This window comes from Lepidochelys kempii, chromosome 3, assembly GCF_965140265.1.
Source record: "Lepidochelys kempii isolate rLepKem1 chromosome 3, rLepKem1.hap2, whole genome shotgun sequence".
Taxonomy (NCBI): Eukaryota; Metazoa; Chordata; order Testudines; family Cheloniidae; genus Lepidochelys; species Lepidochelys kempii.
In genome coordinates, this window is record NC_133258.1 from 5481582 (window position 1) to 5765818 (window position 284237).

Consider the following 284237-nt stretch of genomic DNA (forward strand, 5'->3'; position numbering starts at 1 on the left):
CAGGTCCCTGAACCAGTGTAAACTGAATCAGGACCTCTCTTCTGATGGGCACCACTTACTTTCCCTTCTATCATTGTTTCCAATGGTCTCCACAAGTTGTAAGTATGAGAAATGCAGGGATCCACTTTACTGTACTTGTTTAAGTGTTAAGCTTGTTGATCCTTTCCTAGGATTTCAGTTAGCGTTGTCAGTAGTAAATAATGTTTCTCTGTTTGTTTCAGCACATTCCCTGTTCTCAGTTAAGTAGGCCTCTCGGAAAAGAAGCTGTTAGCTGACAGTGCATGTTGCATGCCAATATATAATCTTATAAGTGTAATAATTGTTCAGGTTACAGGCCGCTAGTTGCCCCTCCATCGGGCTGTGCCAGTGTGGGGCAGGGCCACACACTGTCATGGGGAAGATAAGACTGACTCCCACGGGGATGCAGGATATGATAGACCCTTCCCACCAGGGAGCCCCATGGAGGTGACCCCCCTCCCATCCACATGGGTAGTGACTCCTCCAGGACACCAGGGTTCCCCACACTGCCCCCCCATCCACAAGGCCACATTCAGCACCCAGGACACTGGGGTCCCCCACACACAGCACCCCTCCATTCACAGGTCACTGAGCCCCCAAGACACTGAGATCCCCTCTACACAGTCCTCTCCCTCCACAAGGGCAGCTACCCCCCGGGATCCACATACAGCACTCCCCTATCCATAAAGACAGGGACTCCCCCAGGACACCAGGGTCCCCACACACAGCACCCATCCATCCACAGGGCCACAACACCATCCCAGGACACTAGATAAAACAGCACAGAGCCCCAACCATGGGGCAGTGACTCCCCTTAGGATACTGGGATCCCCACACAGCACCCCATCCACAGGGACAGAGATACACACAGGATACCTCTTTGGGTCTGCATCTAGAGGGCAACAGCACACACACACACACACAACCCCAGTTCCACACTCCATTCCATGCCGAACAGCTATTTTGGTAATCTAGAGCCTACTACTGGACTCTTAAGGATCAAGGACCAGAGACCTGGGCTCTATTCCAATCTCTGTCCTGCTTCTCTTGGGAAAGTCCTGCCCTCTCCCTTTGCTTCATCTTCTTCGGTTGCAAAGCGGGGATTATGTTGTTCCCCCGCATTTGTGAAGAGTTTCAAGGTCTCTGGAAGAAACACCCTGCGTCAGTGCTAAGTCCTGCTATTAGTACTGGCTGGAATCCAGAATTCCCGTGTCTTGGGAAATTCAGAAAGTAAACATGAAATTCATTGGCACGAAAGCGTGCAATTGTGAAACTTCCCGTCAAACGGGAGAAGTGGGGAGTGGGCAGGTGGGTGCAAAAGGTTCACTTTGAAAAATGCCATTGTGACCTCTTCTAAATGAAACTGACAAGGCTCCCCGAGGTGCCCAGATCGCTTGCCGCCTGCCGGGTGGGCAAGCCAGAAGCCTGGCAGCCCTGAGAGTACCAGCAGAAGCAGGAGGGCCAGAAGTCCTGAGAGCCCTGACTTCAGGCTCCGCAGTCAATGGCAAGGCAGATGAGCTGGGAGGAAACCAGGCTGGTTTCCCTTGGAAAAGCCTTCCATTAGAAAACTTCCAGCTAGCTCCGTTTATTATTGTGCATCAGGGGAGTTAGCGAAGGAGGGGACCTGTTAGATCGATGCAGCCCAGAATACCGCCCTCCAACAATATGATTGATCTTAGACTAAGGGGGCTCTTTGCTAGCCTAGTAAGGGCTCTGCGCCTAGGGGCCAGATTCCCAGCTGGAGTAAACTGACATAGCTCCACTGAAATCAATGCAGCCAGGCTGATTTACACCAGCTGAGGATCTAGCCCGTAGTGAATTGGAGCTAATACCTGCTGAGCCCAACACTGTAGCATTTAATTTCAGAAAGGGGAACTACACAAAAATGAGGAGGTTAGTTAAACCGAAATTCAAAGGTACAGAGCCAAAAGTGAAATCCCTGGAAGCTGCATGGAAACTTTTTAAAGACCCCATAATAGAGGCTCTACTAAAATGTATACCCCAAATTGAAAAGCATAGTAAGAGAACCAAAAGAGTCACCGTGGCTAAACAACAAAGTAAAAGAAGCAGTCAGAAGCAAAAAGGCACCCTTTAAAAAAAGTGGAAGTTAAATCCTAGTGAGGAAAGTAGAAAGGAGCATAAACTCTGGCAAGTGAAGTGTAAAAATATAATTACCGTAGACCATAGTCCATCCTGTGCTTTGCTGCACACTGGGCTACCCACATTTGCCATCCTTGCCTATCAACTACCCTTCTCTACAAATCTTCCCCTTTCATGTTGAAGTGCTTGACGTCATTCAGAACTGTTCATTTCCATATTATTCAAGGTCTTCCTCTCTTTCTTCTTGCATTTTCTGGCTCCCATTCGAGGGCGGTATTTGGTAAGCATTCTTCTTCCATCCTCAGCATGTGTCCCAGCCAGTGAGGTCTTCTTTTGCAGATTTGTGAGCAGGTGCATTGTCCAGTCATTTTTCTGACTTTTGTCTTTCTACCTCTATATGTTATTCCCCAATATTCTTCTCAGACATTTGTGATGAAATGCATCCAGCTTTTGCTGACCTTTCTTGGTAAGTTGCCATGTCTCACTGCCATATGTTGTGATGGTGATAACCATTGCTTTGTACACATTCAATGTTATCCTGAGGAAGATGTTTTTGAACTGAAAGGCCAAAAAGGAATTTGAAGAACAGCTAGCCAAAGACTCAAAGTAATAGCAAAAAAAATTTTAAGTACATCAGAAGCAGGAAGCCTGCTAAAGAAACCAGTGGGGCCACTGGACGATTGAGATGCCAAAGGAGCATTCGAAGACGATAAGGAAAATTTAAATGAAATTATGGAAAAATTAAATGAATTCGTTGCATCGGTCTTCACAGCTGAGGATGTGAGGGAGATTCCCAAACCTGAGCCGTTCTTTTTAGGTGACAAATCTGAGGAAGTGTCCCAGAGTCAGGTGTCATTAGAGGAGGTTTTGGAACAAATTGATAAACTAAACAGTAATAAGTCACCAGGACCAGGTGGGATTCACCCAAGAGTTCTGAAGGAACTCAAATGTGAAATTGCAGTACTAACTGCAGTCTGTAACCTGTCATTTAAATCAGCTTCTGTACCAGGCGACTGGAGGACAGTAAATGTGCCGGCAATTTTTAAAAGGGGCTCCAAAAGGTGACCTCTGCAACTGCAGTTTGCCCGGTAAGCCTGACTTCAGTACCGGGCAAACTGGTTGAAACTATAGTAAAGAACAAAATTGTCAGGCACATAGGTGAACATAATTTGAGGGGAAGAGTCAACATGTTTTTTGTTAAGGGAAATCCTGCCTCACCAATCTACTAGAATTCTTTGAGGGGGTTCAACAAGCATGGGGACAAGGGGGATCCGGTGGATATGGTGTACTTAGATTTTCAGAAAGCCTTTGACAAGGTCCCTCACCAAAGGCTCTTAAGCAAAGTAAGCTGTCCTGGGATAAGAGGGAAGATCCTCTCATGGATTGATAAATGCTTAAAAGATAGGAAACAAAGGGTAGGTATAAATGGTCAGTTTTCAGAATGGAGAGAGGTAAATAGTGGTGTTCCCCAGGGGTCTGTACTTGGACAAGTCCTATTCAACATATTCATAAATGATCTGGAAAAGTCCCAGGCAGACTGCAAAGAACTACAAAAGGATCTCTCAAAACTGGGTAACAAAATGGCAGATGAAATTCAAGGTTTATAAATGCAAAGTAATGCACATTGGAAAGCACAATCCCAACTATACACATAAAATGATGGGGTCTAAATGAGCTGTTCCCACTCAAAGAGATCTTGGAGTCATTGTGGATAGTTCTCTGAAAACATCCACTCCATGTGCAGTGGCCGTCAAAAAAGCAAACAGAATATTGGGACTCATTGAGAAAGGGGTAGATAATTAGACAGAAAATATCATATTGCCCTTGTATGAATCCATGGTATGCCCACATCTTGAATACTGCGTGCAGATGTGGTCACCCCATCTCAAAAAGAGATATATTGGAATTGGGAAAGGTTCAGAAAAGGGCAACACAAATGATTAGGGGTATGGAAAGGCTTCCATATGAGGAGAGATTAATAAGACTGGGACTTTTCAGCTTGGAAAAAGAGACGACTGGTATATTAGAAGTCTATAAAATCATAACTGGTGTGGAGAAAGTAAATAAGGAAGTGTTATTTACTCCTTCTCATAACACAAGAACTAGGGGTCACCATATGAAAATAATAAGTAGCAGGTTTAAAACAAACCAAGGGAAGTATTTTTTTCCACACAACACACAGTCTGTCAATCTTTGGAACTCCTTGTCAGAGGATGTTGTGAAGGCCAAGACTATAACAGAAATAAAAAAAGAACCACATAAGTTCATGGCAGATAGGTCCATCACTGGCTACTAGCTAGGATGGGCAGGGATGGTGTCCCAAGCCTCTGTTTGCCAGAAGCTGGGAATGGGTGACAGGAGATGGATCGCTTGATGATGACCCGTTCTGTTCATTCCCTCTGGGGCACCTGGCATTGGCCACTGTTGGAAAACAGGATACTGGGCTAGATGGACCTTTGGTCTGACCCAGTATGGCTGCTCTTATGTTCTTCCATTGACCTTAATGGGGATTGGATCAGGCTCCAAGAAGATGGCCCTTCTCAGATTTTGGCACCTGGTCCTGATCGGAATCAGTGGGTGAAACCAAAGGGATAGGAGAAGCTTAACTAAGGACAAAATATTCCTACTTGGGTTGGGCATCGCAGTCCGTGTTAGTTTAGGCTCCTAATGAAGTGACTTGATTTCAGAGGTGTTAACTTCCCACAGTGGGAGCTGCCGCTGCTCATCAGCTCTGAATATCTAGCCATTTATTTAGGTGCCTAAATTAATATGGGTCATAGATTCCAAGGCCGGAAGGAACCATTGTGATCATCTGGTCGGCCCCCTGTATCACACAGGCCATAGGACTTCCCCGGTGCCCTGCTGAGGGCAGCCAAGTTTGAAAATCTCAACCCAAACTTCTATGGGAAGTTTCACATGCGGTTTAGTTTGTGTCCTGAGGAGCTCTAAGTTGGTTCTTATTGTGGAGTTAAGTTAAACCCTTGGAATTCCGGGTGCTCGGAGCGTTTCTTTTCTCTGCTCCATAACACTTATAACCATGCCTGTTCTTCACTCCCTGAGAGCTGCTGCTGACGGCAGATGGAGCAGAAAGCATCACTACAGTGTCTTTTCAGTGGCTGCTAGGTGAAATGAGTTCGGTGGGACTCAGCCCAGTAGCTAGCAGACCAGGGTCTGTATTGCAAACAACACCTTCATGACTGCCTCCAGCAGAGAAGCAAAGAACCATAAGGAGATTGAACTCCCCACTCATCTCGAGTGGTGGGACCTCCAGGTCAGACACTTTGGATGGGGCAACAATTGGAGAAGCTTGCACTGCCGCTGCCAGCTTGCACCTATTAATTGGATTCAGTCTCCAGGGCTCTCTCTCTCTAGCACTTTTCACCAGCATGAAATTCACTTTAAAAACTAAGCTGATCCTTTTATCCCTTGGATGTTAAACCATCTGGCTGCTTCAAGCTTGGGAAAGAGACAGCTAAAGGGGGATATGATAGAGATCTATAGAATCATGACTGGTGTGGAGAAGTAAATAAGGAAGTGTTATTTACTCCTTCTCATAACACAAGAACTCGGGGTCACCACATTAAATTAACAGGCAGCAGGTTGAAAACAAACAAAAGGAAGTATTTCTTCACACAATGCACAATCAACCTGTGGAACTCTTTGCCAGAGGATGCTGTGAAGGCCAACACTATAACAGGGTTCAAAAAAGAACTAGATAAGTTCATGAAGGATAGGTCCATCAATGGCTATTAGCCAGGAGAGGCAGGGATGGTGTCCCTAGCCTCTGTTTGCCAGAAGCTGGGAATGAGTGACAGGGAAAGGATCACTTGATGATGACCTGTTCTGTTCATGCCCTCTGGGGCACCTGGCATTGGCCACTGTTGCAAGACAGGATACTGCGCTATATGGACCTTTGGTCTGACCCAGTATGGCCATTCTTATGCTCACCGTGCACAGATCAGCTATGCCTTCCCTTCCCAGCTTTCTCAATAAATCCTCCCCAAGTGGCATCCTATTCAAACCCAAGTTCCACACCCACCCAGTCCAATCCTGACCTACGCTCTGCATGGCTCCGACCCAAGAGCTTTAGTGGAAGAGGAGCAAGCGGAATTCCTGCAGCCCACTCCCAGCTTGTGGACTGCTTATTATCAACCCAGATCCAACAACCCAGAGAGGTGTTAGCAGGGCAATGCTGCTGCTCCTGGGTTTTCTGCCTCATAGTGTAAGGTCTGAGGCCCCTTTCTGTAGCCACGTTAGGATAGCAGTAGCCACGACCTAAGAAGCAGAAAGTCACATCCTCACATTCCATCTAAATTGCACCAAAACAATGTAATATCAGGCTATTAAGAAGTCCCCTGTCCTAATAGTATCCATCATAACCACGTAAAGAAACAGATCTTAAGATGTTTAGGGAAAACTTTGATAGCATTCTGTCTGGCCAGGAATGACTTATCAACAGTGTGTGTATGAAATCTATACTTCCATTGTTTTGCCTTTATGGTCCCTACTTCTCTATTGTTTATCTGCATCGTTTCTGTCTGGTTCTTTCATTGGTTCTGTCTGTAGCATAACTAGTTTTGCAAGACTTTAACCAACCAGACCCCACTACGTTAGTTGATTTAAGACCTGTTTCATAATGGGCTAGGATTGGTAAAAAAACAACCAACAACAACAACAACTGTTTTGCACTACTTTCGTTTAAAATTATTGGTTAAGCAGGACTCAAGTTTCACTATATAAACTGGGGTCCAAAAGGAAGTACGTTGGAACCTAACTCCAGGACACAAGCCAAGATCGGAGCTGCCAGACCTCAACACCCTGCCAATCATACTGTGCAGAAGCTGGAATCCCCAGACAACTTGATCCCAACTGGCCACCAGGAACAGTTCATCAGCCTTATTGGGAGTGGTGAGCATCGTATGCTTAGCATGTACATTCTCTGTTGGTAATTGTTAGCAAATAGAGATTAAGGATATTACTGTGTAAGGCTCTTTCACTGGTACAAGGCCCTGCAAATCTAGGAACTGGGTAAGGGTGGGTACTTAAATTAACCAGCTTACACCCCGAGTCCTAGAACGGTGTATGGGTGGCTGTCAGCCCTAGGAACTGGGTAAGGGTGGGTGCCTTTCAGCCAGAGCCCAGGGAACTTGGAAAGGATGTGGGTTACGCCTTGAGCCCACAGAAGGGTAAAGGTGGGGTGCCCTGGAGTGTGCGGGTAACAATAGAGCCAAGTGCCTGAGCACTTGTGAGCATGGAGAACCCCAGGGAGCATAAAGCGCCCCCTGCAGTTTACACTGGATCCAGCAGCAATGGGTAAAGAATCATAGAAATGTAGGGACCTCAAGAGGTCATCAGATCCAGGCAGTTTGTAAGATGCCTTGGCGCTTTCAGGGTGAAGGGGGCTACAGAAGCGCCAGTTGTTAGTTTATTCAGAGACGAGATGTTCAGGGTTTAAGGACGCCCCCTGAGGCTGGCCCATCACACAAGCTACCCGCGTCTCTTACATCCCATTTCAATCTTTCTGCACATGCTGAATTTCACCCTGTCAATAGCCCATTTCTTACAGCTGGTTTGATTTACTCCATTCCATTAATAACCGGGGGGCGGGGAGGGACCAAACCCCTCTGAGCGAAGAGGCAGCCTAGGAGTTCCCAGACGTTGGCTTCCCTTGCTTTAAATTTCACCCATATGACCCCCCCCCCTTTCTCTCTAGCACGTTGAATTTCATGTTCTGTCTCATGAGAAAAAATTGTATATGGCTAGTCGGTCCAAGGTGGGATGGATCACATGAGCCTAGTCTGCCCCCTGCTGAACTCTGCCCCTTGCTGAACCCTGTGGGGCAGCACTGAATTAATCAGGTCCAAAAATTGGTTTCCATTGGATGGCCTGGCTGGCGAGCCCTGCCCTGTCAAAGCCGCAAAGGGAAGGTCCAGCTATTCCTAGCACACCAGAGTTTCTTACAGCTGTAAGGAAGAGCCAGTGTTTCACATGAGCGTAGCGCAGGTGAAAGGAGCTCGTCAGTGCTGGAAGCTAAATGAGGTATGGCACAGGAGGTAGCAGAAGCTGCCCCTCCCAGCAGCTGTCCCCCCCTTGGGGAGAGGATCATTCCCATGGAGCCCGTAGCCTCTCTGCTGAGGACAGAGCCGACAAGTTAATTTCACCCAGGGAGCCACCAAGCCGGAGCTTTGGTTTGTTCTTTCCATGCTCTTGAACTTAATCTGAAATAAATGATTCAAACCAGAGTCTTAGAGAGCTTATTCCTTCACTCTCCCACTTCCCTAGTCCTTCTCGCATGAACAGAGAGCAACAATACCCGAAGTCCAAAGGTGAAAACAATTCAATGTTTATTGGGGTGAACTTCCAGCAAGCTTAAATCCAAGTTCCTTTTTCCTTATTTTTGAATCCCAACTTACTTCCTATTTGCCCCTAATTTATATAGTAATATTCTTAGCTATACCTTAACCAATCATTCTACTGAAATTTAACTAACCAGTCCTAACATATTGTAACATGATTAGCTAACCGATTATATCCCACCACCTGAATTAGTTTACACCCAGCAAAATTAATTATACAGCAGACAGAAACAATCACAGAACCAGAGACCCATGCCAATAAACAGCAGCAAAGTGGGAACTATAATGACAAAACAATACAGAAGTGAGGATTTCAAAACTACATCTATAAAGACATAAGGGTTTCCCAGCTGTGTCTATTGATAAGTGAGTTCTTACTAGACAGAAAACTATCAACCTAAATTTCCTTTCACATTTTCTAGGCACTTCCCTTTCTCTGGAGGGGATAGGAACGATCAGGACAGGATTGTATCCTAACAGCCCAATAGCACCTTCTTTCAATGTGACTAGTTTGGAATGGGAGGATGTGACCGGTCGCTTCCCAGCTTATGGCTGCCTCTGCTGCTTAGCCAAAGGCCTTAGCCTAAGAACAGGGCCTCAGACTGTCACAGGAAGAGAAGGACCTTACACCGGCAGACAGTGATTTTGATTCTTTTATACCTCTATCACTAGCCAAGTGATAAGAATGCACCTGAATTCTTAAAGTACAGGCCTTTGCAGACAGGATATCTGAATCTTCAGCATGCCTGGTCCCCGTCAATCCCCCTTCGTTTTACTGCTCCCTGGTCACTTACTGCAGGAAGCGCTGTCCACGGGGTGCAGTAGATCCCACCTCTGCCACCAGTTGTCACAGAGTCCCTGGGCGATGCTCTGGAACTGCTCCCCATGAAGCCAGTCAGGACTCTGGGGAAGTCTCCTTTCTGTGAGCAGCCTGTCTTCAGGCTGTCTGTGTCCAGTTTTGGGCCCCACACTTCAAGAAGGATGTGGATAAATTGGAGAGAGTCCAGCGAAGGGCAACAAAAATGATTAGGGGACTGGAACACATGAGTTATGAGGAGAGGCTGAGGGAGCTGGGATTGTTTAGCCTGCAGAAGAGAAGAATGAGGGGGGATTTGATAGCTGCTTTCAACTACCTGAAAGGGGGTTCCAAAGAGGATGGCTCTAGACTGTTCTCAATGGTAGCAGATGACAGAACGAGGAGTAATGGTCTCAAGTTGCAGTGGGGAAGGTTTAGATTGGATATTAGGAAAAACTTTTTCACTAAGAGGGTGGTGAAACACTGGAATGCGTTACCTAGGGAGGTGGTAGAATCTTCTTCCTTAGAGGTTTTTAAGGTCAGGCTTGACAAAGCCCTGGCTGGGATGATTTAACTGGGAATTGGTCCTGCTTTGAGCAGGGGGTTGGACTAGATGACCTTCTGGGGTCCCTTCCAACCCTGATATTCTATGATTCTATGAACTTCCACCTTCCTGGGTCTGACCTTGGAGCATTCAGCATCCTTTGCCCCTCCGTGCGCCTCCCACAGCGAGTCTGCTCAGGCGGGGCTCCTGAGGGTCCTGCCCCCCAACTTCGCAGTCAGATGTGACTCTCAGCCAGCCAGTAAAACAGAGGTTTACTAAACAACAGGAACATGGTCTAAAACAGAATTTGTAAGCGCAGAGAACGGGACCCCTCAGCTGGGTCTATCCTGGGGGGCAGTGAGCCAGACAACCCCGTCTGCCCTTCACTCCATGTCCCAGCCAGCCCCAAACTGAAACTCCCTCCAGCCCCTCCTCAACCAGGGGCAACAATTTACTCTCGAGGTTCCCTGCGGAACTGGCCCCCTGGGGTCTATCCCCACTCACCCCGGGGAGGTCCCCTAGGCCTCTCCGCCCCCCCACCGCCAGCTCATGCTGCTGCTGCTTCTGCAGCTCTTTCTCGGGCTCTCGCTGTCTCCCACAGAAGTGAGCTGTAGCTCTCGAAAGCTTATGCTCAAATAAATTGGTTAGTCTCTAAGGTGCCACAAGTCCCTTTTCTTTCTCCTAACACAGAGAACCATAGGCTGATCCACCACTGCATCACTCTTGTTTTGCCCTGGTTCAGTAACAAGACCCAGCTTTTGTAGATAAAGTACTTTACAAAGGAGGTCAGCATCATTACCCTTCCTCCCCTCATTTGGAGATGGGGAAACCGAGGCACAGAGCGTGAGGCAATTTGCATCAGGTCACCCAGTAGGTCCGAGCTAGGAATAGAACCAGGTATCCTTAGTCCCCTGTCCAGTGCTCTGTCCACCAGGATACACTGCCTCCCCTTACAGCAGTGGCTTCAGTGGCATTATACCAGTGTGAAACTGGAGTCACACACTGGTGCATCAGACCCTACTTAATTTGCTTTCGGAGTAGGGAAGAGAATCGAACACAAATAATCCAGGGGAATCCAGCGAAACATTCCTGAGGATATTATTGTAATTATTTGTACTGCAGCTGCACCTAAGGGCTGCGATTACAGTCTGGGACTCCGTGGCGCTAGGCGCTGTACAAACACAGCCTCAAAGAGTTTACACCTAAGTATAATGTGAGAGATAACATGTGGATGCAGACAGAGGAGCACAGGGATGCAATGAGGCAATGCTGGCCTACTGGAAGGTGCTCAGATGAGTGGGATATAAAAACCTAATGAGTGTAGCACATTGCGGTCATTAGAGCCAATGATCTTACATGCTACATCCCCTCTCTGGGTGATCTCGTCTGCTCACCTGGCTCCATCTATCATATCTATGCTGACAATCTGCAGGACTACCTGTCCACTCTGGTCTTCTCTGCCTTCCTCCAAACCTAGAGCTTGGTCTCTCTCTCACTGAGATCTTCTCTAGAGATTTTGCTGTCAATTGACACCCGACAAGTCTTCCACCAGCCCAGTTCTCTTCTGCCGTCAAACTTGGACATATCACCCCAGGAAAGATTTTCAGGAGCAGCTGCGAATTTGGGTTGTGTCAATTTCAGAGGTGCGCAGCCCAGGACACCTGGGATCCAGGCTTCCGAGATCCTCAGCACCTCTGATTCTCATGGAAATCAAGTGGAGCTGCAGGGGCTCAGCAGTTCTGGAAGTCAGGCCCCAGGTGTCCCAGGCTGGGCAAAACAGAAGCACTCATAAGTAGAGGCCACTTGAGAAAATGTAGGCTTTAATTCTTCTGTGCCTCAGTTTACCCTTTTGATAATGGGGGTTAATAATGCTGACCTCTCTCATGGACTGTGCTTGGCCATCCCAGAACCAACCTTCTTTTATGAGATTTACATTATTTTTATTAAATTCCCCTCACCTGCCAATATTTTAGTCTTCTCCACTTCCCGCCCTGAACAGTTGGTGCACTTTAAACCCACCCGTGTATTAAAACCAAAATGTACTTGCACATATGGGACATTTTAATGTGTGCGTCTCCCACACCCTTCATCTGGGTTTGTCTTCCGAGACTGTGAGCTCTTGGAGGCAGCAACTGTGTCTTCCTACCTTCTCGGACAGCGTCTAGTGCTGGGGGGCCCCGCTTGAGAATGGAGCCTTTGGACACTGCCCTGCTACAAATAATAATATTGCTGATACTCACAGCTGATATGTTCCTCCCCAGAGGTGGGTTCATGTTAGTAATGGATGGAGTAATGGCTCGTTTACACACACACACACCCAAAGATATATGCACCCGTAGAGACACATTTTATATACACACACACACTCTCACCCCTCATAGCTCAACATAGCTATAGAGCAAATAGCATCGTAAATCTTCAGTTGGTGTGAATCATTGTAGACAATTCACATTAATGTTGATAAATGCAAAGTAATGCACACTGGAAAACATAATCCCAACTATACAGCTAAAATGAAGGGGTCTAAATTAGCTGTTCCCACTCAAGAAAGATCTTGGAGTCATTGTGGGTAGTTCTCTGAAAACATCCACTCAATGTGCAGCAGCAGTCCAAAAAGCAAACAGAATATTGGGAATCATTAGGAAAGGGATAGATAATAAGACAGAAAATATCATATTGGCTCTCTATAAATCCATGGTATGACCACATCTTGAATACTGCGTGTGGATGTGGTCACCCCATCTCAAAAAAAGATATATTGGAATTAAAACAGGTTCAGAAAAGGGCAACAAAAATTATTAGGGGTATGGAACGGCTGCCGTACGAAGGGAGATTAATAAGGCTGGGACTTTTCAGCTTGGAAAAGAGGCGACTAAGGGGGGGGGGGAACATGACAGAGGTCTATAAAATCATGAGTGGTATAGAGAAAGTAAATAAGGCAGTGTAATTTACTCCTTCTCATAATACAAGAACAAGGGGCCCCCAAATGAAATTAATAGGTATCAGGTTTAAAAACAAACACAAGAAAGTATTTTTCACACAATGCATGGTCAACCTCTGGAATTCCTTGCCAGAGGGTGTTGTGAAGGCCAATACTATAAAAAAGGGAGCTAGATAGATTTATGGAAGATAGCCATTGATGGACCTATTTAGCCAGGATGGGCAGGAATGGTATCCCGGGCCTCCGTTTGCCAGAAGCTGGGATTGGGTGACAGAGCATGGATCACTTGATGATAACCTGTCTGTTCATTCCCTTTGGGGCCTGTTGAATTTATGATTTCGAACAACCTAGGAGTACTTTGTGATACAACAGTTAATGGAAACACCGAAGAATGTATGTATTTTATTACCATGACTAACTGCAGAAAGGTGTATTTTACATAAAAGAATGCTGGTGTACAGATAGACGCTTAGACGGTACAGTAAATGGAAAATATTCTCAGCATATCTGCTTCCCCAAGTATATCTAAATATATTTTACGGTTGGAAGAATGATACCCTATATTTGGTAGTTATTTGCTGTTGGGTTGAAGTTGGAATCTACATAGACCCATAATTCAACAGTATGTGTAGTTTGTTTAAATACTTTGTGACATGCAGTTATTTAAAAAAAAATATATAAAATGTAATTGCTTGAAAAACTAATTTTGATAGTTTATAAATTATGAATATTCTACTTTACATGGTTTTAATTTTATTTTTATTGCTTATTGTACAAAGTAACTGGCCAAGAGCAAACAGCATTATAAAATCTTTGCTGGTGTCACGTGATGTTACATCAGTAAGACCTATTTGTAGAGAGGCTCTTCCAGCGCCACTTAAATTCGATAAATGTAAGTCATGATCATTACAAAGAGTTACCAAAAAGTACAGTAAAAAATAAAATATTTCCTTACATCTAAGGCCTTGTATTCCATCTCTTTCTTGCTGTTGATTTTGCTTTTATTATTCAAAAAAAGACAGAAAATTCTATTCTGCCATCCCAGACATTGTTCTTACTCACTTAAAAGCAACAGAAGCTGTAACAAAAACATCTTGAGCAGATTTATACCCTAGCATTTAAAAAAAAAAAAAACACCCAGAAAACCCTGTTCATTTCCCAACTCTGCTTTAATTTGATGGAACTGCCTGCTTTCCGTGAAATTGGGACAGTATAACAAAGCCTGAGGAGCCCCATTTGTATTTTAGTAACATCAGTGGCAATCCAGAGCAGCCCCACTGAAGTCAGGGTAGATACTCTGGATTGACACTAGTGGATAACTGAGATTAGAATCAAACCTTAAACTGCAGTTGATAAAACAAATTCTTTGTGTAAATTAGCTGAGCTCTATTGAAGTCTACGGAGCACTGCCATTTTACACTGGCGAGAAATTTGGCCAAATGTATGAAATTGACCTAGTTTATGTAAGTTTCAGGCCACACCTGACTCTTGTAATGGAGAATCAAATCAAGCCAATGGGCGCAGGATCTGGCCTGTAAAACATCAGATATTCAACATGGAGCCAGCAGTTTAATCAGTTTCCAAAGGACCAGATCCTGCAGTTATCAGCCAGCCCTCAGGCAAAACGTCCTGTGAGTGTCTTGAGAATTTGAGAACAACCAACAAGGAGCTATCCACACTTCTATTTGTCATGTCTTCCACCCACATCTGATTCTCAGCTGGTGTAAATCAGCATAGCTCCATCAAATAGGCCAGATCCAATTGAAGAATTGGTCTGCATTCAACAAGATGAAATTCAATAAAGGTAAGTGCAAAATAGTTCACTTAGGAAGGAAAAGTCAAATGCACAATTACAAAACAAGGAGTAAGTGGCTAGCGGGTCGTACTGCTCCAAAGGGTCTGGGGGTTATAGTGGATCACATTGAATAAGAGTCAACAATGTGATGCAGTTGCGAAAAAGTATAATATCCTTCTGGGGTGTATTAACAAGAGTGTTGTATGTAAGACGAAGGATGTCAATGTCACGCTCTGCTGGACACTGGCAAGGCCTCAGCTGGAGTATAGTGTCCAAGTCTGGGCACTGCACTATATGAATGATGGGCAAACTGGGGAGAGGTCAGAGGAGAGCAACAAAGATGAGCAACGGTTTAGAAAACCTGACCTATAGGGAAGGTTAAAAAAGCTAGGTCTGTTTAGTCTTGAGAAAAGAAGCCTGAGGAGGGATCTGTTAACCGTCTTCACAGGTGTTAAGCTCTGTTGTAATATAAAGTTCACTTGTTCTCCACAGCCACTGAAAGTAGGATGATAATTAATGGGCTTCACCTGCAGCTAGGGAGATTTACATTCGCTATTAGGAAACACTTTCTTTACTCTAAGGGTAGCTAAGCTCTGGAACAGGCGTCCAAGGGACCTTGTGGAATCTTCATCACTGGAAGGCTTTAAGACCAGGTTGGACAGACAGCTGTCAGGGCTGGTCTGGGTTTACTTGGTCCTGCCTCAGTGCAGGGGGCTGGGTTTGATGACTCCTCCAGGTCCCTTCCAATCTGACATTTCTACGGTTTCTATCCCCAGCTAGTATTAATCAGGACAGCTCCAATGATGTGGGATGCAATTCAGCAAAGGAAAATAGAGGCTGAATATCAAACTCAAAGAGAAAACTCCCTCAAAGAGATACACTAGGCTGTGGAATCAATAATCCCGCAAACCAAATGGTGGAAGTTTACAACATGGAAAGCCAGATTGCACAAAACCCTGGGGAAATACGCTGTAAGGAACAATTCTCTTGTCAGGGGAGCTGAACGGGACATGATTCTAATAGACTTCTTCCGTTTCTATTTCCTGTGATGTAAATGGCATCCAAATACACGTGCCTCTGTGACACACCGAAGCCACTTCACTGAGCCCATCATGCGCATCCACAGGAAACGCCGAGCTTAAAACATTAAATGGAACCGGTTGAAAAACTCTGACGGAACATTTTCCATCAGGAAAAAGCCGACTCCACAAAATCAAACCATTTTGTGGAAACGTATCCATTTCATCCCAATTTTGGATGAAAAATGATTGTGATGTTTTATTTTGCTGAGGTGGAGATGCTTTGTTGCCATGTTATTGTTTGGACTGTGATATTATGTGTCCAAACGAAGTGCGTCGACCTCATGGAAATGGTTTGCTAAAGGTAGTTTTGAAATTCTTCAGCAATTTCATTTCTTGGGAAGTTTCAACTTCCCCTTCTGACCCAGGGTGAAAGGAAGTGTCAAACCGGGGGAATTTCCCACCAAATGGAAATTACAAGTTTCCACCAGCCCTGATATTAACCATTTTGGAAGCAAATTGCCTCATCCCCCGCACAAAGAAAATAAATCCTGACTCCTCTCTTCCAGAACCCTCCCAGACATTCTCCCGGGGATCGAAGTCTGAGCTTGGCTACGCTGATGCAAATTCAGACTAACCCCATGGAAATCAGTGGGGTTACTCCAGATTTAAACCAGTGTAATCCAGACTAGGGTCCAGCCCATTGCTTTGAAAAGTGGAACCGTTTGATTCATCTGAGCTCATGGGAAGAAGGCAGGCAGCTTAACTAGGATGGATTTGCCTGAGACCAGTCCCTGACAGGGGCCAGACGTCCCCATCAGAACCTTTGGCACTTCTCAGGGGTTCCTGTCCAAGCGACTTTCCCTGCACACCGAAACGAGAGCTATCTCTTTGCTGCATCATGCAGAGTGACAGCTCTCTTGCACAGTCCCAGCACCTCTTTCTATTCCATTGCCCTCTAGCACAGAGACGACAGCGAGATCTCTGCGTGAATGGTGCATTTTGCTGCAACACAGAAATAAATACTGTTGCCCAAAGCAACTTCCCCATCTGGAAAATATCCTGTGGGAGAGGGTGGGTAAAAATACTGGAGGATTGAGCCCTTGGCATTGATACAGCAGGGTGGCTGGAGGCAAGACTTCTGCTCTCACCACATGGGCACTCCTTGTGCTGAAGATGGTTAGGGGTGGTAGGGGACAAGCAGCTGAACCCGAGGTCTCAGTGCGGTGCTGTGCCAAAGAGGGCTAGTGCGATCCTTGAATGTAGAAAACGGGAATGGCGAGTAGGTGATTTTAACCTCTGCGTACGGCATTCCTGAGCCCACTACTGGAATATTACGTGCAGCATTTTTAAATTTGATAATTATTATATTATTTGATAATATGAATGCCCATATAATGAATATTGATAGCTATATCCTGAATATAATTATACCCTCCCTGTTTACAGCATTAAGCATATTCAACAGACATTTTTACCTTGAAGATACATTTCTTTGCAGTAATTGTACCTACAAATTCCCTGAATCAACAGTTCACAGGGGAGGGAGGAAGGGGCCATGACCCCCAAGCTCGTTTATATAGCTGGGAAAAGAAGGGAGGGAGGGGGAAATAACACTTCTTTACACAAAGGGGATCCTTCAGACAGCCACATTCCTTATGCAGCTGCCATGCTTCTCTCTCCTTAACAAGCAGAAGGGAACTTTATGGCAGGATGGCGACTGATCTATCAAACCAAGAAAGTGTTTGCCATGCCTCACTCCCTATTACCATGTTAGCAGTTACCCAGGTCTTTACTTAACCCCTACATACCCCAGCACTCATAGAATCATGGAATCTCAGGGTTGGAAGGGACCTCAGGAGGTCATCTAGTCCAACCCCCTGCTCAAAGCAGGACCAATCCCCAACTCAATCATCCCAGCCAGGGCTTTGTCAAGCCTGACCTAAAAACTTCTAAGGAAGGAGATTCCACCACCTCCCTAGGTAACACATTCCAGTGTTTCACCACCCTCCCAGTGAAAAAGTTTTTCTAATATCCAACCTAAACCTCCCCCACTGCAACTTGAGACCATTACTCCTCGTTCTGTCATCTGCTACCACTGAGCACAGTCTAGAGCCATCCTCTCTGGAACCACCTCTCAGGTAGTTGAAAGCAGCTATCAAATCCCCCCTCATTCTTCTCTTCTGCAGACTAAACAATCCCAGCTCCCTCAGCCTCTCCTCATAACTCATGTGTTCCAGTCCCCTAATCATTTTTGTTGCCCTTTGCTGGACGTTTTCCAATTTTTCCACATCCTTCTTGTAGTGTGGGGCCCAAAACTGGACATAGTACTCTAGATGAGGCCTCACCAATCTCTAATAGAGGGGAACGATCACATCCCTCGATCTGCTGGCAATGCCCCTACTTATACAGCCCAAAATGCTGTGAGCCTTCTTGGCAAGAAGGGCACACTGTTGACTCATATCCAGCTTCTTGTCCACTGTAACCCCAAGGTCCTTTTCTGCAGAACTGCTGCCGAGCCATTCGGTCCCTAGTCTGTAGCGGTGCAAGGGATTCTTCTGTCCTAAGTGCAGGACTCTGCACTTGTCCTTGTTGATCCTCATCAGATTTCATTTGGCCCAATCCTCCAATTTGTCTAGGTCCCTCTGTATCCTATCCCTACCCTCCAGCGTATCTACCACTCCTCCCAGTTTAGTGTCATCTGCAAACTTGCTGAGGGTGCAATCCATACCATCCTCCAGATCATTTATGAAGATCTTGAACACAACCGGCCCCAGGACCGACCCTTGGGGCACTCCACTTGATACCGGCTGCCAACTAGACATCGAGCCATTGATCACTACCCGTTGAGCCCGACAATCTAGCCAGCTTTCGATCCACCTTATCGTCCATTCATCCAGCCCATACAACAGCAAGGAAAGTAACCAATGCCTGGGCGGGGGTGTCAAACAACCACCAACAGCCATTGTCCAGCAAGGGAGTTATTATTCCATGACTCACCTGCATAAGGCCACACCAGGGGAATTGCTCAACCTTGCCTGGGGACTCAGCAATGCCCCTCAGACATGCCTGGACTTGTGTTGTCCAAGCACATGGACTAAGGGTAGAAAACATAACACAGAGGCCACATGCTTGGCCTTTCTCCTGCCCCCACCTACACTGCAAGCAACAAAGACACTCAGAAGACTCCAACAGAGGAGACTGGCCCAGGTTTAAGGGACAAACCTGTATATTAAGGACTGCAATATCCAGTGGGGTGAGAAAAACTGTTTAATGTAGATGTTGCCCAGTCTAATAGGATTGAGAGGTTAGACTGCGTGATTATATTTCATTTTATTTTGGTAACTAACTCTGACCTTTTGCCTATCACTTAAAAATCTATCTTTTGTAGTCAATACATTTGTTTTATTGTCTATCTTTACCAGTGACTTTGCCTGAAGCGTTTGGCAAATCTGCTCAGGTTTACAAAGGCTGGTGTATGTCCCCTTTCCATTGATGAAGTGGTGAACCAATTAATAAATGTGCATTGCTCATCTTGAGCAGTGCAGGACGGTATATTCCTGAGGTACAGTTCTGGGAGGATTTACCTGGTGCCTTTCTCTGTGTGATTCATGACCGGCTCTGGGAGCGTTCATGCAACCTAGCTGGGTGGGGGGGCTCCACATGTGTTGTGCTGAGTGATCTCAGCGCCTGGAGGGGTCACTAGCAAAGCATTGTGGGAGACTGCCCAGGCTGGAGAGAGTTAAGGGGCCACAGTGGTCCCACAGTCCCAGGCTGCACCCAGGGAGTCCTGTCACAACTAGGTCAGCCAGAGGTCTATCTAGCCCAGTTTCCTGTCTCTGACAATGGTCAGTGCCAGATGCTTCAGAGGAAATGAACAGAACAGGGCAGTTATCGAGTGATCCATCCCCGGCTATCCAGTTCCAGCTTCTAGCTGTCAGAGGTTTAGGGACACCCAGAGCATGAGGTTGCATCCCTGATCATCTTGGCTAATAGCCATTGATGGACATGTGACTGTTGCCCCTCCCCCCCTCCAGTATGCCACCTGATGTACTGGGGTCCCACTGAGCCCACCCGTTCCACCAGCCTGGGTTCACTCACCCTGTCCTACTGTGCCAGGCCCCCAAGTTTCCTCTAGCACACACACAGGTCGGGCCACACTCAGCTGCAGAAGGACACTGACAAGGAGATCAGCTCTGTGTGGGAAGACTCAGCTTGGGGAATGCCCAGCACTCAGGTGCACACCCCTCCCCCCCCCCCAGAGTGTAAACCCAAAATTGCATCGTCTTGCGCTGCACAGAGATCTGTACAGCTTAGCTCATGAAAATCACTCCCTCCCTCAATGTGGAGGAAGACATGCACAGCTTTTTGCCCCCCCCCCCAATTATGAATTGCACAAACTGGTTTATAGAAAACAAAAATAAGTTTATTAACTACAAAGGATAGATTAAGTGATTATAAGGGATAGCAAACAGATCAAAGTAGATTACTGAGCAAATAAAGCAAACACAAACTAAGTTTAATACACTAAAGAAACTGGCTACAAGCCTGCATCTGAAGTGGGTGTTTTACCCACAAAAGCTTATGCCTGAATAAATCTGTTCATCTTTAAGGTGCCACCAAACTCCCCATTGTTTTTGTGGCTACAAGTAGTAATTTCTCACCCTAAATTTTGTTTTAAGCAGGTTGCAGAGATTCTTGAAGACAAACTTCTTTTGCTTGCAGCTTAGAATTCCAGATATTCCCTTCACAGGCCAGGCGCCTTCTAGTGGGGGTCCAACTCTTCCCCAGTTCAGTCTTAGGTGTTTTTAGCAGTCATCTTGGGCAGGTATTCAGTGAAGAACCGACCCTGATTAACTCACTTCCCAGCCTTAAATAGGATTTACATATGGTGGGAATCCTTTGTTTCCCAGTTTGATCCCCTACTAGTGGAAAAATACAAGCAGTCCCAGATGGGATCCAGCACCAGGTGACATAATCACATGGCCATGCAGTGTCAAAGCAGCATCCCAGGAAGTGTCTCAGGAAGGTGGAAGATTAGCATCTTCAAAGACGATTGTTCTCCCTAATGGTCCATCCAGACTGATTGCATTCTGTCTGGTGGGCATTCCCCAGATGTAAACACAGTTGTAATTAGAAAAGGAGTACTTGTGGCACCTTAGAGACTACATAATTTATTTGAGCATAAGCTTTCATGAGCTACAGCTCACTTGCTTATGCTCAAATAAATTTGTAGTCTCGAAGGTGCCACAAGTCCTCCTTTTCTTTTTGCGACTACAGACTAACACGGCTGCTACTCTGAAACAGTTGTAATGGTTACATAGTCAATATTCCTAACTTCAGATACAGAAATGATACTTGCATACAAATAGGACAATCTTAGTCAGTACATCATAACCTTTCCAATGACTGGGGGGAGGGATAGCTCAGTGGTTTGAGCATTGGCCTGCTAAACCCAGGGTTGTGAGTTCAATCCTTGAGGGAGCCATTTAAGGATCTGGGGCAAAAACTGGGGATTGGCCCTGCTTTGAGCAGGGGGTTGGACTAGATGACCTCCTGAGGTCCCTTCCAACCCTGATATTCTATGATTCCTCACATGATCCATCTTGCATAAAACATACCTTAATTATGCCATATTCATATCATAACAATATGTATGAGGAATATGGGGCATAGCATCACAGGACCTATCCTCCATGACCTTATGTCATAAATATAAAGGGAAGGGTAACCACCTTTCCATATACCATACTATAAAATCCCTCCTGGCCAGAGGCAAAGTCCTTTCACCTGTAAAGTGTTAAGAAGCTCAGCTAACCTGGCTGGCTCCTGACCCAAAAGACCAATAAGGGGACAAGATACTTTCAAATCTTGGGCAGGGGGAAGGCTTTTGTTTGTACTCTTTGTTTATGTGGTTGTTCTCTCTTAGGACTGAGAGAGGCCAGACAGAAATCCATCTTCTCCAACCCATCCTAAGCCAAGTCTCCAATATTGCAACCAGTAGAGGTAAGCCAGGCAAGGCGGATTAGTTTATCTTTTGTTTTATGTGAATTTTCCCTGTGTTAAGAGGGAAGTTTATTCCTGTTTTCTGTAACTTCAAGGTTTTGCCCAGAGGGGGATCCTCTGTGTTTTGAATCTGAATATCCTGTCAAATATTTTCCATCCTGATTTTACAGAGGTGATTTTTACCTTTTTTTTTTAAATAAAATCCTTCTTTTAAAAACCTGACTGATTTTTCCATTATTCCAAGATCCAGGGGGTTGGGTCTTTGATGATTTTGTAACAAATTGGTTAGGATATTATTCTCAAGCCTTCCCAGGAAAGGGGGTGTGTAGGGCTTGGGGGGATATTTTGGGGGGGGAAGACATCTCCAAGTGGTCTCTTTCCCTATTCTTTGTTTAAAACACTTGGTGGTGGTAGCATATGGTTCAAGGCCAAGCTTGTACCTTGGGAAAGTTTTTAACCTAAACTGGTAAGAATAAGCTTAGGGGGTCTTTCATGCAGGTCCCCACATCTGTACCCTAGAGTTCAGAGTGGGGAAGGAACCCTGACACCTTATCTAGTTCTTTTTTTAACCCAGTTCTGCTTCTGACCTTCACAACATCCCCTGGCAATGTGTTCCACAGGTTGACTGTGCATTGTGTGAAGTACTTCCTTTTGTTTGTTTTAAGCCTGATGCCTATTAATTTCGTTGGGTGTCCCCTAGTTCTTGTGTTACAAGAAGGAGTAAATAATATTTCCCTGTTCATTTTCTCTACACCAATTGTGATTTTTATAGACCTCTATCATATCCCCCTTAGTCTTTTCTTTTCTAAGATGAACAGTCCCAGTCTTTATAATCCCTGCTCGTATGGAAGCTGTTCCATACCCCTGATCATTTTTGTTGCCCTTCTCTGTACTTTTCCTAGTTCTAATAGACCTTTTTTTGAGGTGGAGCGGCCACATCTACACGCAGTATTTAAGGTGTGGATGTACCATGGATTTATATAGAGGCAATATGATATTTTCTGTCTGATTATCTGTCCCTTTCCTAATGGTTCCCAACATTCTGTTCGCATTTTTGACCGCTGCTGCGTATTGAGTGCATGTTTTCAGAGAACTGTCCACAATGACTCCAAGATCTCTTTCTTGAATGAGAACAGCTAATTTAGACCCCATCATTTTATGGGTCTAGTTGGGATTATTTTTTTTCCAATATGCATTACTTTGCAATTATCAGCATTGAATTTTCACTGTTCCAGCTCTATGATTGGTCACCCAAATCATATGTGTGGTTTCTGCTCTCTGACTGGACAATCATAACTTTGGTAGTTTCCAGCACGCATCTGTGTTCACACAAAAACACATGCTCATGAGTTTCATGGGGCATGCCTGCTCCGCACTGCTGGCCTCAGTTTCCTCCTCCTCCCCAGGGCTTTCGGTCTTTCCCAGGGCTCACATGGCCCAGCCCTCCAGCTGAGTCATTGTGTTCAATCCCCTGTCAGGGTAACAAGACCAAACAAAAGTCCTACATCAACAAAAGATCCTTCTAACCTTTAGGGCGTCTCTTCAGCTTGATCTCTGGGCCTTACTCCCAGTCCCTTCTGGTTACTGTTCAGTCTCTCTCTGGCACAGAGCCCTGCCTCCGAGCTTCCTCACAGTCTCCTGCAGTCCCTTGCTCATGGCCTCCACCTGGTCTCATGGGTGGGGGGGTCTTCCCTCAGACTGGAGTTCTCAGCCCTTTTGAATGAAATCGTTCAACTAATCAGGACCAGCGGTGGGTGGGTGGCTAATCCGGCACAGCTGAGCCTGAGCCCAGCTGCCCTTAAAGGGCCGGCCAGCCTGTGACAATGTGCAAACCTAAGTCTTTGCGCAAATACTGGTCCCCCTCCAGACACCGGGGTGAAAGAAGCTTGGGCCAGGAGAATGTCATGAACCAAGTGAAATTCACCCCATGCAGAGGCCCCCCATGAGCTTGTGCTGGCCCCTCAGCACAAGGGTGAATTTCACCCACAGTCAGTAAAATGGGGCTGCAAAGCTCACTGAATAGACTCAGCTGGCTTTATTCTTACTCTCATCAGCAGGTCCTGCTTTGCAGTATTCACCCAGCTCTTTACTAACCCCACATTGAAAACCGGGCTGGGAGAGGTGGAGTGGAAAGAGAAGAGTACCCACAGTTTGACACCAATGAACCCTCTTCTCCTTTTCTTTTGATTTCTTCCATCCATTCCCTTCTCCCCCTTTGTGTTCCTCTCACCTGTTAGCTGTCTAATGTGCTTACACTGTTTGTCCTAGTACAGGGGTGGGTCCTACTGGGGAAGGGTTAAGTGGGTTCTGCTGACTCACCAGTGCAAGTAGTTCCTTACTCCACTCCAGCTATAAGGGAGGTGGGAGTGGTTGGCCAGAGGCAGAGATGATCTAGGGTGTGGGCTGAGCAGTCTTCAGGGAGGAGGCCATGGCCAGAGGGGAGGCTGATTTCTCGGTTAATAAAGCCAACCCCAGGAAGGGTGTGACCTTGGATTTTCTATGGTGCATGTGGACTTTCTTTTTAAGGCCAGTTGAGGTAGCCATCTGTTCATACTGTCTTACTGTTGCGTCATTTTTCATTTTCATGTGAGGCCCTTGCTGGTGTAAAACAGGAGCGGTGCAGTGGTAACAATAGTGAAATTGATGGTGTAAAACTGGAGAGAGTCAGGCAGTGGGGACTCCAGCCCTTAGCTAGGGCCTGTAACAAGTGCACCTTTTTTGTGTGTCTTTGGCCCAATTTCTGCCCCCTCTTTCGCCCGTCCATGGGGTTGCTGACATAACTGAGGGCAGAATCTTGCCTTTGACCTGAGCCATTCTTTCTTTCCTTCATTCTGCTTTCTCTGACCCCTACTGCTCTCTTCCATGCTTTTTATCTTTGCATTCTTCCTCCATCTTCTCGACTGGGGTGGGGGGAGATTGGGGAAAGGGGAAGAGAAGTGACCTTCATACAGCTCTCAGGGCCCTGGGACCCTCCTCCTAGCCCCCCGTCACATTCCCCGTTCCAGCTGAGACGCGCCGGGTGCGGTTCTCTTTCACAGCCCTTGTGCTGTGCAAAGCGTTGCTCTAAGATGCATCAGCCTTGCAGAAACTGGAAGCCCCATAACAGGCACCGGTACAAAATGAAAAGATCTCTGTTTAATGCACGGATTAGCAGGCTTCATTGATCAGCATTCCCCCTGCAGGGAGGGCGGCCAGGTTTCTTCTGGCTTGAAAGTTTGTCTCTTTCATCAACCCAAGTTGGTCCAATAAAAGATATTCCCTCCCCCGCCTTGTCTTGCTCATATCCTGGGACCCACACGGCTACAACACTCCAAAGGTTCAATTCCTGAATTCCTGTCTGAGATCATAACCCCGCTGGATAAAACTACAAATGCGATTGACAGAGTCCAGCGGAGGGCAACAAAAATTATTAGGGGGCTGGAACACATGAGTTATGAGGAGAGGCTGAGGGAACTGGGATTGTTTAGTCTGCGGAAGAGAAGAATGAGGGGGGATTTGATAGCTGCTTTCAACTACCTGCAAGGGGGTTCCAAAGAGGATGGCTCTAGACTGTTCTCAATGGTAGCAGATGACAGAACGAGGAGTAATGGTCTCAAGTTGCAGTGGGGGAGATTTAGGTTGGATATTAGGAAAAACTTTTTCATTAGGAGGGTGGTGAAACACTGGAATGCGTTACCTAGGGAGGTGGTGGAATCTCCTTCCTTAGAAGTTTTCAAGGTCAGGCTTGTCAAAGCCCTGGCTGGGATGATTTAATTGGGGTTGGTCCTGCTTTGAGCAGGGGGTTGGACTAGATGACCTCCTGAGGTCCCTTCCAACCCTGATATTCTATGATTCTATGATGTTGACTGGGGGGCTTCTCTGCTTCCTTTTTGCTTCCGTGTTGTCCAGGTGTCACATACACCTAGGAGAGAATGTAAGTGTGACATCCCGGGGTGGTGAACCCAGCACCTCTAGAACAATGAGCATCCCCTATATGAGCGAAAGACCCACAGCTGTCAAACAAGAGGAAACAGCAGGCTTCTCACCTTCTACTGTGGTCCAACCATTACAGCCAGTCAAAGGCCCCACCCTGGGTCACCGCACAGCAGAAAGCGGGAGAGGGCTAGTTCCCAATGACAGAATAGCTTCTGGGCCATGCACATGGGCCAGCCCAGCCCGAGGACTCTGTATCCCTAACACAGAGCTCAGGCCTCCGCCGGGGGTGTACACAGGAATTTAAATCCCAGCACTTTGGGAGGGGCATGTTCTTTGCCCCCGCTGGGGGCTGGAGAAGTTGTCAGCTCCTGCCAGGGCCCTGGGGGCTGGAGAAGCTCTGTGACCCCTGCCTATTGGGGGGGGCCCATGCCCCTGCTTGCTGTCCCTTGTGCGTGCCCCTGGCTGCCCCTTAGCTAGACAAGCCTTCTGCAAGCCTTCAAGCTCTCTGCTTGAGATTCGTTTCCTAACGAACTCTTTGCGCAGCTTCTCTCTGGGGCTGCCAAGCTGGGGCTTTCAGAAGTAGGGAGACTTTGAGGGTGGTGCTGACATGCACGGCATCAGGGGAGATGCTTTGAAAGCTGCCTTAGCAGTAATCCCTCCAGATGTGTGCAGCTGGGCAGGGCTGGGGAGATGCAGGGGGGCTCTTTGGCTCTGTTACCTGCTCACGTTGTTGGGTTTGGAACAGGTTTTCCGAGTAGCTAAGCTGGAGATGAGGGTGTAACCAGTTACCTAAGAGCAACAGCTTCCTGGTAACTGGCTAAGAAAATCTTTCCAATTTCTCTCTACCCCTCGGCGTGAGACAAGCAAGGTCTTAAAAGCCTGGCAGAAGGAGACACCAAAGTCATTTTTCACAATAGGCTACACCCCGCGCTTCACAAACCTTGGTTCATTAATAGAAGCCATTGTTTAGTTATGGTGTCACCATTGGGGAAACTGAGGCACAGAGCCAGTTAGGGCTAAATCATGCCGGAGTCCCATATGGTAGCACAAAGGTTGGGTAAGGCCCCCACACTTCGCAGTGCAGCTGCATCCTAGACCTGGGAGAGCAGGGGCTGCTCACTTAATACAGTCTCCCACAAGCAAATGGGAGGGCAAGCTTGGTAATAGGGGGTGCCTTGGCTGGTGGGGAGAGCTGACTCTACAGGGTGTATGGTACAACTTGCAAAGGGGTGGTCCAGTCCAACCACTGCCATCCCCCTCCCAATCCAACAGATGCCTCTGCAGTACAGTGCTTTCTCAGGCTCCCCACCCAACGGCTCCCTCTGGTCCTCAAACAAGTCTCCAACAATCACGTGGCCAGGAACTCAACTGCTGCAGCACACCCCTGCCCTCACCACTAGGTTGGACTGCCCTCATATAGGAGCCACGCGGTTCACCATGCTGATATAGCGCCCCCGTTACTCTAGTACCTGAGCACCTCAATTTTAATCTCACAACCACCCTGTGAGGCAGGGCTGTTATCCCCATTGTACAGAGGGGAAACTGAGCGACTAAGTGACTCACCAAAGGCAGAACAGGGAATTGGACCCATGGTTCTTCAGGCCTAGGGGACCCATCCTCTGGGCCAGCCATCTTCCCTGGAAGGCTACTTCCATCCCCTCCAGCGGAGAGGAGGGCTTTGTGCCAATCTGAATGTCAAGAGCCCGCAGGCCGCAATGTTCCTATGGTCTATACACAAAGCCAGCTGACAAGTCTCCGTTGATTAGGAGAAAGCTGTTTCTGTCTCTGTCATTTTTGGTACATCCATTGATTTCCCCAGGGCCCTCCATGCAGGCTTCATTGCAGTTGACCAGAAAATACGGCGCGAGCCGGGGATGGGATTATAACTGGAACGCGCCCCAGTGGACTTTGCCGAGAAGCCTGTCTCTATGTGACAGCTTAATCAGGTTCAGCCGGAAGGTGGGGAGGGTCTGTGGCGTTGTTACAGGCTGTCAGGAGAACACCTTTCGTCTTGGCAGCTGCCAGTCAGTAACTTGCTTGGTAGAAAATGCCCCTTTCCACAGACACGCAGAGAGGACACATCTGGCATGGGGAGGACAGTAGATTCATAGATACTAAGGTCAGAAGGGACCATTATGATCATCTAGTCTGACCTCCTGCACAACGCAGGCCACAGAATCTCACCCACCCCCTCCTGCAAAAAACCTCTCACCTATGTCTGAGCTATTGAAGTCCTCAAATTGTGGTTTAAAGACTTCAAGGAGCAGAGAATCCTCCAGCAACTGACCCGTGCCCCATGCTACAGAGGAAGGCGAAAAACCTCCAGGGCCTCTTCCAATCTGCCCAGGAGGAAAATTCCTTCCCGACCCCAAATATGGCCATCAGCTAAACCCTGAGCATATGGGCAAGATTCACCAGCCAGATACTACAGAAAATTCTTTCCTGGGTAACTCAGATCCCACCCCATCTAATATCCCATCACAGGCCATTGGGCCTATTTACCATGAATATTTAAAGATCAATTAATTACCAAAATCATGTTATCCCATCGTACCATCTCCTCCATAAACTTATCGAGTTTAATCTTAAAGCCAGATAGATCTTTTGCCCCCACTGCTTCCCTTGGAAGGCTATTCCAAAGCTTCACTCCTCTGATGGTTAGAAACCTTTGTCTAATTTCAAGTCTAAACTTCCCAATGACCAGTTTATATCCATTTGTTCTTGTGTCCACATTGGCACTGAGCTTAAATAATTCCTCTCCTTCTCTGGTATTTATCCCTCTGATATATCTATAGAGAGCAATCATATCTCCCCTCAACCTTCTTTTAGTTAGGCTAAACAAGCTAAGCTCCTTGAGTCTCCTTTCATAAGACAGGTTTCCCATTCCTCGGATCATCCTAGTAGCCCTTCTCTGTACCTGTTCCAGTTTGAATTCATCCTTCTTAAACATGGGAGACCAGAACTGCACACAGTATTCCAGGTGAGGTCTCACCAGTGCCTTGTATAAGGGTACTAAAACCTCCTTATCCCTACTGGAAATACCTCTCCTGATGCATCCCAAGACCGCATTAGCTTTTTTCACAGCCATATCACATTGGTGGCTCATAGTCATCCTATGATCAACCAATAACTAATAATGATCAACTTATAACTAAAATTCTTGTTATTAATCCCTAAATGCATGACCTTTCACTTCTCACTATTAAATTTCATCCTATTACTATTACTCCAGTTTACAAGGTCATCCAGATCCTCCTGTAGGATATCCCGGTCCTTCTCTAAATTGGCAATACCTCCCAGCTTTGTGTCATCCACAAACTTTATTAGCACACTCCCACTTTTTGTGCCGAGGTCAGTAATAAAAAGATTAAATAAGATTGGTCCCAAAACTGAACCTTGAGGAACTTCACTGGTAACCTCCCTCCAGCCTGACAGTTCACCTTTCAGTAGGACCCGCTGTAGTATCCCCTTTAACCAATTCCTTATCCACCTTTCAATTTTCATATTGATCCCCACCTTTTCCAATTTAACTAATAATTTCCCATGTGGCATGGTATCAAACGCCTTACTGAAATCTAGGTAAATTAGATCCACTGCGTTTCCTTTGTCTAAAAAATCTGTTACTTTCTCAAAGAAGGAGATCAGGTTGGTTTGGCACGATCTACCTTTTGTAAAACCATGTTGTATTTTGTCCCATTTACCATTGACTTCAATGTCCTTAACTACTTTCTCCTTCAAAATTTTTTCCAAGACCTTGCATGCTACAAATGTCAAACTAACAGGCCTGTAGTTACCCAGATCACTTTTTTTCCCTTTCTTAAAAATAGAAACTATGTTAGCAATTCTCCAATCATACAGTACAACCCCTGAGTTTACAGATTCATTAAAAATTCTTGCTAATGGGCTTGCAATTTCGTGTGCCAATTCCTTTAATATTCTTGGATGAAAATTATCTGGGCCCCCCGATTTAGTCCCATTAAGCTGTTCGAGTTTCGATTCTGCCTCAGATATGATAATATCTACCTCCATAACCTCATTCCCATTTGTCATGCTACCATTATCCCTAAGATCCTCTTTAGCCTTATTAAAGACTGAGGCAAAGTTTTTGTTTAGATATTGGGCCATGCCTAGATTATCCTTGACCTCCACTCCATCCTCAGTGTTTAGCGGTCCCACTTCTTCTTGCTTTGTTTTCTTCTTATTTATATGGCTACAGAACCTTTTACTATTGGTTTTAATTCCCTTTGCAAGGTCCAACTCTACTTGACATTTAGCCTGCCTCACTTTATCCCTACATGTTCGGACCTCAATAAGGTAGCTTTCCTTGCTGATCTCTCCCATCTTCCACTCCTTGTAGGCTTTCTGCTTTTTCTTCATCACCTCTCAGAGATGCTTGCTCATCCTGCTTGGTCTACAACTCCTTCCTATGAAATTTTCCCCCTTTCTTGGGATGCAGGCTTCCGATAGCTTCTGCAGCTTTGATTTAAAGTAATCCCAGGCCTCCTCTGCCTTTAGATCCATAAGTTCTTCAGTCCAATCCACTTCCCTAACTAATTTCCTTAATTTTTGAACGCTGATCCAAACCAGACAGTGTACTCCAGTGGTTAGAGCAGGGGGGGAGCTAGCAGAGTGGGGTTCTATTAGCAAGTCTGCCACTTGATCACTGTCTGACTGTGGGCAAAGCATTTAAACTCCATGACTGACATTTCCAAAGAGACCCAGGGGAGTTAGATGTCATGCTCCCATTGGAATTCAATGGCAGTTGGCTACCTAACTCCCCGAGGCTGGGGTTTTCAAAGGTGTCTGCATGCCTCAGTTTCCCCATCACTAAAACAGACAATTACAATATGGATCTGAATTTTGTGGCCGGTGCCCAGCTCTGCTTCTGGATGAAGCTGCTCTGGCTGCAGGTGAAATTTGCCATTTCAAAATGAAACCAGGTGGGAAACAACCCCCACCCGCATGGCTCCAGCTGAGTTTTGCTGTGTGCATCTGGGTTCCTTCAAACCCAAAACATAGTGAAATTCATGGGGCTGTGAAACACACGTAGATTTGAGCCAGAGGAATTGCTCACCTTCACAGCAACATGTGTACTAGTCCTAGCTGCTGTTTGATGCTGTTCAAGGGCCACCAAGATGTGATTACTTCTGAAGGAATCTGGTTAGCCCTTCAAGTCTAGACTAGGTCCCTTTCTTGAAGAATGAGGTGCTCATGTAAGGGAGGTGAGGCCAAGAGATCAAAGATGGCAAACTGGGAAACTCAGCTACATTCCCTCTCTACCCCCCTGTCAGCCCGCCCATCTCCTAAAATACTAAGATGTCACACCCTGGAGATGACAATGGATTGGTCTGGCCTTCGGTGAGAGGAGATGCAAAGATCAAAGGGCTAGACTGATGAGTCCCTCACATAGCATCTTACAAGTGTACTCCGATCTCTTCTGCTTGCCCTCCACTCTCACACACCATTTCTGAGTGGGGAACAATGCTGGTCTATTGCTCACAGTGCCGGTCGTTAGGAAGCTGTGAAACAAACACCAATTCCAGACACTACAGAGACACCAGACAAAACACCCCAGAGACCTCATTTTCATACAGGACACGTGTATGGCATGATCCAGTTTGCCAGGGGACTCATCTGCATTTGCTTACTTCGAGCACGCAATGGGGCAGCGCTGCATTGGGACCCCAGTGACAGGATGGTGCTTTCTTATACCCTTCTCTTTAGCTCAGAGCGGAGCAGAGGACGCGAGCTCAGCCACTGGCTCAGGGTTTGTTATGGACAACGCAGAACACAGCCCCAGTGAACCTGAGACTGGTCCCTCGAAAGCCTCCACCCGTGCAGCCTCACTTTTCACACCCCATGCTCTTGTGGATCGAACAGCTGCACGGGAAGCGCTGGACCATCTCAAGAACCTGTTGCAGGCCACCAGCAGCACCCTGAAGAGCCTTCAGAGCACAGCAAGCCTGGAGGCCAGCAAGCGCAGGTACCAGGAACTCACTTCTGAAGCACTGAGGGCTATATTATATTATTATTATAATATTCATGGTAAATAGGCCCAATGGCCTGTGATGGGATGTTTGATGGGGTGGGATCTGAGTTACAACAGAAAATTCTTTCCTGGGTATCTGGCTGGTGAATCTTGCCCATATGCTCAGGGTTCAGCTGATCGCCATATTTGGGTCGGGAAGGAATTTTCCTCCAGGGCAGATTGGAAGAGGCCCTGGAGGTTTTTCGCCTTCCTCTGTAGCATGGGGCACGGGTCACTTGCTGGAGGATTCTCTGCTCCTTGAAGTCTTTTTAAACCATGATTTGAGGACTTCAATAGCTCAGACATAGGTGAGAGGTTTATCGCAGGAGTGGGTGGGTGAGATTCTGTGGTCTGCAGTGTGCAGGAGGTCGGACTAGATGATCGTAATGGTCCCTTCTGACCTTAATATCTATGCATCTATGAATCTATTAGTCAGAAGGGCCAACCCGGAGTTCTTTGAGAACCTGGACAAGCTGACCAGCCCCAAAGGGGCAGAGAAGAGAAGGACAGAAAGGAAATAGCCCTCAGCTTGGTTGTAATTGAACCAGGGACCACTAGAGATTAACACGTTTCTGCAGCTTCCACTAGAGAGACAGACTCTATAATTGCAGCTATAACAGACTCACATCTTTCATGGGTCAGGGACACATAACTCACACTGACCAGTGGGTTACAGAAGCAAATCACTGGGGACATACTGGTTCCCGCAAACCTTTCAGCGGGAAGGTTCCAAAGACCTTCTAGGTGGGTGGGGAGGGTATTAGGGATATGGGAGAACTGCCAACTCTGTGTGATTAAGAAGATTAAGAAGAGAGTTTTTTAACCTAAATTACGCCAAATCAGATTGTTGGGACTTGAACCTGGGTCTTTTACCGGTAGGGCTAAGACGAGGACAGAGACACAGACAGACACACACACTTCCAATTTTGGGAAAGCATTCACAAGGTTTTGTTTTAATTCTGTCCCTCACTAGGGACCCTACAAAAATAAACCCAAGGCATGAGCATGTGGTAGAGAGAAAGAAAACTCAGCAATTAAATAGGGCTCCATTTCAACCACAGAAAGTTAAAAAGGAAGGCGAACAGTGAACAGACACTCCTCCGTACAATTAATACTAACAATAAGGGAAAAGGAACACAAGTCAAAATAGGGAAAGAACAGATTAAAGAATATTTAAGTAAATTAGATTTGGCAGGGTCTGATGAAATTCATTCTAGGCTACTTAAGGAACTAGCTGAAGAAATCTCGAAACCATTAGCAATTATCTTTGAGAACACCTAGAGGACGGGTGAGGTCCCAGGGGACTGGAGAAGGGCAAACCTACTACCTATCTTGAAAGAGGGGAACAAAGAGGACACAGGGAATTATAGACCAATCAGCCTAACTTCAGTACCTGGAAAGATACTGGAACAAATGATTACAAATTCAATTTGTTAGCCCCTGGAGGAGAACAGGGTTATCAAGAATAGCCAGCGTGGATCTGTCAGGAACAAATCATGCCAAACCAACTTAATTTCCTTCTTTGACAGAGTCACTGGCCTACTGGATGGGGAGGGAGGGGGGAAGAATGATTTTAATAAGGCTTCTGACACAGTCCCACATGACATGCTCATAAACCCGCGAGGGGAAAGTGGCCTCACTGGGTGCACCATGCAGTGTAAGTCCTTTTTCAAAGAGTAGTTATCACTAGTTTGCTGTCAAACTGGGGAAAGGTTAAAAAAGTGGCCATGCTTAGCCCTTAGTGAAGAGGACTGAGGTCCTCTCTCCCACTGGCGTGGGGTACTGCGGGCATGGCATGACGCTCAAAGCACTCGGGGAAAACACCCGGACAAAGTTCTCCGTCAGCTGTGAAACCCAACCTCGGCAATGTGCTTGCCCAGGAGAAGATCTCAAGCGCCTTGAACCAGAGTGGCTAGTGAAATCCCATTCTCAGTGAGATTAACTTCAGCGCGGCCACTCGTCCAAACTCCACCCCCACATATTGCCTCGGGAGCAGTAAATTCTGCTCTGAGTGACACTGGTGTGAATCCAGAGTGACCCCAGTGCAGCCTATGCAGATTTTAGTCCAGTATAACAGAACAGAATTTAGCCCAGAGGGTCACATTCAGCATGACGTAAATGGGACTTTATATTGTGCATTCGGTGTGGATTGGCCAGGAAACCGGTGCAAGAGGCAGAGTTAGTGTGACTCGGATCCCATGGGCATCATTACGGGCCAGATCCTCCAGAACACTCTGGATGCGTTTTGCTCTGTAAGTGACTGCTTCATGTGGGTTGAAGGTGGTTTTGTGTCATGGCAGATGTGCAAAGCAGCCAGCGCATCCAGGTGAATCTGACCCCAGGTCTGCAGAGTGCATGTAACTTACATCGATGTGGGGATCAAATTCAGGGCTTGCGTAAGGGGATGTAACTCACTGGCATCAATGATATTGGTATGAGTGGAAGACACTTGCACGAGGGCTGCCTGGAGGAGCAGTCTTATCTCACCCCATCCTGGTAGCTGCTGTTCCTGCTACATCTCTTTCCCCCTAACCCCCAGGAATGTAAGTTGCCCCTCACCTTGCATGAGTTCGGAGCTTTAAATCTGAACATGTCGCAATTTACACCCATTTCCTGACCAGCTTATGCCTGTCGTGATATTTACACCACTGCCAAATCTGGCCCTCCGTCCCCATATGGCAGGAGGAGGGTTTGGGCCTTGGACAGGCATTCCAAGCAGCGTTGCTGAGGTTAACTCTGGGGAGAACGGGATTTCACTCACCTCTCCAGTTTGATGTACTTAATATTTCCGCCTCTCCTTCCCCATATCTAAAGGAGTGTGTGTATGGGGGAGTGGGGGAAGAAGAATATTCCTGCTTTCTGTTAACCAGTGGATGACAACACCTCCAGAGCACCCCCTCCTGGCATGGGGTGGCCCTACAGGCTTCCAAGCCTCAGGTCCCACCGCATCTCCCAGTAATGTTCCACAGTCCAAAGCATTTAAACAAGATTCCTAATTTTATTGAGTCTTGACACAATTTCCAATGGCCTTCCGGGCCCGAGCCCTTCCCCCTCCCCCTTGGCTAAGGGACTGCCCAGCCCTCCTTCCAGGGCTGATGCTGGGCTTCTCCCTGGGCCCTTATAATTGCCCTCCACCCGTTCCACAAAGGCTGGCAAGAAAGTCTTCCAAGAAACCAAAGCAGAATCTTCCTCCAAGGCACCTCTGCCGGAGCGCAGTCCACAAACCTTCCTCTAGGGCTCTGCGGCCAGGTCACCCCACCGCAGTCCTTTCTCCAGTCGGCTGTCGACCCCGGTGGCTCAGGCTCACCCCATCTGCCTCAGAGGTGGGATTGGCTCACACGACCTTCTTCACTGGGTGAAGAGTTGGCTGTGTCTACCCCATGATGTGCAAGAAAGACACAAGAGGCGGCACCCCAAATGGGATGATTTTTTGTTAATCTCTTGGTCATGGGCAGGGCGTGAACCCCTCCTTCGGGGAGGCTAGTGCCTGGCCCCGCCCCTTCCATCCGAGGCCCCGCCTCTTCTCCCCATCACCACTGGAGCACCGAGCCCCCTACTGTGGCCAGAGGAGCCCCACTCCAGCCACCCTGAGTCCTGGCCCACCAGCCGTCCCAAGCACCGATCCGAGTGCCAGCCAACCCAAGCCCCAGCTGGCCCGCTCACCCGCCGCAGCCAGCCCAAGCATGAGCCCTCCAGCTCACACCAGCCACCCCGAGTGCCAGGCCCCCGGCCCGCCCACCCTAGCCCCAGTCCCCGCCAGCTTCGGGGGAGGGGCTGAGCGAGGGCAGGAAGAGGAGCAGTATGGGCCGGGCTACGGGGGAAAAGCGGGATGCGGGAGCGAGCCCTTGGGGCGGAGCATGGGCAGGGCCATGCCTGGCCTATGATACTCGCCGCCATGCTCTCAGTTTTGAAGCCAGCCTCAGGGCTTTTGGGGGCTTGACTCGGGACATGGCAAGGCCTGGAGCTGGCTCTTTGGAGACCGTCCACATCTCCACATTGTCTCCCCGCATGCTTCTGGAGGCAGGGAGAGCTCCAGCTCAGCTCTGGCTGACATCACCAGTTAGGTCCTGCAAAGCTCTTGCCCAAGTCCTCCAGCAAAGGGAGGGAAACGAGGAGCCAGTGGAGCCGACGCCCCTCGCCTTTGTACCCCTAATTCTCCACTCCTCTACACAGGTCTCACACCAGCCCAGCGCCACGGCCTGTAGCAAACCTGTACGCTGCTGATGTGCTGTATTTCTCCTTTATCGCAGGCATTTATACTGCAGCCATTCTCTCGGGCTCTGAGCCCATTTCCCGCGCTCAGATCCTCCAAGGTATTTCGGCACCTAACGTCCATCAAAAACAATGGGCATTAGGCGCCTAAATACCTGAGCCCTGGTTCTTGTCCTTACTGGGTCACGTTCATCGTTAGGCTCCGGCTGCTGTGTGCCAACGTGACTGTGCAAAGCAGCTGGAAGCCACGCTTAACTGGCTGGTGTAGGCCATGCCCCCCCGTTGCATTGCCTGGTCGGAGTGGCCTGGAGCAGTCCGAGACCACTGTCCATAGACCTAGGACTTCGGAACCGACACCTCTCGGCATTGCACCTCGTGCAGTCACTTCCCTCAGAGCAGCAGCATCGTTCACCCCATGCGCGTTCAACTGGCATTGGGGTAAATGACTGTTTACCGGCCGTGACAATCAGGCTTTTTGTGTGTGACTAGAACTGACTCCACCTTCCAAACCTCCTGAGCTCCCTGCCCCGTTCGGACTGCGCCGGCTCAGTGACTGTGGGCTGGGCAGCCAGAGGTTTGGCCAGCGAGGCCAAGCTGAGCCCATATCCTGCACCTCCTGCTCTTGGCTGATGATTAGCTGTCACAGCCGCAACGTAGTCATTGGGTTCGGACAGGAACTGATCCCAAACCTGCTCAGTTCATGGAGGAGCTCCACTGATTTCAACGGCATTTGGATCGGCTGACAAAGAACCAAGCGCAATTCTTGCCCCCGCTTTCCTGAGGGTCTGCCGCTTTCAGGTGGCCCGGAGCTCATGGCTGTTTCCCAACACGTGTCTGTTCTCCTCCCGCTCTTCCAAGGCTAAGGAAAGGCCTCCACGTGACGGACCATGTGCTGTAGGTCATCGGCCACCTTCCTGAGCAGCTGGACCGCACGTCCCCAGAGCTCCAGGCGGTGTTATCTCAGTGCTTGGAAAGCTCCACTTCTCTAGCCACCAGACGCTCTGTGGACCCCTAGAGGGACCAGGGTAGCGAACCGTAGATCCTTGGCACTAACAACTCAGGAAGCCACTTTGGCTTTGTGGAGCTAGGCGTATCAGCGTTTGCCTTTTCCATGCACTCGGCAGGTGTGTTTCAGTAGGCCCATGGGCTGTGAGAATCTTGGCCCGCTGTCTCTATGGTAAAGGAGCTTCACAGACACCTGGTACTTCATCTGTCAGCCGGACTAGGCTAGGCAGGGGAGTCTTAACCGGCAATCAGTTACACCTGGGTAAACACGAAACAGCTCCAGTAAAGCCAACTTTAACAGTAGCTATTCCAGATTTACACCAGTATAACCAATCAGATGCTGGCTCCACATTAACTCTACATAAATCTCCATCCCCATTAATGGCTGCACTATATACAGAGGTTTGTAAATCTGCTACTGATGGAGTTGATAGGATCACGGGAACTGCCAGACCGGACATGGCGATCTAATCCAACATCCATCTGCCCCAGCGGCCGGCACCAGTTGCTTCAGGGGAAGGTGAAAGTTACCCCTCAGTAGGCAGGTGTGAGATAATCTGCCCCCCCTGCGTAGGTTTCATCCTGGGCTCCAATGGTTACAGATCGGCTGACGCTGTCACGCGCTCAGTTTAACATCCCTTTCACGTTTGTTCCCTTTAACAAGAAGCCTGGCTCTTCTTGTTATCCATATAAATAACTGTGATGGGGTGTATCAACCCTGCACTGTACTAACGGGGGCTGACCAATCACTGTGGGCCCAGGAGACCACGCCCCCTCACCCCTGCTGCACGTGCTCCAGGTGGAGGGGACAGATAAAAGGAGGCAGCCCATCTCAGTTGGGGTTGGCGGAGGAAGAGGAAGGATGTATGCTGCAGGCTCCTGCAGAGGAACCATCAACTCACTGGGCTGTTGGGACAGTGGCCCTGGACCAGCGGATCTCGGAGACTGATGGGGCTGTCGAGCTGCTGCCAGCCGGGGAGATGCCCAAGATCCACTTTATGGTAGGAAGTGACCCAGGGAACATGTTAGAAGCCAATGCTTGAACCCTTAATAGGGAATTTACCGGCTTCACAGGGCCCTGGGTTGGAACCCAGTGGAGTTGGGTAGACCCGGGTTCCCCTACTACCTGCCCCCCCCCCCACATTTGCCACTAGATGTAGCTACCAGGGATGCCTGATTTAGATTGTGTGTTTGCTCTGCTCCCCCCCCCCCCCCCGAGGGCTACACAGATTGTTTGCTCTGCCCTGCCCAGAGGGTCAGAGCCCCGACTGCTTTTGTTCGCCTCAGCCAGGAAGCCCAGGGGCTATGTACTGCTCGCTTGCTCTGCCCCACCAGAGTCCTGAGCCTCTTGATGGCAACTGTTTGATGCAACAGAAAATCCCTACCACCATGTGACAAGGTTATCAACCCCACACTGGGCAAACAGGGGCGGCCCCCACTCGACACACTGCACTCCCACGGCAATAACTCATCACTCTCACAGTCTTGCTCATTCTTGCCCTTAACCACTTCCCGTGGCAGCAAGTTCTGCTGTCGAAAGATACATTGTGAGGGAAAAGTATTTCCTTTGATCAGTTTTGGATTTCTCCCCTTTTATTTTCATTACCCATCCCTTGGGTTTGTGTTAGGACACAAGGGAAATGGCAGCCCCTGCTCTCCCCTCAGCAGGCCACTCGTTATTTTATAGACTTGTCAGGTCCCCTCGTATTCATCTCCTTTCTAAGGTAACGATCCCAGCCTTTTCAGTCTCTCTGCATAGGAGAGCTTTTCTGGGCCTTGATCATTCTCGTTGCTCTTCTCTGAACCACCCTCCAGTTCTGCAGTATCCTTTCAGAGAAGGGATGACCAGCACTGTAGGCTGTAGCCACATGAGGCCACACCATTGATTTAGATGAGGACGGTATAATGTTTTCAGTATTATTCTCCATCTTCTTCCTTATCCGCCCTAATATCTTGTTTGGTTTTTTTGACCGCCGCTGCGCACTGAGCCTAGGTTTTTATTGAGCTGGTAACATAATATCCCTTTCCTGAATTATTACAGTTAATTTAGAACCCTGTAAATTACATGAGGAGTTTACATTTTTCCCTTCAACGTGCATTACTTTGCACTAATCTACACTGAACTTCATTTGCCATCACATTGCCCACTGGAAAATGTTGTTATAAAGAAGACTATGATCTACTGTTCTCCAGGTCCACCAAGGACAGAATGAGAAGTAATGGAGATTTAGGTTAGACAGTAGGAAAAACTTTCTAACTTTAAGGGGAGTTAAGCTCTGGAATAGGTTGTGGAATCCCCATCATCACAGGACTCTGGGAGCTGGGGCTGGAAGAAAAACCACCAAATACCATGAGACTTGTGATTAAATCACAACAGCTGGCAACACCCTAGGGTGCCAGCAGTCTGTCAGATGTGCCAGGACTCAGAGGCAAGTGCTGAAGATGCATTAGCAGCTAGGCATTTGTTGGTAAGCTGTAGAGTCAATTGCTTGACCACCCTTTGGTTCAGTATGAAATATATCCAAAAGGCTAAATGACCCCATCAGCCAGGTTTATCACTAAACACCAACAATAGTAAAGTACAGGAAGAAAGGTTCAGTGTCTTAAAAGGGCAACAAAAATAATGAGGGGGATGGAACAGCTTCCATATGAGGAGAGATGAAGCAGGGAGAACTGGAGGTCCTGGTGATGTCAAGGAACTATGACGTGATCGGAATAACAGAGACTTGGTGGGATAACTCATATGACTGGAGTACTGTCATGGATGGTTATAAACTGTTCAGGAAGGACAGGCAGGGCAGAAAAGGTGGGGGAGTAGCACTGTATGTAAGGGAGCAGTATGACTGCTCAGAGCTCCGGTACGAAACTGCAGAAAAACCTGAGTGTCTCTGGATTAAGTTTAGAAGTGTGTGCAACAAGAGTGATGTAGTGGTGGGAGTCTGCTATAGACCACCGGACCAGGGGGATGAGGTGGATGAGGCTTTCTTCCGGCAGCTCACGGAAGCTACTAGATCGCATGCCCTGATTCTCATGGGTGACTTTAATTTTCCTGATATCTGCTGGGAGAGCAATACAGCGGTGCATAGACAATCCAGGAAGTTTTTGGAAAGCGTAGGGGACAATTTCCTGGTGCAAGTGCTAGAGGAGCCAACTAGGGGGGGTGCTTTTCTTGACCTGCTGCTCACAAACCGGGTAGAATTAGTGGGGGAAGCAAAAGTGGATGGGAATCTGGGAGGCAGTGACCATGAGTTGGTTGAGTTCAGGATCCTGACGCAGGGAAGAAAGGTAAGCAGCAGGATACGGACCCTGGACTTCAGGAAAGCAGACTTCGACTCCCTCAGGGAACGGATGGCCAGGATCCCCTGGGGGACTAACTTGAAGGGGAAAGGAGTCCAGGAGAGCTGGCTGTATTTCAAGGAATCCCTGTTGAGGTTACAGGGACAAACCATCCCGATGAGTCGAAAGAATAGTAAATATGGCAGGCAACCAGCTTGGCTTAATGGTGAAATCCTAGCGGATCTTAAACATAAAAAAGAAGCTTACAAGAAGTGGAAGGTTGGACATATGACCAGGGAAGAGTATAAAAATATTGCTCGGGCATGTAGGAATGTTATCAGGAGGGCCAAATCGCACCTGGAGCTGCAGCTAGCCAGAGATGTCAAGAGTAACAAGAAGGGTTTCTTCAGGTATGTTGGCAACAAGAAGAAAGCCAAGGAATGTGTGGGCCCCTTACTGAATGAGGGAGGCAACCTAGTGACAGAGGATGTGGAAAAAGCTAATGTACTCAATGCTTTTTTTGCCTCTGTTTTCACTAACAAGGTCAGCTCCCAGACTGCTGCGCTGGGCATCACAAAATGCGGAAGAGATGGCCAGCCCTCTGTGGAGATAGAGGCGGTTAGGGACTATTTAGAAAAGCTGGACGTGCACAAGTCCATGGGGCTGGACGAGTTGCATCCGAGAGTGCTGAAGGAATTGGCGGCTGTGATTGCAGAGCCACTGGCCATTATCTTTGAAAACTCGTGGCGAACCGGGGAAGTCCCGGATGACTGGAAAAAGGCTAATGTAGTGCCAATCTTTAAAAAAGGGAAGAAGGAAGATCCTGGGAACTACAGGCCAGTCAGCCTCACCTCAGTCCCTGGAAAAATCATGGAGCAGGTCCTCAAAGAATCAATCCTGAAGCACTTGCATGAGAGGAAAGTGATCAGGAACAGCCAGCATGGATTCACCAAGGGAAGGTCATGCCTGACTAATCTAATCACCTTTTATGATGAGATTACTGGTTCTGTGGATGAAGGGAAAGCAGTGGATGTATTGTTTCTTGACTTTAGCAAAGCTTTTGACACGGTCTCCCATAGTATTCTTGTCAGCAAGTTAAGGAAGTATGGGCTGGATGAATGCACTATAAGGTGGGTAGAAAGCTGGCTAAATTGTCGGGCTCAACGGGTAGTGATCAATGGCTCCATGTCTAGTTGGCAGCCGGTATCAAGTGGAGTGCCCCAAGGGTCGGTCCTGGGGCCGGTTTTATTCAATATCTTCATAAATGATCTGGAGGATGGTGTGGATTGCACTCTCAGCAAATTTGCGGATGATACTAAACTGGGAGGAGTGATAGATACGCTGGAGGGGAGGGATAGGATACAGAGGGACCTAGACCAATTGGAAGATTGGGCCAAAAGGAATCTGATGAGGTTCAATAAGGATAAGTGCAGGGTCCTGCACTTAGGACGGAAGAACCCAATGCACAGCTACAGACTAGGGACCGAATGGCTAGGCAGCAGTTCTGCAGAAAAGGACCTAGGGGTGACAGTGGACGAGAAGCTGGATATGAGTCAGCAGTGTGCCCTTGTTGCCAAGAAGGCCAATGGCATTTTGGGATGTATAAGTAGGGGCATAGCGAGCAGATCGAGGGACGTGATCGTTCCCCTCTATTCGACATTGGTGAGGCCTCATCTGGAGTACTGTGTCCAGTTTTGGGCCCCACACTTCAAGAAGGATGTGGATAAATTGGAGAGAGTCCAGCGAAGGGCAACAAAAATGATTAGGGGACTGGAACACATGAGTTATGAGGAGAGGCTGAGGGAACTGGGATTGTTTAGCCTGCAGAAGAGAAGAATGAGGGGGGATTTGATAGCTGCTTTCAACTACCTGAAAGGGGGTTCCAAAGAGGATGGCTCTAGACTGTTCTCAGTGGTAGCAGATGACAGAACGAGGAGTAATGGTCTCAAGTTGCAGTGGGGGAGGTTTAGATTGGATATTAGGAAAAACTTTTTCACTAAGAGGGTGGTGAAACACTGGAATGCGTTACCTAGGGAGGTGGTAGAATCTCCTTCCTTAGAGGTTTTTAAGGTCAGGCTTGACAAAGCCCTGGCTGGGATGATTTAACTGGGAATTGGTCCTGCTTTGAGCAGGGGGTTGGACTAGATGACCTTCTGGGGTCCCTTCCAACCCTGATATTCTATGATTCTATGATTCTATGAATAAGGCTGGGGCTTTTCAGCTTGGAAATGAGATGAGTAAGGGGGGATATGCGAGAGGTCTAAAATCATGGCTGGTGTGGAGAAAATAAATAAGGAAGAGTTATTTACTCCTTCTCATCACACAAGAAGAAGGGGTCACCAAATGAAATTAACAGGCAGCAGGTTCAAAACAAACAAAAGGAAGTATTTCTTCACACAATGCACAATCAACCTATGGAACTCTTTGCCAGAGGATGTCATGAAGGCCAACACTATAACAGGGTTCAAAAAAGAACTAGATAAGTTCATGGAGGATAGGTCCATCAATGGCTATTAGCCAGGATGGGCAGGGATGGTGTCCCTAGCCTCTGTTTGGCAGAAGCTGGGAATGGGCGACAGGGGATGGATCACTTGATGATTCTTTGTTCTGTTCATTCCCTTTGGGGCACCTGGCATTGGCCGCTGTCAGAAGACAGGACCCTGGGCTAGATGAACTGTTGGTCTGACCGTGTATGGCCATTCTTATGTCTGATACCAGTCACCGGGAAGCCATCTTGTACAGCGTTGTTACATTCCCCTTCCCCTGAAGGTGTGTTCCCAAAGTGATACCTTTCAGCTAAGAGTATTTATAGGATGATTTTACAAGTTACAAAACTCTTTACCCATCACTAAAATCCAACCTAGCCGTTGGTACCAGTTCCTTAACTCATTGGTCTCTACCTTCCTTATCTAGGTACCGGTCCATGAAAGCAACTCCCTCACTTCTACTAAGACACAGAACGAATGTGTCTTGATTTCTGTCACGTTTCTTATCTGCTTATGCCCAGTGCAGAGTTGTAGAAGCTCAGGGTATTGTGGGATGGAGCTTAGTGGGAGTGAACAGAATTCTGCGAAAACACAGGCTAGTTCAGCTCTTCGAACTGCCAGGCACGAGTATAACGTGGTCTATGCTAACCTGTTGGCTAACACCTTGTAGGCACTAGGCCTGGGCCCCCAGTAACCACTCAGACACATTTCCTACAGGAAAGGGTATTTCCCTAGGGCTGGCAGGAAAGGGAAAGGTTGCAGATACCTTACATACAGACAGAGGCTTAAACGGTTACTGTTCAAAGTGTGCAACAGTGGGTCTTATTAGGCCCCTGGGGCCGTCCCACGGAGAGTCAGGGCTCTTTAGACCTCATGCCTGGGGAGCCCACCCCGTCCAGTCTCTATTCCAGGCAAATAGGCACTTGTGGGTTTCCAAGCCAGGCTCAGGTAGTCTCTCATCGGGGCCCATGTGCACTGACTCACTGCTCAGCTGCTGCTGCTGCTCCCCCATAAGTTCCCATACAGACCTGCACCCGGCTATACTGTCCGGCAGTCACCGCCTGTTCCACTCGCGCCTCTGCCCACAGTTCCTGAGGGTCATGCTCTGCATCCGGCTTCTCTGAGACTCCTGGCTCGCCGTGTGGCAGCTGCGTCATAAAATCATAGAATATCAGGGTTGGAAGGGACCTCAGGAGGTCATCTAGTCCAACCCCCTGCTCAAAGCAGGACCGATTCCCAACTCAATCATCCCAGCCAGGGCTTTGTCAAGCCTGACCTTAAAAACCTCGAAGGAAGGAGATTCTACCACCTCCCTAGGTAACGCATTCCAGTGTTTCACCACCCTCCTAATGAAAAAGTTTTTCCTAATATCCAACCTAAACCTCCCCCACTGCAAATTGAGACCATTACTCCTTGTCCTGTCATCCGCTACCACTGAACAGTCTAGATCCATCCTCTTTGGAACCCCCTTTCAGGTAGTTGAAAGCAGCTATCAAATCCCCCCTCATTCTTCTCTTCCGCAGACTAAACAATCCCAGTTCCCTCAGCCTCTCCTCATAAGTCATGTGTTCCAGACCCCTAATCATTTTTGTTGCCCTCCGCTGGACTCTTTCCAATTTTTCCACATCCTTCTTGTAGTGTGGGGCCCAAAACTGGACACAGTACTCCAGATGAGGCCTTACCAATGTCGAATAGAGGGGAACGATCACGTCCCTTGATCAGCTGGCAATGCCCCTACTTATACATCCCAAAATGCCATTGGCCTTCTTGGCAACAAGGGCACACTGCTGACTCATATCCAGCTTCTCATCCACTGTCACCCCTAGGTCCTTTTCCGCAGAACTGCTGCCGAGCCATTTGGTCCCTAGTCTGTAGCGGTGCATTGGGTTCTTCCGTCCTAAGCGCAGGACTCTGCACTTGTCCTTGTTGAACCTCATCAGATTTCTTTTGGCCCAGTCCTCTAATTTGTCTAGGGCCCTCTGTATCCTATCCCTACCCTCCAGCGTATCTACCTCTCCTCCCAGTTTAGTGTCATCTGCAAACTTGCTGAGGATGCAATCCACACCATCCTCCAGATCATTAATGAAGATATTGAACAAAACCGGCCCCAGGACCAACCCTTGGGGCACTCTGCTTGATACCGACTGCCAACTAGACATGGAGCCATTGATCACTACCCGTTGAGCCTGATGATCTAGCCAGCTTTCTATTCACCTTATTGTCCATTCATCCAGCCCATACTTCTTTAACTTGCTGGCAAGAATACTTCACCACTTCCTGGTTCAGCGTCTTTCCATGGCATTTCTGCCCTCTCCCCTCCCTGGCCAGGAGTATGGGACTGGGTAGTGGGGAAAGGTTTTATGGGAATTGGAGTCTCCATCCCAGAAGTCAGCTGTCAATTAGAGCTGCTCTAACGTATGCCCGGCTGGACCCGCAATCTGCGAGGCTTACGGCTAGCTTTGCCTTTTCACCTGATTTGTACCAAACACAGCCCTGGATCAGGGCCTTTGTGCCTTTCCTGGAGCCTGCCCTGCCAAGAACGGACCCAGCCCTGCTGGTAAGAGCTGAACAGATCCAAGCCCCAAGGATCCGTGACTGTGGGTGAAAGCTGCCTGAGCGTAATTACCCTTACACACCACCTTAATCCTTGGGCAAGGTAACACAGCTCTCATTCCAGAGGAGTTCCTGGGCCCAGTTATTGCTCAAGTTCCCAATTAAATCAGAGCGTGGATGTGGTCCTAGCACGCAATCAGCCTGGGAAAAAGGGAGCAATCGTGCTGAGATCATTCCAGCAACCAAGGAAGGGCTCAGGAGCTGGCAGCGGGATATGCGGCTTCTCCCTCAGGCCCCGATGGGAATTCAGTGGTGAAACAAGCTGAGCTTGGACCCTGATTTGCCTGTTATGGGTCCACTTACCGGTACGGACACCTCCTCCCGGCTGCTCTGGGGATTAGCTCGCTTCCAGTACTGCACCCTTCTCTGGTCGTCTCTCCACCGCTGTCCTCTTTCATGGCCCCGCTTCCTCCAGGAGCTTCCTCTTCCTGACTCAGCCCTCCGGCCGGGTCTCTAAGGGCACCCCCCTTCCAGGGTATCAAAGTCTTTCAAGGCAAACTCTCCCAGGCCGGCCGCTCTCCGCTGCCTGCTCTGGGCCACTTCCCAAGGGCCAGGTAGGGGAACCCAGGCCCACCCTCTACTCCAGGCTCCAGCCCAGGGCCCCTCTGATCAGCAGCCAGGATCTGCACTGTCCTGCTTTCCCCCTGAGCCTTTCCGAACGGTCTGGCTCCCCCACTCTCTGGGGTTGCCAGGGAGTAACTGTAGAGTACCTGTCTCTACAGCCCCAACCACATCTCCCAGGGAGTGACAGCAACCGACTTCCCTGCAGCCCCCTTTCTGCGCTCCGCGCCAGGGCTTTATATGGGCCCCTCCTGTTCCTGACCAGCTGAGTCTCATCTAATTAATCCCGGCTCCCTGGCTTCTCCTCCAGGTGCAGCCTGGGCAGTTCATTGGCCTGCCTGGCCACCTTCACCCCGTCCGGCCTTGCGTGGGGTGGGCACCCCATCACCTGCCCCACATTGCAGCAGCGTAGGGGGGCTAGAGCAGGTATGTAGCCTGCCAGCATTGCCAGCCCTATGGAAGAGCTGAGCCATCGAATGGGCAGGGCAAGCTGGGGGGCATCTACCCTGCCCAGAAACACCCGGAGCAGCGAGCCTCAGCACCCAGATCGACAGCCTGGACTCCCACTACAGGGTCCTTGGACTGGAGCCAGGGCTGTGAGCCCCCATTCCCGGCCAATGGGCCAGAGCCCACCCTCCTGCTCCCCTCCTGCAGCTGAACCCCCTGCTGCACCCCGCACCCCTCCTGCACCCTGACCCCCTGCCCTGAGCCCCTTGCCGCACCCTCCTGCACCCAAACCGCTGCCCTGAGCCCCCTGCTGCACCCCTTCTGCACCCTGACCCCCTTCTGCACCCCGCACCCCTTCTGCACCCTGACCCCCTGCCCTGAGCCCCCTGCTGCACCCTGACCCATTGCCGCACCCCGCACCCCTCCTGCACCTGGACCCCCTGCCCTGAGCCCCCTGCTGCACCCCAAACCCCTCCTGCAGCCCCACCCCCTGCCCTGAGCCCCCTGCCACACCCCATACCCCTCCTGCACCCCAACCCCCTGCCCTGAGCCTCCTGCTGCACCCTGCACCCCTCCTGCAGCCCCTGGGGCAGGGGGGGGGAGTTGGGGTGGGGATTTCGGGGAAGGGGTTGGAATGGGGGCAGGGAAGGGGTGGGAAGAGGTGGGGCAGGGGCGGGGCCTCATGGAAGGGGTGTAGTGGGGGCGCGGCCGTGGGAGAGGGGTCAATGATGCGGCCCTTGGACCAATGTACTAGTCCTCATGTGGCTCTCATGGTCATTTGAGTTTGAGACCCTTGTTTTAGCCCCATAACACAAGCCCCACAACCCTGAGTCTGCAGACCTAGACTCTGAGACTTGCCGCTGTGGGTGTTTCGTTTTTTTTGCAGTGCAAACATACCCCAAGAGGCCGGGGGCCAGGCTCCAGGCAAGCAGGAGAAGGCTGCAGGACAACCCTCAGCGGGACGTGCCAGGACTCTGTGAGGGCACATGGGTCTGCCTGTGTGGATCTGATCACAGGATCGGAGCCGGCGATCTTATCTCCGGTGAGATAATGGGCTGCATCCGGAGGTGCTCTGGAGAACGGTGTGGAGCAGGCGTATGTGAGTCCACAGCCATACAAGCTACACGTCAAGGGGAGGTGTCGAGGGTAAATCAGTTATTGTTAGCAACCCGCTCAGGTCCTGCGAGGGTGGGGCTGTCTGAGGGCGTAGCTAAGTCCATTCCCATCAGGTCACCTTCATCCCACACAGAAGGCAGGCAGGGAGACCCCCAGGGCAGCTCTTGCTTAGTTGTATGATTGTAGCACCCGTTTGTGCCAGGTACTGTACAAAGCACAGAACACAGACAGTCCCTGCCCCAAAGTGCTCCCAGGCTGAGTACAAGATGGAGACAGAGAGGGGAGTACAAGGAGACAGGTCGACTGTGGTCTCTGCTCCAGAATTGGGGGAAGCTTCCTAAAACTGGGGGCAAGGGGGGATCACCTGTGCCCAAAGAGTGGCCCCGCCCCTTCTCCCAAAAGCCCCACCCACATGTTGCCACTTCTCCCTGAGCCCCCGCCCTCACACTTCCCCGGAAGCCCCACTTCTTCTGCGCCGCCTCTTCCCCCCCAGGGCCCCGCCCCCCTGCTCAGCCTTCTTTGCCCCCTTCCCCCCTTGCTCGCTCTTACAGATAATAGAGTGTGGGGCCCATGCCCCCCTCCTCCGCTCCCCCCCAGCACCCCTGCTCTGCACACCAACTGCCTGACCATTGTCGAGTCTGTTCTTGGCATCCCAGCAGAGGAGAGCTTGAAGCAGGGGTAGGAGGTAGCTCTGTGGACGACTAGGGGAGTGAGGGGCAGCAGGGGAGAAAGCAAGAAGGTGCTCGTTGGAAAACGTAACAAGTTGGCGATGGAGGCCGGACTTAGGGACCAATTGGACCATTAGATGGACCGGGGGTGCCCAGGGCTATTCCCGGCCCTCTGCACGGAGGTGAATTCCCCTCCCATGGTTCTTTAGACCTGCCTTGACTTTCCAGCCTTGGATTCCCGCAGCGGAAGCGGGCCCAAGGGGTGTTTTTGAAAGACACAGAAGTTGCCGTGTCAGTCAAAACCCTGCTAGGAAAGCTCCCAGTGTCAGCGGAAAGAGCGCCCCCTCACACACACACCCCGTACATTTCACCGCTCCCCTGGAATCCTGTATCCAGCCCTTCGAGCTCTGACCCTGCCAGAAATCAGTCATTTTTTACAGCTCTAAAAATTAATTGCAGGTTTGTAAATTAACTCCCCATGGCCGCACAGGCTCAGTGTTGCTTTCTAATCTGTGTCCTCCTTTGTGCGCAGATGGCCCGATAAAGATGACTCGATAGTCCCTGCTATACAGGGCTCTGTATCCTTCCCTTAACCAAGGCCAGCTTTTCGGTTGACTCATGCACCCCCTAGTGGTCGACGCACATTCCCCCCGCCCCGCTGTGGTACCTTCAGCTTTGTTACAAGCTCCAATGTCCTAAAACATCAGATCTAATGACCCATCCCGCCCGCTCCCCGGCACCCAGTACAAGCTTCTGCTATTTCTTTGCAACTTTCAATCTCATACCCAACAGGCAACTTCAGAAAGTGAACTGGACCCACGCACACACAGAGGAACGGACGCATTCCCATGCTGGATCCGAACCAGACGTGTGTGCCCAGCTCCTAGCACAAGGAACGGGAGCCCCATTCCTGGCTAGGTGCCACTGTAATACAGACACTAAATAATAATGCCACTGATGGACATGAGGGACAGGACGGACTCCCAAGCCTGAGGGAATGAACTCACACGATGAAAAATGGAATCTGTCCAGAGGGAGAGATTTTGTGTGTGTGTGTACACACATTGTAGCCCCTTCCCCTTTATTTTAAGTCCCCAGGACATTTGCTTCCACTCCCCGCGCTTCCCCCAGGCTCTCTCATACACAAGATGCTCCTGCTCCAGATGAGCTGTGCCCTGGAAGGGCTGGTGAATAAATCATGATGCTCTGGTGCTTTACAATCCGGGGAAGTAGCTCCATTAGCTCCCCCCAGAAGAGGAGCCTGACTGAAGCCGGAGTTAGCGGATCTATTTGTAAAATGAACCCTCTGTCCCCAGGCCCCGAGCACCCCCCTGCCGCCATCACTCACTAGATGATTCCGCCGGTGCCTCCTCCCCTACTCCCCTCATGTCGTCAGGGTTTAGTGTAAGCGCTGGGGAGATCTTCATCAGTCTTGCCAGTGCTTGGCTGAGATGCAGCATCCCTGAGCAAGGCGGCCACACTCAGCCAAGGCATGAAACCGCCGGGACTGGGAGAGAGATCACAACTAGGGCCACTGGGTTCCTGCAGCACTGTTCAGTGAAGCTGGAGAGAGGGCAGCAGAGGAGAGGCGGATAAGGAGTAGGGGGACGGGGGGAGAATAGATCATTTTGCTCCAGAGCTTGTGCATCTTCTCACCGGGGGTTTTGATCAGCCCCTCCTGCGCCGTGGGGGGTGCGGTGGAGCTGCAGACTGAGTAGGAAGCTGTCGTTTCTGATTGCATGAAGGAACTTTGGTTGGGCAACACTGAACAGGGCTCCAGCTGGCATCTTCCTTAGGCTTCCCGACCCTTCCTCCTCCACGCCCTTCGTCCAACGGGTAAGGGGTCTCTTTCTGATCTTGGCAGGTTTGCTAGGAGAGGAGAGCACACCCAGGGAGATGAGATGCATGTGCTTAGCAGCAAAAGGGGAGCAGAGCAAAGCTTAGCCAGCAAACTCAGCGATGAGGAGAGCAAAGATACTGGAAGTTTTCTTGCTGGTGCGTGAAGTTCCTTTTAAAACCCTCCTCTAGCCTGCCTTTGAAATCCAGACATGAAATAGTTTGCTTCACTGTATATATAAATCTATCTGCTTCACTTTACAGCCTATATGGTGTTTTGTACCGTGATGGCCTTTGATCTCCTCTTTAGCAGAAAGGAAGCATACATGATCTTATCATTTTCATTCATCAGATTTACACCGTAGCACTTGAAATACACGTATACACGCAGCCCTTCATGGGACATATTTCTGCTCTCACACACACACACACACACTCTGAAACCTGTCTTAAGTGGAGACGGGTGTACTATTCAAACGGAACAATTTATGTTGTTGAATGTTATTAAAGTCAAAGAAATTGTCCAACAACTAACCAGCTCCATCATTAGCCTATCCCTCCTAGAATAAAACACCCGGTAGAGGAACAGTTAAGTGACTAAAGAAACGTGGCTCTTAAATTATAGGTGAGGCAGAATGGCCCGAGACTGAGCATTTTGGAAGCTTTAAGCGGGCTGCGTAAGACAAGGAGTTGCTGCCTGGAAAGGAGACAAGCATCCAGAGAAACATTCTCAAATGTTACTGATCACAAGTGACCCGAGGGAAATGGAACCTGGCTGTTAAACATGAGCCATGAAGAAAATGATCTATGCAGGGCATACGGCTAAAAGGTATGTACTGATTTATTTTGCACATTTCAGCTGGAATTCTTAAAAGGTAAAGCGAATGATGCAATGTGTAGAATTACTCAGTTCAGTAAATGTAACCGTGTCTTTAGGGAACATTTCCATACGTATCGCTAGATGCGTGTGTGTCAAATCTCTGCCTCTCGCACATAAATATGTCACACATCACTCATTCACATACACAAGTCACACAACACACACGACACGTGGCAGGCTCCAAACACCCATCCCCACACATTACTCAAGTCACACAACACCCATCCACACACATGACACATACCAGCCACACAATGCCCATCCATGCACACATTACACATACCAGCCACACAACACATATTATATACACACACACACAAAAGCCCCCCCACACACACACACACTCAGTCTTAGTTTCATAGATTTTACCCTGCCTGGACCTATGTATTTCTCCCTCTCCTATTATTTATCTAATTATCTCTGCAAAGTCTTCAGCTATTGATGTATAAAATACTCAGCTTTCTTTTGCATCCCATTGTATAATTATGCCCACAGAGATGAGGTAAATGCAGGCAAAGTCCACTGTATGTGTTGCTAATTGTTTCACTTACATTTAGATTTCTTCTCCAAACCTGGGGGGATAGTATCTGTAATTTTCTTTTCAACACACACGAGTGAGCATTATTTCTTCTTTTGTCTTCAAACCCTTTTACCATCAATGGATTAATCAAGGCAGCGGCAAGCTGACCACTGTTCAAGAGAGAACGATGAGTTAACAAGGTCTCTTTTTTCTCAAACAAGTCAGTGAAAAATTAAGCCCGATGAAGCATCTTACTTACTAAATAAACTCATCCCGCTTCTGATTTGTGCCGAGTAAAATCTGAGATCTTTGCTGAATCCGTCTCTTCGGGGATTAAAGAAGTTGTGTGTTGCTTAGGTCTTTGGAACGGCATCTCATGAGTGCTCTGTTTGGAACTCAGGGTCAGATTTGGACAAACTACAGTGACAAACAAGACCGGGGGTCTTTTCATTTTAAAGCCAGTGAGAGAGGTGATGCATGCCAAAGATGCAATATGTATTCCCTACCCTTTTCATGCTCTGATCAACAGCTGCTTTTCCAATTGACATGATCTATAGGCTGGAATCTAGCTGTGCAAATTCATACAAATTCTGCCTTCTGGTCTTTTTCCAAGCATCGCCAGTATCCTTTTCCCTCCTACAAGAAGATATCTTTCCTCCTGGGAAAAGGAATTGAAAGGGTCCTACGATGAAGTTGAGAAGATTAGAGAGAATCTTTCTCTTTCAGAACTGAATTATATTAGTGACTCCGTTTCCCCCCTTCTCAAGGAGTGAGATCTCAGTATGTACAAGGAATCCAAGTGTCTCTCCACTCCCTTTGGGTTCAGGACCCACATCAAATGAGAGCCACCCAATGAATTTGCTTTCCAAGCTTCAGGAAAAAAGCTCGTAGGTACCAGGCCAGATTCTGTACCCACCGCATCCCCTTTGTGTTGCCCCATTAGTGCAAAGGGGATGGAAAGCTGCCCTGGCAAAGCAGCTGGGGATGCCCCAGGGGGTGTACAGCCAGTATAACTCCAATAATCTTTGCTGGTGAAATGGCCATCTCAGAGGTGTGTACCCTAGAGCAGCCCCAAGGCTGCTCTAATTTGTGCTGGGGAGTAAAAGGGCCCTTCCTGTCACCCAGCTCAGGGAAGGCTGGAACAAGCTAGAAAGCCAGCTACACCATCCCACCTGGGGCCTGTTCCAGCTGAAGATCTGGCCGATCTGATCCAAATGCACCAGCCTTATGCACCAGTCAGTGTCATTATTCAGGCTAAACTCCCACAGGTTTCAGTGGACGTTCTGTCTGACAAAGTGCTTTGAGACGGGGCCGCTGGCAGAATCCAGACCCCCCTGGCTCCGTCTTACTTCCCTCTGCTTTTTCAAAACAGGGGTGTTAGCACTGATTATTTCTAGGAAACATACTTTGCATGTACATAGCCCTTTTCACTTGCTCTCAAAGACTCTAACAGATTTATAGCCCCTTACAAATGGGGAAACGGAGGCACCAATAAGTCAAGCAACTTGCTCATGATTGCACAGTGGCACAGATGGTATTTGAGCTCAGGTCTTTCAAAGCCCAGCCCTGTGTTCTAGCCATTAGGCCATGCTGCCCCATCAGCCTTCCTCTTCCCCCCGCCCCCACCTGCTCAAGCTCACACCACTGGGGACACATGCAGGCGATAAGCAGCAATCAGAGCTGGGTAGTGCGGACCTGTGATATGAAACCCTTTCCCACCCCACCAGGATTGTCTTTTCCCTGTGCTGAAGGGCCAGGCAAGGCAGGTTGTAGTCCCTGGGATTTCGCTGGCTCTGTCCTTGGTCTGACATCTCTTGTGATGCAGCACACTCTGCTTGGAAACGAAAGGCAGTCCCTAGCGTGGGGCACAGCCCGCCTGCTCTGGAGGCAGGGGAATGAGGCACCTGCAGGTAGAGGGGGCAATGCCCTGGCTTGGAACATCTTTAGAATGGTGTAGCCGCCACTCCCACCCCACAGCCAGCCTGCCCAGGCCATGGCTCTACCCAGGGATATTCCCTCTGCACGGCCCCCAGCCCTGGTCCGCCTGAGGGCAGCCACATTGCCGGTCATCTCCTGCATCTGTGCCCAGAGGCGGGAGAGCCTCATGTGTTCTCCCCTCTCCTCGCAGAGACTGAGCCGAGGGACAGCCTGGACCTGGCTTCAGCTGGACGGGCCACTCAGAACTGGGGATCAGCTGCGCAGGACTTTCCGCAGGGCTGGCCAGAGAGGTCAACAGCAGCAACGGCTCTGCAGAGGGGACGGCAGCAGTTTAATAGGCAGCAGATTTAAAACAAACAAAAGGAAGGGTTTTTTTCGCACACCTCACAGCCAACCTGTGGAACTCCTTGCCAGAGGATGTTGTGAAGGCCCCATAACAGGGTCCAAAAAAAAACAACTAGAGCAGTTCATGGAGGATAGGTCCATCAACGGCTATTAGCCAGGATGGGCAGGGGTGGTGTCTCTAGCCTCTGTTTGCCAGAAGCTGGGAATGGGCGACAGGGGATGGATCACTGAATGATTCCTGTTCTGTTCATTCCCTCTGAAACACCTGGCATTGGCCACTGTCGGAAGACCGGAGACTGGGCTCAATGGACCTTTGGTCTGACCCAGCGTGGATGTTCTTATGTCTAATACCTCAGTTGGATTAGCGCAGACAGCGGCCACAACCTTCTTCCCCTTGCAAATAGCACCCCCCTCCCCCCGCAGCTCCCCGGGCTCCGCGGCATGGAGCCCTGACAACCCGATGGGCTCTGCAGCTTCCCTGGGCTAATGAGGTTTCAGGGGTCCCTCAGAGTGGGGGAGTGGAAGACCATCCACCAGGGTGTCCCCATTCAGGGCATAAGTGACGTAGGCACCTTGGCACTGTTTTATAGTGTCTTGGGCACCCGGGCCCAGCCCCTCAAAGGTGCCTAGGTGCCCATTTCCCAGGGAAATCACTGCCCAGGGCATGAGATGAGCATTGGGCATGAGCTGAGATGAGTAAGGAATCTCCACTGCGTACAGGCACAATCGGGGGGACCATCCGCCGAAGCACCTGGCATTGGAGATTGTCGGGGGCTGGGTTGGATGGACCGTGGGTCTGGTCTGATGCAGAAACTCCCCTGCTCTGAAACATCTGAAATTTATTGCATCCTGTGCACGCTGAAGGTTGCAATTTGCCTCTCTCACGCTCCTGCAAGATGGGTATTTTGCTTCCTCTCATTTGCAGTACAGCTTGATAAATCAGGCAGGGGTGTGAGAGGCCATGGGGCCTGGAAAAGCTAGAAGGAACCTACAGATCTTCACTTGTTTTTGTGATCCTGCAACAACCCACCACTGTGGTGCCATCAACAGGAATTGACCCCACAGCCTCTAACATAAGAACATGAGCACGGCCACGCTGGGTCAGACCGAAGATCCATCGAGCCCAGTCTCCGGTCTTCCGACAGTGGCCAATGCCAGGTGCTTCACAGGGAATGAACAGAACAGGGCAATTATCAAATGATCCATCCCCTATTGTCCACTCCCAGCTTCTGGCAAACAGAGGCTCGGGACACTCAGAGCCTCGTTTTACATCCCTGCTCATCCTGGCTAATAGCCACTGATGGACCTATCCTCCACGAATTTATCTAGTTCTTTTTTGAACCCTGTTGTAGTCTTGGCCTTCACAACATCCCCTGGCAAAGAGTTCCACAGGTTGACTGTCCATTGTGTGACGAAATGCTTCCTTTTGTTTATTTTCAACCTACTGCCTGTTAATTTAATTTGGTGACCCCGAGTTCTTGTGTTATGAGAAGGGGTAAATAGCACTTCCTTATTCACTCTGTCCACACCAGTCAAGATTTTATAGACCTCTATCATATCCCCCCTTAGTCATCTCTTTTCCAAGCTGAAAAGTTCCAGTCTTTTCAATCTCTCTTCATATAGAAGCTATTACGTACCCCAAATCATTTTAGTTGCCCTTTTCCTTATCTTTTTCCAATTCCAATATTATGTTTGAGATGGAGTGACCAGCTCTGCACATAATATTCAAGATGTGGGTGTACCATGGATTTATATAGAGGCAATATAATAGAATCATAGAATATGAGGGTTGGAAGGGACCTCAGGAGGTCATCTAGTCCAACCCCCTGCTCAAAGCAGGACCGATCCCCAATTAAATCATCCCAGCCAGGGCTTTGTCAAGCCTGACCTTAAAAACGTCTAAGGAAGGAGATTCCACCACCTCCCTCGGTAACACATTCCAGTGCTTCACCACCCTCCTAGTGAAAAAGTTTTTCCTAATATCCAACCTAAACCTCCCCACTGCAACTTGAATTATGCATATGATATTTTCTGTCTTATTACCTATCCCTCTCCTAATGATTCCCAGCATTCTGTTCGCCTTTTGGACAGCCGCTGCACATGGAGTGGATGTTTTCAGAGAACTATCCACAATGACTCCAAGATCTCTTTCTTGAGTGGGAACAGCTCATTTAGACCCCATCATTTTATATGTAGAGTTGGGATTATGTGTTCTAATGTGCTTCGCATTTATCAGTATAGAAATTCACCCCAAAGGGCAATCCCCTCCTATTTGAGCTAAAGGTTAGCTTCATTCGATGGATCGAATGGACCTGCCTCATAATGGGAATCCCGACAGCTTTGCTAATTACCCGTGCTATACAGCAGCTGCTGTAAAACCCTTTGAATCCTTTACTGCAATGCAAGCTTTACACCCCTTATGTAGCGAGATGGCTTGGTGAAGCCCAGCCAGTCTCGGGGCTCTTGGGAAGTTCATGCTCTCGTCAGCAGCGCTAGAGCCCCTCTGCCACAAAGCCGGGCCGGATCCTTGATGTAAGAGCCCCAAAGGGCACTGGAAATGCTGCTACCCTTTATCCATATGGGGCCCACGCCGCATCTGGGGTAAATCAGGGCAGACTCACTGGGGACAGCGCTGCAGTTAATGTAACTCCAGTGCCACTCCATTGACTTCAGTGACCAAACAAGCTAAAACCTGGCTGAAAATCAAGGTCTCCGGGGCCCATTCTGTGTTAAGCCCTGCCTAGCCGAGCCCTACAGGTCCCTCCAAATGGGCGTCTAACAGCAGTGTCCTCTCGTTCTGGCTTTCTAGGAACACGGTGGCCCGAGTGTAGCACAGCTGAAGGAATGCAGCTCATCCCACCACGTGGACCAGCCCCTGGGATCAGCGCGGATTGAAAATCGGAGCTGGGCGCAGCGTGCAGAGGGACTGGAAGCCAGCTGACTAGCAGCCACACTTTCAACGCTCCAGACAGCCCTTCGGCTCTCCCTGCTGCTTGCCCGCCCCTGACTCGGCAACTCCCCACCTCCTTAAAGGACACTTGTTAACACTCAGGGGACCCCCCTCCCAAGGGGGAGGTCTCGGCTAAGCCACATCCGCTGCCACCGTCCACCCAGATTCACTCCCTGCTCTCTTTTGCCCCCTAGCGAAGACTTTGCAAATGAAAGGGGCTGTACTGGGGATTGCTGCCTGTGGGAGGATCAGTGTAAGGGGACGGGGTGAGGAACGGTGGTGCTGGCCTCCCGGAACATGGATCGATTCGCCAGCGGATTCCCACCTCTTAGGAACATGGTCGTGTGGTGCTTCGTCCTGCTCCGATCAGGTAAGGGACTGCTATGAATACTGAGATTTGACAAAGGCCAGTGGCTGGACCACAGGACTGGGAGCCAGGAACTCCTGTGGTCTAATCCCGGTGCTGCTCCCTGGGACCTTGGCCAGCTTGTTTAATTTCTTATATCCCCCATCTGTAAAATGCTTTGAAAATTAAAAGCTACTGTTTAAATGCCACATAACCACCTTTCCCATTCGATTATCAGCCGCGTTTGAACTCAAGACCTCTAGTAATAAAAGCAGGCGCGTCTTTCACTTGAGTTAAAGGGGTAACTCCTTCAGCTAACAGTTGTAGTAGGCTGTTATGTGTATCAGCCATTGTGGGGCCAGAGAGTCACACCATACTAGTATGGTCCAGAAGGATCCCAAAGCAGTTTTGCAAACTGTCAAACCATTTGATATCAAACTGGGAGGGTGTATCTAGTGGGTTCCAACAGGGGCCAGTCCTGGGTCGGGTACTACTCAATATTTTCATTAACAACTTGGATAACAGAGTGGAGAGTGTGTTTATAAAATTTGCAGCGACACCAAGCTGGGAGGGGCTGCAAGCACACTGGGGAACAGGATTAGAATTCAAAACAACCTTGACAAATTGAAGAATTGGTCTGAAGTCAACATGAAAGCAGGATGCTGGGGGTGGTTTGTGAAATGGAGGATGGGAAAGGGGCTGGATTGACATCTTTGAAGACATACAGCAATGCAGGCTTCCCACCTCCCCAGCCCTGCCAATGTCCCTCAACCCCAGCCCAACACAACAGGGTGATGGGGAAACCGAGGCACCGGAAGGCAAAAAGGGCCTATGGTGAGTGAATGGCAGAACTGGGGCTAGATCCTGGGTCCCAGATTTCCTGATGCCCTTAGCCACTGGGCAACACATACCTGGTTTCCCCCCGTCTCTCAAATCCCACAATCCCTGCTCAGTGTGCTCCGGTATAGACAGTAAAGATCACCCTCTCTGACTGACTTTGAGCCCCGCCTCGAGTGACTCTGTATAACCAACATGAGCCTCTGTGCAGCGGTCTCCAAGATTCATTGCTCTTTAACAAGCAAAACCTGACTGACCTTCACAACCGCAAGGCCACGCCTGCCCTGGTGCCAAGAGAGAAGCAAGGGACCCGCCACCTCCACGTGCTCTGAAGGCAGCTCCAGCTGAACCTTGGCACCGTAGGGGGACCCTGGGGGGAACCGAGTTGGGGGTGACTCAGTCCAGCGTTGTGGGGGCTCGGTAACTACAGCTGGACGGGATTGACTCCCCTGGTTGCAATCTCCGCAGAGATGGCGAGGATGGGACAGAGCCTGCGCTCCCCTCTTCTCCCTGAGAAGGGTCCTTCCATGGTGCTGGTGCAATGCAAGAAGCTCTCCCAGCTGCTAGCCAGAATGGGGTAACCCCCGCCTCCTGCTAGTGCCCTGTACGTCACCCTGTGTGTTCAGCAGGGCCCAAGTGGTGTCTCGGTCCTGGGCCCAGGGGTGAATTTCACCCTGAAAAGAGCAGCGGGATGGACAGACGGAGGGCTGGACAGACACTCCCGTACACACAGGCTGCACCCAGTGAATCCACAACGCCACATCTCCCTGACACTGATCTAAGCGAGGGTGGGGCAGGGAGATGCCCCTGCTCCTCACTCACGCAGATGGATCCAATTGCAGTGATGTGCTGTCATGTTATCCCCACGGGCCCACGCCCATCAGAGAGGGTGAAAACCAGTAAGCGGGCGCCAGGGCTGGGGAGAGACACGCCAGCTCTCATTAGCGGCTGTGGCGTGAAGGGAATGCGAGCGGCAACTGGGGATTGTCTGCACAAAGCCTCTCTGGGGAAAGTTCTGGGTTCTCTGCAGACAGACAGGGAGGGAAGAGATGGTCCAGTGGGAAAAGGGAGGGTAGCTCAGTGGTTAGAGCCCTAGATTCAGTCCCCTCCTCTGCCACAGACTGTGGGCATGACCTTGAGAAACTCACTCAGGCCCAGGTCCTTCAAGAGAGCAAAGCACTTTACTCCCAATGAGGTCAGTAGGGTCAGGCCCCTGCATGACATTGAGGATCTCAGCCTGAATCTCTTTGGGCCTCAGTTTTCCCCATCCATAAAATGGGGATCGTGATGGAGGCTGCCACAGCCCAGGGCAACTGCCCCTGTATTTCCCTTGAAGGGCACCTAACTCTCAGGCTCCTGGACCCCGAGCTGTTGCCGCTCTTGGGTGGAGACCCATGTCCCTCTCCCTTCTGAACGGGTATTTCCAGGTTGCACAGGTCCCTGCCTTCTAGGTGTCTTTCCCAGATCAGCCAGGGACAGCTGCTGGCTTTCTCTTCTAGGACAGTTAACGGTGTAACTGCTGCCGTTATAAGGTACAGGAACTCTTCACTTAAAGTCGTCCTGGTTAACGTTGTTTCATTGCTGATCAATTAGGGAACATGCTTGTTTAAAGTTGCACAATGCTCCCTTCTAACGCCGCTTGGCAGCCGCCTGCTTTGTGCACTGCTTGCAGGGACAGCAGCCCATTGGAGCGAGCGGGGGGAGGGGGGGCTTGGAACCAGGGTAGGCCAGCAGCCCCCCCCCCATCAGCTCCCCGCTCCCCTAAGTCCCCTGTGCAGCAGCCACCCAGCAGACTACCAATTGCCAGCAGTTCAGCTGTCCCTCCCCCCACAGCCAGGTGCTGCTTCTGCCCTCCGCCTTGGAGCTGCTCCCTGAGCCTCCTGCATGCTGGGGGGCTAATGTCAGGGTGTCCCCCTCGCCCTTGCTCCTGCACCCCGCTTACCCCATCTCCATAGAGCAGGGGGACACACGACAGGGCTCAGGAGCTTCCTGGCAGCAGCTGTGGTCTCAGCTGGCTGATTAATTTAACAAGGCAGTGTACTTAAGAGTGGGTCAGCATACTTAAAGGGGAAATGCGCATCTGTCTCCCACACATAGGGTGTGTGTCTCTGTCTGCCATGCAGTCTCCCCTCCCTCCATTCAGTGCTGCCTTGTAGAGTGTGAGGCTATATTAACATCAATGTGTTAACCCTTGAGGGCTCAGCCGAATGCTAGCTCATCGTTTAGCAGTAAGGCATTCCCTGGGAAATATCCCCCCCCCCCCCCCGACTTCACCACCTCAACCAAGCTTCCCAACCATCCTTGCTGTGTGCAGTATTACATTGTTTGTGTAAAACTTATTCTCTGTGTGTGTGTAAATATAAAATGTAGTCTTCTGTGTGGCAAAAAAAAAAAAAAATTCCCTGGAACCTCACCCCCCACCCATTTACATTAATTCTTAGGGGGAAATTGGATTCGCTTAACATCGTTTCGCTTAAAGTCGCATTTTTCGCTAAGTGAGGAGTTACTGTACCACCCAGTGGTTCCTGTGCAAGCCTGCTTTATTCTGAGGGTAAAATCATTACCGAGAAAACATACTGGAAACAAGAAAGGACTCTCCCTGCATGCTAATAAGCCCACCGGAGATCCCCCACCCCCGAGCCCCTGCCCCATCCTGTACATGGATTCTGGCAGGTCCTTCAACCCCCCATCTTAGGCATAGCCGTGTGGTTCCCCATTCAGCCCAGCTCCACCTCAGGACAAGCCTCCAGCCCTCCGAACCCTCCGCTAAGGACAGGGGTCCTGTCCCTTTGTTGGCCCCAGAAGAAGACCCTCAGCCAGTTTTAAACCAGGCTGTTTAACCACAAACACTTTCTTTGGCCGCGGAGCCCTGGAGAATCCAGTCCATATGCAGCTCCTCTCAGGGGCTTCAAAGAGCTCGGACCAGAGGAAGTACATTGGCCTCCCACCTCCCTTGAGGCCACCATAACATACCCCCAACTGCATGTTTAACACAACGGACCCCAAAGGTTTTAACCCTCATGCAATCAGGTTTCCCGGGAGTCAATGAAGTTTATCTTCCGTCCATCAAGTTTGTTGGAGATATTACAGGAGATTGTCGGGGTCACAGGGGCAACCCCGAGGGGCATGGTGCGGTTCTGCAGGCATGCCACCCTCAGCTGCCTTGGGGTTCTTGCAATAATTCACTCCCAGGCCAGAATACTGGGGGGGAGGGATAGCTCAGTGGTTTGAGCATTGGCCTGCTAAACCCAGGGTTGTAAGTTCAATCCTTGAAGGGGCCATTTAGGGATTGGGGCAAAAATTGGGGATTGGTCCTGCTTTGAGCAGGGGGTTGGACTAGATGACATTCTGAAGTCCCTTGCAAACCTGATATTCTATGAATACATAAAGAGCCCCTCATCCTTGTGGAGCCCTATTTATTAAGTGGTATCAGAATACATCCCTAAGTCCCCAACCTTGTTCCTCCTAAAGTGTCTGGAGTTCCACCACCCTCTTTCTTGGGGCCTATGTCAGTAACTTACCTCAGTTTCCCCTCCTTGGTCTGGAGTATCACAGCCTTCCTTCTGGGCCCATAGCTCACGGTGCTGCAGTCCTTGAGCTGTTTCTCTGAGATGGCCCCTCCTAAGTCTGTCCTTTGCCTCCCAGCTGACGGCTCGCTCTCGGGGGTGACTCTCTTTTACCCTCAGGCTTGGGACTGATTTAGCTGCATGACCTACCTGCCAGGTGGCTGAGGTAACTTTTCTTACCTGGGGAAGATTGCTGAGGGAAGCACAGAGGCAGCTGGTGCCATTATCTCTTTAGATTGATTTCAAGGGGAGTTAGGCAGCTATATACCTTTAAGGATCTGGGCCTCAGCGCCTTTCAGGATCAGGCCCGTTGTCAGTGAATTCCTCCCAACTTGCCAGGCCACTGGGGGCCTGCCTGATTCATGCTTATGGGCACGTCGCGGTCAGCTGGCCAGACACGCGGAAGAGCCGGTGGCGTTCTCAGCCCAGGGAGAAGAGATTTCGCCTCCTGCTTGTTTGCAGTTAAAAACCCAGCCAGAGGCAGTGCGGCAAACCGTCCAGCCCATCTGTGAGTGGGGGAGAAGGAAGGGAGATCGCAGCCAGGCTGACCTCAGAAAAGCCCCAGTCAGAGCAGTAAGCAGACAGAAGCTATCAGTCCAGCAGGCTGTAAACCAACCTCACCCTGAGCGTGAAACTAGCCAAAGCCTTGTCAACTATCTTGGCTGGAACCACACTGCCCCAGCAGGGATGAATGACATTGTCTGCACAGGCCCTTTCCATCATGCGTGTGGGCCCGATCCGCCACTGATGTAAACTGTGGTAGCCCCCTGGGGTGACCAGACTCTCAATATTATCAGCACTGTCCTGGTATTAGGGGCTTTGTCTTATATACGCAACTATACCCCCCCCCCAAAAAAAGTCCTCATTTTTCACACTTGCTGTCTGGTCACCCTAGGTAGGTGTGACACTCTGTTCCACAGAGTAGGAACCCCCATATTCATCACTGTCATGTAATTATGATACATTTTGGACAATGTATGTCTTGTGAGGAATCATTTGAAAAGTCTTGATCTGTTGAAGATTCTTATCCAGTTGGATTGTATGTGCTGTCCTTGTAGGGGAAGTGATGAAGTTTTGCTATGTGTGTTTCTGAACTATGTTGTGAGGTTGGGAACACCCACAACCAGCCTTTCAGTTACAACAAAGGAGCGGCCATCAATAGCTGGCAGGGCCGGCTCTAGGCACCATCAAACCAAGCACGTGCTTGGGGCAGAGCTCTGACTCCTTCTCTCCCCCCGCTCCCCCCCGGCTGCACTTCGGCTTTTTTATTTATTTATTTATTTTTGCGCTCGGGGCGGTAAAAAGCCTAAAGCCGGTCCTGATAGCCGGATGGGTGATTAATGGCTCATCAACACCCAAACCACTATCTTGGAGATTTCTTGGAGAAGGCAGGTACACAATGGAGGCTGCGCCTTATCCCCCTGTCACGGCAAAGAACTTTCCAGCAAGCTGAAAGAAAGTACAAAGGGAGACAGTGACATCATCACTTGGCCTTCCCCCACCCCCAGCTCAACACCTGGAAGAACATCTGGAGGACAAAGACTTTGAACTGAGGGAGTTTGGTCCCAGGTTTGAAGGGGGTCCAGTCTGCGTACGGAGGAACTCTAACCTGCTTATACCATTGGTCAGGGTGAGAAAAGCTGTTTGATTCACCCCTTGCTTAGACTAAACATTTAGGATTTAGAATGCGTGCTTCTATTTTTATTTCTTATGGTAACTCTCTCTGACCTGTATGCCTACCACTTCTAATCACTTAAAATCCACCTTTCTGTAGTTAATGAGGTTATTTTAATGTTTTATCCTTCCCAGTGTGTTTGTCTAAAGTGCTTGGGGCATCTGCTCAGGTTACAAAGGCTGGGACACGTCCTCTTTCCTATGAAGAAGTGTGAACTAAGTAATGAACTTACACTGGCCAGGCTTCTGCCCGGTGCAGGACTGGGGAGCTGGGGGAATTGGCTGGAGCCTCTCTCTTGATGGGTCATGAGCAGCTGGGAGACCATTCATGTAACTCAGTTGGGTGCGTCCATGCCTGTGGATGGCTGTGTACGTGCAGTGCTAGTCAGAGGCTTGTAACTTGACAACAGCCTCACAGTGGGAGAGAGAGCCCAGGCTGGTGGGTTTGGAGGGCTCAGAGGTCCCACAGCCCAGGGACCCGGTCACAGTAGGCCCCTGGGGTTTAGTGGAGCTGAGCTGCTCTGCCCCAGCCGATGATCCAGCCCCACGATTTCACACTAGCCCCTGGAACATCTTCAAGTCACACCTGTGTGCTGTACAACACAGCCATGCTGGGGCTGCAGCCAGAGCAGCTAGGGGAGACTCAGCCAGAGTCCACAGCCCTTTGCTCCTCCGCAGCATGCCTGGCAGCAACCTTCCCACGGCAGCCTCTTCCTTTCCCAGCCGGGGCTGGCGATGGCAGGTGGTGACAGCGCCCAGGACTCTGGAGCCAAGACCTGGTCCGGGAGCCCAGGACAGAGCATCGGTACGGAAGCCCCCTGCGGCCGTGCCTAGCTGGTCTGCTGGCAGGTCACACTCCAAGGGGCAGGGAGGGGGAGGAGAAATGGCGCTTTAACCCCCACCACACGGACTCCTGCTCCATCAGCTGGAAGTCACTGGCGATTTGCAAACCCATTCCTGCTGCGGGGGCCCGTTCCCCACTGCCCTGCACCCGGTCATTTCCACGGGTCCAGTGGGAAGTAACGGTCCGGGGTCTGAATGGTTAGAAACATCCCTCCCTGCCTGTGCTCAACGACCCTCCCAATGACGAGACCCATTTCTAAGGCATGGCCTGCGTCTCTGCTTACCACAGGTTCATTCAGGGTCACGCCGCTGGGCCTGATCCCTGGCTGGTGTCATCTGGCATTGTGCCATTGACAGAAATGTAGGGACGGGGATTTACACCTCCTGAAAATCTGGCCCCATTGACTTTGATATAGCTGGGGGTGATCTACACCAGCTGGGGATCTGGCCCCTTTAATGTCAATGGAGGGACGCTGATCTACACCAGCAGGGGATCTGGCCCTATGTGCTTTGTGGACAGTTTCTGCCTTTTCCTGGCCTTGCGCACTGTAACAGAGGATTTGACTCGCTGCTCCGTGACTCCAGTTTAATGCCGGTGTGACACCATCACAATCCGTGCAAAGAACCCTGGTGCAAAACTGGAGTAGAACAGCAGTGACTCAGGCTCTGCATTTGGGGGCTAAATCTGATCTGACAGCATCTTGTTAAAACCGGGAGCGCGGTGCTTTCTGGGCTAGCTACAGCAGAAACCGCGCCTCACAGCCGTAGCTAAAGCGGTCGCTGGCTAACGCGTGCAGGGTCACTGTAGCCGTCTCGTTCCCAGGATACTCGAAAGACAAGGCAGGGGAGGTAACATCTTTTACTGGACCAAGTTCTGTTGGTGAGAGAGACGCTTTCAAAGAGCTGGTCCTGAAGAACCACATGTAAGCTCAAAAGCTTGTCTCTCTCACCAACAGAACTTGGTCCAATAAAACAGTGGTCCGTAGCCTGTGGTCCGCAGACCCCCAGGGGTCCAGGCTATGTCTGTGGTGTCCGCGAAAGACTTAGATTGAAAACTGACCGAACAGAGTTCAACTCTATATTCAAACAATAGATCTGCACTCCAATCAAAAATTTTTTCGGGATCTGCAAATGAAAAAAGGTGAGAACTACCGCGATGAAAGATATTACCTCACCCACTTGCTCACGTGACAAGTAACGTTCCTGGTTCCCGGAACCAGCGAGCCCCTTAGCACCCGTTGGGCCAGATCCCCCTGCCCTAAAGTCAGCTGGTCCAGCCACAGAAGGTTCCTAACAAAACCGCTACAGGGGGCTCCCCTCCTACCTCTCCCACCCATGCAGCTGCTGCAGGGGGCGTGGCTGGGGGAAGTGGGAGGGGCTTGGAGATCCCCCGCTGCCAGGATCAGCTGGTGTGAATTCAGGCTCAGGGGAACTGACCTGGCACAGAGCTGCCCCTCCTCGGTTGGGCCCAGCTGCAGGGAATCTGGCCCCATGCTGGGAGATGGCATCTGCTTTGATTTGCTCCGTGGGTCCATAGCGCCAAATCCCATCGATCTCCAGAGCGGGTCTGGGTGCCCACGTTCAGGCCTATGCAGAGAACTAGAATGTAGCCTTAAAATCCACCCTTACGGCGGTTCCCCTGCCCTGCAGTGCGGATTACACTGAGATCCTGCTTAAGCAAAGCCAGCAGCGCTGCCGTCCTATGGGCCAGCTGGGATTTTCCAGCTCCAGGGTCTCCAGCCTGTTGCGATAACTGGGCCTGCAAACCTTCCCTAATGGCGAGCGCAGCTGTGAAAAGCGAGTGTGAGTTCATCAGACGTCACAATAGCAAATACCGTGGAATAGCAAATGTTGATAGGAAAGGGATCAAAAGCAAGACCAAGAGGCTGAATCAGTCGAAACAAAAAGGCCCCCTGGTGCAGTACAGCGCAAGGACCGTGGTAAGATCCTGGCTGGTAAACAGGAAATCACGTGTGAAACCAGAAATCAGTGAACCAAAAGGGGTGTGTCAGGAAGTAGGCCTCATTGGTGGACAAAACAATGAGGGGCCGGGCTACTGCGCCCACCAGTCCTTTGGTGGGTGCGTAAAGAGACTTTGGGGAGAAAAATTGGCTCCTGGAGCGAGCGTCACCATCATGGCTGCCACCCCCACCATCTCCTGCGACCCCAGACCTTCCTCATCCGAATCCTGACCAGGCTGGGCCAGAGAGAGGGACCCAGATGACATCACCACCTCCCTTGACTCAGGCTAAATCCCAAACACCACTTAGGCTGGGACACTGTCACCCCGCGTCCCCCCCTCCCCCCACGTATACTTACTTCTTTTTGTTCCTTTCTCTTTTTTCTTTCTGGCTTGTAAAAGTCTGGTTTAGCCAGCCGAGCCTGTGTATTTTGCAACCCTGCTGTAAGCCAGTGATCAGAAAGAGGCAGCTAAAAGCAATGCCCTAACCAAACTGGAACAAGTTTGCCAGATCTCAGATTTCCTCTCTTGTGTCTGTTTGTCTTGTTTTGCCTTCTAGGAAATTGGATTGGACTTTAACACCGGCAATAACAGCTGTACCAGCCAACCTCCACTAACGTCTCTGTTCCCCAAAAGGACCATTATTGCCATCTGTGACACCCGCTAAGAGACTGTTGGACTGGGGGGTGGGGAAGGGGTTCCTTCTAAAATCTCTCTCCAGCTAAAGGGAACAAGGGATGTGGTTAAAATGAAAGCCTCATTTAATACGTCGTATTCGAAATGCTTTAACTGTGTTTTGATTCTTTTCTGTCTCGTTAATACACGGTTAAAAGGATGTTTAATGGTGTGTTTGCCACGGAGCTAAGCAGGCTGAGGTCTCCGCATACCAGACCCGGAGCCTCGTTTAACACTGTTTAACGTTGGACAGTGATAGGCTCATGTTAACACCTTTGGCCCATACAATCTATCTGTATTAATCCAGCATTAGAGGAAGTGCTGAAGTGCCCAGGCCGAAAGCAAACTAGCTCATCCGTATGGCTTTTTCTGTCTCCCGTTGGTTCAGTGTCCGTCCAGGACCGGACTCACACGCACGCCGAGGAGCGCCTCTTCAAATACCTGTTCACCAGCTACAACAGGTGGTCCCGGCCAGTGCCCAACATCTCTGACGTCGTGATCGTCAGATTTGGGCTGTCCATCGCTCAGCTGATCGACGTGGTACGTACGTGAAGCCGGACTCTAATTCCGCTTCTAAAACCCTCCACAGAAGGGCAGGACATTTATACTAGCACCTGGGGTTACAGCAGGCAACTTAAGCCTAGCAAGGGCTGCATCAGCCCTCATCCTTCAGGGCATCACCAGCTGGGGTCAGGAAGGAACTTCTTCTCCCCCCCTCCGGATAGTATATTGCACATTTAAGGGCTGTAAAAACTTTTATCCCCTTATCCTTGCAGTTCAGGAGCGCCGGCTACATTTCCTTGCTCTGCCACAGACTCACTGTGGGACTTTGGGCAAGTCGGTTTTCCGCTTTGTGCCTCGCTTCCCCAGCTGTAGAATGGGAACTACGATACTTCCTTTGTCTGCCTTGGCTACGTAGGGTGTAAACGCTTTGGGTGCATCTACACAGCGAGCGGCAGCCCACGGGTGCAAGTCTCAGAGCCAGGTTCAGCAGATTCAGGCTCACGCTCCGGTGCTGAAGAGAGCTCAGTAGACATTCAGGGCCAGGCTGGAGCTCAGGCTCTGGGGCCTAGGGGCCTAGGATGGGGGTGGGCTTGAGGGCTCGAGCTCCGGCCTGAGCCACGTGTCTACACAGCTATTTTTAGCGCCGTACTATGAGCCCCACTCTGTCGCCCTGGGCTTTGATACACACTTGCAGCGGGCTGCATAGACATATCCTTAGAGGCAGAGACGGTCTGTCACACTGGGTCCAGGAGGAGCCTAGCAGCATGGGCCCCAGGCCTCTCGGTACTTCTCGAGACCCAATATATAGTAATAATAAACTCTCTAGAATTGGCCACAGCTGGAGACACGAAACTGAACTCGAGGGACCGTTGATCTGTTCACTGCAACAATTTCTCTGGTCTGCTGGTCACATACTTTCTTTCTCACTTTCTGGACACGAAGATAAATGAGCTCAGCTGGGGATGTTTAGCACAGCCAGTCAGCGTTGGCTGACACAAGATAAAATAGGAGCCAGGCCACCATGAAGTACTTTAAATGTAACGGGAATTACTATAAAGGGACCACGTGTTGCCTCTTGTCTATAAAAGGAGTGTTAAGAAAACACAGTGACAAAGATAAAATGCATTGGGATGGGTTTTGTTTAGTACCCCGTCTTCCAGACAAGATCTCAGTTCTCAACCACACCATGCCAACCTTGGTTTGAGATGATGAAGTGTTCACAGGATGGGAGCCGGTAGGTTGTTAGCCCCCCGTGCCCTGGCCACATTGCAACATGAGTCATTATCTTCCACTTCACTAAACTGCCCCTGCGGTTCCAGCTGGTGGCAGTATTCGTCTTTACTTCCTGTCCGAAACTGTTGTCCGGTGTTGCTGTGTGGCTGTTACACAGCTGTTGCGCTCCACCCCAGAGGTGCAGCAGAAAGTGATTCAGCTTCATAGATGTTTAAGGCCAAAGGGACCACTGCGAGCATCTTGTCCACCCTCCAGCAGAACACAGGCCAGAAGAAGTCCCTGAATTCACTGACCAATAGCTGTGATTGAACTAGAAAAACATCCACTCTTGATTTTAAAATGGCCAGGGATGGAGAATCCCCCCCAGCCCTTGCCAAATTGCTCCAGTGGTTCATTAAAAATTGTCCCTGAATTTATTTGGCTTCAACTTCTATATAACGGGCTTTCTGTTGCTCTGAAGCAACTCCAAAGAAACCTCAGTCAAAACCGAACAGTAGGAAGAGTGAAAACAAAGTATGTTTGATTTGTAAAACCCTTCAAGCTGCGATAATCTCAGGGGTGGCTAGTGACACGGGGAAAGAAATTACAGTTAGTGTAACTGGGCCAAAATTCTGCACACCAGGAGGATCCCTCTGAAACCAGCAGTAACTGACGTGAAACTGACAGTGCAGGGGGATTCCCGCTAACCTCATTCCTTTGCCATCAAGTGCCATGGAAGCTTTCCAAGAACCACAAGGGGTCAGGAGCTCAGGTTTATGTCAGCAACATGAGTCTCCTCAGCCTGATGGGGAGCTAGTCACTTCATTTGGAAGCTGTTCCCTTTTTTCACTGAAGTATTTGAGTGCCTCTCAGTTAGCGCTAAGCACTTACACTAGGAAGTCTCTCGAATAGTCTTTCCACTATCTATCTATAAAACTATCCATCCCACATTAATCACCACGATATTTAAGCACTGTTACCCCTGGAAAAGGGGTAAACAATGAGATAGCAAAATTTGCAGACGATGCAAAATTACTCAAGATAGTTCAATCCAAAGCAGACTGCAAAGGGTTTCAAATTAATAGGCAGCAGGTTTAAAACAAACAAAAGGAGGAACTTTTTCACACCATGCACAGCCAACCTGTGGAACGCTTTTCCAGAGGATGTCGTGAAGGCCAAGACTATAACAGGCTTCAAAAAAGAACTAGATCAATTCATGGAGGATAGCTCCATCAATGGCTATTAGCCATGAGGTGCAGGGATGCAAAACCGTGCTCTGAAGTGTTCCTAGCCTCTATTTGTGAGAAGCTGGGAATGGGCGACAGGGGATGGATCGCTTGGTGATTCCCTGTTCTGTTCGTTCCCTCTGGGGCACCTGGCATTGGCCACTGTCGGCAGACAGGATACTGGGCTCAGTGGACCTTTGGTCTGACCCAGTGTGGCCCTTTTTATGTAATGCCCATACTTTGGTAACTACTAATGGCATGCCATTGCCATTTAGTGGCCACACACCTAAAGGAGATAAAATCTCCCTCTCTCCATAGCTGGCATTCATTCCTACCAGTATCCAAGCTCTGGAGGAGGGTGGGAAAGGTAACAGTTGGGTCTTGCGCTGAACTGGCCCAGTGGAAGCAGCTGGTTTCAGGTCTAGCGTTGGTTTTCTCCATTATGATCAAACAAACTCTCCTCCTCTCTCCTTTCTCCCCTCCCCACCATACCCCTAACAGGATGAGAAGAACCAAATGATGACCACAAACGTCTGGCTGAAACAGGTGAGGGATCATTTCCCAGTGGGGTGCTGGGAGGATAGGTGGGTTTCCCAAGTCACGAGGAACCTCCCGGGGCTTAGGCGTTTGGTTCAGAGAAGTCCCGACCAGCCTGGCGGCCGTAGTCTAGCAGACCTTCTTGGGGTCAGAAACTTCATGAGAAGAGCCTTGGATACTGGATTTCAGCCTCGTCCCCCTGATCTGTGTGAAACCCGAGAGAAAGGATGCCCCAGGGGTTTGGCAGTGGTGCATGGTGACTTCACCCATGTGAACGTGGCTGAAATCTAGCCCATGTGAGAAGTGGCTGGAAGCAGTTCCCGTCCCACAGCTGCTCCGACTTTGTGAACTGGGTTGGTGGGTCTCAGCCCAGGTCCCCAGGGATGGGCACTGAATGGACCCGTGACAGGTCTCTGAAGGGGCTCTGCTAATGCCAGGTTTAAAGCACGTCGATGGGACCATCCATCGGGAGCTGGTGGCAGTACATATGCCTGCCTTATACGGAGAGACCCTCACTCAGCGGGAGTGGCAGCCTGGGACCTTTCACCAGCACTGAATTCCCACCAGCACCCAGATGCCGTGGGGATGGGCACTTTAGCAAAGTGCCTAATAATGACGAAGACGTGTTTGAAAAGAGAAAATCAGCTCAGGAGGAACTGAGCAGTGACCCAGGACCCCTTTAGCTCATGTAGGAGGGGCCCATGCTTTGGACACTAAACATCCGAGGGGGCCCCATGATGAGCTTGCTACACGGGGACACCATACAGGAATGGTCGCCCCGCTCCCTCTGATGGCTGGATCCCCGGCCCTCGTTGGGCAGCAGGTCCACCTCAAACCGTTCTTGCTCTGTCCTCCCCCAGGAGTGGAGTGACTACAAGCTGAGCTGGAACCCGGCGGACTTTGATAACGTCACCTCCATCCGGGTGCCCTCTGAGATGATCTGGATCCCGGACATTGTGCTGTATAACAAGTAGGTGACACCACTGCACAGATACGGCAAGGCCAAGGCCTCAGGGATGGAGAGGAGGCCTCAGGGGTCCCACTGGGCAGTATACAGCCGGCAGCGCCCATTCCGTGCCTGTCGCCTGCAGGCCAGGCCTTACGGAGATGCCGGTCCTGATCCCACTTGCAGTTTGCACCGATTGAAATCAGGAGTAACTCCGAACTGGGAGCAAAAAAGAAAAGGAGGACTTGTGGCACCTTAGAGACTAACCAATTTATTGGTTCTTAATTACTAACTGGGAGCAGAATCAGGTGCATGGCAGCAGGGAGCCAGAGAGAACCACATGGTCTGTCTGTGTCCAGCAGCCTGAGCAACGAATCCCCTTCCCATGCATTACAGCCCAATTTCCCATGCTATGTCCACCAGGCAGGGCCCTACACGTCCACAGCATGTTCCTGCTTGTGTCTTGCTGCCACCTTCTGGTGCATCTTGGTCACTAAAGGCCTGGATTTGTGCTGGGGGTGGCCCACCTTGATTATCATGCGCATTGTGGGGAGAGTGGTCACTTTGGATGAGCTATTGCCAGCGGGATAGTGAGTTTGTGTGTGTGGTTTTTGGGAGGGGGGTGGGGGGGGTGAGAGAACCTGGATTTGTGCAGGAAATGGCCCAACTTGATTGTCATGCACATTGTGTGGAGAGTTGTCACTTTGGATGGGCTATCACCAGCAGGAGAGTGAATTTGTGGGGGGGGGAGGGGTGGAGGGCGAGAAAACCTGGATTTGTGCTGGAAATGGCCCAACTTGATGATCACTTTAGATAAGCTATTACCAGCAGGACAGTGGGGTGGGAGGAGGTATTGTTTCATATTCTCTGTGTATATATAAAGTCTGCTGCAGTTTCCACGGTACGCAACTGATGAAGTGAGCTGTAGCTCACGAAAGCTCATGCTCAAATAAATTGGTTAGTCTCTAAGGTGCCACAAGTCCTCCTTTTCTTTTTGCGAATACAGACTAACACGGCAGTTACTCTGAAAACTAAAGGAAATGTTATTCTTGACCCGGGAAGGACCTGCTTTTAAATTAACGGCTGGCCTCATTAACAGATTCAGTCACAGAGCAACCGCGTCCTGGGGAATTGGGTCGGAGCCGGGTTCCTGGGTTCAAGACCTGCACTGCGTCATTTCATGACCAGCTGCCTTGACAGACTGGGTCTTCAGCGGACCCAAGCCCGGCCATGAGTTTGCAGAGTTTCGTGCCGCACGCTCAGCGTTCTCCCTTGCCATCCAGACAGGAACCTTGCTGTGCTCGGCTGCAGAGACATCTCGAAACAACCCCAGGCTTGATCCCCTGCTCTGGGGCCGCCCCACTGACTTCTGCCTGATCTGTCCATCCAGCCATGCTCATCGCCACAGTATCTGAGCACCTGCCCTGGGGTTGTGTTGGGTCACTGAGCCCCTCTGTGCCTACCCACCTTCATCACACATCTCAGCTCCTCCCCAGAACCTGATCCCCCCCATTTTGCAGATGGGGACACTGCGACCCAGAAGAGTTAATGGTGACATTCACTCCCGTGCAAAGGGCCAGGCACCACTTTATCCCTCACGCCTGGGACGTAAGTGGGGCACTGGCTGTCTGCATGGGGTGGAGTGATTTGCACAGGGGATCTGCAGCGGGGCTCTTTTGAGTCCCAGAGCTGAGCTAATCACAAGCCCTTTCTCCCCTTTTACTGCTCCTGGTGGATTTGGCCTTGCCTCCCCCCCGCCCGCCACTTTCTCCAAGTCTCTCACCACTCTGACCCCTGCTCCTCTGTCCCGCAGCGCCGACGGGGAGTTCGCAGTGACACACATGACCAAAGCCCACCTCTTCTCCAACGGCAAGGTGAAGTGGGTGCCGCCAGCCATCTACAAGAGCTCGTGCAGCATCGACGTGACCTTCTTCCCCTTCGACCAGCAGAACTGCAAGATGAAGTTTGGCTCGTGGACGTACGACAAGGCCAAGATCGACCTGGAGAGCATGGAACGTGACGTGGACCTGAAAGACTACTGGGAGAGCGGGGAGTGGGCCATCATCAACGCCGTGGGCACCTACAACACCAAGAAGTACGACTGCTGCACGGAGATCTACCCCGACATCACCTACTGCTTCATCATCCGGCGCTTGCCCCTCTTCTACACCATCAACCTCATCATCCCCTGCCTGCTCATCTCCTGCCTGACCGTGCTGGTCTTCTACCTGCCCTCCGACTGCGGGGAGAAGATCACCCTCTGCATCTCCGTGCTGCTCTCCCTCACCGTCTTCCTGCTGCTCATCACTGAGATCATCCCTTCCACCTCGCTGGTCATCCCCCTGATCGGCGAGTACCTCCTCTTCACCATGATCTTCGTCACCCTCTCCATCGTCATCACCGTCTTCGTCCTCAACGTCCACCACCGCTCGCCCAGCACCCACAAGATGCCCCGCTGGGTGCGCGCCGCTTTCCTGGACTTCATCCCCCGCTGGCTTTTCATGAGGCGGCCTCCGGTGCTAACCCCCCAGCAGGGGCTGATCGGGGAGTACGACCCGCCTGGCGCCAGGCTCAGCACCTCCAGGGGCTGGCTGGAAACGAACGTCGATGACACATGGGAGGAGGAGGAGGAGGAAGAAGAGGAGAGGAGGCACCCCGGACACGCGCCCCTTCAGACAGGCTCCCACAAACACAGCGTCCAGTACCGCCCCGGCTGCGACCGCCACCTGGGCAGAGGGCCGGGGGCCCGGGCGCAGCGCCCGCCTGCCAAAGGGGACAGCTTGGGGTCAGATCCCAGCCTGCTGCTGTCCCCCAGGATCCTGAAGGCCTTGGCGGGGGTGCACTATATCGCAGACCACCTGCGGGCTGAGGATGCTGATTTCTCGGTGAGTCTGCACCCCGCTGGCTCGGGAGGGCTGGGCCCAGGCACCTTGGGCCTTTCCCCTCCTCTAGCCATCGGTGGGAGTCTGGCCCATTCCAGGTGCCACCATCTGATGGCTATTCAGGGGCTCGCGTGGGGCGAGTGGGCGGGACTCAGTCTAGCTCCCCGTGGCGAGGCACCCCCTGCATTGCCACCGGGGGAGCAGTCACAGCAGAGAGGACCAGGCAGGGATGGGCATGGGGAACTGGCTTTCCTCCTCTCGCCCCCGCGGGGTCCAGGCCCTGGGACTGGGGGGAGGCCTGTTGCTCGGGCAGGGTGAAGGGGGCTTGCTCCGCTTGCTGGCCCTGCCCCAGTGCCCCCAGCTGTCCAGCCGGTGCTGCATGCACCTACAGCCATCATCTGCAGCTGTTCCATGACCTCTTGGTCGGTTGTCTCCTTGCCAGGGATCGGGGGAGAGCTAGGAAGAGGTGGGGCTAAAAATGAATGAACTATTCACAGGCCCGTGATTGCCTGACAGGAGAGGCCTGTGCAGTAAAGGAGCGTGTGACTGGTCAAATGCAATGAGCCAAATTCATTCACTGGTGGGACTCCATTGAGGCCCAAATGCTGGGGGTGGGGCAGGGCCTGGGCCAGGACAAGCATCTGCACTCAGCTGCAAAGCAGAGCCACCGGACCATGGCCTGAACGGCATTTACTCTCCTCGGGTGTCACTGTGCCCCGAGAGACTCTGAATTAGCCGACACCCAGGCTGAGCTCTGCAGTGAGGGACACACACACCTAGCTCGGGTCTTCTCAGCACTGGATTAAAGCTACATGTGGCCTGCATAGGCCAATTCTGCAGGGCTTCAGTCATTGCTCCTGCATTTCCAGCTGGCTGGGCAGATGTGCGGCTTGGTTTCCTCCTCAGAGCTGGTTTTATTTGCCCCTGAACAGTGGTCTTAGGAGGGGAGTATTGTCTAGTCTCATCGCTCTGTTCTCACAGTTTCCTTCAGTGTATGCTGAAGCCCCGTTGAGGTATTTATCCTCTCCTAAGATGCAGGGGAGATTGTTGGCCCCAGGGAACTAAGGCACAGGGAGAGAGACGAGGTGACTTGCCCACGTCGCCTGTAGTAGGGGCACGAATTGAACAGCTTCCAAGGAGAGCCGGGATTTTTTTCACAAACCCACCCCCTCCCCCAGTGCCAATTCATCGAAACTGAAACTTCACGCAACGGGGTCGGTGCTGACAAAGCTTCTGACTTGGAACATTTCGGGGAAAAGAAGTTTCAGACCTGTCCACATGTCCCACTTGGACATTTTCAAACAGGAACTTTGGAGTCGAAACAACTTTTTATTTAGAAATGTGAGTAAAGTCAGACTAAAAACGGAATAAAACTTGACGTAACTAGAACCCTTCTGCCAGTTGTAGTCAGCAGCAACCAGGGCCAGGGACGATATCTAGGGGTTCCCATTCAACAATACAACACAGACCCAGCTCGAGCCCCCACCCAGGAACGTGGGACAATTACACCCCATCCCTGGGCGCCTCTGAGAGGAAATACGTCCCCTCTTGCAAGCACAGTGTAGAAAAGAAACTTTTAATGAAAGGAGAGAAGTCACTCAACATTAACTTGGGAAAACGCCGCAAGCAGGATTCATAGACACAAAATAGTGAGCAAAACACCCACCCCAGAATACATGGGCCAGTGTCTTTTGCCTCAGATTTGTGAGTTCTACTACGAAAAGTTCCTTTAACCTGCCCCTCCTTTCTCCCTCCGCCGCACCCCACTCACAGTTGCTGTCCTTGGTCAGGGAAGACCCAGAGTTCAGAGATGCATCTGTGTGAGTTCACCTCCCACCCTGGAGAGGGGGGCACCTGGCTCACTCTGCTGTCCAGGCTCACACACTGCCAGCCACCCACCCCTTGTGATCCCAGCTGTTAGCCGTTGAACCTCACTGCTAATGCACACTGGGCAGTTTCTTGCCTCACAGATACCAACCCAAAGCAGGTCTCATGGTTAGGCCGGGTTACCAGTGATTTCAGTTCTATTAGCACACAACAGGACTTTCAATTCACTCTTTACCAGCTCTCTTACTACACAACTTTTGTAGTAACAGGAAAAACATTTTCACTAGGAGGGTGGCGAAGCACCAGAATGCGTTACCTAGGGAGGTGGTGGAATCTCCTTCCTTTGAGGTTTTTAAGGTCAGGCTTGACAAAGCCCTGGCTAGGATGATTTAATGAGGGATTGGTCCTGCTTTGAGCAGGGGGTTGGACGAGATGACCTCCTGAGGTCCCTTCCAACCCTGAGATTCTACAATTCTATGACAACAGACTGAGAAAGGGTCAGGTAGTGCCTAGGACCAGGTCCACACCACCAAATACAACTATCTATCCCCCCACCCTTTCTCAACTCAGTGGGCTTTGGCACCCCCATCCCCTGCCTAGCAAGTGGAGTTTAGTTAAGGGTGAGTCTGTTAATCAGGGTAGGCCAAGCACAATTCTGCTGCCCCTGGTTCACACTACAAGGATAACAACCCTTTAGTACCCCTGCCCCCATAACAAAGAGACTGGGGATCCAATACCAGCCAAAAGTGATCATTTGGGCCAAGCAGCCCCATCATGCTAGGCCGGGTGGGCGGGTCTATGCAAACAAAGGTGGCTCAAGTCCTCTTCCCCAGCTCATCACTAGATGTCAGGGGAGAGCTCATTCAGATCCTACTTACATAACGTTTCAATAGACCTGCACCAGATTTGAGTTTGTTTGGGGTTTTATAGTTTGGGAAGATTTTGAGGGTTTGTTTTTTTTTACTTTTTGCCATGATTTGAAATGGGAAAAAATGTCAAAATCTCAAAACTTCTTCTGAGATGGAAAAAGTCTTTCCTGCCCACCCCAGCTCCTGAGTCCAGCCGCAGGCTACACCTGCATGGCCAACCTCTCTCTCAACACAACAGCCTCTCTGCCAGGCTGCCGGGGCCTCCCGTGACCCCGTGCTGCTCTTGGGCCCCACACCTCACTCTGACTCTTGTCTGCCTGCAGGTGAAGGAAGACTGGAAGTACGTCGCTATGGTAATAGACCGGATATTCCTCTGGATGTTTATCGTCATCTGTTTGCTGGGGACCATCGGCCTCTTCCTCCCTCCCTTCCTGGCTGGGATGGTATAGGGTCTGTGCCCTGCGCTGAAGGTGGTCCTGCTCCCAGACCTGTGCCCAGGGCTGGGGAAGGGACAAACTAACCCACCCTGACTGCTGGCTCTGTGTAGCCCCTTTGGGCTTGTCCACACTGGAAAAACATTGTCAAGCCGCGACCCCATTTGAACTCTCACTCTCCGCAGCTAGTACCAGTGCCGAAGCCACACGTCAGCTGGGCCCAGCATCTGGTTTGTACCACCAAGGGAACAGTGCCAGGGGATTGGGGAGGGGGAACCCTACCGTGAAACCCCAACAAGATTTTTTTCTTGAGTCACGGAAACTGCTTCAAACTGAGCGGATCAGAACGGAACCACATGGGGTGCTCTGCGTTTGAAATTAACATGCCCGTAGCTACCTAGCAAGGCAGCAGGTGCGCCCCGCTGAGATGGGAACATGTTACTCACGTTGGTTTGGTGACAAGGTCCATTTCATACTGTTCTTCCCAGCCACACACAGTTGCTGAGGCCAATTTATCCCCCAGGTGCAAACGTAAGCCACTGGCCAGGGGGTGTGAGAGGTCCCCGTCTGCAGCCTGCGGCTGGGAACCTCTAACTATGGCAGCTCATACTTTTCACTAGGGAGATCCCCAGGGGGCAGCCATGGGACAAGCGTCCCTGGAGTTAATTCATCCTAGCCCAGGTGTGAGCAGCCTCACTGCAAAGCCATGCCTGTGTCCTCACTAGCCCTGTGCTCTGCATGTGGGACTGGGACTCCTGGGGGCCTGGCCCGTGGCTCTTTGTGCTGCCGTCAGCTGCCCATGGAGCCGGGAGAGAACTTGCGGGAGCTGAGCCTGGAACCTGGGCATCCCAGTTCCCCCAGTCTAGTCAGCCAACCTGGACGTAAAGTCAAACTGAAGTTCTGCCTGAAGCTGCTCAAAACAGTACCCTGAAGCCCACTAACACAGGAGAGAAGACAAACATTTCCTGCCTTTTCAGAAGCACCAGAGAAAAATCAAAGCAAGCGTCTCTGAGTTTTATCCTTGCAGCGGGCAGGGCCATTGACTGACATGCGTCAGGGCTAGTGCACCCGGGGGAAGTAGGACTCATGTCTAGGCCTCTGCCCAGGGCCCAGTTTCACTGTAGAAGGGACGATCACTAGGCAGGCATTAGTGTGGTGACCGAGTGGCATGATCCTGGCTTGTGGTGCTGAGGGTCCACGCTTCCAGTCCCAGGGAAGGCCTGGTTGTGGATGTATAAACAACAGGCCCTTAAATTTGGATGTCTGTTTTTTTTTTAAAAATATATATAGCTACATTCTAGCCCGACTGTAAGATATGGGCTGGATGCAGGAAGGACTTGATTTCCCAGTGTTGCCAGCTATTGGAGTATTTCGTGTTCTATTTAATCCCCAGCTGCTGGACACAAGAGGCTGTATGAGACACCCCCAGCTTTCTATCCAAAAACGAAAGGAAATTGCCAGCCCTCCTAGAGAGCTTGAAATTGTGAAGCAAGTGCAACCTGCAAGCAGAGAAAAAGACCCCCCCGCCCCGTTTATTATCTTTAAAAAAAATCTCATGAGTGTTAAAGCGATCTCAGGATTGGGGGCAGGGATATGCTTTTGGAATGCTTGAGGGTTGGCCAACACTGCCCCTGAGCTCTGCAAGACATCGACTAGGCGTTCTGTGTGTGGACAGCACCTCGCACGAGAAGGTCCTGGGGCTCCTACAGTGATACACATAATAAGTAATAATGGTCCCGTCAGCCCTCACGATTCCATGGCTCTCGAACGTCAAGGTGACCTCCCAGAGATGTGCAGTATTATCTTCCGGGGAGGCTGGACTGTCACCCATAAACGTGCCCCCCACCTCCCTCATTCCAACATGACTGTTTTGGCCTTCAGTCGACCCAGCCTGGCCACGTACATCTGAAGCATCCCTTACGAGCAGCAGCTTTCCAACAGACCCCTGCTGCTGCGGCCACGTGCGATGGCCCTGGGGGCTGGCCTAGCGAGGAGACGGGACGGAGGCCATTTTCAGCTGGGACGCTTTGAATGAATGGACCAGGACGCAGAACGATCGGCAAAATGGAGCCGGGGCACAGGAGCGGACTAGCGAGCTGGGGTGCCTTTTTCAAACACGGGCTTTAGCATTTATAGGGGCAGGGCCGTACGGCAGGCAGGAGTCTGTGGCGGGACATTTGTGTTTCCGGATAGGAGGATAAAGGTGTGTGTGCGTGTGTGGATGCGTCTAAGTGGATGTGTGTAGAAGGCCAGGGAGAGGGGTAGGTGGGTCTGGGTTTGAATCTGTTTCACTCAGGTATAGCTTTGTAAGTAGGGGGGATGGGTATATAGGAGTGTGTGAATGGCTATGTAGAGAAGTGTGTGTGGATGGGGGAGTGGCGGGGGTATCAAATAGAATGTTTTGCACCCGTGAAGTCACTACAAGAAGCAAACCCCACAGCGGCTGTAACTGGCCTCCCATTTAGCCCTCAAGAGATAAACAGAACCAATTTTGTTATGGGAGCGTTCTCCGTTTTCATGAGTCCTCGGACTTGACGTTCCAGCTGACCTGTCCTCACAGTATGGTCCGTCTGAGCAAGAGAAACATCACAAGAAAACCTGGAAGATGTCCAGCCCAGGCTGAGCCTCGAGCTTCAAATAACCCTCATGCTCCAGGGCCTTTGATGCCTGCCCATAAAGAATACCCTTGATCTTGTGTCTAGCACCCCGAGAGCTTCTGCAGCCACAAGGGGCCATTTGAGAGGGGGAGGAGGAACAAAAGGGATCTTGCGAGCCCCACCCCCAGCCATATAGAGTCCCTAACTCACACACCACAGAAAAGCAAAGGCACAATCAAACTTTGTACATCATTTATCTCAACCAGAATAAACAGCTTCATGGGAATTAATGGCCACAGCCAAACGGTACAATTTTGAATTCACCCACAAACCAGATAGAAAGATTTTTGTCGTTGTTGTTGCTTTGTTGTCCCCCCCGCAGAATCTTACAGAGAAGCAAAGATCAGAAATACCGTCCTCGGGGCTGATTTGTGTTTTTACACGTCAGAACGAAGGCTACAATTCGGCGCTGTCCATGCTCTGGGATCGGTGCATTCCAGCTGCAGACGGGGAGGGGGGTGAGCAGATAGGTTCCAGAGATGCACACAGATCACGCACGGTCATTAAATAAACTCTTCTATACAATGTACAAGAAAATAAACAGTCTCTTCATGGCTCAGTGGAACATTTCCAGAGCGCCGGGTGTCTAACACCCGGGTCTCAGCCAGCAACGTCCAAACGCCCTAGTCTCCCAATGCCTACAAATGTAACAAGGGAAAGAGTGAACCGAAAAGCCACCTGCACCTGTGAAATTCACCAGTCTCCTGTCAACTCAGAGGGTACTATGGAAGTAGAATTGATATGAAAGCTCCCTGGCAGGGCTGGGACTGGCAGGTGGCTGGGTGATTTCGCTGGTTTGTCCCCACCATTCTCCCCACCCGTCCAGTGTCTTGTGTGTGTAGAATCAACCCCAGCAGCACACTCTATGGGACACAGGAAGACAGTGAGTTCCCCACAACCATGCCCTGTAAGGGGGAGGAGCCAGGAGCGTCTCCACCCTGTACTCAGAAGACTGACACGACAATATACAAGACACGAGCGATTGCAGGGACGGGGGGCGGAACATCGAGGCTGGAGGAGATATTTAAAGCCGGGCCTTCTGGAGCAGATTCCTCTCCCGTCTCCACCAGCAGCGTGTCTTTCTCTCTCTCTCTCTCTCTCTCACTCCAGAGCGAGCTTCACCAGGTTGGCTTGGACCTTAGCCTGGTCCACAGCGTCCAGCAGGTTCTTGGCATCCACGGCCAGGGTGTGGGAGGCCGTCAGCATCTGCCGCTTGCACTCCTCGCTCAGCGAGGTGACGGCATTCTGCTGCGCCAGGCGCATCTTGTTGATCAGCTCGGCCAGGTCCTTGTTCAGCAGCTTCTGGGTGCCCTCAATCTGCCAACACAAAACACACATGTAGTGGCCGGAGCACATAGGGGATAACAGCCTACCACTGCTGCCAGCTAATGGAGTTACTCAGCTATTCGCAGACTCATTTATGTGCGTGATTTAGGGATGACCGCAGTCCGTGTGGTCATTAGTTCCTTCCAAGGCAGCCTCATCCAGGCCAGGATTTAAGAAGACCCTGTGATGTCATTAGGCAGCAAAGTCTGCGCAAGTCACTGAGTGTGAGAGACAACCACAGGGTCTGTCTATGTCCAACAGCCTCAGTCAAGAATCCCCTTTACATTCATTACACCCAAGCCCTGTCTCTTTTCCAACCTGCCTCGCCCGGGGGAAGACGCACGGGGGATTTACCAGCAAAACATAGGTGTTCCCTGTTGAAGCCGCATCCTTGGATTTATCAGTGGTCCTGACCATCTAATGCCCTCTTCACCTGCCAGGCCTTCGGTTTGCAACCCACTCCCTTTGGACAGTGAAATCCACTAAGAGGACCCCATTCACTGCTGGCTAATGCTGCTACATTGTGTGGCCAACTCTCCTGATTTTAATCACGAGCCTTGCAATGTTTGATGATTTTCTTAAAGCCCCAGCTCCTTGAGTCATGTGATTGGCCAGGCCTCTCAGCTGTCCTGGACCAAAAAACACCACGTTTCCAGCTCTTCTGGGAGAAAAAAGTTGGAAAATGCGCCTCCTTACGGCTCAGAGAGCAGCAGTCAAAGAAAAAGAAACCCTTTGTGCTGCTGTTGATTCCCTGACTTGGGGTGGCCTGACTCATGATTTTGGCACATTCGGAGCCGGCTGCAGCATTGCAAGGGAAGCTGGAAATACATTAAAAACCCGCCTCCCTCCATGTGGGATGAGCAGTCACCTGGCACTAATAAATAGTGGCTCAAGGAATTCTCTAATCAACTCTGTATGGCCCCTGGTGAGCCCTTGTGGGTGTCGCTGGGTTTCTTTAGAGCCAGACCTGTATTGTCACCCTGGCTGGTAGACGTAGCGTGCAGGGGATTGACTCCGGTGAGAACAAAGGACCCTCTGGGACGGGGGCAGGTGGGGAAGGTCCCTTGTTCTGTGTGAGCCCTGAAAGCACTAACATCTGCAGACTTGGATCTGCTCCCAGGACGTGCGGGCAGGGAGCTGGGGGTGGGGAGAGACCATGTGCTGGGATCATCCATTACCCCAAAGGCAGGGGCTGTCCTACCCGACGGCTCTCCCCCGGCAGTAGGGGGCACAGGAGCCCTTACCTCTGTGCGCGATGCCATGGGCAGAGCTGGCAGGATCTCGTCCACGCTGCTGATCAGCTTCCGAAGGGACAGGCCCACGTTCTGTGAAGGGGGAAAGGCAGCGTGAAAAGCGTCTCTGGCTTCGGCAAAAGGCTTCATTCTTAGTAATGACCTGGGCCTGTCTTGGCTCAGGAGGGCTGCTGCAGAGAGATGCACTCTGGGAAATGTTCCCCACTCTCGGGTCAACACCACCACTGTGGAGAGATGCATCTTGGGAAATGTTCCCTGCTCTTGGGTCAAGACCAGCACCGGGGAGAGGTGCAACCTGGCAAAATGTTCCCCGATCTTGGCTCAAGGCCACCACCGGGGAGAGGTGCATCTTGGGAAATATGACATGAGCACAGAAAGGGCTAACATGATCCAATGGCTGGAAGTTGAAACTAGACAAATTCAGATTGGAAACGAGGTGTCAATTTGTACTAACGAGAGTAATTAACCACTGGAGCAGTTTCCCAAGGGTCGTGGTGGATTCTCCGTCACTGACGATTTTTAAATCAAGATGGACTGTTTTTTTAAAAGCTCTGCCCTGGGAGTTGCTGTGGGGCAGGTCTCTGTCCCGTGTTAGACGGCAGGTCAGACGAGGTGATCACAATGGTCCCTTCTGGCTTTAGGATCTGTGAATCTAGGATGTGTCTTAGTCCTTGCCAGTCTTCCCAGGAGGCAGCCTTGGTTGCCTACCTCCTCGCCCCTCACACACCCTGGGTGCTTTACCTTCACCACAATGATGTACCCCTCTGGGGGCAGCTGGCAGATCTCGTTCTTGAGCTGCAGCACTGCCTTCACCAGCTCCATGACATTACTGTACACCGTGTCGTCCGCCCGGTCCAGATTGGCAGTGGGGGCCGGCTGGATCGACTGCCAAGAAACCAGGAGAGGAAACATGACTGGCTTGCCCGCAGGGCCGGCTCGCCAAAGGCTTCAGAAGGAAGCCCCGAGGAGAAAGGCCAGCAGCCGCGCACGACGCAGGCCCTTCTGCGCCCACAGGGAGTGGGTTCAGCTGCCCCGGGGTGGACTCTCTGCCTATCGGCCAGGCAGCTGATAGCATCATGGTGCGTGCAGACCCACCGACAGCTGGGCGGAGGGTCAATGCTTCCATTGCCGAAGCAGGGCATGGGGGCGTAGCATCAGACCTCTAATTGCTGCACCCGACTCCAGGCTCAGGTCCGTACTAAAGGGACAATGGGCAGAGTGCTGTGACCACGAGCCATCCCTCCCTCCCTCCAGGGGGCCCTGAGTAGCTAGGGCCAAGTAGGGGGCTGGGGCTGGCTTCAAAGCGGAAGAGAAGGGACAGATGCAGGCCAGGAGGGAGAAACTCAGCCTGGTTTGTTTTCACCACATACCTGAGCTCCCAGCCTTGGAGGCTTCTGGGGTGGGCCTGTAAACTCGGCTGAACCATGCGTGAAAGAAAAGAAGAATTGTTGTTCCCTTTGTTATTTCTATTGCCATCGCCCTCGGAGACCCCAGTCAGCCCTCACTGTGCCATGCCCTGCGGGCACATATGGGGCCTGTCTACACTTCGAGCTGCCCGGTGTAACTTCCAGCTCAAGCAGACATGCCCATGAGAGCTCTGATCGACCTAATGTGCTAAAAACAGAGTGTAGCCGCAAGGGAGCAGCAGGAAGGGCTAGCCGCCCGAGTACGTACCTAGCCTCTTGGACAGGTACATCCTCCCCACCCGCACAGAGCTCACAGTCTGGGTTAATAGGCACGGTTGTCTTGACCTTTAAATAGGTTCAACCCCCAACACTGGTTTGGCACCGTGTGTGAACCAGTGGAACTCCCCGGCTCAGGATATTATATAGACAAACAACTTAGAAAGCTCCCCCCGCCTCGAAAAAAGGATGAAACAATGTGTCTGAATGAGAGCTGCATGTGCAGCCAGAACAGCTGCCGCCAGAAACCCCACCCCTACGCGGGAGGAGGATGGGACAGTCTGGAACGGGCACTCACTGTAGTCAGTCTCCTTCTCCGAGTGCAGCTGCAAAGAAACGAGAAACATCGTCAACCAACCTAGGTCCTGAAAACCTGAAGTGAGGGAGGGCGCGAGCTGGAGCCACCTCCAAGGCCCAGACGCAATCTCCATGGTCGGAGTATCAGGCGGGCCCCAGGCTCATTCAGATCCCCGAGGTTCCAAGCAGACATGGGCTCCAGCTGGACAAGTTGCACCTAGCGCCCCCTTCTGAACGAAGTCTGAGGGGGCATTGGGATCGTTAGGAAGAGGGGCCATTTGCAAGATCGGAGTCCAGATCCCAAACACGCCCAGAGGTCAGAGGTGCTGGGTTCAGACCCAGCCTCCAGGCTCTGTAGAACGGAGGGACTTTTCCGCACCAGTTCGCACATGGCTGGGTGCCAAGAGCAAGTCCAGCCTCCCAGAGAACGGAGGGTCAGCTGGTGGAGGTTTTACTGTAATTTGCATTGTTCAGTTGGGGAAGCAAGTCAGAGAAGATCAACAGTAACGGTCAAGGGGCTGGAGGAACTTGCTTACCAGGGAAAGGCCTCCGAGCGAGGTACGTCTAGCTAGGCTGAGCCGTGACTGGGGGGCGGAGGGAGAGGCTGGCTCTCTAGGAGCATGGCAAGGATGTAAACACCAAGGATGGGGAGTCATGGTTCGGGATGGGATAAGGACTATTGTCCTGTCCTCCTGTCAGGGATGGTCTAGATAATACTTAATCCTGCCATGAGTGCAGGGGACTGGACTAGATGACCGCTCGAGGTCCCTTCCAGTCCTACGCTTCCATGATTCTACAATTATCCCTATTGTACAGATGGGAAACTGAGGCCTGGGAGGCTAAGTGGCTTGCCAAAGGTCACACAGGAAGTCTGTGGCGGAGCAGGGAAATGAATGAAGACCTACCAGGTCATAGGCTAGTGCCCTAACCACTGGAACAGAGAGATGTCCCCTCTAGTCCAACGCATGGGCCAGCCAAGTCCCGCTCACATTTCTGAGTCTCTGAAAGCACCTTTCATCCCAGGTTCTTAGTTCCAAACAGGGATTAAAAAGGCATTTCAAAACCCAGTGAGACATGGAATAACTAGGGCTGTCAAGCGATTAAAAAAATTAATTGTGATTAATCACACTATTAAACAATAATAGAATACCATTTATTTAAATATTTTAGATGCTTTCTACATTTTCAAATATATTGATTTCAGTTACAACATAGAATAAAAAGTGTACAGTGCTGACTTTATATTTATTTTTGGTTACAAATATTTGTGCTGTCTTTTCAATTCACTTCATACAAGTACTGTAATGCAATCTCTTTTTCATGAAAATTGAACTTAGAAATGTAGACTTATGTACAAAAAATAACTGCATTCAAAAATAAAACAATAAAACAAAGCAATGTAAAACTTTAGTGCCTACAAGTCCACTCAGTCCTTCTTCTTCTTCAGCCAATCGCTAAGAAAAACAAGTTTGTTTACATTTGCAGGAGATAATGCTCCCCGCTTCTTGTTTACAATGTCACCTGAAATTGAGAACTGGAGTTTGCATGGCACTGTTGTAGCTGGCCTCGCAAGATATTTATGTGCCAGATGAGGTAAAGATTCATATGTTCCTTCATCTTCAACCACCATTCCAGAGGACATGCATCCATGCTGATGATGGGTTCTGCTTGATAACAATCCAAAGCAGAGCGGACCGACACATGTTCATTTTCATCATCTGTGTCAGATGCCACCAGCAGAAGGTGGATTTTCTTTTTTGATGGTTCGGGGTCTGTAGTTTCCGCATCAGAATGTTGCTATTTTAAGACTTCTGAAAGCATGGTCCACACCGCATCCCTCTCAGATTTTGGAAGGCACTTCAGATTCTTAAACCTTGGGTCGAGGACTGTTGCTATCTTTAGAAATCTCACATTGGTATCTTCTCTGCGTTTTGTCAAATTTGCAGTGAAAGTGTTCTTAAAACGAACAACATGCTGGGTCATCATCCGAGACTGCTATAATATGAAATATATGGCAGAATGCGGGTAAAACAGAGCAGGAGACGTACAATTCTCCCCCAAGGAGTTCAGTCAAAATTAATTAACACATTTTTTTTTAAATGAGCCTCATCAGCATGGAAAATGTCCTCTGGAATGGTGGCTGAAGCATGAAGAAGCATGTGAATGTTTAGCATATCTGGCACGTAAATATCTTGCAGTGCCGGCTACAAAAGTGCCATGTGAATGTCTGTTCTCACTTTCAGGTGACATTGTAAACAAGAAGCAGTCAGCAGTATCTCCCACCAATGTAACCAAACTTGTTTGTCTGAGCTTAGATTGGCTGAAGAAGAAGTAGGACTGAGTGGACCTGTAGGCACTAAAGTTTTACATTGCTTTGTTTTTGAGAGCAGTTATGTAACAAAAAAAATTGACATTTGTAAGTTGGACTTTCAGGATAAAGAGATTGCACTACAGTACTTGTATGAGGTGAATGGAAAAACATTATTTCTTTTGTTTATCATTTTTACAGTGCAAATATTTGTAATAAAAATAATAATATAAAGTGAACCCTGTGCGCTTTGTATTCTGTGTTGCAATTTAAATCAATATATTTGAAAATGTAGAAAAACATCCAAAAATAGTTAATAATGTTCAATTGGTATTCTATTGTTTAACAGTGCGATTAAACCTGCGATTAATCATGATTAATTTTTTGAGTTAATCGTGTGAGTTAACTGCGATTAATTGACAGCCCTAGTAACAACTGGAAGACAGTTTGGCTCCTATCAGAATTAGCTTTGTGTTACTCACTGGAGGAGAATTGTTGTTCATATAGACCATAGGGTCCTGTAATGGAGAAGAACAAGAAATATGAATAGCACAGAACCAGTGAAACAATTATCTTTATACGTTATAGCTATTGGACTGTCACAGACACGTGGTCCCCGAGGAACTTGAGAGCTGTTTTCATTTTGCTGCACATCTACTTCATGGACAAACTAAGATCTTCCCAGGCCCCTGAGCTAAGAGAGACTCTCCTTTAGCCATTACCAGTATAGGGCATATGACACACAGTTGAGCAGTTCCAGTGCTGCCCAGCAGAGGGCAGACAAACATATTAGTAGAGCAGGTCGGGAATTTTTTGACTAAGCAATTTTTTGATTCCTCTAAAACAAAATTTTTAGCAGAAAAGAGCTGGCCGTGACAAATTTCCTTTTTCAAAAAATTGTTCAGAAAAAGAGTTTCAAAATTGACAAAATGTCCCATTTCAACATTTTCAAACCACAACGTTCCATGTTTGGTTCAAAATGACTTTTTGCTTCGAAATTTAAGTTAATTTATAGTAAAAAAGGTTTTTAATTAAAAATGGTTGAAATTGAAATGCATCATTTTGATTGACCCAAACTGTTCTTTTTTTCCGGATTTTTGGTTTATGAGCAATTTTGAGCTTTCAGGTTTTCGTCCCAGTTCAGGAGAAGAAACAGTTTCAAAATCTCGAACATATTCCCAGGACAGGAAAACCACTTCCTGGTCAGCACCACACATTAGCCATTTAGTGATGATACCGAATTCTCCATCGCAGAGCGTGTTACTCAGCCAGTTTCACAGCGGAGGAAACCAAAGCTAATCCTGTTTTTACCGTGGGATCTTTCATGTTCACACACTTCGATTGCTACACATTAGCCAATGCAATCATTGTATCTACTTTAAAAATATACGACTACAGCTGATTAAAACACTATTCCAAGAATTTTCAAAATTCACAGTTGTTTCCAAACTCCAGGGTTCAAAAACTTTTCCATGAAATTTTCCACAATATTTTTAACCAAGATTCGTATCGAAACCATTACAGACCTTTTTCATGTCCCAGAACCAGGTTTTCTTACCAAAAACTGGGGTTTCCACACACAGAAAATTTCTATAACAATTTTGGTACAAATTTTGATTAAAAAGTACGGCGTGGAAAATTTAGTAAAGAACAGAAAATGTCCATAGCAGGGGTGGTCAACCTGTGGCCCCGGAGCCCCATGCGGCTCTTCAGACGTTAACATGCGGCTCCTTGTCCAGGCACCGACTCCGGGGCTGGAGCGACAGGTGCCAACTTTCCAATGGGCCGGGGGGTGCTCAAGGCTCAACCCCTCGGTCTGCCACATGCCCTGCCCCCACTCCACCCCTTCCTGCCCCCTCCCCTGAGCCTGCCGTGCCCTCGCTCCTCTCCCTCCCGCCAGAGCCTCCTGCACGCCACAAAACAGCTGATCAGGAGGTGCGGGGAGGGAGGGGAAGGCGCTGATCAGCGGGGCTGCCGGTGGGCGGGAGGTGCTGGGAGCGGGATGGGGGAGCTGATGGGGGGCTGCTGACGTATTACTGTGGCTCTTTCGAATGTATACTGGTAAATTCTGGCTCCTTCTCAGGCTGAGGTTGGCCACTCCTGGTCCATAGTTTTGACAACCTTTCGTGAGAAGTTTTGGGTTTTGAAAAAAAGGCCGTTTTTTGACCAAACAAACAAACAAACAAACAAAAAAGGGTGTGAGAAAAATGTCAGCCACCTATAGATACCACAGTACAGTATTCTCTGCTAACAGCCCCAACCTCCAGACTAGCTCCGTTATAAGTGTAGTATATTGGATCATTAGTATTTTTAAAATGTATTTAACCCCATAAATCTATCTTAGGTACTTCTATGGCCCTCATTACTCTAAAAGAAAAGGAGGACTTGTGGCACCTTAGAGACTAACCAATTTATTTGAGCATGAGCTTTCGTGAGCTACAGCTCACTTCATCAGATGTTTACCGTGGAAACTGCAGCAGACTTTATATACACACAGAAATCATGAAACAATACCTCCTCCCACCCCACTGTCCTGCTGGTAATAGCTTATCTAAAGTGATCAACAGGTGGGCCATTTCCAGCACAAATCCAGGTTTTCTCACCCTCCACCCCCCCCCCCGACACAAATTCACTCTCCTGCTGGTGCTAGCCCATCCAAAGTGACAACTCTTTACATAATCAAGTCGGGCTATTTCCTGCATAGATCAAGGTTTTCTCACATCCCCCCCACCCCCATACACACACAAACTCACTCTCCTGCTGGTAATAGCTCATCTAAACTGACCATTCTCCAGGTTTAAATCCAAGTTAAACCAGAACATCTGGGGGGGGGGGTAGGAAAAAACAAGAGGAAACAGGCTACCTTGCATAATGACTTAGCCACTCCCAGTCTCTATTTAAGCCTAAATTAATAGTATCCAATTTGCAAATGAATTCCAATTCAGCAGTTTCTCGCTGGAGTCTGGATTTGAAGTTTTTTTGTTTTAAGATAGCGACCTTCATGTCTGTGATTGCGTGACCAGAGAGATTGAAGTGTTCTCCGACTGGTTTATGAATGTTATAATTCTTGACATCTGATTTGTGTCCATTTATTCTTTTACGTAGAGACTGTCCAGTTTGACCAATGTACATGGCAGAGGGGCATTGCTGGCACATGATGGCATAGATCACATTGGTGGATGTGCAGGTGAACGAGCCTCTGATAGTGTGGCTGATGTTATTAGGCCCTGTGATGGTGTCCCCTGAATAGATATGTGGGCACAATTGGCAACGGGCTTTGTTGCAAGGATAAGTTCCTGGGTTAGTGGTTCTGTTGTGTGGTATGTGGTTGTTGGTGAGTATTTGCTTCAGGTTGCGGGGCTGTCTGTAGGCAAGGACTGGCCTGTCTCCCAAGACTTGTGTATCAGAATATTTCACAGTCTTTAATGTATTTGTCCTCACAGCACCCCAGGAGATAGTGCAGTGCTACTATCTTCATTCTACATATGGGAAACTGAGGCACCGTACAGAGGAGCTAAGTGAATTGCCAAAGGAAGTATGTTGCAAAGCCGGAGCTGTGCCTAGGTCTCCAGAGTCCCAGCCCAGAGCCCTGACAACTGGAGCATCCTAGCAGAGCAATACGCTGGTCTAATAGTGACCAACGCTGGGCTGGACCCGTATTTTCTATGTTGCTGGAAATTCCATGATTTCTAAAACATTTCTGTTCCGATACAGAACAAAAACAAAAAAACAGAAAAATTTCCCTTGGGATTAAATTAGGAAGAAAAAAAAAAAACTGTTTGGGGTCGATCCAAAAGTTTTGTTTGGTTTTTGACTTTTTAAAATCTTTTATATTATATTAAAATACAATTTTAAACCCTGAAAGGAAAAGTCAGTTCAGAACAAAATTTCCTCAAACTGGACACATTCCTGGGCAACGTTTTGCTTATGAAGAATTGGTATTTTCCGATGGACAAACGTTCCACCGCAAAATGTCTGGCCAGCTCTCCGGCTGAACCCGCTGGGCCCACTCACCAGGGATTTCTCTTCTTGCTTCAGCCACTGATAATCCTCCACCATCTGCTTATGCTGCTTGTCGAGTGTTTGCCGCACCTTGGCCCACTCCATCTCCCACAGCTTCTGTGCTTCCTCCCTGCTAGTGGGCCTGAGGAAGTCCTCCTCCTTTGAGACAGAGGGTGGACTGTGACTGCGGCAATCACGGCTTAGGGACTGCCCACCTCCCGCACGAGCCAGGCACCGCTGGAGAACTCAGCCCTGAACCCAAGGCAATGGGCCACCCTCTGCCCATATTGACATCCCATTGGAAGCTTGAAACCAAGACCGTGTTTATTTCTTTCAATATATTTTCCTTCATTGTATGCATAGACACTGGTTACTGATTGCAGGGATGCCCATGCTGGTTTGTTATGGTAGGGTTACTCAGCGAGAGAGCTGGGCTCTGTACTCTAGGTTATTGTATTTATTTGTATTTTGGTAGCTCACAAAGGCACCAATCAGTGCTAGGTTCTGTGCAGACACACGCGGGGCAAGACACAGTCCCTAACATAAGAACATAACAGAAGACCGGCCAGACTGGATCAGACCAAAGGTCCATCTAGCCCAGCATCCTGTCCTCTGCCAGCGCCTGGTGCCAGGTGCCCCAGAGGGAATGAACAGAACAGGGCAGTCATCGAGTGATTTATTCCCTGTCCTCCAGTCCCAGCTTCCGGCAGTCAGAGGTTTAGGGACCCCCAGAGCAGAGGGTTGCATCCCTGCCCATCTTGGCTCATTTGTGGAAAGTCCCTTTATTGAAACCATTGGCAGCCTATCGGAGAAGGGCTACCAGGGCCTAAGGAACATCTAGCCACCGCGCTTTTCCGAGCTCATCAGCAGTTCAGTCCCAAGTCCCCGGCTGCTGCTGCCCATGTGCCTGGGGCCAGTGTCGCTGCAGCTAACGCTTCCCCCGTGGGTGGCCCGCCAGGCCACTGAGACGGTGCTGCCCAGTGCCGTCCAGCAGGCTTGCCTGGGTCCAGCGCACGGCGACACACCTGGGCCCTAAAGGGGTCAGTGTCTTTTGGGATCAGCTCCATAGACGGGCCCGGAATTGTTTGTGTATAAGCAGCAGACCTTGCAGCACAGCGAAGAACAAAGTCACACGAGACAGCGCCCCCTAGTGAGCCCCCCCCACCCGGCTGCCGGCAACACAGTGGCCCCCTGGTGCCCCGCTGGGGCATGGGGGTCAGCACTGATTGAGGGAAGAGCGCCCCCTGCTGGCTTACACTGCACCTCACCCCGAAGTGCTCCGCTTCACGCCCCCTTCGGATCAAGCCAGGGGGCAAGCAAGCCGGCCCATCTTACCCTCATGCTGTGGCGCTTGAAGACGCTGTGCCGGTTGAGGGGCGGGGTGTGCAGGGAGCTGGCGGGCGACTGGCACTCTATGGGGCTAGTGAGCGTAGGCGAGCTGGCGCACAGACCCTCGGGCACCTGTTTGAGGGGAGCAAGAGGCACCGGGCCCAGAGCCAGACACGGACAATTAGCAGCAACAGACAGAGAGGGGCGGAGAGAGCAAGTGAACAGAGCAGGGAGCGCTTTAGAGAGGGACCTTCGCACTGGGGCAGGCGTGTGGGGAAGGTGGCTGCTGGTGCAATAGGAGATCCCCTTCCCTTCAATAGGAGATTCCCTTCTCCTCCTGCCAGCTTGGTATCTCCCCGGCCTCATCCCGCAGTGAAGTGACCAGGGGAGGTCAGGCCTAATGGTCTGAGCACAGATCTGGGAGCCAGGAACGCCAGGCCTTTACTCTCCTGTCTGCCAAGACTGTGGGCAAGTCAGCTAGGCCCCGGGCATCCAAATCATTGAGGTTCCCAACAGGAGTGACCAGGCCTGAATATTCTGGCCTAACTTTCCAGGGTCCTGAACATCCACAGGCTCCCACTGACTGTGGGTGCTCAGCACCCTCTGACAATCAGGGCCTCTGAGGCATAGAATTGCGCCCCAGAAAAATAGGCCATCAAAATTTGAAAATGTGGGTGAAAACGCTTCCTGCCTCAGTTTCCCCATCTGTAAAATGGGAATAATATTCCCTCTCTCCCAGGATAATAAAGCTTTGTCCTTCTCCTGACCCTTCTTTCTTAGGATCTCCGAGGGCTTTACAGAGATTAGCCAATTAATTCTCCCAATCCTACCCTCTGCAAGGTAGGTCAGGATCATCATTTCACAGATGGGGAAACTGAGGCATGGGGAGGTAAAATGACTTCACCAAGGTCACACAGCATGTCTGTGGCAGAGCCAGGAAGGGAATGTTGAGCCCCCACCCCCAGATGCTGCACTGGAACCACTACACCCCACTTCCCTAATTCCCATAAAGTGCCCTACACCTGGTTCTGTTCTGATCTCAGTTACACTGGTGTAAGTCAGAGGAAATGGCATGGAAATCAGCAGAGCTCTGCTGGCGTAAACCCAGTGTGGGATCAGAATCAGGCCCATACGGCGCACGGTTTGTGCGAAGATGTCACACGCTGTACTTCACTGCTGGGAGAGGATTGCAGGCAGGTGGACCAAGGCGCGGAGAGCCAACTTCGGCTCCCGGTTCAGCGGGCCCACACAACGCTGAAGGAGAGCAGAATTCCAAGACCCGAACACCTTCAGCGAGCAGCAGAGGAGGAAGAAGGTTGGAAACCGTTTTTCTCTCCTACCTCCCATGTAAAAATCGGTGTGTGCTGGGAGCCAATCGATGTCAATGCCATTCCCCAGGGCGAAAGTCTCTCTTTAAGTTTCAGGGCACAAACAGACACCCCGTTAGAGCTGCTTGGCCCCTCGGAACCGTACAGGGCCAAACCCCAAGAGGCGCCGGGCACCTGCTCTGACGTCGGGGGGAGCCGCGGGCGCTCTGCAGCTCTAAGGAGTTGGCTCAGAGTAAGCGACACACAGTAGCTCTTCAGCTATACCCCTGACCGAAATGCAATGGTCTCATCCCATCAAGCACTGGGAGTTCTCTGCTAGCCAATAGCTTGCTGCTTTCGGGCTGGTCAGTAACAGCCATGAGGCCTTACCTGGAACTGCAGCTTGGGCGCTAATAAGTTGGTCTGGGGAGACGGCTTGTATTTCGGCCTGCTGGGCTGTGGGACGACAAGGACACGGAAAAGCACAGGGTGAAGTGGTCGCCACGTTAACAGCGCTCGGCTCCTGGCAGCAAGAGGAGGAGAAGGACTGGCCGATGCAGGCCACAGCCCTGGGCGTTACCCGCTGCAAACTCGCAGGCTGGGACTCATCAGCCAAGCGTTACGAATGTAGCAAGAGGCAGGTCAGGAAAACCAACCAGGACGATACCAGCCCTTTGTCCGTGGGTCTCACAACGCAACGAGGTGGACGGGTGCCCGGTACACGAGTGCAACGCTTTGCATCTGCCTGGGCCGGTGACGTGTGTATCTGGCGTAACACGTAGCATGCTCCAGGGGATTTCACTTGAGGTCTGTCACATGTTACTGCCCCCTGCATCATGCAGGTATCTAGATTCCCTCTCCTGTTGCCTCTAAGACAGGTAAAACCATGCATCTTGCTAGATTCGAGACACAACAAATCCAGCACCTTGACAGAGGTTAGACTAGACGACCTTGCAGTCCCTTCTAACCCCATGGGTCTATGAGTCTCTATATGCCATTATTAAGGCTACATTTAGTCAAGGGTATTTTTCGTAAAAGCCAAGGACAGGTTACAGGCAGTAAACAAAAATTCATGGCCTGTGACCTGTCCATGACTTCTACTATATAGCCCTGACTAAATCTTGGGTGCTCTGGAGAGGGGGACTCAGGGGTGGGGGGAAGGGGGGGACACCGCTGCTGGTGCTCTGGGGCAGGGGGCAGCAGGGGATCGCTGCTAGTGGAGGGGGGTCGGCGACACGCAGCCCAGGACTGCCGCTGGTGCTGTGGGGAGGGGTGACTGCCCCAGCAGCGGCCGGTGGGGCTGTCCCGGGGGCCACCCGAGTTGCTTGGGTGGCCCTGGGGTCAGTCGCACCAGCCGCTGCAGAGTCAGGGAGGTCACGTGACTTCTGTGACCTCCAAGACAGACTTGCAGCCTTACCCATAATATGCTAGACTTCATATTTAAAGGGACAGCGTTAGCTTAAAAATCATGCATATATTTTAAAAAAGAATTTCTCCTCTCTGTTACTAACCTCAGCTGGGATTCTCTCCGAGCAAACAGGGTGTATTGACACCACAAGTGCACTTGTCACTTCACACACCGATAAGAAAACACACGCTCTGCCCCAAACAGCTTGCTGCCTAGGGAAGGCAGGAAACTCAAAACGTGGTGGACGGCAGGGATGGACCACAAAGGTCATGGTAGTCTCCATCGGTGACAAGTTTTAAATCAAGATTAGACGGTTTTCTAAATGATCTGCTGTAGGAAATATTTTGGGGAAATTCTACAGCCCATACAGATGATCCCAATGGTCCCTTCTGGCCTTGGAATCTATGAAAAACCAGATCCCCATGTATGTGCATTAGGGGGATCAGAACCCATGCCCTTCAGGTCTAAACAGCATAAGCTTCTGCCTCTTGGGCTAAAGGAGAGATTCCACTAAGTAACAGGTGTAGTGGACTGTTATCCTCTTACGCAGACCAGCCACTACAGGAGACCACATTCTCCTCCTGTGAGTGATGTGTGCACTATAGGGATGGTTGTGGTGGGGTGGCAGCCCTCCACAGCCCTGGCGGGATCTAGCAGCTTGTTATGGACACGTTGCTCGGCTCCCTTCTTACCTTTGGAGGGGGCTCCTGTAAAGACATTGGCTCCATGATTCTGGGAGGCCGGTGGCGATTGTTCCTCTCTTGCTCCCTGGCGATGTCCTTCTCCATCAGATATATGTCACTACAGGCAGTAGCAAAGGGAAGCAGTTCAGCTTTCTTCGCTACCGGGGAAATGCCAGGCAGTCAGCACTGGCGGGACTTGCTTATGCCAGCATCCCTAACAACGTTCCTGCCAGCTACAGCCTCCGCGGAAACCAATGACCATGGCGGAGAGACGGGGAAATGGTTGTGAGCACGCCCCACCCTTACTCGCCTCTTCCTGCCCCAGCTCCTCCCTCTCCCTCCCAGCGCCTCCTGCCTGTCACTGAACAGCTGATCAGCAGCGGGCGGGAGGCGTTAGGGAGGGAGGGGGAGGAGCTGATCGGTGGGGCCCACGGGGTTCAGCACCTATGGTGGGTTCAGGGTGACCGAACTCCGCGGGTAGAACCAGATCCCTGGAGAACTCCCCCCACCCAGGGTGGCAGGCAGCAGGCACCGCAGGGCTCTGGCTAGCCCTACAGTGATACTGCAGCCGCTGGCAACGAACCTCCACAGCTCCCAGAGTTACCAGCATCGCTAGAGCCTCCTGACTGATCCATCTGGCTGCCCCAGGTCATTAGCACCGCGTGATCCCCCCCGGCCGCCTACCTCAAGCTGCAGACCAGCTCCTTGAACTTGGGCCTGTCGTTGGGGTCGTAGTCCCAGCAGCGCGTCATGAGGGTGTAGAGGATGGGAGGGCAGAGGTCAGGCTTGGGGAGGCGATCTCCCTTCTCCAGCACCGCAATCACGTCTTTGTTCTCCAGCCAGAAGAAGGGCTGTTTGCCGTAGCTCAGGATCTCCCACATGCACACGGCTGGGCGGGCAGGGGACACAAAGCACCACATCTCAGGGGTGGCAGGCATGGCAAGGAGATGGGAAGCACTCACCAGGCAGGGTGGGCAAGGCACGGGCACCAGGGCCGCAGGCTCCCACCACGCTGCACTGACGGACCAGTGATTAGACCCCCATCTGGGGGAGCTGAGGTCAAATCCCTGCTCTGCCACAGATGCCATGTGTGACCCTGGGCAAGTCACTTAGCCTCGCTGTGCTTCAGTTTGCTATCTGAACCATGGGGTAGTAGCCCTGCCCTGCCTTGCAGGGGGGTGGGAGGAAAAACACATTAAAGAATGGGAGATGCAGAGATACTATAGAAATGGGGCCAGACGAGTACCTTAGACAGACCACACCTCCCGAGGGGTGAGAGTCCTGTTTAGCCTCTGAAGCCCAATGAGTCTTTGTCATGGGGATTCCTGGCCACTCAGAACTGTCCTGAGCCCCCCAAAACTCCTATCAGCCGCGCTGCATGTTGCGTTGCCAGTAGGAGAGGGGTTTGCTGGGGGAGCCGGGGTGCTATTCGCTCTCTTCATTCCATCTACTTCCCTGCTGTCTCCCCATGCTCGAGACAGGATCTCTTCTCTTGTGCCGAATCTGCGCAGATCTCCAATATACACCCCCCCCCCCCCAAAGACATCTCTGCTTTCTGCCTGGGCCCTGCCCAGCTCCCGCTACACACTCTGCTGGGTAACTCTAGGACAATGGCACTGAACTGGCTCTGGGTTTACCCCAGGGGAACTGAGAGCAGGATTTGGCCCTGGGTATTGGGAAAGATACCGGCCTGAGATCGATATACTGCCCCGGACCACGCCGCACCCTTCTCGTAATCCACAGTCCCGCTCACCAAACATCCACACGTCACTGGCGGACGTGAAGCGACGGAAGTTGATAGACTCTGGCGACATCCACTTGATGGGGAGACGAGTCACGGAAGCTTGGGGAGCAGAGAAAATGGTCACAGACCTGCAGCCCCCCCTGCTCTTCCAGCTTTGGGCTTCCCACCCCACAGCTCTGCCCATGTCCCGCAATCCCTGTCCAGAGCCCCCCTGCTCTCCCTCCCAGTCCTGGGCTCCCCACACACGCACACAGCTCTATCAATGTTCCTCAGTCCTGACCTGCAGCCCCTCGCTGCTACTCCAGCTTCTTCACCCGACCCTGCGTAATAGTGCCTAGTAGCTTTCTGATAGGGAGAATCGTCCCCCAGCTTTGGGCCAGGCCACTGCAGACGCGAGTTGCCCCTTACCTTTGTAATACTCGTCGTCTTCTATGTACCGGGAGAGACCGAAATCCCCCAGCTTCACACACTCGGAAGAAGCCACCAGGATGTTCCTCACAGCAATGTCCCTGCGGAGACCAGGGAGAGCAAGTCAGTCCCGCGGGAGCGTGTTGGACGTCGGCTTTGGAGAGAGCCCCGCATGGGGTGACCAGGCAATGGGTGAGCTCTGGGGACCCACTTCTCCATTGCCTCGGACCTAGTTGTGCAGAATGGGCGGAACAAACGAAGAATTCGTGTGGATCCCTGATTGGATGAGCATAGCTCTTATCCTCAGGAGTGGGGCTTAAAAGCTTTGACTCTCCAGGTCTACGTGTCGCTGCATCGGGCTACATCCCACCACACCCCATGAGACATTGCTACTCTGGCAACACCCCTAGTGTAGACGCAGCTACGTAGCTGACATCATTCAGGGAGGCAGTGTTCCTACAGGGGCAGAAAAACCCCTTCTCTCTGTGTACGCTGCGTCTACACTAGGGGCCTAAGCCAGCATGGCTTCTGTAACATAGGTACACCCTAAATGTAATTTTACATCTCTCATCCCAATCCCACCATCCAACTGTGAGCAAGCTAGGAACAGTGCGTTCTCAACCCCTCCGTAGTGGTGCTCCGGTATGGGACGGGGGAGCCTGCTCCCCTTGCTTCGTCAAGCAGGGCCCCAGCCATCTAAAACAGATTAGCCGTGTGACACAGAGACCCCGCAGCAAAGCGGCCCCTGTTCAGCTCTTTTCTAAGACCTGACTGACTCACTGCACCCAGCACATGTCTTACAGGATATTTATCATGTAGGATATATACAGAAAGCTTGGAACCTATCAAGACTCATAACCATTACAGCGCAAATGGACGGGTAATATTTAAGGAGCAATGTATTTATACTGAAAGTCTGATTTGGAGTAGAAATTATTGCCCAGGGCATAATGTGTCCCCATGACCCCCCCATTCAAGCAAGAGGAAGTTGCCATCTCCCCAGTCGGCCAGTGAGGTCACGCAAGGTTCAATTGTCTACTCTTGCCATGGCCAATGGAAAACCATCATAGACCAGGACAAACAATCGAGACCGCTTACAGGCGGGAAGGAAAGTACCACAAGGCCGGGGGTCACCCTGCCTGTGAACAGAAACAAAGGGCCGTTTTCAGTAGAACAGAGAGTACGGCAAGGCGCTCTGCCTGCATTCACAGAGGAATCCCCTTTGGGAGCGGGGAACTTGCGTGGATATTTGGATCCTGGTTTCGGTGAAGCCAGCCAGCTCCACCACACACCGCACTTTGCGGGGGGAGCCAAATTTATTACCCAGGACAGGTAGCTATTGTTCCACCGTTTTCGATTTTATTTCATGTTGTAACCGGCTGTGTCCATCTCTGTCTCTCGCTTCCTGTTAAATCTTTGTTCTCACTCACACAAACCTACTTTTGTGTCGTTCAAAGTGCGGTGTGGTTTACAGGCGGGGTGGTTTAAAGGGAAACTGGGGTGCACCGCACCTTTGGGTGCAGAGGAATTGGAATTTCTGTGCGGAGCCAGTGTGAGGGGCTGGGTATCGCAGCGGTATGATTCAAAGGCATCTCGTTAACCTGCAACAGGGGTGGCGTTTGGCTGAACGGCTGGTGGTGGCAGGGATCAGACACCCAGCTACCATACGAAAGACACCCTCTTACTCGAGGCAGGGGGTAGCAGGTGACTCGCTCCTGGGCACCCCAAGAACAAGCCAATGCCCTGTAATTTGCCATCGTCGCTGCAGTCACTCCCACGCGCTAACCGTGCGTAGAGCTGAGTGAATCACTGGTTCTTTAGTCTGGCTGCTGAACCAAATGGGAAAAAAAAATGCAGTTTTCGTTTTCTAGTTTTTATAACTTTTTTAAAAATAAAACGAGAAGTTGCTTCCGGTGCCAAAATCCAGTGTGTGTGTTTGTGTGTGGGGGGGAGGGCCATTTCCCCCCCCCAAGACTGAAACGATTCGTCAGCTACAGGGCCAATTCGCAACACGCTTTGGTCGACACGAAGCTGCACTTTTCACACACACCCCCCAAAATTTCGGACGAAAAGTTGTGCCTGGCTCCAGCGCTTGCATGTGTCAGCAGTTCGGCAGCTCTCTGCCAATGTGCCGGCTAATGCCCGCGGCCTTGGCAACGCCCTTGGAGCGCCCTTCCCCAGCTTTACCTGTGCACGCAGCTGATGGCCTCCAGGTACGCCAGGGCTTTGCCGATCTGCAGCGCGTACAGGATGAGGGTGGGCACCCTGAGGGAGTTCTTGTTCTGCTCGAGGTAGTGGCCCAGCTGCACGGGGGCAAGAGAGCTGCGGTTAGGGGCAAACCCAGCAGTTGGGGGGACCCAGGCAGTGCAAGCCAAAGGAACCCGGGTGTGGGGGAGGAACAGCCACGCGAGGAAAGAGATGGGAGTCAAAGGCGGCCACGACGGGCAGATATCAGGGACGCTGGAGCAGTGTGGGGGTCTATTGGGATGGGCGCCCAGGAGTCCCAATGCCTTTCAGCGCCATCCAAATCTCTTGAGACTCGTGGGGCCATAATTGTAAGGCCCACCCACTCCGGAGCAGGCAGGAATCATTATTTCTATTTTACGGGTGGGGAAACCGAGGCACGGAATGGTGACGTGACTTGCCCCCAAGGTCATTGGCAGCACTGAGGGTGGAACCCAGGTTCCCTGGAATCCACTCCCCTGCTCTAACCACTAGGCAACACTCCCTCTGGCAGGGGCCAGTGGGTGAGGGCATTCCTTACAGCAGCAAGAGCTCCATGTCAAGCAAGCTTCTCTCCCGCCTAGCCCACCCTCTCCCCACCAACGACAGATCACTGCTGCTGAGGAAATGTTGCCTGATGCACGTTTCCAACGGCTTCGCTACCCGATGAGGAGCAAGGAGTCCTGCTGTAAAGACCATCCCCCCGCTCCCAGGCCCTCCAGCTAGCGAATGCCCCCCATGGGTTTGTTCTCCCCCCTCACCTCCCCGTAGGGGTACAGCTCCATGATGATCCAGGTCGGCTCCTCATCTGTGATGCCGATGAGCTTCACGATGTGGGGGTGGTCCAGCTTCTTCATCAGCACTGCGAGCGAGAGAGACACCGGGGTTGGCTCAGGCACTGAGGCGGCATGGTCGATGGGGGCGGGCTGAACCGGGGACCAGCAGCAACGGGAACGTGAGCATCCCCCACCGGAGCGAAAGCAGCAGCTGCCCTGGTAGCGGTGGCAGGTTCATGACCGTCTTAGGAGACCCATGTGTAACACAGACAGACCCCTGTCGTCAGCGGGCGGCTATCTCCTGAGCTATCTCCAGCCCCCTGTTGCCCCAACACCCCATGGGCCTGCCAGCCCAGTGGATCCCCACAGAGCAATACAGGATACGGCCAGAGGCGCCCCCGAGGTGGAGGGGGCAGGCTGTCGCCATGGCCACGGGCAGCCGGGAGCTACGTACCGGCTTCGCTCATGAACTTCTCCTTGTTCTCGGGGGTGCAGTCCTTCTTGCAGGTCTTCACGGCCACGTTGATCCGCACCCCCTTCTGGAAGGAGAAGAAGGCAGAAGAGGGGCTTTCACCCAAGGCCTTGATCACGGGGCAATGTCCAGGGGGTGGGGGAATTAGCGCAGCCTGGGGCTAACCACTGGGGCCTGAGAAGCAGCTGAGGGGGTTTGTCGGGAGGAAAGCGCAGGTAGGAAGTGCCTCCAAAGGGGGTATGGGACAGGCCCTGGGCTGAGAAGAGCCAGGATGAAAGGGAAGCCGGGTTTCAGGGGAAATCCACGTCCCTGTGCAGCCAGCCCTGACGGGAAAGGGCCAGGATTAAGGGGAATCAGGCCCTGGGGGCCCATGGGCCCAGAAGAGAAGACAAAAGCTGAGAGGGGACAAGAGGGCTGGGTGAAGAGGACACGAGCCAGTGATCCCAGCTGCCCAGTGGCTGATGACTGGTGGGTGGAATATCACTGGACTGAGGGGGTAATAGACTGAAAAGACCTAGCCTCAGAAAGGGCTGGATATCAGAGGGGCCAGGCCTATCACAGGAGTGTGCCCGCACGGCAACAAGGGGGTGCTGTGGGACGGGCACTTTGCCACAGCCTCGTCTGTGGCGGGGCTGGCATCTGCCCTCTTGCGCCCACCCCTGCCAGCCCCATGGGGAGGATCAGTGGCTGCGAGTCGGCGGCAGCAAAGAGAAAGCGAACTCACCTGGTTGGTGTAAATGCCCTCGTATACCTCCCCGAAGAAACCTTCCCCCAGGATCCTGCCCAGAGTCACATCCTCTCGGGAGACCCCATACTGCTGGGCTGGAGGGACAGAGAAACCGGAGGGACAGGGTTCGCTGGTGCCGCCAGCTCATCCCTGGGAGTCCCTGCTTGGAGATCCCCCCAGCGGGCGATGGCTCCACGGGGCTGGTACATTCGGTGCAGCCCCTGAAAAGCCAGCCGCTCTGTCAGGTGTGCAAATCCAGAGTCCACGGAGCGTGACTGATCCTATGGCCAGCCGCACCCCCGTTCCCGGCCTCGGGGGCTCCCAGAGGACAGGGACTGTCCTCGGTATAGACAGAGCCCTCCCTCATCTCCTGCAGGCAAAGCAGAGTCTCCAGGGCTAATGAATTATCCCCCCACGGTGCCTGTTCAGCGCAGGATGACGACAGTATCTGAGGGGCCGAGTTTACAAATCACGAGGCGGGGGGAGGCTAACCACGGGGAGGACGAACGCATGAACCTTTCCACCCACGATCAGTCGGGGGAAGCCAGAGCCGGAGGTTACGGATAATAGGCCACATCCAGTGCCGGTGCGAATCAGTGCCGCTTCTTCTCCTCTAATGGAGCTATGCGGATTTACACCAGCGATGGATGGAGCCCCCCTCTCTCTAATATGGAAAAATCACATCCTTCAGACCATGCCCTTAAGGAGCACCTAGTGGGAGGGGCTGATTGACCCCAAGCTCCTCCCCTCGCAGCTCAGCTCCTCCCATCACGTCTCCACCGTCTTTTGGGAGCCAGCAAAGAGGCGCCGACCAGCCAGTCCCTTTCCCCTGTAGCTGGCGTCCCTTCCTCCAGCATGTGGGTTCTCATGTCTTCAAGGAGAAGCGCCACTAACCAAGCAAAGCTGGAGGGGCCAGGCAGGGCACGTACCTCCAGACTTGGGTCTCGAGGCCTCATCGGGGATTTCAGCATAAATATCCGAATCTAGGGCAAGAAATTCAGCAGTAAAATGAGCTGCAGCACTAAGAAGGGGCCACCTCTGCAGGGCCCGGCCTGGGGTGTTTCTTTTAATAAGCCAGCCGGTCTGAGACCCCTACGAGCTGCCCCTTATCCTGTGACACCGTGGCAAGTCCGGGGCCTCCGCCTGGACAGCCCATCCGCACCAACCCCACGGATAAGCACAGGCTGTCCAGTCCCCCCGTGCCCACAGAAGCCGCTGGCCATGGGAACCGCCACGGTGAGCCAGCTCAGGAGTCCATCTAGGGCAGCGTCCTGCCAGACAGGGGCCAGCACCAGCTGCTGCCAAGGAGGGTCTAAAGAGGCAGGAAGGACCCACACTGGGGCCGCACTAACGGGTTGGTTCCACCCGACTCTGTGGCCATGGGACAGAGAGGAAAAAAAAGCGAGGGTCCCCCGGTCAGGGGCAGGAGATAGAGGGAGGCTGGATCTGGAGCTTTGCCTCGGGCCCGTCTCTAATACAAGGGAGCTGAGATTCTCTCTCCCCTTCCCCAAACACTCCCATCCCTCTGTTTTCTCCTTCTGCCAGTGGCACCGGCTCGCTTACTCTCCAGTTCCCAGCCGTGGCCGGATGGCAAGAGGGGTGAATGAAACTCACCCACACTGATGCTCTCAGTTAACATGGGTCTTCTCTCGTCTATGTCCCTACAGGTGAAAGCATGGGTGAAAACGAGCAAGAGACAAGCTCAGACACCAGATGTCCTATCCATTCATGCATCCATCCATCCGTCTGTCCATCCATCTCCTCATTCTTCCATCCATCCACCCAGCTCCAGTATTTCCAAGGTGCCTATCACCAGGGTATCTAAGCCCCGCTCTGAAGCCAGGCGTTCGTGCGATCTCTGAGGGCCACACATGGTCAGGGCTTTAGTTTTATGGCCCTTCCTTCCAACCTGGACATCCCGCCTTTGTGGCCCCTCTGCCCAGTGCCAATACAGGTCCCTCGAGAGCTTATGTTCTACTTACTGTGCGGGGATCTGTGGCAGGCTCACCCGCTTCTCATTCTCTGTGGGGAAAGGGGGAAAAGGGTCTTGACTTTGCATCTCCTGTCGCCCACCCACCCCCCGTTTGGCTGCCAGACTCTGGGGACATCTTAGCCTCCGCTCTCCCTTCCCCGGCCATTCTGCTGAGCCTCCGAGGAAGATATGGGATGGAAGGCAGAGTGCAGTCGGGGGGCCCTTCCTCACACACCCAGCTGCTCAGCAACCTGCATACGAACATCAAGCCGAGACAGCCCCACACTGCCACCGCCTTTCACCTCGGGACGCCATCTGGGGTTCAACGCCAGCGTGGATCACAAGCGCAGCGAGTTTGGTGGCTCTCAGCTGAGACTGAAGGGACACTTGCCCCTCTCCTGTAATTTAGCAGGATCGTGGCGATGGTCCAGGACAGGAAAAGAAGGGGCTCTATGCAGGGACGCCGAACTGGAATAGTCGGGGGATTGTAAATCAGGGTTGATGGGGGTGCTGGGAACAGGGGGTTAAGAAAACTCCCTGCACTAAGCCTGGCTCCAGTTTGGGACATCACCCCTTGACGTTCATGGGCATCGCAATCCCGTTGCATCTGCTCCCCCTCTGGTCTCCCAAGCGCCTGTGCTTGGAGAGAGTCGCTCACCTTTCTTGGGACGGACGATGAGGGAGATTTCCAGGCCCCCCTGCAGCCGGCAGTAACCGTCTATCAGATCAGCCATGTTCTCCGCCTCGGCCAGGGAGGAGGTTTTAATAGCCAGGGACTGTGAAGCATGAAAGGTGGGGTGGAGGGGAGAAACCCAGGTGAACATTTGCATCCAGATTTCCACGCTCCCAGCTGGACGGACAACGGCTGGACACCTGGAGGCCGCAGGGGCTAGTGTTGAGATGCGCTGCCATACTGAGCCCATCCCTCTCCCTTCTGGGACACTGGGGTCCAGCAAACCCAAACCACTCGGGGCCAGACTCAGAGATGAACCTGGGTCCCCAGCCACGGGCAGGAGATTTGCACAAGTGAAACCGCACCCATGAGCCGAGCTTCCACTGAGCCCCCCGGCGTGTGAGTTACACCCACTCAGGCTCCATTCGCGCCAGAAGGCCAAGGTCACAAGCGACGGGTAAGGGGGTGTACGTGACACACCGGTGCCAGGGGGTGCGTCTAACCGTCCCCATTACAGGCTGGAGCTGGGGTCATGTTCCCACTGAAGGAGCAGCAGGAGGTGCAAGATTACACCCTGTTACGCCCTCCGAGATGCACCTCTGTATCTGGCCTGATGCATTAACATCTTTAAAGTACACCCGGGCAAGCCCATTGATTCCAATGGGGACAAATTGGGCCCCTAACGTATTGGTCTGGTGCCATCTACAGCTATTGGCCTGCACTCATACCCTGCGCTAAGAACAGCTGGTGCAGTGTCCTGGTAGCCCTATCCGACCCAGGATATTAAACAAACAGAAGTTGGTGAAATAAAGATACTGCCACCCCACCTCACCCCACCCCGCCCTTGTCTTTCTGGTAGCAACATGTGACTGTTATAGAATCATCGAACCATAGGGCTAGAAGGGACCACAGGGCCATCCAGTGTAACCCTCTGCCAAGATGCAGGATTTGTTGGGTCGAAACCATCCAAGGCAGATGGCTCCAGCCTCCTTCTGAAAACCTCCCGTGAAGGAGCTTCCACGACCTCCCCAGGCGTCTGCTCCATTGTCCTGCTGTTCTTACAAATGAGGAAGTTTTTCCTGAGATTTAATCTAAATCTGCTCTGCTGGAGTTTGACCCCCTGCCTCTCGCCCTGGCCTCTGTGGCAAGAGAGAACAGCTTTTCTCCATCTTTTTTAGGGCAGCCTTTCAAGGATTTGAAGACCACTCTCTTGTCTCCCCTTCATCTCTTCTTTTCCAAACTAAACATGCCCAGATCCTTCAGTCTTTGCTCGCATGGCTTTCATTCCATCCCTCTGATCATCTTTGTCGCTCGTCTCTCGATCCTTTCCAGTGTCTCTACACCCTTTCTACACAGTGGTGACCCAAACTGGATGCAGTCCTCCAGCTGAGGCCTGCCCAGCGCCGAGCAGAGTGGTACTTGCACCGCCCGTGACTTGCCTGCGGTGCCTCTGTTCATTGCTAAAATTGCTTTTGTTTTTTTTGCAACAGCATCGCATTGCTGACCCGTACTGAGGCTGTGACCCACCACAACTCCCAGCTCCTTCTCAGCAGTGCTGCTGACGAGCCAGTTAACTCCCATCCTGTATTTGTGCAGTTGGTTTTTCTTCCCAACGTGTAGCACCAGCCATTTGTCTTTGCTGAATTTCACGTTGTTGTTCACGGCCCAGTTCTCCAATTTATCAAGAACCCTCTGATTTTTAGTTCCATCCTCCCAAGTGTTGACAACCCCGCCCCCCACCAGCTTTGTGTCATTTGATCAGTGTGACGCTGTGACCTTTTTTATGTTACTACTAAAACCATGTGACGCGCTTTTAGTTTTTGCAGCTGTTTTTAGAACAGTCGTCTCCCAAAAAATAGTTCTCTGTCTCCCCTTTTTCTCCCCTCATTTCTCTTTTCCAACCTTGGCACTGGGGGAACAACTATTTGATAGTCATGGGCTCTTCAGTCTAGCAGACAACATTCAATGGCTGGGAGTTGAAGCTAGACGAATTCAGCCTGGAAACAAGGGGTCATTTTTGAACGGTGAGGGTAATTAACCCCTGGAACATTTTACCAACAGTCGTGGTGGATTCTCCAGCACTGGGCATTTTTAAATCCAGCCTGGATGTTTTTTTCTAAGAGATCTGCATTAGCTCAGAGGAGTTCTGTGGCCGGTGTGCTATGGCAGAGCAGATGATCAGAGTGGTCCCTTCTGGCCTTGGACTCTACGTGGCTCTAGGACGGTAAGAGACATCGAAGCGCTGCCCATCTCCCCCCCCTTTACCTGGGGGGTCCCGGTGAGTGTGAGCTGCAGCACGGCTCTGCCCTCCTCCACGCTGCAACACCTGATGGATTTGATCTGCTTGAACTCCGCCAGGCAGGTGGGCTGCAATGCACCAAAACCTCAGCGTGATCACAACGCCTGTGGGGGCTGGGAGACAGCTAAGCAAGGATGTCACACACACACACACACACACACATTACACACGCTCTATTTTGGGATGCCCGTTGCAGCTCCCTCATTCCATAAGCAGCTCCACCTCCTTTAATTGCCAGAAGAGGAACGTGCTCTGGGTCCCAGCCCCGGCAGGTGCGGGGGTGAGGGGGGACTAAGCCCTCTCATCTTTTGGGGATTTAGCCCTGCCCCCCTCCCCATACCTTTGCTTCCTTGCTTGTCATCTGCCGGATGCCCTTGGGCCCGATCACCAGATCCACCGTGATGTTCCACCCTTGCTGGAAGGGAAAGACAAGGACACGGGTGCGGTCTCTGCTCTGCCTCCGAAACAGCCCCGTCCCCCTTCTCAAGAGCTTCTCGGCCAGGGGTTTGCTGAAGCACCCAGCACTGGTCAAGGGGGCTGGAGAACGGACCCCAAAAGGGGGGCCTGAGCAGCAGCATGATGAGCGTCCCCACACAGTCCTGCCCAGCAAGCCGGAGCCCTGGCCTGCAGAGAGCACCCTCAGTTCTGTCTCCACAGTCCATACAGTCCTCGGCTTCTCCGCTGAGGCCAATCAGAGCGCCAGCAAGGGAAGGGGGAGTGTGAGGTGGACGCTTGTCCGAGAACTGGGCTGAGACTCACCCCGTAATTCCCTGGGGGCAAACTCATCTCGGCTGAGTGGAACTGAGAAGCCGACCGCCCTGTCTAGCGCCGGGTGCAGTGCAGACGGCGGCTTCGCTGGCTTTCCACACCCGTGGCTCTGCCGGCCCACCTCAGTCCCCGCCTGCGGCATCCCACTGGATGCGGAGCTGGGAGCCGTCCCCTGCCAACATCCCCCAGCTGGGCCTCTCGTGGGCTGCAACTGCAGGCCGTTCGGTGACGTGCACCAACCCCAGAAACTCAATCAAAACCGCAGGACTCGAACCCAGGCCCCATCATAAGTCCCTGCTATATCTTGCTAATGATAACACTGCTGGGGGATTCCAGTGCCTCCTGGGCAGCTGCAGGGCACTGAAGACTTCAAACCGCTCACGCCCTCCCTGCTGTTAAACTGGTACGTACTGCAGCAGCCGGGAGTGGAGCTACGGGGAAGCCCCCTGGTATCTAGTGGGAAAGTCAAGCTGAGCTGGGGAGCCTGGATCAGGTTTGGGGATGGGCCTGTGTCCAAATGCCGGGTGGAAACGCTATGAAACTTGGGGGCACAAAGCTGAGTGGTGCAACCGCGGACCTTGCACAACTCCCGGAGAGCTGAAACAACCAAGCTTCCCGCAGCACTCGCCATGAGCACCGGCGGCTGCCGATCCACATCGGATCTGCCCCAGCCAGCCCCACCCCGAAGCGACGTGAAAGCCACCGAGACCGGCTGCGGGGTGTTGTTGGCAGCTAGTGGCTTGAACTACCTTCAGCTGCTTGAGAAATTCTGTGAGGAACAGAATATTTGCTAGTACAAACTCAGACACAGACGCTGCCTGAGAGACAGAGTCAGGGGCCACCTTTATGATCGGCTGGAGCCAGAGAGTAGAAAGCCGGAAGCAGTTGAAACCAAAGCCATATTATAGTGTATGACCAGGGCAGGGGTCCCCAGTGGGGGAGTCACTTGGGGTTGCGGTATGGGGCGCAGAGATTTCCAGGAGTTAATCTGGGGGTTACTTTCTGAGATGGGAACATCAGAATGGCCTGTCTCAATCAGACCCGAGGTCCACCAAGCGCAGCATCCTGTCTATGACACTGGCCAGCCCCGGCTGCTCCAGAGGAAGGTGCAAGACACCCGAGGGGAAAGTCTGACCTAACCCCCATCTGTGGTTGGCTTAGTCCCTGATGGGAGAGGGTTTATAATGCTAATACATTTTATGTCCTATCTAATGGACTTGTAATTCAGGATGTTTTTATCCCTATCGGTGCCTGTGTTATACAGGAAGTCAGACTAGATAACCACAACGGTCCCTTCCAGCCTTCTAATCTATGAATCTACCAATGCCTAGTCCTTTTTGGAACCCTGCTGGTACTTTGCCCTCACGGATAGCTAGTGGCAGTGAGTTCCACAGGCTGATTGTATAAAAAAGTATTTTGTTGTATCAGCTTGAAATTGGCTGCCTTCCACTCTCATTGGACCAGCTGGTGTCAATCGGTGTAGTTGGCGCAGCTACGCGGAGGATCCGGCCCAGTATTCCTGGGAGGCTACGCCACTGATGTATACAATGGCCCCTATAATGTCTTATATCCTCTGATACTTAATATCTTCAGTGTTGCTGTTATGCCGGAAGGTGGTCATGGCTGCCAGCAGGGGGCAGTCTTGGACCTAAAGACGATCACAGACCTCCTTAAAGCCAGCACGTGCCCACCACTCTCTGTCAGGAAGAGCAATCCAACCCCTGTATGTGCTCCCAACAGCTGGGTCCTTGCAGCTACTGCCCGGGGCGCCAGACCGCGAGGAACGAGGGCTTTCCCAGGCTGTGAACACGGGGCGCGGTTAGGATGTCGGGTTTGCAGCCCCTGTGCGCCGGAGGCAGAAATAAGTCAGCAGGAGGCGCTGCGAGCGTGACCCTGGGAAGCAGAGGGGCAGAGCTCCTTGGGCGCAGTGCTTGCTGGAGGGGCGAGCATGGGGACTTCTGAGCCAGGAAGCTTCCCACTGTTTGTTCTGGCCCACGTTCAGGGAACAGGCCTCCGTGGCCATTCTTTGTGAATCACAGAATATCAGGGTTGGAAGGGACCTCAGGAGGTCATCTAGTCCAACCCCCTGCTCAAAGCAGGACCGATTCCCCAACTAAATCATCCCAGCCAGGGCTTTGTCAGGCCTGACCTTAAAAACTTGTAAGGAAGGAGATTCCATCACCTCCCTAGGTAACGCATTCCAGTGTTTCACCACCCTCCCAGTGAAAAAGTTTTTCCTAATATCCAACCTAAACCTCCCCCACTGCAACTTGAGACCATTACTCCTCGTTCTGTCATCTGCTACCACTGAGAACAGTCTAGAGCCATCCTCTTTGGAACCCCCTTTCAGGTAGTTGAAAGCAGCTATCAAATCCCCCCTCATTCTTCTCTTCCGCAGACTAAACAATCCCAGCTCCCTCAGCCTCTCCTCATAACTCATGTGTTCCAGCCCCTGATCATTTTTGTTGCCCTCTGCTGGACTCTTTCCAATTTTTCCACATCCTTCTTGTAGTGTGGGGCCCAAAACTGGACACAGTACTCCAGATGAGGCCTCACCAATGTCGAATAGAGGGGAACGATCACGTCCCTCGATCTGCTCGCTATGCCCCTACTTATACATCCCCAAATGCCATTGGCCTTCTTGGCAACAAGGGCACACTGCTGACTCATATCCATCTTCTCGTCCACTGTAACCCCTAGGTCCTTTTCAGCAGAACTGCTGCTGAGCCAGTCGGTCCCTAGTCTGTAGCGGTGCATTGGATTCTTCCATCCTAAATGCAGGACTCTGCGCTTGTCCTTGTTGAACTCATCAGATTTCCTTTGGCCCAATCCTCTGATTTGTCTAGGGCCCTCTGTATCCTAACCCTACCCTCCAGCGTATCTACCTCTCCTCCCAGTTTAGTGTCATCTGCAAACTTGCTGAGGGTGCAATAAACGGGACGGTGCCCAAGAACCGCCTGGTCTCATGGCCCTGATTTCTCATCCTGACGGAAACAATCCTGCAAGGCTGGGCATCTCCGGCTAACCGCTCCAGCCCAGGGCCGACGCTAGTCTCTGCCCTCGTCTGTATGCACCCTGACATTTTCATCGCAGCACATGGAGCAGAAGGTTTCATACTGAGCTGCCCAGTTCTCCCCCCGCCACGGGCAGTACAGTGAATGTAGAAGCCCCACCATTAGGGCACAGTTGCAGGGTATTTCCAAGAGATCAGGAATCCCCCATAGGGTCCTGTTCTGTGTTCCGGGGTTTCCCTCGGGGAACTGTTCCTCTCCTTTGGCATTCCCAGCAGGTACCCCCCAGGGCTCAGTCACGGCCCGCCCAGGGATCTGACCAGGCATTCGCAGCTGGAACGCGGCAACGCAGCTCTGCTCCTCAGCCCTGCCCCGGCTGGCTCCCTTTCACGCACAGCAAGACAACTGGAAGAAGCCTGCCACACAACACCTGGGCCACAGGACAGCAATGCCCGCTAAGGACGCCCAACTCCCCACCCCCACTCAGGCCTCCTCTGCTGGGTTTGCCCTGACTGGGGGCCTGATTCTGCTCTCCCGCTGGTATAAATTAGAAGCAACTGCACTGAAATGGTGTCAGAGGGAGCAGAATCAGGCCCTTGGTAAGGTGAAATGCATCCTGGGAAGAGAGGCCGGTGCCTAGAACTTTGCACCAGCCCCTTGGCGGGCAGCAAATTTCACACTCAGAGCCCTGGGGCTGGGCATACTGTGTATCCTACCATATACTGGCCCTCAACCCCAGGCCAACAGGAGATTTGGGAATGCCGTATTTCCCCCTCTATCCAAGCACTGATCCCCAGCCCTCCTCCCGACGCTGGCCATGGAGCGATGCTTATTAGCCAGCCAAGGCTGGATGATCAGGCTCTAGGCAGGTGCTGGCTGGAGGCGTGTGACGGAACCGTACAGATCCCAGCCCCGGCCACAGCGCCCCGTCCTCCCCAGGCAGGTACTCACGATCAGCTCGCAGCGGTAGCTCTCCTGGTCAATGTTGGCAAAAGAGGCAAGGGTGTGGAGGAACTTGATGATGCACTCCTCCTCCCGCAGCAGGGCGTACTGCTGGAACGTCTGCTGGATCATCTTCCGGAACTGCTTGGGCTGAGGAGAGAACAGCGCCCGAGCCGGGGAGTCAGCGACGGGCCCCGCTGGCTGGGCATAAAGACCCGACAGCCGGAAGCAGCCCGGTCTGGGAGGCGTCTGCGTACCCAAATGCTTCCCTCTCCACATGCACAGTATCTCCGCCAATGCACTTGAGTCCTGACCCCCCTCTCCCGCCCGCTGTTCCAGTCGTGAGCCGTCCCCTCACTGCTGACCTGCAGCCCTGCTGTGGTTCCACTCCTACCTTCCCCGGCTCTGCTGACGCCCTCAGACTGGACCCCCAGCCACTCTGCATCCCCAGCTGTTCCAGTCCTGGGCTCCCCACATACACAGCTCTGCCAGCGCCCCTCATCCCTGACCTCCACCCCCTCCCCGCCCCCCACTGTTCTAGCCCTGGGCTCCCCACATACACAGCTCTACCAACAGCCCTCAATCCCGGCTTCCAGGAACCCCTGCTAATTCCTGTGAGCGGCTTTCCCAACTCCGCTCCTTGACCGAGAGACCTGACAACCCAGTGCGGGGCGCTGGAGAGCTCTGCAAGGAACTCCTAGGTTTGGGTGAGTTCCCTGCTGTTCCGCGCCCGGCCTGCCCCTTCCCCAGGTCAGCTCCCCAGCTTTGTCGTTTCTTGGCAAAGGGTGAATTCTTCAACCGACATCCTAGGTGCCACTCAAGTCCCACTTACACTCCTAGGGTTGGCTTAGGCCCCAGGCCTAGAGTGGCACCTGTCTCCTTGCTCTGCACCAGGCCTGGATTTCACCCTAACGGCTTAACCCAGCTGCACTGAGCTGTTCTCTGAGGGAGTCCTGGCTTCCTGCGCTGGCCACAAGTGTCCTTTGTCCATAACACCCCTAGGCCGGGCTCTGCAGCACCTCACCTTCAAATTCTCCTGCATCTGCTTGGGGAAGAACAGGTCCAGCCCTACTTCCTTTCTGAAAGGCAGAGAGAGCAAGAGACGCACACACAGGTTAACAATCCCACAGGGACTCTGCAAAACCTACTCCTTTCATCCGCATTTTAGTGGCGTTTAGGCCGGCTTTAAAATATCCTGCCTGGCGTATGGAGGGGTGCCAGGGGACGTGTGACAGGCACCCTGAGTCCCCCGCGTCATTGGCTTGGATGGGTCTCTGATCAGCGATGACTGGAGCTCAGTGCCACCTGATGGGTGACTGGTGGCCCCTAAAGCAGTGCTCCCAGCCTGGTTCCCTGTTGAGGACCGTCTGCACTGCAGCGGGCAGCCTCAGCAGAAATCCCCAGGGCCACAGAGAGACCACCTCTCAGTGATCCCTGCCCTCAGGACAGGGACTCTGGTACTGCCCCACTTTGATCGCGATCTATTGTTGTGATCAGTAATGTTGCCTCATGCACCTGACGCAGTAGGGGATGATATGAGGGGGTTCATCTCATGGCATTTCAGGCTTCCTGCACTTATGAGGATCCCAGCTTCCCCCACTCTGGGTTTTACTCCCTGCAGTAGGGCCATGACGCTTTGAGGGGCACACACCCACCCACCCACACACACGTTTCTGCAACATCTCTAGGGCAGCCCACTCCAGGCTCTTGGCCAGGATCTTGTAATAACCATCAAAGAGCCCAAACCATAGCACATCCATTCCAGGCTTTACACTGAGCCCAGTAGATTCTGCAGGGTTCGGACTCTGGGGGAGGAGGCTGTGTGTGGACACAATCAGCCACAAGTGTCCTCATGGTTAGGTACTTAAATGGTGAGTCTCCCTCTGTGCTGGGATCTAGGGAGCTGCCTAATCCCCTGGGCCATAAGTATAGGAGGAGATTTCCTTGCCTTAATTAAGAGATCACGTGGGATTGGACACCCTGTTATTTGTGAGGACTGGGGAACTCCGAGGAGTGGGGGGAAGGGGGACAGAGTCGAGAAGAAATAGAACCTGGCTACTTACTCCAGGAACTCAAAGTTGGATTTCTTATCCAGGGCATTGTGCGGCATGTCCTTATAGAACCTCCTGCAAGAAGAGTGAAGGTCAGGTGTCAACATACCGACCTCACGCGTGCGCATCCTATATGGGGGTGGGGGCGTGGGCATGCAAGCAGGCTGCAAATGCCAGGGCAACAGATTAGCCATCAGCCCCTGGTGGCTCATTCGTACATTCAATATGCAAAATGAGCGGTACAAAATGATAGGAGGGCAGCAGACACCCCGTTAACCTCACACTGTGATCAGAGTCAGGAAAGGGACCTTCAAACAGATGGGCCCAGATAAGAATTGCAGATGCAAAGGTAATAAGTTAGTTAAATGTGTCACGGCCCCCTTTAGTGGCTCATTCTCAGAGAGGATACCAGCCTACCACTGCTACTAGTCAATGGAGTTACTCCATTAGCTCATGTGGCAGAGGCCTGTAACTTAGAGCAGAAAGTCAGGGTTCTGAATCTGCTGCTTACATGTGGTAACCAAGGTGTTACACAGATTTGGAGAGCTTTATACTCCAGGCCTGGATCTAAATTTGCAAATAGCCCCTGGGCTAAATTCTGCTGTGAATTAGACATGCGACGTTCCCACTGAAACTGAGCACAACGTGGCTCCCTCTCTGCATAACGGGCAGGACCCAAACAATCGCAAGCTTTTGGGGTGTCTGGTTCTGGATTGAGCCCAGCTGGCCTATGGAGAGTGACAGGCAGAAAAGCAGGTGGCTCTGGGGTTCTTCCCCCATCCGTGACTGTCAGCTCAAACGTGCTCAGCTCCAGGCTTTTGCTAACCACCAGCCATGGCAGTTCGAGTCCAGCTGGGTTCCTCCTGCCTCTTATCAGCTACAAACTCACTGCAGAACTCTGATGGATTTCCAGAGGCCTGGGCTTCGCCTGGCGGGCTGACGAGGCACGAGGAGTATAGAATCCGCCCAGCCCTATCCTAGCAAAAGCCCGGGCCAAATCCTCAGCTGGCGTAAATCAAGAAAGCCCCCACTGACTTGTAGCAGGAGTGTTTCCTCACCCTAGCGAGCAACGGCTGCCTCTCCCGACCCCCGCCGGCACTTCCCATGCGCCTGCATCTCACGGGGGGGCTGATGGCGACCGCATTGAAGCCTGCCGGGTGGCATACCAACCATGCCGCCACCACCACCCGCCTTGGCACTGCTCTCTGCCAACTACAGACGACCGTGGGCATGGAGAACAGAGGAGCCTCCTGGGGTTGAATCTCTCCGGTTATTGTTAGGGCCCGTCTAACGTCCTGCTGCTCAAGTCCATCTGGCCCGCCGGAGTGATTCAGCTGGAACGCATCCCCCCTCCCACCATATTATTCTAGCTGTAGGGCATGAGAGAGCCGTTCCCCAGCGCCCCTGGGAGCCGTGGGGCACCAGAGCCCAAAGCTCAGCTGCGCCGGTTTCTTCATCCTCATCTTTCCTCTCTTCTACCTCCTCCTGACACCCCCGCCCCCCTTCGTGCAGTGCCATGGCACTGGCATCTGGCTTGAGCTTCCCAGCCCACCACATCCAAGGAGGATGGGACTCGCTCAAAAGAAGCTGCCCTCCCAGCCCGAACAAAACCTGGAACTTCTCCCCGGTCCCTTTGCTGGGGGCTTGCTCCAGGCAGCCCTTGTTTTGCTCCAGGTGAGCCTCTGGCTTGGAGCAAAGGGAGCCACAATAGGAAAACGCTATGCACTAAATGAGCCCTATTGTCCAAGGAGCTCCAAGCTGTTTACAAAGCGTGATCCCATTTTGCAGAGGGGGAAACTGAGGCACGGAGTGGGGAAATGGCTGGAAACAGTGAGCCGGTGGCAGGGACAGGATTCACCCCCTGGCAATCCCTGGCTCCTTGCCCTCTGCTGTTTTAACCACTAGCCAGCGCTTCCTCCCACACTTCTCTGGATCCAGTTTGGGGCTGGGATGCATGTTTAAGAAGGGTTCTTTCCCCTGGCCCCCTGGGGACGGTCCCCTAGCGCTCCACGCCTGCTCTGCGAGGTACGTACCTGAGCTCCAGGCAGCCCAGCTGCAGGGCCATGCCCTCGCTCACCTTGCTGGCATACTGCTGCATGTAGCTGGCCCGGAGCTGCAAGGCCAGAAGGAGAGATCAGGAGGCCAGTCAGGTGTCCGGCATCCCCACAATCCCTCCTCGCCTCTCCCCTTTCCTGCAGCGATGGGGCTGCAGGCCCGAGTGTGAATGCCGCTGGGGCACGTGCCGGGCAAAGAGATTTACTTCAGGAACCGGAGCTGTTTGGTCTCCAGGCATTGCCCTGGGGATTCATAGCTGCTAAGGCCTGAAGGGGGCATTCCGATCATTTCGCCCAGCGGTTCTCAAACCGTGGGTCAGGGCCCCATTTTAATGGGGTTGCCAGGGCCAGCGTTAGACTCGCTGGGACCTGGTGCTGCAGCCCGAGCGCCACACTCCCAGGGGGCTCGGGCTTTGAACCCCTGTCCCCCCGTCTCGGGCGGCTGGGCTCGGGCTCCAGCCCCCCAGCCCCCAGTTCGGGGCCTCTCTCCCCCCACGGAGGGCATCAGGGCTTGGGCTCTCCCCCCACCCCTCCTCACACCCAGCTCGGGCTCCTCTCCCCCGACCCAGGGCATCGGGGCTTGGGCTCTCCCGCGGCCTCCGGGGTCATGTCATAATTTCATTGTCCGAAAGGGGTCCTGGTGCAATGACATTTGAGGAGCACTGGTCTGGCCTCCCGCAGAAGACAGGGCATAGAGCCTCGCCCAGCGATTCCTGCCGGTCGTCCATAGCTTTTGGTTGAGCTATGGTGGAGCTTTAAGAAAGAGACAGCCGGTCTTGACTTAAAAGCCACCAGGGATGGAGACGCCACCCCGTCCCTAGTAAGTGGGTCCAGTGGTTAATGACTCTCCCTGGTCAAACAGGTGCTTTAGTTCTAGTCTGAATTTCTCTAGCTTTAGCGTCCACCCCTTGAGCTCATTCTGCACTGAGATGAGAGAGTGGCCGACCCCTGAAGCTCACGTCTTCAGACACGTCCCTACTCTAACCATTGCTGCTGCTGGTCAACCACACCCGCACGGGGACTGCTGGCCAGGTCTGGGTGCCCGCAGTTCCCAGCGACTTCTTTGGAATTTGTAGGTGCTCAGAACCTTTTTCAATCAGGCCCCGGTGTGGTGAGAGCAAGAAAGGGAGAGAGATTCCCGGGAGACGTGTGAATCCTGGGGGATCACGGGTGCGTGCGGACGGGAGGCCAAATTCAACACTGGTGCAAGAGGGCACATTGCCGCAGGAGTCGGCGGAGTCGGGCCCACTCATGCCTCGGAGAGCGTGTTGCAAATACTCTGACCTGCTGGTAGAAGTACAGTAAGGTGGTCCTGTCCTCTAGGAAGCACTTCATGTAGTCCTCAGGGAGGTAGCGGATTTGGAGGTCGTACCTTCAAGAAAACCATAAGGCAGCTATTTGGGGTGTCCGCTCTTCCGAGGAAGGGTCTTTCTTTCTGCAATGCGCCTAGCCCCGACAGCTACCACAGCCCTGCCCTGCCGACGCCCCTCGCCCCTGCTGCCCCACTCCGCAATGTGCCCGAGTGGAGACTCGGCTGAGACCCCCGGATCCAGGTGTGACGGGTCCATGCGGACCCGACAGCCCCCGACTGTCCTCCCGCCATGGCGGCCTCCCGCGCGGCCACCTGTTCCGGCGGCGCCTGCCCGTTCCGCAGGGCGATCTCTGGTCCTAAAGACGGGCGCGCGGGGTCTCCCCGTACCTCCACTCGGCCTCCAGGTGCAGACACTCGTACTTGGCCTGCACCTCGCCCACCGTCAGGTCCGGGTGCAGCCAGTGGATCTCGTCGGACTTCACATGCTTGAGCCGCAGGCCGTAGCACTCGGCCAGCCGGATGTCAGGCCCGATCCTGCCGCTCAGCAGGATGGAGTGGATGACCTCCTGCAATCGGGGGAGGGGAGCTGGAGTGAGAGTGAGAACACAGGCGCCCCTTCCCCCGTGGCATTACCCCTTCCCGCAGCACAAGCTGTACCTTGGCAGGGACATCCTGGAGTGCTGGGCTTCCCAGTGCATCTCCCGTATTAGATTCTCATGCTCTCTGGAGCAGGAGCTGCCTGTAGTCTGTGTCTTGTGCTGGGCCAGGGCCAGAGGTGCTGGAACTGGGGGTGCTGGGGACGCAGCAGCACCCCTGGCTTGAAGTGGTTTCCATCTTATGCAGGGTTTACAGTTTGGTTCAATGGCTCTGGGCACCCCCACTCTACACACTGTTCCAGCACGCCAGGGCATGCGATAAGCACCGAGAAAAACCATCAGTGTCATTTGAACTATTCCCACTAGAGGGTGCTGTGACACAGGCTTTCAGACTGGCTACGACCCCACGGCCACCAGACACACTGGCCCTGGGGCGCACAGCCAGCTTTCATTTCAGGGGGTTTACAAAGCTGCGGTGTGATAACAGGCCGTACTTTTAACTAAATACAACAGGCCTGATACTGAGCTGGTGTCAACTGGTGTTGCCCCGGAAGATCTAGCCCAGCACCTGAAAATCTGGCCCAGGGACGGGAGGTTAAGGAATTAATTTGTTTCAAATGCTGCTGTTTTTCCTGTTAAAAGGTACATACCCCCTCTGCCCCAAAACTGAAATCAGAACATGAATGTTTGCAATATAAGCCAGCAAGACTTTGTAGTGAAACAATGTTCTTTGGGTGCAACAATGTATTGAAAGAAAGAAAGAAAGAAAGAAAGAAAGAAAGAAAGAAAGAAAGAAAGAAAGAAAGAAAGAAAGAAAGAAAGAAAGAAAGAAAGAAAGAAAGAAAGAGCAGTACACGAGGTTTTTAATGGTTGAGTTGTTTGCACAGTTGGCGTCATGCCATGCTAGCTTGTTTAGGTACAGACCGGCTATAAACTCTTCTGTTCAGGGTTACACGGCAGACATCTTTTGTTTTAAGTTTATCGCTTGAACCTTGGAAAATCAACAGAAATCGGTTTGCAGCTAAATAAAGGGCATTTTCCATTTTTTCTTTTTCTTGCTTAGCTTAAGGTACAACGGGGCCAGATCCTCACTGGTGTCAGTCAGCAGCACTCTGTTGACTTCAGTGGAGTCTTGCCAGTTGATGCCAGCTATCTCTGTGAATGCCACCTGCCTGGCCTGCCCCTTTCATCAGATCAGCAGCCTGGCTGCTGTGACCTTCCCCCTGGAAAGCTGTTACCGGCTCTGCACTTCTGGCCTCCTTGGACTCCTCCTTCGAGCCCCCACTGTGAGGCTTGATAGGAGCACACACAGCAGGAAGAACTAGGCCAAGAAATGCTTCTGCTGTCACTAATTTTAGCAGCTTCCTGGCCATGCAGAGTTACCCACCTCTGCCATAACAGTGAGGGACTTGGCTGAGATATACAACACAAGCCTTAACCACTCCTGGTCATTGAAGATTCCCACACACAAGAAGAGGAGTATTAACCCTAGTGCTTTGGCCAAATGCAAGCTCAAGTAATTAAATCCTGCCTAACTCATCCCCACCCACTTTGATATGGTAACATTCTTCCCCTTCCACTCTTTCGTCACTGTGTCCTGTTAGCTGCCGCGTTCTGCCCCAGAGGTGGCTGCCTGTCAGTGCTGGGGGAAGCAAACCCCAGAGGCTGTATGTAGTTTGTAAATCCGTTCGGCGATCATCAGGAGACAGAAGGCAGGTTATGGGCCAGGTTCATCCCTGCTGTAACTGGACTCAAGTCAATGGCTCTACACCTGAGGTGAATTCATCTCCATACGCAGAAGGTGGGCGTTGTTATCCCAACATGTTGGTCAACGATCCCAGGTAGCTTTTGAACGTTAACCCTAATTCACAGTTTCCTGTCTTAGTAGTGTCCATTTATTTGCAAAACTACAACGGCTTTCCTAGCTTGGGGGCCACCAACTGGTCCTTTCAACCTTCGCCTCACCTAGGCAGCCCTTTCCCCACGTAACGCCTTCCGGGGCCGTGGGTGAGCGCAGAGCCCGCGACACTGACGAGAAAATACAGAACTACCCTGCGCCAGGAATGATAGCACCCCCATTCTCCACGGACCTCCTGCCACGAACGTGTACGAGCTGCCTCTTTAAAGCACAGTGCGCAGCTAAGAACTAACCGCTGCACCTGGAGGCCCCAGCGGAGATCAGGGAGCCGTTGTGCAAGGTGCGGTACAGACAACATATTAAGAGACCATTCATTTCCCCTGCAGCTTTCAATCCATACAAGGTGGGAGAAAGGAACTGTTCTCCTGCTTCTACGGATGAGGAGCTGAGGCTGAAAGAGACGGCGGGAGGGACGTGCAGTAAGTCTTCGATAGCTCCGGGAATCGAACCGAGAGCTATCGAAGCTCAGCACCGTGCCACAAAGCTGTCCTTCCTCTCCACGTGATGAGCCAATGAAGGGCCAGCAGCCTGGGACTCTCTAACCATTCTCCTATTGAGCCCAGAACCAAGAAGCCAACCTGCGAGCTAGCCAGTCCCTCCCATAGCAGGCCCTTGTCTACCACTAGAAATGCACAAGTTGCAGATCTCCCCGGGCTTAGAACATAAGAACAGCCATACTGGGTCAGACCAAAGGTCCATCCAGCCCAGTATCCTGTCTTTGGACAGTGGCCAATACCAGGTGCCCCGCAGAGGGAGTGAACCTAACAGGTAATGATCAAGTGATCTCTCTCCTGTCATCCATCTCCACCCTCTGACAAACAGAGGCTAGGGACACCATTCCTTACCCATCCTGGCTAATAGCCATTAATGGACTTAGCCTCCATGAATTTATCCAGTTCTCTTTTAAACCCTGTTATAGTCCTAGCCTTCACCACCTCCTCAGGCAAGGAGTTCCACAGGTTGACTGTGCGCTGTGTGAAGAAGAACTTCCTTTTATTTGTTTTAAACCTGCTGCCCATTAACTTAATTTGGTGGCCCCTAGTTCTTATATTATGGGAACAAGTAAATAACTTTTCCTTATTCACTTTCTCTACACCATTCATGATTTTATAGACCTCTATCATATCCCCCCCTTAGTCTCCTCTTTTTCAAGCTGAAAAGTCCTAGCCTCTTTAATCTCTCCACACATGGGACCCGTTCCAAACCCCTCATCATTTTAGTTGCCTTCTCTGAACCTTTTCGAATGCCAGTATATCCTTTTTGAGATGAGGAGACCACATCTGTACACCATATTCAAGATGTGGGTGTACCATGGATTTATATAAGGGCAATAAGATATTCTCTGTCTTACTCTCTATCCCATTTTTAATTATTCCTAACATCCTGTTCGCTTTTTTGACTGCCACTGCACGCTGCGTGGACGTCTTCAGAGAACTATCCACGATGACTCCAAGATCTCTTTCCTGATTACTTGTAGCTAAATTAGCCCCCATCACATTGTATGTATAGTTGGAGTTATTTTTTCCAACGTGCATTACTTTACATTTGTCCACATTAAATTTCATTTGCCATTTTGTTGCCCAATCACTTAGTTTTGTGAGATCTTTTTGAAGTTCTTCACAGTCTGCTTTGGTCTTAACTATCTTGAGCAGTTTAGTATTGTCTGCAAACTTTGCCACCTCACTGTTTACCCGCTTCTCCAGATCCTTTATGAATAAGTTGAATAGGACTGGTCCTAGGACTGACCCTTGGGGAACACCACTAGTAACCCCTCTCCATTCTGAAAATTTACCATTTATTCCTACCCTTTGCTCCCTGTCTTTTAGCCAGTTCTCAATCCATGAAAGGATCTTCCCTCTTATCCCATGACAACTTAATTTACGTAAGAGCCTTTGGTGAGGGACCTTGTCAAAGGCTTTCTGGAAATCTAAGTACACTATGTCCACTGGATCCCCCTTGTCCACATGTTTGTTTGTAGATGCTCAGTGCAAGGGAAAGGTTTTGGAGGGGAACCCCTGGGCAAATAGTCTTCAGGAGAAACAAGTGGCCTGGGACATCTGCTATGGGAGAATCACCAGTCCCCGCTTCGGTGTTAAGCCTGAGTTTCCATGGATGAACCAAGCTGCGGAGAGGAGAAGAAGCCCCTAAGTGGGGAAGAGCTCATCTGGATAACACATGACTTTGGTAAGGCTTTTGATACTGTCTCACATGACCTCATAACCAAACTAGGAAACAGCCTAGACAAAGCTGCTACACAGTGGGTGCACAGCTGGCCGGAAAACCGTACTCAGACAGTAGTTAGCAATGGCTCACAATCGAGCTGGAAGGGCCTAGCCAGTGGGGTCCCCCAGAGATCTGCCCCACGTCCAATTCTTCATATCTTCATCAATGATTTAGATAATGGCATAGGGAGTACACTTATAAAGTTTGCGGACCATACCAAGCTGGGAGGGGTTGCAAGCACTTTGGAGGACAGGATCAGTATTTAGAATGATCTGGACAAACTGGAGAAATGGTGTGAAGTAAATAGGATGAAATTCAGTAAGGACAAATGCAAAGTACCCCACTTAGGAAGGAACAATCAGTTGCACACATACACAATGGGAAATGACTGTCTAGGAAGGAGTACTGCGGAAAGGGATCTGGGGGTCACAGTGGACCACAAGCTAAACATGAATCAACAGTGTAATGCTGTTGCAAAAAAAGCAAACATCCTTCTGGGATGTATTAGCAGAGTGTTGTAAGTAAGACACAAGTAGTAATTCTTCCGCTTTACTTCACACTGATTAGGCCTCAACTGGAGTACTGTGTCCATTTCTCTGGGCACCACATTTCCGGAAAGATGTGGACAAATTGGAGAAAGTCCAGAGAAGAGCAACAAAAATGATTAAAGGTCTAGAAAACAGGGCCTACCAGGAAAGATTGAAAAAACTGGGTTTGTTTAGTCTGGAGAAGAGAAGACTGAGAGGAGACACAATAATAGTCTTAAAGTACATAAAAAGTTGTTATAAAGAGGAGAGAGGAAAATTGTTCTCCTTAGCCACTGAGGACAGGACAGGAAGCAATGAGCTTAAATTGCAGCAAGGGCATTGGGAAAAACTTGCGAACTGTCAGGGTGGTTAAGAACTGGAACAAATTACCCAGGCAGGTGGTGGAATCTCTGTCATTGGAAGTTTTGTAAGAACAGCTCAGACAAACTCCTGCCAGGGATGGTCTAGATCAGTGTTTCTTAACCTTTTTGTGCTGGATACCCTCTTGGGACTTAAAAAGAAATTGCAACCCCCTACTTTAAGCTTGGGCTTGGACTTCAGCTCCTGGTAGCTCAGGGCCAACACTGGTTGCCAACACTCCAGGACTCTCCTGTAGTCTCCAGGAATTAAAGATTAATCTTTAATGAAAGATTACGTGGTGTGATGAAGCCTCTAGGAATCTCCCCGCCGCCCGGAGCTGAGGTAAGTAACTTAGCTTCACGGGGCCCCTGGGCAATTGCCCTGCTTGCCACCCCCTAACGCTGGCCCTGCACTTGTGACCCCACTAAACCTGACCTATGACCCTTCCCGGAGAGAGGGGGGGTCACAACCCATAGGTTGAGAAACACTGGTCTAGATTTCAGAGTAGCAGCCGTGTTAGTCTGTATCTGCAAAAAGAAAAGGAGGACTTGTGTCACCTTAGAGACTAACAAATTTATTAGAGCATAAAGCTTTCGTGAGCTAGAGCCCACTTCATCGGATGCATGGTCTAGATAATACTGAGTCCTGTCTCAGAGCAGGGGACTGGACTAGATGACCTCTCGAGATCCCTTCCCGTCCTACGATAATACCTCGCTCTGATATAACACTTTTCATCTAGAGAGCTCAGAGTGCTCTACGAGGGGGTCAGTGTTATTGAACGGGAGGTAAAGCGATTGTCTAAGGTCACCCAGCAGCCTGGGGGCAAAGCTGGAACGAGAACCCAGGTGTCCTAAGGCCCAGGCCAGCACACTATCCACTAAACCACACTGTTCCCCGAGCGCCCCTCTCCTCGTGTGTCCATCCTCTTCATTCCATGGCAACATTCGTCTGCAGTCCTATGGCTGAAATCTGCTGCTCTCGGGCAGGGTGGTAGATGAGGGGAATGTCAACGGGCTACAAAGCCTGACAGCGCTGGAGCCCATCCTGCCCAGGGAGGCCCCAAAAGCCCTGTGGCCTGCATGAGATGGGCAGGCGGCTTTAATGCAGATCCCACCAGACAGGTGTCGGCATCGCATCTGAGCACAGGGGATGGCTGGCCATACTCCCCAGCCCCCGGCCCCGTTCCCGGACAAGGAGCCTGACACGGAAGGGTAAGCACAGACGCCACGGTCGCTGTGTGAAACGGGGTCACCCCGCTTCTGGGGGGTTTCCTGCTGTCTTCTTCTTGACTTGCAGCCGAGCCATGGCAGCAGCAGCCGGAGTTCAAAGCTGCATGCCAGCCACCCAGAGCCTGGTGCGTTACAGGAGGGACAAAGTGCGCTGCAGTGGGACTCGTGGCACTGAATCCGCAATGCAGTTGCATCGAATTAGGAATCCAGCTGCAGTGCCGCCTGGGCATATATTCCACATGCCCCAGCTCCGCTCCTGGAAGCGGTGCATCCTGGGAGGTTTCGCAAGGCCTCTGGCCCGCTCTGGGAGCATCCACGCATTCACACTGGCACTAAACCAGTTCAGACCGAACCTCTTCTGCCCTATCAGCTTATTTAAGGCCGTCTGGTTTAACCGGTTCTTACAGCACGCTTGAAGTGGCTAAAAAGTGGTGCTGCAAGCAGAGACAGGGCCTGAGTGGCCGAGAAAGTCGAGCAAGGGCGGCAAACGCATCGAACCCCTCAGTGACACTGCCGTGCCCACGAGGCTGGCTCCCCGGCTTTCCCTCACACTCCCAGCCCCCCGGGAAAGCTGCCTGACAGGTCGGAACACAGAGTCAAAGCCAGCTGACACTCAGTCCGTCCTCCTTAAAGGGGACGTGCAGCCAAGGAGAGAGAGGACGGAGGTCAGCTAAAGGGCACAGGTGAAATCCCGGCCCCACTGACGTCAATGGCAAGCCCCATGGAACGCAACAGGGGCCGGGATCCCACCCCAGCAATTCTCCTCATGCGATCTGCCTGCCTTCTCCCTGTTACCAGGGGGACCACATCTTCCCTCGCCTTAAACTACTGAAACCAGGAATCCTTGCTTGTTTTTGTAACTTCCCCACCCTCATTATCTAGCACCAGCCCAGCACCCCCGGAGACATGTCACTAGCCCCTGTGTTACGGGGGGGAACCCATGGACTGGGAATCTATGGGAGAGCCAAGAGCAGAAGTCACATCTCTCCACTCCCAGGCCAGCACCTTCAACACAAGTGCAACCTCCCTCTGTCCCTTCGGCCTTCCTCTCTGCATGAGAGCCTTCTCCTAGGCAGCTCCAGCCATCAGACGCAGCCTCGCTGTATCTCCAGGCCTCTCCCTGTCTTTTCAAAGCTCAGGCCAAAGCCTCTCTTCTCCCCTTGGCTCAGGTCTCTCGACGGATCGGCTTCGGCTCTGCCTCAAGGAAGCACAACTGAAATCGGGGCTAGAAGGCTCGGCAACCTCCTCCAGGCTCTTTTGTGCCCTGCCTGAAAGGAAGACGTCCCACGAAACATGATCTGATCCTGAGACATGCTGAGCCCTTCTTGCTCCCGCTGCAGCTGGCAGGGAGCAGAGGGAGCTCCGCACCCAGCAGGATCCGACCCTCGGGCTGTTCCACCTTGCATCACAAAGAAGAAACCACAAACCTGGACAGAAAGGGTCGGTAGTTTCATAACCGCGGAGGGACAGCAAAAAGGAAATCCGGGGTGCAGACAGAGCGGGCTCAGAAGCCCTCACTCTCCACTAAGATTTTTATTCTTCACAGAGGTGATAAAATAGTAACAATCCACCCGCCCACACACACACAGATCCTTGAATATTTTGCAAATAATTTGCTTTGTTGGGATTCATAGGGTCACAGGATTCAGCATTCACTTGTGTTCCAACAACGGCCGCCCGAGGAATGGGTGGAAATGCCTGCAAATCCCTAAGGAACCATACATTTTAGCCCATGTGAGGATTTGTCCCCAAATCTCCACCAGAAGCCTGGTCTTCTCTAGGCAATGCTGTCCCGGTTATAAAGCTTACATTGTCCAATCAGGGAGCATGAACAATACCAGCTGACTTGGATGACCAATCACACAACAGAAATGGCAAACAGCATGTAGTCCTGGGGTGAATGTCAACCCTGTGCAAAGGGGGACAGCACAAAACTGAACACCCTTGCCCCGCCCCCTGCCCCACCCCTAATCTGAGACCCCGCCCCCGCTCACTCCATCCTCCCCTTTCTCTGTCACTTGCTCATTTTCACCAGGGGTGCGGGAGTGGGGGAGGGCTCCAGCTGGGGGTGTGGGTTCTGGGATGGGGCCAGAAATGAGGAGTTCAGAGTGCAGGAGGGGGCTCCGGGCTGAGGCAGTGGGTTGGGATGTGAGAGGGGGGTGAGGGCTCTGGCTGGGGGGTGCAGGTTCTGATGTGGGGCTGGGGATGAAGGATTTGGGGTACAGGAGGGAGCTCAGGGCTGTAGCTCAGGGGTTTGGAGTGTGGGAGGGGGCTCTGGGCTGGGGCAAGGAGTTGAGGTGTGGTGGAGTAAGGGCTCTGCATGGGAGTGCAGACTCTGGGGTGGGGCTAGGGATGGGGGGGTTTGGAGTGCAGGAAGGGTTCTGGGACCGAGGGGTTTGGAGGGCGGGAGGGGGATCAGGGCTGGAGCTAGGGGCTGGGGTGCAGGTGGTGAGGGCTCCGGCTGGGGATATGGGCTCTGGGGTGGGACTGGGGATAAGGGGTTTGAGGTGTAAGAGGGTGCTCTGGGCTGGGACTGAGGGCGGGAGGGGAATCAGGGCTGGGGCAGGGGGTGGGGTCCAGGAGGAGGTCAGAGGTGCAGGCTCTGGGCAGCGCTTACCTCAAGCAGCTCCCGGAAGCAGTGGCATGTCCCCCCCCTCCGGCTCCTATGCAGAGGCGCGGCCAGGTGGCTCTGCATGCTGCCCCATCCGCAGGCGCCACCCCTGCAGCTCCCATTGGCCATGGTTCCCAGCCAATGGGAGCTGTGAGGGTGGCGCTTGAGTTGGGGGCAATGTATGCATAGGAGCCAGAGGGGGGGCACATGCTGGCTACTTCCTGGGAGCCACGCGGCACGGAGGCTAGCAGGGAGCCTGCCAGCCCCACTACGCAGTGCCGCCAACCAGACAGTCAACGGCCCGGTCAGCAGTGCTGACTGGAGCTGCCACGATTCCTTTTCAATCGGGTGTCGAAAACCGGACACCTGGTCATCCTAGTGCTGGGGGAAGTTTCACCCTCTGGGTGCTGGGCTCTGACTCAGATTTGAGCCCAAGCCCCCTTGGTGTCCACCCACAAATCAGCAAGCACTCAGGAGCCAGATCCTCAGACTCTGCTACTGGACAAGGTTCAGAGCCTGAGTCCCGCTGCGACTCGGGTCCAAGACTTGGCATTTTGCAGTGTGGACACAACTCAAGCTGCAGAGCCAAGTCAGAAGGTCAGTGTAGCGCGGTGTGGACACGTTAGCATGGCTGTGAGACTGGGGCAGGAGTGCCGGAACCTCGGTAGAAGTGGGGGGGCCATGGGGCCCCACACCTCTCCAGGGCCCTGACCCCCTACTTCTCCTCTTCCCCCACAGCCAGGCCGGAAGCCAGAGCCGGGCCGTTGTAAGAGCCACCCAGGGAGCCGGAGCCACTGTGGGGATCCCTGGACCCTCCATCTGAGCTGAGCAGGAGGCCAGGATACCCAAAAACAGTCCCCAGCCCATGTCCCTGCCCCCCGGGGCAAGCTGACCAGGGCAGGTGGAGGGTTCTGGTCTCCCCATAGTGGTCCGGGCTCCCAGGGCAGCTCTTACCATGGCCTAGGCGGGGCCTTGGGAGGGGGGAGGAGGGGCAGGGACGGGGCCACAGAGAGGAGCAGGGACTTGCAGCAATGGGGGGGCCTAAGGCCCACCTCAGTCCCCGCACGGGGAAGAGGCTGTCACCACCGGCAGGGGCTGTGCTTCGCGGCGGGGGAGCTGATCACCTCCCCCGCCACAAAGCTTAGCCCCTGCCGGCGTTGCTCCACACCAGCCCGGGGCTTGCAGTCTGGGGGGGGGCAACGCAGCCCCCTTCCCCCCAAACTACGCCCATGCTAAAAAGTGGGGGGGCCACAGCCCCCCTGGACCGAGGTCCAGCAATTGTAAGCCCAGGCAGTGTGGACGCTCGAGGGTGGCCTGGGAAACACCCGATCCACCAGCCCAGGTTTACAGTGCGGTGCAAACATACCCTCAGTGAACGGTTCACCAACAACCCCCGGCCTCGGAAGGACTCGGACGAGCTACCTGGTGGATCCTGATGAAGGATGAAAATCCAGCGGCCTAGTTCCCCTCCCGCGCCGGCTTGGGGACACTGGAGCCACTGCTGCATCTCAGGGGTGTGGGCAGAGAATCCAGTCTCGGATCAGCTCACGAGCCACCGACAGAGCACTCAGCAGTGTGACAGCTCAGACTCCCTGTCCCCCAGCAGCCGGGCCATCTGCGGAGATTTTCCTCTGTTTCTCTCCGTCCCCCCGATGTTTTCATTTGAAGGCGCCTTTTCCCCAGTCCCCCGGGCTCGCTGTGGCAGCAGATCCTCCGTCTTCCAGGGCAAGCACAGCAGCCGCTGCGTATCTGTTCCCCAGTCCGTCGTGTACTCCGCCCCAGCCCCTTCCAACAACGCTCAGGTCCCTTGATTCAACACATCCTGCTGCTTTCTGGCTTACTACATTTCTCCCAGCCAGTCTCCCAGGTCTGCATCCTCTCCCTGTGTAGGACGCCAGAGCTCAGTGCGCAGGCTGCTGGCCCGAGAAGTGGCCTGGGAATCAGGTCTCCCGGGGCCTATCCCAAGAGCAGGGAGGCAGCAGGACTGGGGATTAGAGTGACAGGCTGAAGGTTCAGGACACCTAAGGTGTAACCACAACTTGTTGCCTTGTCGTTAAAACACAGGACCGTGCCCCAAGACTCCCGGGGTCCACAGCCAGCTGTGTTAATCTCTCGCGGGGAACTTGTCTAGCCACCGACAGCCCTGGAGAATGTCTTTTTCCTCTCACGTCTCAGAATCTCTGCCCTTTCCTGCAGGATGAGGACCGAGCCGTGGGTTGGTCACCTCTAGACGAGATAGTTGCGAGGTGCTGCCCAGGGGCTGACCCAGATGGTGCCCCCTGGAAGCATATCACATTGCAGCCCCTCTGCTAAGCAGGGGATGTTTCCCCAGTGCTTCCTGATCTTCACCACCAACCACGCCAGTTCAAAGATCAAGTCAATGGCCCAGCCCTCCTCTACAAACACCTAAACAGGTCGGGAGTCATCTCTCTCTACACCCTGTGTGGCCAGGCTGCTGCCCCCAGGGCACCCCCTCATGGCCAGGGATGGCTCTACAGCAGCTCTGCCTCAGTTTCCCTCCCAGGTGCTTTGCAATAATTGACATTAGGACCAGCACTCTTGCAATAAGATTCCCCTTTCATGGGGTCTTATTTATTCCGTACCTTATCAACTGCAGACTGTCTAGCCTCACAGTCCCAGCCCTTCATCTCACCGGGGCAGGAGTCCCACCGCCCTCCGCCTGAGGTCTGAGGGTGCAGCCTCAGACCAGCTTGTCTTCCCCTCCCTGGGCTGGGGGAGGTCAGAGGCCGCTTTCTTCCCTGCTGATCTCTCTCCTCTTGGGAGGAAAGAGACACATGAGGAGCCACCCTGGGTCCGGGGCTCATCCCTGCTGGCTGAGAGAGAGGGGAGCTCTACCTCACCCTCTACAATTCTTAAAGGGGCCAGACCACCCTGTTATACCCTGGCATTGCAGCTGCGATCAGCGGGGAACACCCGGACTGATGGGCTCCCCCTCATACGTGGGACGAGCCTCTCCCAGAGGGCAGGCAGAGTCTGAGTCTCGCTACCTTCCAGGCTCATCTCCTGGGTCTCCGGGGCCCCAAGCTGGGTCTGCTCCTTCGGGCCGGCGGTTGTGAGGCTTGGGGAGAGCTAATGATGCCAAGGTGCATGCTGAGGGGTGCACAGCAGACAGAGCAGCTCGGAGACAAGGGAGCAACCAGGGGAACCCACCCACGAACGACTGCCAAGGGAGGGCTGGGGATCACCCTGAGGACCCTCCAAAGGCCAAGGGGTCTTGGATGCTCTCACCCCCTCAGTTTGTATTAGGCCAATTCTCATCTATTCCAACAGGTGGCTGCTTCCACCACTGGCAAAACAGCTGATTGCCACAAGGGGCAACTTGCTCCAGACCCGCACGCGTCCGGGGGCATACGGGGCAGCAGCCGACCAAGCCCAAATGTAACTCTCGCTCACTCTGGGTTACGTGGCCTCGTCTCCGCACAAGAGGCGGGAACGTTCCTCTTCCCCAAGCAGCTTCTCTCGAGCCAAGCTTCACGCTGCTGCCCATCCCCCCAGCTCTGCCAGTGCCCCCAATCTCACCCGCCCCGGTGCACAGTCACCCCCCTGCCTTCTTCCACACAGCCCCTGTGCTCCACACAACTCCCTGCGCTCATCTGCCAGGCCCCCGCCCTGCCCACGTGTAGGTCCTTCTGAGAGCCGGCCCCTGCCCTGCTGCTACAGGGCAGCTTGTGGGTCTGCACAGCAATTGTATGTAAATTGCCTATTGTCATCCCACTGGCCTCTGTCTTCAGTCTGAGAGCTCCTCAGAGCAGGGACTGAGCCTAAGTGTTTGGGAAGTGCTAGGACACCGGGCAGAGATAAATAATAATCATCAATCGTGGTCCACCGCTCGCAATGAGCCCAAAGATCTACAAATGCATCAACCGTCCCTCTTGGTCAGGAAGTGGGCTGGTGGGAAGTGGGCTCTGTAGACCAGCTAAGTGGATTTCTAGCTGATGGGCTCACAGTCCTGGGGAACTGATGGCAGGATAGGTACAGAACAGCCAGCACCACCCATGCTGTGACACCTGCCTCATCTGGAGAGCTGAGCTCCAGCTCCCTGACCTAGCCAGGCTTTGCCCAGGCTGCCGACAAGAGACAGGTCAGCGGCTGGGGACATCACAACAGCGACTGCCACTCACTGCTGACCCACGGGAGGATTTGAACTGCTGACCTGGAGATCCAAGGGTCTGTGTTGCTTCACCAACCAGGAGAGGCCTCCAGGGTCGGTATTATACACAGCTGCACACCCTGGGTTGCCTCCAGACTTCATTGCCTAAGAGGGCCCAGCTCATGGAATTCCTGGCATGTCCCAACACCACGAGGGATGAGATGCGGGGTCAGCTCTGGCTCTGGGGGTCTGCAAAGCAGCTCCGGGACAAAGCCCCCGTGGAGTCAAACTAAGCAGGAAGCCCGATCAGCAGCGGGTCTGAGCACCTGCAGCTTCCACTGACTTCTTTGGGGCTTGGGGGGAAGCACTATTCGCCGGATTCGCAGAGGTGCTGAGTCCCTGCAGCTTCCATGGACTTCAAAGGGACAGGAGAGTGCTCAGCTCTTCAGAAAATCAGCCCATGATCCCCGCACCCGACTCTCCAGCCCTGCCTCCCCAACAGCTCCACCGTCTACCGAAACTGCCTTGCTGCCCTGCGTTACCAGCACGGCAGAGGTCGATGGACCCTTTGAGGTCCATGGTCCTTAGAGGTCCAGAGGTAGATGGACCCTCAGAAGCTGGTGAGCCCTGTGGCTGAGGAGTCGGATGGGATTCCTCTAAGGGTCTATCCGCACTGCAGCTGGGAGATGTGATTGCCGGCTCGGGTCGACGGACATGCTCTGGCTTTGATGGAGTGAGCATGCTAAAACTAGCAATGTTGCATGGCGGCAGAGGGACAGGCCAGCCACCCAAGTACAGCAGCACCTCAGAGTGACCAACACCAGAGTTACGAAATGACCGGTCAGCCCCACGCCCCCCTCTGGAACCAGAAGTACGCAATCAGGCAGCAGCAAAGCCAAAAAAAAGCCCCCCAAAGACAGTACAGTCCCGTGAACTACAGGAGAACCTCAGCGTTAGAGACACCTCAGGAAGGGAGGTTGTTCGTCACTCCAAAATGTTGGTAACTCTGAACAAAACGTTATGGTTCTTTCAAAAGTTTACAACTGAACATTGACTTAGTACAGCTTTGAAACTTTACTATGCAGAAGGAAAATGCTGCTTTTAACTATCTTAATTTAAAGGAAACAAGCAAAGAAACAGTTTCCTTCCTTTTTTTTTAAAACCCAGACCAAGTAAACCCAGATTACCCCTGACAGGAGTTTGTCCAGCCTGTTCTTAAAAACCTCCCATGACAGGGATTCTGCAACCTCCCTTGGAAGCCTGTTCCAGAGTTTAATTCCCCTAAGAGTTAGCAAGTTTTTTCCTGATCTCCTTCCCTTTTTTCGTTAGTAGTTTAGGTTTAACACAGGACTGTCCTGTATTTGCTTTTCTTTTTTGGTCTTTGTTGCTGCCTCATTGCGTACTTCCGGTTCCAGATGGGGTGTGTGATGGACCAGTCCATTCATAATGCTGAGGTTCTACTGTACGTCCCTAAGACCTCAGGTTTGATCTCGGGTCCGTCACAATTACCCGTCTCTGTAAACCAGACAGCAGCCATGGGGTCCACCGCAGCTCAGCACAGAGCACGGCACAGTTGACGAGCCTACGATCGCTCGGCTTTTCTGCCTCAGCCACTTCAGTACTGCCCGGTACACAGGGCAAAACGCATCCTTGTGCTGCCAAAGACACCTCCCGGCATGCTTTAGCAGGGAAAGAGTTAATGCCACAGACCTGGACACAGCTGCGTCTCCACACTCCTCACCCAGCCGAGCACCTTGGCTGCGCCCCTGGCCTTAGAGCCAGCAGCAGCAAACAACACCGAGCGTTAATACCTCCAGAGCAACAGGAAGGACGTGTCTGCTGTGCAGAGCACAAGGACATGCCCAAGAGCTGCCCCAGCCCCAGTGTTCCCTGCAACGGCTACATGACTGGCCCTGGCGTGACAGCTCTCTCCCTGCCCTTGCGGGGGCCACGCTCCAGAACAGCCCTGAAAAGGGAACCGAAATCCCAGCAGAATCTCCGTGACTCACTCCAGCATCCCACACAGAACAACCCACTGAACCACAGGCAAGGAACCAGGCCCAGCTCCTGGCTGCCCACACCAGATTTTCCCAGCGGGCCATGCCGCAGCTGTAGTCTCACCGGGGCCATCAGCCGGGGAGCCGACTCAGGCACCAATCAAGTGACGAGACCAGTGGGGACATCCCGCCTTACTGCACCTTCAGCCTCCGTGCAATACACCGCTCCGTGCATGAGGCTGTCCTCCGCTAGTGGCTGGCCTCAATCACTACAACAGCCCGTGGCTCAGGCTGCAGCGAGTTGCTTCTTTAGCCCAAGTGGCCAAGGCCTTTGGCTTTGGGACTGAAGGTCCCAGGTTCAATTCAGGCTGCCATATATATGCAGCCACTGTCTGTTACATCAGGGAGCAACAGGGCACAGCAGTGTGTACCAGGTCTGGGCTTGAGGAAATCCAGATGAGGCAGCTTCCGCCCCACTGACCCGGATCTCTGTCACGACTCTGCATCCCGCCCCACTGACCTGGATCTCCACCACGACGCTGCATCCCACCCCACTGACCCGGATCTCCACCACAACCCTGCAACCCGCCCTGCTGACCCAGATGTCCGTCACGACCCTGCATCCTGCCCTGCTGATCCAGATCTCCATCACGACACTGCATCCACCCCACTGACCCGGATCTCCATCACGACGCTGCATCCCACCCCACTGACCCGGATCTCCATCACAACCCTGCAACCCACCCTGCTGACCCAGATGTCCGTCACGACCCTGCATCCTGCCCTGCTGACCCAGATCTCCATCACGACACTGCATCCCACCCCACTGACTCGGATCTGCATCACAACCCTGCAACCCGCCCCGTTGACCCAGATCTCCGTCACGACCCTGCATCCCGCCCCGCTGACCCAGAAGTCCGTCACGACCCTGCATCCTGCCCTGCTGACCCAGATCTCCGTCACGACCCTGCATCCCACCCCGCTGACCCAGATGTCCGTCACGACCCTGCATCCTGCCCTGCTGACCCAGATCTCCGTCACGACCCTGCATCCCGCCCCGCTGATCCAGATGTCCGTCACGACCCTGCATCCCACCCCGCTGACCCAGATGTCCGTCACGACCCTGTATCCTGCCCTGCTGACCCAGATCTCCGTCACGACCCTGCATCCCGCCCCACTTACCCGGATCTCGGTCAAGACGGAGCATTTCACCAGCTTGAAGTTCTTCCCCATGTTGAAGCTGTTGCTGTGAAAACACACTTTGAGAATCCGCACTTCCTCCTTCTCCAGGTCAATGGGCATGGACACCATGGTGGGGTCCAGGGTCCCACCCAGACTCCGGAGTGAGCTCCCCCGCAGCCGGGTCAGGGCCTCCGGGATTCCCGACATCCTGAGGGGCACGGCACTGCTAAGAGCACAGCATCACTATCCTGCAGGGACAAAGACACAGGTGGGTGAATGAAGAAGGAACAACCCTGGCTCAGGCTGGGCAGGGGACAGGACAGCAAGACAGCTGGGCTCTCAGCAATCACCCCAGGGGCCAGGACCCCCACAGCATATGAACTGAGTTGGGCGGGAAGGGTGGTAGGGAGAGGTCAGCAAGGGGGTGGGTGGGGAACCTGGCCTGGGGCCAGTGGGGGAGAGGCAGGGAAAAAGCATATGAGATGGGGTGGGATGGTGGAAGGGCAGGGAAGGAGAGGGCATCCAACATGGGTGCGGCGGGGAAGCCGGCACACAGGAGATCCCCGAAGCACCCCCCCAGCAGGAATCCTGTCCCATGCCATGTTTACCGGTGGGAATTCGAACTACTGCCCTCAGGCCTGTGCTCCAGCTCACCGGAGAGAGGAGAGAGGCTCCGCAATTCCGCCCCGCGCAGGCAGCCTGGGACGGCGGCATGGGCAAGCCAGCCTGGGAAGCAGGCGTGTGCTCCAGACGGGCCTGTCGGGGCAGGCGGGCATGACGTGGGCTCGCTCAGCCGGCTGGGCGCCGCTCCCCTGAGACGCTGCGGCCGTCCGGAGCACAGAGACGCTGCAGCACCCTGGCCCTGCTCGCTTCACCCGTACAGTGTAAAGCTCTGCCCCGGGGCCTGGGCTGCGACCTGACCCGACACACAGCATGAGGCTGTGAGCGCCCGTGTCCTGACCGGGAGCGGAGCAAGCCAGCTGGGCCTGCACCCTCCAGCACACGGCATTACAGCCGTGGGCAGAGATATAGGAGCAGTCGTGATCCCACCATGCTTAGCTGCTACACTCACCCGTCCCGCCAGCTGCCAGGCCGGTGTAACTTGATGGCTGCTCTATAGCACTCTCATTCATGCAGGATCAGATCTCCTCCACCCAGGGCTTTCTTATCTGCTCATTACTTTCCACCTGGGACCTACACACCCAGCTCCCCCACCCTCCTCACCTGCCCCAGGCCAGATCCTTCCTGCGCTGGGAAACTACGGCCGAAAGTCTGACCCACTGTGATCCTCCAAACCTTGATTTTCTCCCCTCTTCTTTTTAGTCAGTTCAAAAGCAACCCTACCATGACAAAGCAGCGTGCACTGGTGCGCCTTTGTCGGCAGCCCTACAATAATAAACCAGCGTGCACTGGACAGGGGGGTACAATTTTCTAAGTCTGCAGATCTATACATCATGCATCCATCACTATGGGCTAGGTTGTGAGCCCTTTACTGCCATGGGTGAGCAGTGTCACACACAAATACCCTTGTGTCCTCGAAGGGCATTATCGGTGTCCGTAGCTGCTTGTCAGTTCATGGGCTTTACAATATGGCCCCCCAGTGAGACTTCTCCCCTGAACAAAATCTTTGCAGTGCCCCTTTATAACAAACCCCTGCAATGCCAAAGTCGACTGTGAGTCACAACTGCCTTGATTTCTTATGACGGGGCATGGCAGAACCAGGAAGCACACACAGATGAAAAATGATTCACCAACTAAATGATTCACCAACTATACCACTGAGGTGCAGCCACCTCTGGGGTGGAGGGCAGTAGCTAACTCACACAGCAGCTGCCCAAGACGAATTGTTTTCCCACGACGCCCAGGGGAAGTGTTTTCATGGCATCACAGAAAGGCAGGGCTGCAAGGGACTTTGAGAGGTTATCTAACGCAGCCCACTGCGCTGAGACAGGACCTAGTAAACCCAGACTACCCCTGACAGGAGTTTGTCCAGCCTGTTCTTAAAAACCTCCCATGACAGGGATTCCACAACCTCCCTTGGAAGCCTGTTCCAGAGTTTAATTCCCCTAAGAGTTAGCAAGCTTTTTCCTGATGTCTAAGCTAAATCTCCCTTGCTGCAGATTAAGTCCATTACTTCTTGTCCTGCCTTCAGTGGACACAGAGAACAATTGTTCACCACCCTTTCTATAACAGCCCTTCACATAGTTGAAGACTGTTGTCAGGTCTCCCGCTCAGTGGTCTTTTCTCAAGGCAAAACATGTCCTTTATTTTAACATTTCCTCACAGGTCAGGTTTTCTAAACCTTTGATCATTTCTATTGCTCTTCTCTGGACTCTCTCCAATTTGTCCACACCTTTCTTAACGCATCGCACCCAGAACTGGACACGGTGCTCCAGCTGAGAGCAGAGCGGGACAGTTACCTCCCGTGTCCTACATGTGACTCTTCTGTTAATACACCCCAGAAGGATATTAGCCTTTTTCATAACTGTATCACATCGTTGGCTCATATGAAATTTGTGACCCACTATAACCCCCGCAAGCCCTTTGCAGCAACACTGCCTCATAGCCCGTTATTCCCCAGTTTGGAGTTGTGCATTTGACATTTTCTTTAGAGCACTTTGCACCTGTCTGTATTGAATTTCATCTTGGTGACTTCAGACCAATTCTTCAATTTGCCAAGGTCATTTCGAATTCTAATCCTGTCCACCAAAGTGTATGCAACCTCTCCCGGCGAGGTGTCATCGGCAAATTTCATAAACCTACTCTCCACTGCATTGTCCAAATCATTCATGAAAATATTAAATAGTACCAGACCCAGGGCTGACCCGTTGGTCCTCACGAGATACGCCCTCCCAGTTTGACAGTGAACCACTGATAACTACTCTTTGAATACACTCTGTCAATCAGTTGTATACCCACATCATAGTAATTTCACCTAGATCACATTTCCCTAATTTGCTTATGAGAATGTCTTGAATGACTGTGTCGAAAGCCCCACTAAAATCAAGATATATCACTTCTACTGCTTCCCCCCAGCCACTAGACCACTGACCCTGTCAAAGAGAGGTGTAAGAAGACAATGACAATCCCGGAGAGGCCCTGGAGACCAAGTGACCCTATAGCAGGCCATTCATGGTGAAGCTGCAGTACACGGAAGTGTGAAACGCTTACCCTACAATTGCGTGTGCTCAGTCACTGGGACAGCCAACCCAATACCTTTCACTAGCATAGAATCATAGAATCATAGAATATCAGGGTTGGAAGGGACCCCAGAAGGTCATCTAGTCCAACCCCCTGCTCAAAGCAGGACCAATTCCCAGTTAAATCATCCCAGCCAGGGCTTTGTCAAGCCTGACCTTAAAAACCTCTAAGGAAGGAGATTCTACCACCTCCCTAGGTAACGCATTCCAGTGTTTCACCACCCTCTTAGTGAAAAAGTTTTTCCTAATATCCAATCTAAACCTCCCCCATTAAGGGAAACAACCCAGGCTGATGACCAGCGACCAGCTCTCGCTTGTCCTAGTTCGAATTAAAGCCAAATGTCTCGGCCTGAAACGTAAATCACCTCCGATAATGAGGCAGGAGAAGGATCGATCAGCCTAGGGAGAGAGAACTCCCTGGAGCAGAATAAGTGGTTGATGGTCGCTATTCCCCCTGACACGCAGCAGGGAGAGGACTCAGTGACAGATGTGGATTCTTGCCAAGACTGGATTATTTGGGGGCCCGTGCAGAAGCAGGAATTAAAGCAGAGTTGGGCCAATGCTACTAAAAAATAATGCCCCACCATCCGCTCCAGTTCGTATTCACTGTTGGGCGCTGGCCCCACCGACTCAGGCTAGCCTGGACCCTGGTGCAAAAGGAAATTTCAAAGTCACATCATTCAAACCAAATCTCCAATTCTTTTGCACACAGGAGAATTTGTGCCATTATCCAATGGAGGGACAGAAAAAATACCATGTGACTCAGCTGACCAATCACAAGAGTTCAAATACTGAAAATTCTGATATTGCTCACAATCAAGCCACCTTTGGAAAGGGTGAGGCTGGATTTCCTCTAAGACACATGCACTGCATTGTTCTGCAAGGGGATGGCTGGATCCCAGCTAAGGTGCATTAATTGCATTGTTCAGCAAGGGGATGGCTGGATCCCAGCTAAGATGCATGCACTGCATTGTTCTGCAAGGGGATGGCTGGATCCCAGCTAAGGTGCATTAATCGCATTGTTCTGCAAGGGGATGGCTGGATCCCAGCTAAGGTGCATTAATTGCATTGTTCTGCAAGGGGATGGCTGGATCCCAGCTAAGGTCCATGTTATGCAAGGGAGTAGCTAGATTCCAGCTACCAAAGGGGGCCAAGGGGAAGGGGCTACAGGTGACCAAACAGATCTTCTCCATCTTGAACACAGCATTATTCCAAGTGAAGCCTTAGTACATGAGACTTCTGGGTTCTGATGTGTCCGAGTGCTCTGGCTAGCACGCTTTGTGCATTGCTGAAGCTACAAAACCTGTGGATATGGACCTCTGAATGAGCCTCTGTCCACAAAAACCTCACGAAGCAAGTTCTGTGGCACTGAAATGGCTCCACTGCGCCCCTGCCCTGGCCGGGGGAGATGGATGGGGCGAACTCCTAGGTCTTTTCCATCTCTAGTTTTTATAACGTGACGAGAAACTCCTAGAATGACATTACACTCCAGTGCACAGCCACTGTCCTGCCTGCCACACCAAACCCAGCTGGTTGCTGCTGTTTATACCCTGACACTCTTCACCCCGGGAGGGGAGGGGGGCGATGCATGAAGGAGCTGTCGGAAAAGAACACGTCACTGCAGGCGAAGCGGGAGCATCAGACAGAGGAAACTATAAGAAGCAGGACTCCTGGGCCAAGAAACGACCAGCAGCAGTGAAGAAGGTGTGTTCTCTGTACCTCAAAGGCAGGGCTGTTGGCATGTGGCTAGTTGCCAGCTATTTCCCTGACAGGGATGAAAGGCCCTGCCCTCGGGTAGCTAACGCTGGGCAGCAATCCACAGCCCGGAGCGTGATGCTGATGTTGCAGAATGTGCGGCCGATGGTTGCACAGTGCTCAGCTGTTATCGGCAACACAGCAGCGAACGAGCAGGGCAAAGCACGGATACAAAGCCTGGCCGGCCGAACAGTCAGGGCACGGGCGTGGCTGGTAGCAGGGGATATCACTATTATTTATTATGCGTATCCCAGCGGCCTGGGTTGGGATCGGACCCCACGTTGCGCTGAATGTTGAATGGACACAGCTCCTGTCCCGGAGGAAGGTAAGTGACATTCACAGGGCTGAGGGGGGGGATACAATCAGAGAGAGTTTCTCCGTGCGTGTAAATCAGTGCAGCTCTGTCGCTGTCAATGGATGTACACCAGCTGGGGATCTGGCCTTCATGCATCGATGCAATGGCCTTCTTTCTTTCTTTCTTTCTTTCTTTCTTTCTTTCTTTCTTTCTTTCTTTCTCAGAATGATCACAATTCCGAATCAGTGCCAGCTAGTTCCACCTCCCCATGGGGTGCCATGAATGGGCTGAGCCGGGTATACTGAGGAGGGGTGTGAAGGAGGAGTAGGGGGCCCAGCTGTTGAGAAGGGACCTGGAGAAGGGGGACGGGACAGCAAGTGGAGAAGCAGGAGGGAGTCAAGACAAAGGAAGGTGTTAGGGGGGGTCAAAGGCAGCGAGATTAGGGGCGTAGGAATCGCCCAGGGCCAGGGCAGGGCTGAAGGAAGAGGGGAGACACCTGCAATGGAGGAAGCCGGCGGGGACATGGGGCGGGGAGGCGTTTGCCGGCAGTGGAGGAGAAGGGACCCGTGGGGGTTGAGCCAGGGCTGGCTGATGGAGGGACGCGCTTTGCAGAGGGGCCGAGAGCAGGCAGGAGCGGAGGGAATCGCCAGGCGAGCCAGCGGAGGAAGGAGCGGAGAGAGAGGCTTCCGCTGGAGGCACGTGGGAGATGCTGGAGGCGGCGAGGGGGCAGTGGTGGTCACAGGGAACACGACCAGGGGACACCGAGGGAGCAGCGTTTGGGGGGATGAGGTGGGGTGGGCCGGAGAGCCGGGCCAGGCATGAGGCAAGGGGGGGAGCCGGGCGGCTAGCCCCGTGGCTGAGGCCGGGCACAAGGGGGAGACCCAGCCACGCGCACTAGGCCAGCTCGCGACAGCACGTCCCGGCATACGGAGACATTTGCTCATCTCCGGGCCCGTTCCTAACAAGTACAGCTGCTTCCCAAGAGCCGCAGTGGGCTGGAGCCATCCTCCCGCTTCTCAGTTTCGTGCCAGTGAAATGTCTCCATCTGTTCCTCGAAACGCTTCCTTCTGCTACCTGCTTTTCAGGGTGCAGCTGGCGACGGGTGGGGAAGTCTCCGTTCTGCCTTCGGCACGTTCCTCTTTTCAAAAAGGCTCCTCTGAAATCCACCACAACGAGTCAGCTGTGTGCCGGGCGATGGCCCCTGCTCGTCCCTGAACGGGCACGGCCCGGAGGGGGAGTATCCCTGATGCCACCAGCCTCCCATGGGCCTCAGCCCTGCCCAGGAGGGTGAGAAAGGCAAACAGGTCCAGCGCCCAGTCAGCTGGAGAAGGCTGAAGGCCAGGGAGCAGCTGCCCGCTGGTTCTAAGCCGGAGCCACGGGCCACGAAGGGCTGAAGGAAGGGAAGCAGCTACCACTGATGTCTCCTTGTCACAGCTGGGCCCAGGACTGTGAGAGGCCCAGCTGGGTGAGGGGTGCACCCCTGGCTAGGACGCTCCCAGCAGAGAGGCTGGGGGAGTCCCATCCCAGAAGGCAGGGCGGGACGGCTGTCCGGGCAGAGGGCCAGTGGAGGACTGACAGAGAGGCCGGAGGTGGCGGAAGATGCCCGAATGCTGCATGTGTTATGTCAACGGCCAAAAGGTGACGTGATTTTTCAGGGTGCCGGGGGGATAGGGACTACGCTTTGGGACTTTTGCACTCGGTTTTGTTCATAAACGATGAGAACGGACTCGGGGAGAAGATTCTATGGAGTTACTGGGGGGCACAAAAGGGAAACTGAGGCATGGAGCCACTTGCAAGGCTGCCCTGAGGTCTCTGGTTTCCACTGATCTTCAGGGGGAGCCTAATCCCGGTCCCACTGAACTGTCACAAGCCAGCATAGCCCAGTTCTCACGTGCCAGCCCTGTGGCCACATCCCCCCTAGTACAGCAACCTAAGAAAGTCAATGCAGCAGGGACTCTGTTAGTAAAAGAGCATTAACCGTTGCCCTAGGTGTGCCCCCTGGAATTACTTCCTAAGCCACTGTATCCTGCCCGCCCCCGATCCTCCGGTACCCGTGCAGCCACCTCCCAATGGGGACCATGCACTAATGGAGATGCTTTCACCATGCTCCCAGACCAACATCAATGTCTTCTAACACAAGAGCTAGGCTCACCCACACTAACTGACAGCTCCTTCTTTTTGGATTTCTCTCCCCTCGACAGCCGGGCAGAGCCCATCTGCTGGCCTTCAGGTGTGTTTATTCTGTTTAGCATTGGATTGGCTTTTTTGTTTTGGAAGTTGGGTGTTTTGTTTTGTTTTGATTTTAATTTTCTGTACTTAAAGAGACAATGCCAACATATAAATAAGAATTTGTCTCCATGCTGTATTCTGCCACTACTTGGAATCTAATGCCAGCAGTAGGGATAGAACTCAGATCCTCCAGCTCAAGCTAAAAGAGAATCTCCATTATCAATTGGCAGTACAGAGCATAGGAGACACAGTTGTGCAGTTCTGACTTCATCCAGCAGAGAGCAATAGTAACACACACATACATCCACACACTTACTTTTTATTACAGTGTATTGTTAAACCTATTTTCTTGCCAATGTTACCAATAACAATAACCATGGATGGTTAAAATTCTCTCTCTTTTAATCATATAGTTTACTGTTGATTCTTTTACCCTCTTTGTTTGCTTGTCCATCAGCTTGGAAAATGGGAATCAACAAAGTGAGTATCACTTGGGTTCATAGGGACACACAGTGGGGGAGGTAGTATCTTGTATTCGACCAACTTCTTCCAGAAGTTAAGATTTTACCTCACCCACCTCGTCTCTCTAATATCCCAGAACCAACAGGGCCATAACAACACTGCAGATAACTTGAGTTCATAGTCAACTACAGGCTCAGGTGATCAACCACCCATGTTTGGGCTGCAAACATTCCAGAAGAATGTTTCATTGTTTGCAAACAATTGTATCTGGGAAATGACACAGAAACTCTTCTATTTAGTCTCCTACCCTCCCACCCCCCTTGCTTTTCTATTTTGTAAATTTGAAGCTGGATTTCTGCTGAGATAGCTTCATGGCCCCACGTTTGCACCAGATCTAAATTTTGGAACAACCACAGCGACACGGGTTAATTAAAAAGAAATTAGCAAAAGAGCCATAATCAGTGTGGAATTTCAGACCAAAATTAGTGAAACAGAGAACCCGGCCATTGAAATCTATCTTGAGCCTCAAGGCTGCTGTCCCTGGTCAGGACAAGGGAGGAATAAAGGGGGCTCAAAAGGGAATTGCACCTGTGGTGGGCTTGCATAAATTCAAGCAACAGCAGGAAATCTACTCAGGTTTGGCGAATTGAGCCATCATTTGTGGGGGAACGTGGGAAGGGCAAAGGCATTAGTCCCCATCTCAGACAGCTGGAGCTGAAGACGGGATCAGTGCAAGTGTAACATGGTGGCAGTGTGTTTTGTGTCCCTGTCTAGCGGCTGGGCCACTGGAGGATAAAAGCCTACTACCGCCGGTAGGTTCCTCCTTGAGCTCAAGTGGCAGAGGTCTGTGTGACAATCCTGAGAACCACTTTACAGGGACAGGCCTGGGTAGAAAAGGCCCCAGTCCTGCAACATGCTGAGCACCCTCGACCCCCGGGACCTGGGAAGAATTCCTTCCCGGTTTTTCTCAGCCCAGCCCTCGGAAGACTGGCGGGCTGAGGAGCATGCCTCGTTGTCTGTGAGCTGGGCAGGGCTCTTGGACAGCAGCTGGTATAATGCCCCCCCACCCCCTCCCGAGGGAGATGGAGAGCCACGCTCAGGGGGACTGGGTTCCAGTGGCATTTCTGAACCTCATTGGCAGAGCCGAGTGTGGGGTCCCCTGGATGGATGGCGATTCAAGTCAGCCTTGAGCGGCATCAGCAGAGCCGTGTACGTGCACAGCAAGGGAGACAAACATACACAGCTGAGAGGCAGTGTGGCCTAGTGGATGGAGCACTGGTCTCAGACTCAGATGACTGGGTTTTATTTCCCGCTCTGCCTCCTGGGTGACCTTGGGCAAGTCACTGTGCTGCTCTGTGCCTCAGCTTCCCCATCTGTAACACAGGGATCATGACATTGACCGCCTTTGTAACGCGCTTTGAAATCCACTGATCGAAAGTGTTACCGAAGAGCTGGATTTATTATTTTTTCTTGCCTGCACCATGCCTGGTTCAGAGCAGCCCTATTAACCCCTAGCTGCCACAAAGACAGCAAAATAACTCATTTGACTGCAGGCCAGGATGAGGATTTGAAAACACATCCGTTGCATTAAGCAGCGAACCCGCCGTGGGGAAAGAGCTCAGCTAATTCCCTGTAAATTTTTCTGGCTATTTAATAGCTGGATAGATTTTAATAACTCATGATAAATAAAAACAATCTGCAGATGGAGGGAAAATAGGCTGTCATAACGGCCAGAGTGACGCACTGGCAGGTGTGGCCTTTGCTAATTATAAGGATGCAGAGAAGGCCCAACAGAGGTGAGACACCGGGGAGCCTGCATGCGTCATGAATACAGTTCTCCTTTCATTTCTGCTAACAGCTCTGACAAAAGAGGATTCAAATATTTTTATTATACACACACAACCACAACAATGCAACTGCTACCTCCACAATCCACACGGACAGAGGCCATTTAAAACTGGCAAAATCGGCCAGATTAGCAGCCCACGACGCTGAAATCCCCATCCACACCGGCAGCACACACCGTGGATCATCAGTCCTGCTAACGATCATCCACTTCTTCATCCACGGATACCTTCGTATCTTCTCCCCGGCAGCTCCCTACATCCTCCTCGAACTCACCCCTAAGCCATCCCTCTTCCTTCCAGTCCCTGCCTCAGACCCTTTTGTTCCATGATGACCCCAAGACTGGGAAGGGGCAGGCAGGGGGAGCTGCGGAATTACATGGATCTGATAGTCTTTCTCCCCATGTTGCTTTTGAGGCTGCAGGCTCCCTGGGGCAGGGACTACATCGTCCTATGGGTTTCTGCAGCACCTAGCACAGTGGGGCCCTGAACCCAATTGGAGCCTGGGTGCAACCACCATGGCAATAATACCAGCATGGGCACATTCCTCATCTGCCCCCAACTCTGACACAGAGCCACCGCTTCTAAGGGGTGGAGTTCAACACCCAGAGCCTCATCACTGATTGGCCCCTCCACAGACACTCCCAATTAATACCCAAAGTGACTGTTACACTGAGGATGTGGATGCCACTCTACCTGGAACTGGACTGAGACCCAGCAAACTCATTTCACTAAGTCACCAAGCAGTCACTTTGCTAGCAAGTTTGGATCACCACTGGCCTTAAGAACGTAGGCATGGGCAGACTGGATCACAGGTCGTCTAGCCCAGTATCCTGTCTCCGGCAGTGGTAAGCACCAGCTGCTTCAGAGGAAGGTAGGAGAAGCCCTACCATGGGCAGCTATGGGATAACCTGCCCACAGGGGAAGATTCTTCTTTACTCCTAGTAGTTAGGGCCTGATGCAGGAAGGGTCAGATTCCCTTCCCAACACTTGGATAGGGGTTTGTTTGTTTTTATCATCTTTATTCTAACTCTGGATCTCCTTGTTATCCATGGAAATGTCCAATCCCTCTTTGAATCCTACTAGGCTTCAGTTATATCTTGTGGCAATGAGTTCCACAGGCTGACTGCACACTGTATGAAAAAGTATTTCCTTTTCTCACTTTTGAATTTGCCACCTTTCTGTTTCATTGAACACACCTTTGCTCTTGCATCTCCTTTTCTATGAGATTTTTTCCATACCTTCAATCATTCTCAAGTAGCCTTGGCTGTATGTGAACCAGCAGCCTAGAAACAAAAGCCTCTAGCCCACTGTTCACCAGTCCTCCATGACTGACTGAGCATTTTCTCCTCTGAAGTATGAGTCGATTCTTCCTGCTTTACTGGGGTCTTGTGTTTACGGTATCAGTCCTGCCACTGAATCACTATGTGGCCTGCAACAAACCCCGCCCTGGCTTTGTGCCTCAGTTTCCCCACTGGGGAAATGATAATCCTTGACCATCTTTGAAAGCAGTGCCTTTATGCAGCCTCATGTTCCCCATGCACTCAGAAAGCATTGTGGTCACAGCAGCAGGGCAGTGGGGGAAGAAGGGAGGGGCTAAAAGTTTTGCTAACTTTGGTGACTGAGCTATTTTCCCTAGCCGTGTCAGTGACTAAGGTCAGTCAGCAGGCAATCGGAACAGTTGACACCAGCTCCATTCAGAGCAGCAGAAGAAAACGTCTCCCAGCAGCCTGCCTGCTCCGAGAGCTGTTTTTATTTTTCTTTCTGTGCCCGTGCGTGCTCTTTTTAGCCTTCAAGGAGGAATAATGCAACCCCCACCCCCACGCCCACGGCCCCTAGTTGGGCTGCCCTCCCATCTGCTGACAACATACACCAGCAGAGTCAATGCCTCGGTGCCTGGGCCAGAGGCTGACTCATTAGGTGCAGCCTGCGTCGGGGGTACATTGTTTCACGTAATGCACGGTTTAAAACAAATCTGCTCACCCCAGGCCCTGGCTTTTGTCCACCTGAGTCTCCTCCTCCGTCTTTATCTCAGCTGGCTCCCTCCCCCAGCGCCAAGGGTTTGGGAATGCTAGTTAATTCCTGGAATTTAATCTCTTCAGCAATATCGCCTCCCCGGCACTCCAGGTTCATACACAACGTCTTTCCGTCCCTTCCCCCGGTTCCCAGCCCCTTCTCTCCCCAGCTGCCTGGCACAGGCCACGTCACCGAAAGAACTTTTCAGACGCAGGCACAAAGTTCTACTCTAGATCCAGAGTTTGGTTCATGCCCATCGCTACGTGCCTTTAGCTCCGGCGCAGTCCTGTATGACGCCACCCCTCTGCTTGTCCATGATGCCAGCCTGGCCCTTTGGCCCACTTCTCCCACAGATCTTCACGTCCTTTTCCATGCCTGGTTCGCCCCCCCAGCTCTGCTCCGCTAACCCACTAGCCCCCGTCCCCTGTTCAAATCCCCCTTTGAGACTCACTTTTTTTGCATTTAGGTGTCCGAATCCCATTGGCTCTCCCTGCATTAGGTGCCCAGCTGCCATCTGTGCCTTTGAAAGGTCTCCCCCACAGCACTAATTGTACTATCAGGGCTCTCACAGAAGAGCCCAGAGCATGACTACAGGATTAGAAAATATGTCCTATAGTGACAGACTCCAGGAGCTCCATCTCTTTACCTTGACAGAAGGTTAAGAGGTGACTTGATCACAGGGTAGAAGTACCTACACGGGGAACAAATAGTTCATAATGGGCTCTTCATAGGATTGCCAACTTTCTAATTGCTGACAACTGGACCACCCTGCCCCACACCTGCCTCTTCCCCTGAGGCCCCGCCCTTGCTCCGCCTCTTCGCCTGAGGCCCCGCCCCTGCTCCGCCTCTTCCTCCAGGCCCCATCCCTCGCTTAGGCCTCTCCTCCCAGCCCCCTTCCTCAGCTGGATCCTCTCCACCTCCCTCCCCCCTCCAGCTGGGCTCTCTCTGCTCCGGAGCTTGATGCAGGAGCCTGCCTGCCTGGCTATGAGATGCAGGTAGGAGGCGGCCCTGGCTGAGCAGCAGCCAGTGCAGGTCGATGACCCAGCGCCTCCTCCATGCCCTGCCCGCTGTAACTGGACTTTTGGTGTCTGCTCAGTACATCTGAGCAGACACTGCCAGATCCCCTTTTCGACTGGATTTTCCAGGTCAAAAACCAGGCCCCTGGCAACCCTAGCTCTCCAATCTAGCAGAGAAAGGTCGAACACGCGCCGGTGGCAGGAAGTTGAAGCTGGACAAATACAGCCTGGAAATAAGGTACCAGTTTTTAACAGTGAAAGTAATTAACCACGGGAACAATTTACCGAAGGTTGTGGTGGATTCGCCAACAGGGACAATTGCTAAATCGAGCCTGGATGTTGTTCTGAAAGCTCTGCTCTAGGGGGGCAGGTCTCTGGCCTCTGTTATGCAGGTCAGACTAGATGATCACAATGGTCCTTGCTGGCCTTGGAGTCTACCCCAATGATTCCCACAGCCAGTGCAAGGACAGGAATAGGGCTATACACTCAGTGGAAAAGGGAACTTTCATTCCGGGGAAGTGTGAAATGAGCACAATTCCATTTCCCTGACACCCAGCCTTGGCCAAATCTATCCCCAGCGTAAAGCCAGTGGCTTGGATGGAGTTATCCTAAGCCAGAATTTGGCCCTCTGTGTTTTGTAATTTGTTCCTCTATGTTTTGCTGCTGTGGTTAAATATTAAACGTGTTCGGGGAGAGTGGGAAGCTGGAGACAGAACCTTTCACCTCTCAGAGGTGGAGTCGAATTCAAACCACATGCGCCATGGTCAGAGGGTGCTGCCTTGCGAAGCCTGTTAAGGGCTGATATGAAATGAGATTGGCGGGTCTCAGCCATTAAAATATAAGAACAGCTACATTGGGTCAGACCTAGGGTGACCAGATGTCCCGATTTTATAGGGACAGTCCCGATTTTGGGGTCTTTTTTTTTTAAATAGGCTCCTACTACTCCCCACCCCCGTCTTGATTTTTCACATTTGCTATCTGTCACCCTAGGCAGACCAGTGGTCGTCTGACAGTGGCCAGTGCCAGATGCTTCAGAGGGAATGAACAGAACAGGGCAGTTATCCAGTGATCCACCCCCTGTCGTCCAGTCCCAGCTTCTGGCAGTCAGAGGTTTAGGGATACCCAGAGCAGTGGCTGATTAGCCATTGGGCCCCGTGCCCAGGGGCCCCAGCGAATTTGGGGGGCCCTGGAAAAATGCGTGTCCCCACACCCCGACCTGCTTTGCCCGCCTGCTGGGGAGCGGGGTCAGGGCGTAGGAGCTTGCCCTGCTCTGCTGGTCTGGTGCTCCTGCCGGGGAGAAGGTGAAGCCCCCACGCCCAGACCTTGCTCCCCAGCAGGAGCGCTGAGTGGAGCGGGGCAAGTCCCCATGTCCTGACCCCATTTTTCCGGCAGGAGTGCCAGGCAGGGAGCCAGGGGGGACTGCAGGCGGAAGGGGTGGGAAGAGGCCCCCACACACCCTGGCCCAGGGCCGCACAAAACAGTAATCCGCCTCTGACCCAAAGCATCAGGTTGTATCCCTGACCATCTTGGCTAATAGCCATTGATGGTCCTATCCCCCATAAACTTATCTAGTTCTTTTCTGAACCCAATTGTACTTTTATCTAATTCTTAGATTAGTCCAGTTCTTAACAAGATGGATGTCCACAGCACAAAAACCACCCTAGCAATTGGCCCTAATTACTCCTCTCGGTCGTGGTCTCAACGGAGAATGCAGGGACTGAGTGGGCTTAAAGGATGAGCTACCAACCGCTGACGTGGTCCCCCCTGTCGTGGTTGAAGCGTATTGGTGGGGTGATGGGAGGGAAGCTTGCAAGGCTACGGCCTGCTCTTTATCTGCCCTATGAACAACCCCTGTGCTTCTGCGTCCCGCACCTTCCAGCACTACATCTAGTGAGAGAAGAGTAAGGCTTAGGCTGAGATGAGACTGCTGCAACCCATGGTTTGTGAAGTCCACAGCAGGGCATGGTCATGAGACTGCCCTGCTGACATGGGCCAGCAAAGACTGGAACAGAGGGCTATAACTACTCCAGGGGAACAGGCCAGATGCAAGGGAGAAACACATAGAGGGTGTGTATGGGGAAATAAAGCCCAGGTGAGGCTAGCAGGAGAAGACTGGGAGGAGGAGACCTCCTTTGCCCCCCCTCTCATTTCTCTCTTGGGGGACGAGCCATGCGACAGAGAAGTGAATGAGCCCCTCTCAGATCTAAACTCCAGCCCGCATGCACTCTGCCGCCTCTCAATCGCATTAGGCAGGCGCTGACAGTTCCCCAGCCGGATGCTGGTAGATGTACAGGCACATCCCACGCTCAGCTAATGCAACTAACGAGCGTGAAGAGACCTAATTAGTGCACAGAAAGACTAATCATAGATCAGCGACTCATGCAGACTGAGTGAGGTGTTAAGCCCCAGGATGTATGAGGAATAAACCAGTTGGCCAAACGGAGGCTTTTCTATGGTTCAGCTGAGGGTGGTTTCAATGACGGGTTTGAGGCTTATGAACCTGGTGCAATTTAGCATTGAGAACTCAAGACAACTAACGGGTAGTAGAGGACAGATGCCAAGGTGATGGACGCGAGGTAGACAGACTGGGTGGATGGAGGATGGATGGTTACTTGGCGATCACGTGTCTTGGCTCACACATGGGAACAGGTGCTCAACCAGGTGGATTCTTGCCCCTCATTAATTTGGGGATAGAAAAAACTCTTCCTATAACTGACTGGTGGGGTCCTGGGAGTGATGGTGGGTTGTCTTTCCCCGGAGCATGGAGTGAGGATCATCCATCAGGATCAAACGGCTCGTTCCCATACGAGGATCAATTCCTTGTGGTTGCAGCCCGCAGGGGATGGACATAGGACACTGGTAGAGCCCCCTCATCTCCCTTTGAAGCAATGGTATGGGCAGCAGCTGGAGACAGGATACTCGAGAGCATGGACCTTGGTCTATGGCAATTCCTAGATTCTCTTTCTCCTGTTCTATGTATATTCCTAGCTTTGAGGAAGGCCGCTTTGGCTGACACAGCAGTGTCCAGCTCCATGCATGGGACCTTTATTCCAGACTGCAGCAGGAGGTGGCATTGACCAACCAGAGCTCTTTCGTTTTCATATGGGAGAAACGGGTTGTGGGATAGGGACAATTCTTGGACTCTGGCTTTGCACAGCCGTTAGTCCAACAGGGCCCAATCCTGACTGGGGCCCTTAGCCCTACTGTAATACTAACAACAGCTGGCAAAAATCCATGTGGGATTGAAATTGTAGTGACCCTTTCCCCATGTAAATTTCATCTTTAGCACCCTGTGGTTCTTTCTTTGCACATCCCAGGTTCCCATGGCCTGCAGTGGAGGAGAAGGACCTCAGTGGATTGTGTCTTTTTACATTTGATTCCAACACAGCAGATTTGGTCCATGGACCTTTTGGGAATCCATGGACCAAAAATCAAGCTAGCGCGCTAAAAACAGCAGCGTGGATGTTCTGGCTCGGACGGCAGCTTGGGCTCTCAAGCACACGCAGTCCACTGGGTCTGAGCTCAGGTGGCTAGCCCGAGTCTCCGCTGGAATCACAACATCCAGACTGCTATTTTTAGCATGCTAGCCTGAGACCCACCCAGCTCCCAGCCACACCAATGAGAGATGCATGTCAAGACCATAGTGCGGTCTTTGTTGATGCTGTGCTCCGTCTCCAGCTGCAGGGCTGGCCTCGGAATTGACCGCAGCTCTCTGGTCAGCAGCAGCCACTCTCCTGGCCTCTGATGAGTCTCGTGTTGTCAGCCCCTCATTAGCTGCGGGCCTGCAGTGTCTGTGCATCCTGCACGCTACTGGGGAGAAAATGACAACAGCTGTTCAGGCAGGGTAGGTGCAGTCCAGTACTCCGGCTGCAGGTAGATAGCCTCCTTCAGCTCAAGCACTCGGGGCACCTGGTTCTAGGACAGAAGAGCTCAAGGGCGAGCCCTGCTCCCTCTATAAAGTCTCGCATGGCTGTGCTTCCCAGCACTGTGACGTCGTAGGTGGTCGCAGCTTTGTTAGAATGGGCGCTTGGAGGTGAACCCTAGAAGCTCAAGGATTAGCTCTGTCTCACTTCAGGGAGTATGCTGTGTGTGACGGCGTGCCTCTGCTGGAGTCCAAGGGGTGACTGCAGCTTGGCCAGACATACCTGAGCTGGCAGGGCAGGCTGTACAAACAGGCCGGAGACCCTGGGTACCTGCTCACGCTGCTGAAGCCAGAGCTGCTGCAGGTACTGTGACAGATACGGGAATGGCCTGCCACATCCTTGGGAGACAGTGTCTTTAGGATCCATTGTGTGCAATGAATGGTTTATGTATTATTGTGGGCCGGGGTTGTAGGTCACCTCTCGGAGGGAGAGGTGACAAAGTGAGACCTGGGAATTCCAAGGACTGTATCGCTCAGATTAGCCAACTCCAGTTAGGGCAAATCCCAGCCTTTTGCCCAAGAGAGGTGACAGCTCAGTATCTAGAGCATCCGATGAAGTGAGCTGTAGCTCACGAAAGCTCATGTTGAAATAAATTGGTTAGTCTCTAAGGTGCCACAAGTCCTCCTTCTCTTTTTATCTAGAGCAGGGCTCTGGAGGGACCACAAGGGGGAATACAGATGCAGTTGCCTGAAACTGTGACATCCCCCCGGCTGTTTTTAGCAACGGTAGTGCAGGTAAGTCGACCACCCTTTGGATTGCAGTGCAGACACACCCGAGTGTCCCAGCTGTTCTGTGCTGGACGGACTGTCAGATGCTGAATGCGTACAGTTTAGAGGGAGACTCTGGTCTGTGTTGTTAATGACCATGGAGTCGTTAAATCCGGCAATGTAAAGTAATGCGAAGAGTAGCCAATGGGCAGCGGAGGTCGGTCCCTTTGGACACCTTGCGCCCTATTCCCAGCAGTGCAGAGCATCCACAGCTCAGTGGAAGCCCAAGGGAGTTGTGGGCACTCAGCATCTCTGGAAATCAGGCTGCTACCTTCAGTCAAGCCAATAAGGCCGATCAGACCTCACGTTTCAGGCCGCCAGCGAACAATTGTTTCCGCGAACTCTCAGCGGCGCAGAGACGGCAGTTGGCTACTTTATGGTGCGTTGGGAGTTCTCCGCTCTCCCAAGAATCAGGTGTAGCTCACCTGGACTAGAAAAGCTGTGTGAGGGCACAAAGCCAGGCCTGGTTACTGGGAAGAGATAAAAGGAGCACGGTGGCAGGAAGTTGTCTGCAGAAAGCCACTTGGCTAAGCTGGCTGGGTGAAAGTTGTTTGTTCAAAATGTTCTAAACTGAGCTGCCACTAAGATGCAGTTTCTGACTTCCCCATCCCCCCGTTTACTCTCTGGTGGTGTGATTTGTGCTGTAATTTGCACAGCACTTAGAGACAGCTTTGATCTGCGAGGTGCCACTCTAATTACAGCCTGCATTGTGCTGCTGTATTGTACAGAATGAATCCTGAGGGCTCGCTGCTCTGTGTGCATCTGAACTCAGCCAGGATGCTGCACGCCGGCTCCTCGACACTGCAAGGTTCTGCTTTTTAAAGTAACTTGATGTAATCACTGTCCTAAGAATACATAATTACAGGTCTGGCCCTTTAAGATCCCTTTAAGGTCCTACAGGAACTCAAGTGTTCTTCACCCCGCATGGATCTTAAAGGGACAGGCCTCTGTTTTTCAGATTTCTCTAAGGGGAATTTTCCCAATCTGGGTGTGGAAAGTCAGAGCCACCATGATTATGGAGTAGAATGACCCCAGCATATGTCATCAGCAGGATTCGAACCCAAAATCTTCAAGTACTGCAACACAGAGCGCGACCACTTGAGCTAAAGAAGTTGCTCCACTACTCAGTAGCAGTTACAGGCCGTTATCGACGAAGGGACAGCCACTAAAGGGCAACACAGCACACAGTCTGCCAAAGTGTTACAGGCTTAGTTGGCTTCCTTCCCTCCTGCCCCCAACAACGCCTGCTCCTTTGTAATCCTGCAGCACCAGGGCAAAGCAGGGTGAATTCTGAAATTACCCACAATGTTTGGCAACATACATGATTCTCCCAGATCCGCATTTAAAAAAAAATCTGGTATTCTTCCCACCCTGCCCCCTGTTGTGATAACTGGACCTGCAAATTTACCCTAGTGCTGAGCTCAATTGTGAAAAGTTAATAAAATGTCACAATTCCATATATCAACAGTAAACGGTGAAAGGTGAAAAAGTGAGACAGACTGAATGAGTCCAAACACAAAGACCTCCTGCTGTCACTCAAGGACGGTGTTAAGGTGGTGGCTGGTGAACATGAAAAGTGTGACTAGAAATCGGTGAACCAAAGCGGATGTGTCACAAATTAGGCCTAACGGGGGGACAAAATGCTGAGGGGAGGGGCTATTCCACCCACCACTCCCTTTGTGGGTCCTTAAAGAAAGAGGAAAAATTGGCTACTGAAGGAAGTTTCACCATCATGGCCGCCACTCCCACCATCTCCTGGGACCCTGGACCTCCATCTTAACTCGGAGAGATTTCTAGGCCAGGCCAGAGAGAGGAACCCACTATCACCTCCACCGGCTCAATCCCAACCTCCACCTAGGGTGTTAGACTCTCTCTCTCTCACACACACATCTCTTCTTTCCTTTCTCTCTCGTTTTTCCTTCTGTCTAACAAGGGTCTGGCTTAGCCAGTCGAGCCGGCGTATTTTGCAACATACGCCTGTGACCAGAAAGAGGCAGCTAAAAGCAATGCCCTACCCGGCCCGAAGCTGGGACAAGTTTGCCAAGTCTCGGAGTGGCTGATAAAAAACCCATGTGCTGGGCCTGTGGTTTTTTCCAACAGCGAGAATGCAAGTGAGGGTCAACACCACAGCATCGCGGGCAGGCTGTGGGCAGCCAGACACTGTAGTTGGAGCCAGAGTCCACAGTCAGGAGTCGGCTGGGTCAGAGGCAGGAGGTAAACTGGAGATAAGAACCATGAGTCAGCACCCAGGGTCAGGATACCAGGGGTCAGAGATAGGAGCCAGACTAGAGATCAGGAGCCACATGTCAGATGCCATGGGAGTGGGGTGCATACAGTCCACCAAAAGCAGGATGAAGCCCAGCTTCAGAAGCTTCCTCTACCTCTGTAACACTGACAGACCCCGGTCATCGGCAGGCAGGATCGAACCTGGGACCTCTGAAGCTAAATGCAAGAGTCTCTACTGAACGAGCTAAAAGCCATATAGCTCTTAGCTAAGGCTGTAAAGCAGACTCGTTAATCTCTCGCTCTACGTGGTCTCAGTACCACTAGATGGAACAGAACACCACACCCAGGAGATGTGCGGGTTACACTTCCCCTACCTGAGGAAGCGCATCCCAAGCGTCAGAGACTTCCCAGTTGAAATCCCAGATGAGCCCCCCTCTTGTAACACCGACAGACCCCGGTCGTCGGCAGGCAGGATCGAACCTGGGAATCTCTGGAGCTAAATGCATGAGCCTCTACTGCATGAGCTAAAAGCCACATGGCCCTTCGTTAATGCTGTAGAGCAGTCTCATTCTCTCTCTCTCTCTCTCTCTAAGTGGGCTCGGTGCCACTAGATGGGACAGAATACCACACCCAGCAGGTGTGTGGATTACACCTGCTGCTGACTTAAATAGGGCCAGCGAGCTGATCAGCCGCTCTGGGACTCTGCCACTCGGACCTCAGGGGCAGAACCACTGGGGCTGGGTTCATGGGTCCCAGGTCAGCAATTGTCAGCAGGCTGCCCCTATGGGCCCAGGGTCAAGCCATGGTGCTTGTGACAGACAGAAGTTGCATTTTCTGTCTTGGCTGTTCTTCTTTTCCCCCTTTTGCGTTTGGCTTCTTAGGAAACGGGGTCAGACTTTAACAACCTCAGCAACAACCCCAGCTCCAGCCCACCTCAGCTGACTTCTCTGTGCCCCCAAAGCACAGTCATCCCCATATGCAATACCATCGAAGAGACTGTCAATCCAGGTCTGGTTTTTCCTTCTAAAAACTCTCTCCAGCTACCAGGCATGAGGGCTGTCATTAAAATGAAAGCCTCCCTTCATAGGCTACATTCCAAAGCCTTTAACTCTTTTTCCCTTCTTTTCTGTCTCTTTAATAAAAGATTAAAAGGATGGAGAACGGTGCACTTGCCGTGGCGCTAAGCAGGCTGAGGTCTCTGTTTGCCGAACCCTGAACGTGGTTTCAAATTGTTGGATGGTTTCAGAGCCCTTAACTCTTTGGGCCAGTCGGTTCCATCTAAATTAATGCAACAGCCCCCACTGTAACGCCCACTGGCCTTCAGGCTCCAAGCGTTAGTCATTCCTGGAGGCTGGAGCTGGTGACTACTGCTGTTTCAAATCCCCACTGATGCCATGTGTCAGCCTAGGGAGTGGGTGTCGGAGAGGTGAGCCGGCCCCAAACTGCGGAGGACTTGGCACCGGGGTGCGGCGCTGGCCTGTGTCAGCTCTAACGCCTTGTTGGCCTGGCTGCTTCTCTCCATCTGTCTCTGTGCAGCGGGGCGCGCTACAGAACATGGGGAGCTCTGCGGCTGGCATGCTTCCACCAGAGCTGCTGTAGCAGGACGGAGAGGGGTGGCTTCCTGCAGCCGGGAGAGGGCATCTGGGTAGCAGCGGCCTGGGGGAGCCGTGGGAAGGGGCTGGCAGGCAGCGCTGACATGCTTCCCTGCACCATGTGCAGTACAGGGCTGGCTGCTGTGAGGGACACACTCCTACTGTTCCCTGTCACTACAGGGCCCCATATGCAGATGTTCTCCTTGGGGCAGCAGCCCGCAAGTTATCCTGGGGCAGGGAGTTCTCATAGTGCAGCCCACAGGCTCCCCCCGCCAGTCCCCGTGTCTGGTGCTCACCCTTCTCCGGTTCTCGGTCTAACGGAACTAATCATCTAAGTCCAATCCAAGAGCCAGTGAGATTTCTCAGAGCCGAGTTACCACACCCAATGGCTTCCAAAGCACCAATCCGGTTCCCTTAGTCAATCTCTTTCCCGCCCTCCCCCACCCCGGAGTGCAGTCTTATTGGCGGCAGAACCTGCGCCTTTGCCCCCTACCGGTCTAGAAAGGTTTCTGATTGGCTGGCGTTTTACTGGCCATCAGCCCCCAGAGCTGCCTGGAGGAGGTAAATACCAGTGTGAGAATTTACCTGCAGCTGACAGGAAAAAACATCCCTCAACAATATCTTTAAAAATGCATGACAGCAGCCCTGCCTTGGCACAGAGCTGACTCGAGTTCAGATCTCAGTGTCCGGCTCCCGCTGGCGGATGAAGACCTGGCCTCAGTGATTCGCACCTTGGTCACGTCTCGGCTGGACTACAGCAACACAGTACATCTGGCCAGGAAGCCATCGGCACTTGGGCAACTCCAGCTAGTACAGAACTCTGCAGTGTGTCTCCTCAGCAGCCCAGGCTACTCCCATCCTCTGCCCCCTCCACCAGCTTCCCACAGAACATCCAATCAAGTTCAAGGGCTTGGTCCTTATTCGTGGCCTGGGCCCAGAGTATGTAAAAGATCTAACCGAGCTCTGGGATGAGACTGTGGTTGACAACTGCTCCTCCGGCACCATGGACCTCTCAACAGTAAGGGTGAAAAGCTCTTCTGGGCAGGAGACAGAACCTTTCCCGGGGGCGGTCTGGGACTGCAATGAACTCCCCCAGGAACCGAGGACCATCCCCACCCTGCCACTTTCTGCTCCAAGCGCAAGGCACATTTCTTCACCTGCCTTCTCAAATACAAACACAAGGAAACGTGTGTGTGTGTGTACATATTCCAAACCAAGACCCTCCGCGTCTCCCCCTGGGAGAAGAGGACAGAATGTAGTCACGGGGCTTCATGCATGACTGGAAGAATCATAGAAATGTCGGGCTGGAAGAGACCTTGAGGTCACAAGTCCAGCCCCTGTGCTGAGGCAGGACCAAGTAAACCTAGTCCATCCTTGACAAGTGTTTGTCCAACCTGTTCCTAGAAACCTCTAGTGATGGGGATCGCACAGCATCCCTTAGAGTTAGAAAGTGTTTCCTAAGATCTGTTAGAATCCGTGGGCCTAGCAGCCAGGTCCATAGCACCTGGGACTGCTGATGTTCCCACATCACCACCAAGAGGCTACATATAGTTACCTCCAGGGAGTATTGTGGAGATTAGGCACTGCAGGAAGTACCGCCCAAAGGGTCCAGAGTGACAGCGCCCTGCGGCCTTCTGATTGGCCCATGCTCACCATTTCACCCCGGAGAGTGGCCCAGGCAGTTGTCAATGCAACCACATAGACTTCGGACCCGTTGTGATGCCAGGCCTCACCTGGCTTTCTGATCTCCAGTCTCTGAGCCCAGCCTGCCTCTGATCCTGATTCTTGCCTGTTGATCCTGGCACTAGCAATAACCACGATCCTGGCTCACTGGCTGCTGCCTTGTGGCTGTCCTTGACTTGTGGACAGCACCCCAGCTGTGGCTGCTAGGCCAGACTGGGCACATTCTCCAGCTGTGGCCTCACCAGTGCTGAGTAGAGAGGGACAATTACCTCCCATGTCTTACCTACGACACTCCAGTTAATACACCCCAGAATGATACTAGCCATTTTTGCAACTGCATCACACTGCTGACTCATATTCAGTTGGTGACCCACTGTAACCCCCAGATCCTTCTCAGCTGTACGGCCGCCTAGGCAGGTAGTCCCCAGTTCGTAGTTGTGCATTTGATTTTTTCCTTTTTAAGTGCAGTACTTAAGTGAAGAAGCTCAGGTGCCATGCTGATGAATGCAGTCTAAGAGTCTATACAGAACAGAACGTCGGGATATTTCCCCTGATATTCAGCCCACGTCTTCCTCTGCTCAATTTCCTCCTAGTTTCCTCTTTGTACCGATGGCTGGAAGAAGTGTGGTCTAGTGGTCAGGGTGCAGGCCACAGAGCCAGGAGAGACGGGCTCCTAATCTAATGTGCCTTCAGCGATTACCCAGAGGCCTCAGTCACCAACACCAGTCTCCGGTTTGTGTGCTGCTGGTTATTGGCCGCTCCCCCAGACGTATTAGACGGAGTAGCTCTATATCAACCCCTGTTTCCTGCCCAGGATGGCCAGTTGACTGAAACTAAACTAAAGACGGAGGTGATGCTTGTCAGCCAGGGGGAACGCTTAGAGGAGATGACTAAATCTATTGTTGCTCCCAGCCACTGAAGACACCTGCCTGATCACTGTGGATTGCAAACTCAGAGTCCTCCTACACTCAGAGCTGCTCCACGCCTCTCAGAAAAGGTCAGTGCCCGAAATCAGCCCCTCCTCTGAGATGCACACTTTTCAGGGTTTGAATTTGGGTGGCCACCCACCACCAACTCCTCCTCTCTGAGGTGCCCATTTGTTCTCCAGAATCTCAGCTTTCATTCTCTGGTCCTCATGGTTAGGAACTAAACTTTCAGAGTCTGACCTGAGTGTAACCAATGCAGTGATTCCTGCCTGAGTCCGCAGGCAGCCTGAAGCAACAGCTCTGAGAGGGGCCAACTGCCCCTGTTCATTACGGAGGGGTGGTAGCCCAGAAGCCCAGTGGCGATTGTCACAGCGTGAAAGGGAAGGCACCCAAGACTGATTGCCTAATGCCCGAATGACTGAGAGGAAAGGCACTTGGGATCAATTAACTGCTGAGGATTGAAAGGAAAGGGCCTTATAAAAGACTGAATCAGGCTGGCTGCCGACACAGAATGATGAGAGGTCTGAGCAAGGATTAACCAGCAAACTGAAAGGGGCCTGAAGAAAGTAGCTGCGAAAGGGGTCAGAAGAGCTGCTCTGAGCAGGAGTTACACAGGTCTCCTGCAAAGTCCTTGGCCAAGGGAAGGGTTTGGTCCCAAAAGCCAGAGAGTTGGAAAAGGCTAAGGGCCCGGGAAAGCAGACTCCACAAGCCTTCAGATGGAAAGGGCTGAGAGTGAAGTGCTGAAGCAGGGAAGAGATGCAGAAACCAGGCAGAGAGGAGGAGAAGAGACACCTCAGGACTGAGCATTGCTTGTATTAGATGCCAATAAATTAGACCCTGGGCGAAGGGCATTTCTGGGCAAATAAAGCCTGCGGGCAGTTTATTGAAAGAGCCCCATGAAGGGGGAGAAACAGAGGCAGGCCCATGGCAGACTCACACCTGGTCAGCAGAGCTGCATTTATAGTGATTGTTGTAAAAAATATCACCTCCGTTAACTACTTCCCAGCTGATCAAAGCAGATACAAGAGCAGAGGGCGGATGGCGTTTGAAGATCTATACACGCAACTTCTCCTTTTGGCCCTCCAAGTGGGCGGTTATTTAGGAGATGCAACTACTTCCCCCCTCCCCCACCCTCCCTCAAGGAGGAGGGAAGCCCCACGAGCCCAGCAGGGTACGTTAAACCCCACAGAGGGGCAGCCAAGACCAAGGACCAAGGTGGGGCAGCCCAGTCGCACAGTAGAGGGATCCGTACCCAAATGGATCCACAGGGCGCCCAAGAGAATATTTTGAACATCTGCACAACAGGGCGTCTCACGAGGTTGGAGCCTGGTTTGTGGGTGGAGCTCGGAAGGTACCGCGACTCTGCCCACCCCCAATTCAGTTCCTGAGTCCTTGCCTCTGCCATTCCTGACCCCTAGGTTTGACTGGGGCAGCGGCCGCTAGCTGGGACTGACCACAAAAGCCCCCCAGAAGCTCAGGCTTGTGCAAACTGCAGCTGCCCACCTTCAGAGTGGAGCGGACTGGCAGCAGACTATCACCCCATAGGCTCCTATCACTGTGCGGCTGCTAGTCCATACCCAGGTGAAATTCAAGGTGCTGGTCACTATCTACAAAGCCCTAATCTCCTACGTGAGCGCTGGAAGCCCTGTCTTGATGGGGCTGAGGCATATTGTTACCCAGGCTTCCCACTCCTATGGAAATCTGGTCAATCAGCTCCCCAGTCCCGTCTATTTCCACTGTCTATACCAGTATCTCTCAACCTTCCCAGGCTACTGTACCCCCTGCAGGAGTCTGACTTGTCTTGTGTACCTCAAGTTTCACCTCACTTAAAAACAGTTTGCTTACAAAATCTGACATAAAAAGACAAAAGTGTCACAGGGCACTGTGACTGCAAAATTGCTGACTTTCTCCTTTTTACCATATCAAAATAAAATGAAGCAATTAGAATATAAATACTGTACTTACATTGCAGTGTATAGTATATAGAGCAGTATAAACAAGTCATTGTCTGTAGGAAGTTTCAGTTTTTACTGTCTTTACTAGTGCTTCTTACGTAGCCTGTTGTAAAATTAGGCAAATATCTAGATGAGTTGATGTACCCCCAGAAGACCTCTGCGTACCCCCAGGTTGAGAACCACTGGTCTATACAGCTGCAGGGTGAAGGGTTTAGCTCTTCCAATGTGGCATATTAACATGACTCACGCCACGTCACAGTGACATGCTCCGTATACACGCATGTAACTACAATAATAACCTGCCCAATCACTCTGGCCCCCTTCCCATCCTATCTCTCCCCTCACTGCAGCTCAGCCCACCACCCAGCCTCGAATAACCGGTGCATTTCATCATGCTAGTCATTCCCTCTTCTGGGAAAGGGAACGTGTTAAATTGACAGTCGGAGACAAAATAAGAGCAGACTCAACACCTACCCCAGCAGCTCCCCATCAGACGCCTCTTCCCCACAAGATCCCTTCTGCATACTGTTCCCTTCGCTCACCAGCTGCCGCAGCAAGGTTAGACGCAGCATAAGATCCAGAGACGGATAATCTAGAACTCCCATCTAGTCCAACCCCCTCCCCCAAGGCAAGCTTGTTCCCTTCCCGCTGCTCTCTCTGTCCAGTCCAGCTGCAAGAGGATCCTCCACCACTTATACTGGGAGTTTATTCCACTTCCCTGTAGATTTCACAGCTAGGCAGGGTTTCCTGATGTTCAGCCTAAATTCTCCTCGGCTGCGTTTCACCTCCAAGGGAGAGCTCTTCCTCCTTCTCTCCCAATCTCACAGCTCTGTTTATTTTGGGCTGCATCTCTAAAATAAACGTTGGTAATTGGAGCGAAGGCTGCTGAGCTGTTGTGCCCAGACCCGAGGTATGGTCTGGGCTCTCCTTTCTCTTCTCCACCCAGGCCAGGCTCCGTGTCGCAGGGCCTGGCTTGTCTGACTGGCCCAGGGGAGCTGGACGTAGCGCCTTGTGGGTCCGAGCGACACTGAGCTCCCTGGTGTGCTCCTACCTCTGCAGGAAGAGGTCAGTGCTGGGTAGCATGTCTGATGGGTAGCAGCCAAAGGCTGGAGCAAACCCAACCCATGTATAGCGTCATCTCCCCTCATCCAGGCTAGAGCACTGGACTGGGACTCAGGAGACCTGGGTTTCATTCCGGTCTCTGCCACTGGCCTGCTGAGTGACCTTGTTACATCCCCTGTTTGTGCCTCAGTTAACCCATCTGTAAGAGGGGGGAAATGATACCGACCTTGGTAAAGCTCTTTGAGATCTGCCGATGGTCAGAGCTAGGTGCTATTATTTATTATGGATGCCTTTCGGTGCATCTCTTCCTCCAGGCACCCCTGACTCTGAAGGAGGGAGAAGGGTGGGTGGGGAGTAGCTACAGAGACCAGACGTGGAAGCTGAAAATCCCAGGATGGAAGACACGTGCTTTCCCTCCCACCAGAGAAGCTGGTGTCTTGAAATACAGCAGCCCTAATTTCGGTCACCCCTTTTCTGCACTTGAGCTAAGGATTGGGGGCAGGGGGGCTTTCAGCCACCTCCACAGTCCCCATATCCTGGGTCCTAGACGTGACTTCGCATGGCCCCAGGATAGAGCAGAACAGAGCAATGCTCTCCAGCCCTACCCCTGCCGTACCCCGTCCATCGAGGGCTGGGAGCTGGGGACACCCCCATATAGGCCATTTCTGCCCCCTTTCATTGCCAGGGCAGCGTAAGACGACATTGGCATAACTGAGTGAGGGCCCGGGTCTAATCCCCTCCCAGCAGGCCAGGGCTCTCCCTACACGTCCCTCCTCATCCGCTGCGCCTGGCTCTCCCACTACATAGGCCCTGTCCATTCGCCGGGCTGGGCTATCTCCCTGCGGCTGCCTGGCTAGCAGGGTGACCCGGGGCTCATGAGCATGGGGCTAGGAACACCCCTGCTTTCCCCTTCATCCCCTGCACATCCCCAGCTTGCTCTCCCCTGTCACCCCAGGGAACCGGCTGGCCACTGGGAAGCCGAACCCCCGGGCTCCAGTTTGACTCCGGCCTGAGCTGGTGCTGACCAAGAATTCCTATGGTGTGGCTATATGGGGCGGCACAATGAATGTGCTGGGCCCCAACCCAGCCCCTGGTGGGCACCTCAATACCCGTCACCCTGGATGGCTCCCCCTGACAGGCTCAGCCCCTGCTGCATTCATCCTGCAACCCGCCCCGGCCCTGTGTATATTCCTTCCCCCGCAGCGGTGTCCCTCTCCTGCTCCGGCTTTCCAGGGCCCCCTCGCACAAACCTTTGGGCTAGCTGAGGCAGCAGCGCAAAGGATTCTGGGTTGCACCTGAGACCCACCGCTGCCCACCGCACCTGCTGACACAGAGCGGGCCCGCCCTGGCAGACACCCTGGATCCGGAGAAGGGCCATTTGGGGTGTCCCCATGCCTGTCCCAGGGCCGGGGGCACCCATGGGGCCTGTGCCGAAGGCTGCCCCGGCAGTATCCCATCCCCGTCAGGGCTGAGCCACAGAGCAGGAAGCTTACCCAGCGGCTGCCCGTGCCCTGGTCTGCGGTTACCCAGAGGATTTCACTGCCCAGGGCTCCTCTCACCAGCACTAAATCCAGCTCTGGACACGCCCAGGGCTGAAGCCAGCCTGGCTGGTACTCCACTGACAGCACCCTCTTGTCCTGGGGGCTGACACTGACCCATCACTGTTTGCGCCCCCGTTGCAGAGTGTGACTCGCCCCAGCCTGTCCTCCCGCGGTCCTAGTGGCACCTGAGGGGCCGGCACCAGCCAGGCTCATGCGCACGTCTGGCAAAGGGCCCCAGAGGCCGGGGCAGCCTGAGAAAAGTACCACTTACTGTCGAGACGGCTGTCTCCGCACGCCTCACTGCCTCTCCCTCTGCCAAGCCCGCTCTGACCGAACAGACACTTCCTTCCTCTCGCACAAGTGTGCAGAGAGGAATTTGCATATTGCAAAGGCGGCCGGTGCAGCCGCAGCATCCGACGCACGAGGAAAACCTCCCTGCACGAGGGGAAGGGGGTAAGGAGATGAACCTGACAGCTTCAAAACCTGCTCACCTACCTCAGCCAGGCGGGACTGCATTGCGGCGGGCCAGACACTCCTTGAACGGGCCATTCCTCGAGTCTTTCTTTAGCCCCCTTTCCTTCGGCGCTTCCTTTTCTCTTCCCAGGTGGCTCAGCTCGGCTTCCCTTTCTCCAGCATTCTTGGAGGGGAAACTGCTCCCACACACACACCAGTCCAGCTTCTATCTGTCTTCGGCCTCCCCACGTAGTAGGCGAAGCAACCAGGTTTACATTCAGTTCACCTGTCCTTCTAGCCCCACCAGAGCCTAGCTGGGGATGTGGGCAGCTAGCTGTATCCTGGCCAAGGTTAGGACACGTCTTTAACCCTGGTCCGCACAGGCTGGCCAAACGATGCCTGAAACCTGTTCAACTACCGTGCCTCCATTCAGCGTCATGGAGTTGCTACCACTGCCATGGATTTGCAAAGCTTGAAATCGGGCTGACCTGGGACATGAGACAGCCCCGCAGCGATGCTGGAACAGTTCCAACAGCTTTCCCGCAGAAAGGTTAGCCCAGTGGTTGGAGGGCGGGGGGGTAGTCTACATTTCTGTCGACCTGGGTTCAAGTCCCTGCTTGCTGCAACTTTCAAGTATGATTTTGGGTGAGTCACTCCATCTCTCTGTGACTCAGTTCCCCATCAGTAGTGGGGGATAATGATGCCGAGAGGATAAATACATCAATGTTTGTGAGCCACGATGGTACAGGAAGCCTGCCAAACAATCAGTGGGGCCACTGGATGATCGAGGTGGTAAAGGAGCACTCAAGGATGATAAGGCCGCTGCAGAGAAGTTAAACGAATTCTTTCCATTGGTCTTCACTGCAGAGGGTGTGAGGGAGAGTCCCATACCCAAGTCATTCTTGTTAGGTGACAGACCGGAGGAACTGTCCTAGATTGAGGCATCATTAGAGGAGGTTTTGGAACAAATTGATAAATTAAACAGCAGTAAGTCACCAGGACCAGACGGTATTCACCCAAGAGTTCTGAAGGAACTCAAATGTGGAATGGCTCAATAACTGGTTAAAAGACAGGAAACAGAGGGTTGGAATAAATGGTCAGTTTTCAGACTGGAGGGAGGTAAATAGAGGGGTGCCTCAAGGATCTGTCCGGGGACCAGCGCTGTCCAACATAGTCATAAATGATCTGGAAAAAGGGTTCAACAGTGAGGCGGCAAAATTTCCAGACAATACAAAACTACTAAGTTCAAAACTGGCTGTGAAGCAGTACAAAGGGATCTCACAAAACTGGGTGATTCAGCAAGAAAATGGCAGATAAAATTCAATGTCGATAAATGCAAAGTAATGCTCATTGGCAAACATAACCCAATTATACATACAAAATGATGGGGTCTAACTTAGCTGTTACCACTTAAGAAAGAGATCTTTGAATCATTGTGGATAGTTCTTTGAAATCATCCACTCAATGTACACTGCCAGTTAAAAAAGCTAAGAGAATGTTTGGAACCATTAGGAAAGGGATAGATAATCAGACAGAAGATATCATATTGCCACTATATAAATCCATACTATGTTCACAGCTTGAATACTGTATGCATATCTGGTTGCCCCATCTCAAAAATATTTGTTAGAATTAGAAAAGGTGCAGAGAAGGACAGCAAAAATTATTAGGGGTATGGAACGGCTTCCATATGAGGAGAGATTAATAAGGCTGGGACTTTTCAGCTTGGAAAAGAGACAATTAAGGTGGGATATGAAAGAGGTCTATACAATCAGGACTGGTGTGGAGAAAGTAAATAGGAACTGTTATTTACCCCTTCACATAATACAAGAACTAGGGGTCACCACATGAAATTAACAGGCAACAGGTTTAAAACAAACAAAATGAAGTATTTCTTCACACAACGCACAGTCAACCTGTGGGATGTTGTGAAGGCTAAAAATATAACAGGGTTCAAAAAAGAACTAGGTAAGTTCATGGAGGATAGGTCCATCCATGGCTATTCGCCAGGATGGGCAGGGATACAAACCTCTGCGCTGGGTGTCCTAAGCCTTTGACTGCCAGAAGTTGGGAGTGGATGACATGGGATGGATCACTTGATAATTGCCCTGCTCTGTTCATTCTCTCTGGGGCACCTGACATTGGCCACTGTCGGAAGACAGGATACTGGGCTAGATGGACCACTGGTCTGACCCAGTGTGGCTGTTCTTATGTAGGTACTTCTAGACTGTGATCAAGTCACCCCTTAACCTTCCCTTTGTTAAGCTAAATAAACTGGGATCCTTGAGTCCAAGACATGTTTTCTAGTCCTTTAATCATTCTCATGGCTCTTCCTTGACCCCTTTCCAATTCATCAACATCCTTCTTGAATTGTGGTGCCCAGAACAGGAACAGGATTCCAGCAACGGTCGCACCATCGCCAAACACAAAGGTAAAATAATCTCTTTACTCCTACTCGAGATCCCCCCGTTTATGCATCCCAGGATCACACTAGCTCTTTTGGCCACAACGTTGCACTGGGAGCTCCCGTTCAGCTGTATATCCACCAGGACCCCCAAATCTTTGTCAGAGTCACTGCTTCCCAGATAGAGTCCCCCAGCCTGTAAGTATGGCCTGCAGTCTCTGTTCTGCGGTGTACACATTTACATTTAGCCACACTGTGTGTCTTGATCGCAAGACCCTCCACGGTTCCAAAGGCCATCACCTCTTTAACTCCACATGGCTGACCTGGGGGGTTGTTCCAGACCCATCTCTGTGGTTCTCTAGCAGGGCAGGAGAGTCCAATGAGCCCTGAGTGTCAGAAGCATATGAAGACATTGTGTTGCTCCACCTTGATATGACATTATCACTAGGGCCCTACCAAATTCACAGCCATGAAAAAAGCGTCACGGACCATGAAATCTGGTCTACCCCCGTGAAATCTGTATCGTATAAGGTAAAAGCACACAAAAGACCAGATTTCACGGGGGAAACCAGCGTTTCCCAGATTGGAGGTCCTGACCCAATAGGGAGTTGCAGGGGGGTGGCAAGGTTATTTGAGGGGGGTTCGCGGTATTGCCACCCTTACTTCTGTGCTGCCATCACATCTGGGCATCTGGAGAGCGGCGGCTGCTGACGGAGGGCCCAGCTCTGCAGGCAGCAGGGCAGAAGTCAGGTTGGCGATCCCGTACCACACCAGGCCATCCTGACTTCTGCCCTGCTGCTGGCGGCAGCTCTGCCTTCGGAGCTGGGCTGCCAGCATCCGCAGCGCAGAATGACGAGTAGCAGTACCGCAGCCCCCCCTTGCAATAACCTTGCCGCCCCCCCGCCCCCCACTCCTCTTTGGGTCAGGACCCCCACAATGACAACACCGTGACAGGTCACATTTAAAATAGCTGAAATCATGAAATTTACGATTTTTTAAATCTTATGACCACGAAATGGACCAAAATGGGCCGCGAATTGGTAGGGGCCTAATTATCACCCGTCAGGGCAAGCACATTGATGCCTTGATACTCAGGTGCTGGCAGAGTAGAGGGAGTTCAGGAAAGGGCAAGGAAAATGGTCAGGGCAGAGGTGGGAAGGACTGACTAATGGAGAAGGATTGAAAGAGCTTCCCAATTTGTCTAGCGTGGCTGAGGCATCTGAGGAGTGTGAATGCCAAGGTCGTTGTTTCTGGTGGTCGAAGTTGGGGGACAGGAGCAATGGGATGAAATTAAATGGGCAACATTTTGGCTGGAAGTGCAGGCTGGCCAACCAGGCGGGTTTTCTGGGCGCTCCTAGATGTCTACGCTCCTGGCCCTTTGCACACGTCCCGCTCCCCATCCTGGGTTCAGGGACGGACAGGGAGCGACGCACGGAGCGTGATTGGGGGCAGGCACGAGGGAGCGTGGGGAAGGCGCTGGAGGCCAGGGAGAGGTCACCTGCAGATTCCCACCAGTCCACTCCCTAGTCAGTAGGAAAGGGAAGGGGTGGGACAGCCTCCCATGGGAAGGGATGGAGTGCTTAAAGGGGGACTCTGCAGGCAGTGAGAGAGCCAGAAATCCCAGGGCGGGAAGGAAGTGGCAACACTCCAGGTGCCTTTCACGGAGAGATCCAAGCTAGATACACAGAACAGATCGGAGCTTCCCAAACTGGGGGGCACCAGGCTACTTCAGGGCTAGATGGGGAAGGGCACAGCGAGGCAGCGTAGATGGGGAAAGCGGCAGAACTGCTGATGGAGGAGACCAGGACTGGCGGGGGGGTTGTGGCTCAGGATTGAGGGGCATAGGCACAGCTGTGTAAAGGGGGGACGGAGACACACCTGTATCGTGAACTGCTTTGAAACCAGGCTGCCCTAGAAGCACAGTGAAACGACACAGATGCCAGCCCGCAGCAGTTAATCACGTGACTCCCTCACAGGAAGTCTGGCTTCCACAAAGCAGAGAAAATGACACATGACACACGTTCCACTCTGTAGCGGATGATTCCCCCGGGGTGGGGGCTGGAGGAGGCCTCTGATGGCAGGCGCAGGGAGACACCGGCCCATGAGACCGTCCCCATCACCCTAGATTCCCCCAATATTGGCCAGGCCATTGAAGTTTGGCTTCCCCCCCCCCCAGATTTGGACGAGGCTGGTTCCCAGGGGCTATCCCTGCGACAGCTGGAACCAGGGTCTCCAAGGCAATATGGGCAAGAACCAGTCCCTGATCCAGACATCCCCGAAGCCTGAGTTATTCAGAGCAGGAGCCAAACTTCCCAGTTGGCCCCTAGATCTATCCGGGGCTCAGCTAAAAACCCCTGGATCCGAACCCAGCAGTGCTGTGGGGCCTGCACGCCCCACCAGAATGGACAGCACCTGCAGGCCTGGGACAGAGACTGCAGGCAGCACAAGGAGCTGAACTCTTCCCTCTGGTGAGCCAGACATGGGGCCAGTTAAGTGTGGCTCGGCAGCGTCTGCCCGACTGTTGTTTGCAGCCTATGCTGGGGCTCTGGCAGTCCCAGATTCAAACCCTGTTGCACCTGACAAATATGAACTAACTCCAGTTCACGGCTGTGCCCGGCGAAGCGGTGAACTATCATCCCCAGGTGGGGAAACTGAGGCACAGAGCAGCAAAAAAGGAATAGGCTCATTTGGGGAGCTGAGCTGCAAACACCACAGAATTCAGCTGTGTTCAGATCCAGGGTTGCGGCTAGCCCGAAGCCAGGACTTCTGTCTCCCAGTCCCGGGCTCTCACCACCAAACCAGGGTTCTCTTACAAGGTCACTTATTAATCCCTGTTTATTTAAACAGGCCTCGCCTGGGAGCTAATAATAAATGCCAGGGGCGTTCTAACAAGCCTTGGGGTTCCAGGGGATGCGAAACCCTAACTTCCCCCTTCGCCCAACAGCTCCCTTCAAACCCACGCTCTGCATCTCAGCCAAGAATGGGTGAAAACAGATCTTCTTGTACCAGGCGCAGCAGTGGACCCATGTTTATTTGGAGACGATGAGAGGACAAAGCAGGGACCATCTGGGAAGGAATTTATCACGAGCTGGTGGAGACAGCATCCAAGAAGGCAGCTGCTTGCAGCTCAGGTGGCAGCCATCTGAGGAATTGCGCAGCCCTCTAAAGGTTCACAGTGAGAACCCCAGATTCACAGGACCAGATTGCTCCCCTTAAGCCGGACCCCTGCCCCCTCCACGATTAGCCCCACTGATTTCAACAGGGCTACTCATACAGCCTGGGCAAAGGGTGAGTGAGAACAGAGCCAGGCCCACAGACTTCCGGCTCGGTCTCGCAGACACCCATGGGGTCACTCTGCGTTTACACGGGTGGGAGTGAGACCAGATCAGGCCTCTACAGTTTAATGGGGCGGCTCACTTTGTATTTACACCGGGGGAAAGAGAGGGGGTGAGCGAGCTCAGGATGGGGCCCACTGCACTGATTTCTCTTGCCTTTCCCACCGTCTCTCCCAGACGTCACGTGTAACATTGGAGCCCCTGGCCCAGTCGGCGGGAGTGTGGAATTCGGCCCGAGTTCACCCTGGGTAATCCTTACACTCAGCACTTTCCTTCGGCAGGGAGGGATTTCGGGGTTCAGTGCTGGGGAGTTGGTTTGTCTCTCACTGGACAGGGGCCCGCACCACACCAGGGGGATGATCACAGCAGCCCCCTTGTATCACTGTCCCAGCTGAGAGAGGCCAATGAGGCAGAGCCCCCTGGGAGTGCCCTCTCCAGGCCAGGGTTGAGATACACCTGTGATGGTATCTCACAGTCTTGGGGGTCCAAACCCCACTGAAATCAATGGTAAGACTCTCCCTGATCAGGATCAGGCCTGTAGTGAGATGGACACACCTCGGCTGAAGGGAACTGGCCTGAGACCTATCACACTCATTGCATGTAAGCCAGCAGCTGCCTCCTAGGCACCGTCCCGCCCAGAGCTCCCCCTGGGGAAATGCAGCTCCACCCAACCCCTGAGTCAGTTACTGCTACAGTGTCGCCCTATGGCATGACAGCCACTTGGGGACTGAATACAGGCGGTGCTGGGTGCGCCCAAAAACCACCAAGCCAGCCACACACGTATTCACACCGCCACCTACACAGATCCAGCCAGCTTCCCATGTAAACACACAGGCATACCGCCACACGCATGCACACAGAACACCCATCCAGATACACACATCCATCTAAAAACACCCGCACATGCATACACACAGCTAGTTACACACCCCCGCACACTCATCTAGGTGCACGTCCATCTGAATACATACACACAGAGAGTACACCCATCTAGATACACCCCCCCTCTAGATACACACGCACACTCATCTAGTTACACAAACACACACAGCCATCTAGACCCACACACACACAGCGTACGCCTATCTAGATACAGACAGATCTAGCTAGCTACGCAACAGAATGCACCCGACACCCGTCTAGATACACACACACCCCAACATACTCATCTAGATCCACACCCACCCAGTACACCCCTCTAGACACATATGCACACCCACCCAGACACACGCACGCACACCTCTCTAGATGCTCACACACCACACGGCCACACGCATCTACCCAACCCTACAGACACAGACGCGCCTTGCCACGCGGTTTCAGAGCCTCTGCCCCTGTGCCATAGGGCCAGCTGCAGCTCTTGTGAGGATCCCAGCCGGCCACAGCGGGCGCGTGGCGTCCCCCGAACAAGGGACGGGCTGGTGGGAGCCCTGCTGCCTGCCCTAAACTTCGCCCCCAACTCTCCCAAATTGCCCAGGGCCCTAGGAATTGCGATCCTGGATCAGACTCAATGTCTCTTCTGTCCCCAGCACCAGATCAAAGCCCCCTTTACCACAGTGCCGAGTCAAGTACCTGGCTCCCAATGAAATCAGTTGGAGCTAGGCACCTCAATACATTTAAAATAGGGCCCTTCGTGCCCTACCGTCCTTAATATACTTATCCTCACCAACCCCCCTGAGGCAGGGCAGGGCTATTAGCCCCATGGTACAGAGGGGAAACTGAGGCACAGAGCGGCTAAATGACTCACCCAAATGTCACACGGGGTCTGTGGCACAGCAAGGACATGACCCAGGTCTCCCAAGTCCCAGGTGAGCAGCCTAACCACGGGACCATCCTTCCTCACTAGTTGCTTCAGGGGAAGGTGCCAGACCCCCCACAGCAGGCAGTCGTGGGGTGACTTGCCCCTCATGAAGGCCTCACCCTAATCACCAATACTTATAGAGTGGGGTCAACCTGGACACATGAGGTTTTATCTCCCTTCCAACACTAGCGTCAGCATGAAGGAGCATGCGCTGGGGTTCAGGGGACCACTGGTCTAGTCCCAGCTTGGCCTCTTAGATGTGCCTCAGTTTCCCCATCTATAAAATGGGGATACTGCCCGCCTTTGTGAAGCCGTCTGAGATCTACTAAGGAACAGCTGGGTGGTGGTGATATCACTATTTCGCTGGGGCTGCTAATCAACGCCCTGCTCTTCAGCGGGGCCATGCTGGAAAACACCAGGATATTTTCCAACTCCATGACGACTCTTCGCTTGTAGGAAATTGCCAGGACCCTTGAGCTCCGGATTCGCTGCGTGAGCAGCAACGGGAGGGAGTTCCCACCACAGAGGGGGTGAAATTCACCCCTGGGCAAGGAGGCCCAAGGCAAGGCCAAAGCACGACTTCTGTCCTATCTCCCTCTGCTGAGACTGCTGTGGCAGAGACCCTGATCCCAACCTCCCGCCAAAGTCAGGGGGGAGACTTTCCACTGCCTTGAGATCAAGCCCTTAGTATCTGGTAACGCAAAATCACTTTGTTCTGATAGGAGGCCAGGGCTGAACTGAGCCCTTGGGGATTCTCCTTATGTTTCATAGGTCTGCCTGCTTGGGAGAGCAGCATCTCTACAACTGCAGAGGCATATAAGATTATGATGTTCTCCTGTTGACCCTTTTTCATCCTGGGTATGGTGGACCATTGGTCTGACCCAGTACGGCCATTCTTCAAATAGGGGTCCATAACCTCCAGAGGGGTTATGAAATGGAAGCTGGAACATGTTTCACACACCTGGTTACACAATGTCAACCTGTGGAACTCACTGCCACAAGTATCTTGGTGGCCGAGTCAGGAAAGGATCAGACATTTATATGGACAATAAGAACGTCCACTGTTGTGTTAGACAGGAGTGTGACAAAGCGTCAGTGGCAACGGGGGAAAGACAAACACTAGCTCCTGTAAGTTTCTTACACTTACATCTGAAGCAGCTGGTACCAGACGCTGTCAGAGACAGGACACTGGATAGGCCACCAGTCTGGGATGACATGTCCTATGTTCCTGTTCACACAGCCCACGAGATCATGCCAGAATAGCAGGCCCACGGGTTTGGCTTCTCAGTCGCATTCAGACCCCTTCCAGCATTTCGCTTCCTGCTGAAAGCTCTTTGTTTACCGGTCTGTTCTGAAGCTCAGAAATGCAATCGCTTGTAACAGCCGCTCAGCGCGCACGGGAGAAATTAGGCAGCAGAACACGCAGCGCTCCCCTCCGCCCATCTCCGCCCCCACACCTGGAACAGCAGCCTCCAGACCCAGGGAACCTGTCAAAGAAACTCCCAGCGAATTAAATTTAAAAAGAAAAAGAATCAGCGTTGGCACTGGAGAGTGGAAAGCTGCTCTTGCCACACTCCTGAATTCCAGCACAGCACAGGGTGAGGGGAACGCATCAGCCAGCCCCCTCCCTCACAGCATGCGGTGGTGACTCACCGCCAGCCACTGGGGGGAGGGGAGGGAAGGGGGGGGCGTTGTGTGTTTGCATGTTAGCATCCATTGTTGGGTTTGCAACTGCAGCCTACCCGGAAGACACAATACCTGTGCAGAATAAGATGCTCTCTGGAGAGATCTACAAGCCCGTGTCATGAATGTTTCCCGCAGCGTTATCATGACTGGAAGTATCAGCCCAGCACTCAGGACTCCTGGGTTCTATTGCTGGGTCTGCCACTGACTAGCCACAGACAAATTCACGAGGCCAAAAGTTTCCAACTTGGGTAGGCCTGATTTTAGGCATCCAATTTTGTACATCATCCCTCTATGTTTCTAATCCTGTGTGTGCCTGATTTAAGGAGTCTAACTTTGTACCACCCCTCTCTAGGTCTCTATTCCCTCTGTACAAAAATGAGGTTAATAATAGTGTAATGAACCTGGCTGGTGTGTGTGTCTCTGTGCACCACTGCCCTGTACTGGATGGAACTGGGATGTCTCAAAAGTGTGTCCTAGGCCCTACACTGCTAATAGCGGACAATGATTTAGCTAAGCCAGTAGGGGCTTGGGCTCTACAGGCAGGAAAACTGGAGTTCTATCTTTGCCCCCGTCATGGTGCACAGCCGAATAACTACAGGAGCTGCCTGGAAATATGCAATTTCAATGAAAGTTCAGCTTTCACAGGGATCATATTTTTCCTGAAAATGTCCATGAAAACCATATGCGAGTTCCAACCCATTCTAGTAACAGCAAATTCCTCCAGAGCCCAGATTTGTTACAATTCCTCCCTGCCCGACAGGAGTGGTGCAGGACTTAATCCATCCGCATTTTCTACCCTTTGTTAATACTGTAATTTACAAATTACATTCTCTAGACCCTTCTCCATCCCCAGCACTCACAAATTAAAACATACCCAACGCAGCGTCAACGCAGAGAACTCGTCAATGAATGAGCTGGACCTCATTGGTGATCAGGGTTAAAATGGTCTAAGTGCCTAAGTCACTAAGGAGCTTTTGAAAATCAGACTTGGCTCCCAAGTCTCATAGACTTTAAGGCCAGAAGGAACCAGCCAAGGTCATCTAGTCTGACTTCCTGCACATTGCAAGCCACAGAACCTCACCCACCCACTCCTGTAACAGACCCCTAACCTCTGGCTGAGCTACTGAATTCCTCAAATCATGATTTAAAGACTTCAAGTTACAGAGAATCCCCCGTTTACACTAGTTTAAAGGTGCAAGAGCCCAGTGCCCCATGCTGCAGAGGAAGGTGAAAAACCCCCAGGGTCTCTGCCAATCTGACGTGGGGGAAAATTCCTTCCCGACCCCAAATATGGCGATCAGTTGGACCCTGAGCATGTGGGCAAGACCCAGCACCCAGGAAATAATTCCCTAAGATGCTTTTGCCAATGTGAGCTGTGGGCTCCAGGCTCCAAACGTCTGCGCCAGGCGTTTGGCAGGCCTCACTCACACTCCCTGGGGGGCATTTGCCCACAATCCCAAACCCCCACCAGCTTTTGGCCCCCGGGGGCTGGGTTTGCACCGTCACTGACGCAGTGCTACAGGTCCGTGCGGTGCTGTGCAGATAAAGTGCAAGAAAAGGTCCCAAATCCTGACCGGTGCAGCCCAGGGTGGGGCAATCAGGGGTGCCCACCAGCTCTTTGGAAATACTCAGGCCCAGATGCTCAACGGTATTTAGGCCCCTACCTCCCATTGGAACCTGGTGGGGGCAGGGAGCAATTGATGTCTGTACGTGAGGAGCGAGGCAAAACAGCCCCATAAACACCAAGTCCTACTGCACAGAGCTAGTATCTGACCCAGAACCACCCAGCCTACCAGAGGAAGAGGACGCTGCAGCCTTGAGCAAGCGGAGTGGTTGCAGCAATCGCAGATCCTGCGCGTGTTCTGAGCTCAGCTCTCTCTCGGACGCTGCAAGCACAGGGCGCGAGTGCCGCTCACGTGCACATCCTCGAGCTAGCTTGGATCTAGCCAACTCTGGGACCAAGGCTGTGAAGCCACGGCAGCAAAGGTAGCCCCGTGAGCAATGACCTGGGGTTCCGGGCAGAGGGGTGGGTGGGAGCCCAGGGCTGGGATAACAGGGGGGCTGCAGGTCAAGATTGAGGGGCATTGGCAGAGGGATGGGTGTCGGGAGCCCAGGGCTGGGATAACAGGGCTGTGGGTCGGGATTGAGGGGCATTGGCAGAGGGATGGGTGTAGGGAGCCCAGGGCTGGGATAACAGGGGGGCTGCGGGTCAGGATTGAGGGGCATTGGCAGAGGGGTGGGTGTCGGGAGCCCAGGGCTGGGATAACAGGGCTGTGGGTCGGGATTGAGGGGCATTGGCAGAGGGATGGGTGTAGGGAGCCCAGGGCTGGGATAACAGGGGGGCTGCGGGTCAGGATTGAGGGGCATTGGCAGAGGGATGGGTGTCGAGAGCCCAGGGCTGGGATAACAGGGGGCTGCGGGTTGGGATTGAGGGGCATTGGCAGAGGGATGGGTGTCGAGAGCCCAGGGCTGGGATAACAGGGGGCTGCGGGTCGGGATTGAGGGGCATTGGCAGAGGGGTGGGTGTCGGGAGCCCAGGGCTGGGATAACAGGGGGGCTGCGGGTCGGGATTAATATTAGACCATTAGTCTAATATTAGTCATTAGGATTAATAGAGGCTGGGGGTAGGTATTAATATTTAGTAATATAGGCCTCCTAGTGAGGGCCTTCTTTGAGGGGAGGGATAGCTCAGTGGTTTGAGCATTGGCCTGCTAAACCCAGGGTTGTGAGTTCAATCCTTGAGGGGACCGTTTAGGGATCTGAGGCAAAAAATGGGGATTGGTCCTGCTTTGAGGGGGTTGGACTAGATGACCTCCTGAGGTCCCTTCCAACCCTGATATTCTATGATTGAGGGGCATCAGCAGAGCTGCAGGGAGTTATACCCATGTTATTAGCCCATCACTTTCACGAGAATCAAAACCAAAAATCCAACAAATGTTGAAATACTAAAAATAAATCCAACTCTGCAATGAAACCTCCCCTTGGGGAGGGGAACCCACTTCCCAGGAACGGGGTGGGCGTGTTTCCTAGTAACCTTTATCTGCGCGAAGGAAGCAAGCAGAAGAGCGCTTGAGTCCTGGTCTGCACCCTGGGAAACTCTGGGAGGTGCGATCACAGGTCCCTCACTGGTCACTAAGCATGTTGGTCGCTAAGCAACCAACGTGAAACCACCTGTGAGGCTGCAGGAGGGAAATAAAAGGGTCTGTTTTCCGTATTTGGCTGCTTCTGAAAAAACACCAACAGCAGCCAGAGACAGGCCGGGGTGGAGGGAAGAAGTTGGCGAGATGCAACATCCATGGGATGCCCCTGTGAATCCCATCAGCGAGCCTCCTGAAGGACACGCGAGTGCAGCCTGGCTTGGCGACTTTCCAGTCGCTATCTTGCAAACCCACAGTGTGATGGGGACAACGCAGGGCTCTTCCCAACCAGCACCTCCTAATGGTCCATTTAGCCTGGTATCCTTCAGGGAGCAAATGGTAAAGCCCCCAGGATGTCCCATAATAACTTTGGGTGCTTATACAGCACTTATAGACCTCAAAGCAGGTGGGTGAGCATCATGCTCGGCAATTTAAAGGCGGAGAAAGCGAGGCAGAGCAAGTACTAAGTAATCCGTGTAACGGAGAGGCCTGTCCCTTTAATGGCCCGGGGCCCTGGGCCCAACCAGCCCTATTCATTTATCAGACCCAGCGGAGAACGGGAGAGAGGGGGGTTCCAGGTGACCCCCATAAACAGCCAGTAAGTGGCTCAGCTGAGAGGCCTGCAAGTGGCTCTGAAGCAGGGGAGCAAAGGGAAGGGAAAACCCCCTTTCAGCCCTGAAAGGGACCAGGGGGAGAGTGTCTGGAAGCTGTCGCCCAGGGTGGGCAGAGGGACTGCTTTTTTATTTTGAAGAATAAAACTGTGCCCAGAAAGAGTCTTGAGCCTGGCAGTGAGTCCTTCCTGCGGAAGCTGGGAGATCTAACCTGTGTGAGGGGAAACTGAGGCACCGGCTAGCCTAGGTAAGGCAGCACTATTACATTCACTAAGACACCCCATGTCTTCTGTCTCCCCGTTCTGAGTCCTCAGCAGTGGACCATGCTTTAGATGCTCTATACTAGCCATGTCAGGCTGGGTGCAGGACAAATTCTTCCTGACCCCAGCTGTTGACAGCTTTTACCCTGAAGCATGAGGATGGAATAGGGCCTCTAACTATCAAGGTATGCCAACGTGTTAGCACAAAGTAGTGAGTTGCATATCATCGTAATGGGTGCACCCGAAATCCCACCAGCCCCTCCTCTAGTGCAAAACCTTAAGCCCAACCTCATGCAACCAAACCCTCCCCGTGTGTGTGTGTGTGTGTGTGTGTGTGTGTGTGTGTGTGTTGAACAGCTACAAAGCGGAAGGCGGCTTGCTGGGCAGGTGAGGAGTCCACCAACGAGAGCAGTCAATGTGATGCATGGGCGGCAGGGAACGAAGGTTCTCTTACATAGTTGTTCCCTTGTTTGAAGGGTTTGGATGGGTGAGTTGAGACCCCCTTAACTGGTTATTATGTGGTTCTAGTAACATCCTCAATCCACTACGTGCCTCCCAAATATATAAGATATTCCTGCCCTGGAGAGCTGATAGCTTCAAGCAGCGCGTTGCTCTGTCTCTTCCTTAAGTTAAAAAACAAATCCACTCCTGGCTTTCTTCTTTGTATCCCCGTAGGGAACACAGCACCCACCAGAGTGAATCAGCCCCACACTCCATCTAGGTCAGTGTCCTCGCTCCGAGAGTGGCCAGGCACCAGCTGCTTTAGGGGCAGCAATAGGCATTTATGGCAGACCCACCCCCAGGTAATATCAAGTGACAATGGGGTCCAGTGGTAGGGCACGGCCTAGAATACAGGGGCCAGGGGTTCTAGGCCTGGCTCTGATCTGCTGTGTGGTCTCCTGTGCTTTGATTGTCGATAGATTTTTAGTAAGCTCCTTCTGACAAGAGACTGTCTTAGCGCTAGGTGTTTGTACAGTGCCTAGCACAATGCCGAGCTGCTAGTAGCATTCCAGCTGTACCGCTTACAGCACGTGCCACAATGGGGCCCTGAGCTCAGCTGGGGCCTCTAGATTTTTGTCCTAATGATTACCCCATTAATTAGTCTGGCTTATCTCCTGAAGCGGGGCAGGGGGTGGGAATTTTACCTCCCTTCTAAAGCTCTTGTTTTTTTTTTTAGGCTGGGATTTTCTTCAAAGAAGCCTACATTTGAGTTCCCAAATCCCATAGCCTCCTTTGGAAATGAAACTCTGGATATTTTTGTTATCCATATATCAGGCTGGTTCAGTTTTTTTTTGTTTTTGTTTTTAATCCTACTCTGCTCTTAGCCTCGAGGAGATCTTGTGGCCATGAGTTGCACAAGCAACTTCTGCACTGTATACAAGTCTTTCCTTTTCTCCCTTTGGAATTTGCCACCTTCCAGGTTCATAAAATGCCCTTTGGCCTTTGTGTTAAAAAAAAGGGGGTCAAATGTTCAAAAGCGCTTCAGTGACGTCTACGTGACAGCAGTAAAAAAAAAAAAAAAACCATGGCAGCAAGCCTCAGAGCCCAGCTCAGCCGACTCGGGCTCAAGCTACAGGGCCAAAAATAGCCATGTAGACGTCCCTGCTTGGGCTGGAGCCTGGGCTCTGAAACCCAGAGAGTGGGGGAGGGTCTCAGAGCCTAAGAACTCCCATTGATTTAGGCACCTACCAACCTTTGTGAACCCCACCCTCGGGCACTTTTGCCCAGGATCAACACATGTCCCCCAGCTGCCTTCTCCATACCATGCATTATTCTGTATACCTTCGCCACATCCTTCCTTATTTGTTACCTCTCTGAGGACAGGCTTTGCAATCACCAATGTGCTCGTCTTGTGATTAATATTTTGTTCCCGCCTCAGTCGACAGCAGTAAAATCGTTTCATAACACATGGGAAAGTTGACACTTCCCAGGATATATCTGCTGTCCGCATTTTTGGCAATTCATTTCATAGCTTAATTAAGTACTTTGTTTCATTTATGATTATTAGTAACAACTGTTGGGGATTATTATGCTCTTCCCTTGTCCTGAGAGGCCTGGTAGAGTTTACAAGTAATATTATCTATCGCACCTGGCGATGTCTAGCGATTGCAGCTGCTTAGGGATTCGCCAACAGAAAATGCGGCTTCCTGAACACTGGATTTTCCCAAACATTTTCAAGCGTTCGTAGGGAAAACCAAACCTGAAATATTTCGTTTGGAGTCATTTGGACCAAATCAAAATATTCTGATTTTTTTTGTTATCTGACTTGAAACACTTTCAGATCAGTTCAATAAAACATTAGACTGAACATGAGAACGGCCACGCTGGGTCAGAGCAAGGGTCCATTGAGCCCAGTCTCCGGTCTTCCGACAGGGGCCAGTGCCAGGTGCTCCAGAGGGAATGGACAGAACAGGGCAATTTTGAGTGATCCGTCCCATCATCCACTCCCAGTTTCTGGCTGTGAGAGGCTAGGGACACCCAGAAGATGAGGTTGCATCTCTGACCCTCTTGGCTAATAGTCACTGACGGACCTATCCTCCATGAACGTATATAATTCTTCTTTGAACCCAGTTATACTTTTTGCCTTCACATCATCCCCTGTCAATGAGTTCCACAGATTGACTGTGCCTTGTGTGAAGAAATACTTCCTTTTGTTTGTTTTAAACCTGCTGCCTATTAATTTCCTTGGGTGACCCATAAGAACATTAGAACGACCACACAGGTCCGTCCAGCCCAGTGTCCTGTCTTCTGACAGTGGCCAATGCCAGGTGCTTCAGAGGGAATAAACAGAACACAAGACCCCTTGGTGAAGGGGTAAATAACACTTCCCTATTCACTTTCTCCCCACCAGTTATGACTTTATAGACCTCTCTCCCATGCCCCCTTTGCATTTCCCCATCCGTGCACTGCTTCATGGGAGTTGAAGTTTAGACCCCCATTCTCTCCTATGGGATGGGCTCCCCAAAAGACTTAAAAGAACAAAAATAACCAGCGTCAAAGCAATGATCATGAAAGCTCAGCTGAGCTGGACAGAGCACATTATCAGAATGGGCGATGGCAGATGCCCAGAAAAAAGTTTCTGTGGTGAATTATACTCAGAAAGCACAGGAGGGGCGGTCAACGAAACCCTGAGAGAGGCACCATTAGGCTGAATAGCACCTCACGTAGCATAGATGCTAATAACATCGAAGAGGCAGCTACGGACAGATCTGAATTGAGAGCAAGTAGCAATAAAGGCTGCAAACACTCTGAGGAAGCCTGACACGAAAAACAGATTGAAAAAAGGGCCAACCATCATGCCAAGGCTTCCATGGGAGCCTGCACATTCCTATGTGACATCTGTTCGCGATCCTGCCGCTCAAGGATCTGACTATAAAGCCACAGGAGAACACATGCGAGGCCATGATGTCATCACCGGATATGCTGGACAGCTTAAAACATGCCCATGATGCAATGCAGATTTCCCTCTGACCGAGCTGCCTGGTGCATCATGGAAGTCCGATGACTCCAGATGCACTATTGGTCCAGTCAGGGTGTCCGGTCCATAGGGCGAATGAGGGCCTCAGTCTCCCAAACTACATCTCCCATAAGGCAATGCACCAGCATGGCGAAAATGCAGTTTAAGATTGAACTGGCTTGAAAATAAGCATTTTGTGCCGGTCCAATAAACCCAAATGAAACAAATCAATCCCAGGACTGTTAAATGTTTTCTTTTGATTGAAAACGTTGAAACAAAATGTTCCCCTATTTCCAGATTGAGAGGTTTTGGAACTGCCATTCCACACAATAGTTCAAAGCTTAAACTTTTCCTCCCGATTTGGGATGAAAACAAAAGTTGGAATTTCCCATGGGTTGGAAATGCTGAATTTCCCGCTGCTCTCCGAGTGACCCTTAAGGCCTCACTCAGACCCCACTTAAAACCTATTTTGGGGTGTATGTGGGCTTTAAACGGCGCATTTGTGTTGACACTGCATTCAGGGGCAAATTTTACCCTTTGTAAGTCAGATAGTAACACACAGCAGCGGCTAGACCTCAGAAAAGCAAAATACCAAATGCCAGCAATAAGTGATGGCATTTCTCCCTTGGCTCAAGTAGCAGAAGTGTGGGCTTTTGAAGATGAAGGAGAAGGATCATCTCTCCAGTGGGGCAGAATTTATCTAGCAAATCTGCCTGGATCCTGTAGCTCATGAACTCCCTACAACCCTCCTGTTGCAGGGGTACTTGAGTTGCGTATCGTGGGATTCCCACTGAAGAAAGATGCGGGAAACAGTAGCATATAAACAAGCGCATACAACCCAAGACACGACAGGCAGCGAATCCCATCCGATCTGAGCCTGTGGCAAGACTGGAGATGGGAGGAAACCGTAACTGGCCAGAAAACAAAACCTTTCACTTTGGATGAGTGGAAACATTTTGATAAAATCGAAACGTTTTGTTTCACACTTTTACATTCCGTGATAATTGGTAATACAATATATAAAACTCTATGCAAACGGCGTTTGGAAACACTTTGATACGAAACCGTTTGATTTTTGTCCCCGGGAAATGTTGCTGAAATCGACACCTTCCCACAGAATGATTCAATGGCAGTGAATAAACGTTTTCTGACGGGGAAACGGCTACATCGGAAAATTCTCGGCCAGCTCGAGTCATGACAATCGGATGCGTATTCAAAGGACCCCCGGCTCAGAGTCGCTTTTGCAGTTCGACCTGTCGTAGAGACAGGTCTGGAGGGTACAGCTTGGGCCAGAGATCGGGATGGCCTCTTTACGGGAACGTGCCCCGTTCCCCTGTGAAAGATACGATCCTGCCTGCTGGGCTTGATGGGGATCAGTTGACACTAATAAAAGGATGGCAAGAAAGCTCCCAGCAGAGGGGGAGGGGTCCTAGCAGATCAATTACCACAAGCCCCGAATGAAAGGGGCAGAGAGCAGGGAAAGGCCTACGCCAGGCAGCCGAACTCGCTTCGTTTGCATCGGACAATAAAGCGACCGACTGAGAAAGAGGCATGCAGCAAGACTTGGGAGGTGGCGTCTGTCTGTCCTTACAGGCCAGGGAGGCAGGACTGACTGGGTGGAACGTGTGCAGGCCCAGAAACTAGAAAGCCTGCAGGCACCGCTTGCCGGGATGCAGTCGAAGGAGCAGCCGGGCAGAGGTCGCACGAGGGGCCAGGCTTCCAGAGCTAGGAATTTGCCAGCTGCAGGGCGAATACGCTGAGTGGGCGTTCGCAGATGCTAGATGGCAAACTCCACGGTTATCTCCAAGGAGGTACGGCTGTACTGTGAAAGCACAACACAACGCAGACCGGTGCCAGGGCAGGGGCAGGGTAAATCACGGAAGATCAGCGCTCGCTTTCATAATAGCGGGTGAGACTAATGTGAGATCCCAGAGAGCTCTCTGAGAAATAGTAATACACGATGCATCTTCAGAAGTGCATTAACTACCCAGGAGATGGAGTTAATGATCCTGACCTATTTCACAGAGGGGGAAACCGAGGCACACACAGGGCAAGTGGCTTGCCCGAGGTCACAGAAGACGTGAGCATCTGTGCCAGAATTAGCACGCATGTGTTCTTGGCTCCCAACTCCATGCTCAGATCTCCAGGCCGCACGGCTTTTGTGATTACCTGCCTCCGATTCCCGAAAGAATCTCAGCATCTCTTGGGATGGGGTGGGAGACTAAATTAAAGCAAGTTGCCCAAGTTCTAGCAGCTCCATGTGGAGCATCGACACCAGGTGGCTACTAGTTATCTGTCTGCAAGTGAAACTTTGATTCTATTCATCAGCATAGGATTTGATAGCTGCTTTCAACTATCTGAAGGGGGGTTCCAAAGAGGATGGATCTAGACTGTTCTCAGTGGTAGCAGATGACAGAACAAGCAATGGTCTCAAGTTGCAGTGGGGGAGGTCTAGGTTGGATATTAGGAAAAACTTTTTCATTAGGAGGGTGGTGAAGCACTGGAATGGGTTACCTGGGGGGGGGGGGGGGGGAATCGCCTTCCTTAGAGGTTTTTAAGGCCTGGCTTGACAAAGCCCTGGCTGGGATGATTTAGTTGGTGTTAGTCCTGCTTTGAACAGGGGGTGGGACGAGATGACCTCCTGAGGTCCCTTCCAACCCTGATCTTCTATGATTCTATGATTCTACAGCATCTAGACACTGCATAGACAGAGGCCTACCAAGGTTTGGAGGTTCAGCCAGGCTGCTCCATATGCTTCATGCACTTAGACGGTTCCGTGTGAAACTCACCCCCACCATGGGATGTCAGGAAGCATCAAACCGGGGACCTCCAGCAGCAAAAGGACAGGCCTCTATTGTTTGAGCTAAAAGAGCAGTTGTCTCCTCTGATGGCAGGGGTGAGCTCTTCCTCTCCATGGCAAACACATTTAGCCAGCGTGTTACAGATATGGTCTTTGGGATCTCCTGATCCTGCAGCCTTTCCTTACCAGAAACGCCCCTGCTCGCATAAGGGGTCTCATTCGTTTCAATGGCTTTTCATGCCCAAGACAGTATTACAACATGAGTCACTACCCTGGCTTAGGCCTTGCTGAATTCCTGACAATCAAAAATGTCAATTCTGACATGCCACCACGGTGCCTCATGGGGGATCTAGTTCGGGAGCTTCATTCTCCTCTGTGGGCTGGGCTCTCCAGCTGGATGTCATCTCCCAGGATGCACTGCCTTCTCTCACCAAGAGGAGAGATCAGAGTGCATCATGGGGGACTGTAGTCTGACTGGGCAGTCCAGCCTGTAGAGGGGAATTGGGAGCATGAGACCCCATAACTGTAGCTCCCATGAGTCACCATGGTTGCATTTCCAAATTGAAATATCTCAGTCTTTGATTTTTCATTGGAAGTTTTTCCATGGTTGTCAAAATTTTCTCTGTGTGTGGGGGGAATCCTTTCCAGCTAGTTCTTCCAGAAGCTCAGGGAATTACTGCTTCATCTATTCCATTCCTGCCATAACCTGTTCGGCTACAACGCTGGGGCATTCCACGGGCCCATACGTTATTATAATTTTAAATATAAGCAAAGCTTGGTACAAAGGCCTCGCTCCTGTGTCAACCCACTGTGAGTAATAATTATGCCGAAGGAAAAGCAAAGTGATTCAGAAGACATTGCCTTCCCTGCCCCCGTCACCCCGAGGAGTTTGCACGGTGAATGTTAAGAATAGCCCAAACGTGAAGGCAATGGAAAAGCAGAACTCGGAGGCGTGCCTGGGCTCCACAGGACAGGGTGGAAGGTAAAAATTACAAACCCAGAGCCAGAGAGCTTTCAGAGCAAGCAGGAGCAACAGCGGGGGAGGCTTTTCCATTCAAGGGGACGCAGAAAAAGCCCAAACGCTTTATTCAGCAAATGCACTGGGGAGAGAAGAGGGGGAAAGACACTCAGGCCCAGCACAGTGCTGCTCTCAGGGCTTCCCAGTGTCCCACCGGCTCTAGAAAAGCCTCATCTGCACAATGACCCACGGAGAGCCTGGGGATCTCGGAGAAACGGTCCCTTACCCTTCTCTCCCACACGCACACAGAAATCCAGCGTCTCTCTCCCACACCCACACTTCTACACCGAGTCTGTCTTTTTCACACACCCCCAATGAACGGCCCCCAGAACGCGTGTCTGTCCCACGGGCACCAGTAAAGACACATAGTATTTCTCTCCCTCTCAAGCTCCTTCACACACATGCTATCAGCTGCAAGTTTTAACTCCAGATCCCAAGTTTAAAGGTGTTTACCTCTTTTCACCCCCCTCCCCCTGATTTTGGGCCAGGGACCTGCTGCAAAGATGGTACCGAGCTGCGCAGATGGGGGAGGGGGAACTGATTCAAGCCTGTCGTAAGAATCTCTTGCTCACTGAAACACAGAGGCCGATACACACCTTCTCATAGGACTTGACCACAGTTCTGAGATGATCATAGCGCTCACAAATGCAGAGATACATCAGCCTGAACACCCATGAGACTCTGCGCACACAGGGCCTTGATGCACCCAGCCAAGAATGCTGTGTTGCTTTCAATAACTCAACTCATGGGGTGGTGAAAACAAACCCTTCACTCCCCTCTCTGCGTACAAAGGGGAAACTGAGGCCCAGGATTACAGGATAAATAGGAAGGATGGCCCAATGGTTAAGGCACTAGCCTGGGACCTGGCACCAATTTCCTGTGCACCCTTGGGTGCATCACTTAGCCTCCCCGTGCCTCAGTTTCCCCTTTGTTCAATGGGGATACTAGCCCTGCCCTGCCTCACAGAGGCATGTGAGGCTGCGTACATTGCAGAGCGTGAGGCACTCAGATCCTGTACAAGCCCCTGCGGGAAATGAGGCTGAACAGACTGCGGGCCTGGAGCAATTGGGCCACCATCTTGCCGGGCCAGGCGAGAAGCCCAAGCTTCAAGTTGCAGTGGGGGAGGTTTAGGTTGGATATTAGGAAAAACTTTTTCACTAGGAGGGTGGTGAAACACCGGAATGCGTTACCTAGGGAGGTGGTGGAATCTCCTTCCTTAGAAGTTTTTAAGGTCAGGCTTGACAAAGCCCTGGCTGGGATGATTTAATTGGGGCTTGGCCCTGCTTTGAGCAGGGGGTTGGACTAGATGACCTCCTGAGGTCCCTTCCAACCCCGAGATTCTATGATTCTAACACACACAGACTCTCCAGCCGGGGCTGCAACAGTCTCGCGTCTCCCGCGGTTCAGCACACGCTCTCTGAGGGGTGACACCTGCACGGTTCCTAGCAGACGGCGTGGGAAAAGCCAAGCCCGCCGTCCCCCGGGGCCGTCCGCAAGGAACCTTCCCCCAGCACCGAGCACCCTGCGGCATCCCAGGGCAGCTCACGCCAGGCCTTTGTTTCTAGTTCTGTCATGCCTCTGTGGGCAGCTTCCTGGGCCTGATGCTTCCTGGGTGTAAACGGGCTCCCCGGACTGCAGCGGCGTGAGGCTGGTTTACGCCAGCGGAGGCTGCGGCCCTGGCGGACGAAGCCCGAGGCTGCGTGTTTCTGCTATGAATGGCATGCGCTGGGCAGGAGCCAGCGGCATCGGTAGCAAGGGGGAAGGCCAGTCACACTTTCGCTGCAGGAAGGATCGGAAGCTTTTTCAGCGCTGTGGACGGGGCTTTCCCAGGGACCACATTTCATGGTACGAGGGGGCGGGGGGAAAAGGCCAGCAGGGGTTTTAAGGAGACTTATCTCCGTTGCCATCTGAGCTCTGCAGACGCCCCCCATCCCCTTAGCTTCTGCGGCCTTTAGGGATCAGAGGGGAAGAGACGAAGCAGGGAAGGAATAAGAAATGGGAGGAAACCAATGGAGCGTGAAACGCCAGCGGCTTGTGTGATTTCCTCCTCGCTCTCAGAGCATAGGGGAACTCCAGACAAAGCCACACGCTCACTCAACATCCCCTGAGAGCTGGAGAGGTTTGGGCCCAGCTGAGCTGAGGTGGGTGGAATTGCACTTTGGGACTTGCCAGCTCACAGTCGGCTCTGGCTCAGGCTCAGGGAAGTTTCCAGTTTATATCTCTGCAGCCACAGGTGGCGTTTGACCCCCTGCCCCTACAAAGCTGACAGCAACCCAAGCAGGGCAGGATCCACTCCATCCCCAGCACCCAGGGCAGGATCATTCCCCGCTGCCAGTTCTCCAGTGCTTCGGCCAGCATGGCTTGCCGGAGCAGCCACCTCTTCCCCTGGCAGACCCTCATCCCCCTCGCTCTCGCAGGGAGGAGGAGCCGTCTAGTGCTCTCCCTTTGCTTCCAGCCCTCCTCAGCCCATCCCCTCCTTGGTGCTCACAACCTTCATACGGCAACCGGCACCCCAGCGTGTCCTCTGAGATCCCATTCCAGACGTGACTCCCGCAGACCACCCCTCCGAGGTAGGTCTCTCCTGGGGGGCAGCCTCCGCAGGCCACTAGCCACGGGGACGGACATGGCCAACGAGTCAGCCAGCCAGTGGCTCGGTTGATTTAGGAGGCCGTCTCTCCTTGCATGTGGCAGACTGGAACGGGGATATCCATAGGCAGACCCCCAACACCCAGTCCAGGGCTAGGCTCCAGCTCATCTCGGACACATGGTGCTCTTGGCGTCAGCCATCACGAGACACGTGCCCCTTCCCTTAGCAGACAGCCCTACCTCCTGTCCCCTCGGAGCATGCCACCATCCCCAGCTCTCCTGGCCCGGGTGCCGTACGGCAGGGCCTGTCTCAGCCCCTCTCCAGGGTATTCCGACTAGTAAACACAAGGAGCCGTGCTCCCCACGTACAGTTACGCCGGGGACGGATTTGGCCCAACCACGGCAAATATTTACCCAGCTATCGGCATACCGATGGCGCGGGAAGGTACGTGCCGTCACATGGGGGATCCGTACACCTCAGGGTTCAATCCCAGCTGGCAAGCCTCAGCAGCCTCACACCAGAGAGGGGAGTGGGGAAGATTTTGCACGGAGCCAGAACACACACGTGTGCCCACAGGAGCATGTACTAGCCTGGCACATTCACACCAGCGGGGCCAGGCGCCCTGCCTCAGTCGCAGCGATTCCCCCAACGACCAGGGGGCCGATCGTCACCCCCACACAAGCCAGAGTGCTCCCCCAGGCACTACACAACGGGACACCTTTGGTGCCCGGACCCCGGCCATACCCTCTCAAGGACCCTTAACAACCCCAGCTCTCTCCTACCTTTTCACCCACCTCGAGGCTCCCAGGGTGCTAGCGAAAAAGCTGTAGGTCCGCAGGCCCCCCCCTCCTCCCAGCCCCGTGACTGCACCCCAAACCTGGGGCACGGGGGTAGGGACGGAGGTATGGAAAATGGGATCTTCCTTCCCCGGAGGCCCTGGAGAAAACACCCTGGCAATTACACACCCTCAGTGCGCTCACTTCCTGGTCTGGGCTGCCTTGCATTCCTCCGAGCACCGCCCTCCCTCTCTCCCTGCCTGCATCTCCTGCCAGCCCCAGCAGGTCCCTGGGGTGCCGAGGCTGCCCTGCTCCTCCCAGGAGGCTGACAGCTCTGTCTGCAGCATCCTGCTGCCTCCCAAGAGCCTGAGGGACTCACCTATGCAAGGGGGAAGCCGGAGCCTGGGGACCTGCGGTGGGTTCCTTTGCTCCTCCTCTGTGCAGGTCTCTAGCTCGCCAGGCAAGAGCAGGACCGAGGAACTTGCAGGACCTGGCCCACGTGGGAGTTGGTGCTAAGGGGAAGGGCATCGTTCTTACTAAAACCACACCCCAGGGGCCCACTTCCTGGATGGGTTCGGGGCCTGTGCCAGTGACATGAATCCTCGAGCCCACATTTCCGTGACAGCAGCCGTCACAACTAGTGCGCCAGGCAAGATAGAGAGCAAACCGCCCCATGCCCCTCTCTGGCAAAGGGCTCCACAAACAAGGAAACCCACCCCCATCTTACTCAGAACTCCGGTGCAGGGGTCTGATCCCCAACCGGCCACATGGAGAGTCAGGCCCGGATCCTCAGCTGCACTCAAGGACCACACAGCATGCTGCCAAGGGGCCTTTAGGCCAGTGGTTCTCAACCAGGGTTACATGTCCCTCTTGAGGTACACAGAGGTTTTCCAGGGGGTACGTCAACTCATCTAGATGTTTGCCCAGTGTTACAACCGGCTACATAAAAAGCACGAGCGAAGTCAGTACAAACTAAAATTTCATACAGACAATGACTTGTTTATACTGCTCTATGTACTATACACTGCAATGTAAGTACAATAGTTATATTCCAATCGATTTATTTTATAATTATATGGTAAAAATGAGAAAGTCAGCAATTTTTCAGTAACAGTGTGCTGTGACACTTTTGTATTTTTATGTCTGATTTTGTAAGCAAGTTATTTTTAACTGAGGTGAAACTTGGGGGTACACAAGACAAACCAGACTCCTGAAAGGGGGACAGTAGTCTGGAAAGGTTGAGAATCACTACTTTAGGCCAACGATGTCCTTCCCTGATCTCGGGCCAGCTGTGCACCAGGCCAGTCCCTCTATGTAACTGAGAGCAGCCTCAGGGCTGCTCTCCATTACTCACAGCCCCACTGTGAAGAAGGTAATGGGTGTATACAGGGATCTCTTCAGCCACCTCTTCTGGGGTGGGATGCAGCAGCTACTTCACAACAGCCAGCAACGCTACTTAACAGTTCTGGTTCTGAAGGACTTTGCATCCAGCTGAAACGAGCACCAGCTGGGGAGATAGACCATTCCTTAGCTGGAAGGTGGCCAGACCCCGGAGCTAACCCCACAGCCCCTGGTAAATGCACAGGCGGTCTGGAATTATGGGACAGAAAATGACTATTAGTCAAAATCAAAACCTGTCGTAAAAACCTGTCACTGGCCACAAGACTTTCACTGGGAAGGTGTCTCAGGTCCAGGGTGAATTTCTGGGCAAGAAGAAAATAGCCAGGAGGCCAGGACATTCACATGGGATTTGGGCTCAAATGTGAGTCTCCAGTGCTCCCAGGGACTGCCCGCACCACTGGGCTGTAGAATCAGTCTCTAGCTAGTCCTCAGCATTAAAAAGCAGGCAAAAGAGAGACTGATTCTGTAGTACCCAGTGGTAGGTGCTACACAGACATATGGTAAGAGACGGCACCTGTCCCAGAGAACTAACCGTCTGTACAGCTAAGGTATTACCATTTTACAGGCAGGGCACTACAGCACAGAGAGGGCATGTGGCAGGACTTGAACCCCTATTTCAACACAGTCAAGCCAGTTCTTTAACTACAAGACCCCACGGCCCTTCCGCCTGTGGGTTAAGCTTTCAACAGCCCAGGGGATGCAAGCATGCGTGTTGCAACCTGTTAGCCACATTTGTTAACAGTGGGTACAAGCAACAATACACATTCAGGAAGTCATCATAGATCCAGCCACCTTTCTTCGGCCTCTGTTGGCACTGGCTTTTTGCTCCCTCGTTGGACACCCGGAGGGTGCAAAGCCTCCGGCACAACAGAGCTCCCTATCACATTGTGTTATTGCAGCTACTGTATATACCCCAACTCACTTTCAGCCTATGAGCTGTTACTGTCCAATGTGCTGGCACTTCATAAGCTTTACTGTGTGTTTGTACAGCGCCCAGCACACTAGGGCGCCGCCCATTTGCACCCTCCAGGCATTGCTGCTATTTAATAAATAAGTACACTTTTCATCTACAGATCTTCAACTCGCCCTACGAAGGGGGGAGCAAGCATATCATCAGCCCTATTTTGCCACTAGGGAAACTGAGGCACCGCAGATGCAGCAACTTGCCCAAGGGTTCAAAGCTGGGTCCGCGGCAGAGCCCGGCTTCGAACCCAGAAGTACACCGAGTTGGGAATTTTTTGACTGCTCCTTTTTGGCAAAAAATAATGTGGGTTCGTCAGAACAAAAGCTGTTCATGAAAGTGGGTCAGTTTCAACCCAACTCCCCACGCAAAACATTTGTGGGAAAAAATCTCTCTGAAATTGTCCAGATGTCCCATTTCAGTGTTATCAACTCAGAGAGTTTTGGCTTTTCAAGTTGAAATTACTTTTTGGTTCAAAATTTTAGTAAATTTAGACTTAAAAAAAGGTTAAAAAAAAAGAGGAAAGGTCAAAAAGGAAACGGACCATTTGGAAATGATCAAAACAAAACATTCCACTGACCCAAACTGATTTCGTTTTCTCGGTTTGTGAAAATTTTGAAGATTTTGACTTTTCGTCCCAATTCAGGCCAGGAAAAAATTTCAAAATCTTGCAGATTCTCCCAGGACAGGAAAGCCATTCCTGCCCAGCCCTACCCAGGTGTCCTGCACCCCTCCCCACATCAGCCTCTCTCCTTAAAAGTAAATGCATGGAAGGTTCCCAGCCCAGATCCTCCGACTGCACCTGCCACCTGAATTCATGATGCACACCGCCTGTGACCTCCTTTGTAGATCCTCCTTCCTGCTCCTGACCAGGACCTGAGAACACCCGAAGAAGAGAGAGCCTTGAAAACTCCACCCCAGGTTTCACACAAGACACTGCATGTACCATGACAGGATGCTTGAGGCCTCAGTTGCATATAGCCCTTCAGTCATTCCTACATCTCCCGGCTATCCACCTTCCCCAACGCATGGTTATCATCCACTCCACTGCCCCTTATTACAGCCCCTCCAGGACCCCAGGCACCATCTCTTCCCCCTCCCACACACTGCCACCTTTGACTCTGCATCCTAGCTACACTCCGGGAGGGCTGGCTCTGCCCCCATTGCCATGGTATCTGGGCACGTGCTGCTCTCCAGCGCCCCCTCTGCCTGCCAGCGTGTCACACCGAGCTCCGGCCAGAGGGGGCATTAGAGAGCAAGGCACGCTCAGTGAGGCGTGCAGGAGGGATGGAGAGTTGCTGGCCTAGGAAGCCTGGACCCCCAACCACAACCCCCGGGAGCTTGCTTGCTGAGCCAGCTCGCTGAGCCAGGTGAGCGGCTGGTGGGGAGAGAGGCTGTTCCCCACTGCCCTGGGCTGGATGCAATCAGACCTGCTCAGGAGTATGCGCTGGCGGTGTACGCAAGTCGCGATCCCTAGTGGCAGCTAATCGAGCTTATCCTCTGACCGCGGCCATCTCCCCAGGCTAGCACAGAGAGGCGAATTTATGTATTTAAAGGTCACACAGCTCTGCCCCAACAGAGGCCGGGGCGGCGGTTCTCTGCAGCTCCCTGCAGTCCACAGCCCCGCCTTGCCAAATGGGGGGGGGACCCTGCACCCCACATCCTTACACAACAACACCAGGTGCTCCCCACCCCACCACCCTCTGTCCACCATGGGCTCCTGCCCAGCCCCACAGCTGGCCCACCGCTGGATCTACCTTCAGCCTTGACGCATCGCCCTGCCCCATCTCGCTGACATCAGAGTTCCCCGCTCTTGGGAAGACACCGGGGCATCCCAGAAGATTTAGGAAGCCAGCTAGCACCCCTGGGGAAAACTCTGTCCGGAGCCATGGGGAGCCCACACACTGGAGCCCTGCAAGCAGGCTAGAGAGAGGAACAAGAAGAGGAAGGCGAGGCTGGAGAGAGACGACATCTGCCTGTCCCTGGGACTGGGGAAGATTAAGGGGCTAAAGACTGACCCACGCACCTAGGGCCATATTTAAATGAGATGCTTCGGCAAGGCACGGGGGACAGGTGCCCATGGAGCCGTGTTTCTGCAGCAGAAGGGCCTGAATCCCACGGCTCACGGCTTAGGTGGTGGTCAGGGCATGTCGGTGAATCCGCGGCAGATGCGCCCGAGTCGTTAAAGCCGCTCGGACAAAGCGCACAACTGTCCGGAAACGAGCTTGCTGACGACACAACGGTCCCAGTGAGTGGGGGTGCAATGAACCCGCACAGGTGCCTTGGCTACACCGTGATCAGGGCTGGTTTAGCAGCCACTAGCCCTGAGACTGTTGGGATGCTGGTGCCCTTTCAGGCGGTGCTGTCTCACGCCTTTCCCCGCCCCTGGACAGGGCCGGGGCCAACGAAACTCACCTCTGCAGGGGCGCCCACTTGCAGAGCGCCCTGATGGTGCAAACTTTCCAACCCCCTTGGTCATCCCCCCCTAGCGCTTTTCAGCCATAAATCACAAAGGGGAGGTGAGTAGCCTATTTCAGGAGAGGGGGAAACCGAGGCACGGAGCAGTGAAGTGACTCGCCTAGTGCCAGAGTGAGTCAGTCACAGGGTCAGGGCTCCCAATTCCCAGTCCCTCTCCCCTGGGCCATGCCTCCTGTCCTACCACAAGGCAACAGTTCTGCGATACACCTGTATCCTTACAGAGGGCTCATGTACAGCTCCCTGCACTGCTATTGGGCTGGCACTGCAGGACCTCACTGCCATTATGGTACCACATGATCTGTACACATTGTCAGGTCAGCCACGGGGGAGGAATCAGGGAGGTCCAGGGCACAGACTGGGGATCATGGGAGTGGCCCTGCTCTTTCCAGGCTGCAGGGTGGACTTGGAGCCATCTTTGCCTCTCCATCTCAGCCCAAACCTGCTCTAGCCCCCGACCTGTGGAGCCTGTGAAGCCATTTCTCCAGCACCTGCCCTCACTCTGCTGCGGGAGAAGATCAGCAGCCAGGGACTCCGAGCAAGGCTCCTGCAAGAAGGGAGTGGCTGGGGAACCCCGCAAACCGTCCGTGGGGACACACTCGCCGGGCCAAACTCCCCAGCCACGCACGGGTTTGAAATGGGAGGCGGAAAACAGACCATCAGGCAGGATGCCAGCCTACAGCCTGCCCGCAGCCACGCAGACCACCTAGGCGGACCACCCCCGCCTTGTGCCCTCTTCCACAGATCCAGCCAAGCACGGGCAGCCAGCCTCAGTCCCGCCTGTGCCAACTTCCCCCCACACCGCACCCGTGCCCAGAACTGCCCAATGCCCACCCCGCACGACAGTAGCTCACTCCGGCTCCATCCGTCCTGGACGGCTAAGATGGGGAAAGAGCCACTTGCTTCACCAGAAACCTGGGCACCTCCCCACAGAGGGCAACAGCGTTTGACCAGCCTCAGTGGGCTTGGGGCTTAGAAGGGACAGGGTCTAGTAGCCCCTTCTAGTAGCCCTCCAGCCCTGCCCTCGGGAGACTGGCTGACTTTGTGTCTCCAAACCCTCGCCAGACACACATTCCTCCCCCTCGCTGGGAGAAGCTACCAGCCATGCCAAGGGAAGGATTTATTAATAGCCCCTCATCGCCCACTCCAGAGCAATGGCTTCAAGCCTCCAGGGTGCTGGAAAGACACCCCCCCCCCCCATCACATTTACACACACACACACCAACTTACTTTGAAGGAGAGGCGCCAAGGGCTGGGCAGGCAGGAGGGAGCAGCTGTTGGCCCCGCAGCCGCCCGGCTCCGAAAGCGCTCGGCAGCGGAACGCACGTGTGCCGGGAGTGGGGACACGCGGCGAGCCGGCTGGGGCTGTCCGTGCAGCGGCGGAGCTGGAGCCGTGTCTGGAGGCGGTTCAGGCGCGTTGGTGCTGCCCCCGTGTGGATCTGGGCGCACGCTGCCTGCGGGAGTGGCGCGGCCCGGGTGCAAGTCGGGCGCTGCGCAGCCGGTGCGGGGCGCTGGGCCACCTCGCGGCTGGTCCGCTGCGGGGACGAGCCTGCTCCAGCCCGGGCGGCAGCTGCTTCAGTTCCAGCCAGCCGGGCTCTGGTTCAATCCGGCGTGAGAGCCCGCGCAGCAGGTGGCCGCCGGAGCAAAGAGGACTGTGGCCTGGCGGGGGTCGGGGCCACCCTGACCCCACCGGATCATCAAACGCGCACCCCGTCCGCTGCGCCAGCCAGAGGGACACCAGGCCTTGCACAGTGACAGTCCCACCAACGCACAACGGCCTGGTAGGGCTGGAGCGCCGGAGAGGCCCCGGGGGTCACAAATGAAGCGAGCGGCTCTGGGCTCAGCGGACGACGTTAGAACAGCGGACAGGGAAGGCGAAGATAACGCGGCAGAGACGGGGGCCTGCTGCGTCCTCAGCCGCACCTGGTGCCATTGTGAACCCCAGCGCGAAGAGGGCCACAACCCGCTTTTGGTGCGTTCTTTGCCCCCATCACACCCATGCTGTCGACCGAAGCGAGTCAAACAAAGGTGCCACCGGCCTCTGGGGGCGCTAATGCGTGTCTGGGGCTTGTCTGTTTAGGCTGGACGTTTCCCCCAGAAGCACCAAGTGCTGCGCTTATCTTATCCAAGGAGAAACGATTAGGAACACTAGCAAAAAAACAAAAACAAAAAATGGCCGTAGGGCCGGGACACCTGGGTTCTGTTCCTGGCTTGGCCTCTGACCAGCTGAGTGACCTTGAGCAAGCCACTTTCCCTCTCAATGCCTCTATTTCCCATCCCCCCTCTTGTCTATTTAGGTTGTAAGCTCCTTGGGCTGGGAGGGGTCTCTCACTGTGGGGGGGGGGGTGTACGGAGCCCAGCACAGTGGGGCCCTGCTCTCTGCTGGAGTGTTCTCCAAGTGCGACTGTCACACTGCTGCTCAGGGTTGCCAGCTCTAAGGCAAGTCTCACGATCTTTAGTGAGTCTCCTAAAGACCCAGCTGCTGGAGTCATGAGATCATCAGAGAGCTCAGCTGTCTTTTAAGTATGTTTCTCAGCCTCACTGCTGCAGGGAAAAGCTGGAGAAGCACACCCTGAGGGCTCAAAGCCAGAAGGCAGAGAAAAAAGCCCCAACATTAGTTATTTAACATAAAAGGCACCTTTTTCAGGCCAGTCTCACGATTTGTGAATGTTCTGGGGTAGCAATACTGAATGACTGATCATGAGCTACGCTCCACATTCTGCATAACTCAATGTACCAAACCCATACTGTTTGGGCCAGTGTTTGCGTAACTGGCTGGGAGAAAGCTTTGCGCCTTTTAGGCAAAATGCCTCCGTGCCCTTTCCTGTATTGCGCAGCTTTACCTCTTCGCTGCAGCCCAGATCAGAGGGTCGTCTTTTCAGGATTTAGCTGTGTTTATATACATTACACAGAGTTAAACCCCTGAGAGACGCAGTGACAAAAGGGAAAAGCATTTGCTAAAGCTGTACCTATATCTAGACCGATAAATGTACATGCATTTGTTTACCTTTAACCCATGAAACAATTGTCAGTAGTGTCAATTACAAGTTTTTAAACATTTTAGGGGGGTCCCCAAGTTTTAATGCTTCTTGCCATCCAGTTCAAATGCAAAATATAATTGCATGCACTCCCACACACGCTCCCCTAAGTCAGTGGCTCTCAACAAGGGGTACACGTACCCCCGGGGGTGAGCAGAGATCTTCCAGGAGTACATCAAATCCAGATATTTGCCTAGTTTTACAACCAGCTACATAAAAAGCATGAGGGAAGTCAGGCAAACTAAAATTTCATTCCGAGAATGACTTGTTTATACGCTCAACATTTTCAGTGGTTCTCAACCACTGGGTGGCGACCCCAAAGTGGGTCACGAGTTTATTTTTTGGGGGGGGGGCGTTGCCAGGGCCGGCATTAGACTCGCTGGGGCCCAGGCCAAAAAGCTGAAGCCCGAGTGGGGCTGAAGCCAAAGCCTGAGTTTTTAAGTGAGGTGCAAGTTGGGGTAGGCAAGACAAATCAGAGTCCTGAAAAGGGGACCAGTTGTCTGGAAAGGTTGAGAGCCACTGTTCCAGGTGTCTTCTCTAGGCGGACTTACCCACCTCAGCCTCTGCAGGATGGTGTCTGTAACGCACGCCAGCTCCTTAAAGTTAGGAAACAAGCGATAGTCCCACTTTGTCTTTGAGTCTCTTCAGCAACAGCCTGGAATTTGCCCTACCTGCAGCAGTTCTAGCCCTCTTCCTCTCCGGTGGGGCAAGGGAGCCTGCCCCAGGCTAAATCCAACAGACTGGCAGAGTCCCTGGAACATAGGGTGACCAGATTGTAACTGTGAAAAAAACGGGACAGGGAGTGGGGGGTAATAGGCGCCTATATAAGAAAAAGTCCCAAAAAACGGGAATGTCCCTTTAAAAACGGGACATCTGGTCACCCTACTGGAACACAGTCCCTGGCACTGCTCCACTGCTGAGTTTTCCAGATCACTCTGGCTCCCACTCCTATTTGTTCACTCCTCCCCATTCCCTTGAGCTCCCCTTGGTTCCACGTTCAGAGGGTGACTCTGGGTATATCCTGCCAGGCTCCTTGCCCACAGTGGAAATCATCCAGGCATTTTCAACCAGCTAATGAGCATGCCCAGTACCTGCTACATCCAATTTCTACATGATTCTGACCCATCCTGCAGAGACACTTCACCCAGCTCTGTGTGGTCTGAAGGCACACACTGTGCCCCTAAACAAAAACGAGTAACTATGTATCTCCCCCCCTGTTTCTTCCCTTCTTTATCTCATTAAATGCTGCAATGCAAGTGTGTGGCTTAGACTTGCTGCCTCTGTGCCCAGGCATAGCCCTGGTGGCTAGTGGATCCAACTGCAGAGCGGAGCCATAAGTGTTTGTAGGACAGGGACCTGTTTTCAGGGCCAGCCTTATGGGTGGGCGACCACCCAGGGCACCATGGTTGCGGGGTCACCGTGGTCAAGAGGCAAGGAGCAGGGCGGGCCTGGGGGGCAAGGCTGCAAAAGGGAGCTTGGGATAATGGGGGAGAGGAGGCATCGGGGCCCAAGGGAGATGAGTGGGGAGCTCAGAGAGGCAGCAGGGGCCCGGACGATCAGGGGGGAGCCTGGGGAGACAGCAGAGGCCAGGGGCACCAAAATGCAAGTTTGCCCAGAGCATCATTTTCCCTAAGACTGGCCCTGTCCATTTTCACTGCTGACTCTGCTCCTATGCCATCTAGCGGCTTCTCCTGCGATAACAGCTGAGCGACTCCATGGGCCGGTGCATTCTGATGAAAGCAGGCCCTGCCAGTCACCCCGGCTCATCAGAGACCAGCTGCTCCGCGTGGAAAGAGGAACAAACCAGCCTTTGCATAGACCAAAAAAACTCTCTGCCTTCATTATTATGATGATTATTTGTAGTCTCAATATGCTCAGGGCGTGTCCACCCCTCGCGTGACCCCCTGCTGTTTGCGACCGTCGATTCCTGGCCGAGGCACACTGCGTCATGCTCATGGAGTGGTGGCAGGCCCCAGGATCCCAAATCATATTGTCTGCCTCTTTCTATGTCAGCGCAATTCCTCTGACCATCAGCTTCCGGGGTTACAGGCATCGTCGTTCTCGAGTTTTCTGTTGAACAAAGTGTCTGAAGGTGACAAACCATGTTTCACTGATGCCGCCCTGTACTTTGACACGGCTGAGTACGGCCTGGTCTCACGCCGTCGCCTTTTCCTGTAGCCGCTTTCTTATTTTGGCACCGCTTTCCACCAGCCCATGGGTCTGGGGACAATGGCGACTGAGGCGACATGAAAACCCAAACTTTGCTGCAAGCTGCTTAAACACATGCCTGCTACCCTGCAGCCCATCATCAGACGTCACTTGGTCAGGCACACAACGTCTAGCAAAAATAGATCTGCCACACGCAATCACCTGTTTAGCCACAGGATCTGCTAATAAGGCTATCTCGGGGAAGTGAAAATAATCGTTTAGACCAAGTACATCATTTTCCCCCCAGACAACGTAAACAAATCCATGCCTGTTTTGCTCCAGGGGACAATTTTTCCCCCTGTGCCATCACCAGCATGGTCACTTTCACTTGCCTTTGACAATTTCCTCGATAAAAGAAAAGGAGGACTTGTGGCACCTTAGAGACTAAGCAATTTATTTGAGCATGAGCTTTCCTGAGCTACAGCTCACTTCGTCGGATGCATTCCAATGAAGTGAGCTGTAGCTCACGAAAGCTCATGCTCAAATAAATTGCTTAGTCTCTAAGGTGCCACAAGTCCTCCTTTTCTTTTTGCGAATACAGACTAACACGGCTGCTACTCTGAAACCTGAAATTTCCTCAATGTCGCTCTTCATTTGTGGCCAGTATAAAACATCTTTGGCCCTTCTCTTAGCTTTCTCAGTCCCTCAAGGTCTTTCCTGTATCCTTTGTAACATATTCCTCTGTAGCACCTTAGAGAATCGCTATCCTGACGTCTTTAAACAAAATCCCACCGAGGACTGAGAGCTCCACCCGAATCGGTGATAGGGACTGAGAAGATGCTGCCCTGGCCACCCTGTGCTAATAAGCATTAGCTGCTTTCTGCAGGTTCTCATTCTGAACTGTTGCTCTGGCAATCAGAGTCCACATTTCATCAGAGACTGGATACTTGGTGTCTAGCTCTGGATTTTGCTCCACTGCACTTTTGTCAAATGCCTAGAGAGCACATTTGTAACTGCCAGGTCTCTCCCTGCCACTTGCTCCCGGCATGAAATCAAGTAAGTTACTTGCTCGCTCTGTGCCTCAGTTTCCCATCTGTAAACTATGGATAATTATACTTCCTTTGCCTGGCTTGTGTTGTTAGATTGCCTGTCTTTGGCCATGTGTGTGTCCTGGACCCAGCACAATGGGACCTCTCGGTAATACTGTCATGTACATAATAATGAATTCATAAAAAGCACGATCTGATGATAAAAGAGAAATACAGGGCTGTTGACTAAAAAACCCCAGAGATCCAAGCCAGCCACAGAATACATTATGAGCAATTTCTTCACAAATGTAGCCCTTTTTCTTGGTGTGTGGGCTTGACATGTGCTTCCGAGGAACAGAACTCCACTTGCGCAAATGTGTGCAGAAAAGGTGTGAATGTGATTGGCCTGAAACATGACAGCAACTCCACCACAGCGCTCCGGGGAGATGTTGGTGGGGATGCCAGGATGGCAGCTGCATTGCTTCGGAGGACGGCTAGGGGCACCACGAAGAGACTGCTGGGGTCCATATGGTGACACGTTCTTCCCCCACATTGCTGTCCAAAGAGCAAGAAGGAGATTTTGGCCCTTTGCTCCATTCTCTTTGCCTCGCACAGACCCGCCCAGAGACTTCTTGCATAGATGCCACCATGCCGTTTATTTCCATTGTGGCACTCCTCCACCTACATACTAGTGCATTTGCAGGGTCCTCCAGCTTTACTACCCCTCCTCCAAAGGGGAGGGCGGCAAAGGTATCTCCTCCCAGAGAATTCCCTTGTCTCAGGCCCCCCTGGCCTGTCTGTCTCTTCCCTTTCTCCCCTCGCATTTCCTGCCTCTGCCCTTTTGTCCAGCCTCCTTGTTAACGGGCTAATTAGCTGGGTAGCTACCCAGCCCCCCATCTGACCTGATCACCAGGAAGGCCTCTCCTGGACCAGGCCCCTGGGGAGGGTCTGACTGGTTAAACAGTGATCCGAATGCACCGGCCCATGGAGTCGCTCAGCTGTTATCGCAGGAGACGCCACTAGATGGCATAGGAAGGGCATAGGAGCAGAGCCAGCAGTGAAAATGGCTGTCCATCCTAGCACTGGTTCGGCTGCTGATTCGCAGCACTCTGCCACCCACCTCCCGCCCCGGTATTTCTGTCTCCAGGGTACTGGAGCCGCTACTCAACTTAGCCAGCTAGGATCCCTTTCTCCACCCACACAGGTCCTCACACCCGGGCCCCCTGGGGTTCCACACTCCTCATTCTCGGCCTCTTTGCTTTGTGGGGGGGGGTCTGCTGGTGTCCCTCCTCCTCCTGGTGACCCCAACTCTCCAACTGTTCTTGGGATTCCCCCCTCCCCGGCTTTCCAGGGGCAGGAGCTCCGATAACTTCTCAACCGCTGTTAACGAGCTCAGATTATTTTTATCCCCTGAGACTATTTCCTTGTCTTTTTTCTCTTCCCTCTTCATCCCTCGGGGTGCTCCCCTTTCTTTGTGTTCTCTTGTCTACGTTTCCCAACCCTTCTAAGTTTAACAGCTCTTGTCCCTTCCCTGTGGGTTTCATTCCTTCCCTCTGGGGTTTCTGGACACCCCTTTGCTTCCCTAATGGGAAGGGATTCCAGTCTGTGTCTAACAAGAGAGGGTGGGGCAACCCATCCACTACCCAGAACCGACCTTAGGGTGAGTAACAAGGGTGACTGCCCAGGGAGCCATGATCTGGGGATGGGGTGGGGTGTCACCATCTGAGTGCCGCACGCTGATAGGCCTGGGCTGCCGGAGTGGGGGTGAGTGTGGCGAGCCCAGGGCTGGAGCCTCCGGACAAAGGTGGGTGATGCCACCCAGAGCTGCCAGCCTGGCGGGGAGGTGCAGGCAGCAGGGCTTGTGTCTGCAGAGCCAGAGAGACAGCATCTGTGTCCCCCCTCTTCCTGCAAGCACGGTGGTCAGGGGAGGGGGCTCCCCTGGCTCAGAAACTCCCCCCTGTGCTGCCCTCCCGACAGGCGATGGGAGGGGGAGTCTGTGTGTGACGCATGACCGGGAAGCATTAAGCATCCTGCAGGATAAATGACTCCAATTCAACCCTTAAAGACATTTTGGTAGATAATGTTTGTGTTTTTGTGTATTTACATATATATTGTTAAAGGTTAACAATGTAATCAAACAGTCCCTGTCTGTGCTGTATTCTGTTCATTCAGAGATCAAAAGGACATCTTAACATTGAGATGAACTGTAAACATAGGATATCATTGTATTCATCTATCTTTGAAATGTACAGCAAATCATCTGTGAATCATGGAAAAACAGGCAATTGCCTTATGTTAATCTGTGTAGATAATTACCAGTGATGCTTAGGAAATGGATCTACTTCAAAAGTCCCCATAGTTGCCTATTGTTCACCAAAAGACTCCAAGCTGTCACAAGACGGCCTGAAACTGTACAAAGATATTTGGGTCCCAATCTTTTTATCTCAGATCTGCTTCAGGCTTCATGCAGGGGAAGCCTAAGCTATAAGGACTGAATCCCAGTCCTGACTGGACCACCCTGAATATAAACATTGGACTATTGTGGAAGTATAACATTGTATAAGTATAGCGTTGTATAAGGGGACATGCTGGATACATTGTATACGAGAGGGCATGCCAAAACATCTTACAAAGTATCTGAGGGAGCACACGTAGGGACAGTTAGCTTTTGAATGGAGAAGCAATTAAAATAGAGCCAGCACATCTAAGAAGCAGGCATCAGAATGGAAGGTGTGAAGGGCAATTAATTAAGTTAACTGGAAGCTGTTAAAGGAGATTGTTAAGGGTGGCAGGTAATTGAAGATACGTGACTGGTCTCAGGGATCTCGAAGGGTGGTGACTAAAATCTTTTTCTTCTTTTGTCTGTAACTTCTCTGTAACTTGTTCTCCAAAAACTGTATAAATTAAGAGACACAAGCCCCACTCTGGGGGCTCTGTATTAGCAGAGCAGCTTTGCTAATAAAACAGAGTGGTCTGATAAATTGTGAGTCTGAGTCAAACTTTGACACTATATAACCTAGGAACTATTTCTAAAAGAACTCTTTGCATCTACAAAGCTCACCATCTCTGCTATGAATCTGAATCTCAAGAATTGAACTCATGTCTGCATGTGTACGGATCTTTTTACCAACAAGCTCTCTCTTTGCTTTTTAAATACATTTTAGTTTAGTTAATAAGAATTGGCTTTAAGTGTGTATTTGGGTAAGATTTGGAATATTCATTAACCTGAGAGGTAATGTGTCTGATCCTTTGGAATTGGTAGAACTTTTTTATATGATTAATAAGATTTTCAGTAATCCTCATCACATTTGACTTGGGTGTCTAGGTGGAGGCCTGAGGGTGGGTTACTTTAAGGGAACTGTGGTGTTGGCTTCTGGGTAACCAGTGAGGTATTATAGAAGCTGTTTTGTGCTGTCTTGGTAAATCTAAGCATTGGAATGTCCACCAGCATTGGGGATTGCCTGCCCCATTCTTTGCAGTTCACCCTAATTGAGTGACCTCAGTTGGCTCCCCTGGGACTCCGGTTACACCGTGGATGCCAGGGGAGATGGGGTGGGGAGCCCCGGGAGCCCATGGTGGCCAGGGGCAATGGGGGGGAGCCCATGTGGGCCAGGGGTGATGGGGGGCCCACAGGCACCAGGGGTGCCAAAAAACAAATTCACCCAGGGCACCATATTCCCTGAGGCCAGCTCTGTCGCTACTCCAACCCGCTTCCATTTAAACATCTTCTGAACTTCTTGGGGCACCTGTGCCATAGGGCAGAGATTCTTACATTGCATACATTCAAGCTTCACTTGTGCGCTGGTCTTCCTCCCTGGATCCAGACCTTTAAACTGCTGACCCCCTCTGGGAATGTCTCCACAAACTCCTCTGTTCCTTTAGCTGCCCTCTAGGGTGATGGATTGATGCTGCCTGACCCATACCCGGGCATTCTCTGGGAGGCTCTGCAAGAATTGTTCCAAAATGACAGCATGCATAATATCGGCCATGCCTTGGGCATCTGGCCTCAGCCGATGCATGGCCCAGTCTGGCAGTTTGGGGGCAAATGCCCAGGGCCGTAATCCCCTAGTCCATCTTGCGGCTCAAAGTTTTTGCTGGTATTTTTCCATCAAAGGGCCCACCCAGTCTAGAATGGCCACCTGAACCATTTCATAGACTCTTGCTTGCTCATCACTGAGAGCCACGTAGGCCACATGATCTTCTCCTGTTAAACAGCATACTAGCCATAGGGCCCAGCTGCCCTTATCCCATCCTGCCCCCACAGCCCTCTCTCAAACGTGACCAAAAACGGATCATCTGTGGGGCCCCTTTTGCCGAGGCATATCCCCTGAGCCCGACTGCCAATCCCTGCCGCAGACTCACCGTGCTTTGTAGCAGCTCTTGCTGCACTTGGATTTGCTCCCCCTTATCAATTCCTGCAGGCGTTTTTGTTGCTCAGCCTGCCGGGTGAGCAAGGACTCTCTCTCCAAGTGGTGGGATGACTGGAAGGTCTGCAAGGTCTTCCGCGTTTCCTTCTGCTGTTCGGCCAGCCGCCGTAATGTCTCCTCCATCTCTGAGCCTGCCGAACCTTTACACCGGCTCTCCCTTCTGGTTCTTCATCCGCATGGATAAAGGCAGGATCCCAGAGGAGCCCCCAGGCTCCTAATTGGTTAACCAGTGATCAGAGTGCTGGTTCATTTGCCGATTCCCAGCTCCCTGTCACAGCCTCTTCAAGAGACGGGGAGGAACGTTGGAGGCTGGGGGCTCTTTGCAGTTTGAACCGGGCAGAGGGACTCGCAGGAGAGGGCAGGATCATACGACAGGGATGAGGGGACAACTAGCAAGCTCAAGGGAGCACAGTGATGGAGCAAAGGAAGTGAGACCGGAGGGTGGAGCAGCGAGAGAAGAACAGCGGGAGGAATCTGCTTTGAAGAGATCCAGCCGTGCTGTGCGGAGGGGCCTGGCTGATGCATGGAAATACCAGGGAGTTGCTGTGGATCCTTCGCTTGGCCTGTGCCAGCCAGGAAGGGGGTTGCAGCTGGTGGACAGGAAGATGGAGGGATGAGGAAAATGCACTCGGTCGTCTTCCCACTTAAAAGAGCGATCTCAGAACAACTGTGCTGGGCTCGGCGGGACTATTCCGACGAGCGAGCATCACTCCCGTGAGTAGGGGTTGGCAGGATCAGGCCCATTCACTACTGAGCAGCAGGCCCCTTGCTGCAGGGCATGGGCCAACGCACACTGGTCTCCTGGCTGGCGGAAGCCGCAGGGCTGTGGGACACTGTGGTACTTTTCTTTGTGGGTTGCTACAGTGAGGAGGGAGTTCGGTACCAAGAAATGAGCGAGTCGCCCAGGGCCTGGCTGGAAGGTTCGCAATGTAAGCACAGGGGCAGGGTGGCCATGTCTCATCCCCGGGTAGCAAATATCCTCAACAGCTGGTGGTAAGATACTAGATGGGGAGGGTTCTGAGTTACTACAGAGAATTCTTTCCCAGGTGTCTGTCTGGTGGTCTTGCTCACATGCTTAGGGTCTAACTGATCACTGCATTTGGAGTTGGGAAGGAATTTCCCCCCAGTCAGATTAGCTGAGACCCGGGGGGTTTTTCACCTTCCTCTGCAGCACGGGTCACTTGCACCTTTATACCTGCTCCTGTATTTTCCACTCCATGCATCTGATGAAGTGGGTTCTAGCCCATGAAAGCTTACGCCCAAATAAATTTGTTCGTCTCTAAGGTGCCACAAGGACTCCTTGTTGTCTTTAAACTAGTGTAAATGGTGGATTCTCTGTAACTTGAAATCTTTAAATCAGGATTTGAGGACTTCAGCAACTCAGCCAGAGGTTAGGGGTCTATTACTGGAGTGGGTGGGTGAGGCTCTGTGGCCTGCAATGTGCAGGTCAGACTAGATGATCATGCTGGTCCCTTCTGGCCTTAATGTGTATGAGTCTATGAGCATTCTCTAGACAGCAGCCGCTCAATGCAAGCATTGATGGACGTGTGCGATGTGGGGACAAGCAAGCCAGAGACCAGAGCAGGGGAAGCCGCCTAGGGCTGGGAGCAGGATCCAGCTGCCCTGGATTCTTGCTCCCTGCAACACACACACACTCTGGGAAGACGTGTCAATTTCATGGCTCAGCCGTGAAATTGACAAGACAGTCAATATTCCCAGCCCAGAGCCAGAGGGGGGAGCCATTCTGGCTTCTTGCCCAACTGGGAACAGGGTCCAGCCACCCAGCTCTCCACAGTAGCAGGGGGCAACTGGGCTCTAGCTGCCTGGCTTTCTTGTCAATTTCACACTCCTGCCAACAGCAGATGTAAGACCCACAGGGTCTACACAGACACAGCATCGCCTTAGCTACACCGACAAGCCCTATGTCTCTCGTGGAGGTGGAGTTATTATGTCAGTGTAGCAAAGCTGCAGTGTAGACACTGACATAATAAGGTCGACGGAAACTGCCTTACGTGGATCTAACTGTGGTGTCTAGACCAGGCCTGGGTCCCTCGGTGCTACCATGAAGGGCAGCTCTCTTGGAAGTCCCTGGGGCTCCCAACATCAATTTGTATCCCTGGTGGTTCTCAAGGTGCGTTCAGCTTGGCCATTGGCCCCCAAGGGGAGGTAAAAGGTCCCATTCACTCTGCCATGATGTGGCTCTGAAGGCTGCCTTGGAATCGAGGATCTGAGAGCCCCATTGTGGCCAGTGATGTACAAACACTGAGAACCCAATGCAGAGTCACACCGACTTGCAGATAGATTTGAGTATGGGGAACCAGAGCTGTGGATTTGCAAAGATACCCCATTGATCGGTGCTTAGTGATACCGGCACAGTGGCCACCTCACTGCTGCCGGATGGTAGCCACTCCCAACCACTGCTGATGGGGAGCAGGAAGCTGCAGCATATAACACACAGAGTGCGAAGAGGCAATCTGTCTTTGGCCCATCTGTACCCCACGCTAGCCACTGCTGTTCCATCCAGGTGCTGGGCACTCTGCAAACAAATCACACAGGAAATGGAGTGACACTAGGATCCAAAACTTCTCTGCTCAGTTCACGGCTTGGCTGGGGAGTGACAGAAAGATGCTACCCTCCCATGGTAGAGGCGGAATGAGTAAAAGCAGTTCCTAGTAGACATCTGCTTCTCTCACACAAAAAACGCAACCACACATCCTGCTGGCATCATGCTGGGTGGGCTCCAGATAGCACCAAAAGCTAATGATATTTGTTAAGCAGCAGCAATGCACTCGGCAGTGTAGAAGACCCATAAGTCTCTGCTCTGAAGAGTTTACAGTCTGAATACGAAAAATACAGATGAGACACAATGCACTGGGAAGCCAAGAGAAGTAAAAACAAGGGTCTGATTCTCCACCATCTTGCACGGTGGATTGTCATTTACACGAGGGTCACATGCGTGTAAAATCGTCTTACCCTCGCTTTCCACAGCCACAAATGAGGACACACCGGGCAAGACAATGGAGAATCAGGCCCAACGCAGTGTTTTCTGCTCTCACAATTTTATCACAAGACTCATGATGTTTGGGGCTTTTCTGAAGGCCCCAGCTCCTGAAGTCATGTTGTTAGGATATAGATATTCAGGCCTGTCTGCAAAGGCCTGTACTTTAAGAATTTAGGTGTATTCTTATCACTTGGCTAGTTCTAGAGGTATAAAAGAAAGAATCAAAATCACTGTCTGCCGGTGTAAGGGCCTTCTCTTACTGTGACAGTCTGAGGCCCTGTTCTTAGGCTAAGGCCTTTGGCTGCCCAGCAGAGGCAGCCATAAGCTAGGAAGCGACTGGTCACATCCTCCCATTCCAAACTAGTCACATTGAAATAAGGTGCTATTGGGCTGTTAGGCACTATCAGGACAGGATTGTATTCCTGTCACCTCCAGAGAAAGGGAAGTGCCTAGAAAATGTAAAAGGAAACTTAGTTTGATAGCATCCTGTCTGGCAAGAACTCACTTATCAATAGCTGGGATGTGAAATCCTCACTTCTGTATTGTCTTGTCATTATAGTTCCCACTTTGCTATTGTTTGTCTGTATAATCTCTGTCTGGTTCTGTGATTGTTCCTGTCTGCTGTATAATTAATTTTGCTGGGTGTAAACTAATTAAGGTGGTGGGATATAATTGGTTACATAATCATGTTACAATATGTTAGGATTGGTTAGTTAAATTTCAGGAAAATGATTGGTTAAGGTATAGCTAAGCAGAACTCAAGTTTTACTATATAATCTGTAGTCAATGAGGAAGTGAGTGGGTGTGTGGGTGGGGGAGATGGGAACAGGGAATGGGGGTGCGGAAATTGAAATCATGTTTTGCTAAAGGGGGAAATGGGACAGGGGAATGGGGGTAAGGAAATTGGAATAATGTTTGGCTAAGGGCAGGAATGGGAACAGGGACACAGGTGTAAGGCTCTGTGGTGTCAGAGCTGGGAAGGAGGATACTAAGGAAGGAAACTGGAATCATGCTTGCTGGAAGTTCACCCCAATAAACATCGAATTGTTTGCACCTTTGGACTTCGGGTATTGCTGCTCTCTGGTCATGCGAGAAGGACCAGGGAAGTAAGTGGGTGAAGGAATAAGCCCCCTAACACATGTGAGCACATGAGACTCTCCACTTTCATTTAAAAAATAGTAAACGTCTAGCCCTTCCTGCTTGAAAATGTGACACCCCTAAAGCAGGGGTGGGCAAACTATGGCCCGAGGGCCACATCCGGCCCTTCAAATGTTTTAATTCAGCCCTCAAGCTCCTGCTGGCTCCCAGAAGCAGAGGCATGTCCCCGCTCCGGCTCCTACACGTAGGAGCATCCAGGGGGCTCCACAAGTTGCCCCTGCAGCTCCCATTGGCCGGGAACTGAGTCCAATGGGAGCTGCACGGGCAGCATGCAAGGCTGCCTGGCCATGCCTCCGCGTAGGAGCCGGAGGGGGGACATGCTGCTGCCGCCTCTGGGAGCTGCTTGAGGTAAGCTCTGCCCAGAGCCTGGACCCCTTACCCCCCCCTCCCACCCTCTGAACCCCTCGGTCCCCGCCCAGAGCACCCTCCTGCACCCCCAACCCCTCATCCCCAGCCCCCACCCTCTCCACACACTCCAACCCACTGCCCCAGCCCCCTCCTACATTCTGAACTCCTCATTTCTGGCCCCACCCCAGAGCCCACACCCCCAGCTGGAGCCCTCACCCCGACCCCCAATTTCATGAGCATTCATGGCCCGCCGTACAATTTCCATACCCCGCCGTGGCCTTCGGGCCAAAAGGCTAGCATCACCGTTGGCTCTCATGCAGCTGGGTGGGCTCTGTGTGAGCCTCAGACCCGCGCCCTGCGTCCAGGATGGTAGCCAAGCCTCGGCACCACCCAGGCCCCCTTGCACCAGCCCCTGTAGCATGGGTTTAGGTAGGTAACAAACAAAGGGCTGGACAATCATTAATTTACGGCACTAATAAACCCAACCCCGGCCCCTCTCAAGGCCAGGGCAGCGGGCAATAGACACAGGCCCAGGGCCAGCTGGATCAGAGGGCGACAAGACCCGTGGGGTCTCCCTGGGGATCTGTGCCAAGGGGTCTCCGCCGGGGGGGCTCGCACAGCTGCTGCAAAGCGAAGCCCGTTTCCCAATTCTGGTCAATCTCCTTGTTCAGGGTTGGAAGAAAGCGACTCTTCTGTCCGTCCCCCGCCCCCTTCCGAGCCACAGCCCGTCCCGGCGGGGGAGACTCGCCCCTCCCGGGCCGCACCCCGCACCCCGGCGTGGGCTGCCGGAGCCGCTCCCTAGCCCCGCAGGGGCCGGCCGGGGGTGGAGCCCGGCTCCAGCCCGCCGAGCCCAGGGACATAAAAGGAAAGACCCGGCTGCGGCAGCTCCTCTCTCCCGGGGCCCGATCGCCCCAGCGATGCCCGGAGACTCCCGCCGGCAGCGCCGAGCCCGGGGCGGCTGCAAACGGTGCCTCCCGGCCCGGGGCCCCGCCGCCGCCGCCGGCTCCGAGCCCAGGTAAAACCCAGCAGCAGCAGCCGGGGCGGGCGCCTGCGATGCGGCGGCTGGGGGGCGTTACGCGGCGGCGGGTCTTCCCGGGGCCCCCCCGGCTGGCAGGAGGGAGCGAGCCCGGGGCGGAGACAGCCCGCTCCCCTCCGTGCACCCACCCCGCGGCGGGAGCAAGAGGCCCCTTCCCGGCCGCGCCCACCACCGCGGCGCTGCGGCGGCGGCTCCCCCCACTGGCCTGACGCCGCGTCACCCCGCCCCGCCGGCTGGGGCTGCTCCCGGCTTCCTCCCGCCCTGAGTCAGCGGCCGGGATCGCAGCAGCGGCGGGTTTTTCCCAGTCGGGGTGTTTCTCCCTCTGCGCCGGTTTGACTCCCTTTTCCGCCCCCTGCAGGGCCATGGACACCGGCGCGGCTTCGGCCGCCTCCCCGCCCAGCTTCAAAGAGGAGCTGCTCTGCCCCATCTGCTACGACCCCTTCCGAGAGGCCGTGACCCTGGGCTGCGGCCACAACTTCTGCCGGGCCTGCGTGAGCCGCTCCTGGGAGCACCAGCCCCGCCACGCCTGCCCCGTGTGCAAGGAGCTGTCCGCCCTGGGCGACCTGCGGGTCAACCACACGCTCAACAACCTGGTGGAGATGCTCCTGCGGGAGGAGAGCCGGCGGGGCGCCCCGGGGGGCCCTGCCCTGTGCGCCCTGCACGGCCAGGAGGCCAAGCTCTTCTGCCAGGAGGACAAGGAGCTGGTGTGCGCCTTGTGCCAGGGCGCCAAGCAGCACGCGGGCCACAGGGTGCGGCCGGTGGCGGAGATGGCCAAGGACTACAGGGTGAGTGGCCCCGGGGCGGGACGTGCCCTCAGCGAGCCGGGGGCCCGGCCGGGCAAGGGAGACACGTGCGAGGGCGGTGGCGGGGAGGGTGCGCGCATGGGGACGCGTGCCGGGCGGCGTGGACCCCCGGGCGTGCACGACGACCCTGTGCTGGCATGAGGACCCGAGATTTGCCCTCGGTGGGTACCCCGTGGCGTGGGGGCACACCCGTGGCATGTGCCCGGTTGTGCGTTGGATACAGGGACGTGCATGGCTGGGATACGGGGGTGCGCCCAGTGGCATGTCCACGCTGGGAGTGGACTGCGCCTTGGATCGCCCGGAGGGAGGGGAATTTTGCTGCGGGGAGGTGGGCCTCAGATGGGGGGGGTACGCAGAGCTTTCCCCCCTTGCAGAATGACATGTATGTGCAGCCGCTCCTGACATGCGAACTGCCTGAGGCCCTGGGACTGGGATTTTGATGGCGCTCCCCTTAGGAAATAGCAGGAAGTAGGTGCGGCTGTAAGCAGGAAACCAGCTGTAGGGTGACTGTGTGTTGGGGGGGTCCTGAGTGAAAGGCACCAGGCCTCTGCTCTTCCTCTGACTGCTTCCAAGGTACCCTGGCTGTAAGGGTGCTGCTTCGCTGCTCTGCCAGCTCCTCTCCTCTCCGCATGGCCCAGTTGCTGGGGTGTGTTAAGAAAGCTGGTGTGCCATGTGCTCGCCCGCCCAGTGCCCACAGGCAGGACACCCAGGGCTGTCGCTTGCCCTGTTAGCAGCATGGCAGGCGCTGGAGAGAGCTCTGGGCCGGCCCCCACTCTCCCCAGCCTGGAGACAGTTCGTGACCTTGGACGGGGAATGGCCCCTTCTCCAGCAATGATCCTGCCACGGCCCCAGGCCTGGAGAGCGGGATCCACCACGGGGCAAGGGGCAAGGGCAGTGACGTTTGCTTAGCACTGGTACGGGGGGAGGACGAGAGACGGTGGCAGAGCAGCGATGCTCTGGGGCCTCTCCCCACTCACGAGCCAGGGAGCAGAGAGCAGGGCCGATCTCCAGGCGGCAGTTTTGCTCTTCCAGCCGGAAAAGGGAAATTGGAGCTGCTGTCGTCACTGGCCGAGTGAGTCACCCGGGAGGGGGCCGCGCCTTAATTCAAACGCTGCAGCAGCCCTTGGAGCAGGCTCTGAAATCTGTTTATAACTCCCGCTGACAGTGCACAGGGAGGGTAGTATGGCCTAGTGGTTGAGACGCAGCCCAGGCAGTCAGGCCTCCTGCGCTCTCATCCCAGCCGTGCTGTGAGCGGGCATGAGTCACTGACCCTCTTGCTGGACGCTTCCTGTCTGTAAAACGGGGAGAATCAGCATGGGGAACATGGGGATTGCCAGACAGGATCAGGCCCAGGGCTCCTCTAGCCCAGGGTCCTGTCTTGGACGGTGGCCAGGACCAGATGCTTTGGAGGAAGGTGCAGAAAACCCTGCAAGAGGCATTCACTGGCTCACCTGCCCCCGGGGCAGTGTCTTGGGGGTTGTCTTCTAAACTCTCCTGCTTCAGTGTAGATTCCTGAGTGTTGTGAGGCTAGATTGATGTTTGTTAGGTGCTTGGAGGTCCCCAGAGGGAAAGGGCTAGCGAAATGCAACTCGTTATTATTAATGAGCTAGCCGGGAGACAGGACCCCCCCACCACCTCTCTCCCCCCCACGAAGGTGCTCAGGGCTGTGGCAGGGAGAGATGCCTTTCCCTGCCGGCCCCAACCCAGCCCCGAGGAGAGGTGCCTCTTCACCCCAGCCCAAGTGCTGCTGGGGGGGAGAGACCTGGGGGGGAGTCCTTTCTCCCTGCTGTAGCCCTGGGGTAGCCTGCACCCCAAACCCCTCATCCCTAGCCCCATCCTAGAGCCTTCGCCCCCAGCCCTGAGCCCCTCATCCTTGGCCCTACCCCAGAGCCCGCACCCCCAGACGGAGTCCTCACCCCCCTGCACCCCAACCCTCTGACCCAGCCCTGAGCCCCACCACACGCCGATCCCCTCAGCCCCACCCCTGCCACATGTCACCCATCAGCTCCATATTGGTGCACATGACAAAATCCATTCCGCACATGGATGGGAAAAACAAGAGGGAACACTCTTAATGAGCTGGTGTGATTTCACATGGGGTGGGGGGAGCGAGAGAGAGTGTGTGTGTGTGTATATGTCTTTATACACACACACACATGTATATGTATAAAAATAAAAGGGGTCCCTGACAAAGGGCTGCCATTGAGGAATAGGGTGACCAGATCACAACAGTGAAATATCGGGGAGGGACACTCCCAGGCTCTGCCCCAGGTCCTGCCCCCTCCCCGCTCGGCCCCTACCCTGCGCCCTTCCTCATCCTCCGGCCCGCCGCTGGCTTGCTGTGTCCTCAGTTCCCCACCCACCGCTGGCCTCTTCACCCCCCCTCACCTGCCAGTCACCTTTTCACCCTGCCCGCTGCTTGCTCGCCCGCCCGCCTTTTCACCCTGCCACTCGCCTCTTCACATGCCACTTGCCCCTATGGCACCGACTTCCCCTCTGCCAGGTGGGTGCTCGCCCGCCCCCTTCCCCCAAGTCCCCGCCCCGGCCCCGCCGCCTTCCCATTCCTCCCCCTCCCTTCTGGAAAGTCCAAAGTGCCTCCAAATAGCTGTTAGGTGGCGGGAAGCACTGGGAGGAGCGGGGACGCGGTGCGCTGGAGAGAGGGGGGAAGAATAAGGTGAGGACGGAGGAGCTTGGCTGCATTTTCCCCCTGTGGGTGCTCCAGCCCTGGAGCACCCACGGAGTCGGTGCCTCCTTCCCGCTCTCCTCCTTACCTGAATATCAGGACAAATGGCGTCCTGATCGTCCATCGATCGGGATGCGGGACAAAGGGTTAAATATCGGGACAGTCCCGATTTTATTGGCACATCTGGTCACCCTATCGAGGAACGTGTTCTATAAGGAACATCTCCTTCCTGCAGGCCAAATGGAGGAACATGGAGAACTCCCTGCGGGACAAGGTGAGGGATTTCGGGACAGTCCGGCGGTCGTATGAGTCCATCTCCAAGCACAACCAGGTAAACCACCAGGTTGAAGTGGGTTGGTAGATTACACCATCCCTAACCGGACAGCTGGGGAGATAGTCATAGGTTTTTTTCATAGATACTAAGGTCAGAAGGGACCATTATGATCATCTAGTCCAACATCCTGCACACTGCAGGCCACAGAATCTCACCCACCCACTCATGCGTTTAAACCTCTCACCTATGTCTGAGCTATTGAAGTCCTCAAATCGTGGTTTAAAGACTTCAAGGAGCAGAGAATCCTCCAGCAAGTGACCCGTGCCCCATGCTACAGAGGAAGGCGAAAAACCTCAGGGCCTCTTCCAGTCTGCCCAGGAGGAAAATTCCTTCCTGACCCCAAATATGGCGATCAGCTGAACCCTTAGCATATGGGCAAGAGTCACCAGCCAGATACTACAGAAAATTCTTTCCTGGGTAACTCAGATCCCACCCCATCTAACATCCCATCACAGGCCATTAGGCCTATTTACCATGAATATTTAAAGATCAATTAATTACCAAAATCATAGAAAGAAAAGGAGGACTTGTGGCACCTTAGAGACTAACCAATTTATTTGAGCATAGGCTTTCGTGAGCTACAGCTCACTTCATCGGATGCATTCATTCATTCATTATTTTTTTCCCCACCACTGAATACATCCGATGAAGTGAGCTGTAGCTCATGAAAGCTCATGCTCAAATAAATTGGTTAGTCTCTAAGGTGCCACAAGTACTCCTTTTCTTTCTGCGATTACAGACTAACACGGCTGCTACTCTGAAACCTACCAAAATCATGTTATTCCATCATACCATCTCCTCCATAAACTTATGGAGTTTAATCTTAAAGCCAAGAGATTAGTCCTACAGGAGCTGCAAGGGGGAGGGGGTCTTAGCTGATTGCAAAGGGGGGCGGGGGTTTAGCCGATAGCAAACCTGCAGCTGGCCTTATTGTTTGTGGGGCCCAACCCACAGGGAATTGGCTGCTGAGTCTTTCTCTCTGCTACCGGGGGGGCTGAGTTGAGCCATGAGTTACTGAGTTGGTGTCACAGCCCAGGGCCCCCTATTCTCCCTGTGTGACCAGTGCCGGAGGCTGGGCCTTGTTTGAAAACTTCTCTCAATGGCGCCTTCTGTCCCACAGGATCCAAAGGCCTTTTGCAAACCGTACCTAGTGGATCACACTCCCATGGCAGAAATGCAGCCACCTCTGGGGTGGAACGCTGCCCCTATCCGTGCCAGCAATCCCACGTAACGGCAGGAGTGTTGTGGGGAGACAGGCTGCGGTCGCAGGAGGGAGAATCCGCCCCTGTTGGTTGTGTGCCTAGGGGTCAGGACTGGGGATTGGGAGGGTGGGGGCTGGAGTAACGTGGGGTGCACCGCACATGTACCTTTCTACACCTGCCGCAGCCCAGCAAGCAGCTGGGAGCCCTGGGCTTTGCCCTTCTTAGTCTCTTCGCGACAAGCACGGGCAAGTCCGCAGAGATCTTTGGGAACGTACCAGAGGCCCCTGGTGAAGATGCCTGAAACCCCCCCAATGGACAGTGTAGGGAGGCGGAGAGATTCCCAAAGGCACAAACGGGAGCCGGGCACCTGCTTCCCATTCCTTTGCAATGGCAGAGAGGCCTCCAGCTGTCCGCTGTGCCTTGGAGAACCGCCTGCTTGTGGGATGCCCCGGGCTGGGGAGGGCTCGCCCTGGCCTTGTCCTCTGAGGGTCCTGGGCAGTGGGAGGCCTGTGGACCAGGTTTGGTGACCTGGGGAGAAAAAAGCAAACTCTCCTGGGGGTGACATCGGCAAGGCGAGAGCAGTTGTTGCTGTGAGAGCTCTGGGGGAGCTGAGGTGAGTGGGGAGTGTATGGGGGGGGTTGCGGGGCACTCAGTCCATGTGGCTCATCATTCTCCAGCACGCTTAAGCCCTGGGAACGGTGATTGGCCGGGTGGCCACAGGTGTGGCTGGTTTAACTATTGCAAGCCCAGCGGAGGTCTGTGGCTTCCCCTACCCCAGAGCCCACCTTGACTCTGAAATGGACTGAGCGGTCACGGAGGCTGCTTTCCGACAGGAGGCTGTCACTGGGTGGGAAATGCTGGCCGGTCTCTAGAGCTCCGGCCCACTGCTGGGAAACCCAAGGGCCAATGGCTCTTCCGGGTGATGGCAGCCGGTGGGCTTCTGCTGGTGTCCAAAGGAATAAGCTATAATGTGGCAGTCCTCCGAGGGATTCCCTGTGGGAGCGAAGGCATGCCCAGGGGACTGGGGGTCGGGGAGTGGGGCTCAGGATCTGGGTTCAGCTGCTGGCTCTGTCAGACTCTGTGGGACTTCAGGCAAGTCATTTCACCACTTCTGCGTCCATTCCCCATCAGCCCAATGGGGCTCCTGCCCTGTGCCCTGTTTAGCAGAGCTGGTCAAAAATCCTTCTTCTCTCTCCCCACTCCCATCCCCCCCCAGAAAAAACATCAATTTTTGGATGGAAAAAGATACATTTTCATTTTGAATTGAAACGTTTTGATTTGGGCTTTGAACTCCCTTCCCCCTGTTTGGGTTTTCAGCTCTCCCCCTCCCTTTTCAATTTTTCCAGGGGGCCCGAAACCCAAAGTGTTTTCCACCTGGGAAACACAAAACTCTCATTTTTTGCTTTCATTTTTTTTTTGTGTTGAAAAATCAAAAGATTCTTCAGCCTCGGACGGTTTGAGTACCACCAAGATTTGGACAGAACGGACTCTTTCTAATGAAAAAGTCATTAGGAAAACTCTGGTCAGTCTTTTTCGATTGTAAACTCCTTGGGGCAGGGGCCCTCCAGCTACATGTTTGTGCAGCATCCTAGCTAGGTGCCAGTGCCATACAAATAACATTCTTCCCTTCCTGCCCTAGAGTGGGGGCCTGCTGACCTGAGGGCGGCTGTTGGGTGCAGCGACCCCGTGGGGGTGGAAAGGGCCGGGTCTAAGTCAGGTCGCTGCTATGGTCCTGCTCTTCCTCCCGCCGGGCAGGTGGAGGTCGCCAGGCTGGAGGATCAGATCAGGAAGGAGTTTGAGAAGCTGCACGAGTTCCTGCGGGGCGAGGAGAAGGCCCTGCTATCAGAGCTGCACGAGGAGGCCCGGCACAAGCGGGGCCTGATCGAGGGCAAGATCAAGAAGCTGTCAGAGGACAGCGATGCTCTGCTGCACGAGGTCAACCAGCTGCAGGCTGACCTGACGGAGGACGACGTCTCCTTCCTCAGGGTAATGCCACCCTCCTGCCCTCCTCCCTATGCCTGCAGTGCTCACCTTGGGGGCCCCCCCGAGTCATATGGGGGAGTTGCGGGGAGGGGGAGTGGTCAAAGTACATCCTAGCTCCGCCCACTGTCAAAGCTCCACCAGGTTTCTGCTCAAATGATCTGCAGTACAGTTGTTAACACATGGTCGTCGTTAGTCTTCGGCTATAGCCAGTGCAGCCGCCTGCCTCTCCTGGGACCAAATAACCACTGGTTTCCAGAGCCGCTGGGGGCCTCTGTGTGGGAGCCTTTACCCCCCTGAGAAATAACAGAGAGGATCTAGAGACCAAGGCAGGACCTAAACTGCAATTTGACTGGAAACAATAATCTGAAATGGTGCTTAACAGGGTGGGGGCAGGGCATGAGACCCAGCCAGGGGTGAAAGTAAGTCGAGTGACTTACCGGTACGCTGGGGCCAGCTTTGGCCCCCCGGAAGGGGCGGGGCCTAGGGCAGAAGGGGATCAGAGCCAGCCCCAGCCCACCCTGTAAGGTAAGTGCCCCCCTCCTTCCCCCCTCCCCCACCAGGGTAGCGGCAGCAGCCGGGGCTCCGGGGGCTATTTAAAGGGCCTGGGGCTCCCCTGCTTCTACTGCCCCCATCCTTTAATTAGCTGCCGGAGCTCTGGGGAAGCGGCAGGTCTCCAGCGGCTATTTAAAGGACCGGGGCGGCAGAGGCAGCTGGAGCCCTGGCCCTTTAAATAGCCCCCGGAGCCCCTGCTACCCCAGGGCTCTGGGGGCTATTTAAAGGACCTGCGGCTCCCCTACTTCTACCGCCCCGGCTCTTTAAACAGCCCCCGGAACCCTGGGGTAGCGGCGGTGGGGCTCCGGCAGCTATTTAAAGGGCCGGGACGGTAGAAGCAGGGGAGCCCTGGGCCCTTTAAATAGCTGCCGGAGCCCCACCGTCGCTACCCCAGGGCTCCAGCAGTGGGACTCTGGAGGCAATTTAAAGGGCCTGGGGCTCCAGCCATTGCTGGGAGCCCCAGGCTCTTTAAATTGCCCCCTGGGGACAGGGCCGCCCAGAGTGGGGAGCAAATGGGGCAGTTTGCCCCGGGCCCCGCAGGGGCCCCCACGGGAGTTTTCGGCTGTACACCCGGAGTGAAGGACCCGCCACCGCTCCTTCCGCTCCAGGTCTTCGGCGGCAATTCGGCGGCGGGGGTCCTTCCACTCCATGTCTTCAGCGAAGTGCTCCGAAGACCCGGAGCAGAAGGACCCCTGCCGCCGAAGACCCCAGGCCCCCTGAATCCTCTGGGCGGCCCTGCCTGGGGAAGCCGGGCTGCCCCGATACGGTGCACCGGCTCTTGCTGGTATGCTGTACCGGGGCCTACCAGCTTACTTTCACCTCTGGACCTAGCTCTGATGTGAAGTGGCAGCGAAAAACGACTGTTGCAATTTTGGGTAAGGAGTGGTGGGTCCTCTCCATATGGCTCTTTGTAGCTGGCATCCGTTCCGAGAACCGCCCCACCAAGGATGTTGGTGCATCGGAGAGGGTTTGGACGCATGATGCCCAGAGCCACAAAGGATCAAGGGCTGGGGGGGTGGGCGTGGCTTGCAGCGAGCGAGAGGGTTCCCAGGGCTAGATACATGCAGCTCAGCTGAGGGGCATAAAAACTCTGAGCTAGGTGGAGCTTCCCTGATTGACACCAGCTGAGGCTCTGTCCCTGTATTTGAAGGGTGTAATCGCTTGGGATGAAAGCAAACCCCTTAGGGCGGGTCTGCACTAGAAAATGAGGTCGACCCAGCTTCGTCGCTCGGAGTGAGAAAAATCCACCGCCCGAGTGACGTAGGTAAGCCAGCCTGAGTCCTGTGTAGCCAGCGCTGAGCTGACGGAAGAATTCTTCCATTGACCTAGCTACCGCCTCTGGGAGGTGGATTACCTACGTCAGTGGGAGAACCCCAGAGTGTCTACACTGAAGCTGCAGCTGCGCTGCTGTAGTGTTTCAAGTGTAGACGAGCCTTTAGTGTGCTACAGAAGGGCCTGGGATGGGAGGGAATAACTAGAAGGGAATGGGATGCAAGCGGGAAAGGAGACCTTGCCTGTCTCCTGCCTGTGTTGTGAGTCGGCACCTCTTCCGGGCTGTTTGGGCGAAACAATCACGTTTTCAATGTAAATTCTCTGTGAAACCTGCTCAGAAGCATGTGGTTTTGTTGTGGGGGTTTTGCACTTTGGGTTGCCCCAGTCCTGGGCAGGAGAATAGCAACCCCCTCTCCCCCACCGCCATCCCCAGACTGTGCAGTCAGATGCTCCAGTGCATAAGAGCCTGGTCTCCAGGGCACGTTTCTGCCCACCGTTGTCAGTTCTGCCCACCATCGTTGGGGTGGGGAGGGATAGCTCAGTGGTTTGAGCATTGGCCTGCTAAACCCAGGGTTGTGAGTTCAATCCTTGAGGGGGTCATTTAGAGATCTGGGGCAAAAATTGGTGGATTGGTCCTGCTTTGAGCAGGGGGTTGGACTAGATGACCTCCTGAGGTCCCTTCCAACCCTGGTATTCTAGGATTCCTCTGATCGTTACAAAAGCGCCTCGTGCAGGTTTAACGTGCGACGTCTCTCTCCTCTTTCAGAAACACAAGAACCGCAAGCGCAGGTAGGTTCCTGAGCATTTGAAATCCCGAATGTGCAGCTGGGGTTTATTGGATCAAACCTGGCCCTCGTACGCCAATTCTCACGGCGTTGCCAATCCCGAGTGAAACGGCTTTGTCCGTGACACAGACCCCACATCGAAACCTTCCCGCGGGGGACATTAAAACACTGCGGGATACATGTGGCCGCTGCTGCAAATAGGTAGAGGTGGTACTTTCGGAGAGATCCTTGTTTTCGAGGGTGCAGAGTACCAGCAATTCCTGCCAGTGCCAAGCACCTCTGACAAGGCAGCTCACGGTCCTGTGGGTCCCGGAGCAATTTACAAGTTGCACGTGGTAAAGATGAGCTTGAGGTGCGAAATCTGGGTTGAAACCATTCTAATCCCACCCTCCCAAGCTCCACCTTGGGCCCTGAAGGGCTGGTCCAGGGCTAATCTCCAGTACCCGAGGCAGGAATTGCAGCTGTGCTCCCTCCCTCCCCTGGGAATGACCCTAGGCTGCCGTTCAGGCCTGGAAATGAAGGGTCCCATCTCCAAATGAATGAAGGGCAGTTGCAGACAGGTTGTAACTACCCAAGCTGGAATCTAGCCAGGGAAAGTGCTCTGGAATCACTGAGGATTTGGTTTCAAAGCCCCGTTTGAAAGACACCCCCTCCCTCAGCCCAGTGCCCCCTATTCTCATGCTGGGCTGACCCAGAGAATGGAGTGCTGTCCTGACTCAGCAGTGCCTTGGAGATCTCCATCCCTGGCCCGGCCTCAGTGGTGGGGCATTGGACTGTAACCGTCACCTGCAGGCAGTACAGAATGCCCTCCCCGACTTAAGCGATCCTTTGCATTAACCCCCTAGAACATGGCCTCTCCCAACCGGTTCCGTGTAACCTTCTCCCGCATGTCCCCAGAATTGCCTGCACGGCAGAGGAGCCAGAAGCCATCCCACCAGGGATGCTGGTTGATGTCCCCAAGTTCCTGGGGTCCCTGCAGTACGACGTGTGGAAGAAGATGCTGGACATCATTACAGTGGGTAAGGCGCTGAGGACACTGGGCAGTGAGTGAGGCGGGCAGGTGGTGGCCAATGCACCGGGTAACTTAGAGCCACAGGGCTGCTCAGACTTCAGGGCTGGGAGCACCATGGAGCTTTGCATGCCTTCAAAGGTACTCGGGCTGGGCCACGTGGAGGCTAACAGCCTACTACTGCTGATGGACTTACTCGTTTAGCTCAGGTGCTAGAGGCCTGTGGCGTTGAAGGCTGTGGGTTCAAACCCTGCTGACGACCTGGTTGTGGGGTTGTTACACTGGCACATGTAAGCCAGGCTGGTTTGTGTCTTATGATGCAGGAGCTAAGAGCCTGACCAAACCTGCTGGCTGGGAGCTATAACCAATTCCTCCTCTGTCCCCGATCTGCAGAGAATAACGCACCCTGAACAGTGGGTTACATGTAGAAGCCACAGATGCTGCATAAACAGACTCCAGATGCTGCTAAACTGAATTGTAAACTGGTGGAGAGGAAAGCTTCAACTCTCCCCTCTAACGTTTGAGCTAGAGGGGCAGCCCCGTCTGCAGACTTACACACACGCAGATCCCCATTGTATCCGCTAGAGGGGCAGCCCCGTCTGCAGACTTACACACACGCAGATCCCCATTGTATCCGCTAGAGGGGCAGCCCCGTCTGCAGACTTACACACACGCAGATCCCCATTGTATCTGCTAGAGGGCAGTGGGACGCACACAAGCACCTAAGAATGACAATACTGGATCAGACCAAGGGTCTCTCTAGCCCAGGATCCTGTCTGCCGACAGTGGCTGGTGCCAGGTGCTTCACAGGGAAGGAAGAGAACAATTACCTAGTGATCCATCCCCTCTTGGCTAGTCCCAGTTTCTGGCAGTTAGAGGCTTAGGACACCCAGAGCATGGCTTTGTGCCCCTGACCATCATGGCTAATAGCCACTGACGGACCAATCCTCCATGGGAACTTTAGTTCTTTTTTGAACCCAGTTATATTTTTGGCCTTCACAACATCCCCTGGCAAGGAGTTCACAGGTTGACCATGCGTTGTGTGAAGAAATACTTCCTCTGTTTCTTTTAAACCTGCTGCCTCTTAATTTCGTTGCGGGACCCCTGGTTCTTGTGTGTCATGAGAAAGGAGTAAATAACACTTCCTAATTCACTTTCTCTGCACCAGTCATGATTTTATAGACCTCTCTCATATCCCTCCTTATTCGTCTCTTTTTCTAAGCTGAACAGTCCCAGTCTTTATAATCTCCTTATTTGTTGCCCTTTTCTGTACTTTTTCCAATTCTAATATATCTTTTTTTGAGATGGGGCAACCAGATCTGCACGCAGTATTCAAGGGGTAGGCATACTGTGGCTTTACGTAGGGGCAGCATGATATTATGAGTCGTCTTATCTGCCCCTTTCCGAATGGTTCCTAACATTCTGTTCGCCTTTTTGATGGCTGCTGAGTATTGAGAGGATGTTTTCAGAGAACTCTCCACAATGACTCCAAGCTCTTTCTTGAATGGTAACAGCTCATTTACACTCCATCAGTTTGTGTGTATAGTTGGGATTGTTTTCCAATGGGCATTACTTTGCTTTTATCCACACTGCATTTCATCTGCTCTTTTGTTGCCCAGTCACTCAGTTTAGTGAGATCCCTTTGTAAACTTCGCAGTCAGCATTGGACTCAACTTCTATCCTGAGTAGTTTTGTATCATCTGGAAACTTTGCCATCTCACTGTTTACCCCTTTTTCCAGATTGTTTATGAATATGTTGAACAGCAGTGGTCCCAGTACAGATCCTAGGGGGAATCTACTATTTCCCTCTCTCCTGTCAAAACTGACTGTTTATTCCTCCCGTGTGTGCCTTATCTTTTAACCAGCTACTGATCCATGAGAGAATCTTCCCTCTTATCCCATGACTGCTTGGTTTGCGAAGAGCCTTTGGTGAGGGACCTTGTCAAAGGCTTTCTGAAAGTCCAAGTACACTATATCCACTGGATCCCCCTTGTCCCCATGTTTATTGTTATTGACACACACAAAGAATTCTAATAGATTGCTGAGGCATGATTTCCCTTTACAAAAGCAGTGTTGACTCTTCCCCCCCAAAAATCGTGTTCATCCATGTGTCAGCATGACCTACTCTATTCTTTAGTCCAGTACCAGGCAAATTGGCTGAAACTAAAGTTAGTGATCACTGGCCTGTAATTGCCAGGATCACCTCTGGAGCCTTTTTAAAAAATTGGCATTACATTAGCTACCCTCCAGTTATCGAACACAGACTGATTTAAGTGGTAGGTTAAATACCACAGTTAGTAGTTCTTCAGTTTCATATCTGAGTTAATTCAGAACTCTTGGGTGACTACCGTCTGGTCCTGGTGACTTATTACTGTCAAAGTTTGACTCAGACTCACAATTTATCAGACCACTCTGTTTTATTAGCAAAGCTGCTCTGCTAATACATTTAGAAGTGAGCCCCCCGAGTGGGGCTTGTGTCTTTTAATTTATACAGTTTTTTGGAGAACAAGTTACAGAGAAGTTACAGACAAAAGAAGAAAAAGATTTTAGTCACCACCCTTCGAGATCCCTGAGACCAGTCACGTATCTTCAATTACCTGCCACCCTTAACAATCTCCTTTAACAGCTTCCAGTTAACTTAACTAATTGCCCTTCACACCTTCCATTCTGATGCTCGCTTCTTAGACGTGCTGGCTCTATCTTAATTGCTTCTCCATTCAAAAGCTAACTGTCCCTACACGTGCTCCCTCAGATACTTTGTAACATGTTTTGGCATGCCCTCTCATATACAATGTATCCAGCATGTCCCCCTGGGACAGTTCCTCAGGTCTGTCACCTAAAAAGAACGGCCTGGGTGTGGGAATGTCCCTCACGTCCTCTGCAGTGAAGACCAATGCAAAGAATTCATTTAGCTTCTCTGCAATGGTCTTGTCGTCTTTGAGTGCTCCTTTAGCATTTCAGTCGTCCAGTGGCCCCACTGGTGGTTTGGCAGTTTCCTGCTTCTGATGTACTTAACTTTTTGGTTTTGTTGCTGTTTAGTTTGAAGAGAACTAGCAAAAGACACATTCTTTTTTTGGCCTGTCTAATTGTACTTTTACACTTGACCTGCCAGAGTTTATGCTCCTTTCTATTTTCCTCAGTTGGGAGTTGACTTCCAATTGTTAAAGGATCCCTTTTTGCCTCTAATCTCCTTTTTTTTACTCTGTTTAGCCATGGTGGCATTTTTATTTTTTTGGGCCTCTGGTTGGTGGTGGTTGTTTTTTTGTTTTTTTTTTGCAGTAACTTATAGTTTGAGCTTCTATTATGGTGGTTTAAAAAAGTTTCCCTGCAGCTTGCAGGCATTTCACTCTTGTGGCTGTGCCTTTTCATTCCTGTTTCACTCGCTTCGTCATTTTGGTGTAGTTCCCCTTTCGGAAGTTAAATGCTTCTGTGGTATTTTCAACCCCACGAGGCTGTTTAAATATAATTACATGGTAGCTGAGGCCACACACTGAGAGCAACCATATTTACGTCTTGGACCAGATCCTTTGTGCCACTTAGGACTAAATCAAAAATTGCCTCTCCCCTTGTGATTGCCCAGACGAGCTGCTCCCGGAAGCAGTCGTTGACAGAGTGTAGAAATTTTATCTTTGCAGCCTGTCCTGAGGTGTCCTGTACTCAGTCCACAGGGGGATAGTTGAAATCCCCCATTATTATTGGGTTTTCTGTTGTAGCCTCTCTCATCTCCCTGAGCATTTCACAACCACCTGCGTGGGTGTCAGTAGTATATTCCTGCAGCTAGACTCTTTATTATTCAAGCATGGAACCGCTATCCATAGAGATTCTGTGGCAGTGTTTCTTTCACATGCATACAGGGCTTCGCTCTAGGCTCGCTGGGGGTGCTACATCTGAAGATGAAATGGTTACGTCAGGGGTTTCCACCAGGGGGTGCTGCCGCTCGGGGCTGAGGCGTATTGGCAGAGCTCATCTGCAGGCTTAGCGTGCAGCAGCAGGGGCTTCGCTGGGGATGTGCAGGGAGAGCCTGGGGCGGGGGGACCTTGCCCAGAACATCAAGCTCCGGTCCGTCCTCGCCTGTGGCTTTGGTGCATAAGGGGTTAACCATCCGTGGCTGGTTCTGCGCTCTGCATACACGCTGCTGTCATGATAACAAGGTGAGGAGCCTGCTAGTCACGGTGAATCTGGGCTGTGAGGGGCAAGGCCCCTGCCCTGAGTCTTCACCCCCCCCACCCCCCGACTGCACACAGGACAGCGCCAGGTGCGGGATGGGGCCGTCTGGCTGATTCACGCCCTGCAGCGAGCTGGTGGCTTCGATCCATCAGTGCGGTGCAGGGCGGAGAGAGGGGAAGCTGCTCCTGTTAGCACAGTAGGATCACATTGTCTGGGCTAGGGGGAGAACAGCCGGGGCCAGCTGGAGTCGAGTCGCAGCGGGGATGGTGGCGTTGGGGGGGCTTGATAAGAACGTGTAAAAATCCCTATGGGCCAGCTTCATCCTGGATGTAACCCACTGACTCCAGGAGTCACACCGGGGTAGAGAGCCCTCTGCAGCTGGGAAGAGCACCCTGGGCTGAGGCCCCTGGGCAATGCATGTCGGGTGCCGACACCCCACGCTGTCTGGGACGTGGAGGGTGATGATCCCGGCCTAAGAAACGTTGAGCTGGGTGCAGATCCACGTTCACCCACCATCACGGCAGAACTTGAACGAGACCTCCCAGGCCCTGATCACACCGGCCACGGGCTGGAACCTTCCTGAGAGACGACCGAGGGTGATCGCAAGTCACTCTGCACGGGCGACGTTGGCATTGCTGGTAACTCTTAAGCAGCGCCGATGGCCTGCCACTGCAGGCCGAGCCGGGGGGCCTACAGGGCGGAGGGCTCAACGCTCGTCCAGTTCCTAAAAAATTACGGGTGTTCCCATGCCAAAAACAGTTAAAATAGAATTAAAGTGGACACTGTGTTGCCCTTTGAAACACTTAATAGGAAAAAACCCACTGAGCTCTGGCGGGAGGGTCTCATTTGGACAGGCCCTAGAAATCTTATCACTGACATGGGTTTAGAGCCAGAAAGAGGGAGGGAAGATGGCCTGTGGTGCTCCGGGACTTGGGGATTGTGGTCACGTTCTCAGCTCTGCGGCGGACTCCCCGCGTGGCTGGGCTGTGTCGCTTCCAGCTGTCCGGCTCAGCTGGGAGAGGGGGCTCTTGCTGCTCTGCCTCCCTAGGGTAACCTGGAGCAAGGCGCAGCGGTGCTGGGGAGATCCGCCGTGCTTTGGTGGTAGCGTTCCCTGCAGGGCGCAGGTGTGGCAAATACTTCCCCTGCCGCAATGCCTGGCTGCCCCCCAGCGGTGCCGTGCTAGGTGCTGTACAAACGCCCAGCCAGTGAGAGCCCCAGCCCCAAAGGGCTGACGGTCCTCAAGACGAGCCGGAGCCAGTGGAGAGATGGGGTTGTGCAGACAATAGGAGGTGTGTGGGGCTCAGCCAGTTGGGAGCAGCGTGACCCACATGCCACCCGGCGTTCAGCCAGGGTTGTTCTGAGGAGGGATTTGAAGGTGTGTTGGTGGGGGTTATGAGTCTGGACTGGGGCTTTCCCCAGACACAAGCAGTGGGCTGGGGGAGCGGTTGGGTGATGGAGGGTGGCAGGTGGGATGTTTGCCCTGGGCTGTGCCTGGCACCCGCATGACGGTAGCTCCAAAGGCAGCTCCTGACAAATCTCCTTTCTCAGTTCCCTTCAGCTTTGACCCCAACTCCGCCGCAGGCTGGCTCTCTGTCTCCAGCAACCTCACCAGCATCACCAACGGCAGCTACCAGCTACTGGTGGACAACCCGGAGCGCTTCTCCTCGGCCCCCTGCATCCTGGGCTCCCGGGGCTTCTCCAAGGGCTCCCACGTGTGGGAGGTGGACCTGGGCGGGCTCACGAACTGGCGCGTGGGCGTGGCCAAGGAGCGGGGCGGCTGCCGGTGGAACTTCCACCACGACGCCCGCTCGGGCTTCTGGTACATCTACCGCCTGCAGGGCGCCGACTGCGAGATGTGCCGGGCCTCCAACTCGGCCAGGTCGGAGACGGCAGTCCGGGACCTCAAGCGGATCCGGGTGGAACTGGACTGCGACGAGGGCGAGCTCTCCTTCTATGACGCCGACCAGAAGAGCCACATCTACACCTTCCATGAGCCGTTCAGTGGCGAGGTTTTCCCCTATTTCTACGTGGGCAACCCAAAGCCTGATATGCCACCCGGGTCTCTCAGGATCTGCCCTCTGCGTGTCCTGATCAAGGAGGACCTTCCACTTTAGGCTGCTATATACAACCAGTAAAGGCTCCCCCCCATTCCCATCCTCCATTCCCCCTGGCCTGCTGCTTCCAAGCGCCGTTCTACAGGGCGGCCCATCAGGATGTCCTCCTCTAATGGACCAACCCCCTCAGGCCCCTGGTTTCCTGCTTGGGCTTTCTCAAGGGAAGCTGTTACTTGTGGGTTTTTATTTTCTACTGTGTGCCTTCATAACAGATGGTGGCTCTTTTTTTTTGTCTTTTTAATAAAGCTCTGTGGTGGCAGGACCCAGCAGTGGCCGCGGGGGCCTTGTGTTTTGGATCACAAATTCCAAGCGTCTCCCTTTGACTCTTAGTTAGGAAAGGTTCTGTTAGCTGCCAAACCCCCTCCCCCTCCTTTTTTGGGGAAAAAAAAAATCACAGCTGAGTTGGGAAAGCATTTCCTTACACCCCGCAGTCTGTGGAACTCCTGGTCACATGAGGCTGAGGCCAAGAGCTTCTCAGGATTCAAAAAAATGGGTGTGGGCTAATGAGATTGTTCTAACCCCCTCTTCCCCCCCCCCCCCAGCACATAAACCAACTACTAGAGGGCAGGGTAGCAGATACTCAAGGAACTCCCTCAGGGCAGATGGTATTCCAGAATTACCCTTGCGTAAGATTTCTTGCACCTTCCTCCTTGACTATCTAGTGTAGACCCCTGTTGAGACAAGATCCTGGACTAGCTAGACCACCAGTCCCTTGCAGTGCAATGTATAGATCCTCTTCGCTCTATCCCTTGGCTGGCATAAAACCAACACCTAGCTCTCGCACAAATAGTTTAATGAGCTTGACAGACTAAAGGGCTGTAGCTGTTTTTCCTATATGAAAATGGGGAGCGGGGGGGACTGAAAGCCTCAGGGGATTGGTCATAACCTACGAAGCCTCTTCGTCCAAGGTAATAGGCTCAAATCCAGGCCAAGTCAATAGAGATCCCGAACAGGTCCTGTGTTCTGGCTGGGTGGCCAAGGGGAAATGAGCGAATGTTCCTGATCTCAGACTCCTGCCTGTCACAGTGGGTAGCTCAAGTAGCCAGGAGCTCTGAACTCCCCTTGTCCCTCCTGTTCACGGTGAGAATAATCCCGAACGGAGTAGCGTCAACAGGAGTGATCAACCTTGCACTTTTTCTTCAGTGTTAATTTCTGCGTAACCTGTCATCTCCCTGGCCCCAGCTGCTCTGTGTCCTGACTGACTGGATGCCTCTACCCAGGCTGACATGAAGCCATCTAATAAAAGCATTTTTCATCGGGGGCTCTCAAAGCACTTCCAAAAGGAGCTCAGTGTCCCCTCCATTTTACAGATATGGAAGCTGAGGTACAGCTGGCTTTGACTTGCTTAGGTCACCCAGTGGCAGTGCTGGGAATAGGACGCAGGTCTCCAGAGGTTCTCCAAAAAAAGAAAAGGAGGACTTGTGGCACCTTAGAGACTAACAAATTTATTTGAGCATGAGCTTTCATGAGCTACAGCTCTGTGCTCCCCAGAGTTGTCTTCTGTGCCTGTGGGTGAGAGAGAAAGTAAAACGGCACCTAACCCACCTGGCTCTTGCAGTTGCTGTGTAGAAAGTGACTGAACCCAAAAGAGTGGGAGACTCCTCAAACTGGCTCTGTTGGTCATAAGCCAAACCTGATGATGGCAGGGCTTTGGTGCTTTTTCAACCCAAAGTGCCCCAAGGAGACTCTGCCTGGATAACTGATCACTTCCCATTTTATATAAAGTGCAAAATTCAACTCCCTCTTAATTGCAGAGCTCCGGCCAGGACTTCCACAACCCGCAACGTCTCGTGTCCTGCACGACTCCGGTGTTTCATCTGAGCGTATTCGATCCTTGTGCTGTAGCAGGGAACACAGGCTGTACAAAACGCAGACCCAGATGCTTCCGGGCGCTATACAGCACGGCTAGAAGGACCCGAGACCAAGAAGAGTGGCTTTTCACCCCTTCCTGGTCGAACCTCAGAGAGTTCTGACGGACTGTTAACTTTTGGAGCCCATAGCTCTGAGTCTGACCTCACACGGGCTTTAGATTGGTGTAACCCTGTTGCTTTCAGTGGAGTTATTCCTGGTTTCCCCGCAGGGCACCTGAGATCAGAATCAGGCCCTCAGTATAACCGGGCAACATGAACTGTATTCAATCAAAGACATGAGAGCAATGTGCCCAAGATTCAAAGACGGTTTGGAGCTCTTGCAAGCAGCCAGGGGGAGGTCTAGGCCAGTATGTTCTTGGAATCAGAACTGCCTCCCTTTGAGCCCCCCGAATGGACTAAGCAGCCACTGGAAGGTGATGTCCTCATCTACTGAATACGGCCGGGAATGCAGCTCAGCTGGCTGAGAACTCAGGAAATGCACCTGACTGGCAGATCCCATTACGGCTTCTCCTGCCTTCGGTGGCCATGGAGGACAATTACTCAGCGCCCCCTTTCCAACGGCCCAGAACAGATTTTAAGCCTCTCGCGTCATGAACGCTGCCTCGAGTTGCTCTAACTCCTCTCCTCCAATCAGAGAGTTCACAGTCTGGTTGGGGGCCGAAACCAGACCCCCTCGCTGACAGAGGAACTGGACGGGACTGAGGAACTCCTTGCTGCGAGTGGTGAGCACGAATTCCAAGAGTCCAGCTTTCATTTTCACTGTGGTCTCGGGCATCTCATTTATAGCCTGAAATCTCAGGTATTAAGTGTGTGTGTGTGGGAAGGTGGGAATGGGGAGCCGTTAATGGTGAATCAGGTATTGTCCTTCACCCGGCTGAAGGGAAAGCCTCCAACTTGCCTTCACACCGGCCCCCTTGAGCGCCAAAGCGGGCGGATTTTGATGGAGAAAAGTAGGAAAGTATTTTTAAGAATTGTGTGTGTGAATTATTTTTCCATTCTTCAACCAGGTCCAGACTTCCTTCCCCTCCATGCCCGCAACAAATATACACTTCCCTGGGCAATGGGGCTGCTTCTCTATGGAGCCCACTGAGCCAACCCCCACATCAGATACACCCACCCTCCTTTCTATTTTAAGCTATTTGAATCCAGCTCTGCCCTTTCCTGCCTGCCAGTTAATTCCGGGGGAGAATCCGGAGAGTGGAGGTGAATTTGAATTGAAATTGACACTGATTCAAACTGCATTATGTCCCTAGGTAAGATATAACACATGGTGCATCTTATGTGTTGCCATTATATAACTTTAGCAGCAGCTAGAATTACTGCCAGGACAGAAATAGCCTGAAGAGCTCTGTCTTATTATTAGGAGGACTAGTGGCACCTTAGAGACTAACCAATTTATTTGAGCATAAGCTTTCGTGAGCTACAGCTCACTTCGTCTGAATGCATCTGATGCAGTGAGCTGTAGCCCACGAAAGCTCATGCTCAAATAAATTGGTTAGTCTCTAAGGTGCCACAAGTCCTCCTTTTCTTTTTGCGAATACAGACGAACACGGCTGCTACTCAGAAACCTCTCTAATTATTATTTAACATGTATAATGTGATAGCACCAAGAGGGTGACCAAGTCTGGGCCCCGCTGTGCCAGGGGCTGTACAAACTCTCCAAACATGTAATAGATCTCCAGGTCAAAATAGCATCTAGTCTGACCTCCTGCAGAACACCGGGCTGTGAACTTACCCGGCCTGTGACTGTCCGTGGCCCAGAGAGCTTTCAGTCCCAAAGACAAGACAGAAGAGGTGGATTAAGCATTTAAAGGTAAGAATGGCTAGTTGCTTTCCTGGAGCTTGGGATGTTCAGAATCTCCCTTAAATCCGTTATGTGCCTCTGAATGCTTTGGGCTCTGTCTTTCCGTGCACGCTTACCTTAAAGGCCTGGTCTGCACACATTTTGTGTACCAGTATAACTATTCCAGTTGTGGGTGTGATTGTTACCTATATAGTTTAATGATTGTGATGGGATCCCTGGGGTGCAACCTGGAATTGGGGTACCACTGTGCCCCCTTAACTGTCCAGCCAGGGGTGTCTCTCACAATCTTTGCTAGTGACACCCCCAGGCCTGCTGCTGCTCTGGCGGTCCCTGGAGCTGCCCCCTGGAGCTGCCCCAATGCAGGGCCCTCCCCGGGGCTGCTTCTCCAGCCGCCCCTGAGACTGCTGCTTCTTGGGCGGTCCTTGGGGCCATCCCCAGGACCAATGCTGGGGCAGTCCCCAGGGCTGCTGCTCTGGCCGCCTCCAGGACTGCTGCTGCTAGGGCGGTCCCCGGGGCCAGTTGCCCAGGGCCACCCAAGCAGCGGCCAGTGCAGCTAGGCCTGGGGAAGCTGGTGCAGCTGGCCCTGGGGCTGCTGCTTGGGCGCTCCCAAGCGCCAGCTGCACCAGCCACTGCTGAGGCCAGCGGCTTGGGCACCTGGTGGCCAGCCGCACCGGTAACTTCAGCTGCAGAACTCATGGAGGTCGCATAAAGTCACGGAATCCGTGACTTCCGCAACCTTTGTGACAGAATTGCAGCCTTATTTATTACCCCGTCTGCCCCTCCCTCAATGTGGAGAGGACACACACTAGCCTTTGTAAACTGAGCTGAGATTTCCCAAACACTTCAACCAAAACACACTGTTTTAGGTAAAATATAATACAGGTTTATTAACTACAGAGAGATAGATTTTAAGTGGTTGGCACAGAAAGTCAGAGAGAGTTACCAAAGAAAATAAAAGGTCCTCGCACAGTCTAAATCTTAACCTTTATTAGACTAGGCAGTATTTAGATCAAGCAACTTTCTCACCCCAGTGGATGTTGCAGGCTGGTTATAGTTCTTAATACACAGGCTTCCCCTTTGAGCCTGGGACCAGTCTCCTCAGTTCAAGTCTTTGTCCTCCCAGCATTCTTGTTGCTTCCTGTGCAGGTGGGGGAGGAGAAATGCCAAAGCATGATGCCCCTGTCTCCCTATTTTATATTGTCAGTCCATGCGCCTAGAAAACACTAACTCAGATATGTCCTGGTGGGCTTTGCTGAGTCACAAAGTTGAGTAGTCCCCCACTGTATGATGCTTCTCTTACAGAATTGTAAATCCCTGGTTTACAACTCCCCTGCTGACTAATGGTCGCTTAACACCCTCCTGGAAGTGGATCACCTCCTGTGTTGTCACTGGGGAACTAGCAATAAAGACACTAAAACAGACAACACATTTCAGTAACAACCATGCAGCAAAATCTCATAACTTCATACATGCTAACGGTATACATATTTGGACAGAACAATGGGTTTTGGCAGATCAAGACCTTTTCATCTGATATCTTACATGGCATGCTTTGTATGAAATATATCATAATTATATGATGGGGAGAATATGGGCGCTCCAGGGGTCTGCTTTGAGGTACAGAATGCCACAGCGATACAATCCCTCTCCTGTGAACACAGTTATACTGATATAAAGGTGACTTATACTGGTATAGCTTATTCCCCTTCCTGTTCAGGAATGTAATGGGGTGTACTGGTCCATTAAGCCTGGGGGCAGGGGAAGATACTGTTCCAGCAATGTTAACAGGAGCACAGGCTCAGAAAGTAGTGAAAACTGGAAGAGAGGAACTGGTCCAGGGAATTAGCAGTGGGGTGGGAAGATCCCAGGGCACTGCCACTTTAAGGGCCCGGGATCAGAAGTCCTGTAGGGTAGGGTGGGACAGAGCTTCCCTCTCCTTGGGCCAATCGGGGGAAGCTTTCAGAAGGAGGGCAGTATATTTACTGCATTCCCTCCCAGAGCAGGGTGTTTGTGGGCAGAGAAGGAAGCCTGGGCGGGAAAGCTACATTTCTGTTGGGCGGAATACAGTCTCCATGACCCACAGCAACATTGGGGGGGGGGGGGAAGCGAGGGGGAAAACCGTTTTTCAGGTAGAACTTGCCCTGGGATGGGCAAGGTTCTCAGGGGGGGCCGGTGTGTACGAGGGTGGCTTGCCCGTAGGCTGGAGAGCTGGCGGCTAAGCCAGCCCTGATGAGCCCCACCTTCGAGGAATCGGGGTACAAGCTGCAGGGGGGAGTTGCGAGAGTAGCAGAGACTGCCAGAGGCAGGAGGCTCAGGAGACTGGAGATGTGTGAACTCTGGGGTTTGCTGATCCATTGCATAGCGCGTGGCTTGATTACACTTCGGTTCATTATGCAATATACTCAAGAGCCCAAATAACCAGGGCCAGTGAGGGTTATTGCCCAAAGACGATAAGAATAGAGGACGGGGGGAAAGGTGCAATACGATCTGAGGCCCTGGGAAGCCATCCTGTCAGGACTGTTACATTCTCCTTCCCAACGGGACACACTGCAGCTGGCATTAGTCACATGAGGTTTTCCCACGTTACACATCTCTTAGCACGTCACGGAAATCCAACCCAGCCATCCGGCCCAGTTCCCTCATTCGTCGTTCTGTTCTTCCTAGGGCGAGCGTGTGTCCGGTTTTGGCCGGGATGGTCCCTTTTTTAAGCCCTGTCCCGGCCGTCCTGACTCTTTTGGCAAAAGTGGGCGTTTGTCCCGTTTGCTCTTGCTCCCTCGACCAGTTGGCAAGAGCAATAATAGTGGGGTGTAGAGGACTGTGCGGGGTGGGGGGTATGGTTCAAGTGGAGGGCAGGCAGGGCTCGAGCGAGCAGCGACGCCAGCCCCAGCCTCCTGCGTGGTGGTGGGGTGTCCAGCTAGCATCTCGGGCCTGTGAAAGGGGGATAATGACGCATCTGTCCTTTGTAAAGGAGATTTTGAGCTCTATGGATGAAAGAGTGCTAGATCATAACACCGCCAGCCAGCCTTACTATTGTATTACTCCTGTGCCCTTCACGAGGGGAAATCGAACTATTCAGCTTTGCAATTTAAGAATTTGCAGGGGGGACTCGCTCACTCCTTCCATTCATGCTCACAGCTGGACTGAGGTGTTGGCGCTGCTCTGTGCCTCAGTTTCCCTCCCCCCCCACTGGGAGTGACAGGGCAGCGTGGGGAAGCTTGTGTGGTCCGTGCTGTTGGACTCCTATGAGATTTCAGTCACCAGCATTGCCGGGGGGCACCTTTCACCAGTGCTAATGTCGGAAATCCAACAATGTGCAAAACTTGGAGCTGGAACTATCCTAAGGTTGTTCCCCCCGCAGGCCTGGGAGAGACGGAGTCTGAAGGCAAGTGCCTCTGTAGCTGTTGGGAAGCTGAGAAGGGGGCCCGACATAGTCCACACGAGGCTTTGGGTATCCTCCTTTCTAAAGCATGGATGGGGGAGTAGTTGCAATCGGCCCCATCGGGCATGGAGCTGTGTTTCCTCTTCTTCCTTGTGTCGTGTTCGCGCCCGGGGGCCCATTGTGCCAGGCACTGTGCAAACGCAGAGCAGAAAGGTTAGATTGTAAAGGAGGGTCTGTGAAGTGGCCAACAGGGGCCCTCTATCAGGCAAAATGTGGGTGCTTCTGTGTCTGTCATCCTGGCCAAGACAGGACTGGGAGGGTGAAGTGGGCGCTGATTCTGCCGGAAGCGGAGGCTGGTTGGAACTGAGCTGTAAGATGGCGGAGGACAATGATCATATCGTCAACCGAACAGACACCTGGATCTTGGCTGACATTCGAATTTTGTGTGCGGAGCTGATGGTGCCCTGCTCTGTCTCCTGAGCAAGGGGTTCGTTAGCCGCTCAGACAGCCACAATAACAAGCAGAGTACGAATACCTAGCAGATCGGGGGACGTGATCGTTCCCCTCTATTCGGCACTAGTGAGGCCTCATCTGGAGTACTGCGTCCAGTTTTGGTCCCCCCACTACAGAAAGGATGTGGACACATTGGAGAGAGTCCAGCGAAGGGCAACAAAAATGATTAGGGGGCTGGAGCACATGACTTACGAGGAGAGGCTGAGGGAACTGGGCTTATTTAGCCTGCAGAAGAGAAGAGTGAGGGGGGATTTGATAGCTGCTTTCAACTACCTGAAAGGGGGTTCCAAAGAGGATGGCTCTAGACTGTTCTCAATGGTAGCAGATGACAGAACGAGGAGTAATGGTCTCAAGTTGCCGTGGGGGAGGTCTAGGTTGGATATTAGGGAAAACTTTCACTAGGAGGGTGGTGAAGCCCTGGAATGCGTTGCCTAGGGAGGTGGTGGAGGGAGGTGGTGGAATCTCCTTCCTTAGAGGTTTTTAAGGCCCGACTTGACACAGCCCTGGCTGGGATGGTGATTTAGTTGGGGATTGGTCCTGCTTTGAGCAGGGGCTTGGACTAGATGACCTCCTGAGGTCCCTTCCAACCCCGATATTCTATCGTTATCCTGACGGCTTTGTGTAACAAGCTTGCAGTTGCTCTTCCCTCTCTGCCATCCAGGGGCGCTCAGCTGCCATGCCTGCAGTCCATTATAGAGGCAAACTGATTGAGAAGAAGGCTGATCCTGCGGGTAATGCACTAAATGGGGAGCCAGGCGAGCTGGGTTCTCTTCCCCGATCTGCGACAGCGTCTGTGTGTGACCTTAATCTGTCTGTGCCTCAGTTCCCTGCCAGCAGAATGGGGATTGTGCTTCCTTTGTCTGGGCGGATTGGAAGCTCTTTGGGGGTGGGGAATATCTCTGTGTTCAGGGCCTGGGGCAGTGGGGTCTTGATCTCAGCCAGGTGCTATTATTGAATGATAACTTCCATGGCAGGCTCTCATGCTTATTTCTTCATCCAGATGCCTTTCACCCCCCGCCGCCATCTCATAACAGTAAATCGTCCCAGAGCGGGTTTCAAAAGCTGGCTGCTTTTATTATCCCTGTAACATCGTCCACCAGGCTTGACAAGGCCGCGCTCTGGGAAATATGGAAATGGTTCTCAAGCCGCCCTCAAATTGTTGAATTACAGCTGCCTGCCAGCTTTTAGACGGAGCAGGGTCTAGGTCTGACTCCGATATTACCATCGCTCCAGAAAGGGACTTGGTTTACAAGGATCCTTTCTGGTACCCGCTTGAAAGGAGGCAGATAGATCTGATGCGGATAGATCTGATAGCACTTTAAAAAAGATGGAGTGGGGAGTGGGGGCAGACCAAGAGAAAGTGAAAGTGATGTGAGACATGACAAGAAGCCAAACAGTTACAGCAAAGTCTTTTTGCAAGGTGTATGCCCGTGATGTGTAGCGAAGTGAATGGGCAAACAAGCTAGCCTTAGATTGCTCGAGCTCAGTTTTCAATTCTCGCTTGTCATGAGTGTAGCGTTCTCAGCAGACATTTATTATTATTATTATTAAAGTAGCAGCTAGAGAGCCCAACTGAGATCAGGCCTCCAGTGTGGTGAGAGAGTGCCCTGGCCCTGAAGGGTTTACAACATAACTAGACAAAGGAAGTATTATTACCCTCATTTTACAGATGGGGAAACTGAGGCACAGAGCAGCAAAGTGACTTGCCGCAGGTGACACAGGAAGTCTGTGACAGATCCAGGAATTAAACTGAGGTCTTCTGCATCATAGTTAAGCACCTTCACTACAAGCCCATCTTTTCTTTTGCCTGGGTAGGTTACCTTTATCACAGAATAACCCCCCAGGTGGGAGGTTCTGCTTAGCAGCCTTTTCCCTGGAGCGGGTAGGGGGTGGACCCAGTCAGGCCTGGCATGCGTCGGAAGAGAGATGGTGAGTGGGATTCCAGTCACCTCTGAGTGCTGGCGCTCAGGGGTGCGTTGACCAAGCCTGGGGACAAGGAGATGATGCAGAGCCCCTAACTGCATTTTGTCTGGCTTTAACCAGTGTGATTAGCCCCTCGACTTAAAATTTTATCCCCAAATTAGAAATAAAAAGTATGCATCTAACCCCTTCAAATCCATTTCAGAACTTCTATCCAACAAAACACAGTGTAAGGGCCAGATCTTCCCTTGGTGTAAATCATCATTTCTCCATGGATTTGCCATAGCTGAGCATCTGGCTCTCAATCGTTAGTCCTAAACTTTCCCGGTCCAAGAGCCTGTCTGGGGCGTCATTCATTGACCTACTGGCTCTTTAAGAGCTGAGTTTCCTTTCTAAATCCTAAAGCAAAAAATGATTGAATCTTAACACTTGGTGAGCAACAGCTCATTGTAGCTGCTGTCGGTCCGTGGCATGAGATCTGAAGAAACGTTTCTTCCCTCTGCTCCAAGTTTTAAGTTTCTGTGAGCTTGCCAGTGGATATGGCCCTGGACCAAGCATCAAGCGCCCTGGGTTCTATCATGCCTCTCTGCACTTCATTTCCCACCTCTGTCGTGTGGAGATACTGATCCTTCCCTTGTTACATGTTTTGAGAGCTATGGAGAGAAAGTGCTGAGTGGTGTTTGTTATTTCTATCACTTGCTATTTGTTTTTTGCATTTTGCTTCCCTTAGTCAGTTTCAATTTCCTGTTCTGGTTCTTAGGCACTGTTGCTTTTAGGTTGCCAGTAATGTAGGTGAATATTTCCAGTCCCTCCCCATAAGACACACAACTGCTTGCATTTGTTTTTTTCCCCTAAATGAAAACATAAGAACGGCCACACTGTGTCTGACCAAAGGTCCATCTAGCCCAGTATCCTGTCCTCTGATGTGCCCAATGCCAGGTGCCCCAGAGGGAATGAACAGAACAGGTAATCATCAAGTGATCCATCTCCTGTCATCCCAGTTTCTGGCAAACAGAAGCTAGGGACACCATCCCTGCCCCTCCTGGCTGTTAGCCATTGATGGATCTATCCTCCGGGAACTTATCTAGTTCTTTTTTGAACCCGGTTATAATCTCGGCCTTCACAACATCCTCTCCTCTGACAAGGAGTTCCACAGGTTGACTGTGCATTGTGTGAAAACATACTTCCTTTTATTTGTTTTAAATACTTCCTTTTGTTTGTTTTAGTATTGTTTAAAATATTTCCATTCATACTGGGTTTTATTAAAACAGACCCCACTGAAAGCCGGAACTTGGGGCTTAAACTATGTTGCATTCCTTTAAGCTAAATATGTTAATATTTAGCACTTACATTAAAGATCCTGCTGAAACACCAACATAACTGCATTGGTTTCAGGGGAGTTATTCTGCCTTTATACCAGTTAAGCCAAGATTCTAATCTGTCTATGCAAAGGGCTATGCAAACATAAGCCATTTCCACTCATGTTACCAATTGTCATTTATCCTAACCCTCGTATTTACCAGCTGAAATCTTGTCTGTCTGCTCCTGTGAATTTTTTAAACATGGTGATTTGGAGAGAAACATGTTATAGTTCATTCGGATCTAACACATAACATAGTTTGCCGTGCAATTGCACCGTCTCACTGCTGGCTAAGAAGAACGGGCTCACAAGAGGAAGAAATTAACAATTGGTTTCCATGGTTTTGCCTGCTCTATTTGCATAGGATTCTCCTTAGGAACAGGAACCCAGGAGTCGCCAAGGAAAATACAAAAGGAGGATGTCCAAGCTACATTAAGGGGGTGTTGAGCAGCGTTAACGGGGGTGCCTCTCCAGAGGGTTGGACAAGGCCACTTAGTCAGTGGTGAGTACGAAGGGTGATGGAGAATGCAGCCTGGAAGATTGCTGTTAAGCTTGGATTCACACACACACACAATGCAGCACTTAATGAAGCAAATTGAATGGGTTGTGTGGGTGTCTTAAAGGCTTCCCATCAACGCGAGTGAACCCCAGTCATGGGGCATCCTAGATGTTAGCAATGGAAAAGTCCCACGAAAGAGTCAGTCTGGCTCCCTTCTGATGCAGGATAGTGTGTTGTTATCAAATCCTCATGCCCTGCGTGATGCATGTGACCTAATTGATTCCAGGGTTGTCGGTCCCAACCATTCATAAAACCTCGACTCAGGCCCCCCCGAATTATAAGATTTTAAAGTAATAAATACTGGCTTCTTCTTATTTGGCTTACGGGTTAGGAGGAATGGTCAGCAGGAAGCATTTGGTCCCATTCTGTGAAAACTTTCAAGAGTTCAAAGCTTTTTCCTGTCCTGAATTGGGACAAAAAGTCAAAAATCTTCAAAATTTTCACAAGGTCAAAATTGGGAGGGAAAAAAATAATTCTGAGTCCAATGAATTTTGTTTTAATTTTGTTTGACTCTAATTAGCTTAAATTTTGAAGCGAACAATTGTTTCGAACCAGAAAATTATTTTTAAAAAAATGTCAGAACAAAACATTTCAACCATTCTGAAGCTTTTTCTCAACATTTTGTTGAGCCAAGACATTTGTCTAAATCTACTCTTCCTCACAAAAAGTTTCCATTTTGACACCCCACCCTCCCCCCACAAGTAATTTCATTGTAAAAATTCCTGACCTGCCCTAGTTTTGAGCCTTCAAGAGGGTCGGGGGGTCATGTTCTCAGGCTTTTCTCCATTGCTGAAAGGGTAGAAATGTACCTTTTTCTTCAGTGAAAGCTGAGATTCTCACGTAATCTCATGCCTCCAGGAGCTGGGGCCTTAAGGAAAACTTCATATATTCCCAAACTTGTGATAAAATCACAAGAGCTGGCAACACTGTATATTCAGATTTTCAGATCAGAAGGGACAATTATGGTCATCTTGTCCTGCATAACACACACCAGAGAATCCACCCTATGATTCCTGCATCAAGCCCAAACCCTGATCTATATGGCATTCCATTCTTCCCAGCCCAGTATCCTTACTCTGGCATCCTTTGTGCTTTCTTTATTTTGATTTCCCATTTGTTGCCCCTTCTGCCAAGTGAATGTCCTATTCTGACAACAGTGATACCCCTTTGAGTGATAGCAGAGATCTGGAGCATTACAGGTTGGCTTCCCATTTGGAGGAGAAATCAATGATGTGGAGCCAGGGTATATTCTAAGTGTAACTTCTTTAGTTACACAGATACACCAGTCATGGAACAGAGGTGGTCATAAACAGCATGAAGGCGATGCTTTCTTCCAGGAATCTTATCCCAACCCCAATGCCTCGTTTCCATGGAGCACTTTTGCCAGAAGAACTGATCAGAGAGTCAGGCAGAGTTAGAACTTTGATGCGATTACAAAGGGAAGTTGAGTTGTACAGTTTGTTAAAAGGCGTGTGACACTGGTGCAATGGCGGGCATGTAGGTGTACTGCTGCCCTCTGTGGGCCATGTGTCAGCCATGTATTTGTAAGCATGTGGTCAGAGCACCCTGGGGTAATTGGAGTTCCATGGACAATATAAACGCTAAGGCTTCTACTGCTAGCAACGTTTTCCTTTGGTTACAGGGGTGGGAGTAGGGCTACATTTTTGGCGGAGACGTTTCCTACCTTGATTCTTGTGCTTGACTAGGAAGTCCATGCAGCAAGAGTTTTTAATTGATGAAATGCACGTGGCCATTGATTCTGTGGATGTGAAGTTACAAAAACAGTGTCCTAGCAGGAGCCACCAGATGGTGCTGTTACACACAGACTTTCAAGTTCTTTTGAAATGCTCATTCTTTGCAGACATGCTGTAGTGTTATTCGTGTTATGATGTAGGTTCTTTGGGGGAGCTAGTGCAAATAGCAAGGGATTTTGCTCTCTGCCTTAATTTCTGTCACTAGAGTCAATTCTCAGTGCAATGTTTCTTCCTGGGAACCATGCATTGGTGTTTGGGATCAGAATCCTGAAGTGGGGGTTTACCTGCATGTTGTTTGACCTACCTCTGTTCCAGGATGTAGGGTGTAGATAAAATAAGTTACACCAAAAAAGTATATAAATTCCACATCGCTGATCCTCCTCCACCAGGAAACTGACCTGTAAGCCTCCTGCATCTGTTACCTCTCAGCGAAAGGCATGCCAAAATGAGTTAACAACACTTAGGTGGCTTCTGTGATCCAGCAAGTCTGATATTTACTTGTGCTTCATTTACTACTTTGGCAAAAAAATAAGTTCTCTTCTGGTAGAAAATGCAGAATTAGCATGTGATCGGGTGTATTGACCCAACACCTGCTGAGAAGGAGTTAACGGGAGCGTGAGAGCCCCCCACCTGGTTACACCTGGAGGGTGTGCCAGGCTCAAGGAGGAGTTAAAAGGAAGGAGTTCTGAGCAGCTGGGAGAAGGAGACCCAGGAGACGTGTGGTCTGGAGGTCCCTCTGTGGGGAAGGCCTGAGAGGAACCACAAGGAGAGAGAACCATGGAGAAGCTCCGGGAGTGGAGTCAAGTCCTGTGGTGCACCTTGGAACAGCCCAGGAAGGCAGCGCTGCTGACGAGTGTTCTGTAACAAGCAGAGACCTGGGGAGCACCAAAGAGGGACTCGTAGGTTCAAGACTGGGGTGGCTGGAAGTGGCTTAGTTGGTATTTCACCCGGTGCTTGGGATCTGCGGAGGAGCCCGGGGAGCTGCTGCTCTGAAGGCAGAGTGAGGTGGAAGAGGAGCCCAGGCAGAGCGGGAGACATGGCGATTGCCCAGAAGCGGTGCAACTCTAGGGTGGCCCAGGCGGATGGCCACGTCCTCGCTAAGGTTACCAAATTTCTGACCAAACAAAACCAAACACTCTTGCCCTGCCCCTTCCCCAAGACCCCGCCCCACTCACTCCATCCCCCCTCCCTCCATCACTCGCTCTCCCCTACCCTCACTCACTCGCTCATTGTCACAGGGCTGGGGAGGGTCCCTTTTCGACAAGGTGTTTGGTTGAAAACTGGACAGCCGGCAACGGTCGCCAGGACACTGCAGCCCAGAGGGAGAGAGCCAAGTTGAGTCACTGAAATGCCAGGCCACGTCACTAGGGGGCGCTCCAGGTCAGTGAGTCAACAGCATAGTGCGACCCTCATAGATGCACAAAGTCCTGTCTGAGCTTGGGAGACATCTCCGGGGAAGGGGTGGCGGGTTTACTGTAGGGCCCGGTCCATGGTGTTCATGCCAGGTGTTCTGGGAGGTGCTTGACTGCCCCCCCGGCCTGCGCTCAGAGCCAGCCCAGCACGACTTGCTCACCTGCTAGGATCTGAACAGGCTGATCAAAATTTTAAAACAACCCAACCCTCAGAAAACTCCAATTACTGGCCTGACCTTTCTGTGGCTAATACATGTCCCTGCCTCTTCTAATTGGAGGGGTGTATTTTTCTAATAGGAGCAACTCAGGGGATTCACAGATTTATCTTGAGAAATGAGTATTTCTGCCTAGCATTTCTTTTTCCATAGCCACTGAAGTAGCAGCAGGAATTAGAGCATGTGGGCAGGGTTGTGAGCTGTCCTGATTTTCACAGAATAGCCCCAGTTCTGATTGCACCACACGGTGTCCTACAAAGTGTTTTAATGACCCACCGTTTGATCCCCACCTGTCATCAGTGGGGATCAAACCCAGAGCCCCTGGCACTTCTACCATCCGAGCTAACAGAGCAAGTCACCGATAGCTGGGCATCAGTAGTAGACTGTTGTAGTTATGCGGGTCCACCACTAGTGGGAGCTGTGATGCCATGGGCTGTGCCAGTGTATTACAGGATATTGACAGCGGGCCCAGGAAGGGGGCAAGGAACTTTCACTCTCTGCTACTATTTGGTGTTGCATTTTCATTGTGCTTGATCTCTGACCTGCCCCGAAGCTGGAGGGAGTGGGTGGGCATCAGTCATGTTCCCTCCCTCCTCTCCTGCCTCGCACTGCGTGGTGATGCCAGCCGCCAACGAGCAGCAGCAGCCTTTGCCATATCTGTGCCAACCAATACACTTGGCTCAGGCCAACAGCGGCATCTTTGCATCTCGCCAGCCAGGCACCGGCTCCTTGGCAGGTGGACGTCTCAGCTCCCAGTTGCCTGGACCAGCTCATGGCAATTGATGCCGCATGTGGCAGAGGGAAGTCATGTACTAGATGGCATTGGCCCAGTCAGAAGCCCCGGCCGCTGGCCAGACCTGCTATGTGGTCATGGGGCCTGCGTGGTGCTGCAGCCAAGGCTCAAGCTAGCTATGACTTTGCTGAGCACCCAGGTGAGCTTAGTGCCCGGGTACAATGCCCTGCCTGTGTATCCCAGGTCGAATTCCCCTGCTGCGCTGCTGAATGCCCCATGTCTGAGTGTAACCATGGAATCACATGGAAGGCGCCTGGATCAGGGTGTGCTTGTCACCGTTCCAACTGGCCTTCGCCCACCTGAATGTCTCTCTTCAAAATGTATCAGGCTAGCGTGTGTCGGTCTGCCGTGGGCTGGGTTATTCGCATCTGCTACCCTCTCCCTGGCCTCCCGGTTCTCCAAAGCGCCATGTCCCGCCGAAGCCACGTGCTCTCAGCAGGGCATATTCAACACAGTGACGGGAGAGGAGAGGTTACACACGTGCCAATGGCAGCAAAGCCAAGAGACAAGAATCTCCGATCCCACGGGGCTTCCCCCTTCTCCCTGCTCCTGTCCCTCCCTTCTCCCCTCGTGCCATGGCCAGGTTAAGAGAAAGTTCTGACCATCAGCATGAGACGCCTTCTCTCAAGCTCCTGCTGACTGCTGGGGACCCCTTTGTACTTTAACGATCTCGTCCCACTTCCCTGCTCTGGCTCTGCCAGCCCCGCTGGGACTGCCTGCCCTTTCCATAGGTCTGTGTTGGGGTTTGCCCATCCAGCCAGGCCGGGTGGCCCACTGGGGCAGGTTGAGGGGGCCCAGCCGCACCCGGGGAGCCGGGGCCAGCATGCATGCCACCCGAGGGGCCTGGCTCGTTCACAGGCACCTCACGCACGGCTTGCAATGATGTCACCCCAGCACCCAGCTGGAGCACGTGATGGGGCCAGGCCGTGAGCTGAATCCGTGATTCCCCAGCACCTGTGGGGGTGGTGGGTGGGCCGAGCGGGCTGCACTGGGTAAGGGGAGGGCGAGGCTGCTCCAGCACCATCTGGAACAAAGACATCACTTTCCCATCCCTCTTGTCCTCCCCTAGGCCCATGGCCCAGAGGCTAATGAGGCTGTAATTAAAGGCAGCTCAGCCTCCTCCCTCTGCAGCACCCGGAGCTGGAGATTTACTGGGATGGGAAGCTTTAAACAGGCAGGATGGTTTCCTATTGGCCACTGTTGGCAGCATGATGTCATTGCCATCCAATCAGGAGACAGACCGCTCCCCTTCTGTTCCCCCCCCCCTTTCCCCTCTTCATCCAGGAGGGTGTGAAAAGTCTGGCAGGAATTAACCCCTTGTGGATTTTAGTCTGCCAGGGAGAGAAGCCCCCACAAGAATGCCTCCCGCTCCCCCTCTGCTGGCGGGCCAGCACCACCAGAGCTGGGACACCTACAAGGGGAAGGAAAGGATGGTACGGGCCCCCGGGGCGGGATGGCAGTGCCCGTGTGCCTGGCTGCATATGGGCATTTTCCATCAGTGTCAACTAGCATAGAGAATCCAAGACTCCGCCCGTGCCACCCCCCTCCCCTCCATTTGCCAGGCTCTGAGGCAGGGGTTGGGGGGGTTGCATTTGAAAAAGACTGCCCTCTGAAGGTAACTTCTCTGCAACTCGATGGGGAGGAGAGGGGTGTTGGGGGAACAGCCAGGGAAATGGAGCTGGTTGCTCAGCGCCGAGCAATCAGGAAAAGAGCATCTGTCCAGGCCGCAAAGCTGACGAGGCTGCACCTGTGTAGGACTCAGCCCAGGTGCGCCCTGGATGGGGACTCCGGAGATCTGCCGTCAGTTCCTGGCTCTGCCACAGCCCTCGGGCGTGTCCCTCAGTCGTGCTGTGCCTCGGTTCTCCAGTGGTAAAACGCGAAGAACAAACCGTCCCTTGGCCAGCCGTTGTCTGCCTTGTCCGTTATTAGGTGTATGTACAGCACCTAGCACACGGGGGCCTCGGACTGTGCTACCAAAGAGATCACTTCTCTTGCTGCACCCATCACTTCCCACCACAGCCTATGTTCCACCAGAACCCTCAAACTAGCCACCAGGAGGGGGGAGGTCCAACCCGGACCTGCCGACAGTGCGGGGGCAGAGGGAGGTCAGTGGCTTCAGCAGATGTTACTGAGCATGCTCAGTCCATGTGAAACCAAGCAGCAAATCTGGCTGAGGCACGTGACCCCACATGCCCCCCCTCCTCCCCGCCCCCAACACACACACACACATTGCCTCTGGGTCCATGAGTGCCAGAATTAAACGTTCCACAGGGGACGGACCTGGACTGTGGAACTCACGGCCACAAGAGCTAGGGGTAACCATGGGCCTCATCAAATGTAAAACTCATCTCTTTAACTTAGCTCTCCCATATACACATGCTGGCCCTATCGACTGATCAACCCATTCGCCCTACAGGCTGGGCAGAGGGACTGGGACTGCGGTTCCCTTTCCAAAGATTTGGGAGATGCTCAGGTACTGAAGGCATGGGAATGGGGGGGGGGGGCTGCTTTCCAGCCTGTTATCCTTTGTGTGTGTGTGTGTCAAGGGGAGGTGTAGAGCTCAGCTGGCTTGATGCTTTGCTGCCCTCCTGTCCCCATGTAGCTGTGATGGCCCCACTGGGATGAGGCTAAAAGCCTTTAAGGAATGAGGCAACATCAAACATCTCTTGCCCCTCCCCCTTTAGAGCAATATTGCCCTGCTCAGGTACCGTGGTCAATTTCAATGAATGATGCTCCCTCCTTCTGCCTCCGTTCATCACTCACATCTTGTTGCCATAGCAATGGGGACCAGGGACAGCCTCTGTGGGTTCCCTCGCGGCTCACCCCGGCTGGCCTCTGCAGAGACATTGGCTCCAGGGTCTTGTGTCAGGGGGGCCACGGCAGCTCCCTCCTCCCGCTACACCTCACTGTCCCCTCCCCTCCATCTCTCCAGGGGAACCTGCTGGGATCTGATCCAACGTGAGGCTTCCCGCGATCCCAGGCCTGCGTCACCCTGTTAGACCATGGGAGCTGGTGCCAGGCGAGCTGCCCCGGGGGACCTCAGTTGGCTGGACTGATGCCGTGCAGGTGTCCGTGGGACAGCTGGGCAGGAGATGACGAAGGTCCTGGAATGAAGCTTTGGTTCATTAGAAATATGATGGCTTTTCCCCCTGCAAGGAAATCAGCCAGAAATTCCACATCACATGGGACGAGAGGCTTAGCTGGTTAGTCTGAGCTCCTTGGAGGCTTCGGACAGGTATAACCTGAGCTTTGTATGCCATGGGGTGAAGGCAGGAATGGGAAAGGTTGTCTCATCTTCTCCATGACTTTAGGCCCCCAGCTGGCAAGGTATGTCACCACAGGCTTGATTTTAAGTACATGGATCATTAAAGTTAACGGGACTATTCCCCCGCTTCAAATGAAGCTTGTATTTAACGGCTTGCTGGGCTGGGTCCTGAGGATATGGGGATGGGCACTTCTTATCGGAAGGCTCAGAGTTTGATCGGTTGGGCTCTGACTCTGACTCACCAGACGTCTTGGGCTGGAAGAGTCGCGAGAACTTGTTCTCTCTCATGATTCTTGGTCCTTCAGGCTTCCAGACAGGCCAGAAAAATCTAGCACAGATTCCCAGTTTGTGAACTGGCCAGGAATCCCATGGAAACAGCCTGCCCTGTGTTAGATAGGCCTCTCTTCTTCCAGGCTTGATTAGACCTTAGTAGAACAGGCCCCCTACTGCTGAAAGCTAATAGACGTCATCCCTTTAGCTGCAGCAAGCGGGGGCTCTGCTGATGGTCCCGTGTCCAAACCCGCTGCCGAGTCATGCTGTGCTGCCATGATACCGGCTTGGTCGCTAATTGCTCTTGGACCCTGTAACGGATAATATATAATATTTTGGATGACGATTGTGTGTGCCTCAGTTTCCCCTGTGAGCTGCCTGGTTTACTAGGTGGTGCGGGGGAAAGGTTGTTCAATCTTTGCAGGTGGGACCGACGCCTGGCTGTCTGGTTGCCTATGGAGAGTCCCAGAAGGCAATTGCCTGACATGGGGCACTGAGCAACTAACGACCCAGGTGGCCCACCCTCTCTGGAGGCCAGCCGGGGGGGACCAGCTGGAGAACGAAGCCTGAGGTGGAGGCCAGATGACTTTGAACACAGGACTAAGGAGGGGCTGCTGGAAGCGGGCTGGGACTCAGGAGGGGTCAGAGGGAGCTCTGGGTTCTGAACTGAGGCAGGGGGACTATGCTGTAACTCTCTGCTCTCTGGGATAACTAAGTACTTCATATGCCACGTTCCAGACATCTGATACACCCTCCTGCTTTTACAGCGCTGGCTGCCAGTCACCCCAGAGCCGGATTAAACTGGGGGTGCCTTGCTCCCTTTGGGAGTGTAAGTCTTCCCCAGGTGTCCGATCCAGGGGGACTCGCTGCTGGGAGCTCGCGGCGTGAAGCCGGAGTGCTGAAGGCTGGGAGGTTTGGACCTAGGAGGCAGTGAGGCCAAGGAGCTGACCCCAGCAAGAGAGTGTGACCCTAGGGGACTAACACACTGTAGGGGGTCCTCCCAGGGACCCTTCCAGAGCTGGGTGAGAGAGCACCGGACCTGTGGATGTGACAGCCACTCAGCCAAGCTGTGATGTTAAAACGCCTTTTGCTCTGGCCCTGGGCAGCAGCTTCCCTATTTGTTACTGTCTCACCGCCCTGGCCTGCCTGTCCATGGAGGGCACGCACCAAAGGGGATGGCTTTGTAGCCTCTGGACTTCCTACAGCCTGCGTATTGAAGTCTGGCAGGGTTGTCTCAGTCCTCCTGTCCTTCCAAGAGCCTGGCTGGTCTGCATGGTTTCTTTACCTCCCCTGCCATGTTTACATGCCACTTATTTACCCAACTGATGCTCCCTGCCCCAGAGGTGGCTGCCCTTTAGAGGTGCTAGATGTACAGAGAACCAGATCCTGGTCCCACTGAAGTCAGTGGCAAAATTCTCATTGATGTCGAGAGCACCAGGGTTTGGCCTGCAGCCCCGCTGTAGGTGGTCCTTGAGGATGATGAGTGCTCCAGGGACAGAAGATTGTTGAATTCCACCATCCAAGACGTAACAGCTGTGAGAGGGGGTTGAACAAAGAGCTGGACACGCAATACAGAGAAGACAATCCTTTGGATTTGAGTCCTTTCAAACTAGAAGGGTGAACAGAGTGACTGGCTCTTCCCATGCGTTCGGGGACAATAGCGTTTCAACGCAGTCTGGCCAGGTGCTCTGTCTTAGGTGCCTGCTGTCATCCTCAGCCCACTATTCCAGACGCTCTCTCTGCTGGCCTCTAACGTTCTTTGCGGGCTTCCTATAACAGTGACACTTAGCTCTTATCCAGGCATCTCTGACCTGGAGGGCCATGCTGGTGACCTCTCGCGAGGCTGACTTGAACTCCGTTTGGACTGCAGTGCACAGCCCGATACTGTTTGTCCCTGGAGCATTTTCCCAACGCATTAGCTGCAGCTGCAGGCTTGCGTCCCCGGCTGCATTTGAGGACAATTCTGCCCTGGTTCAGCAGCACTCACAGCCACGTTACAGGAAAATCGCTCCCCAGAGGCACGGAATGTGGGCCAGCCAGATGTGCTGATCTGGAGCTGTGACTGCGATCGGCACATAGGAGGTCACGGTCGAGGATCTGTGCTGGGCGCGAGTTTGGTGAAGCGGAGCTGCGGATTGCTTTGGGGGCATCCGTTGCAGGTGGAAAGGAAAGCCATGGGAAACATTGGAGGGCATGAGCGAGATGTTGCTGGTGGAAAGGAATGCACCAGTCTTCCCCCTTGTTCCCTGGCTTTTCAAGTCTTGCGGGGATGAGGCTTATCCTGCTGCAGCCTTAACGGTCATTCCCCATTGGTTTTGTTTGCCAGTTATAATTTGTATTGCCGTAGCTCAGGCCCCAGTGGGGATCAAGGCCTCATTGTGTTGGATGCTGCGCAGACAAGACACTGTCTTTGCCCGGAAGAGCTTCCAATCTAAATAGACAAGAGAGGCCCAGGACTCTTACCTGACTTTCCAGGTGGGGAACGGAGGCAGGGAGAGATGGACTGATTTGCACACGGTCACACATGGAGGCTGTTCTTTTCCAGCAATCACCGGCCATGCTGGGCTGGGGTCTGTTTAGAGACAGGCCTGATGTCTCTCGGGTCTTCTGCCTCTGTGAGTCAGCCCAAGCTCCATCAAGGCGGGTGGGTGGGGGGATGGGTTTGGCGTCCGTGGTTCTGGGAAGACCTTCTCCAGTGCTCTTGATGCAGATGGGGCGACCTCGCCCAACATCTCCAGGAGCCCAGCCTAGGTGCAAGAGAAATGTGGATCGATTGATCAGCTCAGAGGAGGGAGGCTGCCATTCCGGGGACTCCCCACTCCTGGGCTTGCTATGTTCTCATGGGGACCAGAGATGCCCGTCCCGCTCTGGCTCCTGCTAACACATTTTCTACAGCAGAACTCCACCAGGCATGGCGCTGCTGATGGAAATGAGCAATGGATGATATTGAGCAGCACACGCCTGGTGCAGGCAGGGACAGTCAACACAGCTCTGTGTCAAGGCATCAGCGAATCTCCACGGCCTGCCACGCCCCTGCTAGTCCAGTCCGATCATTGCACCTGGGTGGTGATGGACTTGGACACACAACTCTCAGTCCTGGCGTTCAACTGCCCTCTGCTCTGCCCCTCTCCGCTTAGCTCTGCTGCATCTTCCTCTGCTCTTCAGCACATTTTGCTACTCTAGACCTGAGCAGGGGACAGATCATTCTGCCAAAAACTGCCTGGTATTTCTTATGATGAGAACTAACCTCCGGACTGGGTTGCCCTCAAACCCAAGTCACATGTACACCTGATCAGGCTATAATAAATCCAATCTCAGTTCCACCCGCGTCATTCACCTTTCTCCCTTGAGTGGAAGAGTTTATTCCTGTAATTGAAGATTTGTGGTCCATGGATTAACTCTGGAGTTAAATGAACTTTCAGACAATTTAAATCATCCACTTTAATTTTCTGGTCCTCTGAATATCCCAACAGAAATCCGGAGCAGATCGGAATGGCTTTTGCTACATTTCATCCCAGGGTTTATCATTTTTATGGTTTTTAGACTGTTTGGCATTTTCCAGCCATGAATCAAGTTCCTCTAGAATTTGCTTTGCAGATCCATTTATAATGATCCATGGATGTAAACACAGGTGTCACACTTGTTAACCAACCAGTTACCTGTGGCAGTCAGAAATGGGGCCCATGACCGTGAGCTCCGGAAATGCAGCCCTTGAGGAGGGAAGGAAGCAGCTCCTCTGCTATTGAGAGGGAAACAAGATACGTAATCTGGTCTGATGCACTCTGTGCAACAGAGGACAGCACAGCATGTACATATGCAGTCCCCCGGAGATGTAGGGCTGGGGATCATTGCTCGACATGGCTGACTATGAATGGATTGCAATTAGGACGGGGTGGATTGGGTCTAGGAGAAGGACATGCCTGTGGTTAGTGCACTGGGTAGAGACTCAGGAGATCTAGGATCAGTTCCCAGAGCTGCTCCAAACCCCCTGCGTGACCTTGAGCCGCTCACATTGTCTTTCTGTGCTTTTGTTCCCCAGCTGTAAAATGGGGATAATGATCCTTCCTTTACGTCCTATTTAGATTGTAAACTCTTCAGACCTGGGATGATCTCTCGCTATGTGTTTGTACAGATCCTTGCCTGGTGGAGCCCAAACGCTGTCATGGCCTCGAAGTGCTACTGTAATATTAATAATAAACGACCACCCCAAACTTTACCTCAAACTGGAAGAAAACCAGCAGCATCTGACTTTGGAGTGCTTAACTGTGTGACTGGAAGGGTCCCTTAATGTGGTTTTTAGTGGAATTTCTGAGGTTTATTTAAAATAAATGCCAGGATTTGGAGCTATTTGACTGGGCCCTGTGGGAATAGGTGCGAGCTCAGCAAAGCCAGGGCAGTTTGGGAACTCTGGCCTCATTTAGTAAATAAACAAATTAATTAATAAAAGGACGATTAATTAATCAATTAATAAAATTAATTCATTAATAAAAGGACGATTTACCCTGAGCAGCAGGAAAAACACCGGGGGAGATGCAGTAGGGGCTGTGAGGTAGCGGGGAAGGCTCATTATTTCAGACTTTTAAAACTAGCCTGGACAAAATAGTCTTTTCTGTCTTATAGGGGCAGGTTCCCTGGAGGCCTCACTCCCCTGAAGACAAGGGAAATAAACCAGCTGAGAATCTGACCCCCACCGTGGGGTGCATGACAGATTGAGTGAGATCTGGCTGATTTTTCATCCTCTGTCTCTTTGTTTGTTTAATGGTGGCTCAGGTCCCCCCAGTGCCCTTTGCACGGGGAGCAGGAGCTGGACTTTGGAGTCTCTTCAGGGCAGGGACCGTGTCTCCCTGTAGGTGCAGGTTCAGTACGTGGCACAATCGGGGCATGATCCTGGCTGGTGCATTTGAGGATCCCGGTCATGTCCATTAATAGGGTTCTCCAAAGTTGCCCCGGATCTCTCCGGCCAGCTTTGCTCTCTCCCAGCCTCTCTCCCGGAGTTGAAAATAGCTTCTTTGTGTGACATCATCCTTTGGGTACCTGGCCTGCAAGGAGTTACTCAGGCAATCCCTGCTGCCCTGACAAGAGGCTGCCCAATCAGCAAAGGCCCTGGGCTCGGCCAATCGGCTGGCTCGGAGGTGATGTCATGGTGAGAGGCTGGCAAGCGGGGCTGATGCTGGCAGGAGCCCTCAGCAGCAGTAAGCGAATGAGCAGCACCAGGAGCGACAGACAGAGGAGGTGTTGGGGGTAAGTCGCAAAGGAAGGGGAAGCAGCGAGGAGCTCAGGCAGGGAGGCCGGCATGGGGGGCTCTGTTGCTTTGGTGGGTTTGAACCCTGGGATCCCAGGTGGGTTGTGCCCGGCATTGGGTTAGCAGGACAATCCCAGGGGGAGGAAGTGGCGCGAGGGGGTTTTACAAAGCCGATTGGCACCGTTTGCCGTCTTTCTGTCCCGTGTCTCCTAGACGCCCGGGCTGGGTCTGAAAGCGCCGTGATCCCCCACGTGCAGAGTGGCTCCCCGTCGCTGGGTGCGTCCAGCTGCAGGCTCCCTCTTTGTCTGCCTGTCCTGTCTGACTCCCACGTGCTGGCTCGCTCTCGCCCCTTTGCTTTGCTGCTTGGTGAGGCACAGGCTCCGGTACCTGTAGCAGTGTCCAGGAGTGGTAGCCACTGGACCACTCCAAGAGAGGGACTCCCAGCTCCACCCCAACAGCTGGGCGCCAGCTCCCTCCTCCTCCTCATCCCAGAGCTCATCTGTGCTTGGAGCAGGGCTCCCTGTGCCCAGCTGGTGGGTGCATCCCCCCAGGCAGAGAGAAAGTGCAGTGAGTCCAAATCTAAATGCACTGGTTGGTTTTTTCCTTTGAAAAGTGGGTGCCAGCCTTTACTCTGGGGCTGGATCCTGTATGTTTGACGTTTTCTTTCATACTAATCTGTCTAGCCATAACCTGGATTGCATGGGATTTTCTCTCTCTCTCTCTCTCTCTCTCGGTGTCTTTCTTTCCTGCTCAACCCCACAATAGATGCATTGGGCCTAATTCTGATCTCCAGCTGGTGTAAATGAGGAGTAGCCCCACTGAACAGGGGGGTAAAGTCAGTGTACATGGGATCAGGATCAGGCCCGTTGAGTTCAAGGCTTGCCGGCTGTACGCTGGCGGGTCTCTCTGATCCCACTTCCCAACTGGCAGAGAGGAGGGCTGCAAATTCCTGCCTCCCTGTCCACGCACCCCACCCAACCTTTGGGTGGAAAACTCCATTAGCCCCAAGTAGAGTCAGTTAGGGTCACTCCATGCTTCCGGAACATGCCCCGAAGATGTCACCTGTGGGGGCAGCCCCACCTGAGAGCCAGCTGGGGTGGGACGGGATGGCAGGGGCCTGGACCGGGGGTTCCCAGGTGGGACATCCCAAAGACAGAGAGTTCCAAAGAGGCTTCCCCTGCCTTACTAGATGGGAACAGCTGGTACCAAAGCAGCAAGAAGTGAAGAAGCAGCCAGGCTGGGGGGAGGGAGGATGCTGTCAGTGCTGGAAAGGGTGCGGGGGGGCACAGTCTGCTTTATTGATGGAGGCAGGAAACGTTCTTTCCTTGCAATGTCTTTAAATATTATTTCAGATGGGGAGAGGCAGGTGAGAGAGAAGAGGACTGGGTGGCAGCTGGAGGGCATTGAGCTTTTAAAAGCTGAACCAGCCCTGGAGGGGGTGGAGGTTTCCCCGCCTGGGGAGGGCTGTGCAGGCAAATCGCACCAGCCCTTCCAGACGCACGGACGCCTCATTGTTCAGCCCAGATGAGCTCATCTGGCATTATGCAGGGCGGCTGCTGCTTCTGCCTAGCAAACAGTAGTGCTCACAGCAAAACTCAATGGAAGTCAGTGGGTTTGTTTTAACCATCAGCGCCTGCTTCCACAGTCCTGGTGGGCTCCCTGCCCCGCAGCCTGCCTGGCCCTCAGGCTGTTTCAAGCTGTGATGCTGGTGCCCCTCAATCCTGACCTGCAGCCCCCCGGCTATTCCAGCCTTGGGCTCCCTACACAGCCCTGTCCAGGCCCCTCACTTCTGACCTGCAGCCCCCCTGGCTATCCCAGTCCTGGGCTCCCTACACAGCCCTGTCCAGGCCCCTCACTCCGGACCTGCAGCCTCCCTGCTATCCCAGTTCTTAGCCTCTCTTGAGTAAAGAGGTACAATGTGGAGATTTATGTGGCGATGCTGGGAGATGGACAAACATCCACTGGGGCCTGGGAGGAATCGTTTCAAGCGTTCACTTCAACCAGGCCTTCAGAAGGGCTAGCCCGCGGGCCCTGCAGCACACTTCTTCATTAGCCGCTGAGGAAGGTGCCTTTCAATCGGAGCAGAGGGGTTCCAGTCAAGGTGGCCGGGCTGTGCACGCTTGGCCAGGCTGTCCCCACGCTGCATGGCACGTCAGAGCCCCTCCCGCGTTTTGTAACTATGTCGGCCTCGAGTGGCAGCAGCCACCCGTGGGATCAGCCCGCACACTGCTGCAGCGGGGGAAATTCCCCCTTCGCTGAATAGGGAGCAGCCTGGGTCGGGGGGCAGTAGGTCTGGGCCCTGGGAGGTCTACGCTGCCCCAGCATGTAGCTTAGCTTGGTGCCCGGGAGTTGGGGGAACGATGGGTTAACGACTTCTGACCTATTGCGCGAGTCTAGGTTTTTCCAGAGTACCTGTCGCAATGGCAGCAGGATTCACTCCACCAGTGACACACGTTTGGTGTTCAGACACCAGCACAAACCGCTCCCCGCCATTAGCCCCTTTCCCATGTGGCCCAGCCTCTCCCGGTTAGCGTGACATCCCCGGAGAGGAGCGCTCTTTGCTCAGCCCTGGCTGTGTGGCTGGGGCTGTCCAGGAAATAACAGAGTTTTACAGAGGGGTTTCCATGGAGAGAGGCCAGGTGCTTGCAGAAGAGAGGGACCTCCCCCCCCAAGACCCTTGGATGAGTCAGGTATCGGCCCACCGCCACTGTAGCCTAGGACAACCCATTGGTCTTCAATGCACGTGTGGTTTCTGACGGGAGAGCTAGAGGGCCAGGCGGGGTGACCCCCAGGGCCCTCTGTGATCTCCAAACCCAGAGGATCAAAGAGCAGTTTAGCAAACTCTCCTCCTGCTGGGTTGTCAGGGGTGCTAGAAACAAGGGAGAGGTCCTGGGGGCCATGGCCCACCCACTTTTTAACATGGGTGTAGTAGCTGAGAGCAGCCCTTGGCCCGCGTCCCTACCCCCTGGGGCATGCCACCCAGGGTACGTGGGGGGTCTGGGGCTCCCCACAATGGTCCTAGGTTCCCTGGGCAGCTCTTACCATGGCTCGGCTCCAGCTTCTGGCCTGACCAGGGGTGGGGCCTTGGGGGGGAGAGAAGGAGCAGGGGGTGCTGCCAAAGTTCCCATTTCAGTGCCCCCCCCCACCCCGAGGTTCTGGCGCTCCTGTGTGATGTGACTAGGTCTCTAGCGCGCCGGGCCACGGGGCTTCCCCTGAGACAAGGCGATGGGGATCTGAGGGATAGGGAGGGTCGATGGCGCTCATCTGTGGCTCAGGATCAAGACACCTCAGCGGGGGTGAGGGGACTGGGATAGCAAGGGGTGCTGCGGGCTAGGATTGAGGAACTTCGGGGAGGGGGATCTCAGGACAGGGATGGCGGGGGGTGGGGGGGGTTGCAGGTCAGGATTGAGGTGCGTCAGGACTGGGACAGCAGCGGGGGCTGCAGGTCAGGAGTGAGGGGCATGGACAGGGGTGTGTGGGGAATGGGATCTCCCAGGACTGGGATAGCAGGGTGAGGGGGGGACTCTCGGTTGGGACTGAGGTGCAGCACCAGAGCTGTGTGTGAGGAGCCCATGGCCAGGTTAGCAGCTGCAGGCCTGCTCTGAGATGCACAGAGGTGACCTCATTTATCCTCTGTCTCTGGGCATTAAAGAGCCCTGGCTCGAAGCCAGACCGGCGTGGCCAGCAGGGTTACTGTCATTTCCGAGTCCTATCGCTCTGACAATGTGCTGGGCCCTTAGTGACCGGGACGTGCCGCCCACAAGGCCGAGGAAGATAGGAGCCCTCACAACAGGGAGGAAACCCCTTCCTCTGAGACCTCCCTCCCCTCCCCTCCACACCACCCCAGCCCCCCACCACCAACCCAGGCTCCATAACAAGGAGGCTGGGTGGCTCCTGGAGATTTGCTGGGGCAGATCCACTTGGGTTCTGCTGCTTCCCCAGGTAACAGGGGGCAGGCAGGTTCTTAGCTCCCCACCTGCCATGTTCTCTCATGATCCCAAGAGGGCACTGCTCAAAGCCTCTCCCCCCGGGCCTGTCACCTCCTGGCCATACCTCGCTATTAAAGAGGAAAGTTGTCCCCATCTGGGCCCTGCTTCCAGACCTGCCTGGTCGGTGCTGCCCCAGACCCAGGCGAGGGGCGGGAGCGCGCGGGCTTGATCAGATGGGGCTCGGTGAGCCACCCAGCGATTCTGCCACGGCTCCAAACCCAGCCCATTCCCCCAGCTGGAGGAAACAATCCACCCATTGTCAGCATGCCAGCCCACAGCCAGCTCCCCGGGCCTGGCACGAGGCCAGGCCCATTGTTTGGGCTCCTCTTTCCCCCTGCTGTGGGGTTTGTTTACGTGGCACAATGTTGACCCGGGACGGGCTGGTTCTTAGAGCCGGTTCTGGATGCCAGGAGGTACCCGGGGGCCCACAGCTGGCTGCACCGGGGGCCCTGGGCCAGTCCAATGCCAGCTCAGAGACCTTAGCTACTGCACTTTGCATGCCAAGAAGAGGGTGGCACAGAGGACGCTGCTTTAACCGCTAACACCCTGGAGCAATGCCGACATGCATCTGCAGCCCCCCCCATCTCTCCTGCAACCCCGCCCTCCCCCCCCAGTGACTGACCCCCCGTCCTCCATCAACAGACCCACCCCTCTCTCAGGCACCTCACCTGACCCCCTATCCAGCCCACTGCAATGGATTTCTCCATTGCAGCCCACTCCTGCCCCCACAAACACACACACGAGGGTCGTCAGTTACAGCACATCCCTGCCTGGTGTTGGGCCAGGAGCCAGGACATTTGGCACCAGCCCCCTCCGCACTCAGCACTTCTCTCCAGCATAGGCAGCTGCCACAGCCGGTAACCTGGTCGCACGCCCTGGAACAGGTCAGTTCAATAGAGCATAGCAAACCTGGCTGGGAATTGCATTGCCTGCCCATCCCTGGCTTGATAGCTCTTGGAAAGCAGTTTAGAATCATAGACGATCAGGATTGGAAGAAACCTCAGGAGGTCATCTAGTCCAACCCCCTGCTCAGAGCAGGACCAATCCCCAACTAAATCATCCCAGCCAGGGCTTTGTCAAGGCCTTCACTCCCTCTGTAGACTTTCAGTAGCCAGCTATCGAGCCAGATTCGCCGGGGACTCAGCCAGAGCTTGCAGACCTTGCTGGATCTTTCACTGAGCCCGGCCCAAGCCCTGGATTTGATTGATCCTTAGGGACTGAGTTAGTCCTTATTATGAAAGTCTTGCCCAGCCCTGGTCTGAGCAAGGTGAAGGGTGGGGCTCCTGGCATGCAGGAGATATGGGTTCTATCTCTTTCATGGCCTTTTTGTATAAGCTGGCACCAGATTCTTAACAGTTCCATGCCTCAGTTTCCCCATTTGTAACAACGATGGTGAGTGCTTTGCACTTTCGGAACTTTGCACAAAAACTGCTATCTAACTATACACTGTTATTAGCCTTCCTGGGTAGCGCCTAGAGATGTCAGCAAGTCTGGGCCCTCAATATGCTGGATGCTTTACAAGCATATAGTATAGCCCCAGGGAGCTGGAGATCGATAAGGTTCAATCTATTATTAGCCTCCCAGCCTCCCTTCTGGGTAGGTAACTATTATTACTTCCTTTTCAGAGATGGGTAAACTGAGGCACGCAACCTGCCCAATGTGGCAGAGTGGAGTCAGTGGCAGAGGTAGGGCTGGAACCCCCGAGTCTAGAATCCACAGCCAGAAGGGACCATTTATGCTCATCTATTGCGGCCAGTGCTCTCCCTCGCCCAAAGATTCCTGCATCAAACCCAACACCCTGGGCTGCTGAGCAGGGGCTTTTCATGCACAGCCCCCGGGCACCCTCCTTTGGAATTAGCCAGGCCAGGGCTCGGCCTTGGCAAGGCTCTCTCATTAGCGGAGCCAGTGCAGTGGGGAGAGTGGGGTTCAGGCCAGCCTCGGCTGCTGCCCCCCCGTCTGACATCAGGCTTTCCAGTGGCACTCAGCGTTGGCCCAGCGCCACTCCCACCAAAGTCAATGGGCATTTTATCGTTGAAGCCAGCGGGATGTTTACCACTGACCTCAATAGGAATGGCATTGGGTTAACATTGAAAACCCACCTGTCACTGCGCTGTGCCTCGGTTTCCCATATGTGTACGATGGGGCTGAAACTCTTTCCCCACCTCCCTGGGCCAATGCAATCCGAGGGGCTTTGAGATCTGCAGAAGGAGGGTTCTGCAGCAGGGCTAAGAGCTATTACACCACCCCCTACTTTGGGGGCCAGCTCCTGATGCTGCTCAGAGACCAGCTGGAGCTGGGGAGAGCGGGGCAGCGGGATGAGTACAGGAATAAAGACCTGTGCCCTGGGGGAATCAATCGGGGACACTGGGAAGAATTTTAATTGTGGTCCCTTTTCCAGCACTGTTCTGGGCGACCCATTTAAAGAGAGGCCAGCGTCTGTTTTTATCCACTGTACCCGGGCTGGGATAGTACAGGGCACATCGCATCCTGCCAGCCTGGCCTCCCAGCCGGGGGGTGGGCAGGTCACAGCTCAGAGCAGGGCAGGCTGAGAAGCCGCTGTGGTGGAAAGCTGTTTAGTGTGAGAGCAGGCCAGCGTCCTTCCTCTGCCATGATCACCAATTAAAGGCCAGACGGGACTTGTCTGCCTGCCTGAAGACCCCAGGCCACAGACAGAACTGCACCTGGAGATCAGACGTCCCATGGGGCTAAGCTAGGTAAGCAGCTGATCTTTATTGTAAAGGCTCCAGGTGACAGAGGGAGGAGGTATTTTTCATGGGTGCATTTTTCATAGCTGAAAAACCTCTTTTTGTTGACAATCAACACCAAAACCTACTTCCCTTTGAGAAAGCCAGTCCCGCTTGCTGTGCTTCTGCACCCTGGTTTGTTGTTGTAGGGTTGCCCATAAGCAAGACACACGTTTTACCTTAGGTCTGGTATTGCAGGGCAGCTCTGAGTGTGCTGGGCTGCACCCGCTGCTTTGTTATTGTAGGGTTGCTTGTGAGTGTTGGCCTCCACCCACTGGTTTGTTGTTGCAGGTGGCTGCGTGGATTGGCCACGCTGATTTATTATGGTAGGGCTGCTCAGGAGCGCTGGGCTGCCCCCTGCTGGGTTATTATTGTAGGGTCACCTACTGAGTTGAACTCGCTGATTTATTTATCAGCGGGATGTTCGCGAGTGCTGAGCTTTCCAGGCTGGTTTGTTATTGTAGGGTTGCTTGTATGATGCGGCAGCCACTAATTGTTTTGATGTGCAGGGCGGAGAAAGGTATGAAAGGGTTTGCTTTGACAATGAAAAGAGATGATCTAAAGAGGCGTTTAGAAAGAGCTCTTGGTGGGAAATCATACCACGTCTTCCCAACCTTGGCCATGCCCGCTATGCAGAGAGAGCCTGCGGGAACCAATCCACAGTCACACGCTAGGGGTCGGGGAAAGCACCGGTGCTGGGGAAAGGGGGCAGAATCCGAGACTGGGGTCATCTGATTGGCTTGAACCTCAGGACAGGCCTCTACCAACTGAGCTAAGGGAGTAACTGCTGCCCTGGTGGGGGGGGGGGTCTCTCGGCCTTGGGAATTAATTGTGCCACGTCCTGGTGTATTATAAGGAAAAGAAATTGGACTCTGGGCTCTGAGACGGCGCTGATTCCAAACACAAGAGGCATCAGCTGTGTAACGTGGTGGGGATTCACGGGCCATGCACACGTGGCTGAAAGACCGGGAGACGCCTGCGCCCTGTAGGAGAAATAACTTCACTGGTAAATTACCTCAGTGGCATATGCCCCAGTAGTCGAGTGGGTCTTTCCAGGCCAGGTTGCCAGCTCCTGGGCAGTGGTCTGAGGGATCCTTTGTGTTATGAGTAAATCTCACTGAGTATCGTTAGCGATGAGTATCAGACTCCCCTGCCCATTGTCCCCCACCTCGCACTGCGCTGCACCCCTGCAGGGATGTGTGCCTGGCCGGGTACCCCCCGACCTGTACGAACTTGGACAAGCAGGGAGCGAAAGCTGGAATATGTGACCCACAGACCCATATAGGCCCTGCTGTGCTGGCCGCGTGTGGTCTCCGAGGGCCGTCGGGCGTTACGTAACGCTCCGGCTGTGGGACCTACGCCCCGTTTCAGCGGCTCCTTCACTGCAGGGAGGGAAGAAAAGCGGCTTTGTCTGCTCCGGTGGCTGTTTTTTTCTTTGCTTTGTTTTGTTTGGCTTCCGAAAGAACGGTTTGCATTGTCCTGATTGCCCCCTTCCTCACCTCCTCCAGCTCTGCTGATGCTCCTCAAGCCTGGCCCACAATGGCCCCTGTTATGCCAGTGCTGGGCTCCCTCCTCCCCCCTTCCCTCCCCCACAGCTTGGCTAGTACGATCGCTGCAGGGCAAGTGTCAGGTGCATCAGCAGAAGGAGAGGGGGAAGGGGTGGGTGGGTCGGTAGGCACTGGAATAACATGACAAGCTGCACGTCGGGCCTATGGGGCATTGGCACAGCAGGGTGTAGGGAGCCAGGGCTGGGATAGCAGGGGGCTGCGGGTCGGGATTGAGGGGCGTTGGCGCAGCTGAGCAGAAGGGGGCAGGGGATGAGGCTGCTATTGAACACGGTCACCTGGCAACCGCCTCGGCCCGCAAGGCCCCGTGAGCCCGACTCGAATGACCGGGCTGGAGGAGGGGGTGGGCGTATGCCCAGCTCAGCCCCCGCTGTGGGGTTACTGGGCATGGGACCTGGCGAGGCCTGATTGCCTTGGATTAGCTGGGCCGCCACCTCCTGCCCCGTCTTCACCGATCTATCCCCTTCCCCGCCATTAACCTCGGGCTTCCTCGGCTGGGGGGCCGGCGAGCCCAGCTGAAGGGGATTCTCCTCCCCAGCGAGCCGTCAAACGGGCCCGTCCTGGTGCCATGAGGCTGCATCCGCTGCCATGACTCAGGCCAGCCTTCACCCATCTGGGGCTCCTCCAGGGGCCCCCCGAGGCTTGCAGTGGGCACGGGGAATTTGCAAGGCCGGTCCATGAGCAGTGCTGCTTAGAGCCAGGATGGCCTAGTGGTAGCACCGGACTCCTGGATTCTCTCCCTGGCAAGCCACTTCTGTGTTCCTAAGGCCCTGTGGGGTCTCACTGGCCACTCTGCACGGTGGGGACCAGCCCACTGGTCTCGCAGTGCGGCTGGTTGGCTCGGCTCCCTGGTGTCTTGAAGTGCCCTGAGCGCCTGGGGTTTGAATTCTGTTTAAAGGACATCGCTGGTAGAAATGCAAAAGGGGGGGAACATCATGGAGGCGAGCAGGGTGTGGGCTGGCAGTGAGCCGGGGGTGGGGGGAGGTCCGGGGGGTTGCGTGGCTGGGCGGGTGGGTCGTATATTGAGGGCACCGGGTGCGTGTGTTTGTGGGTGCGAGGCTGTTTGTGTCTCCGATGAGAGAGAGAGAGAGTAAATGGTATTTGTGCCGGGAAGGAGACAGAGGGGGTGGAGATATCCCACCTACCCCGGGGGCGGCTGGAGTGTTTGAGCAACCCTTTGTGAGGGGGGGTATATATGGAGAGTATTTGCAAACTGGATACTAGCAAAGGTCTGGCTATATCCACGGGGCTGGGCACTAACCACCTGGTCTCTTTGCTCCTGCAGGCCCCGAGAAAACTTCTGGCCACACTTGATTCCCAGCCTGCAGAAGGAACCCGAGCACCATGACTCTGGCTGGTACGGACGTGCCGTGAGATACCCCAGCCTGCGGCACTTCACTCCCCCTGCTACAGGCGTCTAGCCCTGACCCCTTTCCTGTGGGACAGGCAATGGCCTTCATCTCCATCAGCCACGTGCAGGGCTGGGGGAGATAAGGCATGGCCGCACGCTCGCCCCGCTGGGTCCCTAGCCCCGGCAGGTGCCTAGAATCACTCCAGCCTCTGTTCCTTTTGAGTTTCCTGGGAGAGTCACCTGGTTAAATTGGCAGCTCAGAAGATGCAGGAGGTGGCCCACATCGAGGTGGGCTCAACCCCCCCCCCCATGGGCAATGCCCACGCCTCCCAGCGCGCTCCTAGGGGGCTGCAGCGAGGAGGCCTGGGTGTTGCAATGCAGTCGAACATGCCTGGCATGCCGCTTTGCTCTCCCACCTCCTCATTTTCCCACTGCTGCCACCACTCAGCGCTCCGGGATCAGGTCACAGCTTCCCCTGATTCTGGGGTGCAACCCTGGGGTTTTGCTTCACCCCGGCAGAGCTCCGCAGACCCAGTCTTGCTGCTATAACTCCAGCAGGGGGCAGGCTTCCTGGGGCTCTGTTCCTGGTCCACTCTGCCTCAGTTTCCCCTGGGACAGCAACACTTGCCTGCCTTTAGGTCCAGTGGCTAATGGGTGTGATCACCATGACAAGTGATGTGAAAAGTGAGGAGCTGTTGGTATAAAAGAAGTTTACCAAACTCAGCAGCACAGGACCTGTCTCAGCCACCATCCCGCTGATTTCACTGCTGGAGGGGAGGCCTTGGAGCCGCGGGTTTGGAATCCCTGCCCACAGTGGACCTGTTCATCCCCTTGAGACAGACAAGGAGGGTTTGGCTCTGGGGTCCTTCCTGGCAAACCTCCTCTCTGCCCCGCAGCTGCTCCATCCCAGAGGTGGCTGCATTTCGGTCAGGGAGACGTGTGCAGGGCGACTCAGAGCAGGCCGGATTCTCTGGCCGTCAGCTGGGGCTGCGGAGACTGACTCTCCCAATGGTGTTTTCGCAGCGTACAAAGAGAAGATGAAGGAGCTCCCCCTCGTGTCCTTGTTCTGTTCCTGCTTCCTGGCCGACCCCTTGAACAAGCCAGTGTATAAATACGAAGGTGGGTCACTCAACCGCTTGCTCCTGTTAGGAGATGGGGGGTGGAGGGGGACCAGTGCACATTCATTCCTTCTGGTATTACCAAGGGCCTGCTGTGGGGAAAACAGCTGGTCTCCTGGGGTCCCCACCTGTCCTGGACCCTGCATGGCTCTATCCCACACAGCAATCATCAGTCTGGGTCAGGAAGGGCCCCCGAGGGTGAGGTTCACACCGGCTGACCCAGAGGCATCCAGACCTGGCTGGGGCTGTGCAGCTGGTGAGGGCCGCCTGCTGGCAGAAGGGAGGATGACACCACAAAGTTTGGTGCGCGAGAGTTTCACTAGGCTCTTGTAGGAACAGCTGGGAAATCCCTTAATAACGAGGGCAGAGGCAGGAGATCAGCTAGACCGAGCTCATCTGGAAAGCAAACTAGCTCGTCACAACCCGCACCCCGGATCAGGGAGATGATTGAATCCCACTCCTTCTGTCCCAAAAGCCACTTCAGCTAAGGGAGAGACTCCATGAGCTGGTAGCAGTAGGAGGCTGTTATCCTCTAGCCAGACCAGTGCCTGGAATGGGACATCACCCCTTTAGCCAGTGTATTACTAACATCAGTGATATTGGTCGCATCTGCTGTTCTTTCCTCAAAGGCCTTTCTCTCCTGGCCTATAATTAGCCTGCAGAACCCACTCTCGCTAATTTCTATTAGCTTAGCACAGTTTAAAAAAAACCCACTGGGCATTTACGTGATGAAGCACAGTCTCTGGTTAGGATAACAGTGATCAGGGCCATCCACCCTCATGCTTCCTGGTACAGACGGATCACCACATGGGATCAGGAAGAAATTCACCTTCCCTTCCCTCAGGTACAAAGGAATTTCACCATGTCAGAAGCATGAAGCATTGGCGTTTGTCAAAGACAAGCTACCGGAATAGGTAGCCCATTGGTCTGTTCCTTTCAGACAGGAACAATCTTCCTTGAGTCTCCCTTCATCTTACTTGTATTGTAAGGATCTAGAGGCAGGGCGCATGATTTCCTGGGTATTTTCAATGGCACTGTGCTCCCTGCAGGCACTCAGCAGATGCTAGAGAATAATAATAACGTTGGCTCTGGCTCCCACCGGCGAGGAGTCAGAAATGCAAGGCACTGACAGTGGGCATTTCCACAGATTGATTTTAGGGAAGCCACAGCTAGATGGATCATTCCAGGTGACTCGCATTGGCAGACCCAGTCATGCTCGACAGCAAGGATCCATGAGAACTGGGCATCACCGCCCACAGAGTGGCCGGTTCCCGACCACCACCACCTGCCGGGCCCCTTACACCTTCTGTTCTTGTGTTGGTGCGCAGTGTTAGGTCACTCTGGAAGGCGCTGGTCCCAAGCAGCAGAGAGTCTAGCTTTCCGGATTGCCACGAGGACTGGCTCATGCTGAAAACTGGGCTCTTGGCTGCATTGTAGCCTGTATGGTTTCATCTTCTATTGCCAAAGCATAGGATCATAGAGCCATAGAACCACAGGGCTAGAAGGGACCGTAAGGGTCACCTAGTCTCACCCCTGCCAAGATGCAGGGTTTGTTGTGTCGAAACCATCCAAGGCAGATGCTCTCCAGCCTCCTTCTGAAAACTTCCCGTGAAGGAGCTTCCACGACCTCCCCAGGCGTCTGCTCCATTGTCCTGCTGTTCTTACAGTTAGGAAGTTTTTCCTGAGGTTTAATCCAAATCTCCTATCCTGAAGTTTGATCCCATTGCCTCTCGCCCTGGCCTCTGTGGCAAGAGAGAACAGCTTTCGTCCATCTTTTTTATGCAGTCTTTCAAGCATTTGAAGACTGTTATCATGAAGACCACTCTCTTGTCTCCCCTTCATCTCCTCTTTTCCAAACTAAACATGCCCAGATCCTTCAGCCTTTGTTCGCATGGCTTGTGTTCCCCACCTTTGATCATCTTTGTTGCTCGCCTCTGGATCCTTTCCAGTTTCTCTCCATCCTTTCTGTGCAGTGGTGACCAAAACTGGACACAGTTCTCCAAATGAGGCCTATCCAGCACTGAGTAGAGGGGTACTAGCATTGCCCGTGAGGTGCATGGCATGCCTCTGCTCATGCAACTCAAAATTGCATTTGCTTTTTTTGCAACAGCATCACATTGCTGACGCATGTTGAGGTTGTGATCCACCACAACTCCCAGAGCTGGGCACGTTTTTTGTGTGTGTGGCAAATAGCTGTAGTAGGTTGTTATCCTCTAGGGGGATCAGTCCCTGGAATGGGACATCGTCCCCTTAGCCAGTGTGTGATTCACAGCAAATTCACCAAAAATACATTTTTCAGGTCAACGAAACTGCTAGTGAGTTCGGGTTGGATTCAGCAAATAGTTTCTGCCAGAAAAAAAAGTGGGGGGGGGGAAGCTTTTTTGAAATGTTGGAATGGTTTGTTATTTAGCTAATTAGAGAGAGAGAGAGAGATGAAAAACACCTCCCCAAAAAAACAACTGAAACAAAATGAAACAGCATTTCATTTCTGGGTCAAACTTAACATTGTGTGACTCAACGATCCTCCCCCCTGCCCAGCTCTTCATTTCAGCACAAAAAAACAAAATAAGTCAGCTTCAGTTTGAACCAAACCAATTCCCACCCCCCACCCCCCGCCCAGATTTTTCGGTTCAGCCGCCAGACCGAAAAAAAAACCCCTAATACATGATTGCCTTCTATCTGCTCTAAGCTGAACCTTGCCCATGAAGGGCCATGTCTCTGCAGGGGCATTGCCTGTACCCTGGCACTCTCCTGCTCCTCCCAGCCAGGCCTACTCCGAGTTTACACGGCCCATTGTAAGCCAGGCCAGCCCGCAGCCTCCTTGCCAGGGACAAGCCATGAAACCGGCTGTGTTTTGAACAATGGACTGGCACAGGGGGGCGGGGGGCGGAGGGTGAGCTGGTGGGTGTGTCGGCTCAGAGAGGGTGATGGAGCCTGAGACGCGTGAGTGAGAATGAGGAGATAAGGGGTGAGGAAATGGATGAGTGACCGGTGGCTGGTGTGTAATGGGGAGTGTGTGTGTGACTGCGGGGGGAAGCGTGGGTGAATGTCGGAGGAAAAGAGCGGTGAATGGGGATGAGTAAACCAGGAGGAGTGTGAACATGAGCATAGGGGGTGAATGAATGCTCGGTGCATGAGGATATGTGTGTGAGTGTGTGTTAATACTGGGGAACTGAAGGTGTGAATGGCTGCTGGAGGACGGAGTAGGTGTGCGCTGGTGTGAGTGGATGGCAGAGGATTACGCTTGAGTGGATGTGAGTGTGAGCAGCTGGTGGGGAACTGAGTGTGAGTGAGTGGCTAGTGGTGGCGGACCGTGAGTGTGCAAGTGGGTGTGAGTATGCAAGAAGGCGTGAGTGGCTGTGGGGGGGGTTGAGTGTGTGTGTGGCTGCAGAGAGGTTGAGCGTGAGTGTGTGAGCCAGTCCGACTGCATGGCGGTGGGTGCAGTGTGTGGGTGGTGCAAGCAAGTGTGAGTAGCTGCGGGTGAATGTGCATGTGGATGGGTGTGTGAGCGGGTGAGTGTGAGCAGGTGTGACTGAGTGGCTGCAGGGGTGCTGTGAGTGTGTGAGCGGCTGCAGGGGGCAGTGTGAGTGTGCGAGCAGGTGTGGGGGGTGAGTGTGTGAGCGGGTGTGCGTGGCTGCAGGGGGCAGTGTGAGTGTGCAAGCAGGTATGGGGGGTGAGTGTGTGAGCGGGTGTGCGTGGCTGCAGGGGGCAGAGCGAGTGTGCGAGCGGTAACGCCTCTCTCGCTCGCTCGCTCTCCCAGCGGACACCGTCGACCTCACCTGGTGTGTCATTTCGGACATGGAGGTCATCGAGCTGAACAAGCGCACCTCGGGCCAGTCCTTCGAGGTGATCCTAAAGCCGCCGTCCTTCGACGGGATCCCCGAGTTCAACGCCTCCCTGCCCCGGCGGCGCGACCCCTCCCTGGAGGAGATCCAGAAGAGGCTGGAGGCAGCCGAGGAGCGGCGGAAGGTAGGCAGAAGGGCCCCCGGGGCTCGCGCTGCGGGTGGCGGGAGAGAGGCCCTGGGGAAACGTGGGACACTGGGCCGCTGGTGCGTCATGGCGTGGGAACAGCTGCAGAGGATTCTGGGAAGACTCTGAGCAGGTCCCTGGGGACGCAGTGGAATGTAGTGGGCTCACGGGGTGAAGAACGCACGACACCCGGCCCCGCATCCTCCTCCAGACGGCGCAGCCCATAGGGGGGAAAGGGCAGGCTCCGCGCAAAGCCACGGCCAAGCGCCTTCTGCCATCACCAGGGCCACTCTGCTGCGGGTGCTCGTCCAGCCCGGGCAGGCATCCCCCAGTGGGCATGTGCCACCTGGCTAGCTCATGTGGTTTGCCGGCATGTGAATTATTGATCATCCTTCAGCAGCCCCCACCATTACGGTGGCCAGGTGCCCAGTTTTCGATTGGAAAGTCCGGTCGAAAAGGGGACCTGACGGTGTCCGGTCAGCTCTACTGACCGGACACTCAAAGTCCGGTTTATGTAGGCGGGGGTGGGGGGGAGGCGCCGGGTCATCACCTGCCCCAGCCCCTACTCACCCGGGGCCACCTCCTACTTGCATCGGGCAGCTGCGGCTCCCAGCCCCGGCTCTGGAGGCAAGTCCCTCCTGAGCGGGTGGGAGGGGAAAAGCAGCGAGCAACAGAAAGCGGGGGAAGAGGAGTGGATGGGGGCAGGGCCATGGGGGAAGGACAGGGCAGGAGCTGGGCTTTTGGGGGGGAAGAGGCAGGGCAGGGGTGGTTCCGGCACTCCTGCTGGAGGGTCCGGTTTTTAAATATTACCAAGTTGGCCACCCTACCCTCCGCTGACCCAGCCACCAGGAGCTCTGCTGGGCAGCGGTTTGGCTCAGCGCCAGCCTCTGAATCGCCCTGCGCAGGAGAGGGAGTTAGAGATGCCCTAATGGGACTCTCCCAGCTCTTGCTTCTGCTAGTCACACAGGGGGGACACCCCCGGCCCTGCCTTAACTCCATGCCAAGCTCTGTCCTCAGCACCCTTGGGCGACTCCACTGAGTCCAGCGGGGCCCCATGGGCGCATTGGGAAGGGGTGGGGGTAAGACCTTGCACTGATTCTTTCTGGCCAACGCTGCAAGCTCCCCCCGTTGCTTGGAACCGGGCTGTCGTGAAAAGCTGGAGGCAGGAAAACACGTTCGCACGTGGAATGACAGGCAGCTTGGCCATCACTGGGCTTTGAACCGTGGGAGCTAAGAGCCGGAGTCGCCGCACCTTGAGCTAAAGGACTAAGGCCGAGATCCTCAAAGGTATTTAGGAGCCTAACTCCCATTGAGTTAGGCACCTAAATACCTTTGAGGATCCAGGCCTCAATCTCCTAGGCAGCAGCTGTGGCTGGGGTGGAGCAGGGGTTATGTATCGCAGGCTGAACAGCTGGTTCCACTCGTGACTCAGGCACCTCGCTGTCCCCAGCGGGCCCGGGACTCTGCGTGGCTCTCGCCCAGCCCTCAGCCGGCTTGTCCTGTTTGCTTTGTGGGTGCAGTACCAGGAAGCGGAGCTCCTGAAGCACCTGGCGGAGAAGCGGGAGCACGAGCGGGAGGTCATCCAGAAAGCCATCGAGGAGAACAACAACTTCATCAAGGCAGCCAAGGAGAAGCTGGCACAGAGAATGGAGTCCAACAAGGAGAACCGGGAGGCCCACTTAGCGGCCATGCTGGAACGCCTGCAGGAGAAGGTGAGCGGAGGGTGCCAGACCCAGGGCCGCGAGGAAAGGGCATGGCAAGGTGCAATCGATGCACGCAACAGGTGCCCTGGGGTGTCCCGTATTGTTATTACATCTCAGTAGCACCCAGAAGAGCCAAGATCAAGGTCCCCATTGTGCTGGACAAACACTTAGTAAGAGACAGGCCCTGTCTATTCAGACTGTAAAGACCGAGGCAGGGTTATTAGGCCCTTTGGACGGAGGGGACACTGAGGCCAAAAGCGATGACAGGCCAGATTTTTAAAGGGATGTAGGTACCGAAACAGACAGACAGGCGCTCAAGTCCACCAAACTGGTGCCATTGACCTCATCAGAGCTACGGCTCAGGTCCCGCTTAATCCCCCGGGGGCTGAAGCTTCACAGCGGTGTAAACCCTGACGTCGCCCCTGTAGCTAACGAGCTGCTCGGAGACCCAGTTTGAGCTGAGGCCCTGAGCGGGATTCCCAGAGGAGGCAGGGGACCGCCTGGCTCACCAGCAGCGCCCGGTCCACCAGGCCGGCTCTGAGCCAGGCCTAAAACCGGGTACCTGTCAGACCCCGCAGCAGGAGGGCCAGAGACAGGCCACCCAGAGATAAGGGGGGCAGCACCACACCCACATGAAGGACAGCCACTCAGGGAAATGCAGGCCGAGCCGGTGAGCGGGACAGGCGGAGGAGGGATTTTCGGCTGCTAGGGCCCCTAGCTTAGCTGACTCAGGTGTCTGACTCTGGGGGAGAGTTCACAGCTGAGGATCCCACCCGGAGGCATCCATCTCTCGCCCACACCTGCTCAGCCACTTAGCCCCTAACCCTTCCCCGCCCTCTCCTCAGCATTTCACTCCTGGCTGGCCTGCTTCAGAAAACCCCCTTTTTAGGGACTTAACGATCCCCCTAGACCCTGCAGGGAGCCACCAAAATCAGGGCAGAAAGTTCTGCTTAGCAACGGGTCACCCAGGGGCTGGGCCTCGTTCTGCTCTGCTGGGCAACACCTAAACCCCTTTCCCAAGCTGGCCCCGAGTGATTTGCTCAAGGCCAAGTCTGTGGCAGAAGTGGGAACCAAATCCTGCTCCCCTGAGACCCAGCCCAGTGCGTTGCCCCCGTCCCTCGCCATGCCGTCCCCTGCTCCCCTGGCTCCACTTGGGGCTGGTTCCCTCCTAGCTCTCTTTAATCTCGGCAGCTTCATTCTTAATTGCGAGGGGGCCAGCTGCAGCTGCTGGTGTTGGGGGTGGGTTTGGGCAGGGGGTCTGCACCACGTGACTCATTGGGCCCAATCAGCGCCTCCAGCTGCTGGGTAGCAGCAAGATAATCACAGACTGGAGCAGGAATCGGAGTGCGGTGGGCGGGAGGGAGATGGGGGAGCTGCCCGGGAACCTGACTCCCATCAGTACAGAAGCACAGATTTTGGGGTCCGCGCTGAGAGAGGGCCAGCAAAGGCAGCTGCCTTGTTCAGTGATGATCATTTCCCTCGACCGCCTGCCTGTTAATCTGACTTGGGCTGGTGTTAAGTGATTGCCCCTGTCCCAATGGAAAGGGAGGGGTCATTGGTAACCCCACCATCTCTCTCCTTCCCTTCCCTTTGCCTGCCTGGGAGGGAGACTCCAGTCCCAGAAACCCACCGCTGGGATGGGGCTTTCCAAATGGCGGTTCCTATCCCTCTCTCCAGCGCCTCTCTGAAAGGCTTTGGGCTCAGAATAGGGTGGCAGAGCAGGGTGACCTTCGGGGACAGCCAGGCAGTTCTGGACAGGAGTCAGAGACAGGCCAGGCAGACAGACAAACAGCTGGGCTTGTCGGCTAGCTCACGAGTGCAGCTGCTGGCCCCCTTTTCCATCTCGTGCCAAGGCATGTCCACTGAATCTCTCTCTTGGTCTTCCCCCAGCCGCCAATCCAGGCTGGTCTATGTCTCAGTTTAAGGTACTTCGATGACTCCCTTATCTGAGCACATCACAGCCTTTACTGTCTTTCCCTTTGGACGGCAGGGCAGTGCAATGAGCCCCATTGTCCAGATGGGGGAACTGAGGCACAGGGCGCCTGGGGCAAAGCAAGGATTTGAACCCAGATCTCCCAAGGCTCAGACGAGCACCCTCACCATGGGTCCCTCCTTAGAGACTTCCCTGCTGCTTTGTCCAGGCTAGTTTGAAAGGCCCCGAGCAAAGCGATGCCCAGCACCTTCCCAGGGAGACTGCACAGCCTGGGAAACGGCTCATTCTAAACGTGCATTTGCTCTGTTTCACCTCCTGTCTCCTAAACCCAGCTCCTTGGGCTGCCCTATATGCAGTTCCCCTGCCTCCTGGGTTACAGCACCCCCGCCAGGTGCCATCCACAGAGGACAGCACCCTGGTACAAACCAGCGAGGAGGCCTTGGCGCACACACTCCCCCGTGGGCCGCACCCCTTGAACATTAATAGACCTCTTCTATCTCCTGGAAGAGAGATAAATAAATCCATCCCAACTCCAGTGCACCAGGTCCTGCTCCTCCGCCAACTCCTCTCCTCACTAGCCTCCTCCAAACACCTTCTCCAGCCTTCACCTTGTATCCGAGAGTGAGACGGAGAAGACCAGTCGAAGCACACGTCTACAATGCAAAATGAGAAACCCGCGGCTGGCCCATGCCAGCTGACGCAGGCTCGCAGGGCTGTAGATGTTTTGTCTCGGGCTGCAGCCTGAGCTCTGGGACCCTCCCACCTCGCAGGATCCTAGAGCCCGGGCTTCAGTACAAGCCTGGACGTCTACACGGCAGTGAAACAGCCCTGGGAGCTGAGCTCTGCGCACCTGAATCAGCTGCCATAGGCCAGCCATGGGTTTTTAATTGCAGCGTGGACATGCCCTGTGGGACATGCAGTGTGGTCTTGTCTGATCAGCTCCGCCTTTCTGGATCTGGGCCAAGGACTATCCGTGCCTGGGCACCAGTGCAGCCCTTAATAATCATGACACTGGTGGCTTTGGTGGTGTTACACGGGGGAGGAACCTGGGCCACCACCCTCTGTCCGTGCTTCCCAGTCAAACCGCTCCACAGTCCCCTTGTCGCTGCCCATCATTGAGTCCTGAAGCCCAGCACACTAACAGGGTCCCCCTTCCACCTTCCCCCAGGACAAACATGCGGAAGAGGTGCGGAAAAACAAGGAGCTCAAGGAAGAGGCCTCGAGGTAGAGAGGCCAGGACGGTGGCGGTTTGGACTGACAGCTCCAGTGAAGCTTTGCGACCGATGACGGGGAGTTCCTCTGCTTGCTTTGTTTGTGAATGTAAAGATTGACCAGTGAAGCCATCCTATTTGTTTTGGGGGAGGGCGGGGGGATGGGGAGGAGAGAGATGGGGCAGGGGGGTGTTTGTTGGAGGGAGGACGGGGGGCAGGAGGGAATAGACACACCCCGTTTGGGAAGTCTACAATCCTCTCCACGGTTTCATTTTTACTTCCTCATCATTAGTGTCTAAGAAAGAGTCCAAACGAACAAAGGGTCGGTGACGCTGGAAGTTAGGGGAGGTGACACGACGGGGTGGGAGAGGGATGTGCAGCGTGGGTGAATTTAATTTGGGGATCAGTGCCGAGTGGACGGGGCTGCCCTGTCTGCATCTCTCTGTAACTGTGGGCAGGAAAGTCGTCTCTCGGGGGTGCGTGTAGCCTGTTCTGTGTTTGCCATGAACTTTGGTCATCAATACAAATGAAACATCTCCTTTCGGTGTCTCGGTCTTATTCTTCTTTCTGTCTCTAACGGCAGGCCTGTCGGGGGTCTGGTACTGTTTGGCTTTGTTCTTCCCAGAAGCTCTTGCAGTCTTTTGGAAATAATGCTCCTCCAGCAATTCAGTATTGTCAGACATTAATTAACAGGTTCCCCTCCTTCTCTCCCCCCACCAATGAGAAACAATAGCTTCCTAGGATGGCATTATCTGCTGGTAGGAGACACTTGTTTGGCTATAGTGAAGTGAAGTTCAAAATCCCTGTGATCTCCCTAAGAGTGAGGATTTGTCAGATAGAGCCGGGATGTCTCTTCTAATGAGAGATCCCTTTTTCTAGGTATGGAGCAGCAGAAAATCTTGCTGCAGTTTGGAGTGAGGAAAGTGGAGGGAGGGCAGAAGGCACCTGTGGCTGGGATTGCGGGGAGAAGAGACATTCAGCTCCATGGTCAGCTAGAGAGAATCCAGTGCAGGGCAGCAGAAGCGATCCTGATGCAAGGAGTAGAGAAGAGGGGGGCCTGAAGGAGCCCAGATGACAGCAACAGGGAAGACGGGGGTGGGTATCTGATCATAGGTTATAACTAGCTTCAAGCTAGCTGTGTCCATGGAGAGGAGAATTACTGCTGAGGCCAGCAGGACAAGGAGTGACGTCCCGAAGGGAAGTGAGGAAAAGCTGAAGCTAGATATTCAGAATGGTTTCATCCCAGCTGGGAGGTGGAGTGGGCTCCTGGAAGAGATGGTGGGTGCCTCCTTGTTACAGAGTTTCAAGGGCACATTAGTAAGGAAGATAGTGGAAAAGGGTTACCTCCAGTTCCCTGGGCCGGGTTGCACTGAAAGACCAGCCAGTGCTGGTGTTCACAGCCCCGTGTGCGGGGTTGACCTTCCCTCTCACTCCTAGAAAAAGCAGAAAGGCTGAGGCGGGGTCCATCCAGCTCTAAGCCAGAGGGCAGAGAGCCGGAGCATGGAGCCTCTCTACTCCAGCAGGCCTGCAGACCGAGCCTTCCAGCTAGACCGAGCCCTGTGCACCACATCGGTTTCCCACAAGTGAGGTCTCGCTGGCCACTACAGCCGGATAAGGCCTTTAGGGCATTGATTAACTGAGAGGCCTTGATAAAGTGGCCTCTCTGCAGCTTTTATGATGAGAGCAATTAATCAGGGCCCCGCTCTTCAGAGACCAGCTCGACACAGGATCTGGCTGTGGGAGCTGCGGGGAAGGGGTGGGGAAGAGGCAAGGGGGGTCTGTTCCAGATGTGGCACCAGCTGTCTTTTTGTATACAACCATTGTAAATAAACTGCCTTGGCATTTCTTTCCTTTCTGTGATCTGTGCCGTGTCTCGGGTGCATTTTGTGCCGTGGCCTTCTGGCTCTCCTGCAGCCGTGCAGGGGGACGTGTGTCTGTGTGTACACCCATGCAGTGAGAGCGGGGTGGGAGTTTATAAAAGAGCACATGGCCAGATCAATGAGTCGGCCAGTGGAGCTGCCCAGCCCCATGGCTGTGAGGTGTTCCTAGTAGTACCTGGCTGCCTGTGACATCACTCAAAGCCAGCTGTTAGTGGAATCTCTTTCCTTCTGGGACCCCTGGGGCCTGGCCTGCACGGCCCATGGGCTACGACCCAGACCCCTCCTACTGTGCATTCAAGGTGGCGCAAAGCCCAGACCCCCCCACCAAACAGCCGTAGCTGTTCGACATGGAGCTGTAGGCAGCTTGAAGGCCATACATGTCACTAAAGGGACAGCAGGTTGCTCCCAGTGTGATTCAGGAGAGGACGCTTGGCAACCAGTGGTGACTGGTATTGAAAACCAGGGCCATAGTCTGCATCCACCCACGAAACGTGAGGACAGAACCACAGGGGTCTCTGAAGGTCACCTGCCCTTCCTGGTACCAGCCCCTGCAATCCCACATTCAGCCCCTGGAGCAGCTCAGGGCCTGTGTCCTGAGCCATGGTTCCTCTGGAGGCGTGGGTTCAAAGCCCTGTGGACCGTGTGTCACTAAAGACCAAGGGAGCTAGCGGGTGGGCTGCCTACCTTCACCTGAGGGATGTGCTCTTGTCTTTGTCCTACACAACTTCCCTATACCCGGTGAAGGCCTGCGTGGGTAAAGTGCCTCTCCCCTACCCATCACCCCAGCGGTGGGGCCAGGGCTTCATTGGGACAGGTAGCTGTGCGGTGCATGAGACTTTAAGGGTCTGTCTACACTGCCCACTGAGCCTGGGCTGTGACGCAGGTTTGAGCCCAAGCCCCTCTTCCATCCACACACAAATCGGTCTGACACAGCTCAGGAGTGGGGTCCTAGGACCCTACCTGGGGAATGGGGAGGCGGGGGGGGGGTCAGAGCCCAAGTCCCACTGTGTTGCAGGTCTAAGCCCCGCCATCTTGCAGTATGGCTGCAGGTCAACCCACAGACCTGAGTCAGAAGTACACCATGGACACGTTAACATGGTTGCAACACCTGGGTCCAGTTCAGGCTGTGTGGACGCATAAGCGTGGGTTTGGGAGCACCGAGTGCATGAGCCCGGGTCCCACAGACCTGGGGTTCATGGGCAGTGTAGACACGCCCTGACAGGCTGTATCCTCCCTGCCAGCAGGGGGCAGCCATAGCAAGACAACTTTGGGAGTGGGTTTATAGGACAGCTGGCTGGGATGGCAGGGGGCTGGACTCAAGCCTATTCCTAAGACACGGGAGGAATCTCTCTTACCCATTTCCAGTGGGGAGGCAGCAGATTTACTATCCCCCTGTCTGCTCACAGCCGGGTGATTGTCTCCTTGGTGTAAGCATGAAGGCCCAGATCCGACTAGATATTTGCAGTCAATTGGAGTTAGGCACCTCGATAGCTTTCCAGGATCTGGGCCACAATGTCTACCAGGTAGAGGGTAACATGCCTGGGCAGGGGAGCCAGCAGGGTGAACTCACGGCTCGTGGAACGAAAGCCCCATTTGAACCCAGGGAAGCAGTCGAGGGGTTCAATTCCACTTCGCTACGGCGGGAGTTCCAGTAAACATGAGTGTGCCACGCGGGGGACCGCTGTCCAACACCACGCTCGGACACGCCAGTGATGGAAAGAGGACTGGGGGCGGCGGGGGGGGGTGATATCGAAAAGGAGAGCAGAGAAATGGCAACGTCTGTGGGCCATGGTGGTGAGTGAGATGGAAATCGTGTCATGGGTGGCGTCCCTCAGCTGTTTTGAACCATTTGCCGCTGGCGATTCCACTCCAGACGGAGTTCAACCTTGCCGGCCATGCTGGGCGAGACAGCCCACAGACTGCGGCTGCGTGGCCTGTTGCCTCCAGCCGTGCCCAGAACCGCCACGGACGCCGCACTCCCTCCAGCACCGCGGGAGCATTGTCCCCCTGCCCCATCGATGGCAGCAGAATGCTACCGGCTCCATCACCGCAGCAAGGGAGAGGCGAGTCGGTCGCACCGTTCCTTGCTGCACTAAGGAAGTTGCCGGAGCATTGTCCATTCAGGCAACCATCAAGGGATGTGCCGCGCAACTAATTTGTCCCTGGATTATGCACTGACCAGAGCCGGGAAAAGCTACTGATGGGATCAGCTCTTGCATTCAAGAAGGCTGATGACAAAGCAACTACCATGGAAATGGCGGAGAAGGATTCTCTGGAATCTAGGGTGAGCAGAGACATTCACCTGCTAAATCGGCGAGGCCCTCGGGAACGTAAGGAATGTCCCCGTGACTGTTGTGCACAAACGATGCACGCTAAGGACTGCTGGGCACACCAGGGGTTTTTGCAGAAAGTTCCAGAAGAAAGGACACGTTGCCCTGCCCTGTCACACAGTCCAACGTCCAGCCAAGAAGACACCTCTGAAGATTGACCCTAAAAAAGGATGGAAGTCGGGAATGCATAATATGGAGAAAGACACTGACCCAGACCTGGCGCTGCATGTGTTATCAGAACTGGACTCAGACATGGTGTCCAGATCCCACCGTTGACTGAAGCAGTTCCTACAAGAAAGGAGTTTGATACTAGAGCTGCCATCTCACTGATTCCTGCATCAACCCATCACCAGACTTTGTCACGAGTCCAGCGGATATTCCAGTCGGACTTTCTGTTCCTCCTCCCGTTACACCTCCTAATTTCAACGATCTGCGGGAGGAAACATTGATACCAGATCTAGCTGATTCCTTACCTCTGACTGGTGCTGTTGTTCAGGGCCCAGCCGCACCACCATCGCCAAGAGAGTGAGAAAACTAGGTGGGCACCGGAATTTACAAATTCTTTAGTTAGTGAGTTGCTTTTCCAGGGCAGAATAATCCCTTGCAATTTTAAAGTCTGCGGTATTCCACCCACAACTATTCGTTAGGTTACATAGTGTTTTATTGGCAAAGAGTCCTGTGGCACCTTATAGACTAAGAGACATATTGGAGCTTAAGCTTTTGTGGGTGAATCCCCACTTCATTATCCTCCAATACGTCTGTTAGTCTATAAGGTGCCACAGGACTCTTTGCCACTTTTACAGATCCAGACTAACATGGCTACCCCTCTGATAGGGTTTTATGGTAGTCATGTCAACGACAATGTATATATACAGTAAAAGCTGTGTTATCCAGCCCTGTACCAACCAGAAAGCTCTATAAACTGGTATTTCTAATCTTCTTAGAAAGTCCGGTTTATAGTCCAGTTGGCGTGGGACTGGCAGGCTCCCTACCTGGCTCTGTGTGGCTCCCCAGAAGCAGCAACATGACCCTGCTGCTCCTAGGCGGAGAAGCGGCCACGAGGGGTTCGGAGTGCGGGATGGGGTGTGGGGCTGGGGCACGCGTGGGCTCTGGGAAGGAGTTTGGGTGCAGGAGGGGGCTTGGGGCAGGGGGTTGGGGCACAGGAGGGGTTTCAGGGTGCCGGATCGGGCCGGGGCAGGGGCAGTGCGCAGAGGACTGCTGGGCACACCTCCGCCTAGGAGCAGCAGGGACAGATCACCACTTACAGGGAGCTGCCTGAGGTGACTGCCGCCCGGATCCAGCACCCTGAAGCCCATCCTGCACCCCAACCCGCTGTCCCGAGCCCCCTCCTACACCCAAACTCTCTTCCTCTGAGTTAACCAGAATTTTTCACTTACTGGCACCTCCGGTTCCTCCAACATGCCAGATAAAAGAACTTTTATTGTATTTACATGTATATCAAGGCAAGTCTTTTAAAATAGGGTGAAGGAATGTGATGTCCTGTCCCGTTAAATGTTTGGCCATTCTGTACTCCCACTGCCCCAGGGCAAAAACACAGCCCAGGTTCACAGTGGGGCATACTTCTCTGGAGTGAAAGTCTTGGGATCCATCATCAGCAAACTGAGAACGAGGTGGCAGGATAACACCATTGCGAAGCAGAGCCCGATGGTCTTCTCAGGTACGTATGCACAGAGAGGGCCTCTCTACAGCCAAGGAGGTCATTGTGCCATGCTGCAGAGCCCTGGGGCCATAATAGTGTGCACAGTTCTGGTCCCCAAAGCTGGGCAACAAAACTGATCCAAGGACAGAGAGACAAAGCAGGTGAGGAAGGACTGCAGGAGCTAATTTCGTAGAGTCTGGAAAAGAGAAGGCTCCAGGAGTGGGGGAGGATGATCACATACATAAATACCTGCAAGGAAACAGAAATGAAGGAAGGAGATTAGTTGTAGACTCAGCAGATGGTAAAACGAGGTGCAGAGGCTGGAATCTAAGGAAGGGAACGTTTCAGCAACACACAGTTCTTGACGATAAAAGCAACGGGGTGGTAGGCTAATCTCCCACGGGAGGTGGCAAGGCAGCGTTGCTGAAGGTACGCCAGTGCAATTGAGAGAAGGTGCTGATCGGTCCGGGACTAGGTGTCTGATCAGCAGTGCCTTCAGCAAGGGGGACTCTCCAAGGTGACGGATGGGAAGTCTTTGGGCATGGGTTGCCCCTCTCTGATCCCTCCGCCACATGCGGGCTGTTTGGAATAACAGCACTGAAGAGCAGGAAGGGAAGTCGGGGGGAAATAACCACCCTGCTTATTAAGAGAGGTGTATTCAAACTACAACTCGAGATGGAGGCTCTCGCTTGTGAGGTTGCACAGAAAACCACACACACACACACAGAGCAGTCCCGGTCAATAAATCACAGCATAGCAGAATTACCTCACCCCACCAGATCCGAGTGGCTGAATACATCCAGAGGCTAGGACACGGTCACCTAGCAACTGCTAACAGCTGGGTACCACTTGTGTGGATAGGACAGCGCCTGTGGGGGCAAGGCAGCAGAGGCTGGGCTGGGCACTACTAATGCTACCTAGGGCCTCTGAGTGGGAATGAGGCAGACTAGTGCCTTGTGAAATGCCGGGTGTCATGTTAGATGGTCCTTTTCCAGCCCTAGGATCTATGATCACCTCATGCTTTGTAAGACTGGATGGAACATGGCAGTAAATGGTCCGCACAAGGCCCGGGAATGCACTGGAGGAGCTAACAGACCTTTTCCAACTCTATCTGCCATGGATTCACTGGCACTACAATGATCTACCAGTGAGCCCATGAGATGAGACAGACACAGGTGTTCTCCTGGCCCCACACGTCATTTACAACACAGCCGCATACAATTTCACTAGGCCCCAAGCCGGGTCTTGGGATGTATTTTGCAATCTCGAGGGATGTTCGATCGCCTTCGCTAACCCACGTAAGGCTAAGCCCTTATTTCAGTCATCGGAGCAAAGCACATGCCTTTGATGATAGCAATACACCAAGGCGGGAAAATCGGCAGAAAGAAAATTCCTGCTGCAACAATCAAAGGCGGATAGCGACACGGCTTCTGTCTAGTGACTACAGTCAATAAGGACCTGTGAGTCCCATTTCCTCTCAATTGTCCCTTTATAGAGCAGGGTAATGAGTCATTGAACTCAACAAGACTTGGGCTATTTAGACTGCAAGGGAAGAGTCGGAGACGCTTTGGTGCTCTGATTCCAGCGGTATAAATGTCTAGCCAGAGAGTGCAGAGATTAATAGGATCAGAGGGCTAGAAAATAAGAAGTATGAAATTGCTGAACTACTAACTGTGGAATGTAACCTATCGCTTAAATCAGCCTCTGTCCCAGAAGACTGGAGGGTAGCTATTCTAACAATGACTTTTTTAAAGACGCCAAAGGTGATCCTGGCAATTACAGGCCAGTAAGCTTAACTTCAGTACCAGGCAAATTGGTTAAACCTGTAGTAAAGAACAGAATGATCAGACACTTAGATGAACACGATTAGTTGGGGAAGAGTCAAGACAGCTTTTGTAAAGGGGAATCATTCATCATCAATCTATGAGTCAGCAGTGTGCCCTTGTTGCCAAGAAGGCTAATGGCATATTGGGCTGCATTAGTAGGAGCATTGCCAGCAGAATGAGGGAAGTGATTATTCCCCTTTATTTGGTGCTGGCGAGGCCACATCTGGAGTATTGTGTCCAGTTTTGGGGCCGCCACTACAGAAAGGATGTGGACAAATTGGAGAGAGTCCAGCGGAGGGCAACAAAAATGATCGGGGGCTGGGGCACATGACTTAGGAGGAGAGGCTGAGGGAACTGGGCTTATTTAGAGTGCAGAAGAGAAGAGTGAGGGGGGATTTGATAGCAGCCTTCAACTACCTGAAGGGGGTTCCAAAGAGGATGGAGCTCGGCTGTTCTCAGTGGTAGCAGATGACAGAACAAGGAGAAATGGTCTCAAGTTGCAGTGTGGGAGGTCTAGGTTGGATATTAGGAAACACTATTTCACTAGGAGAGTGGTGAAGCACTGGAATGGGTTACCTAGGGAGGTGGTGGAATCTCCTTCCTTAGAGGTTTTTAAGGTCAGGCTTGACAAAGCCCTGGCTCGGATGATTTAATTGGGGATCGGTCCTGCTTTGAGCAGGGGGTTGGACTAGATGACCTCCTGAGGTCCCTTCCAACCCTCATCTTCTATGATTCTATTAGAGTTCTTTGCGGGGGTCAACGAACATGTGCTAAGGGTGATCCAGTGGATATAGTGTACTTGGACTTTTAGAAAGCCTTTGACAAAGTTCCTGCCCAAAGACCCCTAAGCTGTCCTGGGATAAGAGCAACGGTCCTCTAATGGATCGGTAACTGGTTAATAGATCGGAAACAAAGGGTGGGAATAACTGGTCAGTTTTCACAGTGGAGAGAGGTAAATAGCGGGGGTCCCCCAATGATCTGTGTTGGGAGCAGTGGTGTTTAACATATTCATAAATTATCTGGGAAAAGTGAGTGGCCAGTGAGGTGGCAACATTTGTAGATGATTACTCAAAAATAGTTAAGTCCAAAGCTGACTACAAAGGGATCTCACAAACCTGGGTGACTGGGCAACAAAATGGCAGATGAAATTCAGTGTTGCTAAATGCAAAGGAATGCACATTAGAAAACTTAATCCCAACTATACACACAAAATGATGGGCTCTAAATTAGCTGTTACCACTCAAGGAAGATCTTGGAGTCTGTGCAGCGGCAGTCATAACAGCTAAGAGAAAGTTGAGAACCATTAGGAAAAGGCTAGACAATAAAACAGAGACTATCCTAATGTCACTCTATGAATCCATGGTACGCCCACACCTAGCACACTGTGTGCTGTCCTGGTCACCCCATCTCAAAAAAGATTGAATTGGAAAAGGTGCAGAGAAGGGCAACAAAAATGATTGGGATGGAACGGTTTCCATATGGGAAGAGATTTCAAAGACTGGGACAGTTCAGGTTAGAAAAGAGATGATTAAGGGTGGATGTGATCGAGGTCCATAAAATCATCAATGGTGCAGAGAAAATGGATAGGGAAGTGGTATTTACCCCTTCACATAACACAAGAACCAGGGGTCACCCAAGGAAATTAACAGGCAGCAGGTTTCAAACAAACAGAAGGAAGTATTTCTTCACACAGCACACAGTCAACCTGTGGAACTTGTTGACAGGGGATGATGTGAAGGCAAAAAGTATAACTGGGCTCAAAAAATAATTAGATAAGTTCATGGAGGACAGGTCTATCAATGGCTATTAGCCAAGATGGTCAGGGATGCAACCTCCAACTGACATATGGTGGGGCTGGACGAAAGGGGATGGATCACTCAATAATTGCCCTGTTCTGTTCATTCCCTCCGAAGCACCTGGCACCGGCCACTGTCAGAGGCAAGAGACTGGGCGAGGTGTGCCATTGGTCTGACCCAGTCTGGAGGTTCTTAAGAAAACCAAGCGACTTCTCTGATTTACCCCATCTCAGAAAATACCAGGACACTGGGGTGTTTGGTTCCAAGACAACAGACTTCTCAATTGATTAAAAGGGGGAAAGCATGCGTGACTTGGAAGCTGGTGCAGAATGACACCCCGAAGATGAAAGCTCTCTGTTTATCCATGGAGCTGAGGACACAACATGCCTCAATACAAACCTGATGGGATAGCCTCCAGGGAGAGAGGTGAATTAGCTCTCAAAGGTCTGCGCAATCCTTGACCGCCCTGCTGACGTGGTCAAGGGGAACCTGCTGGGTATATATATAAAGCTGACTGCGGCAATGTTCACACTAGAGTGGCACAGTTATGGCAATTTCTGTCACTGCAGTTAATCAACTGCTCTGAGAGCTGGCAGCTCGGTTGACAGAATAATTATTCCATCAACCTAACCGCATCTACACTCGCGTTAGGTCAACCTATCTATGGCGCGCAGGGCACAAAGTTTTTCACAACCCCAAGTGATGCAGTTAGGTCGACCTAACTTTTAACTGTAGCTCAGGCCTACATTGTTAACCTGTGGAACTTCCTGCTGCAGGGTGTTACTGAGGCAAATAGCTTAAGACTCAGGACTGGATTAGACATTTATAGGCTCAGGTATGGAAGCTGTTGCATGCAGAGAAAAGAGGGATCTATCAATCCTCATGCCTCACTGTGAAAAGACCCATTAGGAAACCTGCTCCATTTTCCCAGCCAGTGCAGGATTGGCCCCTATGGGATATTATCCAGGGCTTTGTCCTGGCTAGTTTCAAAAAGGCTCCAGCGATGGAATTTCCACTCCTTCCCCTGGGAACTCCGGCGACAGTCTGACAGACTTCCCAGCCAGGGAAGGTTTCCTACACTGTTGCTGAGTCTCTGTAATTGCACCTACGGTGGCAGTGATCATCCCGGTGGGTGTAATTTCAGGGTAGCTGGGGAGATGACAGGGATGCTGCAGGTGCTGGGTGACAGATGGGCCAGTGTGTACAAACTTCCAGCCTCTAGCTAGCCCCCTCGTTCCAGCCCTCCAGCTCTGTGTCACGCCAACGGCCCAGGGGCGTTTCACTCAAGGGATAAGCAGCAGCTGGCAAGTTGCTCTGTGACTGGCAGGACAGCCCCAGTTGGCTCAACAAGGAGCTATCTTTAGCCCTGATCACTTCTTTGCGGTGTCAGGAAAAGCGAAGCCCAAAGTGCACTAACATTATAACGGTTCTTCCCTCCCCGCTGCTCCTGCTGATGTGCTGACGGGTGCTAATTACCAGGGAGCTGCACTGTTGACGAGACAGGCCCACTGCTGCTTGGAGAAAGGATCAGGACAGAACAGCCCAAGGGGGATGCATGGCGAACAGGCAAGCTCCCACCCCTGCAGCCCCCCCAGGACTCCCTCACAGCACCCCGGTCCACCCACCCTCGCAGAGCCTCCTTACAATGCTCTGCCCAGCAACAGATCCCCTTTCATCCAAGGAGATCTCAGCACTTTGCAGTTCATTCCCATACCTCCCCTGTGAGGGGGGCAAGTATCATTTAATTCCCCTTTACAGATGGGAAAACCAGAGGCTCAGGCTGGTTGCAAAATCCAGGAGCCTCGACCCCCACCACGAAGCCGCAGAGCTGAAAAAAGGACCCCAAGGTCCTGACACTCACAGTCCCTCTTCTAACCAGACTCCTCTGCCGGAGCCAGGAATGGAATCCAGGAGTCCTCAGGCCTCGTCCAGTCACTAGCCACAGCTCAGGGGATGTGACAGTGACCGATGTTGTTCTCCAAGTGAAGGGGAAGTGACAAATGAGTGGAGGAGATAGGGTTCGTCGTGCAGAAATTTTCCAAACTGAAATAGGCCAGTGCCAGCAGAGAGAAAGTGAGGGAGATCAGACACCCCTAATAATGGCAGAGGCTTTACCCTAGGCTCCACCTAGTTCCCACATTCGAAACATACCATTTCACACTGTTCTATTGGGCCCACCCTTGTAGGGCTTGTCAGCCAGCCATTCAAATGCACTTTTCAAGTCTGCCCAGGAAGTGGGGGCCCATTTTAAAGCATACTCGATTATCAAAGCCCAGGGCAGGCATGGGGCCGGTCCTTATGCAGGTACAAGCAGGGGAAGGTTCAAAAAGCCATCTCTGCCCGGCCCATTGAAAGGCCAGATGCAAATGCAGTCCCTGCTCTCCGGGGCCCCTGCATCTGTAGCTATGCTAAGCTCGTTTCATCTGCAAGGGATTCTTTGCACCTTACTACTGTATGGGCCATTTTCTCCCCTGGTGGAAATCCGTGTAACCCACTGGCCTCAATGGAGTGAAGCCAAATTATGTCAGCTAAAGACCTGGCCCACAGTGTATTTTTAGAGTTAGAATTGTACAGCGGAGTCATTAGGTGTCTGGAAATGAGTCACTGATTCTTGGTAACAGCACCGTGTATCAAATACGTTCTTTACCTGTGTTTCATGGCACTTGGGTGATTTTTTTGGCTGGTAGCTTTAAAATGCAGCTCAGCTCTGAAAAGTGGCTGTGAGACAGCAGCATGGGCATCCTGGCTACTGTGTCTCTGTGATACCAGATCAAATGGGCTCTGTTCACAAGTAAAACTACGGTTTTTTTCCTACTCACTGACCATGCAACCTCCCCCTGGGATCTGAGAGTCAAGCTGGGCTCTTTCTCACTTGTGCATCAGCACAATAAAGGTGCTGCAGGGAAAATTCTGCCCTCAGTCACACCTGGGCAGCTCTGTTGCCTACCTCTTGGTTTGCAGCCGTCCAAATGGTTAAGCCAGCAGCTCTGACTGATACAGGGAGAGGGAGCTGTTTTTGCCTGTCAGTCTTCAGAGCAGAATAACACATTAAGAACATGACTAGCTTGTTAGGCTTGACAGTCACCGCCCCCTTGCCAGCTGTCCTGTCTAACATTCATGCCAAAGGATCCCAGGGAGGTACTCATTTCCAGACCCTTCCTTGCTGTGGTCGGGGCAAACACCGGTCTCACAGTGTGACTCACAGGACATGCCCCAGATTTGAGAGGTGTGTGCACCCTGGACTTTGATTAAACTAATTGCAACCACATTATATGCATTCAGCCACCATGAATTAGTAAAATAGACCACCACCTAGTTAAGGGTTAATTTGAAAAAAAGCAGAGCTGCTGGAGGCAAGGTCAAGTACATTTGCAGGCCGGCCGTCTCTGCTCCTCAGGGTGGGAGGAGGGGAGAAAAGAGTCAACAATTTGAGACAGAAAGAAAATAAGTGAGTTTTGGGCACCTTTGATAGAGAAGCTTGTTATGACTAAGATTGTTCGGCATGTTTGTGGATAGTAGTTTATTGAAGTTAGGGGAAGTGATGACCCTGCGGGGGTCACTATGAGCTGTGTGATTTGTAAAAGTTAGTTATAAAAATGACTAGATAATAAAGTGTATTTTGGAGCAGTTCTCTGAAGCTAGCTTGAGAGGCGTTTTCCCTGAAATCTTACTCCCGAGCGGGGAAGCAACTGGCTATTGCTGATCTGCCACAATTTAATCAATATTGTCCCAGATTTTAGGTAAATAGGTGGGATGTTCTAAACCTATTGCTTATGCCCACGTGTGCTTACATCTAATAAATTGTAGCTTTAGATAAGAGCACGCTTCCTTGTGTTAATCGTTCATCAGCCGGAAGTGCTGTGTTCCCATTGATTTATTGCTGACACTGCCTGGAGTGAAGCAGTTAAGTTACCACTGCTGTGGGTTCTGAAAACCCTGGGCAACAGACGTGGCTACTAACAGGCATCGTCGTGGGGATTCTAACGACTGAGGGGCAGAGACCAGGAGCCTCGTCCTTTGGCTACGCAGTCCTAAGCAGTGCCTGTGTTTATTAGGAGTCTGCCTGGTCCTCTAGCACCTGGAGACACAACCCCCTGCTTGCAATATCCCAGCCAATGGCCCCGGGGACAACTATGCTACAGCAAGGGAGGAATAAGGTGTTGGCTGATGAATAAACAAGAGGAGAAAGGGAAACAAGGCGACAGGGATTCTAGCGGTACTCAAGAATGAGAGAAGAGCCGTGCTGAAAACGTGCGGAAGAGGCTGGGTTTGTGGGGGCGGGGAGAAGAAGGGACTCCGCGGTTCCCCTGGCCAAGTGTTTTCTGAATTCTTCCATCATGGGGAGAGGGTCTTGTCCCACCCATAGAAGAAGCAGGAGATTCATGGTAGGGATTCATGTCTGCACAGAGGTGTAGGGCCTCCCTGCCTCCTCCCTGCCTCCTCCCCATACATCTCCCCTTTGCCTCCGTCAGCAGCACAACCTAAGGAGGTGCCACAGGGCAGATTTACAACAGGGCTTGGAGAGAGACCGGCTGGCTCCTCCTGCCTCGCCCAGAGAGGCTTCGTGACTTTTCTTCGGCACGGCTGCTAGTCTCTGCTTCAGAGAGGCCCCGGGACTAGAATGGCAGGGTGAGTTACAGGCTTTGGTCTCAAGCACGTTGGTGCAGCTGTGGAAAGCTAGCTTCCCCAGCACCCGGTCATGCTAGCCAATGTCAATCGTCCTTCACCTTCAGGAGCACTAAATCCCATGGCACAGAGTCTCTAGACCAGCTGAGCTGTGCTCGGCCCAAGACCTGAGAGGAGGGACACGGCTCTCCTGATCTTAGGACCAGCCCCAGCCCAATTAATCTTACAGGTGCCTGAGGGTTACTGTTGGCCCATGGAGCTCTTCCACTGAGGATCGCAGGAGCATAAAGACTTCCTGGACACCGTCTTTCTCCCAGGAACACCCACTTCATGATGGCAAGGAAGCAAGGCAGTGTAGAGCCTCTATGGCTAGTCATCACACAAGGGTTGTGCCTATGAAGCCTCATGGGACTGAATCAGCTACCAGAGTGGTACATGGGGACCATGCGGGGTCAAGCTGACAGCATCAGGGCAGGGGCCACCCAGTGGTTCCTCCAGCGGCACCTTCTGCCTCTTTGCCTGAGTTATGATTTGCCTTTTGAGGGTCACACGCCTCCCCTGAAGCATGGGCACAGGGACAGACATGCCCATAACATCACAGAGACAAGATCCCCGCTGCATCTTCTGCTCTCCTGGCCTCTTCCACAGGTAAGCTAGAGCTTACTATATTTAAACAGGTATCATAGAATCATAGAATATCAGGGTTGGAAGGGACCTCAGGAGGTCATCTAGTCCAACCCCCTGCTCAAAGCAGGGCCTATCCTCAACTAAATCATCCCCAATGTTTAATAGAAGAGCGAAAACTGGCTAAGCACCAGCCGAGGGAGCTGCTCGTGAAGACCTCAAACCAGGAATCAGAGCTTAACACAGGCTCGTGGTCCAGTCTGTCGGCTGAAGCTGAAATGACACTATATGGAGAGGCTTCGATTAGACAAACGGACTTGCCCTGTCACTGCAGGCCCTTTGGAAGAAAGAATGAAGAACAGAGGCTGATTGCTGACTGTGAAAGAGATGGTCCTAGGAACCCCACAGATAACAGCTGGTGACTGTATCCATCAACCCCAGGGTTCTATCGTGCTGCCCATCACAGTAGCGTCTGGGCGCCTTCCACATAGAATCAATAGCAATAGCTCAGTCCCGACTAGACTTCATGGTGTGTCTGGCATTTCCGCCTTTGGGGCTTAAACTCTCTCCTTGGGGTATGGATTTTGTTTTTGATTATTTTTAAGATGTATTTTTTTAAGGTTGATTTGTCTCAGGATTTTTGCTGGAGGGTGGCTTGGGGGGGGTTGGTTGGTTGGGTTTTTTTGGGTGGCTGGAAGTGTCACGGTTGTGAAAATTATCCTTCGAAGATGGAAAAGGTACATCACAGGCAGCAGTGCGACTTGCTGAGCAATGAAATCATCAGCGTTCGTGAGTCCCTGAACCCTCGATTCCGAAACAAAGACACTTCTGAGCCGTTGATACTCTAGCTACTCCATCAAAGCTACTAATGATCGCCATAGAAAAGTTACATCCATACAAATAGCCCCAGAGACTCTCGGTAGGCGGCAATATGTATGGCAGGCCTTACTACACTCACATTCACTGTGTGCATCCCCTGCCCTTTAACTCCAGTCTCCTCCCTTGCGTTTTGTTACCACTCGGATGAGTCATGTCTGCTATTTGTTCATAAGGTCTCCAGGGCAGGAACAATGGGCCCAACCCTATAGCCCTCATAAATTCCCTTAGCTGGAGTGGTTCTAAGGCAACTAGTACTAGGAAATCCTCAGCTGGTGGCATTAACACTATGCCAGCTGTCCTACTTCCCCCTCAGCGTAGGGTGCAACTCCAGGCTTGGCTGGAGCAGAGAAGTGTGTCAGAGCTGGGGCCAGAGCACTGGTTGGGACTGCTCACAGCTCTGAGATTGCTCTAACTTATGACAGGAGCCAGCTGGACCCCTGGAAGCCTCCAGGATTGAGGGGTGGGACAGGGGCAGAAAGGGAGCGTAAAAGCCACCGGTGCTCCCTCCAAGTGAGCAAGCACTTGGGGTTCTGGCCCCATGTCACCTTTGTCATCCTGTGAGGTATCTTGCATACCGACAGTGTTCCTCAACCGGCAGGTCACAAGCCCCAGTGGAAGGTCTGGGGCCTTTTTCTGTAGCCATATTAGGCGAGCAGGAGCCATTAGCCAAGAAGCAGAAAGTCACCGCCTCGTATTCCATCTAAATTACATTAAAACAATATAATAATGGGCTGTGATGGAGACGCTCCTGTCCTAATAGCACCCACTGTCACCAGATAAAGAAACA

General features: G+C 52.8%; 4 protein-coding genes and 2 long non-coding RNA genes across 19 annotated transcripts; 4 read left to right on the top strand and 2 right to left on the bottom strand.

Moving 5' to 3' along the window:
- Positions 1–35294: 35294 nt before the first annotated feature.
- On the bottom strand, positions 35295–45643 carry LOC140908095 (uncharacterized). The gene is made up of 3 exons (XR_012157750.1): positions 45414–45643; positions 43526–43645; positions 35295–36993 (listed from the first exon to the last, which is right to left on the bottom strand). It is a non-coding gene; the product is annotated as an uncharacterized lncRNA (long non-coding RNA).
- A 3716-nt stretch (positions 45644–49359) lies between these two features.
- On the top strand, positions 49360–80721 carry CHRNA2 (cholinergic receptor nicotinic alpha 2 subunit). The gene is made up of 8 exons (XM_073335551.1): positions 49360–49738; positions 50364–50567; positions 56231–56741; positions 66661–66812; positions 69716–69760; positions 70612–70721; positions 72511–73582; positions 76599–80721. Exons 3-8 carry the CDS (start codon positions 56669–56671, stop codon positions 76722–76724), a joined length of 1578 nt encoding a protein of 525 aa, XP_073191652.1. The 5' UTR covers positions 49360–49738; positions 50364–50567; positions 56231–56668; the 3' UTR covers positions 76725–80721.
- Positions 79542–192167, bottom strand: PTK2B (protein tyrosine kinase 2 beta). 10 transcript variants are annotated; one of them, XM_073335542.1, is made up of 32 exons: positions 192032–192167; positions 162135–163277; positions 133148–133395; positions 116781–116959; positions 116366–116453; positions 115061–115140; positions 113040–113102; positions 112001–112055; positions 110986–111126; positions 106596–106670; positions 106222–106323; positions 103942–104059; positions 103294–103333; positions 102926–102972; positions 102241–102294; positions 101309–101406; positions 100567–100651; positions 100098–100198; positions 99301–99416; positions 97114–97214; positions 96715–96804; positions 95646–95850; positions 94971–95079; positions 93261–93326; positions 91570–91695; positions 90247–90393; positions 86715–86750; positions 83926–83953; positions 83316–83362; positions 82687–82830; positions 81937–82017; positions 79542–80683 (listed from the first exon to the last, which is right to left on the bottom strand). In XM_073335542.1, exons 3-32 carry the CDS (start codon positions 133352–133354, stop codon positions 80468–80470), a joined length of 3045 nt encoding a protein of 1014 aa, XP_073191643.1. In that variant the 5' UTR covers positions 133355–133395; positions 162135–163277; positions 192032–192167; the 3' UTR covers positions 79542–80467. The 10 variants fall into 10 exon arrangements, with proteins under 10 accessions (XP_073191643.1, XP_073191641.1, XP_073191644.1 ...); XM_073335540.1 differs by lacking the exon at positions 162135–163277; XM_073335543.1 differs by lacking the exons at positions 162135–163277; positions 192032–192167 and adding an exon at positions 190084–190175.
- LOC140908452 (uncharacterized) lies at positions 145888–152111 on the top strand. The gene is made up of 3 exons (XR_012157870.1): positions 145888–146202; positions 150529–150621; positions 151613–152111. It is a non-coding gene; the product is annotated as an uncharacterized lncRNA (long non-coding RNA).
- Positions 192168–206779: 14612 nt separating the features above from the next.
- Positions 206780–224161, top strand: TRIM35 (tripartite motif containing 35). 2 transcript variants are annotated; one of them, XM_073335552.1, is made up of 7 exons: positions 206782–206964; positions 207344–207770; positions 210707–210802; positions 213763–213993; positions 216581–216603; positions 217497–217618; positions 223324–224161. In XM_073335552.1, the coding sequence occupies exons 1-7, from the start codon at positions 206867–206869 to the stop codon at positions 223887–223889; spliced, it is 1563 nt and encodes a 520-aa protein (XP_073191653.1). In that variant the 5' UTR covers positions 206782–206866; the 3' UTR covers positions 223890–224161. The 2 variants fall into 2 exon arrangements, with proteins under 2 accessions (XP_073191654.1, XP_073191653.1); XM_073335553.1 differs by lacking the exon at positions 210707–210802 and having other exon boundaries at positions 206780–206964.
- A 23991-nt stretch (positions 224162–248152) lies between these two features.
- STMN4 (stathmin 4) lies at positions 248153–267995 on the top strand. Of its 4 annotated transcripts, none has more exons than XM_073335557.1 (7): positions 248188–248245; positions 253861–254949; positions 257830–257901; positions 258919–259014; positions 262774–262982; positions 264503–264694; positions 267787–267995. In XM_073335557.1, the coding sequence occupies exons 3-7, from the start codon at positions 257889–257891 to the stop codon at positions 267844–267846; spliced, it is 570 nt and encodes a 189-aa protein (XP_073191658.1). In that variant the 5' UTR covers positions 248188–248245; positions 253861–254949; positions 257830–257888; the 3' UTR covers positions 267847–267995. The 4 variants fall into 4 exon arrangements, with proteins under 4 accessions (XP_073191656.1, XP_073191658.1, XP_073191659.1 ...); XM_073335558.1 differs by lacking the exon at positions 253861–254949 and adding an exon at positions 255836–255985 and having other exon boundaries at positions 248197–248245; XM_073335556.1 differs by lacking the exon at positions 248188–248245 and adding an exon at positions 252923–253119.
- Positions 267996–284237: the final 16242 nt, after the last annotated feature.

Bases quoted from the DNA above. Each gene is read 5' to 3' on its own strand.
- CHRNA2 (XM_073335551.1), top strand. From the start codon at position 56,669: ATGGATCGATTCGCCAGCGGATTCCCACCTCTTAGGAACATGGTCGTG. The intron at 56,742-66,660 runs GTAAGGGACTGC...CCGTTGGTTCAG, and splicing joins CTTCGTCCTGCTCCGATCAG to TGTCCGTCCAGGACCGGACT. The intron at 70,722-72,510 runs GTAGGTGACACC...TCTGTCCCGCAG, and splicing joins GACATTGTGCTGTATAACAA to CGCCGACGGGGAGTTCGCAG.
- PTK2B (XM_073335540.1), bottom strand. From the start codon at position 133,354: ATGTCGGGAATCCCGGAGGCCCTGACCCGGCTGCGGGGGAGCTCACTC. The intron at 100,199-100,566 runs GTACGTAGCTCC...TCTCGCTCGCAG, and splicing joins GAAGTTCATGAGCGAAGCCG to TGCTGATGAAGAAGCTGGAC. The intron at 95,851-96,714 runs GTGAGCGGGACT...CTGCCCGCCCAG, and splicing joins CAGTGACGTGTGGATGTTTG to CCGTGTGCATGTGGGAGATC.
- TRIM35 (XM_073335552.1), top strand. From the start codon at position 206,867: ATGCCCGGAGACTCCCGCCGGCAGCGCCGAGCCCGGGGCGGCTGCAAA. The intron at 206,965-207,343 runs GTAAAACCCAGC...CGCCCCCTGCAG, and splicing joins GCCGCCGGCTCCGAGCCCAG to GGCCATGGACACCGGCGCGG. The intron at 217,619-223,323 runs GTAAGGCGCTGA...CTCCTTTCTCAG, and splicing joins GCTGGACATCATTACAGTGG to TTCCCTTCAGCTTTGACCCC.
- STMN4 (XM_073335555.1), top strand. The intron at 259,015-262,773 runs GTGGGTCACTCA...TCGCTCTCCCAG, and splicing joins GCCAGTGTATAAATACGAAG to CGGACACCGTCGACCTCACC. The intron at 262,983-264,502 runs GTAGGCAGAAGG...TTGTGGGTGCAG, and splicing joins CAGCCGAGGAGCGGCGGAAG to TACCAGGAAGCGGAGCTCCT.